Source organism: Oncorhynchus nerka, linkage group LG26 (genome assembly GCF_034236695.1).
Source record: "Oncorhynchus nerka isolate Pitt River linkage group LG26, Oner_Uvic_2.0, whole genome shotgun sequence".
NCBI lineage: Eukaryota > Metazoa > Chordata > Actinopteri > Salmoniformes > Salmonidae > Oncorhynchus > Oncorhynchus nerka.
The window spans coordinates 2,958,202-3,245,300 of record NC_088421.1 but is presented as its reverse complement, the minus strand read 5'-3'; the positions used below and the strand labels follow the sequence as shown (position 1 = coordinate 3,245,300).

The following is a 287,099-nucleotide window of genomic DNA, read 5'->3' as shown; positions in this document are numbered from 1 at the left end:
AATGGAAGGGGTAGTAGTGGAATGGTTAGTAATGGAAGGGTAGTAGTGGAATGGTTAGTAATGGAAGGGTTAGTAATAGTGGGAATGGTTAGTAATGGAAGTGGGGGTAGTAGTGGAATGGTTAGTAATGGAAGGGGTAGTAGTGGAATGGTTAGTAATGGAAGGGGTAGTAGTGGAATGGTTAGTAATGGAAGGGTTAGGTAGTAGTGGAAGGGGAATGGTTAGTAATGGAAGGGGTAGTGGTGGAATGGTTAGTAATGGAAGGGGAAGTGGAATGGGTAATGGAAGTAGTGGAATGGTTAGTAATGGAAGGGGTAGTGGTGGAATGGTTAGTAATGGAAGGGGTAGTAGTGGAATGGTTAGTAATGGAAGGGGTAGTAGTGGAATGGTTAGTAATGGAAGGGTAGTAGTGGAATGGTTAGTGGAATGGTTAGTAATGGAAGGTAGTGGTGGAATGGTTAGTAATGGAAGGGGTAGTAGTGGAATGGTTAGTAATGGAAGGGGTAGTAGTGGAATGGTTAGTAATGGAAGTGGTGGGGGTAATGGAAGGGTAGTAGTGGAATGGTTAGTTAGTGGAATGGTAATGGAAGGGTAGTAGTGGAATGGTTAGTAATGGAAGGGGTAGTAGTGGAATGGTTAGTAATGGAAGGGGTAGTAGTGGAATGGTTAGTAATGGAAGGGTAGTGGTGGAATGGTTAGTAATGGAAGGGTAGTAGTGGAATGGTTAGTAATGGAAGGGGTAGTAGTGGAATGGTTAGTAATGGAAGGGGTAGTAGTGGAATGGTTAGTAATGGAAGGTAGTAGTGGAATGGTTAGTAATGGTAGTAGTGGAATGGTAATGGGGGTAGTGGTGGAATGGTTAGTAATGGAAGGGGTAGTAGTGGAATGGTTAGTAATGGAAATGGGGTAGTAGTGGAATGGTTAGTAATGGAAGGGGTAGTAGTGGAATGGTTAGTAATGGAAGGGGTAGTAGTGGAATGGTTAGTAATGGAAGGGTAGTAGTGGAATGGTTAGTAATGGAAGGGGTAGTAGTGGAATGGTTAGTAATGGAAGGGGTAGTGGTGGAATGGTTAGTAATGGAAGGGGTAGTAGTGGAATGGTTAGTAATGGAAGGAATGGTTAGTAATGGAAGGGTAGTGGTGGAATGGAATGGTTAGTAATGGAAGGGGTAGTAGTGGAATGGTTAGTAATGGAAGGGTAGTGGTGGAATGGGTAATAGTAGTGGAATGGTTAGTAATGGAAGGGTAGTAGTGGAATGGTTAGTAATGGAAGGGGTAGTAGTGGAATGGTTAGTAATGGAAGGGGTAGTAGTAGAATGGTTAGTAATGGAAGGGGTAGTAGTGGAATGGTTAGTAATGGAAGGGTAGTGGTGGAATGGTTAGTAATGGAAGGGTAGTAGATGGAATGGTTAGTAATGGAAGGGTAGTAGTGGAATGGTTAGTAATGGAAGGGTAGTAGTGGAATGGTTAGTAATGGAAGGGTAGTGGTGGAATGGTTAGTAATGGAAGGTTAGTAATGGAAGTAGTGGAATGGTTAGTAATGGAAGGGGTAGTAGTGGAATGGTTAGTAATGGAAGGGGTAGTAGTGGAATGGTTAGTAATGGAAGGGTAGTAGTGGAATGGTTAGTAATGGAAGGGTTAGTGGAATGGAATGGGGGTAGTAGTGGAATGGTTAGTAATGGAAGGGTAGTAGTGGAATGGGTTAGTAATGGAAGTAGGGTGGAGTAGTTGGAATGGAAGGGTTAGTAGTAATGGAATGGAAGGGTAGTGGTGGAATGGTTAGTAATGGAAGGGGTAGTAGTGGAATGGTTAGTAATGGAAGGGTAGTGGTGGAATGGTTAGTAATGGAAGGGTAGTAGTGGAATGGTTAGTAATGGAAGGGGTAGTGGTGGAATGGTTAGTAATGGAAAGGGTAATGGAAGTAGTGTGGAATGGTTAGTAATGGAAGGGGTAGTAGTGGAATGGTTAGTAATGGAAGGGGTAGTGGTGGAATGGTTAGTAATGGAAGGGGTAGTAGTGGAATGGTTAGTAATGGAAGGGGTAGTAGTGGAATGGTTAGTAATGGAAGGGGTAGTTAGTGGAATGGTTAGTAGTGGAATGGTAATGGGGGTAGTAGTGGAATGGTTAGTAATGGAAGGGGTAGTAGTGGAATGGTTAGTAATGGAAGGGGTAGTAGTGGAATGGTTAGTAATGGAAGGGGTAGTGGTGGAATGGTTAGTAATGGAAGGGGTAGTGTTAGTGGAATGGTTAGTAATGGAAGGGTAGTGGTGGTTAGAATGGTAGTAGTGGAATGGTAATGGAAGGGGTAGTAGTGGAATGGTTAGTAATGGAAGGGTAGTAGTGGAATGGTTAGTAATGGAAGGGTAGTAGTGGAATGGTTAGTAATGGAAGTAGGGTAGTAGTGGAAGGGTTAGTAATGGAATGGAAGGGTAGTAGTGGTGGAATGGTTAGTAATGGAAGGGGTAGTAGTGGAATGGTTAGTAATGGAAGGGGTAGTAGTGGAATGGTTAGTAATGGAAGGGGTAGTAGTGGAATGGTTAGTAATGGAAGGGTAGTAGTGGAATGGTTAGTAATGGAAGGGGTAGTAGTGGAATGGTTAGTAATGGAAGGGGTAGTGGTGGAATGGTTAGTAATGGAAGGGTAGTGGTGGAATAGGTAGTAGTGGAATGGTTAGTAATGGAAGGGGTAGTGGTGGAATGGTTAGTAATGGAAGGGGTAGTAGTGGAATGGTTAGTAATGGAAGGGGTAGTAGTGGAATGGGAATGGTTAGTAATGTTAGTAATGGAAGGGTTAGTGGTGGAATGGTTAGTAATGGAATGGAAGGGTAGTAGTGGAATGGTTAGTAATGGAAGGGGTAGTAGTGGAATGGTTAGTAATGGAAGGGGTAGTAGTGGAATGGTTAGTAATGGAAGGGTAGTAGTGGAATGGTTAGTAATGGAAGGTAGTAGTGGAATGGTTAGTAATTAGTAGTAGAATGGTTAGTAATGGAAGGGGTAGTGGTGGAATGGTTAGTAATGGAAGAAGGGTAGTAGTGGAATGGTTAGTAATGGAAGGGTAGTAGTGGAATGGTTAGTAATGGAAGGGGTAATAGTGGTGGAATGGTTAGTAATGGAAGGGGTAGTAGTGGAATGGTTAGTAATGGAAGGGGTAGTAGTGGAATGGTTAGTAATGGAAGGGTTAGTAGTAGTGGAATGGTTAGTAATGGAAGAAGGGTAGTAGTGGAATGGTTAGTAATGGAAGGAAGTGGAATGGTTAGTAATGGAAGGGGTAGTGGTGGAATGGTTAGTAATGGAAGGGGTAGTAGTGGAATGGTTAGTAATGGTGGTGGAAGGTTAGTAATGGAAGGGTAGTGGAAGTAGTGGTGGAATGGTTAGTAATGGAAGGGGTAGTAGTAGAATGGTTAGTAATGGAAGGGTTAGTAGTAGTGGAATGGTTAGTAATGGAAGGGTAGGTGGAATGGTTAGTAATGGAAGGGGTAGTAGTGGAATGGTTAGTAATGGAAGGGGTAGTAGTGGAATGGTTAGTAATGGAAGTGGGGTTAGTAATGGTGGAATGGTTAGTAATGGAAGGGGTAGTAGTGGAATGGTTAGTAATGGAAGGGGTAGTAGTGGAATGGTTAGTAATGGAAGGGGTAGTAGTGGAATGGTTAGTGGAATGGAAGGGGTAGTAGTGGAATGGTTAGTAATGGAGTAGGGGTAGTAGTGGAATGGTTAGTAATGGAAGGGGTAGTAGTGGAATGGTTAGTAATGGAAGGGGTAGTAGTGGAATGGTTAGTAATGGAAGGGGTAGTAGTGGAATGGTTAGTAATGGAAGGGGGTAGTAGTGGAATGGTTAGTAATGGAAGGGGTAGTAGTGGAATGGTTAGTAATGGAAGGGTAGTGGTGGAATGGTTAGTAATGGAAGGGGTAATGGAAGGGGTAGTGGAGAATGGTTAGTAATGGAAGGGGTAGTAGTGGAATGGTTAGTAATGGAAGGGGTAGTAGTGGAATGGTTAGTAATGGAAGGGGTAGTAGTGGAATGGTTAGTAATGGAAGGGTAGTAGTGGAATGGTTAGTAATGGAAGTGGTGGGGGTGGAAGTAGTGGAATGGTTGGAAGTAATGGAAGGGGTAGTAGTGGAATGGTTAGTAATGGAAGGGGTAGTAGTGGAATGGTTAGTAATGGAAGGGGTAGTAGTGGAATGGTTAGTAATGGAAGGGTAGTAGTGGAATGGAATGGTTAGTAATGGAAGGGGTAGTAGTGGAATAGTTAGTAATTAGTGGAATGGAAGGGGTAGTAGTGGTGTTAGTAATGGAAGGGTTAGTAATGGAAGGGTAGTAGTGGGAATGGTTAGTAATGGAAGGGGTAGTAGTGGAATGGTTAGTAATGGAAGGGGTAGTAGTGGAATGGTTAGTAATGGAAGGGGTAGTAGTGGAATGGTTAGTAATGGAAGGGGTAGTAGTGGAATGGTTAGTAATGGAAGGGGTAGTGGTGGAATGGTTAGTAATGGAAGGTAGTAGTGGAATGGTTAGTAATGGAAGGGTAGTAGTGGAATGGTTAGTAATGGAAGGGGTAGTAGTGGAATGGTTAGTAATGGAAGGGGTAGTAGTGGAATGGTTAGTAATGGAAGGGTGGTAGTGGTGGAATGGTTAGTAATGGAATGGGGGTAGTAGTGGAATGGTTAGTAATGGAAGGGGTAGTAGTGGAATGGTTAGTAATGGAAGGAGTAGTAATGGAATGGTTAGTAATGGAAGTAATGGAAGTAGTAGTGGAATGGTTAGTAATGGAAGGGGTGGAAGTTAGTAATGGAATGGATTTAGTAATGGAAGGGGTAGTATTGGAATGGTTAGTAATGGAAGGGTAGTAGTGGAATGGTTAGTAATGGAAGGGTAGTAGTGGAATGGTTAGTAATGGAAGTGGTGGAATGGGTAATGGAAGGGGTTGTAGTGGAATGGTTAGTAATGGAAGGGGTGGAAGTGGTGGAATGGTTAGTAATGGTAAGTGGGGTTAGTGGAAGTAGTGGAATGGTTAGTAATGGAAGGGGTAGTAGTGGAATGGTTAGTAATGGAAGGGGTAGTAGTGGAATGGTTAGTAATGGAAGGGTAGTAGTGGAATGGTTAGTAATGGAAGGGGGTAGTAGTGGAATGGTTAGTAATGGTTAGTGGAATGGTAATGGGGGTAGTGGTGGAATGGTTAGTAATGGATGGGTAGTATGGTTAGTGGAATGGTTAGTAATAGGAAGGGGTAGTAGTGGAATGTTAGTAATAGTAATGGAAGGTTAGTGGAAGGGTTAGTGGAATGGTTAGTAATGGAAGGGGTAGTAGTGGAATGGTTAGTAATGGAAGGGGTAGTAGTGGAATGGTTAGTAATGGAAGGGGTAGTAGTGGAATGGTTAGTAATGGAAGGGTAGTGGTGGAATGGTTAGTAATGGAAGGGGTAGTAGTGGAATGGTTAGTAATGGAAGGGGTAGTAGTGGAATGGTTAGTAATGGAAGGGGTAGTAGTGGAATGGTTAGTAATGGAAGGGGTAGTAGTGGAATGGTTAGTAATGGAAGGGTAGTAGTGGAATGGTTAGTAATGGAAGGGGTAGTAGTGGAATAGTTAGTAATGGAAGGGGTAGTAGTGGAATGGTTAGTAATGGAAGGGGTAGTGGTGGAATGGTTAGTAATGGAAGGGGTAGTAGTGGAATGGTTAGTAATGGAAGGGGTAGTAGTGGAATGGTTAGTAATGGAAGGGGTAAGTGGAATGGTTAGTAATGGAAGGGGTAGTGTGGAATGGTTAGTAATGGAAGGGGTAGTAGTGGAATGGTTAGTAATGGAAGGGGTAGTGGTGGAATGGTTAGTAATGGAAGGGTAGTAGTGGAATGGTTAGTAATGGAAGGGGTAGTAGTGGAATGGTTAGTAATGGAAGGGGTAGTAGTGGAATGGTTAGTAATGGAAGGGGTGGAAAGTAGTAGTGGAATGGTTAGTAATGGAAGGGTAGTAGTGGAATGGTTAGTAATGGAAGGGGTAGTAGTGGAATGGTTAGTAATGGAAGGGGTAGTAGTGGAATGGTTAGTAATGGAAGGGGTAGTAGTGGAATGGTTAGTAATGGAAGGGGTAGTAGTGGAATGGTTAGTAATGGAAGGGGTAGTGGTGGAATGGTTAGTAATGGAAAAGGGTAGTAGTGGAATGGTTAGTAATGGAAGGGTTAGTAATGGAAGTAGTGGAATGGTTAGTAATGGAAGGGTAGTAGTGGAATGGTTAGTAATGGAAGGTAGTAGTGGAATTGTTAGTAATGGAAGGGGTAGTAGAATGGTTAGTAATGGAAGGGGTAGTAGTGGAATGGTTAGTAATGGAAGGGGTAGTAGTGGAATGGTTAGTAATGGAAGGGGTAGTAGTGGAATGGTTAGTAATGGAAGGGTGGAATGGTTAGTAATGGAAGGGAAGTGGTGGAATGGTTAGTAATGGAAGGGTAAGTGGGGTAATAGTAGTGGAATGGTTAGTAATGGAAGAATGGTTAGTAATGGAAGGGTAGTGGTGGAATGGTTAGTAATGGAAGGGTAGTAGTGGAATGGTTAGTAATGGAAGGGTAGTAGTGGAATGGTTAGTAATGGAAGGGTAATGGAAGGGGTAGTAGTGGAATGGTTAGTAATGGAAAAGGGTAGTAGTGGAATGGTTAGTAATGGAAGGGGTAGTAGTGGAATGGTTAGTAATGGAAGGGGTAGTAGTGGAATGGTTAGTAATGGAAGGGGTAGTAGTGGAATGGTTAGTAATGGAAGTGGAATGGGTAATGGAAGGGTAGTGGAATGGTTAGTAATGGAAGGGTAGTAGTGGTGGAATGGTTAGTAATGGAAGGGGTAGTAGTGGAATGGTTAGTAATGGAAGGGGTAGTAGTGGAATGGTTAGTAATGGAATGGAAGGGTAGTAGTGGAATAGTTAGTAATGGAAGGGTTAGTGGAATGTTAGTAATGGAAGGGGTAGTAGTGGAATGGTTAGTAATGGAAGGGTAGTGGTGGAATGGTTAGTAATGGAAGGGGTAGTAGTGGAATGGTTAGTAATGGAAGGGGTAATGGAAGTAGTGGAATGGTTAGTAATGGAAGGGGTAGTAGTGGTGGAATGGTTAGTAATGGAAGGGGTAGTAGTGGAATGGTTAGTAATGGAAGGGGTAGTAGTGGAATGGTTAGTAATGGAAGGGGTAGTAGTGGAATGGTTAGTAATGGAAGTGGTGGGGTTAGTAGTGGAATGGTTAGTAATGGAAATGGAAGGGGTGTAGTGGAATGGTTAGTAATGGAAGGGGTAGTGGAATGGTTAGTAATGGAAGAATGGTTAGTAATGGAAGGGGTAGTGGTGGAATGGTTAGTAATGGAAGGGTAGTAGTGGAATGGTTAGTAATGGAAGGGGTAGTAGTGGAATGGTTAGTAATGGAAGGGGTAGTAGTGGAATGGTTAGTAATGGAAGGGTAGTAGTGGAATGGTTAGTAATGGAAGGGTAGTAGTGGAATGGTTAGTAATGGAAGGGTAGTAGTGGAATGGTTAGTAATGGAAGGGGTAGTAGTGGAATGGTTAGTAATGGAAGGGGTAGTAGTGGAATGGTTAGTAATGGAAAGGGGTAGTGGTGGAATGGTTAGTAATGGAAGGGGTAGTAGTGGAATGGTTAGTAATGGAAGGGGTAGTAGTGGAATGGTTAGTAATGGAAGGGGTAGTAGGTGGAATGGTTAGTAATGGAAGGGTAATAGTAGTAGTGGAATGGTTAGTAATGGAAGGGGTAGTAGTGGAATGGTTAGTAATGGAAGGGGTAGTGGTGGAATGGTTAGTAATGGAAGAAGTAGTGGAATGGTTAGTAATGGAAGTAGTGGAATGGTTAGTAATGGAAGGGGTAGTAGTGGAATGGTTAGTAATGGAAGGGGTAGTAGTGGAATGGTTAGTAATGGAAAGTGGTGGGGTTAGTAATGGAAGGGTAGTGGAATGGTTAGTAATGGAAGGGTGGTAGTGGTGGAATGGTTAGTAATGGAAGGGGTAGTAGTGGAATGGTTAGTAATGGAAGGGGTAGTGGTGGAATGGTTAGTAATGGAAGGGGTAGTAGTGGAATGGTTAGTAATGGAAGGGGTAGTGGTGGAATGGTTAGTAATGGAAGGGGTAGTAGTGGAATGGTTAGTAATGGAAGGGGTAGTAGTGGAATGGTTAGTAATGGAAGGGGTAGTGGTGGAATGGTTAGTAATGGAAGGGGTAGTAGTGGAATGGTTAGTAATGGAAGGGGTAGTAGTGGAATGGTTAGTAATGGAAGGGTAGTAGTGGAATGGTTAGTAATGGAAGGGGTAGTAGTGGAATGGTTAGTAATGGAAGGGGTAGTAGTGGAATGGTTAGTAATGGAAGGGTGGAATGGTTAGTAATGGAAGGGTAGTAGTGGAATGGTTAGTAATGGAAGGGGTAGTAGTGGAATGGTTAGTAATGGAAGGGTAGGTGGAATGGTTAGTAATGGAAGGGTAGTAGTGGAATGGTTAGTAATGGTAAGTGGAATGGTTAGTAATGGAAGGGTGTAGTGGAATGGTTAGTAATGGAAGGGTAGTAGTGGAATGGTTAGTAATGGAATGGGGGTAGTAGTGGAATGGTTAGTAATGGAAGGGGTAGTAGTGGAATGGTTAGTAATGGAAGGGTAGTAGTGGAATGGTTAGTAATGGAATGGGGGTAGTAGTGGAATGGTTAGTAATGGAAGGGGTAGTAGTGGAATGGTTAGTAATGGAAGGGGTAGTGGTGGAATGGTTAGTAATGGAAGGGGTAGTAGTGGAATGGTTAGTAATGGAAGGGTAGTAGTAGTGGAATGGTTAGTAATGGAAAGGGTAGTAGTGGAATGGTTAGTAATGGAAGGGGTAGTAGTGGAATGGTTAGTAATGGAAGGGGTAGTAGTGGAATGGTTAGTAATGGAAGGGGTAGTAGTGGAATGGTTAGTAATGGAAGGGTAGTAGTGGAATGGTTAGTAATGGAAGGGTAGTAGTGGAATGGTTAGTAATGGAAGGGGTAGTGGTGGAATGGTTAGTAATGGAAGGGTAGTAGTGGAATGGTTAGTAATGGAAGGGGTAGTGGTGGAATGGTTAGTAATGGAAGGGGTAGTAGTGGAATGGTTAGTAATGGAAGGGGTAGTAGTGGAATGGTTAGTAATGGAAGGGTGGAATGGTTAGTAATGGAAGGGGTAGTAGTGGAATGGTTAGTAATGGAAGGGGTAGTAGTGGAATGGTTAGTAATGGAAGGGTAGTAGTGGAATGGTTAGTAATGGAAGGGGTAGTAGTGGAATGGTTAGTAATGGAAGGGGTAGTAGTGGAATGGTTAGTAATGGAAGGGGTAGTAGTGGAATGGTTAGTAATGGAAGGGTAGTAGTGGAATGGTTAAGGTGGAATGGAATGGTTAGTAATGGAAGGGTAGTAGTGGAATGGTTAGTAATGGAAGGGGTAGTAGTGGAATGGTTAGTAATGGAAGGGGTAGTAGTGGAATGGTTAGTAATGGAAGGGGTAGTAGTGGAATGGTTAGTAATGGAAGGGGTAGTGGTGGAATGGTTAGTAATGGAAGGGGTAGTAGTGGAATGGTTAGTAATGGAAGGGGTAGTAGTGGAATGGTTAGTAATGGAAGGGGTAGTGGTGGAATGGTTAGTAATAGTAATGGAAGGGGTAGTGTAGTGGAATGGTTAGTAATGGAAGGGTAGTAGTGGAATGGTTAGTAATGGAAGGGGTAGTGGTGGAATGGTTAGTAATGGAAGGGGTAGTAGTGGAATGGTTAGTAATGGAAGGGTAGTAGTGGAATGGTTGGTAATGGAAGGGTAGTAGTGGAATGGTTAGTAATGGAAGGGTAGTAGTGGAATGGTTAGTAATGGAAGGGGTAGTAGTGGAATGGTTAGTAATGGAAGGGGTAGTGGTGGAATGGTTAGTAATGGAAGGGGTAGTGGTGGAATGGTTAGTAATGGAAGGGGGTAGTAGTGGTGGAATGGGAATGGTTAGTAATGGAAGGGGTAGTAGTGGAATGGTTAGTAATGGAAGGGGTAGTAGTGGAATGGTTAGTAATGGAAGGGTAGTAGTGGAATGGTTAGTAATGGAAGGGGTAGTAGTGGAATGGTTAGTAATGGAAGGGGTGGAAGTTAGTAATGGAAGGGGTAGTTAGTAATGGAATGGTTAGTAATGGAAGGGGTAGTAGTGGAATGGTTAGTAATGGAAGGGTAGTAGTGGAATGGTTAGTAATGGAAGGGGTAGTAGTGGAATGGTTAGTAATGGAAGGGGTAGTAGTGGAATGGTTAGTAATGGAAGGGGTAGTAGTGGAATGGTTAGTAATGGAAGGGGTAGTAGTGGAATGGTTAGTAATGGTGGAAGTAGTAATGGAAGGGAATGGTTAGTAATGGAAGGGGTAGTAGTGGAATGGTTAGTAATGGAAGGGGTAGTAGTGGAATGGTTAGTAATGGAAGGGGTAGTAGTGGAATGGTTAGTAATGGAATAGATGGTTGGTAATGGAAGGGGTAGTAGTGGAATGGTTAGTAATGGAAGGGTAGTAGTAGTGGAATGGTTAGTAATGGAAGGGGTAATGGAAGTAGTAGTGGAATGGTTAGTAATGGAAGGGTAGTGGTGGAATGGTTAGTAATGGAAGGGGTAGTAGTGGAATGGTTAGTAATGGAAGGGGTAGTAGTGGAATGGTTAGTAATGGAAGGGTAGTAGTGGAATGGTTAGTAATGGAAGGGGTAGTAGTGGAATGGTTAGTAATGGAAGGGGTAGTAGTGGAATGGTTAGTTAGTAATGGAAGGGTAGTAGTGGAATGGTTAGTAATGGAAGGGGTAGTGGTGGAATGGTTAGTAATGGAAGGGTAGTAGTGGAATGGTTAGTAATGGTTAGTAATGGAAGGGGTAGTAGTGGAATGGTTAGTAATGGAAGGGGTAGTAGTGGAATGGTTAGTAATGGAAGGGGTAGTAGTGGAATGGTTAGTAATGGAAGGGGTAGTAGTGGAATGGTTAGTAATGGAAGGGGTAGTAGTGGAATGGTTAGTAATGGAAGGGGTAGTAGTGGAATGGTTAGTAATGGAAGGGGTAGTAGTGGAATGGTTAGTAATGGAAGGGGTAGTAGTGGAATGGTTAGTAATGGAAGGGTAGTAGTGGAATGGTTAGTAATGGAAGGGGTAGTAGTGGAATGGTTAGTAATGGAAGGGTAGTAGTGGAATGGTTAGTAATGGAAGGGGTGAAGTGGTGGAATGGTTAGTAATGGAAGGGGTAGTGGTGGAATGGTTAGTAATGGAAGGGGTAGTAGTGGAATGGTTAGTAATGGAAGGGGTAGTAGTGGAATGGTTAGTAATGGAAGGGGTAGTAGTGGAATGGTTAGTAATGGAAGGGTAATGGAAGTAGTGTAGTGGTGGAATGGTTAGTTAATGGAAGGGGTAGTAGTGGAATGGTTAGTAATGGAAGGGTAGTAGTGGAATGGTTAGTAATGGAAGTAATGGAATGGTTAGTAATGGAAGGGGTAGTAGTGGAATGGTTAGTAATGGAAGGGGTAGTAGTGGAATGGTTAGTAATGGAAAGGGTAGTGGTGGAATGGTTAGTAATGGAAGGGGTAGTAGTGGAATGGTTAGTAATGGAAGGGGTAGTAGTGGAATGGTTAGTAATGGAAGGGGTAGTAGTGGAATGGTTAGTAATGGAAGGGGTAGTAGTGGAATGGTTAGTAATGGAAGGGGTAGTGGTGGAATGGTTAGTAATGGAAGGGGTAGTAGTGGAATGGTTAGTAATGGAAGGGGTAGTGGTGGAATGGTTAGTAATGGAAGGGGTAGTAGTGGAATGGTTAGTAATGGAAGGGGTAGTAGTGGAATGGTTAGTAATGGAAGGGGTAGTAGTGGAATGGTTAGTAATGGAAGGGGTAGTGGTGGAATGTTAGTAATGGAAGGGGTAGTGGAATGGTTAGTAATGGAAGGGGTAGTAGTGGAATGGTTAGTAATGGAAGGGGTAGTAGTGGAATGGTTAGTAATGGAAGGGGTAGTAGTGGAATGGTTAGTAATGGAAGGGTAGTAGTGGAATGGTTAGTAATGGAAGTAAGTGGAATGGTTAGTAAGTAGTGGAATGGTTAGTAATGGAAGGGGTAGTAGTGGAATGGTTAGTAATGGAAGGGGGTAGTAGTGGAATGGTTAGTAATGGAAGGGGTAGTAGTGGAATGGTTAGTAATGGAAGGGGTAGTAGTGGAATGGTTAGTAATGGTAATGGGGGTAGTAGTGGAATGGTTAGTAATGGAAGGGGTAGTAGTGGAATGGTTAGTAATGGAAGGGGTAGTAGTGGAATGGTTAGTAATGGAAGGGTAGTAGTGGAATGGTTAGTAATGGAAGGGGTAGTAGTGGAATGGTTAGTAATGGAAAGGGGTGGAAGTGGTGGAATGGTTAGTAATGGAAGGGGTAGTAGTGGAATGGTTAGTAATGGAAGGGGTAGTAGTGGAATGGTTAGTAATGGAAGGGTGGAAGTGTAATGGAAGGGTTAGTCGTGGAATGGTTAGTGGAATGGAATGGTTAGTAATGGAATGGTTAGTAGTGGAATGGTTAGTGGAATGGTTGGTAATGGAAGGGGTAGTGGTGGAATGGTTGGAAGTAATGGAAGGTAGTAGTGGAATGGTTAGTAATGGAAGGGGTAGTAGTGGAATGGTTAGTAATGGAAGGGTAGTAGTGGAATGGTTAGTAATGGAATGGTGGTAGTAGTGGAATGGTTAGTAATGGAAGGGGTAATGTGGAATGGAAGGGGTAGTGTAGTGGAATGGTTAGTAATGGAAGGGGTAAGTAGTGGAATGGTTAGTAATGGAAGGGGTGGAAGGGGTAATGTAGTGGAATGGTTAGTAATGGAAGGGGTAGTAGTGGAATGGTTAGTAATGGAAGGGTAGTAGGTGGAATGGTTAGTAATGGAAGGGGTAGTGGAATGGTTAGTAATGGAAGGGGTAGTAGTGGAATGGTTAGTAATGGAAGGGGTAGTAGTGGAATGGAATGGTTAGTAATGGAAGGGTAGTGGTAGTTAGAATGGTTAGTGGAATGGAATGGGGGTAGTAGTGGAATGGTTAGTAATGGAAGGGGTAGTAGTGGAATGGTTAGTAATGGAAGGGGTAGTAGTGGAATGGTTAGTAATGGAAGGGGTAGTAGTGGAATGGTTAGTAATGGAAGGTGGAATGGTTAGTAATGGAAGGGGTAGTAGTGGAATGGTTAGTAATGGAAGGGGTAGTAGTGGAATGGTTAGTAATGGAAGGTTAGTAGTAGTGGAATGGTTAGTAATGGAAGGGGTAGTAGTGGAATGGTTAGTAATGGAAGGGTTAGTAGTGGAATGGTTAGTAATGGAAGGGGTAGTAGTGGAATGGTTAGTAATGGAAGGTAGTAGTGGTGGAATGGTTAGTAATGGAAGGGTAGTAGAATGGAATGGTTAGTAATGGAAGGGGTAGTAGTGGAATGGTTAGTAATGGTGGGGTAATGGAATGGTTAGTAATGGAAGGGGTAGTAGTGGAATGGTTAGTAATGGAAGGGGTAGTGGTGGAATGGTTAGTAATGGAAGGGTAGTAGTGGAATGGTTAGTAATGGAAGGGTAGTAGTGGAATGGTTAGTTAATGGAAGGGGTAGTGGTGGAATGGTTAGTAATGGAAGGGGTAGTGGTTGGAATGGTTAGTAATGGAAGGGGTAGTAGTGGAATGGTTAGTAATGGAAGGGGTAGTAGTGGAATGGTTAGTAATGGAAGGGGTAGTAGTGGAATGGTTAGTAATGGAAGGGGTAGTAGTGGAATGGTTAGTAATGGAAGGGGTAGTGGAATGGTTAGTAATGGAAGGGGTAGTAGTGGAATGTTAGTTAGTAATGGAAGGGGTAGTAGTGGAATGGTTAGTAATGGAAGGGTAGTAGTGGAATGGTTAGTAATGGAAGGGGTAGTGGAATGGTTAGTAATGGAAAGTTGTGCAAGTTAGTAATGGAATAGTTAGTAATGGAAGGGGTAGTAGTGGAATGGTTAGTAATGGAAGGGGTAGTGGTGGAATGGTTAGTAATGGTAGTGGTGGAATGGTTAGTAATGGAAGTGGTGGAATGGTTAGTAATGGAAAGGGTAGTGGAAGTTAGTAATGGAAGGGGTAGTAGTGGAATGGTTAGTAATGGAAGGGTAGTGGTGGAATGGTTAGTAATGGAAGGGTTAGTAATGGTTAGTAAAGGGTAGTAGTGGAATGGTTAGTAATGGAAGGGGTAGTAGTGGAATGGTTAGTAATGGAAGGGGTAGTAGTGGAATGGTTAGTAATGGAAGGGGTAGTAGTGGAATGGTTAGTAATGGAAGGGGTAGTAGTGGAATGGTTAGTAATAGTAGTGGAATGGTTAGTAATGGAAGGGGTAGTAGTGGAATGGTTAGTAATGGAAGGGTAGTAGTGGAATGGTTAGTAATGGAAGGGGTAGTAGTGGTGGAATGGTTAGTAATGGAAGGGGTAGTAGTGGAATGGTTAGTAATGGAAGGGGTAGTAGTGGAATGGTTAGTAATGGAAGGGGTAGTGGAATGGTTAGTAATGGAAGGGGTAGTAGTGGAATGGTTAGTAATGGAAGGGGTAGTAGTGGAATGGTTAGTAATGGAAGGGGTAGTAGTGGAATGGTTAGTAATGGAAAGGTAGTAGTGGAATGGTTAGTAATGGAAGGGGTAGTGGTGGAATGGTTAGTAATGGAAGGTTAGTAATAGTGGTGGAATGGTTAGTAATGGAGTGGTGGGGTAGTAGTGGAATGGTTAGTAATGGAAGGGGGTAGTAGTGGAATGGTAATAGTAATGGAATGGGGGTAGTAGTGGAATGGTTAGTAATGGAAGTGGGTTAGTAATGGAAGTAGTGGAATGGTTAGTAATGGAAGAAGGGTAGTAGTGGAATGGTTAGTAATGGAAGGGAGTAGTAGTGGAATGGTTAGTAATGGAAGGGGTAGTAGTGGAATGGTTAGTAATGGAAGGGGTAGTAGTGGAATGGTAATGGAAGTAGTGTAGTAGTGGAATGGTTAGTAATGGAAGGGTAGTGGTTAGTAATGGAATAGTAGTGGTTAGTAATGGAAGGGGTAGTAGTGGAATGGTTAGTAATGGAAGGGGTAGTAGTGGAATGGTTAGTAATGGAAGGGGTAGTAGTGGAATGGTTAGTAATGGAAGGGTAGTAGTGGAATGGTTAGTAATGGAAGGGGTAGTAGTGGAATGGTTAGTAATGGAAGGGTAGTAGTGGAATGGTTAGTAATGGAAGGGGTAGTAGTGGAATGGTTAGTAATGGAAGGGGTAGTAGTGGAATGGTTAGTAATGGAAGGGGTAGTAGTGGAATGGTTAGTAATGGAAGGGGTAGTAGTGGAATGGTTAGTAATGGAAGGGGTAGTAGTGGAATGGTTAGTAATGGAAGGGGTAGTAGTGGAATGGTTAGTAATGGAAGGGGTAGTAGTGGAATGGTTAGTAATGGAAGGGGTAGTAGTGGAATGGTTAGTAATGGAAGGGTAGTAGTGGAAGTTAGTAATGGGTAGTAGTGGAATGGTTAGTAATGGAAGGGGTAGTAGTGGAATGGTTAGTAATGGAAGGGGTAGTAGTGGAATGGTTAGTAATGGAAGGGGTAGTAGTGGAATGGTTAGTAATGGAAGGGGTAGTGGTGGAATGGTTAGTAATGGAAGGGGTAGTAGTGGAATGGTTAGTAATGGAAGGGGTAGTAGTGGAATGGTTAGTAATGGAAGGGGGAATGGTTAGTGGAATGGTTAGTAATGGAAGGGGTAGTGGTGGAATGGTTAGTAATGGAAAGTAGTGGAATGGTTAGTAATGGAAGGGGTAGTAGTGGAATGGTTAGTAATGGAAGGTAGTAGTGGAATGGTTAGTAATGGAAGGGGTAGTAGTGGAATGGTTAGTAATGGAAGGGGTAGTGGTAATGGAAGTGGAATGGTTAGTAATGGAAGGGGTAGTAGTGGAATGGTTAGTAATGGAAGGGTAGTAGTGGAATGGTTAGTAATAGTAATGGAAGGGGTAGTAGTGGAATGGTTAGTAATGGAAGAAGGGTAGTGGTGGAATAGTTAGTAATGGAAGGGTAGTAGTGGAATGGTTAGTAATGGAAGGGGTAGTAGTGGAATGGTTAGTAATGGAAGGGGTAGTAGTGGAATGGTTAGTAATGGAAGGGGTAGTAGTGGAATGAATAGTTAGTAATGGAATGGTGGAATGGTTAGTAATGGAAGGGGTAGTAGTGGAATGGTTAGTAATGGAAGGGTAGTGGTGGAATGGTTAGTAATGGAAGGGTAGTAGTGGAATGGTTAGTAATGGAAGGGTAGTAGTGGAATAGTTAGTAATGGAAGGGGTAGTAGTGGAATGGTTAGTAATGGAAGGGTAGTAGTGGAATGGTTAGTAATGGAAGGGGTAGTAGTGGAATGGTTAGTAATGGAAGGGGTAGTAGTGGAATGGTTAGTAATGGAAGGGTGGAAGTAGTGTGGAATGGTTAGTAAAGTAGTAGTGGAATGGTTAGTAATGGGAAGGTTAGTAGTAGTGGAATGGTTAGTAAATGGAAGGGTAGTAGTGGAATGGTTAGTAATGGAAGTAGTAGTGGAATAGTTAGTAATGGAATGGTTAGTAATGGAAGGGGTAGTAGTGGTGGAGTATGTAGTTAGTGGAATGGTAATGGAAGGGGTAGTAGTGGAATGGTTAGTAATGGAAGGGGTAGTAGTGGAATGGTTAGTAATGGAAGGGGTAGTAGTGGAATGGTTAGTAATGGAAGAAGGGTAGTAGTGGAATGGTTAGTAATGGAAGGGTAGTAGTGGAATGGTTAGTAATGGAAGGGGTAGTAGTGGAATGGTTAGTAATGGAAGGGGTAGTAGTGGAATGGTTAGTAATGGAAGGGGTAGTAGTGGAATGGTTAGTAATGGAAGGGGTAGTAGTGGAATGGTTAGTAATGGAAGGGGTAGTAGTGGAATGGTTAGTAATGGAAGGGGTAGTAGTGGAATGGTTAGTAATGGAAGGGTAGTAGTGGAATGGTTAGTAATGGAAGGGTAGTGGAATGGTTAGTAATGGAAGGGTAGTAGTGGAATGGTTAGTAATGGAAGGGGTAGTGGTGTTAGAATGGTTAGTAATGGAAGGGGTAGTAGTGGAATGGTTAGTAATGGAAGGGGTAGTGGTGGAATGGTTAGTAATGGAAGGGTAGTAGTGGAATGGTTAGTAATGGAAGGGGTAGTGGTGGAATGGTTAGTAATGGAAGGGTAGTAGTGGAATGGTTAGTAATGGAGGGGTAGTGGAATGGTTAGTAATGGTAGTAGTGGAATGGTTAGTAAGTAATGGGTTAGTAATGGGGGTAGTAGTGGAATGGTTAGTAATGGAAGGGGTAGTGGTGGAATGGTTAGTAATGGAAGGGGTAGTAGTGGAATGGTTAGTAATGGAAGGGGTAGTAGTGGAATGGTTAGTAATGGAAGGGGTAGTAGTGGAATGGTTAGTAATGGAAGGTAAGTGGAAGTTAGGTAGTAGTGGAATGGTTAGTAATGGAAGGGGTAGTAGTGGAATGGTTAGTAATGGAAGGGGTAGTAGTGGAATGGTTAGTAATAGTAGTGGAATGTAATGGAAAGTAGTAGTGGAATGGTTAGTAATGGAAGGGTAGTAGTGGAATGGTTAGTAATGGAAGGGTAGTAGTGGAATGGTTAGTAATGGAAGGGTAGTAGTGGAATGGTTAGTAATGGAAGGGGTAGTAGTGGAATGGTTAGTAATGGAAGGGTAGTAGTGGTGGAATGGAAGGGTATTGTTAGTAATGGTTAGTAATGGAAGGGGTAGTAGTGGAATGGTTAGTAATGGAAGGGGTAGTAGTGGAATGGTTAGTAATGGAAGGGGTAGTAGTGGAATGGTTAGTAATGGAAGGGTAGTGGAATGGTTAGTAATGGAATGTAGTTAGTAATGGAAGGGTAGTAGTGGAATGGTTAGTAATGGAAGGGGTAGTGGTGGAATGGTTAGTAATGGAAGGGTAGTAGTGGAATGGTAATGGAAGGGTAGTAGTGGAATGGTTAGTAATGGAAGGGGTAGTAGTGGAATGGTTAGTAATGGAAGGGTAGTAGTGGAATGGTTAGTAATGGAAGGGTAGTAGTGGAATGGTTAGTAATGGAAGGGTAGTAGTGGAATGGTTAGTAATGGAAGGGTAGTGGTGGAATGGTTAGTAATGGAAGGGGTAGTAGTGGAATGGTTAGTAATGGAAGGGGTAGTAGTGGAATGGTTAGTAATGGAAGGGTAGTAGTGGAATGGTTAGTAATGGAAGGTAGTGGTGGAATAGTAGTGGAATGGTTAGTAATGGAAGGGGTAGTAGTAGTGGAATGGTTAGTAATGGAAGGGGTAGTGGTGGAATGGTTAGTAATGGAAAGTAGTGGAATGGTTAGTAATGGAAGGGTAGTAGTGGAATGGTTAGTAATGGAAGGGTAGTAGTGGAATGGTTAGTAATGGAAGGGGTAGTAGTGGAATGGTTAGTAATGGAAGGGTAGTAGTGGAATGGTTAGTAATGGAAGGGTAGTAGTGGAATGGTTAGTAATGGAAGGGTAGTAGTGGAATGGTTAGTAATGGAAGGGTAGTGGTGGAATGGTTAGTAATGGAAGGGGTAGTAGTGGAATGGTTAGTAATGGAAGGGGTAGTAGTGGTAAATGGTTAGTAATGGAAGGGGTAGTAGTGGAATGGTTAGTAATGGAAGGGGTAGTAGTGGAATGGTTAGTAATGGAAGGGGTAGTAGTGGAATGGTTAGTAATGGAAGGGGTAGTAGTGTTAGAATGGTTAGTAATGGAAGGGGTAGTAGTGGAATGGTTAGTAATGGAAGGGTAGTGGTGGAATGGTTAGTAATGGAAGGGGTAGTAGTGGAATGGTTAGTAATGGAAGGGGTAGTAGTGGAATGGTTAGTAATGGAAGGGTAGTAGTGATGGAATGGTTAGTGGAATAGTAATGGAAGGGGTAGTAGTGGAATGGTTAGTAATGGAAGGGGTAGTGGTGGAATGGTTAGTAATGGAAGGGGTAGTAGTGGAATGGTTAGTAAGTAGTGGAAGTAATGGAAGGGTAGTGGTGGAATGGTTAGTAATGGAAGGGGTAGTAGTGGAATGGTTAGTAATGGAATGGTTAGTAATGGAAGGGTAGTGGAATGGTTAGTAATGGAAGTGGAATGGTTAGTAATGGAAGGGGTAGTAGTGGAATGGTTAGTAATGGAAGGGGTAGTGGTGGAATGGTTAGTAATGGAAAGGTAGTAGTGGAATGGTTAGTAATGGAAGAAGGTAGTAGTGGGTTAGTAATGGAAGGGGTAGTAGTGGAATGGTTAGTAATGGAAGGGGTAGTAGTGGAATGGTTAGTAATGGAAGGGGTTAGTGGAATGGTAATGGAAGGGGTAGTAGTGGAATGGTTAGTAATGGAAGGGTAGTAGTGGTGGAATGGTTAGTAATGGAAGGGTAGTAGTGGAATGGTTAGTAATGGAAGGGTAGTAGTGGAATGGTGGAATGGTTAGTAATGGAAGGGTAGTAGTGGAATGGTTAGTAATGGAAGGGGTAGTAGTGGAATGGAAGGGGTAGTTAGTGGAATGGAATGGGTAGTAGTGGAATGGTTAGTAATGGAAGGGGTAGTAGTGGAATGGTTAGTAATGGAAGGGTAGTAGTGGAATGGTTAGTAATGGAAGGGTAGTAGTGGAATGGTTAGTAATGGAAGGGGTAGTGGTGGAATGGTTAGTAATGGAAGGGGTAGTAGTGGAATGGTTAGTAATGGAAGGGGTAGTAGTGGAATGGTTAGTAATGGAATAGTGGAAGGTTAGTAATGGAAGGGGTAGTAGTGGAATGGTTAGTAATGGAAGGGGTAGTAGTGGAATGGTTAGTAATGGAAGGGGTTAGTAATGGAAGGGGTAGTAGTGGAATGGTTAGTAATGGAAGGGGTAGTAGTGGAATGGTTAGTAATGGTTAGTAATGGAATGGTTAGTAATGGAAGGGTAGTAGTGGAATGGTTAGTAATTAGTAATGGAATGGGGGTAGTGGAATGGAATGGTTAGTAATGGTTAGGGGTAGTGGTGGAATGGTTAGTAAGTAGTAGTGGAATGGTTAGTAATGGAAGGGGTAGGTAGTAATGGAAGGGTAGTAGTGGAATGGTTAGTAATGGAAGGGGTAGTAGTGGAATGGTTAGTAATGGAAGGGGTAGTAGTGGAATGGTTAGTAATGGAAGGGGTAGTAGTGGAATGGTTAGTAATGGAAGGGTAGTTAGTGGAATGGTTAGTAATGGAAGGGTAGTAGTGGAATGGTTAGTAATGGAAGGGTAGTAGTGGTGGAATGGTTAGTAATGGAATGGGGGTAGTAGTGGAATGGTTAGTAATGAGGGGTAGTAGTGGAATGGTTAGTAATGGAAGGGGTAGAATAGTGGAATGGTTAGTAATGGAAGGGGTAGTAGTGGAATGGTTAGTAATGGAAGGGTAGTAGTGGAATGGTTAGTAATGGAAGGGGTAGTAGTGGAATGGTTAGTAATGGAAGGGTAGTAGTGGAATGGTTAGTAATAGTAATGGAATGGTTAGTAATGGAAGGGGTAGTAGTGGAATGGTTAGTAATGGAAGGGGTAGTAGTGGAATGGTTAGTAATGGAAGGGGTAGTGGTGGAATGGTTAGTAATGGAAGGGGTAGTGGTGGAATGGTTAGTAATGGAAGGGGTAGTAGTGGAATGGTTAGTAATGGAAGGGGTAGTAGTGGAATGGTTAGTAATGGAAGGGGTAGGTGGAATGGTTAGTAATGGAAGGGGTAGTGGTGGAATGGTTAGTAATGGAAGGGGTAGTAGTGGAATGGTTAGTAATGGAAGGGGTAGTAGTGGAATGGTTAGTAATGGAAGGGGTTAGTGTAGTGGAATGGTTAGTAATGGAAGGGGTAGTAGTGGAATGGTTAGTAATGGAAGGGGTAGTAGTGGAATGGTTAGTAATGGAAGGGGTAGTAGTGGAATGGTTAGTAATGGAAGGGTTAGTAGTGGAATGGTTAGTAATGGAAGGGGTAGTAGTGGAATGGTTAGTAATGGAAGGGTAGTAGTGGAATGGTTAGTAATGGAAGGGGTAGTAGTGGAATGGTTAGTAATGGAAGGGTAGTAGTGGAATGGTTAGTAATGGAAGGGTAGTGGTGGAATGGTTAGTAATGGAAGGGGTAGTGGTGGAATGGTTAGTAATGGAAGGGGTAGTGGTGGAATGGTTAGTAATGGAAGGGGTGGTAGTGGTGGAATGGTTAGTAATGGAAGGGGTAGTAGTGGAATGGTTAGTAATGGAAGGGGTAGTGGTGGAATGGTTAGTAATGGAAGGGGTAGTAGTGGAATGGTTAGTAATGGAAGGGGTAGTGGTGGAATGGTTAGTAATGGAAGGGGTAGTAGTGGAATGGTTAGTAATGGAAGGGGTAGTAGTGGAATGGTTAGTAATGGAAGGGTAGTAGTGGAATGGTTAGTAATGGAAGGGGTAGTAGTGGAATGGTTAGTAATGGAAGGGGTAGTAGTGGAATGGTTAGTAATGGAAGGGGGTAGTGGAATAGTTAGTAATGGAATGGTTAGTTAGTAATGGAAGGGGTAGTAGTGGAATGGTTAGTAATGGAAGGGTAGTAGTGGAATGGTTAGTAATGGAAGGGGTAGTAGTGGAATGGTTAGTAATGGAAGTGGAATGGTTAGTAATGGAAGGGTAGTAGTGGAATGGTTAGTAATGGAAGGGTAGTAGTGGAATGGTTAGTAATGGAAGGGGTAGTAGTGGAATGGTTAGTAATGGAAGGGGTAGTAGTGGAATGGTTAGTAATGGAAGGGGTAGTAGTGGAATGGTTAGTAATGGAAGGGTAGTAGTGGAATGGTTAGTAATGGAAGGGGTAGTAGTGGAATGGTTAGTAATGGAAGGGGTAGTAGTGGAATGGTTAGTAATGGAAGGGGTAGTAGTGGAATGGTTAGTAATGGAAGGGGTAGTGGTGGAATGGTTAGTAATGGAAGGGGTAGTAGTGGAATGGTTAGTAATGGAAGGGTAGTAGTGGAATGGTTAGTAATGGAAGTGGTGGGGTAGTGGTGGAATGGTTAGTAATGGAAGGGTAGTAGTGGAATGGTTAGTAATGGAATGGTTAGTAATGGAAGGTAGTAGTAGTTAGTAATGGAAATGGTTGGTTAGTAATGGAAGGGGTAGTAGTGGAATGGTTAGTAATGGAAGGGTAGTAGTGGAATGGTTAGTAATGGAAGGGGTAGTAGTGGAATGGTTAGTAATGGAAGGGGAGTGGTGGAATGGTTAGTAAGTAGTGGTGGAATGGTTAGTAATGGAAGGGGTAGTAGTGGAATGGTTAGTAATGGAAGGGGTAGTGGTGGAATGGTTAGTAATGGAAGGGTAGTAGTGGAATGGTTAGTAATGGAAGGGTAGTAGTGGAATGGAATGGTTAGTAATGGTAATGGAAGGGTAGTAGTGGAATGGTTAGTAATGGAGGGGTAGTAGTGGAATGGTTAGTAATGGAAGGGGTAGTAGTGGAATGGTTAGTAATGGTAAGTGGAATGGGTAATGGAAGTAAGTGGAAGGTTAGGTAGTGGAATGGTTAGTAATGGAAGGGTAGTAGTGGAATGGTTAGTAATGGAAGGGTAGTAGTGGAATGGTTAGTAATGGAAGGGGTAGTAGTGGAATGGTTAGTAATGGAAGGGGTAGTAGTGGAATGGTTAGTGGAATGGATGGGGTAGTAGTGGAATGGTTAGTAATGGAAGGGATAGTAGTGGAATTGTTAGTAATGGAAGGGGTAGTGGTGGAATGGTTAGTAATGGAAGGGGTAGTGGTGGAATGGTTAGTAATGGAAGGGGTAGTGGTGGAATGGTTAGTAATGGAAGGGGTAGTGGTGGAATGGTTAGTAATGGAAGGGGTAGTGGTGGAATGGTTAGTAATGGAAGGGGTAGTAGTGGAATGGTTAGTAATGGAAGGGTAGTAGTGGAATGGTTAGTAATGGAAGGGGTAGTAGTGGAATGGTTAGTAATGGAAGGGGTAGTAGTGGAATGGTTAGTAATGGAAGGGGTAGTAGTGGAATGGTTAGTAATGGAAGGGGTAGTAGTGGAATGGTTAGTAATGGAAGGGGTAGTGGTGGAATGGTTAGTAATGGAAGGTGGAATGGTTAGTAATGGTTAGTAATGGAATGGGTAATGGAAGTTAGTTAATGGGGTAGTAGTTAATGGAATGGTTAGTAATGGAAGGGGGTAGTGGTGGAATGGTTAGTAATGGAAGGGGTAGTAGTGGAATGGTTAGTAATGGAAGGGGTAGTAGTGGAATGGTTAGTAATGGAAGGGGAATAGTAGTGGAAGTAGTGTTAGTAATGGAAGGGTAGTAGTGGTTAGTAATGGAAGGGGTAGTAGTGGAATGGTTAGTTGGTGGAATGGAATGGAAGGGGTAGTAGTGGAATGGTTAGTAATGGAAGGGTAGTAGTGGAATGGTTAGTAATGGAAGTAGTGGAATGGTTAGTAATGGAAGGGTAGTAGTGGAATGGTTAGTAATGGTAGTGGAATGGTTAGTAATGGAAGGGGTAGTAGTGGAATGGTTAGTAATGGAAGGGGTAGTGGTGGAATGGTTAGTAATGGAAGGGTAGTAGTGGTGTTAGAATGGTTAGTGGAATGGAATGGGGTAGTAGTGGAATGGTTAGTAATGGAATGGTTAGTAATGGAAGGGGTAGTAGTGGAATGGTTAGTAATGGAAGGGGTAGTAGTGGAATGGTTAGTAATGGAAGGGTAGTAGTGGAATGGTTAGTAATGGAAGGGGTAGTAGTGGAATGGTTAGTAATGGAAGGGGTAGTAGTGGAATGGTTAGTAATGGAAGGGGTAGTGGTGGAATGGTTAGTAATGGAAAGTAGTAGTGGTGGAAGTTAGTAATGGAAATGGTTAGTAATGGAAGGGGTAGTAGTGGAATGGTTAGTAATGGAAGGGGTAGTAGTGGAATGGTTAGTAATGGAAGGGGGTAGTGGAAGTAATGGAATGGTTAGTAGTGGAATGGTTAGTAATGGAAGGGGTAGTAGTGGAATGGTTAGTAATGGAAGGGGTAGTAGTGGAATGGTTAGTAATGGAAGGGGTAGTAGTGGAATGGTTAGTAATGGAAGGGGTAGTGGTGGAATGGTTAGTAATGGAAGGGTAGTAGTGGAATGGTTAGTAATGGAAGGGGTAGTAGTGGAATGGTTAGTAATGGAAGGGGTAGTAGTGGAATGGTTAGTAATGGAAGGGGTAAGTAGTGGAATGGTTAGTAATGGTGGAATGGAATGGTTAGTAATGGAAGGGGGTAGTGGAATGGTTGGAATGGTTAGTGGAATGGAATGGGGGGTAGTAGTGGAATGGTTAGTAATGGAAGGGGTAGTGGTGGAATGGTTAGTAATGGAAGGGGTAGTAGTGGAATGGTTAGTAATGGAAGGGGTAGTAGTGGAATGGTTAGTAATGGAAGGGGTAGTAGTGGAATGGTTAGTAATGGAAGGGGTAGTAGTGGAATGGTTAGTAATGGAAGGGGTAGTGGAATGGTTAGTAATGGAAGGGTAGTGGTGGAATGGTTAGTAATGGAAGGGTAGTAGTGGAATGGTTAGTAATGGAAGGGGTAGTAGTGGAATGGTTAGTAATGGAAGGGTAGTAGTGGAATGGTTAGTAATGGAAGGGGTAGTAGTGGAATGGTTAGTAATGGAAGGGGTAGTGGTGGAATGGGTAATGGAAGGGGTAGTAGTGGAATGGTTAGTAATGGAAGGGGTAGTAGTGGAATGGTTAGTAATGGAAGGGGTAGTAGTGGAATGGTTAGTAATGGAAGGGGTAGTAGTGGAATGGTTAGTAATGGAAGGGGTAGTAGTGGAATGGTTAGTAATGGAAGGGGTAGTAGTGGAATGGTTGGAAGTAATGGAATGGGGTAGTAGTGGAATGGTTAGTAATGGAAGGGGTAGTAGTGGAATGGTTAGTAATGGAAGGGGTAGTAGTGGAATGGTTAGTAATGGAAGGGGTAGTAGTGGAATGGTTAGTAATGGAAGGGGTAGTAGTGGAATGGTTAGTAATGGAAGGGGTAGTGGTGGAATGGTTAGTAATGGAAGGGTAGTAGTGGAATGGTTAGTAATGGAAGGGTAGTAGTGGAATGGTTAGTAATGGAAGTGGGTTAGTAATGGAAGGGTAGTAGTGGAATGGTTAGTAATGGAAGGGGTAGTGGTGGAATGGTTAGTAATGGAAGGGGTAGTAGTGGAATGGTTAGTAATGGAAGGGGTAGTAGTGGAATGGTTAGTAATGGAAGGGGTAGTGGTGGAATGGTTAGTAATGGAAGGGGTAGTAGTGGAATGGTTAGTAATGGAAGGGGTAGTAGTGGAATGGTTAGTAATGGAAGGGGTAGTAGTAGAATGGTTAGTAATGGAAGGGGTAGTGGTGGAATGGTTAGTAGTGGAATGGTTAGTAATGGAAGGGGTAGTAGTGGAATAGTTAGTAATGGAAGGGGTAGTAGTGGAATGGTTAGTAGTAGTGGAATGGTTAGTAATGGAAGGGAATGGTGTGGAATGGAATGGTTAGTAATGGAAGGGGTAGTAGTGGAATGGTTAGTAATGGAAGGGGTAGTAGTGGAATGGTTAGTAATGGAAGGGGTAGTAGTGGAATGGTTAGTAATGGAGTGGTGGAATGGTTAGTAATGGAATGAATGGTTAGTAATGGAAGGGGTAGTGGTGGAATGGTTAGTAATGGAAGGGGTAGTAGTGGAATGGTTAGTAATGGAATGGGGTAGTAGTGGAATGGTTAGTAATGGAAGGGGTAGTAGTGGAATGTTAGTAATGGAAGGGTTAGTAAGTGGAATGGTTAGTAATGGAAGGGGTAGTAGTGGAATGGTTAGTAATGGAAGGGGTAGTAGTGGAATGGTTAGTAATGGAATGGTAGTAGTGGAATGGTTAGTAATGGAAGGGGTAGTAGTGGAATGGTTAGTAATGGAAGGGTAGTAGTGGAATGGTTAGTAATGGAAGGGGTAGTAGTGGAATGGTTAGTAATGGAAGGGGTAGTGGTGGAATGGTTAGTAATGGAAGGGGTAGTAGTGGAATGGTTAGTAATGGAAGGGGTAGTAGTGGAATGGTTAGTAATGGAAGGGTAGTAGTGGAATGGTTAGTAATGGAATGGAATGGTTAGTAATGGAAGGGGTAGTATGGTGGAATGGTTAGTAATGGAATGGGGGTAGTAGTGGAATGGTTAGTAATGGAAGGGGTAGTAGTGGAATGGTTAGTAATGGAAGGGGTAGTAGTGGAATGGTTAGTAATGGAAGGGTAGTAGTAGTAGTGGTGGAATGGTTAGTAATGGAAGGGGTAGTAGTGGAATGGTTAGTAATGGAAGGGTAGTAGTGGAATGGTTAGTAATGGAAGGGTAGTAGTGGAATGGTTAGTAATGGAAGGGTAGTAGTGGAATGGTTAGTAATGGAAGGGGTAGTAGTGGAATGGTTAGTAATGGAAGGGGTAGTAGTGGAATGGTTAGTAATGGAAGGGTAAGGGGTAGTAGTGGAATGGTTAGTAATGGAAGGGGTAGTAGTGGAATGGTTAGTAATGGAAGGGTAGTAGTGGAATGGTTAGTAATGGTTAGTAATGGTTAATGGGGGTAGTAGTGGAATGGTTAGTAATGGAAGGGGGTAGTAGTGGAATGGTTAGTAATGGAAGGGGTAGTGGAATGGTTAGTAATGGAAGGGTAGTGGTGGAATGGTTAGTAATGGAAGGGGTAGTAGTGGAATGGTTAGTAATGGAAGGGGTAGTAGTGGAATGGTTAGTAATGGAGTGGAATGGTAATAGTAGTAGTGGAATGGTTAGTAATGGAAGGGGTAGTAGTGGAATGGTTAGTAATGGAAGGGGTAGTGGTGGAATGGTTAGTAATGGAAGGGTAGTAGTGGAATGGTTAGTAATGGAAGGGTAGTAGTGGAATGGTTAGTAATGGAAGGGGTAGTAGTGGATGGTTAGTAAATGGTTAGTAATGGAAGGGGTAGTAGTGGAATGGTTAGTAATGGAAGGGTAGTAGTGGTGGAATGGTTAGTGGAATGGGAATGGAAGGGTAGTGGTGGAATGGTTAGTAATGGAAGGGGTAGTAGTGGAATGGTTAGTAATGGAAGGGGTAGTAGTGGAATGGTTAGTAATGGAAGGGTAGTAGTGGAATGGTTAGTAATGGTTAGTAATGGAATGGTTAGTAATGGAAGGGTAGTAGTGGAATGGTTAGTAATGGAAGGGTAGTAGTGGAATGGTTAGTAATGGAATGGTTAGTAATGGAAGGGGTAGTGGTGGAATGGTTAGTAATGGAAGGGTAGTAGTGGAATGGTTAGTAATGGAAGGGTAGTAGTGGAATGGTTAGTAATGGAAGGGGTAGTAGTGGAATGGTTAGTAATGGAAGGGGTAGTAGTGGAATGGTTAGTAATGGAAGGGGTAGTGGTGGAATGGTTAGTAATGGAAGGGGTAGTAGTGGAATGGTTAGTAATGGAAGGGGTAGTGGTGGAATGGTTAGTAATGGAAGGGTAGTAGTGGAATGGTTAGTAATGGAAGGGGTAGTGGTGGAATGGTTAGTAATGGAAGGGGTAGTAGTGGAATGGTTAGTAATGGAAGGGGTAGTAGTGGAATGGTTAGTAATGGAAGGGTAGTAGTGGTGGAATGGTTAGTAATGGAAGGTGGAATAGTAGTGGAATGGAAGGGGTAGTAATGGAATGGGGGTAGTAGTGGAATGGTTAGTAATGGAAGGGTAGTAGTGGAATGGTTAGTAATGGAAGGGTAGTAGTGGAATGGTTAGTAATGGAAGGGGTAGTAGTGGAATGGTTAGTAATGGAAGGGGTAGTAGTGGAATGGTTAGTAATGGAAGGGTAGTGGTGGAATGGTTAGTAATGGAAGGGGTAGTAGTGGAATGGTTAGTAATGGAAGGGTAGTGGTGGAATGGTTAGTAATGGAAGGGGTAAGTGGAATGGTTAGTAATGGAGGGGGTAGTGGTGGAATGGTTAGTAATGGAAGGGGTAGTGGTGGAATGGTTAGTAATGGAAGGGGTAGTGGTGGAATGGTTAGTAATGGAAGGGGTGGTAGTGGTGGAATGGTTAGTAATGGAAGGGGTAGTAGTGGAATGGTTAGTAATGGAAGGGGTAGTAGTGGAATGGTTAGTAATGGAAGGGGTAGTAGTGGTGGAATGGTTAGTAATGGAGTGGTGGGTTAGTGGTAGGAATGGTTAGTAATGGAAGGGGTAGTGGTGGAATGGTTAGTAATGGAAGGGGTAGTAGTGGAATGGTTAGTAATGGAAGGGGTAGTGGTGGAATGGTTAGTAATGGAAGTAGTGGTGGAATGGTTAGTGGAAATGGTTAGTAATGAAGGAATGGTTAGTAGTAGTGGTAATGGAAGAATGGAAGGGTAGTAGTGGAATGGTTGGTAATGTAGTAGTGGAATGGTTAGTAATGGAAGGGGTAGTAGTGGAATGGTTAGTAATGGAAGGGGTAGTAGTAGAATGGTTAGTAATGGATGGGGTAGTAGTAGAATGGTTAGTAATGGAAGGGGTAGTGGTGGAATGGTTAGTAATGGAAGGGGTAGTAGTGGAATGGTTAGTAATGGAAGGGGTAGTAGTGGAATGGTTAGTAATGGAAGGGGTAGTAGTGGAATGGTTAGTAATGGAAGGGGTAGTAGTGGAATGGTTAGTAATGGAAGGGGTAGTAGTGGAATGGTTAGTAATGGAAGGGTAGTGGTGGAATGGTTAGTAATGGAAGGGTAGTAGTGGAATGGTTAGTAATGGAAGGGGTAGTAGTGGAATGAATGGTTAGTAATGGAAGGGGTAGTAGTGGAATGGTTAGTAATGGAAGGGGTAGTAGTGGAATGGTTAGTAATGGAAGGGGTAGTGGTGGAATGGTTAGTAATGGAAGGGGTAGTGGTGGAATGGTTAGTAATGGAAGGGGGTAGTGGTGGAATGGTTAGTAATGGAAATGGAATGGTTAGTAATGGAAGGGGTAGTGGTGGAATGGTTAGTAATGGAAGGGGGTAGTGGTGGAATGGTTAGTAATGGAAGGGTAGTAGTGGAATGGTTAGTAATGGAAGGGGTAGTAGTGGAATGGTTAGTAATGGAAGGGGTAGTAGTGGAATGGTTAGTAATGGAAGGGGTAGTAGTGGAATGGTTAGTAATGGAAGGGTAGTAGTGGAATGGTTAGTAATGGAAGGGGTAGTGGTGGAATGGTTAGTAATGGAAGGAGTAGTAGTGGAATGGTTGGTAATGGAAGGGGTAGTAGTGGAATGGTTAGTAATGGAAGGGGTAGTAGTGGAATGGTTAGTAATGGAAGGGGTAGTAGTAGAATGGTTAGTAATGGAAGGGGTAGTGGTGGAATGGTTAGTAATGGAAGGAGTAGTAGGGGTTAGTAATGGAAGTAGTGGAATGGTTAGTAATGGAAGGGTAGTAGTGGAATGGTTAGTAATGGAAGGGGTAGTAGTAGAATGGTTAGTAATGGAAGGGTAGTAGTAGAATGGTTAGTAATGGAAGGGGTAGTAGTAGAATGGGTAAGGGTAGTAGTGGAATGGTTAGTAATGGAAGGGGTAGTGGTGGAATGGTTAGTAATGGAAGGGGTAGTAGTGGAATGGTTAGTAATGGAAGGGGTAGTAGTGGAATGGTTAGTAATGGAAGGGGTAGTAGTGGAATGGTTAGTAATGGAAGGGTAGTAGTGGAATGGTTAGTAATGGAAGGGTAGTGGTGGAATGGTTAGTAATGGAAGGGTAGAAGTGGAATGGTTAGTAATGGAAGGGTAGTAGTGGAATGGTTAGTATTGGAAGGGTAGTAGTGGAATGGTTAGTAATGGAAGGGGTAGTAGTGGAATGGTTAGTATTGGAAGGGGTAGTAGTGGAATGGTTAGTAATGGAAGGGGTAGTAGTGGAATGGTTAGTAATGGATGGGGTAGTAGTGGAATGGTTAGTAATGGAAGGGGTAGTAGTGGAATTGTTAGTAATGGAAGGGGTAGTAGTGGAATGGTTAGTAATGGAAGGGTTAGTCGTGGAATGGTTAGTAATGGAAGGGTTAGTAGTGGAATGGTTAGTAATGGAAGGGGTAGTGGTGGACTGGTTAGTAATGGAAGGGGTAGTAGTGGAATGGTTAGTAATGGAAGGGGTAGTAGTGGAATGGTTAGTAATGGAAGGGGTAGTGGTGGAATGGTTAGTAATGGAAGGGGTAGTAGTGGAATGGTTAGTAATGGAAGGGGTAGTAGTGGAATGGTTAGTATTGGAAGGGGTAGTAGTGGAATGGTTAGTAATGGAAGGGGTAGTAGTGGAATGGTTAGTATTGGAAGGGGTAGTAGTGGAATGGTTAGTAATGGAAGGGGTAGTAGTGGAATGGTTAGTAATGGATGGGGTAGTAGTGGAATGGTTAGTAATGGAAGGGGTAGTAGTGGAATGGTTAGTAATGGAAGGGGTAGTAGTGGAATGGTTAGTAATGGAGGGGTAGTAGTGGAATGGTTAGTAATGGAAGGGGTAGTAGTGGAAGGGGTAGTAGTGGAATGGTTAGTAATGGAAGGGGTAGTAGTGGAATGGTTAGTAATGGAAGGGGTAGTAGTGGAAGGGGTAGTGGTGGAATTGGTAGTAGTTGACAGAGTTTTGTATGAGGGTTTTGGCATCAATGGCGGTCGGGAGGCCAGCCCCCGGTCATAGATCAGGGTTGGTAACTGGCTTCCCGGTCATGCCCGATGTTGAGCTGGCCCACCATTGCACAGGAAGCCTGATGGGTCAGCCAATGGAGAGGCCAGCTACTGGTTGTGGACCGAGGTTGGAAGCTGGCCTCCCGACAAGATCAGTCCTTTGTCGTGAACTAGGGTTGAGCTGAAGGCCAACCCCCGGCCGTAAGCCTAGGTTGTGCTGGCCCCCCTGCTGGCTGGCCCTTCATTGCGCAGGAAGCCTGGAGGGTGAGTCGATGGGGAGGCCGACCCTTGGTCGTGGACAGAGGTTGGTAGCTGGCCTCCCGACAGGATCAGCCTCCAGTTGTGAACCTGCTGGTAGGGCCAACCCTCCAGCAGTAAGCCAAGGTTGTGCTGGCCCCTCTGCTGGCAGGGCCAGCCCCCGGTCGTGGGGTTGAGCTGGCCCGCCATTGTGCAGGAAGTCTGGAGGGTGACTCAATGGGGAGGAGGCCGGGATGGTGGTGGGTCAATGGATTAGCACAAACTTGCAGTATGGACTCTTTGTGAGGCAAATGTACAAAAGAGTGAAGAAGGATACCGTTTAAAAACTATGAGGGTGGTTGACCAAGCAAGGGGATTCATGTGAGTGAGGTGGGCTTGTGGCTAATTCAGTAGGCTCCCGAGTGGCGCAGCAGTCTAAGGCACTACATCTCCGTGCTAGAGGCGTCAATAGAGAGCCTGATTCAATTTCAGGCTGTATCACAACTGGCAGTGATTGGGAATCCCATAGGGCATTTTACAATTGGACCAACGTCCGGGATTGGCAGTCATTGTAAATAAGAATTTGTTCTTAATTGACTTGCTTAGTTAAATAAAGGTAAAATAAAATTTTAAAAAAGAGTTCAATTGGACTCGACCAAAACGATGGAATTGCCATGGAAACGTGTGGGGAAAGAGCCGTGTGTGTGAAAGATGCCGGCCAGCTACATTAGCCTACATTTAGGCTATTGTTTATATGTGTATTTCACAATATGTTGACGGATAATCAGAGTATAATGTTTGTATGGATGTCAACCCCAACACATGTCCATGTCATCGTTAGCTAAATGCGTTACAGTTAAACCAATTTGAGTACCACCACTGATTTCTGTATGCTAGCTATGCTAACCAGCTGATTTAGCAGACACTTCTTCTAAATCTGAAAAGGGACAACTTCTGCATGTTATACAGTAAAAACAGCCAAATATATCCAAATCGGACTCAAGTAACCAGATTATGGGCCTGTTACAATACACCATTCATGACGGATTTGACAAATATCCACTTCGTTACATCAGATTTGTTGAATGTGCACCAATCTGACTCCTTTACCGCATCCATGTATGGAGGTTCTGCTCTGGTGGCATCCCAATATGAAAGTCTGTGCCCATATATGGAGTTCCTGCTCAAAAGCTGCATTCCAATATATATATATATATATATATATATATATATATATATATATATATATATATTTATTTAACCTTTATTTAACTAGGCAAGTCTGTTAAGAACAAATTCTTATTTACAATGACGGCCTACACCGGCCAAACCCGGATGCCACTGGGCCTATTGTGTGCCATCCTATGGGACTCCCAATCACAGCCGGTTGTGATAGAACCTGGATAGGGAAGAACAATGCCCGTATATGGACGTTCCTGCTGTGGATTATGCTGCATTCATAGCCAAGTGGGAAGGTGCCATTCACCACATACGACTGGGAAAATCAAGCCTCTCCAACTCGTATTTACTAGCGGTAAACTTGTCTATCATCCCTAAGCTCCGACTTCTCCCACATGCTGACCTCTGACGTCACCTACGAAGAAAAGGACCTTAGAAATAGGCATGAATGATCAGTTCCCAAAGGAAATTGCAGAACGGCGTAAAGTTCTGTATTCAATCTTCCAGGAAAATAGATTGAAAGAGAAACGCGTAGCTCTCATAGTCGATAAACTGTATAGTGATAACAAAATATTCAGAGACACAAAGACTACTCTATGGCTATTCTAAAAATGACAAAGTTCTCATAGAGGTGGCGAATAATGGAACACACAATACTAGCCATGGTAGTTGTTGTTTAAACACAACAACAACAAAATAGAAAAAGAAATATAACTAATTGGAACACAAAAGTACTAATTCAACACGGTGGATATAATAACACAGCAGACAGAAGGCACAGTATGTGGGTATGTGTGGATGTATTGTGATGGAAGGTGTGATGTATTTTTTGGTGTTTGGGAAAGTGTGGCATTAAGTGAGTGAGAAAGGAAATGGTTGCATATCCTTTCTCACTCACTTAATGCCACATTTTCCCAAACACCAGAAAACACACACACCACACTCTGAGCAGGGGTTGTGAGAGAGCTTTCAATTTTGTGCAGATGAGGGATATACGTTTTATAATGAATTATACATCTTATTTATTTATTCTCCTATCATGGTGGAACTGCATTTTAAAATAAATGATACATCTAATGTATTTATTTATTGTCCTATCTTGATGGAATGGTCCACAACCCTGTACCCTAGACACCCACCTGAACAACTCAGATACTAAAGAGAAGTCCCGGTCTGTTTTATGGGCCTGCTGTAAGCTGCCTGTACGCAGCCAAAATACTGTCAGAGACCTTCTAGAGCAGCACCGCCCTCTCAAGATACTTTCTGGCAGGGTTGGTCCTGCAAAGCCAGAGCCCCCTGATGGGAGAGCATAATATACAAGGATATTCTCAAAGCTGCTAAAGAGAACGTTGACAACCTTGTCCCTAGCCGGTATGGATTCAGGTGGGGAGCCCCCACCCAGACAGTGTCAGTGCTGGCAACACTAGCTGCAGTAATCAAATCAAATCAAATTGAATCAAAGTTTATTTGTCACGCGCGCCGAATACAACAGGTGTAGACCTTACAGTGAAATGCTTACTTACAGGCTCTAAGCAATAGTGCGGAGAAGGTATGTGTGTGTGTGTGTGTGTGTGTGTGTGTGTGTGTGTGTGTGTGTGTGTGTGTGTGTGTGTGTGTGTGTGTGTGTGTGTGTGTGTGTGTGTGTGTGTGTGTGTGTGTGTGCGTGTGTAGGTAAGTAAAGAAATAAAAGAACAGTAGAAAGACATTTGAAAATAAGAGTAGCAAGGCTTTGTACAGACACCGGTTAGTCAGGCTTATTGAGGTAGTATGTCCATGTGGGTATGGTTAAAGTGACTATGCATATATGATGAACAGAGAGTAGCAGTAGAGTAAAAAGAGGGGTTGGCGGGACACAATGCAGATAGCCCGGTTAGCCAATGTGCGGGAGCACTGGTTGGTCGGGCCAATTGAGGTAGTATGTACATGGATGTATAGTTAAAGTGACTATGCATATAAGATAAACAGAGAGTAGCAGCAGTGTAAAAGAGGGGTTGGGGGCGGCACACAATGCAAATAGTCCAGGTAACCATTTGGTTACCTGTTCAGGAGTCTTATGGTTTGGGAATAAAAACTGTTGAGAAGCCTTTTTGTCCTAGACTTGGCACTCTGGTACCGCTTGCCATTAGGTAGTAGAGAGAACAGTCTATGACTGGGGTGGCTGGGGTCTTTAACAATTTTCAGGGCCTTCCTCTGACACCGCCTGGTGTAGAGGTCCTGGATGGCAGGCAGCTTTGCGCCAGTGATGTACTGGGCCGTATGCACTACCCTCTGAAGTGCCTTGCGGTCAGAGGCCGAGCAATTGCCATACCAGGCAGTGATGCAACCGGTCAGGATGCTCTCGATGTTGCAGCGGTAGAACCTTTTGAGGATCTCAGGACCCATGCCAAATCATTTTAGTTTACTGAGGGGGAATAGGCTTTGTCGTGCCCTCTTTACGACTGTCTTGTTGTGCTTGGACCATTCTAGTTTGTTGTTGATGTGGAAACCAAGGAATTTGAAGCTCTCAACCTGCTCCATTACAGCCCCGTCGATGAGAATGGGGACGTGCTCGGTGCTCCTTTTCTTGAAATCCACAATCATTTCCTTGGTCTTGGTTACGTTGAGGGATAGATTGTTATTCTGGCCAGGTCTCTGACCTCCTCCCTATAGGCTGCCTCGTCATTGTCGGTCATCAGGCCTACCACTGTTGTGTCGTCAGCAAACTTAATGATGGTGTTGGAGTTGTGCCTGGCCATGCAGTCGTGGGTGAACAGGGAATACAGGAGGGGACTGAGTACGCACCCCTGGGGAGCTCCAGTGGTGAGGATCAGCGTGGCAGATGTGTTGCTACCTACCCTCACCACCTGGGGGCGGCCCATCAGGAGGTCCAGGATCCAGTTGCAGAGGGAGGTGTTTAGTCCCAGGTTCCTTAGCTGAGTGATGAGCTTTGTGGGTACTATGCTGTTGAATGCTGAGCTGTAGTCAATGTATAGCATTCTCACTTAGGTGTTCTTTTTTTCCAGGTGGGAAAGGGCAGTGTGGAGTGCAATAGAGATTGCATCATCTGTGGATCTGTTTGGGCGGTATGCAAATTGGAGTGGGTCTAGGGTTTCTGGGATGATGGTGTTGATGTGAACCATGACCAGCTTTTCAAAGCACTTCATGGCTACGGACGTGAGTGCCGTGGTTCTGTAGTCATTTAGGCAGGTTGCCTTTGTGTTTTTGGGTACAGGGACAATGGTGGTCTGCTTGAGGCATGTTGGTATTACAGACTCAATCAGGGACATGTTGAAACTGTCAGTGAAGACACCTGCCAGTTGGTCAGCACATGCCCGGAGCACACGTCCTGGTAATCCATCTGGCCCCGCAGCCTTGTGAATGTTGACCTGTTTATAGGTCTTACTCACGTCGGCTATGGAGAGCGGGATCACACAGTTGTCCGGAACAGCTGATGCTCTCATGCATGCCTCAGTGTTGCTTGCCTCGAAGAGAGCATAGAAGGGATTTAGCTCGTCTTGTAGGCTCGTGTCACTGGGCAGCTCGCGGCTGTGCTTCCCTTTGTAGTCTGTAAACGTTTGCAAGCCCTGCCACATCCGACGAGCATCGGAGCCGGTGTAGTATGATTCAATCTTAGCCCTGTATTAATGCTTTGTCTGTTTGATGGTTCGTCGCAGGGCATAGCGAGATTTCTTGTAAGCTTCCCACACCTTGAAAGCGGCAGCTCTACCCTTTAGCTCAGTGTGAATGTTAACTGTAATCCATGGCTTCTGGTTGGGGTATGTACGTACAGTCAGTGTGGGGACGACATCCTCAATGCACTTATTGATAAAGCCAGTGACTGATGTGGTGTATTCCTCAATGTCATCAGAAGAATGTTAGAACATGTTCCAGTCTGTGATAGCAAAACAGTCCTGTAGTTTAGAATCTGCTTCATCTGACCATTTTTTTTATAGACCGAGTCACTGGTGCTTCCTGCTTTCATTTTTTCTTGTAAGCAGGAATCAGGAGGATAGAGTTGTGGTCGGATTTACCAAATGGAGGGAGAGGGAGAGCTCTGTATGCATCTCTGTGTGTGGAGTACAGGTGATCTAGAAATCTTTTCCCTCTGGTTGCACATTTAACATGTTGATAGAGATTTGGTAGAAATGATTTAAGTTTCCCTTCATTAAAGTCTCCGGCCACTAGGAGTGCTGCTTCTGGGTGAGTGGTTTCCTGTTTGTTTATTTCCTTATATCGCTGGCTGAGTGCGGTCTTAGTGCCAGCATCTGTCTGTGGTGCTAAATAAACAGCCACAAAAAGTATAGCTGAGAACGCTCTAGGCAAGTAGTGTGGCCTGCAATTTATCATAAAATACTCTACTTCAAGCAAGCAAAATCTAGAGACTTCCTTAGGTTTTGTGCACCAGCTGTTGTGTACAATATGCACAGACCACCCCCCCCCCCTGCTCTTACCAGAGTGTGCTGTTCTATCCTGCCGGTGCAGCGTGTATCCCGCTAACTGAATATCCATGTCGTCATTCAGCCACGATTCCGTGAAACATAGGATATTAGTTTTTGATGTCCCGTTGGTAGGATATTAGTGATCGTACCTCGTCTAGTTTATTGTCCAATGATTGCACGTTGGCGAGTAATATTGACGGTAACGGCAGCTTTCCTAGTTGTCTTCTGCGGGTCCGGACGAGGCATCCGGCTCTTCTTCCTCTGCGTAGCTTCCTTTTGCGAATGATTGGGTTGTCTGCCCTGTGGGGGGTTCGGAGAATATCGTGTGAGTCCTGCTTGCTGCTGTTGTTGTTGTCGTTGTTGAAGAAATCTTTGTCTAATCCGAGGTGAGTGATCGCTGTCCTGATATCTAGAAGATCTTTTCTGCCGTAAGATACGGTTGCAGAATCATTATTTCCAAAATAATTTACAAATATTGTCGTGGCTGAATCAGAATTAGTTAGGTAACATTGATAAATAAGATGTTTTATTTACCTAATAATGCTTATGTGAGATATTTGTCATTAGGATGTTTTCTTTTGGATAATACTGTTGGCAGTTGCATTTTCCTCTCTCTTCTCCAGAGCTTAGTCACTAGGGGCCCAGAGAGGGGAGAGGTCAGGCTTGTCTTCTTACGTCAATATATCTGTTAAACCATGTGATGCTATGAAGAATATCAGAAGGGGAGGAGGACAGAATGGAGGCTTGTCTTCTTATGGGAATGTGTCTGTAACTATTGTATGTCCCCTCTGAGGTTGCCCTTATCTTGATTTAGTATATGACCTAAGAGGCTCACTGTTTTTTCTGATCTTGTCGAGGAGGGGTTGTATTTGAGATGGAAGTATCTAGAATTGACCATTGATATATGCCATTGGATGAGGTAATGGTTTGGTACTATGTTGTACCAAGAAAGAGATTAGAACTTCGTTTAGGAGACCAAACTGAACGATAATTTATAGCTAATGCTGTCTGGCTATGGGATACTCCTCTCTCAAGTAAAGTCTTCCTTTGTAATGTTCCTAAGATCTGTTATTTGTCATGTGAGTTGAGAGGGGTGTGTCTTGGTTATAAATGATACCAATAATTGTTTTGTAAGCTCTCTCAGAGAATTAATTTATAGACACTGAATTGATCTGAGAGTCACAGGGCTATGGTGAAGCTCATATATAATTAAAGATGGACTTTATAATATACTCTGACGTGTGTGTGGTTTGCTCTCTCAATGTTTAGTAATACAGGAAATGACCACGACATTTGGCGTCACGAACAGGATGTGAATCTTCACTCGGTGACCATTCCTGACGATCTAGGTAAATAAATCGTGCACGAGGGATCCCTCAAACTTGGGATCTCAAGGAAATCACAATTCGGGAACGAAGCAGTTGGACCAACCTTTGATCTGAAAGGCAGCAGGCCGAGTGGATACCACATCTCGAACTGAGTTTTTTTTAAAGAAAGAGGTGAGCGAACCACACACACTTGAAGTCGAGTTTTTTAAAATATGCCTCTGTTACGTATACTCTGAGTGTGAATTCCTTTGTAAGGAGGGCACCTTGGAGGCGTAAAAAGGGCAGAGTCAGAGGAGAGTAATCTGAGAGTTTGTGGACTCAAAGATACTCTGCCACTGTCCAGTTGCGGGCGACCAAGAGCTGTCCGGACACTGAATTGATCACAGTAGGGATTGGTGCGGTCTGTGGGGGTGAGGAGCCAGGGTGACTGTGTGTTCTGTGTGAAACATGGTACTTGGTGAAGCCGTATTGGAAGAAGGACCTCATCCTGAAAGTGTCTGTATGATTGTCTAAGTGACTCTCAGAGGTGGTGAATTTCAATTATTTTAAATGTGCTAGTCAGGTATGCCCTGGGTTACTCTGTGTGAGTATTTTGTTATGGGATCACTAGGTAATATTTGTGCGTTCTGTGTAAGCGGGGTAGGTTGACTCTGTGTGTGTAACCTCTTTTTGATTGCTAATCTATTCATTTGGCATGTGAGAATCATAGCCGAAGTAACGCTTGGGCCTTTAAATTAGGTCTATTCTTCTTGGAATTGCCGATAGTGACGTGTCTTGATTTTACGAATACAGACAATTGTAAAGTGGGTTTATTTGCGGAGAGTCTTAGTCATTCCAATAGCATTGGTGGTTCAGTGGTAGAATTCTTGCCTGCCACGCGGGAGCCTCGGGTTTGGTTCCCAGCCAATGCGCTTACTAAAATCTATGTTTTTGATTGTAATTAAACTATTTGTATGTTTTGCCTCGAAAGATACAGTCGCTACTGTTTGGTGAAGATATAAACGGAACGTTTTAAATAGCTTGTTTGGTTCAAATTGAAAGACGAATTCATTCAACTTAAAATAATAGTGAAGCGAATTTTGATGCAAGACGGTGTCTGTTGCCTAAATGATCTGCTGGAATAATGTATTGAGAATTGAGTCGTATTTAAATTACTGTATCAATAGAGGAGACAGTTACCTAAATTAAAGAAATTCTAAATAGTAGCGGAGAGATAATGGCGATAGAGTGGTGCCCACCGAAATGTTTTTCATTCTTATAGATTGACTGACACGTGATAATTTTGCCGCTGTGTGTTATTTTTAAAGTCTTGGACATTCCATAAGTGTGAAGAGGAAAGAGAAGAGAAAGTTGTAAAGTTTGGTTTTAATCTTACGATAGAGGTAAGAAAAAACCTTGAAATGAGAGGGGTTATATTTTTGCCCACTGGGAAAAAAAGAAATAGGATATGTTAAGCTGAAAGTGATTCAGGTGTGAGTAAGGAAACATTGTGATAATGTATTCTGATGGTTATTGATTCTTAGTTTGATTGTTTAGGTAACACCAGTGAATTTGAGCAAGAAAGTTCATGTAGTCTAATATTGTAATCTGTTTCCATTACGTGGAATAATGTCAGGTCATTAAAGTTGATTGCAGTTTGAGTAGTTTTTATTTTTTACAGGGACAGTGCATCATTAATCACAGTTGTGTGTGTCTAATGGCAGGGTATTCCAGACATGGGAAGCTCTCACACTGAAAGCAGATTGACTTAAGGTACTTTTCTATAAAGGAACTATACAGTCATTTCTTATGCTGTTTGCATTAAGGTTTGGGTTTATTATAGTTTGATTACCTCTATAGTCAAAACAATTAGCTAGGTTGAATTTGGTTATTTGAGCTTTTCCCCTGATACATAGACATCTGTCTCAGGGGCATCAGTTGTTTTCTTTGTGTTGTTGTTGTTGTTTTTTTGGAGATGCAACATGAGTCTCTGAGCAAGTTTGTCATCTGAACCATTATAGTAGTGAGTTCTTGTGTAGTTTGTTGTTTGTTATTTGCATGAATTTATCACTGTATCATCTGCATACATTGGAACTTCAGACCCTGTACAGAAAGAAGGAAGATCATTAATGTACGAGCTGAACAGTATTGACCTTTGGGGAATGAAAACATTGTGGATATGAGTGGAAAAAAGTTCGTTTTGATTTGTACGCTGATGAGACAGCGCAGACTTTTGAAAGAATTTAGATTTGTAAAATATCAGGATAGTTTTGACTAAATTTATATCAACAGGTTGAAATTATTTATATAGCTGATTAAATGGGTTTGTTTATTTGTTTACTGTTTATTGTTTATTTTAGGTGTTGATATAACTTAATTAAACATTGTATTATCTGATGTGTTTGAGGAGGATTCCTGCTTCCGGGACAGATGGAAGTAACCTAAAGTATGTATGTTAAAGGAGCCATGGGAGAACACGTTTACATTTTTATTAAATGCCTGGGATTAAATGACTGATTCCTTACGCTGAGAAATGTACTACATTTGCGACAGAGGAAAAAAACAACATTTAGATAGTAATGATATCAGGATAATTGTATCTAAGGGTAGCATGTTCACTTAAGCATACATATACATTGATGTTGATTAAAACCTATGATTAATGATTTGCTGTACAGTGTGTATTATCATTAGGTTTGGTTTATAGTTCACTTTTGAGTTTCTGAATCGATGTAGTATAATGAATACTAACAAAATGTTTTGTGTTTTTTTCTGGGAAAATGGGTGTTTCATTGTCTCTCTTTGAAATGTTTCCTGGGACTATAATCTTGGGGAGAGTGAGTGAGATTGAGGCCATAAACTACCAAATTGAAAAGGGCCTGGAAGTTTTTGTTTTTTCATAAAGTTTTGCAAATACACACACATAAAACAATTGTTACGACTATTTGTTGGTGTTTTTAAAATACTATGTTTGATTTGTTTTTTTTAATTTCCTTTGGGTTTGGTGAGTTTTTCATTTGTTTTAGATCAAAGGTATCTTAAAGGAGCAGGCACGCACATGGAATTTTAATGAGTTTTTATTTTCTGAGTTTTAATTAAACACATTCATTATTTTGATAAAGGAATGTTCTGAGAAACTGGGATAAACAAGTAGGAAATATTTGACTATTTTTGTAATTTGTCTAATATAGTAAAATAGGCTTCTTTGAAGGGTTTTGTATGACCTACGACCTTTATCATGACCTTCCGTTGTGGCTTGATCGCCCTCATTGGAAAGCAATTTGGATAATGAATTTATGGTCATTTGTAATACTGATTTCAAGATAATTTGTGTAATTGATAAATATGTTTCAGTTTATAGTTATTAGCTATATTTGTAATTTGGACCAATGTGAAGAAGGAGAGGGCATTGCTTTTAACTAAGGGTATGCTGCTTTAATTATATTTTCCTATGACCATATGGGTTAAATAATTTTTCTTTGTGGAGTTTTTTCAGTTTAGTGATTTTAATTTGATTAGGTTATTTGAAATTTTGTTTTATCTTTTGTACAAGTAGTGGTTTTGTTTTTTACATTACTCTCATGGAGAGATATGTGTAAAAAAAATGGGGGAGGATGCTGTTTTTTGTAGGTTTTGAATTGAAGTTTATACACCTTGAGTGATATGTGAAGGAGTGTATTGTATTGTTGTGTTTGTTTTGTTCTATTCCCGAGGGGATATAGGTCTAACTTCCTGATCCTTGGCTCTACGATGGAGTTGACAGTGTGATGGGGAGTATAAGCCAATTTGAAAGAATAGTTTCAATAGAATGTGTGGATATTCTCTTTGAAATATGTTTAGATATGTGTATTAAGAATAATTGGTAAAAGTAGTCATTTATCATGTAGTTAATGAACTGAACTAAACTGTTGTTCTGATCTGTTCTTTCGAGGTTATCATGAAAAGTGACATCAGACGGTATCTTAATGCATGGAAGAGCTAATTGGACCGAATAGTGTGTGTACCTCAAAACCCCCTCTAACTGGCTGAAGAAGAGTGACAAAGGCGTTGAATAAGGCCCTTCCGAACCACTTCTACCGAGAGAAAGGAACCAAGCCAGAAATCGGTGTACAGTATCCGATCTAAGCTATCACCTGCTTTTCATTTATGTTTCTCTCAGGAGTGTGAGAGGAGTCCACGTAGAGTGAGCATGGAGATAGATCTGTTCTAAACTTTTCTTATGTTGCGGGAATACTGGTTGACGAATGGACAAGACATAATGAGTGGTAAAGATGAGACATTGAAATTGGGACATTATCATGGGCCATCCACTTTGAACTGTAAAGTTATCTGAAGAAGAAGGAAAAGGACGCCAGAAGAATCAGTGCCTGAGGGAAGGGGTTGGTCAACTGTGCCAATAAAATTGTTTTAGACTTTTGTGGTATCAGGTTGATTGTAGAGGTCTACGCCATGTACAATTATAGTAATTTAGATTAAGAATGCCCTGAGATACTGATCTGTATTATCATTGTGATTTAAAAAGTTAATAGTAGAATTATGGGATAATTATTGAATGTTAATATGAATGTAATTCTGCTCAAATTGATGTGTGTTAAATTGAGTTTTTTACTTTGAGTGATAAGACCAATTTGAATCACTGAGGAATGTCATTCTAAATGTTGGTTGGATAAATAGTTGGGTTGTTAATTATGATTTGGAATATGAATGATTTCCCTGACCTATTCTCTATTCCTGACCACATCTCTGAGCATGAGGACTTAGAGGGATGACTGTCCTATATGTTGTGATGAGGCCTGTGTTTAGACACTGGTTCTCATGTAACTTAGGGAGCATTTCTATGTTATGTTTTTTTCTTTTTCTCAACAATGGAATAATATGTGTGATTAAACCTGTGCAAGTTTGTCTTGTAGAATAAAGGTTGTAAACTTAGTTTCAGAAGGGAGAAAGCTTACATATAAGCTAGGATTTTGACAATGAAGGGATTTTATTTTTTATTTTATTTTAAATATTGAGTATGTAGTTAATAATGTTCTGATTCTCCAAAAGGGACAATGTCAGAATTAGTTAGGTAACATTGATAAATAAGATGTTTTATTTATCTAATAATGCTTATGTGAGATATTTGTCATTAGGATGTTTTCTTTTGGATAATACTGTTGGCAGTTGCATTTTCCTCTCTCTTCTCCAGAGCTTAGTCACTAGGGGCCCAGAGAGGGGAGAGGTCAGGCTTGTCTTCATTTGTCAATGTATCTGTTAAACCATGTGATGCTATGAAGAATATCAGAAGGGGAGGAGGACAGAATGGAGGCTTGTCTTCTTATGGGAATGTGTCTGTAACTATTGTATGTCCCCTCTGAGGTTGCCCTTATCTTGATTTAGTATATGACCTAAGAGGCTCACTGTTTTTTCTGATCTTGTCCAGGAGGGGTTGTATTTGAGATGGAAGTATCTAGAATTGACCATTGATATATGCCATTGGGTGAGGTAATGGTTTGGTACTATGTTGTACCAAGAAAAAGATTAGAACTTAATTTAGGAGACCAAACTGAACGATAATTTATAGTTAATGCTGTCTGGCTATGGGATACTCCTCTCTCAAGTAAAGTCTTCCTTTGTAATGTTCCTAAGATCTGTTATTTGTCATGTGAGTTGAGAGGGGTGTGTCTTGGCTATAAATGATTCTAAGAATTGTTTTGTAAGCACTCTCAGAGAATTCATTTATAGACACTGAATTGATCTGAGAGTCACAGGGCTATGGTGAAGCTCATATATAATTAAAGATGGACTTTATAATATACTCTAACTTGTGTGTGGTTTGCTCTATCAATGTTTAGTAATACAGGAAATTACCACGACAATATCGCAAAAACCCCCACATAATAGCACAATTGGTTAGAAGACCGTAAAACGGTGGCCATCTCCTCCGGTGCCATTAACCCATGGGGAGGGGGGTCACACTCGGACATTCAGAGAGGAGGCATATTATTGTGGCCCTTGTGGCACAAAATCATCAAAGGTCTGACAGCACGGAGATGCTTGGGAATATGGTCACAATGGGGGTCCAGCGTGTGTGTGTTTCAGGGGAAGGGGGTATATCTGATCTCCATCACCCTGGACATGACAAATCTCCCCATTTTTGCCCATTTTCGCAGGCCTTCTCATACAGCTGCAACTGGATATGCATTCGTAAATAAAGACCTTTCTTGAGTTGGGCTCTGGGATGGTGTAACTGTTGAGAATCTGTATTACAACTGGCCGTAATTGGGAGTCCCATAGGGCGTTGCACAATTGGGAGTTGCACAAAAGTTTTTAAAAAGTGTTGATTAGAGGATAGAATGCGGTCGGATCATCACATAATTGGTATATATATTACTCTTACAGAATTTCCACATGGGTGAGGATATTGTAAATTTAATCGAAGCCTACTGGATGATAACTTGTTTTTAACTAGGGCAGACTCATTTATAACTGATCCCCTTATTGTATGGGACACTTTTAAATGTGCCTTTAGAGGCCATGCATTTCAGAACTCATCTATAAAACAAAAGCAATTTTGGTCAAAAGAGTCCATACTAACAAAGGAAATTGAAGGACTAACAGTACAGATGGACAGCAACAAAGACTGTACCATAGAGGCTCAGAGTAAGTTAGAGGAAAAACACACAACAAATGTAGTGACTTATTCAAGAAAGACCCAGTGTAATATATTATAAAAAATAAAGTGTACTGGATAGAATATGTGGTAAAATGCACCAAATTATTTTTCAATCTTCAACATAGAAATGCTACCAACATTTTTTTACTGAAACTTGTTACAAATGATGGAGTCACTCATGATTCAGCAAACTATATTTTGAAAGAGGAAGTCAAGTACTTTAAGAATTTGTTTGCATTTCAGTCTCCTCCATCTCCACTAACTGAAGATAATTGTATGCATTTTTTTACTATTAATCATGTAAAATGAACCTCTGTACAAAAATACTAATGTGGAAGGCCAAATTACAGAGGAACTTCTTGATGCAATTAAACCTTTAAGTCTGGGAAAACTCCAGGGCTGGATAGCATACCAGTGGAAGTATACCAAACTTTTTTATATATACTCAGAGGATCATTATTAGAATGTTTTAACCACTCCTATATAAATGGTAGATTATCGGACACTCATTAAGAAATTGAATTATTACTGAAACAGGATCCAAGTGGTATATACATATAAAGATCCAGTCCATTTAAAAAACTGGAGGCCTCTTACACTTCAGTGTTGTGATGCAAAAATTATTGCTAAATGCTTAGTGCATAGTTTTTAAAAGGTTTTGTCAGATATTATTCACCCTAATAAGACAGTTTTTTACATGCACAATACATTGGAGATAATACAAGACAAGTACTCGAAACAATAGAACACTATGAAATATCGGAGAACCCATGCTTGGTTTTCATAGCTGACTTTGAAAAGGCTGTTGATAAAGTACAACTGGAGATTATATATAAATACCTGGAATATTTCAATTTTGGAGAATCACTTATAAAATCGGTTAAAGTTATGTATAGAAACTCTCGGTGTAAAATAGTAAATAGTAAAATAATAAATAAACTCAGAAAATGTTTAACTGTCAAGAGGAGTAAAACAAGGTTGTCCACTATTGGCATATCTATTTATTTTTGCCTTTGAAATATTAGCTAATAAAATTAGATGCAACAATAATATTAAGGGATTAGAAATCCATGACTTAAGAACAAAAGTGTCATTGTATCCTGATGATTCATGTTTTCTTTTAAATCCACAATTAGAATCCCTCCACAGCCTCATATATGATCTACATACTTTTTTTATAACCTCTCTGGATTAAAACCAAGTGTACTATATTACATATTGGATAACAAAATATTGCTACTTTTACATTACCGTGTAGTTTACCAATAAAATGGTCTGACGGGGATGTGGACATACTTGGTATACATATCCCGAAAGAAAGAAATGAATAGAAAGTTAGAAAAAATAGATAAGATCTTGCTACCATGGAAAGGAAAATACTTGTCTATTTGTGGAAAAATCACCCTGATTAACTCTTTAGTCATATCACAGTTTACCTAAGTGCTTATGGTTTTGCCTACACCTAGCAACCTGCTTTTTAAATAACATGAGAAAAACATTTTCAATTTAATTTGGAATGGAAAGCCAGACAAAATTAAAAAGTCTTATTTATATAAGGCATATGAATTCAGATGGCAGAAATGATTAAAAGCATTTCACCTCTCACTAAAGAAAGCAGTCGTACAAAAGTTGTACTTAAATCCAAAATGAATCTCTAGTAAATTAGTAAGTCGGAAGTTTACATACACTTAGGTTGGAGTCATTAAAACTCATTTTTCAACCACTCTACCCTGTGCATGACACAAGTCCTTTTTCCAACAATTGTTTACAGACAGATTATTTCACTTATAATTCATCTTCAAACTCAGTGCCATTTTGCTTGACATCATGGGAAAATCAAGAGAAATCAGCCAAGAACTCCTAAAAAATATTGTAGACCTCCACAAGTCTGGATCATCCTTAGGAGCAATTTTCAAACGTAACACATTCATCTGTACAAACAATATTACGCAATTATAAACACCATGAGACCACACAGCCGTCATACCGCTCAGGAAGGAGACGCGTTCGGTCTCCTAGAGATGAAGGTACTTTGGTGCAAAAAGTGCAAATCAATCCCAGAACAACAGCAAAGGACCTTGTAAAGATGCTGGAGGAAACAGAAAGTATCTATATCTATACAAAAGTATCTATATCCACAGTAAAACGAGTCCTATATCGACATAACGTGAAAGGCCACTGCTCCAAAACCGCCATAAAAAAGCCAGACTACGGTTGGCAACTGCATCATGTTGTGGGGGTGCTTTGCTGCAGGAGGAATGGACAAAAAGATGGCATCATCAGAAGGGGAAATTATGTGGATATATTTTGGAGCAATGTCGAATGGGTCTTCTGGACAATGACCCAGCATCATGTTGCAAAATGTATAAGGACAACAAAGGGTGCTTTGCTGCAGGAGGAACTGGTGCACTTCACAAAATAGATGGCATCATCAGAAGGGGAAATTATGTGGATATATTGAAGCATCTCAAGACGTCAGTCAACATTTTTACTAGGATTAAATGTCAGGAACTGTGAAAAACAGCTAAGGTGGTTTCCCTATTTAAACTGTGTGTGTGTGTGTGTGTGTGTGTGTGTGTGTGTGTGTGTGTGTGTGTGTGTGTGTGTGTGTGTGTGTGTGTGTGTGTGTGTGTGTGTGTGTGTGTGTGTGTGTGTGTGTGTTTGCAAAAAAATTATGAGAAGTGATGCAGACAATTACATTGATGGATGCTACAATCTATTTGCAATATGAAAGCTGACTTCCCCCCTAAAATATGTTATTTATTGAAATAAATTTGAAAATATACATAGCAATGCAGAATAGGAATGATATGCAGAGATCAAATTAAATCTCATTGCCAAAACATAAGTCAGTGTAATACATTGATATTTTGTGTGCACATGACATGTTATTCTTGCTGATATGCTGTGTCATGTTGCACCTATGCAACAACCACATTGTAATATTAATCCCTTTCCTTCTCTTTTTCAGGAGGACATTTCTGACATTTCACATTCTTAAAATAAATTGGTGATCCTAACTGACAGGGAATTTTTACTAGGATTAAATGTCAGGAATTGTGAAAAACGGAGTTTAAATGTATTGGGCTAAGGTGTATGTAAGCTTCCAACTTCAACTGTACGTGTATGTATGTATGTATGTGTGTGTGTGTGTGTGTGTGTGTGTGTGTGTGTGTGTGTGTGTGTGTGTGTGTGTGTGTGTGTGTGTGTGTGTGTGTGTGTGTGTGTGTGTGTGTGTGTGTGTGTGTGTGTGTGTGTGTGTGTGTGTGTATATACTACCGTTCAAACGTTTGATGTCACTTTGATGTCAAGTTTGATGTCACACAATATCCTTGTTTTTGAAAGAAAAGCTCATTTTTGTCCATTAAAATAACATCAAATAAATCAGAAATACAGTGTAGACCTTGTTAATGTTGTTAATTACTATTGTAGCTGGAAACAGCTGATTTTTTATGGAATATCTACATAGGCGTACAGAGCCCCATTATCAGCAAACATAATTCCTGTGTTCCAATAGCACGTTGTTTTAGCTAATCCAAGTTTATAATTTTAAAAGGCTAATTGATCATTAGAAAACCATTTTTCAATTATGTTAGCAAAGCTGAAAACTGTCGTTCTGGCTAAAGAAGCAATAAAACTGGCCTTCTTTAGACTAGTTGAGTATCTGGAGCATCAGCATTTGTGGGTTAAATTTCAGGCTCAAAATGGCCAGAAATAAATAATTTTCTTCTTAAACTCGTCAGTCTATTCTTGTTTTGAGAAATGAAGGCTATTCCATGCAAGAAATTGCCAAGAAACTGAATATCTCGTACAATGCTGTGTACTACTCCCATCACAGAACAGCACAAACTAACCAGAATAGAACGAGAAGTAGGAGGCCCTGGTGCACAACTGAGCAAGAGAACAAGTACATTAGAGTGTCTAGTTTGAGAAACAGACATCTCACAAGTCCTCAACTGGCAGCTTCACTAAATAGTACCCGCAAAACACCAGTCTCAATGTCAACAGTGATGAGGCGACTCCGGGTTTCTGGCCTTCTAGGCCGAGTTGCAAAGAAAAAGCCATATCTCAGACTGGCCAATAAAAATAAAATATTACAGTTTTTCTCAGTCGCTTTGGTGCATTTCTTAGATCAAAAGTGCAATTCTTGAAACTACTTGTACAAATTCCAAATCATCTAGTCACTTGTGCACATCATTAAAGCAATTTCTTATTCCTTTGAGCAAATTGCAATCGATAATGTACAAGTGTCAGCTTTTTTCCACATTATCAATTGCTCATGTCATGTTGATCAAAATATAGTAGTTGGTTCTCTGTTGGATAGTCTTACCCCTCAAAACATCTAGGCATTAGTTCCTTGCATAAGCCATTACATGCAAAATTGTTGAACTACTTGTCATAAACTGTCAAGCATAGTTTTACACATTTCTATTAGACCTTTTGTACAAAAACGTGAATTGATGAATCGTGCAGGTGAAATTGACCCTCACTCATGAAGGAATGTAAAGTGTTAGTTCAACCAACAATCAACCAGTTGTCTAAATTGCTCAAAGGTGCAGCTCATGAAGAATCAATTGGCAAGCATATATAGACAGACCACAACACAGAGTTGCAATTTTCCAATAATGGATGGACCAGGAAATGAACAGGGTCAACAGCCAAGATGAGGAAGAAGAGGAGCAAGGATGCGTGGTGGAAGGCAAAACAGAGGAAGAGACAGAAGAGGACATAGGCGCATATCTGATGACATAAGGGCCACTATTGTAGACCATGTTGTCAATCATGGCCTTACAATGGCTGAGGCGGGTCGAAGGGTGCAGCCGAATATTGGGAGATCAACCGTGTCCTCAATAGTTCAAACATTTCGAAGAGAGAACAGGTATGTCCACCAATGTACAGTGCACTGTTACTGTATAGAAGCAGTATACTGTATACTTCCTACAATGCTTCATTTTACAGTAGTCCACTTGTATTTCACAGCATACAGAAATATACTCTATACAGATACATACTGCACCTTACATGCACCCACCTGTATGTTTTACAGTAAAATGTGTGTTCGCATAGTTTTTGTCTATGTGAAAGCGTGCGATGCATCACTGCATTTTTCCCAACATAGGTCTGCAAGATTACCTCAAACCAGTGGCAGAGGACGCCTTTTCACACCTCAACAGGAGGAGGCTATTTGCACCATGGTCCGAGCAAACAATGCCATGAGACTCAGAGAAATACAAAGGACCATTATAGAAGACAACGATGTCTTTGAAAACATCCATACGGTTAGCATCTCAACCATCGACAGGATGCTGCATAGAAACCAGATGAGTATGAAACAGCTGTACCGTGTACCATTCCAAAGGAATGAGGACAGAGTTAAGGAGCTACGGTACCAGTATGTACAGGTAAAACATATATCTATGTAACTACTTTACAGCAACATTTTATAGTGATAAATAGTACAGTAAGCATAAACTGCACACATTTCCATTGCTGTGGAAGGAACATGCAATATATGTACATTTTATGTCACTCTTCCTTACCAAAACAAATTCAACTGTGTGTTCTGGGATATAGCGTATAATGGAGTTGGAATCAAGTGAACCCTCCCAAATGCAGAAGACGGGGTCGGAATATCATCGGTCACAGAGCTACTGTGAATTTGCCAGGCCAACGGGGAGGAAATATCACTATGTGTGCTGCTATTTCGGAGCATGGTGTCCTAACCCATATCCCCCTTACAGGGCCATACAACACCCAGCATCTACTAACTTTTTAGAGACTCTCATCCCTGATGATGAGAGGGGTCTGTTTAGAGAGGATTTGCCAAAGTATGTGGTCATTTGTGATAATGTGAGTTTCCATCGATCAAACATAAGGCAATGGTTTGTGACCCACGCGAGGATGCTCATAAAATTCCTCCCACCTTATTCACCATTCTTTAACCCAATTGAGGAGTTTTTTTCAGCATGGAGGTGGAAGGTGTACGATCGTCAGCCACACACACAGATGACCCTGCTGGCTGCAATGGATACAGCATGTGAGGACATCACAGTAGACGCCTGCAGAGGATGGATAAGGCATTCCAAAAGATTCTTTCCACGTTGCATTGGAAGGGAAAATATCCGGTGTGATGTGGATGAGAATATGTGGGTCGACAGACAGGAACATCTGGATGTGTAGAGACAGCACAGCAGTGCTGCGGGCAAAGTTGTGCCTTAGGGGTGGTTTCCTGTGTTTCTTTTAAAAAAAAGTTGTTTCCTTTGTGCCCCTTGGGTTGTCCAGTCTCTTTCAATCAATAACCCACATACAGTAATATGTAAATAGCACTGTTGAAATTGATATATGCCATAGAAGTGCAGCCTTGTGCATTTTCAATACAGTAACTGTCATCCAAACTGTAGCCTAAGTTTACATCAGGTAATACTGTCAAAGTACACAGTTACATTGACAACATGCCTAAACATTTTGACGATCTTGTTTGTGAACAATGACTTAATGACTTATCATTCTGATGACACTGACATGATCATTGGCATGAATATTTACTTTTGAGAGATGTACTAAGGATTTTTAGTGACTGACTAGCTTTAGAAACATATCTATTGTATATTGCAGTTTGTACAAATTGTTCTGAGAAATGCACTTATTATTTTGCACATGTTAGTGATGATATGAAAAATGCACCAAAGTGACTGAGAAAAACTGTAAGATGGGCAAAAGAAGACAGACACTGGACAGAGGAAGATTGGAAAAAGGTTTTGTGGACAGACGGATCTAAGCTTGAAGTGTTCGGATCACAAAGAAGAACATTTGTGAGACGCAGAAAAAATGTAAAGATGCTGGAGGAGTGCATGACGCCATCTGTCAAGCATGCTTTGGTGGTGGTAAAGTAGGTGTTTTGAAAAGGGATCTTGAAGAAGGAAGGCTATCACTCCATTTTGAAACACCATGCCATATCCTGTTGACGGCACTTATGTGGAGCCAATTTCCTCCGACAACAGGACAATGAACCAAAGCACAGCTCCAAACTATGCAAGAACTATTTAGGGAAGAAGCAGTCAGCTGGTATTCTGTTTATAATGGAGTGGCCAGCATAGTCACCAGATCTCAACCCTATTGAGCTGTTGTGGGAGTAGCTTGACAATATGGTGCGTAAGAACTGTCCATCAAGCCAATCCAACTTGTGAGAGGTGCTTCAGGAAGCATGGGGTGAAATCTCTTCAGGTTTCCTCAACAAATTGACAACTAGAATGCCAAAGGTCTGCAAGGCTGTAATTAATGCAAATGGGGGATTCTTTGACAAAGCAAAGTTTGAAGGACACAATTATTATTTCAATTAAAAATCATTATTTATAACCTTGTCTTGATTATATTTCCTATTCATTTTGCAACTCATTTCATGTATGTTTTCATGGAAAACAAGGACATTTCAAAGTGACCCCAAACTTTTGAACGGTAGTTTATGTACGTTGGTAGTGTACATATACACATACACAGTGCATTTGGAAAATATTCAGACTCCTTCTCTTTTTCCACATTTTGTTACGTTACAGTCTTATTCTAAAATGGATTTAATTGGAGATTTTTTTATTTAGTCCATTTTAGAAAAAGGCTGTAATGTAACAAAATTAGGAAAACGTCAAGGGGTCTTAATACATTCCGAAGGCACTGTAAATACAAAGTATGTGGACACCCCTTCAAATGATAAATACAAAATTAAATAAAAACCTGAAAGTTGAAGATGTTACATTGTTTGAAAGATCAAGATATGGAAATATAGAGGGAAAGAAAGGAGATTGAGAGATAGATAGATAGATAGATAGATAGATAGATAGATAGATAGATAGATAGATAGATAGATAGATAGATAGATAGATAGATAGATAGATGTTACATTGTTTGAAAGATCAAGATTTGGAAATAGAGAGGGAAAGAAAGGAGACAGACAGACAGACAGACAGACAGACAGACAGACAGACACACAGACAGACAGACACATAGATAGATAGATCGATTCTGGGAACATCAGAAGGTGGGGGGAAATTAACTATATTCTGTTAATCCGACCAATTGAACATATGCGGTGGTACTTAATGAATATGATGTCAGTTCGGTTGTCATCTGAGACATTCTCATCAATGATAGGATGACATAAACTCTACAGTGGAAAGTCTGCACATTGTAGTTATCGGATTCACATGGAATTGTTGTTCAATATAAATGTTTGAATATAAAATTATTGGTGAAGAGATTAAATGTAATTTTAGCTTCCAAATGAGAGATTTGGGTTTTCATAAGGTTAGGGCTCTGCTCAATCAGTGGCCCACCCCTGTGAAGAGACATCGGTTATAAAACATTTCAAACACACCCTTCTCGCTCCACTATATAAAGCCTTGATGAAAATGTAACCTCCTGTTCCAAGAACGTGAGGTCTGCAGTCTCTGTGTTAAAAGGACTAACATGTTACAGAACTAAGTCAACCTCAGCGTGAGCTTTGGTTGCGAATGGTATAAACTTTGAACTCTATTTCACTACAGAAGTGGTACCTCCTAGCCGTTGAGTTAGCAACAGCAGCTGCAAATGCGGGCTAGGAAAGAACAGACAGAGTATCCCGTCTACCATACAACCACGTTACTACAACGTATCCAATTTACCACCAGATACATTCTTCAAAGGACTCGGTTCAAATCAAAATCAAATCAAATGTATTTATATAGCCCTTCGTACATCAGCTGATATCTCAAAGTGCTGTACAGAAACCCAGCCTAAAACCCCAAACAGCAAGCAATGCAGGTGTAGAAGCACGGTGGCTAGGAAAAATTCCCTAGAAAGGCCAAAACCTAGGAAGAAACCTAGAGACTTTTAAACATACAAAAAGAGACCTATAAGTAGCTGTTACAACAACAAGAACATAGTTTGAAGTGTTTTGTTCGAAATACTCGTGGATTCTACTAATAAAATAATGGACGACCTGACCAGAGAGGTCCAGGACCTGAAGAACAGTTTGCAGTTCTCCCAGGGTCAGCTCGACGAGTTGAAACAGGAGAAGGGCAAAATGACAGCGATCTGTAAATCATTGAGAGAGGACATCAGTTCTGTGTGTGAATCCATGATAACAATGACAGATAAATCAGACTATCTCGAGGGACAATCAAGGCGAAACAACATGGTTGTGGACAAAATTGCAGAATCTCCACATGAGACCTGGATGGAGTCTGAGGACAAAGTGAGCGAAAACATCTCTGAGAAATTGAAGACGGGCCACAGGAAGATTGAGGTGGAGCGCGCCCACAGCACTGGAAAACCCACCACCGGACCAGGTGATAGGCCCAGGGCGATAGTGGTCAAGTTCCTGAGGTTCAAGGACAAGGTAGCTGTTCCGGAAAGAGCCAAGACCTTGAGAGGAATGTACATCTTCCTCAACAAGGACAATCCTGAAGCTGTGCGCCAGAAGAGGAAAGAACTGATCCCAGCCATGAAAGCTGCCAGAGCACGTGGGGACATTGCGTACATCCGCTACGACAAGCTCATTGTCCACCGTCCCTCCCAGAAGCCTGGAAGGGATGAGAGAGCCAAGCCTATGGATTCGTAGCCTCAACACCGCATCACACACACACCAATTGATTAATGGACTGCTGAATGTATATTTTTGTATCTTGCTTTGTCTGCTCTTTTCAATATTATGTCTATCTCTGATAAGCTACCCAGGAAAGGGCTGACAATAGCCCATATTAACATATGTAGCCTTAGAAATGAAGTTCATGAAATCAATAAATTGCTAACATCAGATAATGTTCATATATTAGCCATTTCTGAGACTCTCTTAAATAATTAATTTGATGATACATCAGTAGCAATACAAGGATATAACATCTATAGAAGAGACAGAAATGCTTATGGGGGAGGAGTTGTTGTATATATTCAGAGCCATATCCCTGTAATGCTTAGAGAAGATCTTATGTCAAGTGTTATTGAAGTGTTGTGGTTGCAGGTTCACTTGGCACATCTAAAACATTTTCTTTGCTGGTGTTACTATAGGCCACAAAGTGCTAACAGTCAGTATCTAAATAATAAATCTCATCTTCCGGCGCCGACAGAGATGGCCGCCTCGCTTCGCGTTCCTAGGAAACTATGCAGTTTTTTGTTTTTTTACGTGTTATTTCTTACATTAGTACCCCAGGTCATCTTAGGGTTCATTACATACAGTCGAGAAGAACTACTGAATATAAGATCAGCGTCAACTCACCATCAGTACGACCAAGAATATGTTTTCCGCGACGCGGATCCTGTGTTCTGCCTTTACAAACAGGACAACAGAATGGATCGCATGCAGCGACCCAAGAAAACGACTCCGAAAAAGAGGGAAACGAGGCGGTCTTCTGGTCAGACTCCGAAAAAGGGCACATCGCGCACCACTCCCCAGCATTCTTCTTTCCAATGTCCAGTCTCTTGACAACAAGGTTGACGAAATCCGAGCAAGGGTAGCATTCCAGAGGGACATCAGAGACTGCAACGTTCTCTGCTTCACGGAAACATGGCTCACTGGAGAGACGCTATCCGATGCGGTGCAGCCAACGGGTTTCTCCACGCATCGCGCCGACAGAAACAAACATCTTTCTGGTAAGAAGAGTGGCGGGGGCGTATGCCTCATGACTAACGAGACATGGTGTGATGAAGGAAACATACAGGAACTCAAATCCTTCTGTTCACCTGATTTAGAATTCCTCACAATCAAATGTAGACCGCATTATCTTCCACAAGAAGTCTCTTCGATTATAATCACAGCCGTATATATCCCCCCCCAAGCAGACACATCGATGGCTCTGAACGAACTTTATTTAACTCTTTGCAAACTGGAAACCATTTATCCGGAGGCTGCATTCATTGTAACTGGGGATTTTAACAAAGCTAATCTGAAAACAAGACTCCCTAAATTTTATCAGCATATCGATTGCGCAACCAGGGGTGGTAAAACCTTGGATCATTGTTACTCTAACTTCCGCGACGCATATAAGGCCCTGCCCCGCCCCCCTTTCGGGAAAAGCTGACCACGACTCCATTTTGCTGATCCCTGCCTACAGGCAGAAACTAAAACAAGAGGCTCCCAGGCTGAGGTCTGTCCAACGCTGGTCAGACCAAGCTGACTCCACACTCCAAGACTGCTTCCATCACGTGGACTGGGACATGTTTCGTATTGCGTCAGATAAAAATATTGACGAATACGCTGATTCGGTGTGCGAGTTCATTAGAACGTGCGTCGAAGATGTCGTTCCCATAGCAACGATAAAAACATTCCCTAACCAGAAACCGTGGATTGATGGCAGCATTCGCGTGAAACTGAAAGCGCGAACCACTGCTTTTAATCAGGGCAAGGTGACCGGAAACATGACAGAATATAAACAATGCAGCTATTCCCTCCGCAAGGCTATTAAACAAGCTAAGCGTCAGTACAGAGACAAAGTGGAATCTCAATTCAATGGCTCAGACACAAGAGGCATGTGGCAGGGTCTACAGTCAATCACGGACTACAAGAAGAAACCCAGCCCAGTCACGGACCAGGATGTCTTGCTCCCAGGCAGACTAAATAACTTTTTGCCCGCTTTGAGGACAATACAGTGCCACTGACACGGCCTGCAACGAAAACATGCGGTCTCTCCTTCACTGCAGCCGAGGTGAGTAAGACATTTAAACGTGTTAACCCTCGCAAGGCTGCAGGCCCAGACGGCATCCCCAGCCGCGCCCTCAGAGCATGCGCAGACCAGCTGGCCGGTGTGTTTACGGACATATTCAATCAATCCCTATACCAGTCTGCTGTTCCCACATGCTTCAAGAGGGCCACCATTGTTCCTGTTCCCAAGAAAGCTAAGGTAACTGAGCTAAACGACTACCGCCCCGTAGCACTCACTTCCATCATCATGAAGTGCTTTGAGAGACTAGTCAAGGACCATATCACCTCCACCCTACCTGACACCCTAGACCCACTCCAATTTGCTTACCGCCCAAATAGGTCCACAGACGATGCAATCTCAACCACACTGCACACTGCCCTAACCCACCTGGACAAGAGGAATACCTATGTGAGAATGCTGTTCATCGACTATAGCTCGGCATTCAACACCATAGTACTCCAAGCTCGTCATCAAGCTCGAGACCCTGGGTCTCGACCCCGCCCTGTGCAACTGGGTACTGGACTTCCTGACGGGCCGCCCCCAGGTGGTGAGGGTAGGCAACAACATCTCCTCCCCGCTGATCCTCAACACGGGGGCCCCACAAGGGTGCGTTCTGAGCCCTCTCCTGTACTCCCTGTTCACCCACGACTGCGTGGCCACGCACGCCTCCAACTCAATCATCAAGTTTGCGGACGACACAACAGTGGTAGGCTTGATTACCAACAACGACGAGACGGCCTACAGGGAGGAGGTGAGGGCCCTCGGAGTGTGGTGTCAGGAAAATAACCTCACACTCAACGTCAACAAAACTAAGGAGATGATTGTGGACTTCAGGAAACAGCAGAGGGAACACCCCCCTATCCACATCGATGGAACAGTAGTGGAGAGGGTAGCAAGTTTTAAGTTCCTCGGCATACACATCACAGACAAACTGAATTGGTCCACTCACACTGACAGCATCGTGAAGAAGGCGCAGCAGCGCCTCTTCAACCTCAGGAGGCTGAAGAAATTTGGCTTGTCACCAAAAGCACTCACAAACTTCTACAGATGCACAATCGAGAGCATCCTGGTACGGCAAATGCTCCGCCCTCAACCGTAAGGCTCTCCAGAGGGTAGTGAGGTCTGCACAACGCATCACCGGGGGCAAACTACCTGCCCTCCAGGACACCTACACCACCCGATGTTACAGGAAGGCCATAAAGATCATCAAGGACATCAACCACCCGAACCACTGCCTGTTCACCCCGCTATCATCCAGAAGGCGAGGTCAGTACAGATGCATCAAAGCAGGGACCGAGAGACTGAAAAACAGCTTCTATCTCAAGGCCATCAGACTGTTAAACAGCCACCACTAACATTGAGTGGCTGCTGCCAACACACTGTCATTGACACTGACCCAACTCCAGCCACTTTAATAATGGGAATTGATGGGAAATGATGTAAATATATCACTAGCCACTTTAAACAATGCTACCTTATATAATGTTACTTACCCTACATTATTCATCTCATATGCATACGTATATACTGTACTCTACATCATCGACTGCATCCTTATGTAATACATGTATCACTAGCCACTTTAACTATGCCACTTTGTTTACTTTGTCTACATACTCATCTCATATGTATATACTGTACTCGATACCATCTACTGTATGCTGCTCTGTACCATCACTCATTCATATATCCTTATGTACATATTCTTTATCCCCTTACACTGTGTATAAGACAGTAGTTTTGGAATTGTTAGTTAGATTACTTGTTGGTTATCACTGCATTGTCGGAACTAGAAGCACAAGCATTTCGCTACACTCGCATTAACATCTGCTAACCATGTGTATGTGACAAATAAAATTTGATTTGATTTGATTTGATTTAATATGTGTGAAATGCTTGATAGTGTGTGGTGTAAACAGAGAGGTCTAATTTCTTGGCGACCTGAATATTGACTGGTTTTCATCAAGCTGTCAAACTAATGCTGTAGAACTTTGTTCTAAAGCTATATCTGTACCCATTGGATTCAGTGATAACAATATAGTGGCTATATCCAGGAAAGCCAAAGTTCCAACAGCTGGGCCTAAAATAGTATATAAGAGATCATACAAAATATTTTGCTGTGACTCTTATGTGGGTGATGTTAGAAATATTTGTTGGTCTCATGCTGCACTTGATGAATTTCTGAAATTGCTTCTTCCCATTATTCATAAACATGCACCTGTTTAAGAAACAGACTGTTAGAACTGTTAAGGCTCCATTGGTTGATGAGGAATTGAAAAACTGTATGGTTGAAAGAGATGGGGAAAAAGGAGTGGCTAATAAGTCTGACTTGCTTACTTACTGAAAATTGAGAAATGATGTGACTAAACTCAACAAAAAGAAGAAGAAACTTTAGTATGATCAATGATATAAAGAATTATGGAAAAAAACTTTGGAGTCCTTTAAATGAAATTATTGGCAGAAAGACAAATTCAACTCCATCTTTCATCGAATCAAATGTCTTATTCAATCACAAGGTAATTTGATGTAGCCAATTATTTTAATGATTATTTCATTGGCAAAGTGGGCAAACTTAGGCAGGAAATACCCCCGACAAACAGAGAGCAATTATAATCATGCATAAAAAAACTAATAATGAAAGAAAAGCCGTGCGAGTTTGAATTTTGTAAAGTTAGTGTGGAAGAGGTGGAAAAATGACTGTTAACGACCAATAATTACAAACCTCCTGGCATTGACAACTTAGATGTAAAGCTACTGAGGATGATAGCTGCCTCTATAGCCACTCCTATCAGTCATATTTTTAATGTGAACCTAGAGGAAAGTCTTTGTCCTCAGGCCTGGAGGGAGGCCAAAGTATTTCCGCTACCCAAGAGTGGTAAATCGTCTTTTACTGGTTCTAACAGCAGACTGCTGCCAGCATGCTGCCAGCTCTTAGCAAACTGTTGGAAAAAATTGTGTTTGACCAAATACAATACTTAGCTAAATACTTTCAGCATGGTTATAGAGAAGGGCACTCAACATGTACTGCACTGACACAAATGACTGATGATTGGTTGAAAGAAATTGATAAGAAGAAGATTGTGGGAGTTGTACTGTTAGAATTCAGTGCAGCCTTTATTATTGACCATAACCTGTTGTTGAAAAAAACTTATGTTATGGCTTTTCGACCTCTACCATATCGTGGATTCAGAGCTATCTATCTAATAGAACTCAAAGGGTTTTCTTTAATGGAAGCGTCTCTAATGTCAAACATGTAAAGTGTGGTGTACTGCAGGGCAGCTCTCAAGGCCCTCTACTCTTTTCTATTTTTACCAATGACCTGCCACTGGCATTAAACAAAACATGTGTGTCCATGTATGCTGATGATTCAACCATATACGCATCAGCAACCACAGCTAATGAAGTCACTGAAACCCTTAACAAAGAGTTGCAGTCTGTTTTGGAATGGGTGGCCAGTAATACACTGGTCCGAAACATCTCTAAAACAAAGAGCATTGAATTTGGTAGAAATCATTCCTTAAGTGCGAGACCTCAGCTGAATCTGGTAATGAATGGTGTGGCTGTTGAACAAGTTGAGGAGACTAAATTACTTGGCGTTACCTTAGATTGTAAACTGTCATGGTCAAAACATATAGATTCAATGGCTGCAAAGATGAGTAGAGGTCTAGCCATAATAAAGAGATGTTCTGCTTTTTTGACACCACACTCCAAAATGCAAGTTCTGCAGGCACTAGTTTTGTCTAATCTTGATTATTGTCCAGTCATGTGGTCCAATGCTGCAAGAAAAGATCTAGTTAAGCAGCAGATGGCCAAGAACAGAGTGGTTTTGTTCTTAATTGTAATCAGACTCTATAGCCACTCCTATAAATACTATGCATGACAGTCTCTCTTGGCTAAGAGTCTATTAGAGACTGACTGCATCACTTCTTCTTTTTATAAGAAACATTAATGTGTTGAAAATCCCAAATAGTTTGCATAGTCAATTTACACACAGCTCTGACACACACACACTTATCCCACCAGACATGCCACCAGGGGTCTTTACATTGTCCCCAAATCCAGAACAAATTCAAGAAAACGTACAGTACAGAGCCCTTATTGCATGGAACTTCCTTCCATCTCATATTGCTCAAATAAACAGCAAACCTGGTTTCAAAAAACAGATAAAGCAAAATCTCGCGGCACAACGCCTCTCCCCTATTTGACCTAGATAGTTTGTGTGTATGCCTTGGCATGTAGGCTGCGTGTGCCTTTTTAAAAATGTATGTAGTTCTGTCCTTGAGCTGTTCTTGTCTAATGCCGTTCTGTATTCTGTCATTCTGTATTATGTTTCATGTTCTGTGTGGACCCCAGGAAGAGTAGCTGCTGCTTTTGCAACAGTTAATGGGGATCCTAATAAAATACCAAATAGCACACAGAAGAAGGCCACGCAAGGAATGGATCAAACTAGAAATATCGGGAATGATCACGGAAAGAAGGGAACTGAAAAATAAAACAACAGACAAATCACAAACAAACAGTCAAATCACAAAGACTAAAACAGAAATCGGAGGAGCAGTACAGAAAAATCAACACACACGTCTGAGAAGAGTAAGAAGAGTAAGAAGAAGAGACAAAAGGGCCTACCCGGAGCTGGCAAGTGCAGCTGAAAAAGCAGCAGCATGAAACCAGCAAGGAACAGTATACAAAATCACTAACCTAATCTGTGGCAGAAAATTCAAGTCAAATACTCAAATCAAAGACAAGCAAGGCAATCTCCTGACTACAGAAAATTAACAGGAAGCATGATGGACACAACATTTCAGAGATAAACATACCTGAAGCTGCTCCAGAAGATCTAGACATAAACCCACACACCAAATAATAAATCATCACAACCGTGAAGTCATTGGGAAAGCTCTAGGTCCTAACAACCTCAATACAGAGCTGTTCAAAATGGAGTCTTGGCTGCAAACATCCTTCTTCCACTCTTCACTGGTATCTGGATGAAGGGAAAGATACCTTCAGACTGGACCAAGAGGGTCATCATACAGGTCAAGGGCACACTATCCGATTGCAACACCTGGAGAGGCTTTTATCTGTTCCCAGCAAGATCCTTTGCAAGATTATCGTACAAAGGATGTCTTCAACTGTAGACAAAGTGCATAGGAATGAACAAGCAGGTTTTAAGGGAGGAAAGAGCTGTACAGACCAGATCTTCACCCTCAGGAACATCATTGATTATACTGTATTATTGACTGTATGTTTGTTTTACTCCATGTGTAACTCTGTGTCGTTGTATCTGTCGAACTGCTTTGCTTTATCTTGGCCAGGTCGCAATTGTAAATGAGAACTTGTTCTCAACTTGCCTACCTGGTTAAATAAAGGTGAAATAAATAAAATAAATAAAAATTGAGCAACGGAGTGAGTGGCAACGGTAACTACATCAACTTTATTGACTTCCAGAAGGCTTTTGACAGCATTCCCCGTGAAAGCCTATGGAAGATCTTACGGATTTATGGAATCCCCACCCATGTTGTTAATAACATCATAAAACAGTTCTAAAGCGCTGTTTCATGCACTGTGGAAACGAGCGACATGAGCTTTGCTGTGAAGTCTGGAGTTTGTCAAGGTTGTGTGATGAACGGCCTTACTCTTCAACCTGGCGGTAGACTAGGTCATGCGGCGAACAACAGAAAGAAGATCAAGCAAGAGAAATACGATGGACCTTGTATTCTACTCTAGAAGACCTTGACTTTGCCGATGACCAATGTTTCCTCAGCAAATGTTAGGTCTTGTGAGCGCAAACTTGAATGTTGAGAAAGTGTTTTGCAACTTCCGGTGCGCGTTTACAGTGAACATTGAGGCTGTGCCCTTAAAGTTTTAGACAGTAGCCAATAGGCTATTGTGGCTATTTGATGATAATGTAGGCCTACCAACAAAACCAACGGAGCAGATCCCATTACATGTTCACATGGGAACAGCTTTTGATTGCTATGATATAGCCAACAGTAACTTATATGTGGTGTTCAATGCAGGTCTACTTTGCTTGAGCCTTTTAAAAAGTTTTTACATTTTGAAGGGCTCGACATTAATTACAGATTTTGTACTTGGTCTGTAACACCATGTGCCAAATAGGCGACTGTAAATAGGTGATTATTACCATACAGAGAATTAGAAAATGTATGCTATTGGCTTATTTGCATATTCAAGCCTGTCTCAAAATAAAACATTGCCCAATTAATTAAGACATTAAGACAGCGTTTTTACGTGACTGGCTTTTCAAAGACAGCAATGACATGTTTTGGGCTCTTGTAGGAAGCAGTAACACCTCATTTCTGACCTATACTTATCTATAACTGCTAACTATAAAATAATATCAACAAATGTGCGCTCTGATCTGAACTGATCTGAAAAGCGCATTCACTTGCGTGTCTGGTGGGCTACCCCAGCCAACAAAATCACTGACTAAATCTTGCAAAGTTAGCTTTGTTTTGGTTTGTTGCATTGAAAAGTGGCTGATATAATGTTGATTTGAACACAGAAAAAAACATTGATCTATATAGTGAAAACTAATGGGCCAACTCAGTGTAGTTCAATCTCTTGCATCTCTGCACAGAATAGCATTTATTCTGCGCGGCATTGCTGATAACCTTGCTCTTTTATCACACACACCAACATCTACAAGATAAAACTGACCTGCTAGTCGGCCTGTTTATCAACTGCGGCAAGGAAAAGGTCATGCCCATCAGCATCAACACAGCAAAAGCAGTACAAATCAACAAACATGACCTGGAGTTAACCCAGCAATTCTACTTACCTTGGGAGAACCATATGCCATGATGGAGGCACCAGACATCTGTACCAGAATCAATAAAGCAAGAGCAATCTTTATGAATAAAGTCTTGAAATCCGGACAATATAGCCCAATACAAAACTTGAAATCTACCAGAGCTGTGTACTGGCAACTCTCCTTTATGGTTCAGAATGCTGAAAAATGACAGAAGCAGACCTGAAAAAATGATCTACCTTCCACACAACTCGTCTCCGGAGAATCATGCACATCTTCTGGCCAAACACAATATCAAACACCAACCTCCTTAGACAAAAGAAGCAGGAAGCCATGGATGCCATCCTTAAGAAACAACGCTGGAGCTGGATTGGACACGTCCTGAGAAAGAGTACAGACTCTATCCCAAGAATAGCTGTCCATTGGACTCCAGAGGGCAGACGTAAGAGGCGGAGGCCCAAGACAACGTGGCAGAGAACAATCGAGTCCGAGCTTCAACAGCATCAGCAGAGTTGGGGCACGGTGGAGATGGCGAGAGACAGAGAGAAATTGAGTGCCTCTGTTGCTGCCCTATGCGCCAGCCGGTGCGATGGAGATGAGTGAGTGAGTGACCCAGACTGACCAGACGGTCAAAGTGCTGATGTGACGTCCACTTACTCCAGACAAGCCATCGCCATGGAAACAAGTTGGTCATAAAACATTCTGGAGTATTCCTGAGTCATCCAGAACACAAGTGGAACATTTTCAATTTCCTGAGACAACCTGCCTATTTAATCTAATGCTAATAGCTAAATGATTTGTTCATTATTACCCAGTGAATTAGGAACAAACTGAGGAGACACCCCCTGGCCAGAGGAGATAGAGGAGAGAGGAAGAGAAAGAGAAGAAAATATGAAGAGAAGATAATGAAAGGAGAAAGGAGGAGAGGATCGAGAGTGGAGAGAAAGGGGGAGAGGTAGAGAGAAAGAAAGAAAGAAAGAAAGAAAGAAAGAAAGAAAGAAAGAAAGAAAGAAGAGAAGAGAGAGACAGAGGAGTGAGAGCAGTGAGTGTCTGATCACTGACATGTGTTAAAGGTCAACTGCCCCTTAGGCCGTTTAAAACCAAAGAAGTTGGTTGTGGCATCGGTATGAGTTCATTCTAGTGTCAAAATTGATTACAAAGGGTAAATAGTATGACTTTGATCATAAAGTCAGTCTCATCCAAAACTGAGTTTTGTAAGGGACTGAAAGTTATTTCTAATGAAATCAAAATGAAATCAAATGTTATTGATTGTAGAAGGGGCTGGAATGTCACTGGAAGAATTCGGAAGCCTATGGATTCTTTAGCCAGCATGTGTATTCAATAAAAGGCCTTTAGTACTTTATATTAAACAGTTTAAGCGTACAGAAGTAGTCTGTGTCTTCGTAAAGTAACCTACACTACGTGGTGTCAGAAGTGGCCACTGACATACTTTGAAAAGAGTTCAGAGGACTGAACACGGCGGAGGGAGGAGAGTGGCTAGCAGCGAGGCAGCATTATGGATTGCCAGCAGCAGACTGGCGTACACCAGCGTGAAAGAAAGCTTTGAAACATTTTTTGTGACAAAAATGTATTTCTTTACGAACGAGCTAGTTTTAGTCAGAGGATACAACAGGCAAATGAAACTGTAGACTCGTTTATCACATCACTGTATACACTGGCTGAAAACTGCAACTACGGGCCATTACATGAAAACGTTCACGAAGGACAGACTAGTTGTAGGTCTGAAAACAACATTGTCAGAGGGAATGCAGTTACACAAAGACTTGACTCTCTGAGGTAATAAAAGGACAACAAACTGACTTGAGGGTAGAGATAGTAGTGCTAGAAAAGCAATTGCCGTGGATGCAGTGCATGCTGAGAAACGCTTCAAACAAAGTAAGTTCAAGAACAAGGGAAAAGCACACACACACAGGGAAAAAGTAACCAGGATGCACTTAGCGAGCAAGGACAGAAAATATGCTCCAATTGTGGGAAAACGCCTCATTCAGTGCCACAACTGTGGTAAGAGAGGACATTACGGAAAGGTGTGTATGTCAGGTAAATGCCGTCTCAGAAGACAATAGTAAACTTTTCCTTGGCAACAGTGAATGCAGGAGAAGACCCATGGTCCGTACGGATACAAATCAGAAATACCAATGTCAGGTTTAAGATCGATACAGGAGCTGACATGACTGTTATACCAGAGGAGGTGTACAAAGAGATCACTAAAGAGGACAATGTAGACAATCTAACCTCTGTCAACAAACCACTGTCTGGGCCAGGGGGAGCTTGACTTAGTGTAGTTGGGGTAGCAAACAAATACATTGATGTAGTGACAAAACTACACACAGCTTTAACTAAGCTGAAGTTAGTGGATAGGCTAGATAGCATAGGCATGGACACAGTTAAAGGAACGTACCCCAAGCTCTGTGGTGGTTTAGGTTTAGTGCAGCAGCCTTATACAATTAAACTCAAGCCAGATGCCAAATAGTTCTCACTCAAGGTGCCATGGAGAGTTCCCCTGTTGTTGTTCCCCTACCGTTGATGGAAAAGGTGTAGGAATTGAAGCGAATGAAACAGTGGGACGTAACCACCAAGATAGAGGAGCCTACTGACTGGTGCTCAGGGATGGTTGTTGTTCCTGAGAAACATGGCACGGTTCGCATCTGCGTGGATCTAACCTCGCTGAATGAGTTTGTGTGCAGATAGAAATTCATCCTGCCAACACTGGAGCAAACACTGGGAATGTTGGCAGGAGTACAGATATTTACCAAGCTTGATGTTAACATGGGATTTTGGCAAATACCACTAACAAAGGAGTCGGCACACTACACTACATTTACCATTCCATTCGGGAAGGTCATTTTTCAACCGTCTTTCATTTGGGATAGCCTCCGCTCCAGAACACTTCCAGAACTAGATGGGGACGGAGGTGATGGAGGGTCTCGATGGAGTGGTGTGCCACATGGATGATGTGCTCGTCTGGGGGAGAGATCAAGCTGAGTACGACGCGAGAGTACACACAGTCCTGGAAAAAAAGCCAAAAAAGTAGGCGTCGCAAAAGTGCAAGTTTGGGAAAAGAGAGGTAAAGTTCCTCGGTCATATCATCTCCACAGATGTTGTCAAAGATAAACCAGTGGTACTGGGGATGTGAGCAGCTGAAAGTGTTCCAGTGACTTTATCATAGGAGGAGAGATTCTGAATGAGGCTCATTAAGTATTCTTACTTCATCACTCATGTTCCAGGGAAGAGCCAAAAACAGCCGATACGCTCTCAAGCGCAACTGTGTTGAACAGTGGGAGTAGAGCCGATGGTGAACTGCTGGAGGATACAAACATCGATATCGACACAATAATAGAGAACTTACCCATGAGTGATCACTGTCTGCCGGGTTCAGAAGTGATGAGACACTGCATAGAAGGATGGCCGGACCCCGGCACACTGGACGGGGCACTAAAGCACTACTGGACTGAGAGAGCTCTGTTGATTGTGCATGAGGGTCTTCTGTTACAGGGCACTAGGTTAGTGATGCCATCTACAATGAGAAACAGTGTGCTCGAGAAAACACATGAGGGACACCAGGCAGTAGTCTAATGCAGAGAACGTGCTAGACAATCAAGTATGGTTGCCAGGCCTTTGCAGTCAGTTAAGCGAGTTAGTCTTGCACTGCAGGGTGTGAGTCAAGGAGTGGACAAATGTCAGAGAGCCACTCATGCCAACCAAACTTCCAGACCGACCATGGCAGAAACTAGGTGCAGACCTATTCACATTGAGCGGCACTAACTACTTACTGGTGGTCAAGTATTTCTCAAGATACTGTACGTAGACATAGCTGAGCTCAGTCTTTCGAGGTCCAAAGATGTCTTTGTACATTTGAAATCTATGTTTGCCCGCCACGGGATAGCGGAGACGTTAGTCACAGATAATGGGCCACAGTTTTCAGGGAGAGACCTGCAAAGCCTTCGCAACAGACTAGCATGTGACGAGCAGCCTTCGGTTTCCCCAGAGCAGCGGGGAGGCCGAAACAAGCCATTCAGACGGTCGAAAAACCTGCTGAAGAAGGCTGCGGATCCATATCTGGAATTGCTTGCCTAGAGATCTTACAGGTCTGAGCAATGGATTCAGTCTAGCAGAACTAGTCGCATTACCTTACCAGCCACATTAGAGCCAGTACTTCCAGACTTCAGGGAAGTTCAACTCAAGGAAAGAGAGAAGAGGTGGATGGAAGCAAGAGGCTACTTCAAGAGACATTGGGTGAGAGACCTTTCCAGACTGTCACCAGGAGACAACGAAGCAAAAGCACAGGGCACAGTGGCATCTCCACATCACAATCCCTGCTCTTACCTTATCAGCGAGCCACAAAGCACACTGGCACTCCGCCATCATTTGGTGCCTATGCCAGCTACAAAGAACAACTGTGAAGACAGCCAACAGTTGCAGCTACCTGAGGAGGACATACTGACATAAACTGTCAGGTCACACCTGCCTTTGTGAGAACAAGATCAGGCAGAGAGGTGATAAAACCAGAGATTTAATCTTTGACTGAATGAAAGTAACATGTATAAAAGTTTAATGTAGTGAGAACGGTTCAACATAAATATTTGTTCAATAAAATAACAGTGAAATGTTCACGTGATATACTGAGCTTTAGTAAAAAGCCAGACGAGGAACACGTCTGTTTTACAAGGGCAGAATAACCCCTTATGACCTGCTGAGACAAAGGTACTATCACCCTTTGTTCTTCAGAAAGGGGGATGTGGTGTAATGTTAATGTTGAGCAGTGGCGTAGGGGGGGCTGGAATGTCACGGGAAGAAGGCGGAAGCCTAAGGATCCTTTACATGCTGACAAGACCGGGCGCGTGTGTGTCCGCATGCGCCATTGTGCGTAAATTAATTTTGTCCAGTCACACCACACGCCATCAAGACATGAAGGTTTAAATATAAAAACAAACTCTGAACCAACTATATTCATTTGGGGACAGGTCGAAACGCATGAAACATTCATGGCAATTGAGCTAGCTAGCTTACTGTTGCTAGCTAATTTGTCCTGGTATATGAACATTGGGTCGTTATTTTATCTGAAATGCACAAGGTCCTCTCTACTCTGACAATTAATGCAAAGATAAAAGGGTATACCCAGTTAGTTTATAGTAATCTCTCCTCATTCAGTCTTCTTCTTCTTTGGACTTTATATAGCGGTTGGCAACCAACTTTAAGGTGCATTAACACCACCAACTGGACTGGAGTGTGGACCTCAGCTCATATTTAAATCATCCACGTGGGTATATGCTGCTAAAAACCAATGAGGAGATGGGAAAGCCTGGAGGTGTATTTTGGGTCATTGTCCTGTTGAAAAACAAATTATAGTACCACTACGCGCAAACCATATGGGATGACATATCGCTGAACAAATGCTGTTGTAGCCATGCTGGTTAAGTGTACCTTGAATTCTAAATAAATCCCTGACAATGTCACCAGCAAAGCAACCCACACCATCACACCTCCTCCTCCATGCTTCACGGTTGGAACCACACATGCGGAGATAATCCATTCACCTACTCTGCGTCTCACAAAGACACGCCGGTTGGAACCAAAAATCTCAAATTTGGACTCATCAGACCAAAGGACAGAATTCCACCTATCTAATGTCCATTGCTCGTGTTTCTTGGCCCAAGCAAGTCTCGTCTTCTTATTGGTGTCCTTTAGTAGTGGTTTCTTTGCAGCAATTAGACCATGAAGGCCTGATTCACGCAGTCTCCTCTGAACAGGTCCTCATGAGAGCCAGTTTCGTCATAGCGCTTAATGGGTTTTGCGACTGCACCTGAATAAACGTTCAAAGTTCTTGAAATTTTCCTGATTGACTGACCTTAACAACTTCTTAGGGATAGCCCCCTTTTTTTCAAATGTTCGCCTAAAATGAAATACCCAAATCTAACTGCCTGTAGCTCAGGCCCTGAATCAAGGATATGCATATTCTTGGTACCATTTCAAAGGAAACACTTTGAAGTTTGTGGAAATGTGAATTGAATGTAGGAGAATATAACACAATTGATCTAGTAGAAGAAAATACAAAGAAAAAAAACAACTGCTTATTTTCTACCACCATTGTTGAAATGAAACAGAAAGGTCCCACTTCTAGCCATCACTCTGGTTGTAATTTCGATGGTGTCCAAAAGATGGAAGCAGTGTATGTGCAACGACGGATAACTTGAAGTATGAGGGAACTACATGACATTTAGTGTGAAGTCACCAGGTACATTTGGGCAAATCGTGAAGGAGACATTTGCATTCATATAACATTTTTCTGCAAGAATATCGTCAAATCTGTATACTTGGACTTTGATTTATAGCATTTCCAATATTCGTAGCCATATTATAAGTTCAACATTTGCAAAACAACCAGTTTTCATAACTTCATAACTCTGAATATTCTTATCATTTTTGTCCAAAAGGAAAAGGCATGCTGTCGCACAAGGTTAGCAGCTAAATTTTGCGACAGATACGGGGTTTGCGTAAAGCCCAGCTCATTGGCTATCTAGCTAGCTTTGTTTGACTCCGATTGGTGCTTATTTGACAAAGTTAGAGTTGATCAAGTGAAAACTGCCCACGTCATCGGCGTGCCATGAAGGTGTCGCTCTATGACTAAATTTGGTGTCTATGACCAAATTTGTTATGGGATATACTACACCCCTAATGATATAGTGAAGTCTGGTTACATTTTAGGATCTCTGAGGAATACATATGAACGTGATTTAACTGGTTGAAACAACGTTTATGGTTAGATTTTCACAGATTCATTTCTTTGCAAATTGAACGAGGAAATACAAAATCGAAATACAAAATTGATTGTGCATGCTATATGGACCTTTGTAGGATATTAAAAATGATTTTATATAACAAAACGTCACTTCATGTTATCTCTGGGACGCTTTGGATGATGAATCATAGCAAGATTTCAGAATATAAGTACACAGGTGAATTTATCAAACCTATAACGGTGAAAAATCTGTTTTGTTGTTAGGAGCTCTCCTCAAACAATAGCATGGCATTTTTTCACAGTAATAGCTACTGTAAATTGGACAGTTCAGTTATATTAACAAGAATTTAAGCTTTCAGCCGATATAAGACATTTATACGTACCGACATTTGTTGTTTCTCTAAAATCTGAGATCGTGACAAAAAGGCGCTGCAGGATTTACAACTGTCTTCTTTGCTTATTTTAGCTGTTCTTGCCATAATATGGACTTTGTCTTTTACCAAATAGGGCTAACGTCTGTATAACACCCCTACCTTGTCACAACACAACAAATTGGCTCAAACATATAAAGAAGGAAATCGGGTGGGGCCCCTAAGGAATTCTTACCTACTAAGGACTTCTTAGTAGGTAGGTCGCTCAGATGGGCATCTAGGATATAGGGTTGGGCCCCGTTCCATCCTAATAGGACAATAAAAACATGATATATTTGTAATTTATTTTAAAATGTAAAGTTGAGGTCAGAAGGTTACATACACCTAAGCCAAATACATTTAAACTCTGTTTTTCACAGTTCCTGACATCTAAACCTAGTAAAAATTCCCTGTCTTAGGTCAGTTAGGATCACCACTTTATTTGAAGAATGTGAAATGTCAGAATAATAGTAGAGAAAATGATTTATTTCAGCTTTTACTTCTTTCATCACATTCCCAGTGGGTCAGAAGTGTACATACACTCAATTAGTATTTGGTAGCATTGCCTTTAAATTGTTTAACTTGGGTCAAATGTTTCGGGTAGCCTTCCACAAGCTTCCCACAATAAGTTGGGTAAATTTGGGCCCATTCCTCCTGACAGAGCTGGTGTAGGCCTCCTGGCTCGCACACGCTTTTTCAGTTCTGCCCACAAATCTTCTGTTGCATTGAGGTCAGGGCTTTGTGATGGCCACTCCAATACCTTGACTTTGTTGTCATTCAGCCATTTTGCCACAACTTTGGAAGTATGCTTGGGGTCATTGTCCATTTGGAAGACCCTTTTGCGACCAAGCTTTAACTTCCTGACTGATGTCTTGAGAGCTTGAGTGCTTCAATATATCCACATTATTTCCCTCCCTCCTGCAGCAAAGCTGCCACCCCATGCTTCACGATTGGGATGGTGTTCTTCGGCTTGCAAGCCTCCCCCTTTTTCACCCAAACATAACGATAGTCATCATGGCCAAACAGTTATATTTTTGTTTCATCAGAACAGAGGACATTTCTCCAAAAAGTATGATATTTGTCCCCATATGCAGTTGCAAACCATAGTCAGGCTTTTTTTATGGTGGTTTTGGAGCAGTGGCCTCTTTCTTGCTGAGCGGCCTTTCAGGCTATGTCAATATAGGACTCGTTTTACTGTGGATATAGATACTTTTGTACCAGTTTCCTCCTGCACCTTCACAAGATCCTTTGCTGTTGTTCTGGGATTGATTTGCACTTTTCACACAAGTACATTCATCTCTAGGAGACAAAAAGTGTCTCCTTCCTGAGCCGTATGACGGCTGCATGGTCCCATGGTGTTTATACTTGCGTACTATTGTTTGTACAGATGAACGTGGTAGCTTCAGGCGTTTGGAAATTGCTCCCAATGATGAACCAGACTTGTGGAGATCTACCATTTTTTTCTGAGGTCTTGGCTGATTTCTTTAGATTTTCTCATAATGTCAAGCAAAGAGGCACTGAGTTTGAAGGTAGGCCTTGAAATACATCCACAGGTACATCTCCAATTGACTCAAATGTTGTCAATTAGCCTACCAGAAGCTTCTAAAGCCATGACATCATTTTCTGGAATTTTCCAAGCTGTTTAAAGGCACAGTCAACATAGTGTATGGGAACTTCTGACCCACTGGAATTGTGATACAGGGAATTATACAGTAAGTAAAATAATCTGTCTGTAAACAATTGTTGGAAAATTACTTGTGTCATGCACAAAGTAGATATGCTAACCGACTTGCCAAAACTATAGTTTGTTAACAAGAAATTTGTGGTGCGGTTGAAAAATATGTTTTAATGACTCCAACCTACAGTGGGGCAAAAAAGTATTTAGTCAGCCACCAATTTGTGCAAGTTCTCCCACTTAAAAAGATGAGAGAGGCCTGTAATTGTCATCATAGGTACACTTCAACTATGACAGACAAAATGAGATTTTTTTTCTCCCAGGAAATCATATTGTAGGATTTTTGCAAATTACGGTGGAAAATAAGTATTTGGTCAATAACAAAAGTTTATCTCAATACTTTGTTATATACACTTTGTTGGCAATGACAGAGGTCAAACATTTTCTGTAAGTCTTCACAATGTTTTCACACACTGCTGCTGGTATTTTGGCCCATTCCTCCATGCAGATATCCTCTAGAGCATTGATGTGCTTCCGGGTTGGAGCGAGCGGTCGCATTCGCACTTCGCTCCGCAGGTTGTATAACTTTTCATTACATTTCATTACATTTCACTATAGTACAACGGTTTGATTTGTCTAATCTTAGCAATTTCTTCTTAGCTAGCTACATAGCCGTCTTTGTATCAAAGATAATCGCGTAATTATCGTATTTCGTCGTCCTAACGTAGTCTACACTGCCATCTGCCCAGCAGCTAGCCAGCTAGCCAGCTAGCTAACGTCCACCCTCTACCGAATAGCAGCACTGTAAAAACTATTACACTCAACTGAATGACCTGATTAGTGTAGTGTTAGCTAGCTACATAGTTGTCTTTGCTGTCTTCGTATCCAAGATAATTGTGTAGTTTAGAGTGTGTAGTCTTAGAGTGATTATCTTAATTTACCGAGGTTAGCTAGCCAGCTATTTGTCGTCCTTAACGTAGGAGACACTGCTAGCTAGCCAACAGCTAGCCAACGTCCACCGAATAGAACTTCCTCACTCAACAACCCGGTCGCATTCCGCTTCGCTCCACAGGTAGTATCACATTTTCATTTCATTTCATTACAGTACAACGGTTTGATTTGTTTGATCGTAGCTAGCTACATAGCTAGCTACATAGCCGTCTTTGTATCAAAGATAATTGTGTAGTCTAGAGCGATTTTCTAGGTTAGCTAGCCAGCTATTGTCGTTCTTTTAACGCAACGTAACGTAATCAACACTGCTAGCTAGCCAGCTAGCCCCCGAATAGCAGCACTGTGAAAACTATCACACTCAACGGAACGACTTGATTAGTGTAGTGTCAACAACGCAGCCACTGCCAGCTAGCCTACTTCAGCAGTACTGTATCATTTTAATCATTTTAGTCAATAAGATTCTTGCTACGTAAGCTTAACTTTCTGAACATTCGAGACATGTAGTCCACTTGTCATTCCAATCTCCTTTGCATTAGTGTAGCCTCGTCTGTAGCCTGTCAACTATGTGTCTGTCTATCCCTGTTCTCTCCTCTCTGCACAGACCATACAAACGCTCCACACCGCGTGGCCGCGGCCACCCTAATCTGGTGGTCCCAGCGCGCACGACCCACGTGGAGTTCCAGGTCTCCGGTAGCCTCTGGAACTGCCGATCTGCGGCCAACAAGGCAGAGTTCATCTCAGCCTATGCCTCCCTCCAGTCCCTCGACTTCTTGGCACTGACGGAAACATGGATCACCACAGATAACACTGCTACTCCTACTGCTCTCTCTTCGTCCGCCCACGTGTTCTCGCACACCCCGAGAGCTTCTGGTCAGCGGGGTGGTGGCACCGGGATCCTCATCTCTCCCAAGTGGTCATTCTCTCTTTCTCCCCTTACCCATCTGTCTATAGCCTCCTTTGAATTCCATGCTGTCACAGTTACCAGCCCTTTCAAGCTTAACATCCTTATCATTTATCGCCCTCCAGGTTCCCTCGGAGAGTTCATCAATGAGCTTGATGCCTTGATAAGCTCCTTTCCTGAGGACGGCTCACCTCTCACAGTTCTGGGCGACTTTAACCTCCCCACGTCTACCTTTGACTTATTCCTCTCTGCCTCCTTCTTTCCACTCCTCTCCTCTTTTGACCTCACCCTCTCACCTTCCCCCCTACTCACAAGGCAGGCAATACGCTCGACCTCATCTTTACTAGATGCTGTTCTTCCACTAACCTCATTGCAACTCCCCTCCAAGTCTCCGACCACTACCTTGTATCCTTTTCCCTCTCGCTCTCATCCAACACTTCCCACACTGCCCCTACTCGAATGGTATCGCGCCGTCCCAACCTTCGATCTCTCTCCCCCGCTACTCTCTCCTCTTCCATCCTATCATCTCTTCCCTCTGCTCAAACCTTCTCCAACCTATCTCCTGATTCTGCCTCCTCAACCCTCCTCTCCTCCCTTTCTGCATCCTTTGACTCTCTATGTCCCCTATCCTCCAGGCCGGCTCGGTCCTCCCCTCCCGCTCCGTGGCTCGACGACTCATTGTGAGCTCACAGAACAGGGCTCCGGGCAGCCGAGCGGAAATGGAGGAAAACTCGCCTCCCTGCGGACCTTGCATCCTTTCACTCCCTCCTCTCTACATTTTCCTCTTCTGTCTCTGCTGCTAAAGCCACTTTCTACCACTCTAAATTCCAAGCATCTGCCTCTAACCCTAGGAAGCTCTTTGCCACCTTCTCCTCCCTCCTGAATCCTCCTCCCCCTCCCCCCCCTCCTCCCTCTCTGCAGATGACTTCGTCAACCATTTTGAAAAGAAGGTCGACGACATCCGATCCTCGTTTGCTAAGTCAAACGACACCGCTGGTTCTGCTCACACTGCCCTACCCTGTGCTCTGACCTCTTTCTCCCCTCTCTCTCCAGATGAAATCTCGCGTCTTGTGACGGCCGGCCGCCCAACAACCTGCCCGCTTGACCCTATCCCCTCCTCTCTTCTCCAGACCATTTCCGGAGACCTTCTCCCTTACCTCACCTCGCTCATCAACTCATCCCTGACCGCTGGCTACGTCCCTTCTGTCTTCAAGAGAGCGAGAGTTGCACCCCTTCTGAAAAAACCTACACTCGATCCCTCCGATGTCAACAACTACAGACCAGTATCCCTTCTTTCTTTTCTCTCCAAAACTCTTGAACGTGCCGTCCTTGGCCAGCTCTCCCGCTATCTCTCTCAGAATGACCTTCTTGATCCAAATCACAGGTTTCAAGACTAGTCATTCAACTGAGACTGTTCTTCTCTGTATCACGGAGGCGCTCCGCACTGCTAAAGCTAACTCTCTCTCCTCTGCTCTCATCCTTCTAGACCTATCGGCTGCCTTCGATACTGTGAACCATCAGATCCTCCTCTCCACCCTCTCCGAGTTGGGCATCTCCGGCGCGGCCCACGCTTGGATTGCGTCCTACCTGACAGGTCGCTCCTACCAGGTGGCGTGGCGAGAATCTGTCTCCTCACCACGCGCTCTCGCCACTGGCGTCCCCCAGGGCTCTGTTCTAGGCCCTCTCCTATTCTCGCTATACACCAAGTCACTTGGCTCTGTCATAACCTCACATGGTCTCTCCTATCATTGCTATGCAGACGACACACAATTAATCTTCTCCTTTCCCCTTCTGATGACCAGGTGGCGAATCGCATCTCTGCATGTCTGGCAGACATATCAGTGTGGATGACGGATCACCACCTCAAGCTGAACCTCGGCAAGACGGAGCTGCTCTTCCTCCCGGGAAGGACTGCCCGTTCCATGATCTCGCCATCACGGTTGACAACTCCATTGTGTCCTCCTCCCAGAGCGCTAAGAACCTTGGCGTGATCCTGGACAACACCCTGTCGTTCTCAACTAACATCAAGGCGGTGGCCCGTTCCTGTAGGTTCATGCTCTACAACATCTGCAGAGTACGACCCTGCCTCACACAGGAAGCGGCACAGGTCCTAATCCAGGCACTTGTCATCTCCCGTCTGGATTACTGCAACTCGCTGTTGGCTGGGCTCCCTGCCTGTGCCATTAAACCCCTACAACTCATCCAGAACGCCGCAGCCCGTCTGGTGTTCAACCTTCCCAAGTTCTCTCACGTCACCCCGCTCCTCCGCTCTCTCCACTGGCTTCCAGTTGAAGCTCGCATCCGCTACAAGACCATGGTGCTTGCCTACGGAGCCGTGAGGGGAACGGCACCTCAGTACCTCCAGGCTCTGATCAGGCCCTACACCCAAACAAGAGCACTGCGTTCATCCACCTCTGGCCTGCTCGCCTCCCTACCACTGAGGAAGTACAGTTCCCGCTCAGCCCAGTCAAAACTGTTCGCTGCTCTGGCCCCCCAATGGTGGAACAAACTCCCTCACGACGCCAGGACAGCGGAGTCAATCACCACCTTCCGGAGACACCTGAAACCCCACCTCTTTAAGGAATACCTAGGATAGGATAAAGTAATCCTTCTCACCCCCCTTAAAAGATTTAGATGCACTATTGTAAAGTGGCTGTTCCACTGGATGTCATAAGGTGAACGCACCAATTTGTAAGTCGCTCTGGATAAGAGCGTCTGCTAAATGACTTAAATGTAAATGTAAATGTAAATGTTTTGGGGCTGTTGCTAGGCAACACAGACTTTCAACTCCCTCCAAAGATTTTCTCTGGGTTTGAGATCTGGAGACTGGCTAGGCCACTCCAGGACCTTGAAATGCTTCTTACGAAGCCACTCCTTCGTTGCCCAGGCGGTGTGTTTGTGATCATTGTCATGCTGAAAGACCCAGCCACGGAAAACACGCTGGTAAGACTTGACAATATGAACTGGCAACAGACAAACAGAAAAGACTGGTATAAATACAAGGGGATAATGGGAGATAATGGTGGGGTTGGAGACAAGCACAAGAAAGGTGAAAGATCAGTGTGTGACAGAACCCCCCCAGGGACGCCACCTGGTGTCCTACCCGGGCACATACCTGGTTGAACGGGTGCCATCGGCGGAACTCAGCGATAAGGGCTGGGTCCAGGATGTTCCAAGTGGGGACCCACCACCTCTTCTCTGGGCAATAACCCTACCAGTCAACCAGGTACTCTTCCTGGGGTCCAGCAAAATTAAAGCAGCTGTCACGCCCTGGTCGATGTATTTTGTGTTTATCTTCATTTATTTGGTCAGGCCAGGGTGTGGCATGGGTTTTTGTATGTGGTGTGTTGGTATTGGGATTGTAGCTTAGTGGGGTGTTCTAGTTAAGTCTATGGCTGTCTGAAGTGGTTCTCAATCAGAGGCAGGTGTTTATCGTTGTCTCTGATTGGGAACCATATTTAGGCAGCCATATTCTTTGAGTGTTTCGTGGGTGATTGTCCTTATTGTCCTTATGGTCCTGTCTCTGTGTTTGTTTGCACCAGATAAGCTGTTTAGGTTCTCACGTTTATTGTTTTTGTATACTGTTCGTATTTTCATCTTTATTAAAGATGTATACAAGTAACCACGCTGCATTTTGGTCCGCCTCTCCTTCACACCTAGAAAACCGTAACAGAATCACCCACCACAACAGGACCAAGCGGCGTGCCAACAGGCAGGAGCAGCAGGAGCAGCAGGAGAAGCAACAGCGGCAGCAGGAGATACGAAATAAGGAATTCTGGACTTGGGAGGAAATCCTAAACGGAGAAGGACCCTGGGCAAAGCCTGGAGAATATCACCGCTCCAAGGAAGAACTGGAGGCGGCGAAAGCGGAGAAGCGCTGGAATCAGGAGAATCAACAGAGGCAGCAGCAGCAGCAGCAGCAGCAACACCAGGAGAAGCAACAGAAGCAGCAGCAGCAGCAGCAGTGGGAGAGGCTGAATTACTTGGAGAAATGGACTTGGGAGGAGATCCTTGACGGAGAAGGACCCTGGGAACAGCCTGGAGAATATCGCCGCCCCAAGGAAGAACTGGAGGCGGCGAAAGCGGAGAGGCGCCGGTATGAAGAGGCAGCACGGCGACGCGGATGGAAGCCCAAGAGTCAGCCCCAAAAATGTATTGGGGGGAAGCTCAGGGAGAGTGTGGCAGAGTCAGGAGTCAGACCTGTATCGTGAGGCGCCAAGGAGGAGACCAGAACCAGAGCCGGTGTTGGAGGTGAGCGAAGCAGAGACTGTGAAGGAGTTAATGGGGAAATTGGAGGAGAGAGAAATGAGGGAGTTGCTGTGTTGGTGCTTTAAGCATGGAATTCGCCCGACGGAGCGTGTCGGGGATTTGATGGCACCTGGGTCAGGGCTTCATACTCGTCCTGAGGTGCGTGTTAGTCGGCTGGTGAAGATGGTGCTAGCCTCACACACCAGGCCTCCTGTGCACCTCCCTAACCTTGCACGTCCTGTGCCAGCCCTGCTCTCAAGATCTCCAGTACGCCTTCACGGTCTAGCCCATCCTGTGCCACCTCCACACACCAGCCCTCCGGTGGCAGCTCCCCGCACCAGGCTTCCTGTGCGTGTCCTCGGCCCAGTACCACCAGTGCCAGCACCACGCATCAGGCCTACAGTGCGCCTCACCTGTTTAGCGCTGTCAGAGCCTTCCTCCTCTACAGCGCTGCCGGAGTCTCCTGCCTGTTCAACGCAGCCAGAGCTGCCAGCCTGCATGGAGCAGCCAGAGCTGCCAGTCTGCATAGAGCAGCCAGAGCTGTCAGTCTGCAAGGAGCTGCCAGTCTGCAAGGAGCTGCCAGTCTGCAAGGAGCAGCCAGAGCCGTCAGTCAGTATGGAGCAGCCAGAGCCGTCAGTCAGTATGGAGCAGCCAGAGCCGCCAGTCAGCATGGAGCAGCCAGAGCTGCCAGTCAGCATGGAGCAGCCAGATCCGTCAGTCTGCCAGGAGCTGTCAGTCTGCAAGGAGCTGCCAGTCTGCAAGGAGCTGCCAGTCTGCAAGGAGCAGCCAGAGCCGTCAGTCAGTATGGAGCAGCCAGAGCCGTCAGTCAGTATGGAGCAGCCAGAGCCGCCAGTCAGCATGGAGCAGCCAGAGCTGCCAGTCAGCATGGAGCAGCCAGATCCGTCAGTCTGCCAGGATCCGCCAGTCAGCCAGACTCTTCCAGATCCGCCAGTCAGCCAGACTCTTCCAGATATGTCAGTCTGCCAGGATCCGCCAGTCAGCCAGACTCTTCCAGATCTGCCAGTCAGCCAGACTCTTCCAGATCCGCCAGTCAGCCAGACTCTTCCAGATCCGCCAGTCAGCCAGGATCCGCCAGTCAGCCAGACTCTTCCAGATCTGCCAGTCAGCCAGACTCTTCCAGATCTGCCAGTCAGCCAGACTCTTCCAGATCCGCCAGTCAGTCAGGATCCGCCAGTCAGCCAGACTCTTCCAGATCTGCCAGTCAGCCAGACTCTTCCATATCCGCCAGTTAGCCAGGATCTGCCAGAACCGCCAGCCAGCCAGGATCTGCCAGATCCAACTACCTGCCTGAGCTTCTTCTCAGTGCTGAGCTTCTTTTCAGTGCTGAGCTTCCTCTCAGTGCTGAGCTTTCTCTCAGTGCCGAGCTACCCCTCAGTCCCGAGCTACCCCTCAGTCCCGAGCTGCCTCAGTCCCGAGCTGCCCCTCAGTCCAGTGGGGTTCTGGGTGAGGACTACTAGGCCATGGTCGGCGGCGAGGGTGGACTATCCAAGGACGCGAGGAGGAGGGACTAAGACTTTGATAGAGTGGGGTCCACGTCCCGCGCCGGAGCCGCCACCATGGACAGACGCCCACCCGGACCCTCCCCTATCGTTTTTGGTGTGCGTCCGGGAGTCCGCACCTTGGGGGAGGAGGTTCTGTCACGCCCTGGTCGAAGTATTTTGTGTTTATCTTCATTTATTTGGTCAGGCCAGGGTGTGGCATGGGTTTTTGTATGTGGTGTGTTGGTATTGGGATTGTAGCTTAGTGGGGTGTTCTAGTTAAGTCTACGGACGGCTGTCTGAAATGGTTCTCAATCAGAGGCAGGTGTTTATCGTTGTCTCTGATTGGGAACCATATTTAGGCAGCCATATTCTTGGAGTGTTTCGTGGGTGATTGTCCTTATTGTCCTTATGTTCCTGTCTCTGTGTTTGTTTGCACCAGATAGGCTGTTTAGGTTTTCTCACGTTTATTGTTTTTGTATACTGTTCGTGGTTTCATCTTTATTAAAGATGTATACAAGTAACCACGCTGCATTTTGGTCCGCCTCTCCTTAAACTCAAGAAAACCGTTACAGCAGCTTATACAATTTTAAAAGTGGAAAGTGGAAACCCCTGCCAAGAGGTCGAACACTCAGGAGGCGCCTCACCGTGTACGCCGGATGGCCATCGATAAGACGGGGGGGATGGGAGGCTTCAGAAAACCTATCTACCACTGTAAGGATGGTGGTGTTGCCATTAGATGGAGGGAGACCAGTGTCAAAGTCCATGGATATATGGGACCAGGGGCGATGAGGAACAAGGAGGTCAGCCAGAGTTTGCCGTGGAGTCTTATTCTGAGCACACGCCATGCATGCACAACGAATGTGTAGACGTCAGAAGCATCAGGGTTCACATTCTTGGACCCTGGGTCGTAGGAGATGGCTTGCCTGCCTTGAGTTGAGGCACTTTGTGGTGCGGAGATATTCTAAATTCTTATGGTCGGGCCACACCAACAATGGATGTTGCGCTCCTTCAAGCCAATGTCTCGACTCCTCCAAAGCCATATCGACTGCCAGAAGTTTCCGATTTCCTACATCATAGTTCCTCACAGCGGGATTTAGACAATGGGACAGGACGGCCCCCAAATAAATCAAATCAAATCAAATTTTATTTGTCACATACACATGGTTAGCAGATGTTAATGCGAGTGTAGAGAAATGCTTGTGCTTCTAGTTCCGACAATGCAGTGATAACCAACAAGTAATCTAACTAACAATTCCAAAACTACTGTCTTATACACAGTGTAAGGGGATAAGGAATATGTACATAAGGATATATGAATGAGTGATGGTACAGAGCAGCATACAGTAGATGGTATCGAGTACAGTATATACATATGAGATGAGTATGTAGACAAAGTAAACAAAGTGGCATAGTTAAAGTGGCTAGTGACATAAGAATGCAGTCGATGATCTAGAGTACAGTATATACATATGCATATGAGATGAATAATGTAGGGTAAGTAACATTATATAAGGTAGCATTGTTTAAAGTGGCTAGTGATATATTTACATCATTTCCCATCAATTCCCATTATTAAAGTGGCTGGAGTTGGGTCAGTGTCAATGACAGTGTGTTGGCAGCAGCCACTCAATGTTAGTGGTGGCTGTTTAACAGTCTGATGGCCTTGAGATAGAAGCTGTTTTTCAGTCTCTCGGTCCCAGCTTTGATGCACCTGTACTGACCTCGCCTTCTGGATGATAGCGGGGTGAACAGGCAGTGGTTCGGTGGTTGATGTCCTTGATGATCTTTATGGCCTTCCTGTAACATCGGGTGGTGTAGGTGTCCTGGAGGGCAGGTAGTTTGCCCCCGGTGATGCGTTGTGCAGACCTCACTACCCTCTGGAGAGCCTTACGGTTGAGGGCGGAGCAGTTGCCGTACCAGGCGGTGATACAGCCCGCCAGGATGCTCTCGATTGTGCATCTGTAGAAGTTTGTGAGTGCTTTTGGTGACAAGCCGAATTTCTTCAGCCTCCTGAGGTTGAAGAGGCGCTGCTGCGCCTTCTTCACGACGCTGTCAGTGTGAGTGGACCAATTCAGTTTGTCTGTGATGTGTATGCCGAGGAACTTAAAACTTGCTACCCTCTCCACTACTGATCCATCGATGTGGATAGGGGGGTGTTTCTGGGATTTTCACATTTCTACCGACGCTTCCAACGTCAGAAGTGTTGACCTCTACCACAAACTAACGGAACGGGTCCGGATGGACGAGGGTGGGGGCTGTGGTGAACCGATGCTTCAGATTCAAGAAACGACCGGTCATCAGCTGGGGACCACGTGAACGGAACCTTGGGAGAGGTGGGAGCAGAGAGGGGGAAAGCCAGAGTGCTGTTGTCCTGAATGAAGCGTCGGTAGAAATGTGAAAATCCCAGAAAACATTGCAGCTGAACTCTGGATGTGGGTTGAGGCCAATCAACCACTGCTCTCACCTTGTCAGGATCAATTTGAATGTTCCCCCTGCGATGACGTATCCCAGAAAGGACATGTCACATAGCACATCATTGACCAGAGCCTGGAACACTGTGGGAGTGTTGGTCAATCTGAATGGCATCACCAGATACTCGTAGTGCCCACTAGCTGTGTTAAAGGCTGTTTTCCATTTGTCTCTTTCCCATTTCCGAACCAGATGGTAGGCATTCCGAATGTCCAAATTCAAAAATACAGTCGCCCCCTGAAGAGGCTCGAACGCAGAGGAGAAGAGTGGTAGCGGATAACGGTTCTTTGCCATGATGTCATTGAGCCCCGGTAGTCGATACACGGGCACAGGGTTTTGTCTTTCTCCACAAAGAAAAATCCTGCGCTGGGAGGGGAGGACAAAGGACAAATGTTCACAAATGTAGTACCAGGGAGGATGTCAATTGTGCAATCATAGGGTCGATGCGGAGGAAGAGATGCCACGCGGCCTTGTTGAAAACCTTCCGGGGGTCCTGATACTCTGCGGGGATGGTGGAGCGATCCAAGGCTTTACCCAAGCCCACGGGAGGACGTCCAGGGGCAGGCTGCCTTGACGCAATGTGCATGGCAGAACTGGCTCTACCCCAGGATAGAACCCGTAGCCCAGTCAAACGGGGGGTTGTGCCTCTGGAGCCAAGACAATCCCAAAACAATGGGTGCATGAAGAGATTCAATGAGTACGGACTGCATGGACTGTAATTCCTTGACACTCTCAGGTTGATAGGCAATTGATCCTCGTGCGATTGATCCAGCCAATGGTGCGCCGGTTCAATGCTTTGGCATCCATGGGAACGGAGAGGGGTTGTGTGGAGATCCCCAGCTCCGACACCAGGGCAGTGTCCATAAAACTCTCATTGGCCCCAGAGTCCAGAAGCACCTGGAGAGATTTAGACCGGTCACCTCACAGAGGAGTGCGAGTAAAGAGAGATGGGAGACTCCCTTTATGGCTCACCAGCGTACTTGTAACCACTGATGGGCCTGGGCTTTTTATTGGACAGGTGGATATGTAATGTCCCGAAGTTCCACAATATAGACAGCTTTAAGAGCTCAGTCTGCATGAACATTCTTCAGGGGATAATCTAGCCTTGCCCAGTTGCATGGGCGCCGGAGGAGACAAGGCGACAGTCCTCGATGATTCCGAGGGAACTCATCGACTTCCGCGATTCTTCGGAGGCGAGGGAAAAACCGAGGCCAAACGAGGGTGTTCGGGAACAGACTTCCTCTCCCTCCTGCGCTCCCAAGCTCTTTAAACCTCTCCAATAATCCATGAAGGAAGGTGTTGAATAGGGACTCCGGATTCCAGGCATTCTCGGCGGCCAACGTGCGAAAGTAAACCGCGTAGTCAGCCACACTACGGGAATCATGACGCAGTTGCTTTAGCTTCTGAGCCGCCTCTCTCCCAAACACCGGAGAATAAAACACCTTCCTTACCTCCGCCACGAACGCCTCCAGATTATGGCACACGGCAATTTGTTACTCCCACACCACCGTAGGCCAGCTACCCCACCCAGACATTAGCATTATAAGAGCGTTATAAGAACATTATAAGATACGCTATCTTCAAGCAATCTGAAGGAAACAAAGGGCGCTGCAGCTCGAAGATGAGGGAGCACTGGGAGAGAAATGACCAGCATGTTTCAGGATCCCCAGCGTAGCACTCTGGAGGTGGTAAGTAGGGTTCTCGGAGACCCGGGGTAGGAAGGGGAGAAGCCCCGCTAGTAGCGGGGTTACTGACAGTCTGGGCGGGTACCGTTGTGGCTTGCTGCCTATTAGATAGCCCGCAGAATGGCTCCAGTAAGGTGTGGAAGGTTTGGTCATGGTGTTCTGCCACAGTGTGGAATCCTTCCATAAGGTTCTGCAGCAACTCATTGTGTCTTCTAATGGTGGCTCCTTAAGAGGAGACAGTGTTGCAGAGCTAGTCTGAGTCTGCTGGGTCAGTCATGGCCAGTTCGTACTATCACGACTCAGGATATGACCCAGATGCAGACACAGGAGGCGGTAGTACAGTTCTCATAATATTTATTATATAAGGAGACAGGCCAGGGCAGGTTGAGGGCAGGCAGAGATCAGTAAACCAGGGCAGAGTCAATGAGGTACAGAACGGCAGGCAGGGTTAGGACAGGCAGAATGCTCAGAACTGGGAAGACTAGAAAACAGTAACTAGACAGCCTCGAAAACGGGAAAGCACGCTGGTAAGACTTGACAGGACAAGACGAACTGGCAACAGACAAACAGAAAAGACTAGTATAAATACACAGGGGATAATGGGGACAAATGGGAGACACCTGGTGGGGGGTGGAGACAAGCACAAGACATGTAAAACAGATCAGGGTGTGACATCAGGTGCCAGACTTATTATGGACAGCTCAGTGGACTGATAAACAGTGCCCGTCTTGTTCTAATACATGTTGATCTCAGAAAGTTGATCTCTTCCCTTCTGAAATGGCCAATGTATTTTATAAATTCAGGACATTACATGTTCATTTTAAAATAGTATACATTTAACAAGTGTGAAGCAGAAAGTGAATATTCAACAGAAATGGGAAAATAAATATATAGAGTAACAATGCTACGGTAGACTAAAATGCCTTCTAATATGAAGAAAGTTATCGTGTTTGTTTTGTTTTTAAAGCTTAGAGTAGGGGTAAAAGCAGAACATTGTTTGAGAGTGATCCGTGTGTATTAGCAGTAGTGATTGTGAGGGTCTTGCTATTGGGACGTCCTAGTTGAAAGAAACAGATATGGAGACTAGTCAAAGTAACAAAGTTAATGGTAATATTAGTGTCTTTCAGACTGAACTCAAACAGTAAAGGACATAGTGGGACATTTGGGACAGAGGTATCAATAATTGAATAAGATACTTTTTTGACAATTTCCATTACTCAATAGTTTGGGTAACACTAGTGATTTAAGTAAGAAGGTAATGTCATCTAAAACAATAATAGTTTCCATCATGTGGAACTGTGTCCAAAATTTAAGTAGATCTCCAAGTAAATGTTTTTAGTAACGAATATTGGGCTGATAAGCCAGGACCTAGCAGACTTGTTAAACAACAGGTTTCAAATCAAATCTAATTTTATTGGTCACATACAAATGGTTAGCAAATGTTAATGCGAGGGTAGCAAAATGCTTGTGGTTCTAGTTCCAAAAGTGCAGTAATATCTAACAAGTAATCTAACAATTCCCCAACAACTACCTAATACACACAAATCTAAATGGGTGGAATAAGAATATGTACATATTGATATATGGATGACCGATGGCCGAGCGTCATAGGCAAGATGCAATAGATGGTATAAGATGCAGTATATACATATGAGATGAGTGATGTAAGATATGTAAACATTATTAAAGTTGCATTGTAGTGACTATTGAGTCTCTATGTAGGCAGAAACCTCTCTGAATTAGTGATTGCTGTTAAGCAGTCTGATTGCCTTGAGACAAATACAAAATAAAATAAATATACCTCTGTATTTAAATATACCTCTAAATACACCTCTGCTGTTTTCAACCAAGATCTCAGCAATCACTGCCTCATTGCCTGCATCCGTAATGGGTCAGCGGTCAAACGACCTCCACTCATCACTATCAAACTCCCTGAAACACTTCAGCGAGCAGGCCTTTCTAATCGACCTGGCCTGGGTATCCTGGAAGGATATCGACCTCATCCTGTCAGTAGAGGATACCTGGTTTTTTTTTTTAAATGCCTTCCTCACCATCTTAAATAAGCATGCCCCATTCAAGAAATTTAGAACCAGGAACAGATATAGCCCTTGGTTCTCTCCAGACCTGACTGCCCTTAACCAACACAAAAACCTTCTGTGGCGTTCTGCATTAGCATCGAACAGCCCCCGTGAAATGCAACTTGTTCGGCAAGTTAGAAACCAATATGCACAGGCAGTTAGAAATGCCAAGGCTAGCTTTTTCAAGCAGAAATTTGCTTCCTGCAACATAAACTCAAAAAAGTTCTGGGACATTGTAAATTCCATGGAGAATAAGAGCACCTCCTCCCAGTTGCCCTCTGCACTGAAGATAGGAAACTCTGTCACCACTGATAAATCTACTATAATTGAGAATTTTAATAAGCATTTTTCTACGGCTGGCCATGCTTTCCACCTGGCCACCCCTAACCCGGTCAACAGCACTGCACCCCCCACAGCAACTCGCCCAAGCCTTCCCCATTTCTCCTTCTCCCAAATCCAGTCAGCTGATGTTCTGAAAGAGCTGCAAAATCTGGACCCCCACAAATCAGCCGGGCTAGACAATCTGGACCCTTTCTTTCTAAAATTATATGCCGAAATTGTTGCAACCCCTATTACTAGCCTGTTCAACCTCTCTTTCGTGTCGTCTGAGATTCCCAAAGATTGGAAAGCAACTGCGGTCATCCCCCTCTTCAAAGGGGGGGACACTCTTGACCCAAACTGCTACAGACCTATATCTATCCTACCCTGCCTTTCAAGGTCTTCAAACGCCAAGTTAACAAACAGATCACCGACCATTTCGAATCCCACCGTACCTTCTCCACTATGCAATCTGGTTTCGGAGCAGGGCATGGGTGCACCTCAGCCACGCTCAAGGTTCTAAATTATATCTTAACCGCCATCGATAAGAAACAATACTGTGTAGCCGTATTCATTGACCTGGCCAAGGCTTTCGACTCTGTCAATCACCACATCCTCATCAGCAGACTCAACAGCCTTGGTTTCTCAAATGATTGCCTCGACTGGTTCACCAACTACTTTTCCGACAGAGTTCAGTGTGTCAAATCTGAGGACCTGTTGTCCGGGCCTCTGGCAGTCTCTATGGGGGTGCCACAGGGTTCAATTCTTGGGCCGACTCTCTTCTCTGTATATATCAATGATGTTGCTCTTGCTGCTGGTGAGTCTCTGATCCACCTCTACGCAGACGACACCATTCTGTATACTTCTGGCCCTTCTTTGGACAATGTGTTAACAACCCTCCAGATGAGCTTCAATGCCTTACAATTCTCCTTCTGTGGCCTCCAACTGCTCTTAAATACAAGTAAAACTAAATGCATGCTCTTCAACCGATCGCTACCTTGACCTGCCCGCCCGATCAGCATCACTACTCTGGACGGTTCTGACTTAGAATATGTGGACAACTACAAATACCTAGGTGTCTGGTTAGACTGTAAACTCTCCTTCCAGACTCACATAAAACATCTCCAATCCAAAGTTAAATCTAGAATTGGCTTCCTATTTCACAACAAAGCATCCTTCACTCATGCTGCCAAACATACCCTCGTAAAACTGACCATCTTACCGATCCTCGACTTTGGCGATGTCATTTACAAAATAGCCTCCAACACCCTACTCAACAAATTGGATGCAGTCTATCACAGTGCCATCCGTTTTGTCACCAAAGCCCCATATACTACCCACCATTGCGACCTGTACACTCTCGTTGGCTGGCCCTCGCTTCATACTCATCGCCAAACCCACTGGCTCCATGTCATCTGCAAGACCCTGCTAGGTAAAGTCCCCCCTTATCTCAGCTCACTGGTCACCATAGCATCTCCCACCTGTAGCACACGCTCCAGCAGGTATATCTCTCTAGTCACCCCCAAAACCAATTCTTTCTTTGGTCGCCTCTCCTTCCAGTTCTCTGCTGCCAATGACTGGAACGAACTACAAAAATCTCTGAAACTGGAAACACTTATCTCCCTCACTAGCTTTAAGCACCAACTGTCAGAGTAGCTCACAGATTACTGCACCTGTACATAGCCCACCTATAATTTAGCCCAAACAACTACCTCTTTCCGTTCTGTATTTAATTGATTTATTTTACTCCTTTGCACCCCATTATTTTTTATTTCTACTTTGCACATTCTTCCACTGCAAATCTACCATTCCAGTGTTTTACTTGCTATATTGTATTTACTTTGCCACCATGGCCTTTTTTTGCCTTTACCTCCCTTATCTCACCTCATTTGCTCACATCGTATATAGACTTGTTTATACTGTATTATTGACTGTATGTTTTGTTTTACTCCATGTGTAACTCTGTGTCGTTGTTTGTGTCGAACTGCTTTGCTTTATCTTGGCCAGGTCGCAATTGTAAATGAGAACTTGTTCTCAACTTGCCTACCTGGTTAAATAAAGGTGAAATAAAAAATAAATAAATAAATGATTGCCTTTACCTCCCTTATCTCACCTCATTTGCTCACATTGTATATAAACGTATTTTTCTACTGTATTATTGACTGTATGTTTGTTTTACTCCATGTGCAACTCTGGTCTGCGCATGTTCTGAGAACGCGGCTAGGGATGCCGTCTGGGCCAGCAGCATTGCGAGGGTTAACACGTTTAAATGTCTTACTCACGTCGGCCAAGGAGAAGAAGAATGGGGTCCAGCAGTCCTAGTTAGCGGGCAGAGTCGGTGGCACTGTATTTATTTACTATCCTCATAGAGGGCAAAGAAGGTGTTTAATTTGTCTGGAAGCAATACGTCGGTGTCCGTGACATGGCTGGTTTTGTTTTTGTAGTCCGTTAATTGCCTGTAGACCCTGCCACATATGTCTCGTGGCTGAGCCGTTTCATTGTGACTCCACTTTGTCCCTAAACCAACATTTCGGTTGTTTGATTGCCTTGCGGAGGGAATAACTCCACTGTTTATATTCTGCCATATTCCCAGTCCTCTTTCCATGGTTAAATTGCGGTGGTTTGCGCTTTCAGTTTTGCGCGAATGCCGCCATCCATCCATGGTTTCTGGTTAGGGTAGGTTTTGATAGTCACAGTGGGCACAACATCTCCAATGCACTTCCTTATAAACTCACTCACTGAGTCAGCGTATAGATTTATGTCATTCTCTGAGGCTGACCAGAACATTTCCCAGTCCGCGTGATCAAAACAATCTTGAAGCGTGGATTCCGATTGGTCAGACCAGCGTTGAATGGTTCTAGTCACGGGTACATCCTGTTTGAGTTTCTGCCTATAGAAGCAAGATGGAGTCGTGGTCGGATTTCCCGAAGGGAGGGCGGGGGAGGGTCTTGTATGCATCGTGGAAGTTAGAGTAGCAATGGTCCAGTATATTGCCCGTGCGGGTGCTGCAATCAATATGCTGACAGATTTTAGGTAGCCTTGTTCTCAAATTTGCTTTGTTAAAATCCCCAGCTACAATAAATGCAGTCTCAGGATGTATGGTTTCCAGTTTACATAGAGTCCAGTGAAGTTCCTTGAGGGCCGTTGTGGTATGTGCTTGAGGGGTTATATATACAGCTGTGACGATAACAGACGAGAATTTTCTTTTGCGTGTAGATTGGTAAGGACATTTTTTTATTTAATCCATTTTAGAATAAATCTGTAAAGTAACAAAATGTGGAAGAGGGAAAGAGGTCTGAATACTTTCCGAATGCACTGTATAGTGTATAATACAACAGCAACATGTGCACAGACATACACACATGATCTCTCTAACACACTACAACATGCACTCACCATGGTCTCAGTGGTCTCTTTCAGGAATTTCCGAGGGCTAGTTGCTAGGCAACCAGGGCAACTTCTAAAATTCACCGGTAACTCCACTGCAGATGGGGGGGGGCACACCGTTTGGGTGAGTGTTCTCTTCTTTCCCATTCCTCTAAACCAGTTGATGTGATGATGCAACAATCTGACAAATTGTTTATATGTCTGCCTTTCTATGCATATTGTTAACCCCTGATTTTATATAAGCCTAAATCCTATTGGCACCTATGTCATGAGTGAGTGGAGGGGAGGAGTGAATTTGTGATTTCTCCTGTCGTTATACATCGAGCCTGAATAACTGACAAGTCAATGCATAGGCTATGCATTGAACAACTCTAATGGGATCTGGATCTGGCATGACAATGACAAGTTGGCTGAAGCAGAAACAGACCATAGCATCCAGACCATTGGATGCTTATCACTTGTCCCAGACTATGGTTGTGTTTACACAGGCAGTCAAATTCTGATATTTTGCCCAATGGCAAAACAGCTGATCTGACCAATTAGTGGAAAAAGAACAGAATTGGGCTGCCTGTGTAAATGCAGCCTTGTCTTCTGTTTTTATCCGCTGTTAAGTACGAACATGAAATGAGCTAACATATGTCTGTTTGTTGACAATTTCTCTGTTTGTTTGATCATGCAAGTGTGTGTGTGTGTGTGTGTCTATTTTCAAGAGGCCATGATGGGGTGATTTATGTAATCGGATTCGTTATTATTACGCTCAGGTACACTCCCCGAAGACAGCAGGGGGAATTTGACAACTGTGTGTGTGCATGTACATGCAGTAAAAGGCTACAGTGTGTGTATATGAATGTATATTCCCCTGTGTTTCATGTATATGTTTTCATTACATGATCCTGTTTTCATTTCTGCTAATGGTTATTTTTATAAATATAAATGGGGCCAATGTGTGACACTGGGACCAACATTTAATATGATTTGAAACAAAAATAAAATGTATTGCCATGCAGTTAGACATGTGTATATACAGGAATTAAAATGAATATATGCAAATTGGCCCTTAACTCTACCAACACAGCAACATAGACCTAAGCAGGGTTCATACAGACATTGTCAAGTCAAATTCAAGGACATTAAGGGACTTTTTCAAGCACTTAATTGTACATTTCAAGGACCTCAATGTTATACAATTGTATAATTTATATAATTGTACATATAGGACCTAATATAGAACCTCACCTCCCCCAAAAAGCATGCAAAAAGTATAAAAAATGAATTAAACAGGTTCCTATTTTAATGGAAGAATTTGTATGGAAAGCCAAGTTGAAGCCAGCATTAGATGTTGTCATCCACATAACAGAATGTGGTTTTACCGCAACAGAGGAGCACAACATCCTTCAATTCAAGCCGCGGGAAATAAACGAAAGTGGCCATATCACTCACAAAAACAAAATCACGGATAACTATAAGGAGAACTTTTAAATTGCCAACTATAATTACAATGACTTTTCCAAGTACCGAATTGAGGAAATGTCTGATTTTAAAAGGTAGGCCTATTCCAGTGCTTGCATTTCTGAGCTCCAAATTCAAGTAGGCTACTTCAAGCCCTTTGTATTGTTTAAAATTGCACGTGTAACATGGAAAACACAATGTATTTGACATGTTCTTTCATTACCAGATCATATTATGAATAAACCCACTAGGCTATGTAATTTGTCATTATATCCAGAATAATTCATAGGAAAAGCGTTGGGTGTTGCACAATAGTTTATCCGATATTCACCCCCAGTAGACTCGTGTCCAATCCAAGGCACAAAAACATATGGGAAAAAAAATGACCTTGATGCTTTTTCTGTTAAACCTAATGAGACCCTGCTGTAAATCAACAGCTGGACACCAAATGCACATCCAACAAGTATTATGCATATTTTTTTAAGAACCACAATGACAGTATCGATTTAGGTATCAAAACTAATATTCACGTCACCAAATAATTGATTAAAACACTTGTGTATTGAAGGTCTACAGTAACCTCAACAGCACTGTATCAAATCAAAAAGCTCATTTTATTTGTTTGACAGCAAGTTTCTCTTCAATTTAGAAATAGGGAATTACTTTCAAAACAAGACAAACTGCCATGTAGGCTATGCTGCCTTGAAAGGCACATGATACTAACCGAATATAAAAAATTTAAAAAAAACTGTCCAATATCAACTCATTTCAGTGCAAGGGTAGCCTTCATTTTCAGATGAGATGCAAAGCACCACTTCAGTTACTCTCATTATCCATTTAGTTTAAACAGTTGAATGAGCAGTCATACAAATTGCTTTTATTTTGCATTTTTTTGTTATTTGTCAAGGGCTCTTCAAATTGTCAATTCCTTGACAGTAATCCTTTGGCACAAATGTTCTAAAATAGAGCATTCCCAGAGGACTATAACTTGACACAAATATGTTACTGCCACCTAGTGGCTTGTTTGAAGATTGCAGCCCATGACACCGTCCATGAAGACAAATTCATAATTAAAGACGTCCTCCAGTGATGTTGGAAAAGTAATATCCCAAGTATAAAGACAGTAAACTACACACACCAGAAGGTTTTAAAAAAAGGTTAAGAAAAATAGTGTTTAGACTGCAAACTTCAAGGAATAGGGCATTCAAAGAGTTGGTTGGATGGAAAGTTGTGATGTCAGCCTCCCCCCTGCCATGTCGTGACTTACCTGGACCACCTATTGAGATGTGCCTTTTGTTAAGTAAATGTAGTTAAATGGACATGAAAATGAGACTGGAGTACCACTTTACACCAAGACTTTTAATATATTTTATGAAAGAATTTATTTTTTTACATACACTTTTTAAAAATCAATACATTTTCAGAACCTCTTTGGTTTATAAAAACATTAAGTGACAAGCATCGTCAATTAAGACTTAAAAACAATACCACATTGATACTGAAAAGCGATGCAGCCTGCCAACACCCCCATTACTCTCCACTTGCGTGGGAAGGTTGTTCAGAAGCTGCTTGCACAAGTAGTCTACATCACCTTCAGCAGAGATCTACCCATGAATGAGGTGAACAACCAATATGGGGGCCACTCCCACCCACCGTACCATCAGTTCTATGAAGGAGAGAACTGAAATCTCCCTTCACTGAAGCTACAGTCAAACTCATTGGCAGCATGTGACCCGTCCTCATAGTCGCCTCCCTCTACAGCAGAGTTCACAGTCTGCCTGCCCATTTGGTTTTGTCGCCAAAGCGGCCATGGTCGGTTGCCAGGATTAGCCGTCCGATTTGTCCTGAACGGAAAGACAAATGCACTTTGGTTACGTTCTGTCTACTTGACCGTTTGCTACATGAGGGTGGTAGGAACAGACTACTGATGTAGGTTCAAAACAGTGCCTTAAAAATAGTATTTAGTAGGCCAATAAGCATACAAAAAAACAAGAATTCACTGTAGATCAAATGTTGAATATTCACTTTCTCAAACTTTGTATTTAGTCCCACACCTGAGCCCCAGATGAAAGAGTTAATGTTTAAAAATGTGAAGTGTATCCAAAGATTGTGTGGGGGGGGGGCTTACCTCCATTTACTCACGCCTTGGCTTTCTTTTCAGTGTTCTGAAGTTTCTCTACGAGCTTGCGCTCGTGGCCTCCGGGGTTGGGGCGGTTGGTATTGTCGCTGGCTTCCTTCTTTGACCGCCCCTTGCGGCTAGCGCCACCTGAAAACAGTGCGAGTTCACAGTTCAGATTGAGAGACTTTGAAAACAATAACAACACACCCACTTGCCCCCAATGCAACGTCATAGCGGTCAACATGTGCCACTTACGACACGTTGAGGAGTTTGAAATGTATTTTTCAATTCTTTGCGGTGACCATTACTTGGTGATCGTAACTTGATAATCCATTGCACAAACACGTATAAGAATGACATACTTACATGTGTATTTTTCTGAAAGGTTATAGTATTCATATTCGTCATAGTGTTGTTCTTCAAAGTAACAACACGTATAAGAATGACATACTTACATGTGTATTTTTCTGAAAGGTTATAGTATTCATATTCGTCATAGTGTTGTTCTTCAAAGTAAGTTGGCTCAACATTCTTCACGTCTACGAAGCTTGACATGGCGACTCTTCTATTGAACAGATAAACAGTAAACTGAACACTAACTTTTCGCCGGACAACTACAAAAACAACTTTATTTTCCGCGGGTGTTCCTTTTTTTTCAACTCTCGAAATGAGTGGTTTATGCGCTTGCCCGTGTGCTTTATAAAGCAATGGTCGCTCCTCCCTTTCTCCATGTCTCCCAGTTTTGTTATGAGTCATTGGCCCTTGCCTGAGTCAGTGAACGTTGCATGAGTTTTCGGTAAATGTTTGACGCCAACTTTCAATAAAATATGTCACTGTAGTTTAAGGTCACCCATGTTTGTTTATTTTCATCAGGTGCCCTTTATTGATTTAATGTGCTCTACATCTCGTGGTACATGTTGTCTTTCTCTTTATTAGTAGCCTGTTTGTATTTGTGTAATCTATTCCATTGCACAATTATGCTTTATCCTTTCTTTCTAATGGTAATCTTCCAATGGTAATTTATTTTACATGGGCAATTAACTCTTTTCTTAATTCTAAATGCACCTAGTTTCCTTCACCGGTTTCTCTGCCCCTATCAACTCCTCCCTCCTCGGAGACAAAGATTAGATTAACAATGTTTTTCCTTCAGTCTTATCAACACCTGTGGTTCAAAGCTCACACTTCTCACGTTTTCTAACAGCCCCCCTCCCTTTCTTTGCATGACCTCCATTTGTCTGTCAAGGCCAATCCAAAGGGTGCTTGAAGGTGAGGTGTGTGAATGTGAGGGGGGGGGCAACTTTTGGTGACAATGCTAAGTTGTTCGACAGATTTTGATTGTTCAGTAGGCATTGAACCCATTTTGATCGCAGTTCTATAGCACCCATGAAATCCCATTGTGTGTGTGTTCTCACCTGTGCATGTTTAATAGAGGGGAAAGTAAATGTCTGTTGTACTGTAGGCCTACATAAAGGAATATATATATATATATATATGTGTGTGTGTGTCCTAGATAGAGTGATTCAGACTGTAGTCATGACAAATAAACACATAACTGTCTGTATCTGTGAAAACGATGAGGAAAGGCCCTTCCCTCACATGAATATACTCATGTTCCGACGCTGTCGAATAAATTACAGGCCTTGAACCAGGAGCTATGAGTAAAACTTCTCAAAGTAGCCTCTTCTCCTAAAGCCTGGCTTGAATATTCCACAAGCCAGTCCTTTTGGATATGACCTAATTGTTTTTGAGCAAGGACGGTTTGACGCAGGCGTACTGAAGCAGGGAGAGAGTTCTTGGCATGTTTTGACTTCCCTCGTTGCCTCCATAAACAGTCATAAACAGTTCTGTACTGGCCATAAACTGGAGTCAAGAGCTGAGAGGGGCGGGGTGACATGTTTAGGCTTCACTCTCTCTTTCTCCCAGTCTCTCTTTCACTCCCACTATTCATATTCCTTACATTTGTGCTTGTTTCCTTTCAAACGGCTGTCTCTCAGTTGTCTTAACAACATTCCTGTTTTTTACTTCACTGTTTTCTCCTTCTCCCCTTACTCTTTCTGTGACTCCTCCTTCCACACTTTCTTGGCATTTCTCAGTCATGTAGGCGCTCTGTTCAATAAATATTTGCTGAAATATGAGCTTACCCATATGAGCTGTGACTAAGCCTACACTCGACAAACACACTGAGCACACAAATACTCACACACACGCACACACATTATTATAAACAGCACAGAGTGTCCCAGACAGTTTTGACACATGGCAGATAAGCCAACACTTATCTGCGTCGGTCTATGGTCCATTTTACGACCTCATTTTCTCTATGACAGCGTTGAATATGAACTTTTCAGTATCTCCACCTCACCACCCTTTGCCCCCCTTCCACACACACCCAACTAGTAATATCAAATAGATACAATATATTGCTTTACATTAGGGCACTGTCTACCTAGTTTACATTCATATTAGTTGTCTATTGAGTTTGAGTTTTTAGTGATTGTTTTGCTGTTTGCGTAGCTGTTTTCTTCACCCTAGTGTTTATAGCTGGTGTTTGTTTCCAGAGGCCATACCTCCCTCCACTCCCTCGCAGAATTCTGCTGACGGGAACATTTTACACAAGCTTCAGAAAAAGAACAGGGCATTACAGTCCGATGTAATGTGTTTACAAGAGAACGCCTCAAAAGAACTGTCTGTATGTTTCAATATGTAAACGTTGAGGAGAGATGTTTGGAAGATGGAATGAAAGTGGTGAAGTAAATTACATGGGTTGTAAACATTTACTAAACAAATTCAAACAATTATATTTACGTGTGATTATTATATATATATATATATATATATCATATTATATATATATATATATATATATATATATTTATTTTTTTTACATTAGAACACCCATATGGTAGAGAGAGGCCTTATTTGTATACAGTCTATGGCCGAGATGCAATATTGAAAGACACGTAGGACAAACGTTTGGGGTAGTACGGTTTGTCCTCGCTGCCAGTCCGTAGTAGGCCTTGAAACGAATGAAAGCTAACAAGCTACCTAACTACCAAAGGTAAAGGTAGGAAATGTATAGTTCTAAACATGTTGTATAACAATTTACCAAAATGTAACGTTACTCCACAAAATAAACTGCGTTTGGTGGTTGATAAAAAGGAAAGATCACGTTTAAGTCATCATAGAAGCTAGCTAGCTAGCTATTTAGCCAGCGAAGCTAGCTTGCTAGATTTGTACAATTTAGCTGGCTAGCTTCCTGCAATATGTTTGTTCTGACCACGTTAGCTAACTTTTGCAGACAACTTGCAAGTACAAAGTAAATGTGACGTACGTTGCGAACAATAAAACTACCTAGTAATGTAACCTTACTGTTAGCTAGCTAGCTATGTTAGCCAGAAGATTCCAACCCTACCGTTACACTTGTTTACATTGAGCTGCACTGGGGTCAGAACGCAATCACAGTTAGATTAAAGGCCCATTGCAGTCAAAAATGTGATTTCCTGAGTTGTGTATATATATAGATATTCCCACACGATGTAGTTGGAATAATATTGTGAACATTATGATAATGGCTTTAGTGTAAGAGCTCTTTCAAAAGACCTCCTGAAATTTCAGCTTGTTTTGGTAGGATGGAGTTTTTGCCTGCCTGGTGACATTACTAGGTGGTAAATTAGTTAATAGACCAATGGGCGGTATTAGGTTATGCTGAGCTGCCGGGCCTATGGCCCGTGACATGAATGGGGAAAGCGGTTAGTGGTGGGGAGCACCCTTCTAAAATTGAGTAGTGATCTATGCCGTTCATGTTGTCAAAAAGGCAGCATGGTACATCATCCAGTAACATACATCTCTTTTCCATAAAATGTATGTTTGAATTTTCAAACTAGTTTTTATTGGAAAGGCAGATCATGTGTTTTTATCAAAAGCAATCACTTTTGAATGTGAAAACACAGAATCCTACTCATTACTCCACGTGCTTAAAATACGTCACTTTTGTTTTGAGCCAACTTCGCCGTGGGCTTTGAACGGGGCACATGGCTCAAGCAGCTCGGTTCAAAAACAAATGCAATCAACATTCAGCCGTTGAATAACACACCTATCCGGGCGCCCAGGCCAGATTAATCGAATTCCCTCAGTAAGCGAGTGCGTTCCAAACCTCCTTGCCAATAACAGCTAGTTTTCCGTTTTCCCCGCCCCACATAGACCACTCTCAGACAGTCCTAACAAAAGTCTGGTTCCAAAACAAATCCAATAAACTTTCGCCCGTTGCAAAACACGCCTATCCTGGTGCCCAGGCCAGATAAATCGAATCCCCTCAGTAAGCGAGTGAGTTTCAAACCTCTCTGCCTATAACAGATAGTTTTCCATTTTCCCTGCCCAACAAATCTGGCTAAAGAAATTGCTATTTGCTAATAAGCTATTTTTGTTTCTTGTTGACCATTTTAATTGAAAACAGTCACAATAAGGTACTTAATTGTTACCCAGAAGTTATTTGATATTTAGAGAAAAACGGCAGCTTTAGACCAAAGTGATTCATCGAGAAGATTGAAATACTGCTAGCTTTCCGGAAAAACTGCCCTTTTTGTCCTCATGCTAGCTAGCAGTAGCCACCGCCACCATTTTGGAATGGCAGTGTCAGCCAATCAGCTCCTTTGTTGTCTAACGCAACATGTCATTCCATAATGGCTACTGCTGGATAGCATGAGGACGAAAAGGGCAGCTTTCCGGGGGAAAAAAGCAGTCGTTCAATCTTCCCGGTGTAACAGTTGGGGTAATGGGGTAATTTGGAGTACAACACAATTTCTCATCCCCAGAGTCTTAATCTAACCATGATGATGTTCTGACCCCAGTGCAACTCAGTGTAAACAAGCGTAACAGTAGGGTTGGAATCTGCTGGCTAGCTATCATGTCTGCAAGGCATGTCTATCATGTTGCTGCTTAAACTCAAGTGAAACTAATTTGATGAATGCATTTTGGACATTTCGTTACCACAGGCAAAATCATGTCGGCAGACACCAAAATCGCAGAGCTTTTAACAGAGCTCCATCAACTCATCAAGCAGACGCAGGTAAGTCTCAAACAATGATTGCTACGCCCAAGTGATGTTGTCATCAGGAGCACTGACCAGTGACTCAGGGACCACAGTGGAGGACGATTATATGATAAATAGCAACCTAGCTAGTAATATTCACACGTGACTCCTATGGCTCATATTTTTACATCATACCATCATAGGGATTAAAGTCACATTTGGGAGTAATGTAATAGCTAAAAAAAAATGCCCTGAAAACACTTTAGTCATATCCCAGTTTACCTATTTGCTTATAGTCTTGCCTACACCTAGCGAACAGTTTTTAAATTATATGAGAAAAAAATATTCAATTTTATTTGGAATGGCAAGCCAGACAAAATTAAACGGGCCTATTTATATAATGAATATGAATTTGGAGGGCAGAAATTATTAAATATTAAAGCATTAGACCTCTCAATAAAGGCTGCAGTCATACACAAAAGTTACACTTAAATCCAAACTGGTTCTCTAGCAAATTAGTAAGAATGTCTCACCTTATATTCAAGAAAGGCCGTTTTGCCATTATTCAGATTACAACCTCTCACTTTCAGTTATTCGAAAAGGAAATCATCTCCCAAATATTGCTATTTTTAAAACAAGCCATAGAAAGTTGGTTGCAATTTCAATTTAATCCACCAGAAAAGAGAACAAATAATACGACAAATATTGTTGTTAAACTCAAATATACTAATTGATTTAAAAACTACTTTTTAGAATTAAAAAAAAATAAAAGGTATAATCTTCGTAAATTATATCATAAATACGACTGGTGGAGTTATGTCATACATGCAGCTAACCAAAACACAGCAAAAATGGAATAGGAAAGTGGAAGGGGTAAAAATAAGGAACTTGTCTGTTGGACCTGCATTAAAGACCATAATTGGTTAAAGAAATTTGTGATAAATAAAAAAGTATATCAGTTTCATTTAAGGACCAAAGAATGTACAGCTGTGCCATATAGATTGAAAAAGGGATTTTTTTGATGTACCGATTCCATGGCACATGGTTTATGAACTGATATGCAAAACAACGCCGGATTCAAAACTTAGAATTTTTCCATTTAAATTATTTTACTATATCTTGCAATGAACAGAATGTTATTTGTATGGGGGATACAACCTTCCCAGCTCTGCAGATTTTGCTGCGAAGAGGCAGAATCATTAGATCATTTGTTTTGGTACTGTCCATATGTAACTTGTTTTGGGACTAATAACCACAAGATAACTAATATAAAACATACTGTGCCCGTAAAACGTATAAGAACTTTTAAGAACTTTTTTGAAAGAGCACAGTTTGAAAGATATGACAAATAGAAATCAAACCGGATGGACATCAGAAATATATGGGAGAGGTTGAGGGTAGAGGAATGACAAGTTAAAACCAAATAAAATGTATAAAATAGACTGTGTCCATGAAATATATATAGTATGTATAAACTGGAAAGACAGGCCTAAGGCACCAACATTGCACCAACATGGTTTAAATTCATCTAGGATTAACCCACCCATATGTGTTGTTGTTCACTCGTTTGCTCCAATTGGGGGAGGGGTGGTAATAAAGGAAATATATTTTTTTTAAAGATGTGTATATATATATATATATATATATATGTGTGTACAGTTGAAGTCGGAGGTTTACATACAGTTAGGTTGGAGTCATTAAAACTTGTTTTTTAACCACTCCACAAATTTCTTGTTAACAAACTATAGTTTTGGCAAGTCGGTTAGGACATCGACTTCGTGCATGACACAAGTCATTTTTCCAACAATTGTTTAAAGACAGATTATTTTACTTATAATTCACTGTATCACAATTCAAGTGGGTCAGAAGTTTACATACACTAAGTTGACTGTGCCTTTAAACAGCTTGGAAAATTCCAGAAAATGATGTCATGGCTTTAGAAGCTTCTGATAGGCTAATTGGCATCATTTGAGTCAATTGGAGGTGTACCTGTGGATGTATTTCAAGGCCTACCTTCAAACTCAGTGCCTCTTTGCTTGACATTATGGGACAAGCAAAAGAAATCAGCCAAGACGTCAGAAAAAAAATTGTAGACCTCCACAAGTCTGGTTCATCCTTGGAAGCAATTTCCAAACGCCTGAAGGTACCACGTTCATCTGTACAAACACTAGTACGCAAGTAGAAACACCATGGGACCACGTAGCCGTCATATCGCTCAGGAAGGAGACGCGTTCTGTCTCCTAGAGATGAACGTACTTTGGTGCGAAAAGTGCAAATCAATCCCAGAACATCAGCAAAGGACCTTGTGAAGATGCTGGAGGAAACAGGTACAAAAGTATCTATATCCACAGTAAAACGAGTCCTATATCGACATGACCATCGTTATGTTTGGAGGAAAAAGGGGGAGGCTTGCAAGCCGACGAAACCATCCCAACCGTGAAGCACGTGGGTGGCAGCATCATGTTGTGTGGGTTCTTTGCTGCAGGAGGGACTGGTGCACATCACAAAATAGATGGCATCATGAGGCAGTAAAAGTATATGGATATATTGAAGAAACTTCTCAAGACATCAGTCAGGAAGTTAAAGCTTGGTCGCAAATGGGTCTTCCAAATGGACAATGACCCCAAGCATACTTCCAAAGTTGTGGCAAATGGCTTAAGGTCAACAAAGTCAAGGTATTGGAGTGGCCATCACAAAGCCCTGACCTCAACCCTATAGAAAATGTGTGGGCAGAACTGAAAAAGCGCGTGTGAGCAAGGAGGCCTACAAACGTGACTCAGTTACACCAGCTCTGTCAGGAGGAATGGGCCAAAATTCACCCAACGTATTGTGGGAAGCTTGTAGAAGGTTACCCAAAATGTTTGACCCAAGTTAAACAATTTAAATGCAATGCTACCAAATACTAATTGAGTGTATGTACACTTCTGACCCACTGGGAATGTGATGAAAGAAATAAGAGCTGAAATAAATCATTATCTCAACTATTATTCTGACATTTCACATTCTTCAAATAAAGTGGTGATCCTAACTGACCTAAGATGGATTTTTTACTAGGATTAAATGTCAGGAATTGTGAAAAACTGAGTTTAGATGTATTTGGCAAAGGTGTATGTACATTTCCGACTTCAAGTGTGTGTTTGTATATTTATATATTTATTTGCAAAGAAATATATGGGCGATTGGAAGTGATGCAGACAATTACATTGATGGAAGCTACAATCTATCTGCAATATTAAAGCTGATCTACCCCATAAAATATTTTATTTCTTTAAAAAAAAAAGAGATACCTAAGCAATGCAGAATAGGAATGATATGCAGAGACCAAATTAAATCTCATTGCCAAAACATACGTCAGTGTAATACATTGATATTTTGTGTGCACATGACATGTTATTCTTGCTGATATGCTGCGTCATGTTGCACCTATGCAACAACCACATTGTAATATGAGTCCCTTCTCTTTTTCAGGAGGAGCGGTCGCGCAGTGAACACAACCTGCTCAACATCCAGAAAACACATGAGAGGATGCAGACTGAGAACAAGAGTGAGCCTCTACCTCGCCTCCCCACATTCCCCTTTGTCTATCAACACTGCAACACTATTTTAGAACTCTTCACATTACAGTTACACACCGTTTCTATTCATGTGTCGTCTGGCGAACTCTTTACCCCACACACACACGGTATGTTCTTCCAACCTCGTGGGGACTTAAAATTAATTTCCATTCAAAATCCTGTTTTCCCTGACCCCTAAACCTTACTTGTAACCCTAAACCTTACCACTAACCTCTTATCCTAACCCTAATTGTAACCCTAAACCCTAAGATTAAAATAGCCTTTGTTCTCGTGGGGAGAATGTTCTTTATTTTACTATCCTTGTGGGGACTTTTGGGGATTTTAGATCCCCACAAGGATAGACAACCCCCCCCCCCCCCCACACACACACACACAATATATACACACACAATATATATATACACACACACACACACACAGAGTGTAATAAGGTGTTATTCTTGTCCCTATCTCCCCCAGCCTCCCCTTATTACCGGACTAAGCTGAGGGGACTCTACACCACAGCCAGAGCAGACGCTGAGGCAGAGTGCAGGTCGGTAGCCTACACTTGAAAAGGAAAAGGCGACCCGCCCACTCTAGGAGCTCAGATGCAATAATTTAATAACCAACGTTTTGACAGACAAGCTGTCTTCATCAGGGAAGCCTACACTGACATCCCTATGCCCCTTCCACTATGCCCCTTGGGGTGTCTGCTGATCTGACATGATAGGTTTGGTGTAAGCCATTTCATGTAATGTTTCCTTTCACCTATGCAACTGTGGTAGTTCAGTGATTAGATGTGTTTTTGTCTTGCGTTCAGAAATCATTGCCACCATGTGGAGTAAATAAGTCCAGCTCCATTCCAAAGTAATGACTCGGGCACCACTCTCTCTCCCACAGTATTCTTCGTCATGCCCTCGACAAAATTGCAGAGATCAAATCCTTATTGGAGGAGAGGCGAATAGGTAAGGCGAGTATGGCTGTGACTGAATTCTCATAATAGCCTACATCCTATTTAGGAAGGAGAGGAGACGAGGAGAAGAAGCCACTGTGTACTATTGAGATGCAGCCCATGCTTCACTATCTCCTCCTCTCTCCTCTCCCCCAGCGGCTAAGATGGCAGGGGTGAACAGCGACAATGACCCCCCCAGGAAGACCATGCGGAGGGGGGTGCTGATGACACTGCTCCAGCAGTCAGCCATGACGCTCCCGCTGTGGATCGGCAAGCCAGGAGACAGGTAGGGTCTGATGATTCAGTCTCTCCTGAGCCCTGTTAAGTACTGCACAACATAGCAAAATGTTTTACCACGGTAAATGAGAATCTGTGTTCTTATCGTGCACAGTTCAAGTTCAGTACCTCCCCCTCTTTTCTTCCACCTGCCCCTTTTTTTCTGTCCTCCATTACTATATTACTCCCCCCACCCCTAAACCCCTCCACCCTTTCCTGTATCCCCCTCTCCTCCTCCTCTGCAGTCCTCCTCCCCTGTGTGGGGCGATGCCAGCCAGCAGTGACTACGTGGCCAAGCAGGGGGACAAGGTGGCAGCGCGGGTCAAGGCCGTGGACGGAGACGAACAGTGGATCCTGGCCGAGGTGGTCAGCTACAGCCACTCCGCCAACAAGTAACTATCAGCAAATCAGCTCCAGCCACTGCTAGCCAATCAAGTACAGCCATATCCCACTGTTACCAATCAGCTACAGCCTTTAACACTTTTAGCCAAATCAGCTTCAACACAGACTGTTTTGAGTTGTATTCTTCTGCTCTGTCCTTCAGGTACGAAGTGGATGACATTGATGAGGAAGGAAAAGAGTAAGTCATTGTCTTCATTTTCTATATTTCTCTTCCTACTATTTTGTCTTGTAGTACATGATATTTTATGCCCTGAAAATCTTACCTCGGATATGACAATTATCTACTCTACCCCCCCCCCCCCAATCGCCCGTCCTCCTCCTCCAGGAGACACACCCTGAGCAGGCGGCGTATCATCCCCCTGCCCCAGTGGAAGGCCAACCCAGAGACGGACCCGGAGGCCCTGTTCAGTAAAGACCAGCTGGTGCTGGCCCTCTACCCCCAGACCACCTGCTTCTACAGAGCCCTCATCCACACACACCCACACCGGGTGAGACAAGGAAAGGGAAGGGAGGGAGGGGGGGGGGGTTGATTGATGTCATTTGAATACATTTTATTTGACGGCGAAACTACATGAAGCTCGTTCAGTTGGAGATAATGTTACTGCATCCAGGCAGGCCCCTCGCTTGGCAGCTTCCCCTCCATCAATTCTAACCTTAATCATTAGTGGTGCAAATGCTAAACTGACCCCAAATCAGTGAACCCTGTTCTCTCCACTAACCACCATGCTCTCTCTGCCCTCTCAGCCCCAGGACGACTACTCAGTGCTGTTTGAGGACACGTCGTACGCAGACGGCTACTCCCCGCCCCTCAACGTAGCTCAGAGATACGTGGTGGCCTGCAAAGAGAACAAAAAGAAGTAAAGAAGAGAAGAGGGAGTCAGTCGAAATCAAGGGGATTGAAGATGCTGTGTAGACAAGTGTTTCCAACCACCCCTCTCCTCAGAATAACAATGGGTTCCATACCCAAGCCACAACGTATGGACACACTGAGGGCAGGTTTGGGCAGCTATCTGTGAGGCTCAGTCAATCTAGGGAGTTGTATTGATATCCAACGGTGTGTTATCATGGCTCATCTGTTTGATCATCGTGAGACGTGCAGGATGTTCTGTCTGTATTGGCCTGGTGGTGACATGACTATGCTTCTTGTGGAACAGGCAATGCTGCATGTGTGATGTAAAGAAAAATGTACACAAATGTTTTTTTGTTCAAATTTGTATGTTGACTATGGACACTGAGTAAGAATAAATGTTTTTTTTATATACAGTACCAGTCAAAGGTTTGGACACCTACTCATTCAAGGGTTTTTTCTTTATTTGTACTATTTTCTACATTGTAGATTAATGAAATAACACACAGAGAGATTCTTCTGTATGTAACCAAAAAATTGTTAAACAAATGAAAATATATTACACATTTGAGATTCTTCAAAGTAGCCACCCTTTGCCTTGATGACAGCTTTGCACACTCTTGGCATTCTCTCAACCAGGTTCCTGTAATGCATTTCAATTAACAGGTGTGCCTTGGTAAAAGTTAATTTGTGAAATGTCTCCTTAATGCATTTCAGCCAATCAAGGTATGGGTGGTATACAGAAGATAGCTCTATTTGGTAAAAGTCCAAGTCCCTATTATGGCAAGAACAGCTCAAATAAGCAAAGAGAAACGACAGTCCATCATTACTTTAAGAAATGAAGGTCAGTCAATCTGGAAAATCTCAAGAACTTTGAATGTTTCTTGAAGTGCAGTCGCAAAAACCATCAGGCACTATGATGAAACTAGCTCTCATGAGGACCACCACAGGAATGGAAGACCCAGAGTTACCTCTGCTGCAGAGGATAAGTTCATTAAGTTACCAGCCTCAGGAATTGCAGCCCAAATAAATGCTTCATGTAGTTCAAGTAACGGACGCATCTCAACATCAACTGTTCAGAGGAGAATGTGTGAATCAGGCCTTCATGGTCTAATTTATGAAAAGAAACCACTACTAAAAGGATACCAATAAGAAGACGAGACTTCCTTGGGCCAAGAAACATGAGCAATGGACATTAGACCGGTGGAAATCTATCATTTGGTCTGAGTCCAAATTTTAGATTTTCGGTTCCAACCTCTATGTCTTTGTGAGACGCAGAGTAGGTGAACGGATGATCTCCGCATATGTGGTTCCCACCGTGAAGCATGGAGGAGGTGGTGTGCATGGCTACCACAGCATTCTGCAGCGATACACCATCCCATCTGATTTGCGCTTAGTGGGATTATCATTTGTTTTTCAACAGGACAATGACCCAACACACCTCCAGGCTGTGTAAGGGCTATTTGACCAAGAAGGAGAGTGATGGAGTGCTGCATCAGATGATCTGGCCTCCACAATCACCCGACCTCAACCCAATTGAAATGGTTTGGGATGAGTTGGACCGCAGAGTGAAGGAAAAGCAGCCAACAAGTGCTCAGCATATGTGGGAACTCCTAGACTGCTGGAAAAGTATTCCAGGTGAAGCTGGTTGAGAGAATGCCAAGAGTGTGCAAAGCTGTCATCAAGGCAAAGGTGTCCAAACTTTTGACTGGTACTGTACACATACATAAACTCAGCAAAAAAAAAAATTGTCCTCTCACTGTCAACTGCATAAATTTTTAGCAAACTTAACATGTGTAAATATTTGTAAGAACATAATGTGTACCTGAACAAAGGGGGGTCAAAATCAAAACTAACAGTCAGTATCTGGTGTGGCCACCAGCTGCATTAAGTACTGCAGTCCTTTATGGACTGCACCAGATTTGCCAGTTCTTGCTGTGAGATGTTACACCACTCTTCCACCAAGGCACCTGCAAGTTCCCGCACATTTCTAGGGAGAATGGCCCTAGCCCTCACCCTACGAGCCAACAGGTCCCAGACTTGCTCAGTGGGATTGAGATCCGGGCTCTTCGCTGGCCATGGCAGAACACTGACATTCCTGTCTTGCAGGAAATCACACACAGAACAAGCAGTATGGCTGGTGGCATTGTCATGCTGGAGGGTCATGTCAGGATGAGCCTGCAGGAAGGGTACTACATGAGGGAGGAGGATGTCTTCCCTGTAACACACAGCGTTGAGATTGCCTGCAATGACAACAAGCTCAGTCCGATGATGCTGTGACACACCGCCCCAGACCATGACGGACCCCCCACCTTCAAATCGATCTCGCTCCAGAGTACTGGCCTCGGTGTAACGCTTATTCCTTCGACGATAAACCGAGTCCGGCCATCACCCCTGGTGAGACAAAACAGCGATTCGTTTTGTCAGTCCTGTCTGGTCCAGCGACGGTGGGTTTGTGCCCATAGGTGTTGTTGTTGCCGGTGATGTCTGGTGAGGACCTTACAACAGCTCAGTCCAGCTCTCAGTCCAGCGGCTCTCAGCCTATTGTGGACAGTCTGAGGACTGATGGAGGGATTGTGCGTTCCTGGTGTAACTTGGGCAGTTGTTGCCACCCTGTACCTGTCCTGCAAGTGTGCTGTTCAGATGTAATGATCCTGTGAAGGTGTTGTTACACGTGGTGTGCCATTACGAGGACAATCAGCTGCCCGTCTGGTCTCCCTGTAGTGCTGTCTTAGGCGTCTCACAGTACAGACATTGCAATTTATTGCCCTGGCCACATCTACAGTCCTCATGCCTTCTTGCAGCATGCCTAAGGCATGTTCACACGGATGAGCAGGGACCCTGGGCATTTTTCCAGAGTCAGTAGAAATGCCTCTTTAGTGTCCTAAGTTTTCATAACTGTGACCTTAATTTCCTACCGTCTGTAAGCTGTTAGTGTCTTAACGACGATTCCACAGGTGTATGTTCATTAATTGTTTATGGTTCTGTAATGCTCCGGGTGTCGTGGGTGTGGAGTCAGACGCAGGAGACAGAGAGTGCAAGGCTGTGCTCTTTTAATGCACCAACAGGGTGCTCACAATAATAACGGCCCCAAACACGGGGAATGAGAAAGGTACAACTGAAATTTCACGACCAGGAACAAACACGTTCCTCTACATTAGAGCCGAAGGTTACAATCATTAATCCCGCACAACAACCAGGCAGGCCGGCTGTCTAATAAAGACAAACTAATCATTCACCAACAGGTGCTACCAATAAACATACAAGGAGGGGGAGGAAAGACAATCAGTGGCAGCTAATAGGCCGGTGACGACGACCGCCGAGCGCCACCCGACCAGGAAGGGAAACCACCCTCGGTCGGACTCGTGACAGGTTCATTGAACAAGCATTGTTTAAACCCTTTACAACAAAGATCTGTGAAGTTATTTTTACGAATTATCTTTGAAAGACAGGGTCCTGAAAAAGGGATGTTTATTTTACATACACCTTAGCCAAATCCATTTAAACTCAGTATTTCACAATTCCTGACATTTAATCCTAATAAAAATTCCCTGTCTTAGGTCAGTTAGGATAACCACTTTATTTTAAGAATGTGAAATGTCAGAATAATAGTAGAGATAATGATTTATTTCAGCTTTTACTTTCATCACATTCCCAGTGGGCCAGAAGTTTGCATACACTCAATTAGTATTTGGTAGCATTGCCTTTAAATTGTTTAACTTGGGTCAAACGTTTTGGGTAGCCTTTAACAAGCTTCCCATAATAAATTGGGTGAATTTTGGCCCATTCCTCCTGACAGAGCTGTTGTAACTGAGTCAGGTTTGTAGGCCTCCTTGCTCGCACACGCTTTTTCCCTTCTGCCCACACATTTTCTATAGGATTGAGGTCAGGGCTTTGTGATGGCCACTCCAATACCTTGACTTTGTTGTCCTTAAGCCATTTTGCCACAACTTTGGAAGTATGGTCATTGACCATTTGGAAGACCCATTTGTGACCAAGCTTTAACTTCCTGACTGATGTCTTGAGATTGCTTCAATATATCCACATCATTTTCCTTCCTCATGACGCCATCTATTTTGTGAAGAGCACCAGTCCCTCCTGCAGCAAAGCACCCACACAACATGATGCTGCCATCCCCGTGCTTCACGGTTGGGATAATGTTCTGTTTTGCAAGCCCCCCCCCTTTCCTCCAAACATAACGATGGTCATTATGGCCAAATAGTTTCTGTTTGGCCACATTTCTCCAAAAAGTACGATCTTTGTCCCCATGTGCAGTTGCAAACCGTAGTCTGGCTTTTTTATGGGGGTTTTGGAGCAGTGGCTTCTTCTTTGCTGAGCGGCCTTTCAGGTTATGTCAATATAAGACTTGTTTTACTGTGGATATAGATACTTTCGTAACTGTTTCCTCCAGCATCTTCACACGGTCCTTTGCTGTTGTTCTGGGACTGTTTTGTACTTTTCGGACCAAAGTACACTCATCTCTAGTTAGACAGAACGCGTCTCCTTCCTGAGCAGTATGACACCTGCGTTTGTTTTGTTTGTACAGATGAACGTGGTACCTTCAGGCATTTGGAAATTGCTCCCAAGGATGAACCAGACTTGTGGAGGTCTACCGTTTTTTTCTGAGGTCTTGCCTGATTTCTTTTGATTTTCCCATGATGTCAAGCAAAAGGGCACTGAGTTTGAAGGTCGGCCTTGAAATACATCCACAGGTACACCTCCAATTGACTCAAATTATGTCAATTAGACTATCAGAAGCTTCTAAAGCAATGACATTTTCTGGAATTTTCCAAGCTGTTTAAAGGCACAGTCAACTTAGTGTATGTAAACTTCTGACCAACTGGAATTGTGATACAGTGAATTATAAATTAAATAATCTGTCTGTAAACAATTGTTGGAAAATGACTTGTGTCATGCACAAAGTAGATGTCCTAACTGACTTGTCAAAACTATAGTTTGTGAACAAGAAATTTGTGTAGTGGTTGAAAAACAAGTTTTAATGACTCCAACCTAAGTGTATGTAAACTTCAGACTTCAACTGTATACAAATACACACACACTACCGTTCAAAGGTTTGGGGTCACTTAGACATTTTCCGGAGTTGCCTCTTCACTGTTGGCGTTGAGACTGGTGTTTTGCAGGTACTATTTAATGAAGCTGCCAGTTGAGGACTTGTGAGGCGTCTGTTTCTCAAACTAGACACTAATATACTTGTCCTCTTGCTCAGTTGTGCACCGGGGCCTCCCACTCCTCTTTCTATTCTGGTTAGGGCCAGTTTGCGCTGTTCTGTGAAGGGAGTAGTACACAGCGTTGTACGAGATATTCAGTTTCTTGGCAATTTCTTACATGAAATAGCCTTCATTTCTCAGAACAAGAATAGACTGACGAGTTTCAGAAGAAAGTTATTTGTTTCTGGCCATTTTGAGCATGTAATTGAACCTACAAATGCTGATGCTCCAGATACTCAACTAGTCTGAAGAAGGCCGGGACAAGGTAGCACGTCCAGTGAACAGGTCAGGGTTCCATAGCTGCAGGCAGAACAGTTGAAACTGGAGCAGCATGACCAGGTGGACTGGGGACAGCAAGGAGTCATCAGACCAGGTAGTCCTGAGGCATGGTCCTAAGGCTCAGGTCCTCCAAGAGAAGTGAGAGAAGGAGAAAGAGAGAAAAGGAGAGAGAGAGAATTAGAGGGAGCGTACTTAAATTCACACAGGACACCAGATAAGACAGGGGAAATACTCCAGATATAACAGACTGACCCTAGCCCCCCGACACGTAAACTATTGCAGCATAAATACTGAGCTCTTTTTGGGTACACATGAAAAGTGTTTTTAACATTTTGTTGGATTTACTAACGAGTGGTGCGTGGCTAGGAATCTTACACAAATCTTGTACAACCATATTGTTAGAATATAGAGTAGACTGTTCAATCTCTTTAATGAAATCAATATTTTTTCATGAAGATGAAATATAGTAGTGTTTTTCCTTTGCCCCTGAAAGCAAGCACATCATTTGGTTCTAAGATGAAGCATCTTAATTAGGCTAATTAGAACCATAGGATAGTTCTAACGATTAACTTAGCCTTAAAATGTTTTTCTGAAACCAGGCCCAGAACAGAACAAAAGACAGTACAGCATAAAGAAGCACATTTGTAGGCAATGTCATAGCGACGTTGGCTAGCAAAGCTCATGCATAGAAACAAGTCACCGGGTCTAGCGATCGTCTCGTGCCAAACTGAGCATGTGCAGGCCTTCAAATCAATGGCACTCCTTCTATATAAAGTTGTTTTTGACAAAAATGTCAGTTTGCACATTTCACGAGGTTTGGAGTAATAACATGCGGTGGTGTAAAGTACTTTATGTAAAAAATACTTTAAAGCAGGGGCGCAACTTTGGTTTTAAAAGTAGGGGGGACATAGTTATTACATAATTATTACTCCAAACAGCCTACCCGACCACTCGGAGGCGTCCGCATGGTCCTAAACCACAAAATTGCCTCGTTTTGTATCCCATTCCAATGACAAAACTAGGAGGGACAAAAATGCAATTTCGGAATGTGGGGGGGACATGTCCCCAGTGAAAGTTATGACCCTGCTTTAAAGTACTACTTAAGTAGTTTTTGGGGTATCTGTACTTTACTATTTATATTTTTTGACAACTTTTACTTCACTGACATTCCTAAAGAAAACAATGTACTTCTTACTCCATACATTTTCCCTGACACCCAAAAGTACTCGTTATATTTTGAATGCTTAGCAGAAATGGACCAATTCACACACTTATCAAGAGAAAATCCCTGGTCATCTATACTGCCTCTGATTTGGCGACTCACTAAACACAAATGCTTTGTTTCTGAATAATGTCTGAGTGTTGGAGTGTGCCCCTGGCTATCCGTAAATTTTAAAAACACGAACAATTGTGCCATCTGGTTTGCTTAATATAAGGAATTTGAAATGTATTTATTTTATTTTTATTTAACCTTTATTTAACTAGGCAAGTCAATTAAGAACCAATTCTTATTTACAATGACGGCTTTCCCCAGCCAAATGGTAACCCGGACGACTCTGGGCCAAATGTGCGCCGCCCTTTGGGACTCCCAATCATGGCCGGTTGTGATACAGCCTGGATTCGAACCAGGGTCTGTAGTGACGCCTCTAGCACGGAGATGCAGTGCCTTAGACCTGCAATCTGGTTTCCGCTCAGGTAATGGATGTGTCACTGCAACCTTAAAGGTCCTCAATGATGTCACCATTGCACTTGATTCTAAGCAATGTTGTGCTGCTAATTTTATTGACTTGGCCAAAGCTTTTTGAATCGGTAGACCATTCCATTCTTGTGGGCCGGCTAAGGAGTATTGGTGTCTCTGAGGGGTCTTTGGCCTGGTTTGCTAACTACCTCTCTCAAAGAATGCAGTGTATAAAGTCAGAAAATCTACTGTCTCAGCCACTACCTATCACCAAGGGAGTACCCCAAGGCTTGATCCTAGGCTCCACGCTCTTCTTAGTTTACATCAACAACATAGCTCAGGCAGTAGGAAGCTCTCTCATCAATTTATATGCAGATGATACAGTCTTATACTCAGCTGGCCCCTCCCCGGATTTTGTGTTAAATGCTCTACAACAAAGCTTTCTTAGTGTCCAACAAGCTTTCTCTACCCTTCACCTTGTTCTGAACACCTCCAAACAAAAGTCCTGGGGTTTGGTAAGAAGAATGCCCCTCTCCCCACCGGTGTGATTACTACCTCTGAGGGTCTAGAGCTTGAGGTAGTCACCTCATACAAATACTTGGAAGAATAGCTAGATGGTACACTGTCCTTCTCTCAGCACATATAAAGCTGCAGGCTAAAGTTACATCTAGACTTGGATTCCTCTATCGTAATGGCTCCTTTTTCACCCCAGCTGCCAAACTAACCCTGATTCAGATGACCATTCTTCCCATGCTAGATTACAGAGACATAATTTATAGATCGGCAGGTAAAGGTGCTCTTGAGCGGCTAGATGTTCTTTACCATTCGGCCATCAGATTTGCCACCTCCTTATAGGACACATCACTGCACTCTATACTCCTCTGTAAACTGGTCACCTCTGTATACCCGTCGCAAAACCCACTCCACTGGTTGATGCTTATTTATAAAACCCTCTTAGGCCTCACTCCTCCCTGTCTGAGAGATCTACTGCAGCCCTCATCCTCCACATACAACACCCGTTCTGCCAGTCACGTTCTGTTAAAGGTCCCCAAAGCACACACATCCCTAGGTCGCTTCAGCTAGCGACTGGAAGGAGCTGCAACAAACACTCAAACTGAGCAGTTTTATCTCAATCTCTTCATTCAAAGACTCAATCATGGACACTCTTACTGACATTTGTGGCTGCTTTGTGTGATGTATTATTGTCTCTACCTTCTTGCCCTTTGTGCTGTTGTCTGTCCCCAATAATATTTGTACCATGTTTTGTGCTACTACCATGTTGTGTTGCTACCATGCTGTGTTGTCATATGTTGCTGCCTTGCTATGTTTTTGTCTTAGGTCTCTCTTTATGTAGTGTTGTGTTGTCTCTCTCGTCGTGTGTGTGTGTTTTGTCCTATATTTATATTTGATTCATTTTTAATGTTTTATCCGCATGAGGCCTTTTGCCGGGTTTTGCCAGGGTAGGCCGTCATTGTAAATAAGAATTTGTTCTTAAACTGACTTGCCTTGTTAAATAAAGGTTAAATAATAAAAAATAAAAAAGACAGCTGCAGCACTCGGGAAATTATGTATACTTATTACTTTTGATACTTAAGTTTTAAAAAATCAATTACATTTACTTCTGATACTTAAGTTTACTTAAAACCAAATACTTTTAGACTTGTTCTCAAGTAGTATGTTACTGGGTGACTTTCACTTTTGAGTCATTTCCTATCAAGTATGACAATTGGGTCATTTTTCCACCGCTGATAACATGTTCAACTACCTAGGACATTGGCTCGAATCTAGCTTTTCACCTATCTTATGGACTTCTCATACCCCAAACCCCGGCCTAGTCTGTTTGGTCTGTTTCGTAAGCGTTCCCAGAAGTCTTGCAATATTGCGCCTATGGATTTAGAAACTCTGAGACATGCGATGACGCGTCCCTGGGTTTAGAAAAGCTACGACCACGTCTTCTTCCCAGAGATGATTGGTCCAGAACGAGGTCACAACCTCCCACCCGAAAACACTGCGATTGGTTGGTGAAATCATCACATTGGAGGGAAACAATGGCTGAAGTGGTAAATATTTTCCAGGGCGTCCAAAAGAAAAGTTATCACCGATAAGCTCGTTTAGTGTAGAAAGCAATCTAGCACAAAAGTATGCAAACGAGTCTTTACTCGAGTAGACAGCTAGCTAAAACAATTAGCGCGATATGTGCTAGCATAAGATAGCTAGGTTTACTTGTGCTGCTAGCGTCAATGTTTATTTTCATCATTTGCGTGCATAATATGCTATGTTTATGCTCAATTCTAACCAAGCCAGCCGCCCCCAACCGGCTGTTTTTGGGCCGATCAAACTAGACATGCTGAATGAGATGGTTGGTGTATGGCAGGGGTATTCAAATCTTACCTCACGAGGTCCGGACTACAGCTTTGTTTTCTGTTCTACCTGATAATGAATTGCACCCATATCAGTCGCTGATTAGATGGGAAGAATGGAGAGAGAAAAAAGCAAGAGAACTGGCTTCGAGGTCCATATTTTAATTTGAAGGGTGTATGGTGTCATCGATGAAGTTTGCTAGTTTGTCAAATGTTTACAAGTTTATCCAACTTACAGTAACGTTAATTCAGCATGTAAGGCATTGATCAAAGCTTACTGCGTGTGTGTGTGTGTGTGTGTGTGTGTGATCTCCCCCCTTCGTTCAGAATTCTGACAGTGACAGCGACCTTGAGTCGACCGCCCCCGTGAAGCCTCAACCCAAACGGCGTCGTATCATCGACCCCTCGTCTATTACCACCGTGCCTATCTACTCGAACAAGGTGTGGCCCATAGAGATCCTATTAAATGAGTCATATTCCTGTTCCTATTTAATTATTCAAATTCTATGGTGTGAAGTTATTTACTCCTCTGCTACTGGCATAGTCAATTCTATTTAAATTTGCTTTAATGATTTTATTGACTGGCAAGGTCTATGTGTCTGTGATTCTCTGTATCAGTGTGTTGCCTGAGTGTATCAAAGTAGATTGATCCCATCCACACACATATTTGGATATGTACATCAACTGCTGCAGATGAACAATTGCAAAACTCCCACACAGATGTTTTGCCTTGCCAATGCAACGGGGCTGGGCTATTTGTCAAATCTATTTCATTACCAAATACGGCTCATTTTGTATTTATGTTTGTAGGTGAACAGCAGCTTACAGCTGAATCCAACTCTCTTCGCCTGTGACGTTAACACAGGTATGAACTACAGACGGACTGACAGAGGTCTGTTCTGCTACTAGTTAATTCCTGATCAATTCCTGTCTGTTGAACTGAACATGGAGTTTACATTTACATTTAAGTCATTTAGCAGACGCTCTTATCCAGAGCGACTTACAAATTGGTGCGTTCACCTTAAGACATCCAGTGGAACAGCCACTTTACAATAGTGCATCTAAATCTTTTAAGGGGGGGGGGGGGGGGGGAGAAGGATTACTTTATCCTATCCTAGGTATTCCTGAAAGAGGTGGGGTTTCAGGTGTCTCCGGAAGGTGGTGATTGACTCCGCTGTCCTGGCGTCGTGAGGGAGTTTGTTCCACCATTGGAGGGCCAGAGCAGCGAACAGTTTTGACTGGGCTGCGCGGGAACTGTACTTCCTCAGTGGTAGGGAGGCGAGCAGGCCAGAGGTGGATGAACGCAGTGCCCTTGTTTGGGTGTAGGGCCTTTGATGGGAGTTTGATGGGTGGGTGTAATTTCTGGAACGTTCCAACAAGATTCTGTTACAAAAGTCGCAAGGTTGCCAACCAAGTAGCATGATCAATTCACCTCGCTAACGAGCTGCCGAATAGGCATCAACTCACCACGTAGCTTATTCTTAATGTTTGTCCATAGACATTTTTCAGAATAAATGTGGTGAGTAAAAACTTTATGAAATAGCCCACTCCCTACCCGGTATCTTATTCGGCCGCTATACAACTTTCTATGCGTTATTGTTTGACAACCTTGTTATTTACGAAGTTTTTGGAACAGATTCCTGTTGGAACGTTCCACAAATTATGCCCATCCAAATTTGATTTCTCTACCTAGGTGACAATGCAGAGGAGGTCAGTTTGTGGGCCAAGTCTCCACCCTCAAAGAAAAAGAAGCCAAACATCATTACCTTGAATGACTCAGAGGATGAGTCTGAGCCAGAGGACAAAGATCCGTGAGTTACTTGCTGCTAAAGGTGTACTCTGCCCTGCTTTCATTTACTGTGTTTACTGTATATGTAGCATGTTTTTGTACTACCCCAGGCAACCAGAAGGTGGCAGTAGTGTATTTAATTTGTATTTATGTACAATATTTCAAGTATGGTTTTAAAGCTGCAATATTTAACTTTTTGGGGGACTTGACCAAATTCACATGTAAATGTGTGTTATAGAGCTGTCATTTTCATGGAAAGCAAGTCTAAGAAGCACTAAATCTGTTCTATGTGTGCTATTTCTATGCTTCCTGTTCTTAAGTTTTGTTTTTGCGTTTTTTTAACTTTCAGTTTTGCACACCAACTTCAAACCGCTGAAAATACAATATTTTTGGTTATGGAAAAGATATTTCACAGCGGTTTAGATGGTATAATGATTCTCTACACTATACTTGCTTATTTTGTCACACAAACTGAAATTAGGCAAACTAATTAGAATTTTAGCAACCAGGAAATAGTGGCCGATTTCTGCGTAGTGCATCTTTAACAAATTCTTAGTTTAAGTAAGTAGCCTTGCATGAGCTTTGGCTTGTGCGAGCCAGAGCGGCTCACAATTCTTTGTGTAGTAACCTCTTCCCCCCCCCTAAAATGCTCTCTCTCTCTCAGGGTAGACATCCGTTCCCCCTCTCCACCCCCACCTCCAGGCAGCCCTTTTGTCAAAGTATCCAATCGGGCCAATCGAAAGATTCTGTGAGTTGATGTTTTGTCTATGTCCGAGACAGAAATACAATGCCCTTTCAGTAATGCAATTACAATATCATCACCAGTCACTTTATCGGTCTCTCTACGCCTGTCCCCGGTGGCTCTCTCTTTCTTTCTCTCTCTCTCCCTCTCACTCTCAGAGAGATCAACAGAAAGCTAAAGGCTGTGGGCTCTCTCCTCTCTCCCGAGGCCAAGGAGCGGTCTGGACGCCGCGGCTGCCACTCCCCTCCTCTCACGGAGTACGACGATGATGATATCATCCTCGTGTCCCCAAACTCCCGGCCCAGGAGCCAGCCCTCGCCCCCTCCCAAGACCACAGCCCCCTGACATCCAGAGAGATCGCCCTCAAGTTCCGCAGCCGGACAGACCTCTACAAGATCCCTGTGTTAACTGTAAGAATCAGGAAGAGCACCACTTCCTGTTGTGTCATAGTGATGCTCAAGTGAGTGTGTCGTGATTCAGGTTAAAGATGTAGGTTGTCATTAACTGGTGGTCCAGGGTTGGTTTTGGACATTAACTTCTAGGGGCTTCTAGGGGTTTCCCAGATTCAGAGTAAATCTATTCCTGGACTAAAAATCTCCTTTAACAGAGACTTCATCTAGAGGATCAAAGAGGGCTTTTGTGTTCAATTCAGGCTGAATGTATGCTGAACAAAAATATAAATGCAACATGTAGAGTGTTCGTCCCAAAAGATCCCAGAATTGTTTCATACGCACAAAAGCTTATTTCTCTCAAATGTTGTACACAAATTTGTTTACATTTACATTACATTTACATTTAAGTCATTTAGCACTTATCCAGAGCGACTTACAAATTGGTGCGTTCACCTTAAGACATCCAGTGGAACAGCCACTTTACAATAGTGCATCTAAATATTTTAAGGGGGGGGGGGGGTGAGAAGGATTACTTTATCCTATCCTAGGTATTCCTGAAAGAGGTGGGGTTTCAGGTGTCTCCGGAAGGTGGTGATTGACTCCGCTGTCCTGGCGTCGTGAGGGAGTTTGTTCCACCATTGGGGGGCCAGAGCAGCGAACAGTTTTGACTGGGCTGCGCGGGAACTGTACTTCCTCAGTGGTAGGGAGGCGAGCAGGCCAGAGGTGGATGAACACAGTGCCCTTGTTTGGGTGTAGGGCCTGATCAGAGCCTGGAGGTACTGAGGTGCCGTTCCCCTCACAGCTCCGTAGGCAAGCACCATGGTCTTGTAGCGGATGCGAGCTTCAACTGGAAGCCAGTGGAGAGAGCGGAGGAGCGGGGTGACGTGAGAGAACTTGGGAAGGTTGAACACCAGACGGGCTGCGGCGTTCTGGATGAGTTGTAGGGGTTTAATGGCACAGGCAGGGAGCCCAGCCAACAGCGAGTTGCAGTAATCCAGACGGGAGATGACAAGTGCCTGGATTAGGACCTGCGCTGCTTCCTGTGTGAGGCAGGGTCGTACTCTGCGGATGTTGTAGAGCATGAACCTACAAGAACGGGCCACCGCCTTGATGTTAGTTGAGAACGACAGGGTGTTGTCCAGGATCACGCCAAGGTTCTTAGCGCTCTGGGAGGAGGACACAATGGAGTTGTCAACCGTGATGGCGAGATCATGGAACGGGCAGTCCTTCCCGGGAGGAAGAGCAGCTCCGTCTTGCCGAGGTTCAGCTTGAGGTGGTGATCCGTCATCCACACTGATATGTCTGCCAGACATGCAGAGATGCGATTCGCCACCTGGTCATCAGAGGGGGAAAGGAGAAGATTAATTGTGTGTCGTCTGCATAGCAATGATAGGAGAGACCATGTGAGGTTATGACAGAGCCAAGTGACTTGGTGTATAGCGAGAATAGGAGAGGGCCTAGAACAGAGCCCTGGGGACGCCAGTGGTGAGGAGACAGATTCTCGCCACGCCACCTGGTAGGAGCGACCTGTCAGGTAGGACGCAATCCAAGCGTGGGCCGCGCCGGAGATGCCCAACTCGGAGAGGGTGGAGAGGAGGATCTGATGGTTCACAGTATCGAAGGCAGCCGATAGGTCTAGAAGGATGAGAGCAGAGGAGAGAGAGTTAGCTTTAGCAGTGCGGAGGGCCTCCGTGATACAGAGAAGAGCAGTCTCAGTTGAATGACTAGTCTTGAAACCTGACTGATTTGGATCAAGAAGGTCATTCTGAGAGAGATAGCGGGAGAGCTGGCCAAGGACGGCACGTTCAAGAGTTTTGGAGAGAAAAGAAAGAAGGGATACTGGTCTGTAGTTGTTGACATCGGAGGGATCGAGTGTAGGTTTTTTCAGAAGGGGTGCAACTCTCGCTCTCTTGAAGACAGAAGGGACGTAGCCAGCGGTCAGGGATGAGTTGATGAGCGAGGTGAGGTAAGGGAGAAGGTCTCCGGAAATGTTTACATCCCTGTTAGTGAACTTTTCTCCTTTGCCAAGAGAATCCATCCACCTGACAGGTGTGGCATATCAAGAAGCTGATTAAACAGCATGATCATTACACAGGTGCACTTTGTGCTGGGGGCAATAAAAAGCCAATGTGCAATTTTGTCATACAACACAATGCCACAGATGTCTCAAGCTTTGAGGGAGTGTGCAATTGGCATGCTGACTGCAGGAATGTCCACCAGAGCTTTTGCCAGATAATGTAATGTTAATTTCTCTACCATAAGCTGCCTCCAACTTTGTTTTAGCGAATTTGGCAGTATGTCAAACAAACCTCCCAACCACAGACCATGTGTTAACATGCCAGCCCAGGACCTTCACATCTGGCTTCTTCACCTGTGGGATTGTCTGAGATCAGCCACCCGGACAGCTGATGAAACTGAGGAGAATTTCTGTCTGTAATAAAGGCCTTTTGTGGGGAAACACTCATTCTGATTGACTGGACATGGTTCGACAGTGGGTGGGCCTGGCTCTAAAGTGGGTGTGCCTATGCCCTTCCAGGCCAACCCATGGCTGCACCCCTACCCAGTCGGGAAATCCATAGTTTAGGGCTTAGTTAATTTATTTAAATTGACTAATGTCCTTAAGTGAACTGTAACTCAGTAAAATTGTTGAATGTTGTGTTTATATTTTTGTTCAGTATAGTTATGAAATTCAATTAGGAAAACTGTTACCTTGGCAACAGTGTAATTTTTATTGCAAGAATCAGGAGGAGTGTGCCAGAACTGAGATCAGTCACAGCCGGATGTGATGCATTGTGATGAGTGTGACTGCTTTTGAATCCTGTGCTCCACAAGGACTCTCAAAGCCTACTAAGCTAAAGCCTTTAGTGTTATTAACTCAGGGGGCGCTAACACAAGTTTTCTGGTGTCGGGCAAGGTTACTCATCATCACGTTAGCTTAGCTAAGTGAGCCACCGCTACTACACAAGTACACTGGAAGTATCTTCTAGTTCCTAACTTGAGGCTCTTCATTCCCAGACGGTGCCTCTGAGCAAAGCGGTGGAGCAGCTGTCAGTCAAGCTTAAAGTACCGCCCTCCCGCATCCTGTTACTGAGGAGAGACATAGAGCTTCCTGTCCACTCCACAGCCAATGAGCTGGGCCTGGGCATCGCTGACATCATAGGTGAGATGACTCATAGTGGCGTACATTAGTGGGATGCACACTTGGATGTCTCACACAGTCGTTACAATGGGGAAAGTGTCGCACCTCACCTTCTAATGCAGTGGTTCACAACTGGTGTTGCCTCGGGAAACAAATTGAACCAGGTTGTCTGAGTCACAACCCAATATTAGCATTGCGTAAAAAGAGTGCTTTTGTGCTAGATTGCTTTCTACACTAAACAATGAAATGCTAGTCACCAAATCTGGAAAACTATTTTTATGCTATATTGTATGTAAATGTAGCAATTATATGACAAGGGAACAACATTCCCACCTGTTTCATTGTCAATGATAAAATGTTGACCATATTCTTGATGAAGAATGATAATAAACTGGTTTGAGACTCAAAAATCTACCAAAATAGTGCTGCTAATAGCTCTATATTGAAAAAAATAATATTCTGAGATTGAATTATATATATTTAAATTCATTATCATTTCTACATACTTTCTAGCTGATTTAAGTCGTTTTAAGTTCAGACTGGAGTATAATTTTATTTCATTTTTACAGCCACAAGTTGAAAAACAGTGTTCTAATGTAATGCTTCATAATTTAAGGCAGCAACTCCACTCTCAATGTTTGATCACAAACCCTCTTTTCTGTGCTGTTGTTTTAACCTTGCCCTCCCTTCTGTCAGACTGTGTTGTCATAGCAGCAGATGATAAACACGAGTCTGAGCAAAGTGGTGACATGCTCACTGTGCGACTGCAGGCCAAGGAGAAAGGCTCAGCACAGGAATATTCCCTACACAAAGTGAGCATTATCCAACGTTTCTCACAATTAAGAATTTGGGGTTGAGCACAAAGGTGTAAGGTTCAAGGGCAGAGGGAACAAAGCTGTTTGGAGTACAACCTTGGTCTTAAACTCACCTTTTCTTCTCAACTGTTCATAAAGAATAGATCCTAATTCCCTTACTCTCATTTTCCCCTTCTCTCGCATCTCTCATTCTTCTCTCGCTCCCTCCCTCACTCTCTTCCTCAGGATGCCCCCCTGGGCTCCATTCTCTCCCAGTATGTGTCCAGTATGTCCGTGGATGCCAGACGCAAGGTGCGCTTCCAGTTTGACGGGTCAAAGGTCGTCCACAGCCAGACGCCTTCCCAGTTGGACATGGAGGACGGGGATGTCATTGAGGTGTGGGTGTAAACACCTGTGGTATTTTCATAGAGCTGTGGTTTTCAAACCTCTCCTCTGGGATCCCCAGGCGTTTCAAAATTGTGTTGTAGCCCTATACTAACTCACCTGATTCACCTAGCCAAGGACTTGATTAGTTAACCATTTTAATCAGGTGTGTTAGCTGATATAGTTAAAATACATGAAACGGCTGGAGGTCCCCAAGGAAATGTTTGAGAACCCCTGTCATAGATGATTTAGTTGTATATGCGATGGACACAACAAACAAAAAAAGGATAGAAAGATGTCCCAGTGCAATGATCTTTTAAGATGCACTTACTGCACTTGGTCCAAATAAGACTCTTCAATATTGCCACTGTCAATTTATGATTGTTTATTTTTTGTTTATTTTTTGAACCGATTTTGAAATAAAAATGTCTGTTCAAATGAATGCACTGTAATGTTGTCTGAATTGATTTGAAATGGACCTGTACACTGGTGTGGTGAGCACTCAATCCGTTGGTATATGACGATACGAGCGCTGATTTCGTAATCATGCCCCAGTGAGCTGAGCTAGGCATGTTTCACTGTGACATGTTTTAGTATGGAGAAATGCCTCTTGTGGTTATGCCTAGTATGTAGCCTAGTTATGCTAAAATATTTCAGACCAGTGTATTGCAGTTCATTTCATCTTTGACTTAACCACTCAAAAATATTTTACCTATTAACAGTGAAACAACAACCAGTCTCAGACATTTCACAATAGAACATACCAGAGGGGGGCATCGTAGTAGTTAGGCTACCTACATTATTGGGATTAAATGGTTACCACCAGTGTTTGGAATAGATTGAGTTTGTTGATTTAAAAAAAAAACACCATGGGACGCCTTTTCACAGATGTATTTGTCAAAGGTCTGCGCTGGGTCTGTGTAAACTATGCGATTATATTGGAGACCGGTTTATAGCAGTGAATGTCATCTATTAATTTACTGTTATAGTATTTATAAGTAGCAGCCATATAACAGCAAGGGAAACGAATTGTTCTCACTTTGATCGAACATTCAGATTTGTCTGCCTGACTGCCGCTCTTTACCTGAATTGTTGAGATTTTCTTGTGATCACAACAAAACTTATTTTGCTCAAATAAAGATGGAAATAAATTGTGTTTCTTTAAAAAGATGGGCTTGGCTGACATGGACTTTTTCCTAGCCTTATTCTCCTTGTGGTTACCCAGCATTGTTGCTTATTTACCAGGTAATAATAAGTGAAAACGAATCAAGGACTGAAGCAATAGACTCAACGAGAGCTTTAAATAAATGCTGTATCTTTGAAAAGCTGGGCCTGGCTGACATGAATCGTACATTAATGGGAAAGGATCCACAGACACAAGAGGCTGATTATCTTTCTGCACATCTCTTTATTTACAATGCTGATTGCCATGGTTAACAAGACATTGAATGCTACCTGAATTGACTCATTGAAGTAACATAAGTAGGCCTACAGTATCACAGCGAGGTTGAACAGGTTGTGTGTGTTAGTCAGATGATCCAGTGTCCACATCAACACTATTGATTATTATCTAACCCCAGTGCATGTGGTGTACTATGGTCTTAGCCATGCTCTCACTAAACAGCATGTTTTCTCTTTCTCCCTTTCCGGAGGCCCTGAGACTGTCGGTGTGATCGAAGCGTTGGACCGTAACTGATGACACTGGCCTGACACCTGGACATACCTGGCCCAATCTCCCCTGGCCCCCCTCTACCTTCCTGTTGCTGCCTCCACTGGTTCTTTATTTGTGGATGTATTATTAAACTATTTACTTTTACTATTTGCCAATTAAATATATTTTGGTTTTGCTATCTATTTAGTGTTCAGTCTCTGGTATCAGTTTCATTGTTGGTCGATTTCCAAGGGAGGTGGTGTTGTAATAAGTCATGTGAGTAAGGGGCGGAAGTTGGATACAATTTCAACATGGCTGCGCCGCGATGATTAAGAGTGCCTAGTTGCGCCTCACAAAAACAGCGGTTTACCTTCGTCCGACCAGTTTTTCAGAAATGTTGACGCTGGTGTGTTTTTAGCTAATGCCACATATCCCCAGAGCAGATCTGACATCAACACAGGACCCGAGACAGATATAAATTCGCGAAGACGCATCAATCCCGACTCATCACTGCGTTGACCAGGTAAACAATGACAACAAGTAGCTTTGACTCATACAGCCACAAAGCTATTATGGACATATGTTACAAAGTATACGAGAATCGGTATGAGTACACTACTGGGCTGCTAATTAGGGAATACAGTTGTTACATATTATTAACTAGCTAGCGTACTGACGTTGATGACTGACCAAATATGTTAGGTAGCTTTAGTTTTGTAGCTAGCTGGCCAGCTAACAAGGCGATTGGTAATTGTTTACGGTGCCACTGGTTGCTAGCAACAAGCTAACCAATCCACGTCCCATGACTATAGGGTCGGAATAGCTAGCTACATAATTTGCTGTCCAGCAATCACGTAACGATAGCCAGCTAACTTAACTAACGTTAACTACATGTCTACTTCTGCAACCTTACAAAGACAATGGAACCCTGCTCAAACTAGATCAAATTAATATAGTCAACCATAATTGAAAGAACATCCATTATGTCTCGCAATCACTGTGTGCGTGCGTGTAAACAGTCTGTGATATTATCTAGCCATCTGTAAACAGACGATGCATTTTAACCCTCTACTCTAGACATCGTTTTGTGGTTAATTATGCACATTTTAGCTTGTTGTTTTGAAGAGGATGTTCGTGTATTAGCCTGCCGGTCAGCACAACTTGACCCGACAGTCTGGTGACCAGCTGGAGTTCGTCTTTGTCTGACGTTAAAAAACACTTGAGGAAATGGGGAAAACCATACAGAAACCAGACTCAAGTCGTAACTCATGGTTCTATCTATGGTATCTTTCATTACATGGGTTTCCTCATGTACTCTTTCTAAAAAAAGAGTCCATTCTTGCTGAAACAAATGCTGATACAAATGCACACACACGCACATTCAGACACGTGCTGTCCATGTTCACATGACAGTAAGCTAGTTTCGTTGACGTACATCACAAGACTACATTGCTAAACTCCCCCCTTCTCCCACATTCTCTGACTGTCTTGTTCCCCTGGCTCTAAATGACATTACTTTCCCTTTAGCCAAATAACACAGTCACACCACTCACATTAGCGTTGGTTTTACAATGACACACTTTTTAAATGCAATTTGTGTGTCTGCCATTCATTTAGGTTTTTTTCCTCTCCTTTGTTTTTGCCAGAACTCTTTGCACATGACTTCAATTTAACTCAAGGTGCCTACTTTGTTGACCCAAAATGACCTCGTCATTCTGTTTCCTTCCTTGATCTCTCCAGCAGCTGTGATGTCTCTAGCCGACCCCACCTCGGACACCACGCCCTTCTTCTCCGATGACAGCGAGGCAGAGGGTTCAGAAGAGCCTGGTGCGGGGCCTAACCAGCGCCGGGAAGAAGAGCCAGCCAGCGGAGTGTCCAGCTTGAGAGCGGTGTTCACTGTTATTGTCCTGTGTTTCATCAACCTGCTCAACTACATGGACAGGTTCACTGTGGCTGGTATTGACAATCTAACGTTACACCAACATTTACCTAACCCAACGCTCGCCTAACATTTCTTTAAAGGGGAGCTACATATCATACGTGTTTAGAAATAGATCCTCATCTTAAAGCCCCCAAACAGTCAATCTGATTCCCATGTAAAATAGCCTTATGTGTGACTTAAACATCAGTCATAATATTTTTCCCAGATTTGATTAGATTAAAAAAAAAAAAAAAATGTAAGTAGTTTTTCTCTCATGTCAAACTACAAGGAAGTCTGATAGAGACTGAGTGGGCGGGGAGCTAGTAGGCTGTAGGCGGGGAGCTCACCTTGACTGGCGGTTCTTTTGAAAACGCCTATGTCAAGCAGTGTTGCACTGAGATTATCTCAAACAAATTTTGCTGACACACAAAGCAACTCAAACAACATTGAAATTGCATACAACATCCAATCCTGTCATACGTCATGATTTCACTTTGGTTATTGTAAACAGCATCAATATAAATGTTGGCTATATAATTCATCTAGCTAGCCCGAATGGAATTGTCTGCACTGTTTATAAAGCTAGCTAATTCATTTTGGACAATTTCAGTTGAAACTTTACAGGGTGAGGTTTAGGCAGACTTGCAAAGAAAAATACATATATCAGACTGGCCAATAAAAATAAAAGATTAGGATGGGCAAAAGAACACAGACACTGGACAGAGGAACTCTGCCTATAGAAGGCCAGCATCCCGGAGTCGCCTCTTCACTGTTGACGTTGAGACTAATGTTTTGAAGGGTACTATTTAATGAAGCTAACAGTAAAGGACTTGTGAGGCATCTGTTTCTCAAACTAGACACTTTAATATACTTGTCCTCTTGCTCGGTTTTGCACCAGGGCCTCCCACTCCTCTTTCTATTCTGGTTAGAGCCAGTTTGCGCTGTTCTGTGAAGGGACTAGTACACAGAGTTGTATCAGATCTTCAGTTTCTTGACAATGTCTCGCATGGAATAGCCTTAAATTCTCAGAACAAGAATAGACTGACGAGTTTCAGAAGAAAGTTTTGTTTCTAGCCATTTTAAGCTTGTAATTGAACCCACAAATGCTGATGCTCCAGATACTCAACTAGTATAAAGAAGGCCAGTTTTATGCTTCTTTAATTAGAACAACAATTTTCAGCTGTGCTAACATAATTGCAAAATGGTTTTCTAATGATCAATTAGCCTTCTAAAATTATAAACTTGGATTAGCTAACACAACGTGCCACTGGAACACAGGAGTGATGGTTTCTAATAATGGGCCTCTGTACGCCTATGTAGATATTCCATTAAAAACCAGCCGTTTCCAGCTACAATAGTCATTTACAACATTAACAATGTCTACACTATATTTCTGATCAATTTGATGTTATTTTAATGGACAAAAAAATGTGCTAAGTGACCCCAAACATTTGAACGGTCGTGTGTATATTATGATAATTTCACACAAAGAACAATCATGAATCTGTTTGCTACGGAAGCATATGCCACTCCTAAAAAGCATGTTGTATTAGACTATCATAACCACAAGATATTATTTGGATAAGTCATTTCTCATATGTCGTAAAACACAGCTTTGTCTCTGTCTTGTTTAGGTGTTCTGCCTGACATTGAGCAGTACTTTGGGATCAATGATGGGAAGTCAGGGCTGCTCCAAACAGTCTTCATCTGCAGCTACATGTTCCTGGCTCCTGTCTTTGGTTACCTGGGCGACAGGTACAACAGGAAGATGATCATGAGTGTGGGCATAGGCTTCTGGTCCATCGTGACACTCGCCAGCTCCTACACGCCCAAAGAAGTGAGGGACACTTCCTAACTATCATTTTCAGCAGGGGTTGGAGCCAAAATAGTTCTGAACATAATCATTATATTTTGGGTTCCGATCCACTCTTCCGACCAGCAAAATAAAACCGGGTTGAACCCTAAAAAAGTTACGGTTTATATCATTCCTTTCCGTAGCTTTTCTTTTTTTTTTTTTTTTGCAGAGCAGCACCAGAAATTAGAAATAAAAACACGTCTTACCTTTTTGTAGTTAATAAATCCAATGTGAAACGTGACCTATAGTATCCTTAACTAGCATTGAAAAGGTTAACGTTAATCCATTATTCTCTTATTAAAAATGTCTTATTTAAAAAAAAAATTTTTTTTTTAAAAATCCTTAAATTAAAAAAAAAAATCTCTCCCTAATTTCCTGATTACCCTTGTAACGTCAGGCTATGCTTCCGAGGGGCAGGTTGGCTATACACACCAGGGTTTCCGATTTTAATTGTTTATTTTGTATTTTTTGTTGTTGAAATAGCAATAAATAACATCGTAGCTGGCCGGGATGTCTTTCATAGCCTACAGATGAATTTGCGCCTACTCCTTGCGCACACGTGCGCCTGCTGCTGAGAGAAAGGGAGAGCCAGAGAGGTAGACCTACTGTAGGCGATCGCCTTTTGTTGGTAATTCATTGAATGCCACAAAATAATAACATGTTCCCTATAAACAGTGACTTAACTTACTTTTGATATTACCCTAATAAAGTTACGCACCTTTTGTGAAGGTGTGGTATGGCTATTATTAGGCTTAGCTACAGCAGGCCTATGAAGGCAGTGAGCACAGACACTCTGACTGACAGTTGACCTTGAGATGAGGAATGTTTTAGGCCTTCCAGAGTTACTCCTATAATCGAATAATGTAATAATTCTATAAAATAGATTCGGATCAAAAATGAACGAATTAGCCTCCTGTATATCTGTATAGGGAGTTGTAGCCATTGGACAAGTACCGGCAAATCTCTCTTTCTCCCGGTCTCTAGGGCTAAGCCTATGCTTGGGTCCTTTAAATAATATATATTCATATTTTTAAAATATATAGTACTGTGAACACCTAGATCTATATGCATGCAATGGCCAGATGCATCTATTGCTCAAATCTCCGACCCGTGAGGTAGACAACTATTGTTTTAGGAAAGTAAAAAATAATGGACTATAAAATTTGGAACTCCAGAAATATATGAATTGGCATCAAACTATCTGTGTGTGTGTGGCAACTCCTCTCTGTCTGTCTGTCTCCTTGTGTGAAGAGATGTGAGCTAGAGTAAAGCTTGAGTACATTTTAAAGCTCCTGTCTCCACCGAATTATGTAAATTCGTCTTCAGTTTTAATGCTGCCCATTTGTTGAATAACCTGAATCTTGATTCCCTGGTGGCAGTTTTAGTTTAATGTTGAATATGTTAAATAAGAATGCCATTTTTAAATGTAAAAAATGGAGCAGTGGTCTAAGGCACTGCAACACAATGTTTAAGGCATCACTACAGAGGGTTCGATCCCAGGCTGTGTCAGAACCAGCCATGACCGTGAGTCCCATAGTTCGCCCACAATTGGCCCAGCGTCGTCTGGGCTAGGGGAGAGTTTGGCCTGGGGGTCTTTACTTTGCTCATCGCGCTCTAGCGACTCCTTGTGGTGGGCTGGGCGCCTGCAGGCTGACTTCGACTTTTAGTCCAGTTGAATGGTGTTTCCTCCGACACATTGGTACTGCTCGACCTTCGCCTCTCCCGAGCCCTTTGGAGAGTTGCAGTGATAAGACAAGATCGCAATTGGATATCAAGAAATTGGGGAGAGAAAGGGGGTTAAAAAAATATGTATTGTGTTGTTGAAAAATGTACCTGCATTTATTTTTTAAATATTTTTAATGTTTGTGTTGAATGTGTTGTCCTCGGGGCACCATTGAAAATGAGACCCTGGTCTCAATAGGCTCCCCTAATTTTAAATCTTAACCTGAAGACATGTTATTTTCTTCCCCCTCTCCCCTCCCCTCTTTCTTCCCCTCTCTCCTTCCTCCTGTCAGTATTTCTGGCTCCTGTTGTTGACGCGTGGCCTGGTGGGGGTTGGGGAGGCCAGTTACTCCACTATCGCCCCAACCATCATCGCTGACCTGTACATCAAGGAGAGGAGGACGCAGATGCTCTCTGTCTTCTATTTCGCCATTCCAGTGGGCAGGTGAGGTCATAGAACATAATAGAACATAGTAATGAATACATCTGTGTCCGTCTTTGTTATCTGTCTTGGCTTATGTGATCGGAGGAGCGAAATGTGTGGTGAATGTTTGTTCCATTGTCCTTCCTTCCTCAGTGGTCTGGGCTACATCGTGGGGTCAAAGGTTGATGACTTGGCAGGGGACTGGCATTGGGCCCTGAGGGTGAATTAACTAAAATTAAATTATTGAATTAACCTGAGCTTTTGGATATTATACCTCTCAACACAAAAGTTACTCTAAATACATGCACTCTCAACCATAAAGGGAATAATACACTGTAATACAAACATGCATAAAAGCATAAAACCTTTCATCTGACTCTTAAATTCAATGTGTCCATGTTTTAGTTACATCAATTATGCCATTTAAAATGGTGTGTGTCCCCCCCCCCCCCCCCAGGTGACTCCTGCATTAGGACTGGTAGCGGTGCTGTTGCTGCTGTTCGTGGTGAAAGAGCCAAAGAGGGGTGCTATCGAGGCCCGACCGGAGCACACACTCCAAAGGACCAGCTGGCTGGGTGACATGAAGGCTCTTTGCAGGAAGTATGTCTGCCATCGCAAGCCCAGTGTCAAATGATATCCCTCTGTAGAGCACTACTTTTGACCAGAGCTGAGTATCATATCACATCCTATTTTCTATATTGTGCACTACTTTTGACTGGAGTTGAGTCTGAAATGTTCCCTATAATAGTCCACTATGTTTTGACCATATCTCTATAGCTCTGTATTCATTGCACAATTCTAATGCATCTTTGGTCCTATAGAATAGTTATCAAAACAATATCTTTGTGTGTGTCTGTGTGCAGCCCCAGCTTTGTGCTGTCTACGTTTGGCTTCACGGCAGTGGCCTTTGTGACTGGCTCCTTGGCACTCTGGGCCCCGGCCTTCCTCTTCAGAGCTGCGGTCTTCACCGAAGGGAGGCCCCCCTGCGTTAAGGGGCCATGCGACACCTCCGACAGGTAACACACAGACATCTGATAGGTAACACACACACCGACATCCAACAGGTGACACACAGGAAGTAGGCGCTGAACAATGACACTTTATAATCAGTCAGGATGTTAAAGGTATCATCAGACTCCTCTGCAATCACAGGATAAGATTGAATCATCACAACGTTGTTGCCACTACTACACTCGACTCCTGATAACTGCAACGGCTTGAGGTGACCGTAGGAGTCAGTGAATAGAGAGCAGCAGTAGAGAATGGACATCAAACGTTTGCCTTAAAAGGAATCCAGTTTATCAGGAAATTGTCAAAACCTCACACACAAAAAAAACCCACACAGATGAGTCAGCAAGGGTAAACAAATGTCTCCCGTGGAATGAATTGTTATGAACCTTCTCTCACTCTCTCCCTTCCCAGCCTGTACTTTGGCATCATCACAGTTGTGTCGGGGATCCTGGGCGTGGCCAGTGGTGCAGAGGTCAGTAGGAGACTGAGGTTGAGGACGCCGAGGGCTGACCCCCTGGTGTGTGCTCTAGGACTCCTCCTCTCGGCTCCCTTCCTCTACCTCGCCATCGTCTTCGCTCAGGCCAGCCCCATCGCCACATACGTAAGTCGACACCCATCTCTCTCTCTCTGTGTGGCCGTGGCCGAATACCTGCGTTCTCAATAGGAGGCATTTTGGGTATGGACAATTCCACTTAGATTTGAGTTGCCTTTTATTGTCCCCAGTACAAGGTGTAATGAACCATGCTGTTTATTCAGCTTATTCATATGCCACCCCAGTCAGGTGGGTGGATTATCTAGGCATAGGAGAAATGCTCATTAACAGCTATGTAAACAAATTTGTGCACCAAATTTGAGAGACGCTTTTTGCACGTCGGGAACATTTCTGGGATCTTTTATTTCAGCTGATGAAACATGGGACAAGCACTTTAAATGTTGCGTTTTATAGTTCTGTTCAGTATACATGCTTTACTTTCTCAGACAATTAGCTTTCATTTTGGACACCTAATCTGATATGCTCCTAGGAACTTCTCGTTGGTCCTTTTACCTGGAAATGACCATGTGCTTAGACTATTTTATAAGTAGGTGAAATTTAGAAAATCTAGTTTGGTTTAAACGTCAGGGGTGTTATACTCATTTCGGCTTTTCATCTAGTAGAATTTGCGACACAATATTGAGGGAGAGAATCGCTAGTGTTTGACAACAGCTGATTCTCAGATATAGTGCCAAAATAAAGGAATGGCGGTAATCAATTCTTATTTACAATGACGGCCTACCCCCCCGCCAAACCCTCCCCGGACCCGGACGATGCTGGTCCAATTGTGCACCGCCCTATGGGACTCCCGATCACGTCCGGTTGTGATACAGCCCGGGATCGAACCAGGGTCTGTAGTGATGCCTCTAGCACCGAGATGCAGTGCCTCAGACCACAGCACCACTTGGGAGCATGTGCATCGGCATTCGATTTTACTGAACAGGACGTAAATAGAATGTAGTATGATTAGTACACAGTATGCAGTTTTAGTAAGACAGATTTTGGACACAGCCTCTGCCTTTCTCACGCACGCACACACACACACACACATACGTGCACATGCTTTCCTCTCTGTTGCCGTTGTATCCCCAGTGTATGGTATTAGTAATGGTGGTCTAACCAGTTTTTTTTTTTTTTTTTTTGTGTGTGATCAGGTGTTTATCTTCCTGGGAGAGACCTTCCTGTCTATGAACTGGGCCATCGTAGCGGACATCCTGCTGGTGAGTTCCGATGCATAACAATCCCCTATCTAAACGCAAGGCGGTTGTGCCCTATTCAATCAATGTCCATATACAGATGTTTCTCGTCAAATTAGTGTGATCTGTATAGAGCCGTGTTTCCCAACTCCAGTCCTCGAGTACCCCCAACAGTACACATTTTTGTTGAAGCCCCGGACAAAACTCGCCTGGTGTGCTTGTCCGGGGCTACAACAAAAATGTGTCCTAGCTGGATAATATGGAATCGGTTTCTGTTGAGGAATTTAGATCATGCCAAGACAGTGTAACTCTTTAGTGCACGTGTTTAACCTTCCGACCTCAAGGTTACTTTTGTATTGTGCCCTATTTTATAAGATATGAAAAAACTCTTCCTCCATCTGTCTCAGTACGTGGTGGTCCCCACGCGTCGCTCCACGGCTGAGGCCTTCCAGATCGTTCTCTCTCACCTGCTTGGAGACGCTGGGAGTCCTTATCTCATAGGCGTGGTATGTCTCGTGATTGTTATCACACACACACACACACACATACACTACCGTTCAAAAGCTGGGGAGTACACAGCGTTGTACCAGATCAGATCAGTACCAGTTTCTTGTCAATTTCTCGCATTGAATAGCCTTCATTTCTCAGAACAAGAATAGACTGACGAGTTTCAGGAGAAAGTTCTTTGTTTCTGGCAGTTTTGAGCCCGTAATCGAACCCACAAATGCTGATGCTCCAGATACTCAACTACTCTAAAGAAGGCCAGTTTTATTGCTTCAGCTATGCTAACATAATTGCAAATGGGTTTTCTAATGATCGATTAGCCTTTTAAAATAATAAACTTGGATTAGCTAACACAACGTGCCATTGGAACACAGGAGTGATGGTTGCTGATAATGGGCCTATATATTCCATAAAAAATTGTCATTTACAACATTAACAATGTCTACACTGTATTTCTGATCAATTTGATGTTATTTTAATTGACAAAAAAATGAGCTTTTCTTTCAAAAACAAGGACATTTCTAAGTGACCCCAAACTTTTGAAAGGCTATATATATACACACACGTGCATACCTACACATTTGATACACACACGCTTGTCTAAAGAAACAGAGTATGATCCTCATTTACTGTGTAACATCTCTTCCTCCCTCCATCCATCCATCCATCAGGTGTCAGACTCTCTGAAGCAGACTGACTCGTACCTGTGGCAGTTCCGCTCCCTGCAGCTCTCCCTCCTCACCTGCTCTTTTGTGGCAGTTGGGGGCGGGGCTTTCTTCCTGGCTACCGCCCTCTTCATCGAGAAGGACCGCCAACGTGCCACAAACTACGCACCCTCAGGTGAGAGGCTAAACTTGGAGCTACGTTTTTGCACATGAGCCTCGGGTGAAGCCATGAATGCATGCAAAGTAGTAAAATTCAATGAGGGGCCTTTAAAAAAAAAAAAATAATCTCTTATTTTACCAGGTAAGTTGACTGAGAACACCTTTTCATTTACAGCAATGACCTGGGGAATAGTTCTAGGGGATGAATAAGCCAATTGAAAGCTGGGAATGATTTGGTGGCCATGATTGTATGAGGTCCAGATTGGGAATTTAGCCAGGACACCAGGGTTTACAACCCTACAGTAAGTACCATGGGATCTTTACTGACCATAGGGAGTCAGGACACCCATTTAGTGTCCCATCTGAAAGACGGCACCCTACGTAGGGCAATGTCCCCAATCACTGCTCTAGGGCATTATATCTTTTTTTTAGACCAGAGGAAAGTGTGCCTCCTACTGGCCCGCCAACACCACTCCCAGCAGCATCTGGTCTCCCATAACAGGGCCGACCAGGGCTAACCCCGCTTAGCTTCAGAGGCAAGCCTGCAGTGGGATGCAGGGTACTATGCTGCTGGCCCAACACTGTTGATCCTGCTAACTACAGATATGTGAGAGTGAGCATTGAGAGACTAACAATAGTTGAGAGCAACCACAGATGAGACCGGTCATGATGAGTCTACAGACCACATGTGATGTTAGCAGAGAGAGGCTAGCAACAGTTACAAGAAACTGCCAGGGCACATTCTGCTCATATTGATAATCAATATACAATGCTTTAATTGTACTGCATGTTCTTTCCTTGACAGATGATGAACCAATTGTTGTACCCAAGAGCGGCAGGTCCACGAGGGTACCAGTGTCCAGTGTTTTGATTTGAGGAGATAAAAGGGGCTTTGGAGGCTCCTGTGGAAGATGCTGCACCCTGATTGGTCCCTATTTGTGACCAATCGTGCAGCAGTGTTTTTACGACTAGGGTCTTTGATTGGACAATGCCCTATGCAGAGACTTTTATTTATTATGTGTAACATTTGATGTGATATGGTTTTTAATACCTTTATCTGCTGAGGAACATGGCAGAGTCAGAGCTGCCAAACCTTCCGCTCATAATTTCCTGGTGTTTTTTGTAGTCACCAACAAGATATTCCACTTCTGATTGGCGTCACATATTGGCATGACAATATGAGACATAGGGACTTATGAGAGATGTATGCAGACGAGTAAACAGGAAGCCAAAGAGCCACATCAGTGGAAGGCTAACCTCTGTGGCTGGAAGAGGTGACCGGATAGAAGAAAGAGGGAGCTTTAGAGGTGAAGCAACTTCTTTACCTGAGGGAAAGAAGGAAGCAGAAAAGCCTTTTTGCGTTCTGATGCGTGCACCCCCGTTATATCTCCTGTTGAAGCCAATGTGTCACAGGGTCACAGATAGGGGTGTCACTCTTAGACAGACACTCATCCTTTACTCCACAGGGACTATATCTCGACGGTAGAGACCTCTGGAAAACCGCCAGGATATTTTTCACCCAGCGCTCTTGAGTGGTAACCACTACATCCCTACTACTGCTGCTGTGCTTATTGCTTGGGTCTGAAACACAGAGCTCTGATTGGCCACGGAATAACTACGGTCGGCCCATATCAAAGCCATTCCAACCAGTGCTGTCATCCTCCCGTCAACAAACTAAGACTGTAAATATGATGCTTGTCCGTTCAGTGTAACCACATACTACATACAGTATCAGACTGAGAAAAGGGAGTTTGCAGGCACAGGCCAGTGGTACCCGCATTGGACTTCAAACCCACCGATCAGTTGTTGCATTTTTAACAGATTAAGCCAAATCATGCTTGTTCGGTTTTTAAACGCGTTTGGTATATTATTATAATAATTATTATAATAATAATAATAATAATAATAACACTAGATTTGTCCCTCAGCGACATAGAACGTGGTGGAGGGACAAATGTATGTTTCAGACAGGTCCAGAAGGTAATCTATGGTTTTAGACCTTTTTTTATTTTATTATTATTTTTATTTTTTTAGTAATTACTGGTGTTTTTATGGAATGATCTTGGGAGGTCAGGTGCACTTTGGGTTTTTGTGACCTCCTATAGAGGCACTGATGTCACAACGACCAGGAGATCAAATCAGGTCTATTACAGAGTGTAAATTTCTTAGTTGTCTGAGGAAAATGAATATCCCTTTTTTAATGAAGGCGATTGTTACATTCTTTGAAAAAATAAGAAGGGTTATTTTGGAAAGTGAATCCTTAAAATAATTAGTTAAAGTTGCTAGTTTTTAACCTGAATTTAATTTGATGTAACCTTTCGTTGAAACATTAAACGATGAGAATGAACCGTTGATGAGATGACTCCTGGAATGATTTTGCTATGTATCTGCGCAGATGTCACTTAGTGCTTTGCAGAGGTGATAAATGTGTGTCTTTGAAGCTTGGATCCTGTAAGCCCATAGCCACGCTTTAATGAAGGGTTGTAAATACTCTGCTGCACAAATACACCAAGTGCAGCTGTAACCTCTCATTCAGCCTTTCTACACCTTTCCCTCTCTTGTCTCCTCTGACCTCCCTCTCACTTATTCAGGAATTCCTCCTCCCTTGTTTTTTTTTCCAGTTGTCTACAGTCTCTCTCTTTTCTGGAGAGTGAGAGAGGAGCTCACGGCTTCCTTCCGTTGGTGTGGTTTCCTGGGGGGAGGGGGAGCGAGGTAAAGCAAGTCGCTTGTGCAACGTTCACACTATTCAATCGTAACGCTGCTGTGAAACTGTGTGTCCAGAGCAGTTTGACATTTCTGAGTTCTTCTGAGAACTAGCGTCTTCTCAGAGGCTCTGGCAGTTAAACCAGGATGGTAACACTGAACGCTACCACAGAGGCACCCGGCAGCCATTTTATATGTGTGGGTGCCATGCCAACCAACTTTTCTGATGGAGGTCTGCTAGAGGAGCGTCTATAGTGGTGGAAACATTTCCCCTAAAATGATTCTGGAGAGAATAATATTGACTACACTGATGAAGATTGAAACACACACAGTGCTATAGGAGGCACCTGTCATGATTTGCCATTCCATGTCTGTCATACACTTTATCTAACTGGCATTTGAATTGACTTTCAGATTCTACATCCCTGACTCAAAAATAATGCATTACTGACAGCTCAAGTATTAGTTGACTGTAACTGATTATTGACTCGCATGGACCAAATAATAGCCAAGCGTCTGAATATTGGCCACTTCTTATGCTGTTCTCACTGTTCCCTCTACAGCATAAACTTTGGTCCAAATACAGACCCTTGGGGTACCCGGTCGTAGGATTCTGATTTAGATCTATAGGATGGTACATCTTTTGAACCATGAACTGAACATTTGTCAGTCCCTGTATTTTAATGTGCCTTTCAGGTCTCTCTAAGAAAGGTAGCGAGAAAGAGGCGATAAGATCAGAGGTACGGTGGTGGGGAGAGGTGATCTGAAACAACATTGTGAGAATGCTAGAAAAAAGACACATTGGGGGAGGCTGAGATGACAGCGGGGTAGGAGAGTTGATGAGAAGAGTGAGGGAGGAAGGGAAGGAGGAGGCGACTAAACAGGTCATGCAGACCAAAAGGTGCATCGAGGAAGGCACCGATGTCAAGCTGCTGTAGTCTAGGTTCCTTACAGTTAACTGAAAGGGAGGGAAAACTCTAGAGTGAACAAAATGAACAGCTAGGAAGAGTTGCATGTGGTAGGATAGGGATTTGAGCAACAGACAGAAGATCAGATGCATCAAATGGCGCATCTCAGTGTAGCTGACGACTGAGCTGGTCTGGGGATTGGATTGGGGTCAACTCGGCCCGGAACTCGACCTCCAGTTTAGAACCAGTTTCATTGACCACCTGGCAGATCATCAGCAACCTACGACCTAACGCTCTGTTGGAAATCTACACAACACGTGCTGGTAAGCACTCCCTTCACTGATTGACTCCTACTTTATGCCTAGTTTCTTAACCTCTAGGTTAGTAGAGAAGAAGCTAGAAGTGAAGAAGTAACTTGTTGATTTATTCACCTGGGTTGGGGTCAACCAGAAAGTAAACCCAATTCCAAATTTTCCCCAGTGAAAAGCATTGAAAAGTATTGGAGTTTCAGTGTACTTCTGGAATTGACCCCATCCCTGGTACTCAACAATGTTGATTAACCCACTATGAATTCAGAATGGAGACATATTCACAATGTTATAGATATAAATTACTTAATGACTGAATCTGAATGTTCTTCAACGTCATGGCCACCTGCACAGGGCCCAGGTTTTCTGAACTCCTCAGGTTCAGCAGCTCTGTACTTTACCACCTAACTGGGTCTGAGCTAGCCCTTCAGATCAGCCGTCCCTCGCTCCCCTTCTCCCTCTCAAATCTAGATCAGTCTGAATTTTGCAGAACAGTCACCCTCCTCATGGCTCTCTCCGGGAGGAGTGTCGTGACACAAAATAGACACCATTTGTCACAATGATGGGCCCTTTTGAGTTCATCTCACTACCTATTAAAAGGTTTGGAGGGAGCAAGGTTCTGCAGATTAGTAAATGCCAGCACTATGGTACCACACCGTAGTGTCATTGTAGTCGTGTCTGCTCTTGAGGTAGTCTTATTTAATGTGTCAGTTTTGCATGGAGTTTTATGTGCCACGGTACTGTAGATATTATGTGACATACAGAAAGGTGTGTGATTTACACATACAGTGTGTTAAGAGTGTGCTGGTATTGTCTAACTTTTTAAAAATGCAGGAAATCCATTTCCTGGCATTAGGAAGCTGAACTGAACCGCTGATAGTTAGCAAGAAAGTTAGAGACGGCTTGTGTGAAATGGAGAATCAAAAACCACAAGGAAGGAAAATGACATGATGATTTAACAACGACCCACATTCTTATTCAGAGGTGATATTTTTCAAAAATGTTTTAATGTTAAGGGGCCATTATTTTTGTCTTGCACAACAACAAAAAACACTAAATTGAGAATCTCCATTTAACTTGCTTCTTAGTCCAAGACTAGTCTTAAACTGGGTCAGAGAAGACGGCATAATAATGCTTTAATAGTGTCGTGTCAAAAGTGTCATCTAACTGGATGAGTTTGTGTGTTATTCCTGCAGACAGTGATGGAGGTGTCTGTGCAGCTGTATGCGTTGCTGCTGAGTGGAGCGGTTGCCCTGTCACTCATCCTGTTGACTGGCCTGTGTCTCAGCTGCAGAAGACACAACCTGCCTAGTAATACCAAGACTTCGTTACTGTACCTTTTTTGAGGGAATCAATAAAGTTTTATTGAATTAAATTGGGCTCTATGTAGTAAATGTTGTCGCTGTAAATGAAAGTGTTCTTCTCAGTCAGCTTAACTGGTAAAAAAAATGTTAAATGTCAATAATTAGACATTTTTTTAAAACTAATTTAATGAACTTCATTTTCTTTCTCCTCAGCGTCCATTCAGCAGCATTACAGTGAGGATTACACTCAGCAGTAAGCACTTTTTCATTAAACAACGATTCAGTGCCTATTAATAAAAATGAAACCAAATATTCAAAAGTTTGTGTGGCACTTGTAATATATGTCCGGTGCACTGTGTAAGTGTACCAGACGAGAGAACCAGAAGTGCGCCTGAATGTTTGCACAAATCTCCAATTGATATCCGTGCATGTACAAACCTCTACCAACGCTCTGATTTCTTCCCCACTCAGCACCCTAGGATTTAGCTTGGCCCGCCCACCATGTGAGTATGTGTGTGATGACTAAAGTTCTACCTAAATCTTTTCATGAAACGTCTTCAGAAAAATGGATGATGATGATGAACCTTCGTCCTCAGACAACCCCTCTGCTGCCACAGGCTGGGGTGCTCCCCCTTCCAGCCTTCTTTCACCCATGTGAGCTACTACACACACACACACACACACACACACAATGACTCATATTACCCGTCAAGTGAAATGTACCTGACTTTCTATCCCACAGTTCACCACAGATCGTTCTGAGACCGAACTCTGTCACACCGACTGAAAATGGTGAGATGTCTCGCTCTTCCTCTACATCAGATGTCTATTTTCTCCACTTGTTTTCTTCCTCCTTCCACCGCCATCTCTAACGTCACAGTTCAGTTCCTTCTTAATAGTTTGCTTTTTTTCTTGCAGAGAGTAATGACGACTATGAGAGTCCAAGAGATGGTAATGTGAACGTTAAATATCCTGCCATGTTCAATAACACTGATCGCCTCAAACTTGTGTGTACAGTAACTGCTGAAGAAGTTTTGAAAAATGGCACATTGCTCCTTAGGTGAAAATGTGTGTTTTATTGTCACATACCGGTACACCAAATAGGTGCAGTGAAATGTATTGTTTTACATGGTCAGCCATATGGAGCCAGGGTTAAGTGTCTTGCTCAAGGGCGTATCGACAAGTTTTTCACCTTGTTGGCTTGGGTGTTTGAACCAGCAACCTTTTGGTTACGGTCCCAATGCTCTAACTGCTAGGCTACTGTACCTGCCTACATGTGCACCTACTCGCATTCATTCAGATATTTGGACATTAAACCATTGCCTTCGGAAAGTATTCAGACCCCTTGACTTTATCCACATTTTAAGTTTTCAGTCTTATTCTAAAATTGATTAAATAGTTTTTTCCCCCATCAATCTACATACAATACCCCATAATTAAAAAGCATTTAAATAAGTATTCCGACCCTTTACTCAGTACTTTGTTGAAACACCTTTTTCAGCGATTACAGCCTCGAGGCTTCTTGTGTATGACACTACAAGCTTGGCACACCTGTATTTTGGGAGTTTCTGCCATTCTTCTCTGCAGATCCTCTAAAGCTGTGACCGGTTGGATGGGGAGTGTTGCTGCACAGCTATTTTCAGGTCTCTTCAGAGATGTTAGATTGGGTTGAAATCCGGGCTCTGGCTGGGCCACTCAAGGACATTGATACTTGTCCCGAAGCCACTCCTGCGTTGTCTTGGCTGTGTGCTTAGGGTCGTTGTCCTGTTGGAAGGTGAACCTTCGCCCCCCAGTCTGAGGTCCTGAGCGCTCTGGAGCAGGTTTTCATCAAAGATCTCTGTACTTTGCTCCATTCATCTTTGCCTAGATCCTGCTAGTCTCCCAGTCCCTGCTGCTGAAAAACATCCCCACAGAATGGTGCTGCCACCACCATGCTTCACCGTAGGGAATGGTGCCAGGTTTTCTCCAGACGTGACGTTTACCATTCAGGCCAAAGAGTTCAATCTTGGTTTCATCAGACCAGGGAATTTTGTTTTTCATGGTTTGAGAGTCCTTTTGGCAAACTCCAAGTGGCCTGTCATGTGCCTTTTACTGAGGAGTGGCCTGATTGGTGGAATGCTGCAGAGATGGTTGAAATTCTGGAAGGTTCTCCCATCTCCACAGAGGAACTCTAGAGCTCTGTCATTGACCATCGGGTTCTTGGTCACCTCCCTGACCAAGACCTTTTCCCCCTGATTGCTCTGTTTGGCCGGGCGACCAGCTCTAGGAAGCCTTTTGGTGGTTCCAAACTTCTTCCATTTAAGAATGATTGAAGCCACTGTGTTCTTGGGGACCTTCAATGCTACAGAAATGTTTTGGTACCCTTCCCCAGATCTGTGCCTCGACACAATCCTGTCTCGGAGCTCTACGGACAATTCCTTTGACCTCATGGCTTGGTTTTAGCTCTGACATGCACTGTGAACTGTGGGACCTTATATAGACAAGTGTGAGCCTTTCCAAATCATGTCCAATCAATTTAATGTATCACAGGTGGACTCCAAGATGTAGAAACATCAATGGAAACAGGATGCACCTGAGCTCAATTTTGAGTCTTATAGCAAAGGGACTGAATACTTATGCAAATAAGGTATTTCTGTTTTTTTAATACATTTGCAAAAATGTCTACAAACCTGTTTTTTCCCTTTGTCTTTATGGGGTACTGTGTGTAGATTGCTGAGCATATTTTTCTATTTAATCCATTTTCGAATAAGGCTGTAATGTCACAAAATGTGGAAAAAGTCCAGGGGTCTGAATACTTTCCAAAGGCACTTTATTCTCTGACATGATTGATTGACAGCCATGTGTGTGTGTCTCTCCTATCTCTGTTCTATAGAGTATGTCAACGAGGACAGCTATGAACAAGGATCAGGCTACCTGTGAGTATTCATTTCATTTAAACAAATTACACTGAGTATACCAAACATTACCTTCCATATGTTGAGTTGCAACCCCCCCTTTTCCTTCAGAAGAGCAAACATTACCTTCCATATGTTGAGTTGCAACCCCCCCTTTTCCTTCAGAAGAGCAAACATTACCTTCCATATATTGAGTTGCAACCCCCCCTTTTCCTTCAGAAGAGCCTCAATTCATTGGGGCATGGACTCTACAAGGTGTTGAAAGTGTTCCACAAGGATACTGGCCCATGTTGACTCCAATGCTTCTCACATATTGTGTCAAGTTGTCTGGATGTTCTTTGGGTGGGTGATCATTCTTGAATCACACAACTTTTGAGCGTGAAAAACCCAGCAGCATTGCAGTTCTTGACAGAAACAGGTGTGCCTGGCACCTACTACCATACCCCATTCGAAATGGCACTTAAATCTTTTGTCTTGCCCATTCACCCTCTGAATAGCACTCATACACAATCCATGTCTCAGTTCGCTCAAGGCTTAAAAATCCTTCTTTAAGCTATCTCTCCTTCATCTACACTAGTTTGAATTGGATTTAACAAGTGACATCAATAAGGAATCATGGAATTCTCCTGGATTCACCTGGTCAGTCTGTGTCATGAAAAGAGCAGGTGCTCTTAATGTTTTTTATACTCAGTGTATACTGTATGTCAGTGCCTCACTGTGAATGTTACACTTTGCATTTCCAGAACTTCCTGGGATAAAAGTGGCAATTGTTACTGTGTAGACTGTCTTCTGTGGCTATAGAGTACTGGAGTCTCTTGGGTTTTGTGTAACCTCTCTCTGGCTCCTTTATAGAATGGTGTTACCATCAGTTCTTCCTGGGACTGGGTCTCTGCGTCATTCCAACCAATGTCTAAGCTCCCAAAGCACAGGTAGGTTAACGTAGGATGGAGAGATGACTGAAAATGACTCATTACTATAGCCCTATTCGGACGGGATACATTTTAATGGGGGAGCTCAGGTAATGTGCACATAATTACGAGCACAAATCACCACATCCGTAATTTGGTAAAACTAATCCCGTCCAAATAGTCCACTGGAAAAACAGACATTCTGTGGTAATAATTACATAGCTGACGTTCTATAGTAATACGAGTCCTGTGCGAATAATCTGTCATTTTAGTCCCATCCGAATCTGCCATGTCAGTCATTTTTACAGGGGCAGTTTGGTAACGTCCGAAACGTCCACTGGACAAAACGGACATGCTGGGGTAATGGTTACATAACCAGTGGTCTAAAGTACTTAAGTAAAATTACTTTAAAGTACCACTTAAGTTGTTTTTTGGGGTATCTGTACTTTACTATTTTATATTTTTGACAACCTTTTACTTCATTCCAAAATAAAATGATGCACTTTTTACTCCATACATTTTCCATGACACCCAAAAGTACTCGTTACATTTTGAATGCCTAACATGACAGGAAAATTGTCCAATTCACACACTTATCAAGAGAACATCCCAACTGCCGCTGATCTGGCGGACTCACTGAACACACGTGCTTCATTTGTAAATGATGTTGGAGTGTGGCCCATGCTATGCAAAAGTAAAAAATAAATTGCTGCCTGGTTTGCTTATTATAAAGAATTTTGAAGAATTTCTACTTTTACACGTAAGTATATTTTAGCAATTACATTTACTTTTGATACTTAAGTATAGTTCAAATCATTTTAGACTTTTACTCAAGTACTATTTTACTGGGTGACACTTACTTGAGCAATTTTCTATTTACTTTTACTGAAGTATGACAATGTATACTTTTCCCACATAAATGACATTCTATAGTAATACTAGTCCTGTGCGAATAGGACTTTAAAGAACACATGGATATTACAAAATACATACACAATAAAACATTTCAGTTGAAATCACAAATCCAATTCATGACAGTATGTAGATTAGGAGACTTGAGTTTGTTGATTTAGGGCTGTATTCAAACCTTATGGCAGAAGTTCAGTTTTACAGCGTGATTTGAAATGTAAAGGCTATATTCCCGCTTTGGCGAAAGCTGCATTCAAGGTGAACGCTTCAAATGACCTTAACATTTCTAGTGCCTAATCTGGAACGCTTCAGCGACGCAGCTTGAATAGAGCACCCATTAGAATGGATATGTTGCGAGCAGCAGCATATTTATTTCCTCATTCCAGTTTTTGTGAAGCACATGTGCAGACCATTTTATACAGAGGTTTAGAAATCAGGAAAAGGCATCTTGATGGGCCACGAAATATTACTAATAAAATGCAGTCTGGAGTATTCACATCGCGTTCATATGATATGTCAATGTGGAAGCAGACGAGGACAAAGAGCAGGGTGAGTGATGCAATAGAAATCCGTCTTCTAGGTTTATCAGTATAAACATCACTGGTTTTAGACTGGAGTGTACATATACAGTATATACCTCAATCCTGTGTGTTTTTGTGTGTTCACAGAAAACAGTGGCGCGGTTATGAAAATCAATATGAATGTCGACCTGGGAAAGAGTGACGACAGTGATGAAGGCAGCAACGACTATGTCAATACTAAAGGTATGGCCCACATTGGCACATTGAATAGGATCTAACTTTTCAGGGATGTTCCTGATTTAAATCTGGAATCCCTGCTTTTTTGACAGTTGTAATAACCCATGGTACTCTTTATGCCTTGGAAGGAGTGAGCTCTTTAAAACGGATTATTAACCCGGATTGTCATCCCTGTGATTTCGAGCGATATTGGAGAGTTTAACAGGTGCTGCACCCAGTTTGGGTATGAACATGGGAACAAATTGATACTTAAAGCGAACCCAGGTTTTTAAAAATTTTAGCAAAATAATTACAAATAAATTAACATACCTTATTTACATAAGTATTTATACCCTTGCTATGAGGCTCGAAATTAAGCTCAGGTGCATCATGTTTGCATTGATCATCCTTGAGATGTTTCTTCAACTTCATTGGAGTCCACCTGTGGTAAATTCCATTGATTGTTTGGAAAGGCACACACACCTGTCTATATAAGGTCCCACAGTTGATAGTGCGTGTCAGAGTAAAAACCAAGCCATGAGGTCGAAGGAATTGTACGTAGAGCTCCGAGACAGGATTGTGTCGAGGCACAGATCTGGGGAAGGGTACCAAAGAAATTCTGTAGCATTTAAGGTCCCCAAGAACACAGTGGCTTCCATCATTCTTAAATGGAAGAAATTTACAACCCCCAAGACTCTTCCTAGAGCTGGCCATCCAGCCAAACTGAGCAATCGGGAGAAAAGGGGCTTGGTCAAGGAGGTGACCAAGAACCTGATGGTCACACTGACAGAACTCTAGAGTTCCTCTGTGGAGATGGGAGAACCTTCCAGAAGGACAACCATCTCTGCAGCACTCCACCAATCAGGCTTTTATGGTGGAGTGTCCAGACGGAAGCCTCTCCTCAGTAAAAGGCACTTGACAGGCAGCTTGGAGTTTGCCAAAAGCACGTAAAGGACTCTCAGACCATGAGAAACAAGTTACTCTGGTCTGATAAAACCAAGATTGAACTAATTAGCCTGAATGCCAAGGGTCACGTCTGGAGGAAACCAGGCAGCGCTCATCACTTGGGCAATACCATCCCAACGGTGAAGCATGGTGGTGGCAGCATCATGCTGTGGGTTGTTTTTCAGTGGCAGGGACTGGGAGACTCGTCAGGATTGAGGCAAAGATGAACGGAGCAAATTACAGAGAGATCCTTGATGAAAACCTGCTCCAGAGCACTCAGGACCTCAGACTGGGGCGACGGTTCACCTTCCAATAGGACAATGACCCAAAGCACACAGCCAAGACAACGCAGGAGTGGCTTCGGGACAAGTCTCAATGTCCTTGAGTGGCCTAGCCAGAGCCTGGACCTGAACCCGATCAAACATCTCTGGAGAGAGACCTGAAAATAGCTGTGCAGCGACGCTCCCCATCCAACCTGACAGAGCTTGAGGAGTAATTGCTGCCAAAGGTGCTTCAACAAAGTATTGGGTCTGAATACTTACGTCAATGGGATATTTAAATGTTTTGTTTTTAATACATTTGCAAAATGTTCTAATAACCAGTTTCTGCTCTGTCATTATGGGATATTGTGTGTAGCTTGATGAGGGGGGGGTGGAACTATTTCATCCATGTTGGAATAAGGCTGTAACGTAACAAAATGTGGAAAAGGGGAAGGTCTGAATACAATTTTGAATGCACTCTATACCTCAATCCTGTTTGTGTTCTCACAGAAAACATTGACGAGGAGGGCAATATGAATGTCGACCTGGGAAAGAGTGACGACAGTGATGAAGGCAGCAACGACTATGTCAATACTAAAGGTATGGCCCACATTGGCACATTGAATTAGAATCCAACTTTTTAGGGATGTTCCTGATTTAATCAAGAATCCCTGCTTTTTTGACAGTTGTAATAACCCATGGAACTCTTTATGCCTTGGAAGGAGTGAGCTCTTTATAAACGGATGACTTTATTACTAACATGGATTGTCATCCCTGTGTTTTGACCGTTGTAATAATCCATGGAGCTCTTTATGCCTTGGAAGGAGTGAGCTCTTTATAAACGGATGACTTTATTACTAACATGGATCGTCATCCCTGTGTTTTGACCGTTGTAATAATCCATGGAGCTCTTTATGCCTTGGAAGGAGTGAGCTCTTTATAAACGGATGACTTTATTACTAACATGGATCGTCATCCCTGTGTTTTGACCGTTGTAATAACCCATGGAACTCTTTATGCCTTGGAAGGAGTGAGCTCTTTATAAACGGATGACTTTATTACTAACATGGATCGTCATCCCTGTGTTTTGACCGTTGTAATAATCCATGGAGCTCTTTATGCCTTGGAAGGAGTGAGCTCTTTATAAACGGATGACTTTATTACTAACATGGATCGTCATCCCTGTGTTTTGACCGTTGTAATAACCCATGGAACTCTTTATGCCTTGGAAGGAGTGAGCTCTTTATAAACGGATGACTTTATTACTGACATGGATCGTCATCCCTGTGTTTTGACCTTTGTAAATAACCCATGGAACTCTTTATGCCTTGGAAGGAGTGAGCTCTTAATAAACGGATGACTTTATTACTAACATGGATCGTCATCCCTGTGTTTTGACCGTTGTAATAACCCATGGAACTCTTTATGCCTTGGAAGGAGTGAGCTCTTTATAAACGGATGACTTTATTACTAACATGGATCGTCATCCCTGTGTTTTGACCGTTGTAAATAACCCATGGAACTCTTTATGCCTTGGAAGGAGTGAGCTCTTTATAAACGGATGACTTTATTACTAACATGGATCGTCATCCCTGTGTTTTGACCGTTGTAATAATCCATGGAGCTCTTTATGCCTTGGAAGGAGTGAGCTCTTTATAAACGGATGACTTTATTACTAACATGGCTCGTCATCCCTGTGTTTTGAGCGACATTAGCGTTTTTAACAGGTGCTGCACCTAGTTTGGGTAAGAACATGGGAACAAGTTCATGCTTACAACAAAGTACTATGCACGTAGCCCACAGGTGAAGGATCTGTTTTGTCACATATCAACCTTCCTAGTGCCATACTTCTCTTTTTAAAAGATATAACGTGGACAGTATTGTGGCAATGAATTGATAAATTGGCAACTATGTCAGGTAATTAAATGTCTGCATAGATTACAGTTCATGGTTCTTATTGCTATGCATTAATATTTAGACTTTCTCCAAACTGAAGGCCATTAGGTCCGTATTAAACTATCCCTAGATGTGAAATATCTTCATGTCTAGCAGAGCCTTCAGACTACTGTCATAATGGTCAGTTTTGAATGAGGGGGGAAATAGAATTACAGGGGCAGTTTGGTAAAACTAATCCAGTCCGAATTGTCCAATGGAAACACTGTAATTCTGGGGAAATAATTACATAACCAATAATAACCAGTAATACTAGTCCCTTGCGAATAGGGCTTTTGTGACATCTTGTGGTTGAATGCTTTTTAAATTTTTTATTGATATCCAAATAACACTTAAACACATGGATATTACAATATATAAAAAATAAAAAAATGATTCAGTTGAAGTGATAAGTGAAATGCATGACAATACAGTGCCTTCGGAAAGTATTTAGACCCCTTGACTTTTTCCACATTTTGTTACGTTACAGCATTCTAAAATTGATTAAATTGTGTTTTTTCCTCATCAATCTACACACAATACTCCATAATTTTTATTTTATTTTACCTTTATTTAACTAGGCAAGTCAGTTAAGAACAAATTCTTATTTTCAATGACGGCCTAGGAACAGTGGGTTAACTGCCTGTTCAGGGGCAGAACGACAGATTTGTACCTTGTCAGCTCAGGGGTTTGAACTTGCAACCTTCCGGTTACTAGTCCAACGCTCTAACCACTAGGCTACCCTGCCGACAAAGCAAAAACAGGTTTTAGAATTTTTTGCTAAATTATAAAAACAAATCTAATACTTTTGTAAAAAGTAAAGTACTTTGTTGAAGCGTCTTTGGCAGCGATTACAGCCTCGAGTCTTCTTGGATATAATGCTACAAGCTCGGCACCTGTATTTGGGGAGTTTCTCCCATTCTTCTCTGCAGATCCTCTCAAGCTCTGTCAGAGTGGATGGGGAGTGTCGCTGCACAGCTGTTTTCAGGTCTCCAGAGATGTTAGATCTAGTTGAAGTTCGGGCTCTGGTTCTCTAATCTCCACAGAGGAACTCTGGAGCTCTATCATTGACCATCGGGTTCTTGGTCACCTCCCTGACCAAGATCCTTCTCCCCAATTGCTCAGTTTGGCCTGGCAGCCATTTCTAGGAAGAGTCTTGGTGGTTCTAAACTTCTTCCATTTAAGAATGGTGGAGGTCACTGTGTTCTTGGGTACCTTCAATGCTGCAGAATTGTTTTGGTACCCTTCCTTAGATCTGTGCCTCGACACAATCCTGTCTCGGAGCTCTACTAACAATTCCTTCAACCTCATAGCTTCGTTTTTGCTCTGACATGCACTGTCAACTGTGGGACCTTTATATAGACAGATGTGTGCCTTTCCAAATCATGGCCAATCAATTGAATGTACCACCAGTGGACTCCAATCAAGTTGTAGAAACATCTCAAGGATGGTCAATGGAAACAGGATGCACCTGAGCTCAATTTCAAGTCTCATAGCAAAGGGTCTGTACTTATGTAAATAAGGTATTTCTGTTTATTGTTTTATACATTTGCAAACATTTCTACAAACCTGTTTTCGCTTTGTCATTATGGGGTATTGTGTTTAGATTGAGGAATTTATTTATTTAATCCATTTTTGGAATAAGGCTGTAAGGTAACAAAATGTGGAACAAGGGAAGGGCCCTGAATACTTTCCGAATGCACTGTGCATATACCTCAATCCTGTGTTTGTGTTCACAGAAAACGGTGACGAGGAGGGCAACATGAATATCGACGTGGAAAAAGAGAGTGACAGTGATGAAGAAGGCAACGACTATGTCAATACTAAAGGTATGGCCCACATTGGTACATTGAATAGAAAATAACTTTTCAGGGATGTGATCTTTCCTGGTTAATCGGGAATCCCTGCTTTTTTTGGGGACAACCCCTCTCCCAACTCTTTATGCCTTGGGAGAGGAGTAAGCTAGTAGCCCTTAATGAAGGGATAGTATTACCAACCCGGAGAATGGTTTAACAGGCAGGCAGTCGCAGCTGCACTCTGTGTGTATTGTGGCGCATTCCAATACTCTAATAATGAGACCAATAGGTACCCCAAGTGCTACACCGTCTGGTTATGTGTAATGATGTTCATACCACATTCCTTCCGTCTTAAAATTTTAAACCTAATCTGAAATGGTTATTTTAACTGAAACAATTATTTTAATCTTATGTACTCTACTGATCTAAACAAGTCAGTCATTTTAAACATGACATTTCACAAGTTCACTTTTATTTTCACATGCTTGGGTATTTAACTCTTCGAGTCTCTTTTACTGTGAGTCTTTTAAAAACAATTTATCGCAGTTATTTTTTTAATTTTCTTGTTCAGAGTTCAGTCTTTTAAGCAGCTTGGAAGCTTTGCGTGCCTCTGTGGATGACGTATACTAGGAGTAGTGTTCAGTATTTGACTCTGAAACGAGATTCTCCTCTTGGTGAACTGTTTCCTGTTACGGTCTCTGTCTGTGGAATGTGCACCACAGAAGCACTTGGATAGCTAGAGAACAGCCTGTCCTCTGCCGTCACAACTGATACCTCGTTGTTCCATCCCGTCTGGCAAGAATCTGATCGACATGTCTGCAAACCACCTTACCTTGTCGGAAACAGGACAAGTAGCTGAGTCTATGTATCTAGGAATCCAATTTCCCACAACTGAAATTTCTGATAGACAGGGTCCCCCTCAAATTGAAGCCCTTGGTATGTTTGTCATGGTTCTTTTTCTGTCGTAGGCCATCTATAGTAGTGGTGGATGAAGCAGAACTAACCTGATACACATCCATCCCTTTTGAATATGCATCAATGATTATCAGGAACATTTCCCCCATGAATGGCCCTGTGTAATTTATGTGCAATCTTCTCCAAGGTTTCTCTGGAAACTTCCATGGGTGGAGTGGAGCTGCTGGTGCCTTTCTGTGTTCCTGACACGTGTTACATGTCTTGACTAGATTGTCTATCTCCTGGTCTAGTTTTGGCCACCATAAATGACTCCTAGCCAAGGCTTTATACTCGAGACCCCCTGCTGTAGGTTAGCCTGGCGTGCTGGCTGTGGAATAATCACTAGTGCTCCCCACAACACAACCATCCTGTACACTCAACACTGTTTTCCTGACACTGTTTGGTGTGAATTCAGTCCCTTCTGTTTGTTGTGGCCATTCTCTATCTCTAGACAGTACTGTGTCTTTACTTGTCCAGGATCTCCCTTGCTCTGCGGTCACGAGTGCCGTGTCCACGCACATCAGCACTCTGTCCTCTTGAGCTGTTATGGTGGGTGTGTATCGCAGCGGAAGACTGCTCAAGGCATCTGCATTCCCATGGCACTTTCCTGATAAAGCGCAAAAGCAATCGCTTTTGCATGTGAAAACACAGAATCCTACTCATTACAATAATTTGCACGTGACATTTGATCTTATACAGTATGTATAATACTTATGCTCCTATATGTGATACATGTAGTATTCACATGTTTACTACATGTCATACACATATGTTACCTTATGCTCATGTGTGACACACAGTATTCACATTTGTTTATTACATATTGTCCTTTTGTCACAATACATGTTACGGGAGCATAATTGCAGTGATACTTGTAGTCATGGTAATAAAATTGAACAAACAAAAAACTACATTTAATCCTATTCATTTTCTTTAATCGCTTCTCAATTCAGCCATTTGACTGTTTTTACGCCGTTCCCACTTGTTATTTTGTTGCAGCCGGGAATTGCTTCATGACATCGTCTGTGGAGGTAAAGCAACAGATAGGGGTTGGGTTCATAAAATTACATTTAAAAAAAAAATCTCCATAAAACCCTTTCAGATTTAGTTTAATAAGAAATCGACCAAATAATGCCCTATTTGCAATGATACAAGAATTTCGCCACACCCGCTACATATGTGTATGCGACCGCTGTGCGAAAACGAGGAAGTGGACAATATTGTTTGATTATCAGTCAAATTAACAAAATCGAGTATACTCAACGACAAAACATTGAGTGCACCATGCAGCATCCAACCGGGGATCCATGCAGTGGCAAACAAAACCATATTTGGAGTTAAAAACCTTTTCATTAGGGTCGCAGCGTATTATGCTTAGCAGCAAAGGCTGGACACATGTTTATCATATTTTAATGCTATATGCATCCTATGTACATAAGTGGACATTTTTTATAAAAGTCCCATTCAGTTGTCAAAACGTGGGTTGGGACAAGCAGGCTACTTACTATTCCCCATTTATCAGTACGATTCTGATGCCCAACTAGCTGAAAAAGTTTGAGGGTTTATATAAATGTTCTCTCGTTAGATTTAGCTCTGGCTATCATTAGTTGCCTATGCACAACAACTGAGCGAGCGAGCCTACCTTTTCATGGTTTCATCAATAGGGCTATGAAGTTCGCAAATGTAGGAGGACTCCCGTGGTATTTACACATTTGCAGAAATCCAGTCAGGTGCCGTTTGGGAAATGGGTTCTAATGATCTAAAGGCACACTTGCTACGGCCTGTAATCACAGTCCAGTTTAAAGTGAATGATGGCAGGCCAGTGTGGAAAACTGATTTGCATATAGGCTGTGGTGCACGGTCCTGGACAGGACAGATGTTTTATTTACTGCAGTGACTTAATTGTTAAACGCAAGGCCGCTTTCCCACTCTATATTGCTATACAATTTTCAAATGCCTTACTATGAAAGACCATATCTAAGTGCTCCATTGTCAGAAAATTTACAACAGTCTCATTTCTGGTGGTGTATATGAACCGATTTGAATAAGATTTCATGTTGCAAAAACACTACCATTTTTAACTGCTAGACCATCTAAATAACCAAGCAGGTTGGTGAGACCAGTCAAACTCAGCTTTACATAAATAAAGTTGGTACTAACTTGTTTTTTCCCCCCTCTTAGATATGTGAAGCCTCCCCATCATGTAGCTGATTCTGACGGGGAGGGAATTGATGAGTCTCTTGACTGCTGGATTTGAGTGCAACCAAGTATCAGTCAAAGGAAAGAGTACACAGCGTAACTAACATCTACATAGGGCTTCTGCAATATGGACAAGAGCACTGTGCAACTCACTGCTGTGGCTGCTGAAACTTTTGAAAAGACCTTAATCTCATCCACCAGGCGTCTCTCTCCGAACTACGTGGTAATAATCAAGGCCTAGGGAGGACATGTTGTACAATTTATTGTATGACTTGTGTGGTGTAGGACAAATGCCTTGGTGCCCCAGCTGCTTGTGTGAGCTACCAGCTATAACCATAATGATTTTTTCCTTTAAGCTCTTTCCTGACTATTAAAGAGAGGATGACAGTGGGGAAAGATATGTGGTGTTGAAGGGCAGTAGGCCGGATTTGAACCCATGTTGACGGCTGCGGCATTACCTTTTTCAATGTATGGATTTGCTGACGACTCCTGAGAATGTTCGTTCTAGTTTACCCATTTTCTCTTAAATGTATTTCTATATATATATTTTTTTTACTGTGGAGTCATGTTAACTACATTCAAATCTGATTTTATAGTTGAAGTTTTTTTTGTCACTATATAAGAAATGCTCTGCCATAATCTATAGCCCTATTCGGACAGGATAAGTTTCACTGGGGGGAGCTCAGTAATGTGCATGAGCACAAATCACATCTAATTTTAGTCATAATCCCATCCCTGTGAGGGATATTAGTTTAACAGGTGCTGCACCTGGTTTGGGAACAAATTGATGCTTAAAAAACAGTGCTATGCATGTAGCCTAATGTTAAATTCTGTTTTGTCACAACTTTCCTAGTGCCATACACGTCCGGTAATTACGTCTGCATCGGTTAGTTCATGATTCTTATTGCTATGCATTATTGACTTCCTCCGAACTGAAGGCCATTAGGTCAATATTAGGCTGTTCCAAGATGTGAAATATATTCATACCTAGAAAAGCCTCAATTTTAAATGCTGTAAGTTATAGCAGACTTTCTTACTAATAGGGCTTATAAAACATGTGTGTGTTATTGGGTGATGCGCCATAGTTTACGGTGAAATTCACATGCTTGTCATATACCTTTTAAATAAATCTAAATGAACAAGATTCTTTTTCACCTTCGCTCTTGCACAGAAAATAAGCGTTCTGGCGGCATGAGGTTGAGTTTAAAACTTTATTTTTGTATGATTTTTCTATTTTTTTGTATTTTAATAGTTTCATTTATTAATGGTTACCTGTAAAAGGAGATGGGGAGGAAGTAGGTCAGGTTAAAAGGGAGAAAGTCTCATTGTGATAACTCCTATAATTCTCTGCAGAGTCTCTTCAGTCTACTGTGAGACGATGCTTTCGCCATATGGATCCAGCTAGCGAGGACGACTGTCTTTCATAAAAACAAAATAAGTCCATTTTTTTTCTCCGTCCCAAACAGAGTAGCAGAAAGGGAGCCTTTGATGGGCTCTAACTAAAAGGACTCTGGGTAAAAAACAAGTTGCTTATTTTGTGGGCAAGAGGAGAGTGGCGGCGGTGGTTCCAGAAGGGGGCTTCAGTTCTCAGACCAGTTTAGCCGATCAGAGAACAACTTGATTGGGTCAGTCAAAGACTGGGGGCCTCAGCTTCCCCTCCCCCTCTTCCATCCTGTGTCCTGCTTCTTCTGTGGTCCTCGAGGTGTAGGTAGGGGTGTCAGTTTCCAGGGGGGTGGAAGGAGAGCTGCTGGGTGGGGTGAGCCTGCACCTGTACAGCTAGAACACAGAATAACAGTCACTGGCGATCTGTAAATGTAAAGCTAATTTCTATTGGAGATGTAGCTCCATGACTTGAAGTTACTTACCCTGTGGGTGTTGGATGTAGTAGTGTTGGTGCGCCCCCTGCTGGGGAGGAGGGCCGTGCTGCTGGGCGGAGCCTGGGCCTTGCTGTGGGGGTGGGGCGTAGTGCAGCATCATCTGGGGCGGGCCGTGGCCTCCTTGGTGGTGGGGGCCAGACATACCTTGGGCAACATGGGCCTGGAGAAAGAGGGAGCGAGATGGTGTCATCCCTTTCTTAAAAAAACATTTACATTCAAGACTAGTGATCTACAGACTACGGCGCTAGAAAGATTCAGAGCGCAACGCAGTACGTGAATGTTTTCCGCCAAAATGGGTGGTTCCTTGTAGAACGCCGTCCTACCTTCGTTGCTGGCAACTTTTTGGAGCTCCAAATCTGACCATGTGGGGGCAGTGTTAAAAGCTCTGCTAACCGAACCCGACAGGCTTGACTAATCATGACGTGGTGTCAGAAGTGCTTCAACATCGAATATAAATGTTCCTCACTGTCAGTTTAGAGTGACCAAAAGTAGCTAACAGTGCTCTCCTGTCTCGTCATTGAGCAGAGCAGCCCCAGCTGAGCCGTAGTTATTGATACCCAGACTTAGAGCCGCTGTGCGCAGGGAGCGAGTGACAGGAGCAGCTAATGGATGCGTTTATTTCGGGCAGGGCCTTAAATTTGGCAGAAGCAATCGGGCCTAGGTAGGGTCTGAACGTCGCAGGCATGGGTTGGGCTCTGGCTTAAAGTTATGCAGGCAATGAAGCCGTTGCTTGGTCCGATCTATGGGAACAAGTCTCACATCAAATTGAGATGTAGGTTACACTGGCAAGTATAACAACTATAATATACTAACGTAACTCTTCACAGCGAATGTGAGTCTAGGAAACACCTACTGGTGAGGAAATCCCATTACTAACTGTTGTCCACTGCTCCCAAAGAAATCTGACTCCACCCACACACGTAGATCAACGGCGTGAAGCTTGTATCAGCCTTACGTAATTGAAACAAAAATACTTTGACTTGTGCTACATCTGTTACTCTCTCCTCTGGCGAGTTGAATGTATGTGGGCTGTGGGTCCAGAGTAGTCTGGTGTTTTACCTGTGTGAGCTGTCCCAGGCCGGGGTAGTGTTGGGCCATGGGCTGGTGGGTGGGCAGGCTGTAGCCCTGCATGGGGTAAGAGGCCTGGGGAGAGCTGTGGCCAGGGGGCATGTTAGGGGGTGTGGGTGCTGGCAGGGGCCCAGAGTGGTACATGGACTGGGGCTGGGGGCCTCCCTGGCCCGACTGAAGAGGAGAAGACAAATGTGTTAGGAAATCACTTGTGATACACAACAATGAGACAAACACTATATTCTCACACACACACACACGAACAGACTAAAAACAGTAGACTAAACAGGCTGGTCAGGATAATAGGCAGTGTTTTAGCCAGCCAGGTGCCTCTAAGGAGCTCCAGTTTGGTAGCCTCTGGAAACACAGATTCTAATGCCTTAGTTTAATTTGGAATCATCAAGTTTACCTCCCAGATTGGAAACATGTGTTTGTGTAGAAAGACTTTAAAATGACAGAAAATGTATGAATTCAGTTTATCTAAATGATCAGGACTATTTTCTAGGAGAACATTCAGTATCTTGAGATTAAAGTTATTAACAGTTTTACTGCAAGATATGAATTGCCACACCAACCTTAATTTAAATGATATTTTATTAAAAAACAGAAATTAAGTAAATACCCCACATTAACATAAACTCAGTGTTTTATAATCCTGGTCCTGGGGACCCAAAGGGGTGAACATTTTGTTTTTGCCATAGCAGTAGACAATCATCTTTGAGTCAATACATTTCTGAATATTGTTGGGATTCCATGAGGGTCTTAATTATCATATTTGGACCAGAATGAGGCTCCTCCCCACTACCTATACTGCTCAGTGATGATTCACCATCTTCATCTGATGTTTTCATCATTTACAGTTTCTGCAGTTAATCAACAAAAAGCATTGGCCTACCAGTAGCCTTTGCAAATTAGGGAGCCAAATGAACTGATGCAATTTGATAGTATACACCTACTGACAACAGTCCCTCAGTCTGGCAAGCCCCAACATCCTACGAAAGGAAACCTAGGAAATATTTTGTTTTACTTGTCCCGATGCAATACCATGTACATATAACCACTTTGCATGATTTATGAATGGCAACGGGATATAGATCGACTTTATTCAGTCAGTCAGTTCGACACCTTTTATAAACTAGTCAACACTTGTTCAGTTGTCAACCAAAGCACATTAGGCTAAATAGCCTATGCGCCATGACGCTGCGTGGCTGGCTACGTGAACAAAAATAAATTAATATGCAAGAAAACAATTACACAGTGGATTCAACTCATCATTACCACTTACATTACATGGGACGTGTAAAGACATTTGAATGCAACCAACCACAGCGCACACAAATTGTAATGGCAGGCGGGACAGACAGCATACTGCGTTTACCCGTCATTGCTCGCTTTCACTCACAGGCGCCTATCCTATCAATAGATCGCTAGAAGATCCATATTGTTCATTCTAGCGGGACAGGGCTTGACGGACTAGTAAATTGAAAGTTTTAAATGACAAGTAGCCTTGTTAATGAAGAGAAAAAAGTAGACTTGAAAATTAGTCTAACCGGCTGATTAGCCAACGGCCGGTGCTAATGGAAAACACTGAACAGGGGCCTTAAAGGCTGGTAAAATGTCTTCCAGTGATTTTTTAAACTTTTCCTGTTAAATAAATATTCCAAGTATAAATACAGTAAAGTACCCACTACTAAAGGGTAGATATATATATATGTTGAGTAGGGCAGTAGGGCATTGAAGGAGTCGGTCTGATAGGAATTTGTAATGTCATCGGCCTCACCCCTTGCTTGTGGAGCAATAGAGAACAAAAAGAGGAAAGCCCACCCTGCCACTTGTGTCATGTCATGAGGAAAGCTGGACCACCTATTGAGATGTGCCTTTTGTTAAGGAAATCAGATGTTTTTTTATTTAACTAGGCAAGTTAAAATTCCTAAATAATTGCTAAGAATAATGAAAATGACTGCAGTTTCTACTGGTCATTGTTGTCAGGCTAGTTGTATTGGTGCTAGTTTAGGTAACGTTACCAAGCTAAAGCTAGCTACCCCAGAAGTTGCGTTTGAACAAATTATGCTTTATTACCAACGCTGTGTTGTAAACATTGTTCGTGGCCGGTGTTTGCAGACTTTTGTACAGCTTTGACAGTGCTACTGTATCTTTTTGGACACGCAAAGACCCAAACGGCGTTCCATAGCATGTATGTCGTGGAGCTAATAACAGTGACGCCATTACTCTATTCTCGCAGAAATGTTGGTACTCTTTCAAATGACTGCTCGACTGATCGATCCACACAGCAGACATGGTGGGCTAGTTTAGGAATGCTGTGTTGCAAGTATAGTGCATAATGTTACGTGGCGTCACATGCACTTCCGTTATATCGGTTTTGCACATCGCGTTAAACTCGACACCGGCATATACCGATGTTGGCATTTTTAGCTAATATTGTCAGATTCCGGAATGTTCACCGATACTACTTTACGTTCATGAAAACAACTATACATCTCAGCATTTGTTTGACTGTTGGAGGGAACAAGGCGAGCCATGCGCGCTCTACCAAAAAGATGCTACTTACTAAATAAATCACGTGGTTAATCTAAAAGTTACAATTGAGATAATGTAAGGGCATTAGCCCCTGTCATATGGACACAGATATATACCGTGATCCATTGACAGCTAAAGAAATTAGCGCATGGAATTCAGATAGGTCTACTGCTGCATTGGCCTGTAGACTATAACTTTCATCGTCAACTAAGTCAAATACATAGTCCTAAAGCCGACAAAAACAGTAAGACATATGAAAATGCAGGTTCTTTCAATCGCATTAATCTCTCTACTCCGACTTTCTATCGGTCTTGATTTGAGCCATCACTAGTGAAGTTTAACAATGTATCAACTAGCCTATTCCGGGCCCTCAGTTTCCAGAGCTCGTGACAGACAAACTTTCCACTGGATATATCAGATCATGATAAGCAGATTTACAGAAGCGCAGCTTATTGGTGGTGTAAGTGGTGAGTTAAGACAATCAGACATCCCCAACTGAGCAATTTGCTACATTTGTGGGTAGCAGGCCGGGTAGGCCTACTTCTGTGTGTGCTCAGGCGCATACTCCCTCAACATCATCAGGACAGAAAAACCAGACATGCTCATTGCCCACATGGAGCACTCCAAACAAAAGACAAAAATGTTTACTAAACTTTCTCACAAGTGTAGCAGGTTGTGAAAAGTAAATGACATACATGCGTTAACAAAAATGTATGTAACCAAATGACCAAATGGTTACATATGTAACGGGGAATTGATCAAAATAAACAAATGGCCAACAATTCACACAATGTGCAAGAATTGGCGGGAGACAGCTGAGCGCATGCATTCTGAAGAGACGCCCACATCGTCACCACACAGCCCTCTCCTTGTCTCAACATTTTACATTATACTCTAGACACATTATCTTTACACATATTTTAGCTATTCACCGACAGCCGCAACTTAATAATCATCTAGTTCTACCATGCTTGCAGCCCAAATAGCCATAGCACTACACAGCTATTTTTTTAAAGAAGCTAACCGATACTCTGTGGCTAAGTCATGCTCTCTGGTGAAGTATTTTGAATTATTTTATTTAGAATGGAGTAACTATATAATTTTGGCAACATCAATTTAGGGGTACAGTGCACCCACAAACTTTCCTTTCTAATTGGCTGGAACCAGAAATGTGTATATAATGATGCACATGTCTCCGCCCTAATAGAGAAGCACTATTTTTATTGAACCTTAAAATGTCAGTTAAGAACAATGACGGCCTAACCCAGACGACGCTGGGCCAATTGTCCGCCGCCCTATGGGACTCCCAATCACGGCCGGTAGTGACGCCTCTAGCACTGAGATGCAGTGCCTTAGAACGCTGCGCCACTCGGGAGCCCCTGCATGAGTCAAAATGGTTCCAATTGTTTTTCCACCATTCATTTTTCCCATAATGCCATTTAGAAATACTTAACATTGACATTTTGATAACTGAAAATCTCTAGGACAAGGTGACTTACCACCAATATATTCACCTGTATTTACCCCCGCCAAAATGAAATGCTAATGTTGCTATCATAAAGAACTACATGATCTGGACGAGACTGCTGAATCTAGAAAGAGACAATCTCTGGATTAACTATCTAATGTTAGCTAAATGTACTAACAAATAAATTGGCTACATTTCTTTAAGTTGACAATTCTGTGAACCGTCTTGTGCAAGTTTCACATTGACACAATACCTGTGTGTCAGGTGTCAGCTAGAGGTGACATGCAGGAGATTGCGGGGATTTGTAGTCTTACATGATGTCTACTTTAATGCTAATTAGCATTTTCCAATCAGAGTAAAGAGAACCGAATATATTGATAAGTCACCTTGTATGAGAGAAAAGTCATGGCAGGTTAAGCAAAACAAAAGCGATTGGAACCATTTCCCTGTTTGACCGCTAGGTTTTATGGGTATGACGACACTGTGGGGCTTTATGCAGTTGACAACACATACTGAGAGAGGGGTGCCGTTTCGCTCGCTTGGATGCTATATCTGAGATTGATGTCTCTCTGTCAGCGTGCGTCTCTGTGAAATAAAATATCACTATATAATTTGGATGGGCGAGGTGGTACAGGGTAAGGTGGGCCAGGCCCACAACACCAGCCCTGACTAAGCCGAACATCTGAACAGATTCTCTCTTCAATCAAAATCTCTCTCAAGCCACCAGTTCTGGTTATAGACCGCAGACGGAAAAAACCCTCTATGGGCTTTGCTATCACAGAAACGATCAATAGCAAAGATTAGAGGTGCGCCCTCTATACATTTCTGTGGACAGCAGCAGTCATGATATTTCTCTAAAAACAGCCTTTCTCCACTTGCTTGAGAACTAAATGAGGGAACAGGTCAAGATCGGATCATGGAAACACGTTTCCGATTCTGGAAGTAACGTGTAAAAAGACTAATCATTAAAGTAATCTGATTATGCAAAAAGTAAATTTACATAAAGCCCAACACTTCTGGAGCGCCACTTTAATTACAGGTTCCTCACAGGAAACATGCAGCAAAGATACTGACAAGACAGAATCTGTCCTACACCATTACGTGAATCGCTCTCCCCCCGCACACACACAGCCTAGCGGTTAAAGCGTTGGACCAGTAAGCGAAAGATAGCTGGTTTGAATACGCGAGCCGACAAAGTGAAATCTGTCGATGTGCCCCTGCTTCAGGGGCGCCGTACTACCATGGCTGACTCAGTAAAATAACACATTTTACTGCACCTCTCCGGTGTATGTGACAAAACAAACACACAGCTGGCCTGTTGGTTTACCTGTCCGTGCCCAGGGCTGGGGGCAGTGTGCTGGGGAGGGGGCTGGCTACCAGTAGGTGTGCTGGAGGGCTGCGGAGGGTGCATGGAGCTAGAATGGTGGGAGAACTGCTGGGGAGCTAAGACAGATGAAAGACTAACTTGAACCTGAAGTTTTTGGAATCAAACAATTTACAAACCAAAGAGCCTTGAACAATGACAGTCTTAGAATAAATTCATTGTATTGATGCGACTGCATGTAAGCAGGACGTTGTCCTGTACACGACTAAAATGATGAAGTCTTGCTGATTGGACTTTTAAACAGTGCGTTATCTTACCATACATGGTCTGTTGTGGTCCCGGGGGCCCCTCGGTCTGTCCGGGGTACTGAGGGCCTGGGGGGCCCAGAGCCTGGGGGTGGCCTGCCTGAGTCAACATCCTGGCCCCACCCTGCAGCATGGAGTACACCGGCTAGAGAGCAAGCGAGAGGCAGAGGATAAAGAACGAAAGAAGGACAAAAAGAGTGAGATAATGATATGAACAAAACATTATTTAAAAAAAAATCCTATGCAGGTCAGGCTTCTATTGAAACAAAACCTCCATCCACAACACATTCTGAGTCTCCGGAGCTATGCTGTTATAAGCGTGGATAAGTATTAGCGCCAGCACCACAATAGTTACCTGTCCGGGGTAGTGGGGCATGCCCTGGATGACCTGACTGTACTGCAGGTAGGCCTGGGGGTAGGGGGAGGCCACCAGGGGAGGGCCTGCTGCAGATGCTGCAGCCTGGAGCATCTGGGGCTGAGAAGAGCCGTGGTGGTCCGGACGAGGGCCTACCACCTGGCCTGGGGGGGTTAACATACGGATCATAACTTTAATTATCTACTTGTTGATTTAAAAAATGTTCCCCAGTTGCTAAATTAAAAAAGTGAAAGGTTAGGACAGTGTTGCGACCAACCTATTGTTTAGGCAACACAATGGTGTGAGTGTGTACCTTTAGCTCTGGGATACTTCCCCTGCTGGACTGTGGACATGGTGTACTGATACATCTGGGGAGGCTGGGAAACAAAGGGACGGTTAGACCCCAGCACCGTGTGTACACACACACCATTTGTTTTTGTCTACTCCCCAGACACACTAATGCTTATTTTTCACAGAGACCAAAGTCAAACACAGGCTCAGTCCTACCTGTACAGAGTGTCCCTGTATCTGTACGGGGGAGAGGTAGGACAGGTAGGGGGTGCTGTAGATGGCCTGTTGTCCTGGGGGGGGCTGGAGCACCACGGAGGGGCTGAGAGGAGTAGGCCGCGGGGGGGTGGGGGCTGGGGACGGCTTCACCTGGGGAGAAGGTGCACGGTTTAGGTTGGTTTGTGAGATAAAGTGTGTGTGTTTAGTTGAACAAATCACACACACAGTTACATTTGGTGTGTGAGTTGTTATGAACATAGTTGAACTCCTGGCCAAACAGGTTGTTGTGAGAGAGAATTTGTTCTCAACTACTTCCCTCTCTGTGTGTGTGTGTGTGTGTGTGTGTGTGTGTGTGAGAGCGAGACAGACCAGGGTCATGGGTGCCTTGAAGACGAACTCTTTGGCGTTGGGGTTCAGCGTAGACTTCTTCACCTGGCTAAAAAACACACAAGGAGAGCGAGATGACTTCTCCAAATCATCTTTCAAATCCCTTTTCCATACATCCATCCTCAACACGGTGACTACCTTGCCCACCTGAGCATGGGGCTCACTTTTGACTTAACTTAGCACTGTATCAACATATTGTTATATACGGTATTGTAAAAATCCATACCGGTATTCATGATATATCACCCAGATCCTGCATAATACCTACAGATGGGTGTGTTAACACATCTTATCAACACTAGGGGTGTACGGGGACCTCTGTTCGGTCCGCATTGTGAACCTGTACCCTTCTTTGTGCGTTCGTAACCAAGAGGGAAAGGGGAATTTACCACATACGACTGGGAAAAACCCACTTGAACAGTCCTCAAGCTGGTAATTACTAGTGGGGAAACTAGTCTATCATCCTGAGCACCCACTTCTCCCACATGTTGACCTCTGACATCACTTATTAAGGAAATGGTCTCGAACAGCATTTTCGGCAGATAAATGCAACAAAACATTGTTTGTAAAAAGCAATCTATTAATGTGTTTAAACCATTTGTTTACAAGCATTATGGCTGGTAACTTCCCACCTCCCACATGGTTACAAACGAAGCATCGGAGTAAAAACTTGAGGCCCAACATAACAATCCAGTCAAAACAGACAATACCAGGAACATTGTGAATGACATTACATTTTTTCTGTGACCCCACAACCGTAATACGTACCGAACCATGGATTTGGTGAACCGTTAAACCCCCTAATCAACACTACTACATATAACAGATTAACTGGAGGTATAAGGTTGACTTAAAAGTAGACTATTGTACTACACTGTGTAATAATGTACTGTATTGCACTGTTCTCCGGTCACACTTACTCAGCTACGCCCTCCACTCGCTCGCCGCCCTCCTCGCTGCCAGGGGTCCTGGCTGGCTGGGGTGTCCCTGCAGCCTGTCTGTCTGGACCTGATGACTGAGAGGTGGTGTTGGGGGCTGGAGAAAGGGTAGGGGTGGTGGGGTTCGGGGTGAAGGAGGACCCCTCTCCAGGCTGGGGGTCCTGGGAGGGGGTGTGGCCAGGGGCGGGTATAGACTCGGCTGTGGTGGCGGAGTCTGATGGGGAGGGCTGGGCGGGCTCTGAGGAAGTGGGGCCAGCAGAAGGGGAGGAGCTGGGCTGGAGCTGTGGAAGAGAGCGAGAGTGTCAGAATCAGATAAGACACATGGGGTCACACACAGGCACACATGGACACGAGACACACACTTACCCTGAACTCTTTGCCAAATTTCCGGAGCTCCTCCAGCTGTGTTCTCTGCAGGACTGAGGGAACTGAGAGGGAGAGAGAAAATCATGGAGAAAAATCTACTTTTCAAAAGACCTGAGATGAGGGGAAGGACAGGGACCAGTCAAATGGAGAGGAAGTGAGAGAGCTAACCTTTGCCGCTCTTGCCGTCCTGAGGGCTGGCTGGGCCTTCTGTCCTCTCCTTAGCCGCTGAGCTCAGGATCTCATTCACTGAGAGCGAGAGAAAAAGATAGCAAGAGACAGATGGAGAAATAGAGGTAGAAAAGGGAATGGAAATCATAAAAAATTATTCACAAAAGTAACTTCAATAGAACAATATATAAGAATAATACTGTAGTAAATCCTCCTCCTCACCATCCACAGTGAACAGAGGGGTGGGGCCAGAGGACTTGGGTGTTGCCGAGGAGATCGAGGAGGAGGAAGTGTCCAGGTAGGCAGGGCCAGCCAGAACGGGGTCGTCTAGTTTTGGAGAGCGAGAGACTGCGGGGAGAGAGAAAGAAGGGAAAAGTGAGGGATGTGAATAATCTAGAATATGAATGGTGGAAATGTGTTTGTGTGCACTTTCAGAGGAGGTGTGTGTGTACCTGCAGGTGAGGACTGGGAACTTGGGTTACGCAGAGTTCTATTGGTCTGTACGGATCTCTGGGCTTTGGGAGAAGTTCTGGATGACACTGATACACAGGAAGAACACACTTAAAACTCAATATACCCAAAAACTCACACTCCCTCAAAATACCCAAACAGACAGAGGCCTTACCTCCGTTGACAGAAGAGCGTGAGGCATCGGCTAGAGCTTGTGGGTGAGAGATGGAGTGAGGGATCGGGTGACAGGAGGAAGAGGGGGTAGGGCTACTGGGCTGGGCCGGGGGGCTGGCTTGGGACTGGTGGGGAGAGTAGGCGCTCCTGACGGACAGCGGGCTGCTCCTATCAGAACCCTGGGAGGGCCTAGAAGAGCCGGGGACTCCTGTTCGACTGGGTATTGGACCAGAGGCTCCGCCCCTCAGGCTGCTGGGGGACACACCCATCTCCCTGGCCCTCTGGGGAAGAGGAATGTATTTACCCTCCCTAGAGAGAGAGAAGTATAAAACGCAACAATTTCAAAGATTTTACTGAGTAACAGTCATTTGAAATAAATTAGGCCCTAATCTATGGATTTCACATGACTGGGAATAGAGATATGCATCTGTTGGTCACAAAAAAAAAAATAGAAAAGGTAGAGGCGTGGATCAAAAAACAGTATCTGGTGTGAACACCATTTGCCTCATCTCCTTCGCATAGAGTTGATCAGGCTGTTGAATGTGGCCTGTGGAATGGTGTCCTACTCCTCTTCAATGACTGTGCGAAGTTGCTGGATATTGGCAGCAACTGGAACACACCGTCATACACATTGATCCAGAGCATCCCAAACATGCTCAAAGGGTGACATGTCTGGTGAGTGTGCAGGCCGAGAAAGAACGCGGGACATTTTTTAACCCCCTTTTCTCCCCAATTGCATGGTATTCAAATTGGTAGTTACAGTCTTGTCTCACCGCTGCAACTCCAGTACGGACCCGGGAGGGGCGAAGGTCGAGTGCCATGCGTCCTCCAAAACAAGACCCAGCCAAGCCGCACTGCTTCTTGACATAATGCCCGCTTAACCCGGAAGCTAGACGCACCAATGTGCCGGAGGGAACACTGTACACCTGGCAGCGTGCATGCGCCCGGTCCGCCACAGGAGTCGCTAGAGCGCGATGGGACAAGGACATCCCGGCCGGCCAAAAATCCTCCCCTAACAAAGCTGGGTCAATTGTGTGCCCCCGACATGGGTCTCCCAGTCGCGGTCGGCTGCGATGGAGCCTGGACTCGAACCAGGATCTCTAGTGGCATAGCTAGCACTGTGATGCAGTGCCTTGCGTCACTCGGGAGGTCTCCTGAACTGGGACTTTTCAACTTCCAAGAATTGTGTACAGATCCTTGCGACATGGAGCCTTGCATTATCATACTGAAATATGAGGTGATGGTAGAGTAAGAATGGGCCCCAGGATCTCATCACAGTAATCTTTGTGCATTCAAATTGCAATCAATAAAATGCATTTGTGTTCATTGTCCGTAGCTTATACCTGCCATACCATATCCCCACCACCACAGGGTGTTCACAATGTTGACATCAGCAGACCGCTCGTCCACACAAAGCCATACATGCTTTCTGCCCAGTTTAGTTGAAACCTGGATTCATCCGTGAAGAGCACACTTCTCCAGCGTGTTACAGGCCAACAACTCTGGTGGACATCCCTGCAGTCAGCATGCCAATTGCACGCACCCAAAAGTTTGGGGTCACTTAGAAATGTCCTTGATTTTGAAGGAAAAAGCACATTTTTTGTCCATTAAAATAAATTGATCAGAAATACAGTGTAGACATTAGTAATGTTTTAAATGACTATTGTTGCTGGAAACAGCTGATTTTGAATGGAATATCTACATGGGTGTAGAGGCCCATTATCAGCAACCATCGTGTTCCAATGGCACGTTGTGTTAGCTAATCCAAGTTTATCATTTTAAAAGACTACTTGATCATTAGAAAACCCCTTTGCAATTATGTTAGCACAGCTGAAAACTGTTGTGCTTATTAAAGAAGCAATAAAACTGGCCTTCTTTAGACTAGTTGAGTATCTGGAGCCTCAGCATTTGTGGGATCGATTACAGGCTCAAAATGGCCAGAAACAAATAACTTTCTTCTGAAACTCGTCATCCTATTCTTGTTCTGAGAAATGAAGGCCATTCCATGTGAGAAATTGCCAAGAAACTCAAGATCTCATACAATGCTGTATACTACTCCCTTCACAGAACAGGGCAATCTGGCTCTAACCAGAATAGAAAGAGGAATGGGAGGCCCCGGTGCACAACTGAGCAAGAGGACAAGTATATTAGAGTGTCTAGTTTGAGAAATAGTTCTCAACTGGCAGCTTCATTAAATAGTACCCTTCAAAACACTAGTCTCAACGTCAACAGTGAAGAGGCGACTCCGGGATGCTGGCCTTCTAGGCAGAGATCCTCTGTCCAGTGTCTGTGTTCTTTTGCCCATCTTAATCTTTTATTTTTATTGGCCAGTCTGAGAGAAGGCCTCTTCTTAGCAACTCGGCCTAGAAGGCCAGCATCCAGGAGTCGCCTCGTCACTGTTGACGTTGAGACTGGTGTTTTGCAGGTACTATTTAATGAAGCTGCCAGTTGAGGACTGGAGGTGTCTGACACATGCCATTGGAACACAGGAATAATGGTTGCTGAAAAATTTAGATATTCCATTAAAAACCAGCCGTTTCCAGCTACAATAGTCCTTTATAACATTAATGTCTATAATGTATTTCTGATCAATCTGATATTTTAAAATGGACAAAAAAAGTGCTTTTCTTTCAAAAACTAGGACATTTCTAAGTGACCCCAAACTTTTGAACGGTAGTGTATGTCTGCGATTCCCTTACGGTCTCACCTGCTCCCGGCACTACTCTGGAATCCAGGGCTGCCCCTCTCCCTCCCCTCATCTCTCTCTCGGACCACGGCGCTGTACTTGTCCTCCTCGCTCTTATCGTCGTTCTCCAGGTTGGTGCGGTGACGGTACTGGGGGCTTCCCTCGATCTCATTCGCTAGGCGGGCCGCACGTGCCTCCCGCTGCCGAAAGCCATCCGAGCTGCCCCTTTCCAGGGGAACACTGAATGGGGAGAAAGACAGAGATAAGACTTCCAAGGTCATTCAAAAAATATGAGAGAGAAAAAGGGAGATGAGTGAATGAGGCTGTGTTCACACAGGAAGCCCAATTCTGATATTTTTTCCACTAATTGGTCTTTTGACCAATCAGCTCTGAAAAAGATGTGATAAAGACCAATCACGGGGGGAAAAAACAACACAGAATGATACTGAGCTATATAGACAGTGACCTGATCATATTCCACAATCAGAACAAGGAGCTGAGGGGAGAACACTCACGTGTACATGGAGAGGCTGGAATCGTAGGTGGACGTGACGCCATATGTCTCCTCGTTAAACTTGAACATTTCGCTGGCATCCCAGCCATTAGACTGACAGAGACAGAAGAACCGTACGGTAAGTGTGTGCCTATGTTTAACCAAGTGCGTGTGTGTGAGCGCAGCAGTAACCAAGTTTCCATCCAACCATTTCCAGATTAATTACCTGACAAAAAAAATGTAAATAAAACAAATTCAAAAGGCCTGATAGCTAACTTGTCCTATTGTCGACAACACCATTGTTTGGTCGGTGAAATAGATTATGCCATAATTGCGATGGAAACGCTGCGATGTGCAACTATTGAAATAATAACCATCATGTCGAAATAAACTTGGGAGTCACGCAATGATATGTTAGGTTCTTGTAACCTACTACCATCACGGCGTGTGAAACCATGAAGACTATACAGGCAGATGAAATAAGTTATGAACTTCCCGTTGTGGGTAAGTGCACGGTGAGACTCAAGAAAATGTCCAATAAATATTGAGGGTGTTATTTGAATGCTGGTGACATGATGATTGGCTGCCATTATCAAATAAAAATGATCTTGCTCTTTCCCATATCAGCAAACTGGTCTCGAGAGCATGCACTAAAACCAGATTGGGAAAGTTGGCTGGTTATCACAACAGATCGTGTGACAAAACCATCGGTGGAGTAAAACATGTGATGGAAACCCATTGAACTTCTGTTTATCACTTGTTACATGGTAAATGAAGCACAGGTGTTTATGTGCACTAGGTCATCACGCAGTCGTTTTATTTTTATTTTATGTTTATCAGCAACAAGTCTGTTTGATAGAAACCCAAATGAGGTTGGATTTTTTTGTTATACGCAGATTTTAGAAACTGTTAACAAATCGGATGGAAACCTAGCTACTGTGTCTATGCATTTCAACGCGCCTCACCGTGTCAGTCTCCAGGTCGAAGCCTTCTCCATTGCTGTCGCCTCCGTCCCACCGCTGCAGCACCTTCTCCCGGTGTTCCCCGTTCACCCGCGATGAGCTGATGGCTGTATCTGTGAAAGCATCTACAAAGCCCCAACTTGAAGGTATAATGGGTCATCTACTAGTGGTACATAATGATACACACACACACTTGGTTCACCCTTCAATCTGTCTCATTCAGTTCCACTGCTTACTTAAAACACACATCCTTATCTTGTTTCAGTCACACTGACAACACACTCTCTCTCACACACTTACCTCTGATGGCGTAGTTGAGGTCCACATCTCGGCAAGTCATTGTGACCAGGTCGCCGGGGCTGAAGATCATGGTGTCTGTGATCTCCTCGATCCTGGGCAGAGAGGGTGGCAAGCCTCCCCCTCCGTCTCCATCCGCCTCTCCTCCCTCACTCCTCTTGTGGACCGCGTCGACCACCAGCTCACACTGGAGAAAAACACATTAGGACCACAGATGAACCACAGAGGTTAAGTGAAGAGCCGGCTGCAGGCAGTGGTCAATGTGACCTGTGGGTGTATTCCTTACGCTGCAAAATGCGGTCGGTTGAACGAAAACAAGTTTCTGTCGGACAATTTCAAGTAGGTCCCTCCTGGTGTTGCATGGTATACCGAACCTTCAGTAGTTTTTCAATACTAGAACACGAAAAACTGTACTAGATTTTTTGTTACCTTCGGGTACTTCTGTCAAATGTGTCTCACGGATCAAGCGTGTCTATCAGCACAGCCGACCTCTTATTATAGTGTGCACTGTGCCTGCTCCACTTACTCATTGCTAGCCTGCACTGGGAGTCTGGTCTGTATCATGTTAGCTCCTCACTAATGCTGCACACAAGTTAACACACTTTAGTAATGCGACACGGCGGCATGTAGAAATGTTGAAACTGTTGCTTACTGTTCTTAAAACAATGTCAATATAGGCTAGAACACTTTACAATGCAAGATGATACCAGTAGCTTCCAGCTATTATAGGCCAACTTTCCTTGCTAGCTGACAGGTAAAGCTAACATCACTTCACTAACCCAGTACTTTGAACTATAGCGCAAACCATAACGTAAAATATGCTGATTTGAAAGTTGATTGCCACAAAAAACTTAATCCATTCTCTTATTTCAGTCTCTCTCACAAAGATGATCTATTGCCTCGGCGAACTGACTGTGCGCCTACGGGCCGTCCCCCTCTTGCCTCGTGAATGGCGTCATTCCTGCACCGCTCTGATTCAGAGGAGTTGGGTTAAATGCGGAAGACATTTCAGTTGAATGCATTCAGATGTGTAACTGACTAGGTTTTGTAACGAATCCGACTAACGAATACACCAGAGATCAAGGTGAACATCTGACCACAACCATGTTTCTAGGAGCGGTCTATAACGTGTCGGTATGCATTACACTCCTGTATGGTCTAATACAAGGTAGTAGACAATTACCCTTGCGCTGAGGGTCTTGAAGATGCCTTCATACACATTTCCACTCTTCACTCGGACGTCACAGGTGGAGCCCTTGATGGATAATAATAATAATAATAAAAAATGGTTATTGGTCATTTCATTACGATATACATTAGTAGACAGTTGTCGACAACTTAAATAGTGCATAGTGTATGTGCTGCATCAAAGTAAGGCACCATGGTGGACCAGGCCTAATTGACCAAATGAACACTCACCACTACAGCTGTGAGATAGTGAAGCATCCTGGTGTTGTTGTAGACACCTTCAAAAACCTGTTGTAAACGAGCATGTCTGACTTCAGTATGGCATGGACCTCCATTTCAAAGCTCCCCCAAAAAATGTGACTTTACTCTAAACCCAATTTCCTTTAAACATTTTAGAGTTTACAATAGTGCACTAGTATGGAAGCAAACAAAGAGAAAGACAACCTACATTATGTCATCAAAAAGGTACTAGGCTATGCACTTCTGTAGTACATGCTGGATAGCCTACATTTCATGATATATGACTTACGGGAGAGGACTGAGATGGCGGCTTCATTGTATTTCTTGTCCTGAATGTAAAGAGAGAACATTAGCAACAGACAAGACAAATGGGTGTATCTGGCTCCGGGGCAAAATGCTGCAACGCAAGAAACGGGCCGGCAGCTGCACCACTTTCAATGTAGCTAACTAACATGCAAACTTGCGAGGCATTATGGACACGGAATAATTTTGCGTTGATCAAATGTCGACTTTTTAGACTGGTGGTCATCGATCTGTCATAGGACTGCATGAAGCTAACTAGATGATCTAGAAGACCCGTATATGTAGCCGTAGGGCAAGACTTATCACGGTCACGAATCCGTGCCGACGCCGGTGATCTACGTTAGCTAGCCCTGACATTTGGTGGGGGGAGGGGGAAACAAGCTAGCCCCGAAGCGGATCGTGTTCCGTTCTCCTTTACAGTGCCGTACGACATTGTTTGCGAGGCTTAACCAAAACAATTGTGTTGACACAAGCTGGCTAACTAGGGTTAGCTAAAAACTGAAGGCAACGTTAAAGCGATGTGGCTAACAGTGTAGCTCACGTGACCTAGCGGTAGCCAGCTAACGTGCAACTATTTTAGCTAAAGTAATCTGGTAACTGGCTAACAATTGAGTAACTGGCAAGATGGTCAAAAGATCCAAAATCTAAACATTAGCTTGTTTAGGTGCAATACAATAGCTAGCTGATGATTGTCTAGTTAACGTTAGCTAGCAAGCTATACAAGACAGCTAGTAAGGAGGAAACCAACTGCAAACTGGTAAATAATGTAAGAATTTATAGATATCGAGAGAGACGTTGAATACAATAAATAATGAAAACGTATTAATACTTTTTAGTCATGTGCATCCCTGTTACTCCGCAGTCTTGTTGATTCTGTGAAAAATCACACGACTTGACAGGCCAAACAAAATCTAAAGCAAATGCTTAAAAACACAACAAAAACACGGATAATCCCCTCCCCACAGAAAGTGAATGGGCATATTGGCGTCAATCAAAACGTATCGTCTATTTCATTGGTTCGGACAACGGTCAATCATAGCAATGTCGATTTAGCAGAACCTCTGTGCCCATTGGCCCGCAACCCACATCAATTATATTTACTTGGTTCCAATTGGCATAAAACGACGATTTAAAGACTCCATTGGACGTGGGCACGCCCACTGTAATCCTCGTATTGACCGGTAAACCTTTACGGATATGTGGCAGATCCCCGGACTTGCTTGACGACAGTGGCTGAACATGTGCTTACCTTCCAGGCACAGCTCTGTTGGTATTACTCCCGCTGATATGAGGGGGTAAACCGGCTGGCCCTGCCGTTCCATTGGAGGTTTTTCGTCCGCATGAACCGGGTTGTTGCTGGTGTGACACGTGCCAATAATTACACCTCAAGTAACAGTTGTACGGATTAAATGTGTCTTTAGTCTACTAAATAGTATTTGACATTACCAGACTGGCTACCTCGCTAGTGTACAATTAAGTCAATGAGGACACCATCGATAATGATCACGTTTACTAGCCAACTTTTAGCTAGCTGCTAACAAATATCGAACCAGCTAGCTAGAATGCATACACACAGAAACCAATACAAGTAGCAGCAAGTGACCATTAGCAACTTGACACAACTACAACTCACGTTCTGTCGACGAAAAGACATTGCCTCTTCGGAACTCAATCGATAGTTTATCTGACTACTGTAGTACAGCCCTGCACGCTATAGCTAGCTAGAAGAGCAAGCAGTAATGTCCCTTCTGTAGCTAAAACTGAGCACGTCGTTTTAGTTTCCTCTCCGTAGATATACTCTTGCGTGTGGCTTACTCCGATTGCATGTCATTTGTAACTTGAACAAATTCTAAAAGTCGGGGAAAACAAATTCGCCGGTTTGGCACCACAAAGATGCTGTAGACTGCGCGTGGCTGACTGGGTTGATGGGGGCGTGTACGTGCGCATTCACAAATTAAGAACGTGCACGCGCTAAACAGTTTAGACCCCAAAACTGCGGTCATCACTAGTTTCCAACCAAACCCCGCCTAGATCTAAAATGTATCTTCTTAAAATCTGATTTGAAACATAACCACATTGCTAACCGTATGCCTAACCATAAATTATGACCCAAAAAATAATTTTTGTTTTCATGATTTTTTATGACAGCCATTTGACTTTGTGGCAACCCAAAACTACAAGAATTACTGTAACATTCCTTTACATCCTTCCCCTTTATTCAGTAAGAAACAATTACAGTGAACCAAAGCAACAACACACGAGGCCAAAATGTTTCAGTATAATTATATTATATCATATCATTTAATTCAATGTTGTACCTGAAACTAACCACACAGGTTGGACAAAACCCTGCCCACCGTCAACACAAGGTCCCAGCAAAAGAGAGAGCGACAGAGACAGAAAGGCACAAATAGAGATCAACATTTGAAAAGGATGAACAGGGGGATGGGGGTAAGACGTGTAAAAGAAGATGACAAAGCTTGGAGTAGAGGACAAACAGAAGAAGTGAAGGTATAAACAAAGAGGAAGGAGGGGGATACAAAGAAAAAGAAAGAGGCACTGAACTGAATGGCTGGCAGACAGACGGACATGGCCACACAACCCAGGCACAGGTTGAAGGAGTACGACAGAGGTGATAACAAAGAAAGGCACAAGTAGAAAAATGTCCCCCCCCCTCTTATATTTTTCTTATTTTCTATTTCTGCACATTAAAATTAAATTTGGATGAGGTCCAGGAGGAGAGGACTGTATGAGCGTGAGGGAAAGACTGAGTATGAGGCTTAGGAATATTTTAAAAAGGCAAACAAATTTCAACTGAAATAACCGAATGGGGGCAGGAACAAGTGTTACGCATTACATAGAGTAAACAACATACAATAAAAGGCATTTTAAAAATAAAATTAATACTATTATTTCCGACCATCATCATTATTTCCTTTATCATTATTGTTAATCATATCATTATTATTATTATCAATAACAAAGCATTTTTTTTAATGTGAAGGATAGATATAATCGCTCTCTCTACCTCTGGCCACTTCTCTACCATTAAAGAAAACCAGAAAATGAGTGGAGAGAAAAAGAGAGACGGAGAGAAAGAGTGAGGTTGAAAGAGTGACTGAGGTATATGTATCCTGCCTGCCGGTTCTAGCCTAGTCTCTTTGCCACCTAGTAAGTATATGGTTGTCCTCCATCTCTACCTCTGAAAGTGTACTGCTGGCCAGTAGAATGTCTGCAGGATATTGAGGTATGGTACTGCTGGGTTCAGAGGATATCTCTCACTACCTACATCCATAAATGGATTCAAAAGTCTACAAAAAGCGTACCAAGAGGTGTACCGGAAAAAAGCTTATCTCGCTAAACATTAGTGTACCTTTACTTAGTGTTGTAAGGTGCTCCCATCCCTCTCCTCTTTCACCCGTTTTCTCTTTCTCTCCATCTGGCTGAATCTCCCAGAATGCTTGTGTTTTAATAGTGTTAGTACATCCTTCTAACCCCTTCCCCTCACAGTCTCGTAACAAAATACAAATACTGGTTATGAATGGCTATGACTCCCGCCTCCTCCACTCTCCCTTTCGCACAAACACCCCCCCTCCCTCCTCAGAAGAAGGAGTACTGGTTGTCAATGGCTCTTGCCCTCCCTCCTTCCCGCTCTTCGCCCTCCACCCCCTCCAGTTGGCGAAGAGGAGCTTCCCTCTCCTCCCAGTCCTCCGCTCCTTCACCTCCTCCTGCAGTTGCTGCAGTTCCTCCCCCACCTCCTCCCAGCTCGGTCTCGTTCCCTCGTTCCTGGGGTGGGGTTGGGGGTGGCGGCCGGCCGGGGGCAGTGGTGGAGGAGGAGGCTGGGGGGGGCTACGGGGTCTGCTGGTCAAGTCTGGTGGGAGAAAAGAACAGCCGAGAGAGAAAAGCAGAGAAAGAAAGAGTGGTATAAAAGGTGTAAATAAAGGAGGGGCGGGCGGGGGACAAGATAAAAAGGTGACATTTCCAGAGAGCGAGCGGTGAGAAGGGAGAAGAGGAGAAGGAAGAGGGGGAGAGACAGAGTGAGTGTCATGGCCGCGGCGTCTGTGTGACAGGTCCATGTCATGGAATCAGTCGAGACACACACAAACACACTGTGCGCTCACATACACACCTTGTTCCCGTCTATTGAATACATTTAATGTAAAAAACACAAAACAACGCATCGTCTGAAAATGTTCTATGAAGATTCTACATGACCCTAAACTTTTTAGCAGATACAACATTCTATAGCAGAGGTGGACTCTCAAGTCATTGCTCTAGGAGTGATCTGTGTTCTCAAAAATACTCTATGGTAGGTCCAGTTCTAGATAAGGTTAGTACAGACTAACTTCACTGGAAGACTGAGCAGTACACTGAGGTGAATGGCCACTAGCTAGCTCTACACTCGCGCTATAGTGCGTTCCATCGGTTTCTCTCTATCTAGATCCCGCTCGCTGGCTAGCTCTAGCTCTCGCTCGCTGGCTAGCTCTCGCTCGCTGGCTAGCTCTCGCTCACTGGCTAGCTCTCTCTCGCTCTAGGTCTTTCTCTCGGTTTCTCTCCCTCTCTGTCTCGGTCTGTCTCTTTCTCATGCTGCCTCTTTCTCGCTGTCTTTCTCTCTAGGTCTCTCACTAGATCGCTGTCTCTCTCACTCTATATATCTCTGTCTTTTTCGCCGTCTTTCCCTCACTAGGTCTCTCCCAGTCTAGGTTTCTCACGCTGCCTCTCTCTCCTTCTTGCCGTCCCTCACTCTGGGTCCCTCTCTCACCTCTCGCTCTGGGTCTCTCTCTCTCTCGCTCTGAGTCTCGCTCTGGCTCTGGGTCTCTCTCTCTCGCTCTGGGTCTCTCTCTCTCGCTCTGGGTCTCTCTCTCTCGCTCTGGGTCTCTCTCTCTCGCTCTCTCGCTCTGGGTCTCTCTCTCTCGCTCTGGGTCTCTCTCTCTCGCTCTCTCGCTCTGGGTCTCTCTCTCTCGCTCTGGGTCTCTCTCTCTCTCTCTGGGTCTCTCTCTCTCTCTCTGGGTCTCTCTCTCTCGCTCTCGCTCTGGGTCTCTCGCTCTGGGTCTCTCTCTCTCTCTCTGGGTCTCTCTCTCTCGCTCTCGCTCTGGGTCTCTCGCTCTGGGTCTCTCTCTCGCTCTCGCTCTGGGTCTCTCTCTCTCGCTCTGGGTCTCTCGCTCTGGGTCTCTCGCTCTGGGTCTCTCGCTCTGGGTCTCGCTCTCGCTCTCGCTCTGGGTCTCGCTCTCGCTCTGGGTCTCTCGCTCTGGGTCTCTCGCTCTGGGTCTCTCGCTCTGGGTCTCTCGCTCTGGGTCTCTCGCTCTGGGTCTCTCGCTCTGGGTCTCTCGCTCTGGGTCTCTCGCTCTGGGTCTCTCGCTCTGGGTCTCTCGCTCTGGGTCTCTCGCTCTGGGTCTCTCGCTCTGGGTCCCTCTCTCTCTCTCGCTCTGGGTCCCTCTCTCTCTCTCGCTCTGGGTCCCTCTCTCTCTCTCGCTCTGGGTCCCTCTCTCTCTGGGTCCCTCTCTCTCTCTCGCTCTGGGTCCCTCTCTCTCTCTCGCTCTGGGTCTCTCTCTCTCGCTCTCTCGCTCTGGGTCTCCTCTCTCTCTCTCTCGCTCTGGGTCTCTCTCTCTCGCTCTGGGTCTCTCTCTCTCGCTCTGGGTCTCTCTCTCTCTCTCTGGGTCTCTCTCTCTCTCTCTGGGTCTCTCTCTCGCTCTCGCTCTGGGTCTCTCTCTCTCGCTCTGGGTCTCTCTCTCTCGCTCTCGCTCTGGGTCTCTCGCTCTGGGTCTCGCTCTCGCTCTGGGTCTCTCTCTCGCTCTCGCTCTGGGTCTCTCGCTCTGGGTCTCTCGCTCTGGGTCTCTCGCTCTGGGTCTCTCGCTCTGGCTCTCTCGCTCTCTCTCTCGCTCTGGGTCCCTCTCTCTCTGGGTCCCTCTCTCTCTCCCGCTCTGGGTCCCTCTCTCTCCCGCTCTGGGTCCCTCTCTCTCTCCCGCTCTGGGTCCCTCTCTCTCTCCCGCTCTGGGTCCCTCTCTCTCTCCCGCTCTGGGTCCCTCTCTCTCTCTCGCTCTGGGTCCCTCTCTCTCTCTCGCTCTGGGTCCTCTCTCTCTCTCGCTCTGGGTCCCTCTCTCTCTCTCGCTCTGGGTCCCCTCTCTCTCTCGCTCTGGGTCCCTCTCTCTGGGTCCCTCTCTCTGGGTCCCTCTCTGGGTCCCTCTCTCGCTCTGGGTCCCTCCTCTGGGTCTCTCTGGGTCTCTCGCTCTGGGTCTCTCTCTGGGTCCCTCTCTCTCTCTCGCTCTGGGTCCCCTCTCTCTGGGTCCCTCTCTCCCGCTCTGGGTCCCTCTCTCTCTCGCTCTGGGTCCCTCTCTCTCTCTCGCTCTGGGTCTCTCTCTCTCGCTCTCTCGCTCTGGGTCTCTCTCTCTCGCTCTGGGTCTCTCTCTCTCGCTCTGGGTCTCTCTCTCTCGCTCTGGGTCTCTCTCTCTCTCTCTGGGTCTCTCTCTCTCTCTCTGGGTCTCTCTCTCGCTCTCGCTCTGGGTCTCTCTCTCTCGCTCTGGGTCTCTCTCTCTCGCTCTCGCTCTGGGTCTCTCGCTCTGGGTCTCGCTCTCGCTCTGGGTCTCTCTCTCGCTCTCGCTCTGGGTCTCTCGCTCTGGGTCTCTCGCTCTGGGTCTCTCGCTCTGGGTCTCTCGCTCTGGGTCTCTCGCTCTGGGTCCCTCGCTCTCTCTCTGGGTCTCTCGCTCTGGGTCTCTCTCTCTGGGTCCCTCTCTCTCTCCCGCTCTGGGTCCCTCTCTCTCTCCCGCTCTGGGTCCCTCTCTCTCTCCCGCTCTGGGTCCCTCTCTCTCTCCCGCTCTGGGTCCCTCTCTCTCTCCCGCTCTGGGTCCCTCTCTCTCTCTCGCTCTGGGTCCCTCTCTCTCTCTCGCTCTGGGTCCCTCTCTCTCTCTCGCTCTGGGTCCCTCTCTCTCTCTCGCTCTGGGTCCCTCTCTCTCTCTCGCTCTGGGTCCCTCTCTCTGGGTCCCTCTCTCTGGGTCCCTCTCTCTGGGTCCCTCTCTCTGGGTCCCTCTCTCTGGGTCCCTCTCTCTGGGTCCCTCTCTCTGGGTCTCTCGCTCTGGGTCTCTCGCTCTGGGTCCCTCTCTCTCTCTCGCTCTGGGTCCCTCTCTCTCTGGGTCCCTCTCTCTCTCCCGCTCTGGGTCCCTCTCTCTCTCTCTCTCGCTCTGGGTCCCTCTCTCTCTCTCGCTCTCTCTGGGTCCCTCTCTCTGGGTCCCTCTCTCTGGGTCTCTCTCTCTGGGTCTCTCTCTCTGGGTCCCTCTCTCTCTGGGTCCCTCTCTCTCTGGGTCCCTCTCGCTCTGGGTCCCTCTCGCTCTGGGTCCCTCTCGCTCTGGGTCCCTCTCGCTCTGGGTCCCTCTCGCTCTGGGTCCCTCTCGCTCTGGGTCCCTCTCGCTCTGGGTCCCTCTCGCTCTGGGTCCCTCTCGCTCTGGGTCCCTCTCGCTCTGGGTCCCTCTCGCTCTGGGTCCCTCTCGCTCTGGGTCCCTCTCTCTCTGGGTCCCTCTCGCTCTGGGTCCCTCTCGCTCTGGGTCCCTCTCTCTCTCTCTCTCTCGCTCTGGGTCCCTCTCTCTCGCTCGCTCTGGGTCCCTCTCTCTCGCTCGCTCTGGGTCCCTCTCTCTCGCTCGCTCTGGGTCCCTCTCTCTCGCTCGCTCTGGGTCCCTCTCTCTCGCTCGCTCTGGGTCCCTCTCTCTCGCTCTGGGTCCCTCTCTCTCTCTCGCTCTGGGTCCCTCTCTCCCTCTCTGGGTCCCTCTCTCTCTCTCGCCGCTCTGGGTCCCTCTCTCTCTCTCGCTCGCTCTGGGTCCCTCCCTCTCTCTCTCTCGCTCGCTCTGGGTCCCTCCCTCTCTCTCTCTCGCTCGCTCTGGGTCCCTCCCTCTCTCTCTCTCGCTCGCTCTGGGTCCCTCCCTCTCTCTCTCTCGCTCGCTCTGGGTCCCTCTCTCTCTCTCGCTCGCTCTGGGTCCCCTCTCTCTCTCTCGCTCGCTCTGGGTCCCTCTCTCTCTCTCGCTCTCTGGGTCTCTCCTCGCTCTCTCGCTCTGGGTCTCTCTCTCTCGCTCTGGGTCTCTCTCCTCGCTCTGGGTCTCTCTCTCGCTCTGGGTCTCTCTCTCGCTCTGGGTCTCTCTCTCTCTCTGGGTCTCTCTCTCTCGCTCTGGGTCTCTCTCTCTCTCTCTCTCTCTCTCTGGGTCTCTCTCTCGCTCTCGCTCTGGGTCTCTCTCTCTCGCTCTGGGTCTCTCTCTCTCGCTCTCGCTCTGGGTCTCTCGCTCTGGGTCTCGCTCTCGCTCTGGGTCTCTCTCTCGCTCTCGCTCTGGGTCTCTCGCTCTGGGTCTCTCGCTCTGGGTCTCTCGCTCTGGGTCTCTCGCTCTGGGTCTCTCGCTCTGGGTCCCTCGCTCTCTCTCGCTCTGGGTCGCTCTCTCTCTCTCGCTCTGGGTCCCTCTCTCTCTGGGTCCCTCTCTCTCTCCCGCTCTGGGTCCCTCTCTCTCTCCCGCTCTGGGTCCCTCTCTCTCTCCCGCTCTGGGGGTCCTCTGGGTCCTCTCTCTCTCTCGCTCTGGGTCCCTCTCTCTGGGTCTCCCTGGGTCTCTCTCTCTCGCTCTGGGCTCGCTCTGGGTCCCTCTCTCTCTCTCGCTCTGGGTCCCTCTCTCTGGGTCCCTCTCTCTGGGTCCCCTCTCTCTGGGTCCCTCTCTCTGGGTCCCTCTCTCGCTCTCTGGGTCCCTCTCTCTGGGTCTCTCGCTCTGGCTCGCTCTGGGTCCCTCTCTCTCCCTCTGGGTCCCTCTCTCTGGGTCCCTCTCTCTCCCGCTCTGGGTCCCTCTCTCTCTCTCGCTCTGGGTCCCTCTCTCTCTCTCGCTCTGGGTCCCTCTCTCTCTCTCGCTCGCTCTGGGTCCCTCTCTCTCTCTCGCTCTCTCTGGGTCCCTCTCTCTCTCTCTCTCGCTCTGGGTCTCTCTCTCTGGGGGTCTGGGTCCCTCTCGCTCTGGGTCCCTCTCGCTCTGGGTCCCTCTCGCTCTCGCTCTGGGTCCCTCTCTCTCTGGGTCCCTCTCGCTCTGGGTCCCTCTCTCTGGGTCCCTCTCGCTCTGGGTCCCTCTCTCTCTGGGTCCCTCTCGCTCTGGGTCCCTCTCTCTCTGGGTCCCTCTCTCTCTGGGTCCCGCCGCTCTGGGTCCCTCTCTCTCGCTCTGGGTCCCTCTCTCTCTCTCGCTCGCTCTGGGTCCCTCTCTCTCTCTCGCTCGCTCTGGGTCCCTCTCTCTCTCTCTCTCGCTCTGGGTCCTCTCTCTCTCTCGCTCTGGGTCCCTCTCTCTGGGTCCCCTCTCTCTCTCGCTCTGGGTCCCTCTCTCTCTCTCTCTCGCTCTGGGCTCTGGGTCCCTCTCTCTCTCTCGCTCGCTCTGGGTCCCTCTCTCTCTCTCTCGCTCTGGGTCCCTCTCTCTCTCGCTCGCTCTGGGTCCCTCTCTCTCTCTCGCTCGCTCTGGGTCCCTCTCTCTCTCTCGCTCGCTCTGGGTCCCTCTCTCTCTCTCGCTCGCTCTGGGTCCCTCTCTCTCTCGCTCGCTCTGGGTCCCTCTCTCTCTCTCGCTCGCTCTGGGTCCCTCTCTCTCTCTCGCTCGCTCTGGGTCCTCTCTCTCTCGCTCGCTCTGGGTCCCTCTCTCTCTCGCTCGCTCTGGGTCCCTCTCTCTCTCGCTCGCTCTGGGTCCCTCTCTCTCGCTCGCTCTGGGTCCCTCTCTCTCGCTCGCTCTGGGTCCCTCTCTCTCGCTCGCTCTGGGTCCCTCTCTCTCGCTCGCTCTGGGTCCCTCTCTCTCGCTCGCTCTGGGTCCCTCTCTCTCGCTCGCTCTGGGTCTCTCTCTCTCGCTCGCTCTGGGTCTCCTCTGGGTCTCTCTCGCTCGCTCTGGGTCCCTCTCTCTCTCGCTCGCTCTGGGTCCCTCTCTCTCTCTCGCTCGCTCTGGGTCCCTCTCTCTCTCTCGCTCGCTCTGGGTCCCTCTCTCTCTCTCGCTCGCTCTGGGTCCCTCTCTCTCTCTCTCTCGCTCTGGGTCCCTCTCTCTCGCTCGCTCTGGGTCCCTCTCTCTCGCTCGCTCTGGGTCCCTCTCTCTCGCTCGCTCTGGGTCCCTCTCTCTCGCTCGCTCTGGGTCCCTCTCTCTCGCTCGCTCTGGGTCCCTCTCTCTCGCTCGCTCTGGGTCCCTCTCTCTCTGGGCTCGCTCTGGGTCCCTCTCGCTCGCTCTCGCTCGCTCTGGGTCCCTCTCTCGCTCGCTCTGGGTCCCTCTCTCGCTCTCTCTCGCTCGCTCTGGGTCCTCTCTGGCTCTGGGTCCCCTCCTCTCGCTCGCTCTGGGTCCCTCTCTCTCGCTCGCTCTGGGTCCCTCTCTCTCGCTCGCTCTGGGTCCCTCTCTCTCGCTCTGGGTCCCTCTCGCTCGCTCTGGGTCCCTCTCGCTCGCTCTGGGTCCCTCTCGCTCGCTCCCTCTGGGTCCCTCTCGCTCGCTCTGGGTCCCTCTCGCTCGCTCTGGGTCCCTCTCTCTCGCTCTGGGTCCCTCTCTCTCGCTCTGGGTCCCTCTCTCTCGCTCTGGGTCCCTCTCTCTCGCTCTGGGTCCCTCTCTCTCGCTCTGGGTCTCTCTCGCTCTGGGTCTCTCTCGCTCTGGGTCTCTCTCGCTCTGGGTCTCTCTCGCTCTGGGTCTCTCTCGCTCTGGGTCTCTCTCGCTCTGGGTCTCTCTCGCTCTGGGTCTCTCTCGCTCTGGGTCTCTCTCGCTCTGGGTCTCTCTCGCTCTGGGTCCCTCTCTCTCGCTCTGGTCCTCTCTCTCGCTCTGGGTCTCTCTCGCTCTGGGTCTCTCTCGCTCTGGGTCTCTCTCGCTCTGGGTCTCTCTCGCTCTGGGTCTCTCTCGCTCTGGGTCTCTCTCTCTCTCGCTCTGGGTCTCTCTCTCTCTCGCTCTGGGTCTCTCTCTCTCTCGCTCTGGGTCTCTCTCTCTCTCGCTCTGGGTCTCTCTCTCTCGCTCTGGGTCTCTCTCTCTCTCGCTCTGGGTCTCTCTCTCTCTCGCTCTGGGTCTCTCTCTCTCTCGCCGTTGCCCTCGCTTGAGGTCGCTAGAGGTCTCGGTCTGTCTCTCTCTCGCGCCCTCGGTCTGTCTCCCTCTCGCCGTCTTTCTCTGTAGGTCTCTCCCCCTCTCGCCACCTCTCTCTCCCGCTACGTCTCCCTCCCTCTCTAACTCGGTGTCTCTCTCTCTGTGGAGTCTGGTCTCACTTACACACAGTCAGAGATGGGGGTTGATGGAGAGTCAGGGTGGCGCGTGGTGATGACATCACAGACTGTGGGCCGGCTGCCTGCCCTGTCCCGGCCTGCGAAGAATGACCCAACGAAAACACAATAAGAGACAGCCAATCAGAGCTCTGGAAGGCACGGGGGTGGGGGGTTGGAAAGAAGGGTGTAGAAGGAAAGAAGGTAGAGTGCTAGGGCCTAGGGACAGAGGGTAGTAGGGTCTAGGGGTTGATTTGGAATTGTGTGTGTGTGTGTGGGGGGGGGGGGTGTAAGAGGCAGGGGTGTATGGGTGGGAGCATCAGTACAAATTGATGGGACCAAGCCATGCGGAGCCACTCCAGTGTGTGTAAGTAGGCATGCATGCTGTAGTGGACACAGGATGAGGATGCAAAGCGGTCAGTCTTATGTTATAACGACATTATGTAGTGGCCATGTTTTAGCACACACAACATTACTTATGGCCTGTACACATATCTTCAATGGGATGATACACACGCACACACTATATTGATTCACTGACGTAACAGCATAGTGTAACCCAATCATAATGCATAAAACACATACACCGGACATACAACACCCAAGACGTGCCTTTAGAGGCCAGTGTAAAACCAGTGTCGTTTCATCCTAGTGGAATATCCTGTGACCTTTCACCCCTGACCGGTTACCTGGCTGCCGGACGGCGGTGGCGCCCACGAAGCTGATGAGAGTGACGTCCGAGGCACCCCCAGACTCCAGGGGGATTGGGTGCACGCGGAAGTGCTCCAGCATGTCGAATATGGACTGGAACCACAGGTGCTGCACCCGGCACTGGCCGTCCTCGTTCAGAGACAAACGCAGGTGCTGCAGCGGAGAGGGAGAGAGGGGGGAGAGAGAGGGGAGAGAGAGCAGAAACAAAAGAAGGGAGAAGAGAGGGGGATATGGGTTAGCTTTGGCTGCTACTTAGCAGGTATATCTCCTAACATGGTACAGATGTTTCCCCTACCATTTCACATACAAACACACTGGTACTTTCCAACACACACGTAAACATCAATACTGTCTTACTCTCTCTTTCACACAAGGACAATATAGAAGGAAAGTGGAATAATATTCCACCATCTCCGACGCTCCTTGTAAGTGGCAAAGCTTGCAGACGATAGCGGATTACAAAGGGAAACCCAGCCATGAGTTGCCCAGCGATGCAGAACTCCAAAAACGAGCTAAATGCCTTTTATGCTCGCTTTGAGGAATATAACACTGTGCCTTGCGTGAAAGACACCTGCAGGACAACAACGCTCCCTCGACGTCAGTAAGACCATGGAGCTGATTGTGGACTATAGGAGAAAGAGGAGTGAGCATGCCCCCCCCATTCAAAGGGCTGTTGTGGAGTGGGTCGAGAGTTTCAAGTTCCTTTGTAACATCGAGAGCATTTTGACTGGATGCATCACTACTTGGTATGGCAAATGCGCAATGCGCTGCAGAGGGTGGTGCAGGGGCTACATATTGATCTGGTACTCCCTCTATTTCGCTCCACATTGATCTGGTACTGGTACTCCCTGTATGTAGCCCCACATTGATCTGGTACTGTTACTCCCTGTATGTAGCCCCACATTGATCTGGTACTGGTACTCCCTGTATTTCGCTCCACATTGATCTGGTACTGGTACTCCCTGTATTTAGCTCCACATTGATCTGGTACTGGTACTCCCTGTATTTCGCTCCACATTGATCTGGTACTGGTACTCCTTGTTTGTAGCCCCACATTGATCTGGTACTGTTACTCCCTGTATGTAGCCCCACATTGATCTGGTACTGGTACTCCCTGTATTTAGCTCCACATTGATCTGGTACTGGTACTCCCTGCATGTAGCCCCACATTGATCTGGTACTGTTACTCCCTGTATGTAGCCCCACATTGATCTGGTACTGTTACTCCCTGTATGTAGCCCCACATTGATCTGGTACTGTTACTCCCTGTATGTAGCCCCACATTGATCTGGTACTGTAGCCCCACATTGATCTCCTTGTATGTAGCCCCACATTGATCTGGTACTGTTACTCCCTGTATGTAGCCCCACATTGATCTGGTACTGTTACTCCCTGTATGCAGCCCCACATTGATCTGGTACTGTTACTCCCTGTATGTAGCCCCACATTGATCTGGTACTGTTACTCCCTGTATGCAGCCCCACATTGATCTGGTACTGGTACTCCCTGTATGTAGCCCCACATTGATCTGGTACTGTTACTCCCTGTATGTAGCCCCACATTGATCTGGTACTGGTACTCCTTGTATGTAGACCCACATTGATCTGGTACTGTTACTCCCTGTATGTAGCCCCACATTGATCTGGTACTGTTACTCCCTGTATGTAGCCCCACATTGATCTGGTACTGTTACTCCCTTTATGTAGCCCCACATTGATCTGGTACTGTTACTCCCTGTATGCAGCCCCACATTGATCTGGTACTGTTACTCCCTGTATGTAGCCCCACATTGATCTGGTACTGTTACTCCCTGTATGTAGCCCCACATTGATCTGGTACTGTTACTCCCTGTATGTAGCCCCACATTGATCTGGTACTGTTACTCCCTGTATGTAGCTCCACATTGATCTGGTACTGTTACTCCCTGTATGCAGCCCCACCCACATTGATCTGGTACTGTTACTCCCTGTATGCAGCCCCACATTGATCTGGTACTGTTACTCCCTGTATGCAGCCCCACATTGATCTGGTACTGTTACTCCCTGTATGCAGCCCCACATTGATCTGGTACTGGTACTCCTTGTATTTAAGCGCCGTTCTTGTGTATTATATTGTATTCCTCTTGTTACTATTTCAATTTTAAAACTCTGCATTGTTGGGAAGGGCTCGTCAGCAAGCATTTTACATTAAAGTCTACACCAGGTGACAAATAAAATGTGATTTGACACACACTCTCCCGTCTCTTGTACCTTGGCCTTGCCCTGGAAGTTGAAGGTGAGGACGTACTCCCCGCGGCGTGTCTCGCTCTGGCGCACAAGGAAGACGCCGTGGCTGGCCGTACCCCCTGCCAGCACAAGCTGGGCCGCCTTCAGGCGCGACAACGTCCCGTGGAACCACTGGCACTCGCTCAGAGGGTGCTCCACCGCCTCCGCCACATCTGAGAACAGGAAGGAACCTGGGGAGGTGAGGAGGGATGAGGGGATGGATGAAAATATGACAAAAACAAAACAAAAAAAAGTGTCACCAGACCTGCCCTTTACATTCTGGTGTGTATGCGTGTTTGTATGTGAGTGCTTTTGCGTGTGTGCTAAGGCTTCACCTGTGGCATCTGGCGTCTCCGCAAATGGTGTGCCCAGGCCGGCTCCACCCACGCGTCCGTCTGATTCGTCCAGAGGGGCGCGGGGCGGTAACTCTGGGGGGAGGGGGTCCATCAGCGGGGAGGAGCCGCCCACACCTCCATAACACACTGCAACAGGACAGGAGCAAAAACATCAGTCCTATTATTTATTTAACCAGACTTTTTTTTAACTTTCAAACAGAAACGAAACATTGGACTCAAGAGTTAAAACAACTTTTTTCGTCTCGCTTTCTGTATCAGGTGTTAAGTGATCCAACTGTATATTTGTAAAGCTGCAAAAAAATAGTGAAACAGGGAAATCGTCACACAACCTTCCCAAATGGGCTCTTCGATCCTATCCTGTACAGACATATTTGAAAAGATGGGATAGGTAAGGAATATGGTAGTAGCTCCCCCTTACCTTATGCTACATGTCTGCTGTTTGTAGATTTTTACAGATTAAGTGTCTAAGGCAGTGGTCACCAAACTTTTCTGAGCCAAGTTCACTTTCAAAATGCAAGCCGAGATCTACAGCTCAGAACTGTTTCTAAACATATATTTTGTTTTAAATGTAAGCCTATGCAACATTTACCAAATAAGAACAGTTCTGTAGGAATAAGGTTTATTGCAGTAGGCCTGTAATGGAGGCCACCCTAGCAGTGGAGGTTTCAGTGAGGAGGCAGACATTTCGATACGGGGCAAACTCAGAATGGAGGGTGTTTATTTACAGCGCTGAGGTGGAGCAGCTGGAAAACTGTACACTATGTAAATCAAAAATCACAAACATAACAATAACTGGACAAGAACATACACTGGAAAATGTATCAAATAAAAGGTTGAGCTCAATCAATAACTGAAATTATAGCATTAAAAAAATATATATATAAAACGCAACATGTAAAGTGTTGGTCCCATTTCTTGAGCTGAAATAAAAGATCCCAGAAATGTTCCATATGCACAAAAAGCTTATTTCTTGAAATGTTGTGCACAATTAGTACCCTGTTAGTGAGCATTTCTCCTTTGTCAAGATAATCCATCCACTTGACAGGTGTGGCATATCAAAAAGCTGATTAAACAGCATGATCATTACACAGGTGAACCTTGTGCTGGGGGCAATAAAAGGCCACCCTAAAATGTGCAGTTTTGTCACACAACACAATGCCACAGATGTCTCAAGTTGAGGGAGCGTGCAATTGGCTTGCTGACCGCAGGAATGTCCACCAGAGCGGTTGCCAGATCATTTAATGTTCATTTCTCTACCATAAGCCGCCTCCAACACCTCTACATCCAGCTTCTTCACCTGTGGGATCATCTGAAACCAGCCACCCGAACTGAGGGTCAGTACAACCAAAGAATTTCTGCACTAACTGTCAGAACCCGTCTAAGGGAAGCTCATCTGCGTGCTCATTGTCCTCACCAGGGTCTTGACCAGACTGCAGTTCAGTGTCGTAACCGACTTCAGTGGGCAAATGCTCACCTTCGATGGCCACTGGAGAAGTGTGCTCTTCACGGATGAATCCCAGTTTCAACTGTACTGGGCAGATGGCAAACAACGTGTATGGCGTCGTGTGGCCGAGCAGTTTTCTGAACGTTGTGTGCCTCATGGTGAGTGCCCCATGGTGAGTGCCCCATGGCGAGTGCCCCATGGCAATTGAAGGTGATTAGAGTGAGGATGAATTAACTGTGGTGGCAGGTGCATTGCTGACTGCTGAGAAGAAGTTGAATATAGAGAGAAGTGGTGTAGTGAGGAAGGTCGGCGTGAAGTCCATCCATGATGGAACCTTGGCGAGAGTGAGGACCGCCGAATTCGGGCCTTGTCCTGAGGATGATTCTGGCCCAGTGGGAGTGAGATTTGTAGAGCGAATGGATCCTTGTATTTTGGCTGATCCATGTGATATCAGGTTGGGGACTGTTGAGTTGGTGAAGTTAACTCGTGATGATTTATTGTGTTACATTCACCCAGAGGGAGTGGGTGCTCCGCATTACGCGATCAGTGACAACAATTATGACTTGCTTTGCACAGCAGGGTGCCATTGAAAGGAGTGACAACGGGGATGGCATTAAGTGTTGAGGAGGAGCAGTTGAAATGGAAGATTCCCGCCGTTTGGCGAGTCGTAGATTTGGTGGAGAGTGTGGGGAAACTGTTTTAATGCAGTCTTTGCCAGATAAGGTCATGGTAGGAAGTGTCAATTACCCCGTGAGAGCTTTTGTTCCAAAAATAAAATAGTGTTTTAGGTGTCAGGTTTATGGGCATGTTGCAGCAGTGTGTCGGAGGGAGCTGCCTTGATGTGAGAAAGGAGGGCATGAGACGAAGGAATGTGTGCTATCGGAGGAGAAAGTAATACATGTTAGTTGTGGGGGTTCCCATGGAACTGGAGTTTGGAGGGGTCCGGTGAGAGAAAGGGACATTTGAGGTAGCCAGGGTTAGAGTAGTGCAGAAAGTGTCATATCACGAAGCAGTGAAAAGAGTGGTAGAGGAAGATGGGGACCCGGGTGAGGGATCCTGAGAAATGGGAAGAATATGTGCTTCAGTACAGTGGACTTTTTAGCATTTATTGCCTTGGTTGTTAATTGTACTGCAGAAAATCACAGAAAATAGAGGTGGAAGAGAAGTACTTTTATTGCAGAACAGTTGCGGGGGGTGTTGAGTGGTAGTATTCTGTCCTCTCAGACCGTTGGTCTGAAGTAGGACTTGATAGGGTTAAATAGTGGAATGGGGTGGTGGGTTTTGTAGAGAGGGCTAATAGTTGGCTGGGCAATTTCCCGTTGTCTCAATTGTATATATTACCGTATCAAATAATTGAATGTAGGTAGGCCGTGGATGGCCTTACACCGGTACAGTAGGTGGCGGTGTATGCACCTAAAAGTTGGATGCGATCTGACAACCAAATCCCAAAGAAGAAGCAGCTCCGTTTGACCCACCTCCCGTCTCAGCAGGAACATGACAGAGGAACAAACATTTCACAGGTAGGCTACGTTTTTAAAAATAATTATTTTACACCACATAATGATTACCGAACTCTGTGCACTTCAATTGTAACACTGATAAGAAAAGGCATGATAAGAAACATTACATGCAGTGCAACAAACAAATGGCTGCTGCCAAAACCAAATGAATCGCCGTGGGAACTCGCAACCTGCGTTTCGCTCTACAGGCTACATCGACAGCGCCAAAGGACAAGGCATCATACACATATTATATTCAATAAAGGAATGTGCATTTCATAAACCGTTTCCATGTCTGGTTGTATCTGCATCTGATGGTCAGTCTCAGCAGATGGAGGGGAGAGCGAGAACAGCAGAGGGTCCGCCTCTCACGGTTCCCCGATCTCTCCTTTTCCTCCGGTGAGACTGACCAGAGAGAGGGGGAGACAGTCTGATGACCAAACTCGAGTCACACCGCATTATTTCTGCTTCATGCACAAATTCATGTTGCTCCTATGACCAGGGAAAGTTAATTATTAGTCGACATTAAAAGACACGACGAGCCGTTAATAATAATAAAAACCCCGGTCCTATCGAGGCATGTTTTCTATGTTTTGAAAAGTGTTGAATCGTAAAAGCAGCAGCTATTTGCTGTATTCTTTGACAGTCTCTCTGGTCAGGGTTTTAAAGTCATTAAAATCGCATTTAGGTCAGTATCAAACTTTGCTGCGGGGTAGTGGAAGCTACTGGCACGGTGATTTGAGCTATCCGATTGGCCAGCGCAGTAGGCACACTTGATTTAGCACTACAGGTCTGCCAGGTAGGCAGAGTTTGGTCATTCTGACAAATGAAATGGTTCAAAATAGGAAGACTTTGCCTACCCGGCGCACAGGGCTGCCGAATCAAGTGCATCTACCACCAACGACTCAAGGCAACAAAAATAAATTTTAAAAAAGAGGAGCGCAAAGAAATGTTCGGCGATCGACTAGGAATGCCTAGTTGACTAGGACCGTGATTGACTGGTTGGTATATACTGGTCTAAGAGTAGTAGCTTGGTGAGGTGTCTAAGGGTCGATTTGGGATGCCCCACTCACCTTGAGAGAGGCGGTCACTGAATTCTGGCATTCCACTGATGTCCATGGGTCCCCCACACACAGCTTCTATGTCCTCCTGTTCACTGTAGAGTCAAGATACACAAAGCTTGCTCTACAGTAGCTGGGGTGTCGCTTCTACTTCTGCTGACCTCATCAATATTTGACAAGCATATATATATATGGTCCCTCTTAACTCTCACTGACTGCCCCCCCCCTCCCCACCCTAATCACTGACTTAAGAGTTCTTTCAACTTAACACACAATTTGCTTACCTGATACATATACCGTTCCTGATGTCACTCAACCAAGCTCTCATCTGCACAGCGTCTCGCGTCTCAATCACATACTGCACCTGTCCCTCCAACTGACAGAGAGAAAGATAGGGTTAGCGAGAGAGTGACAAAGGGGTGAGAGGGAGGGGGCGAGAGAGAGAGGGGCAAGAGAAAGGGGGGGTGAAAGGGGTGAGAGGAAGGAGAGAGAGAGAGAGAGAGAGAGAGAGAGAGAGAGAGGGCGAGAGAGGGAGTGTGAGAGAGAGAGCAAAATACAAGTCAGTCTACAGATGCAAGATGAACAGGAACTGACTACCTGAACAGAATTTACTGAGAGAACAAGAAAGGGGAAATGAAAGGATGGACAGAGCAGAGCATCACCTGCAGGAGGAAGGTGTTCTCCTTGTCAGGCACCTCCAGGGCTGTGGTGCTCCTCACATCCACAATAGAGCAGCATGGGATAGTCAGCCTGGGCTTGGAGGACTGAGACAGGGGGACAGAGAAGAACATTGAATAAGACACATCTGTGCACTCAGAGAAATTGTGCAATTTTCACAATGCCTGCCAATGACATCATTCATCTCCAAGCATTCCAAAGGAGCATGTTGATAGGTTGTCATGCCTCAGTGTTACATCAAAGATACACAATCTACTCCGATGGCCCCCACCCTCTGGAGAGCCAAGCCCAGCCAATCAGAATTAGTTTTCCCTACAAAAGAGTTTTATTATAGACAGATATAAGTTAACGTGGCCAGGATAACAAATGACTATGAGGAAATTAAATCGAAAATGGGAGGAACAACATAGTTTAACCCAATAAAGATTTGAATTAAAATGTTGTACCTTGTAAAGAATAAGCATTGCTAAATTGCACATTAAGTTTTAATCTTTTTGTCACAAATAATGCTATCAGTATAATGTAGTACAATTACAAATGTGAACTTTATCTTCCAATAATTTTATTTCTCAATATGGAAGTGTTATCTGGTGGGAAATTAAACAAAAACTGTGAAACTTGAAAATGCAAACTGGAGTATTGCGTTTAAATTTCATCATTGATTATGTTCACATGAAAATAAAATTGCAAACTTATTAATGTATCATTATCAAATATGATTTTTTTGGGGCAGCTATATACTCCAAACATTAAGAATATCTTCCTAATATCGAGTTGCACTGAACAGGTGTCTCACTCACTTTAGGCGGGATGAAGAACTCCAGATAGTACTCCTCGCCGCGCTCCCCCTCCTTGTCCCTCTCCCTCAGGACCAGTCGGCACTTGTGCCACCGACCACCCCTCCAGCCCACAGTGCCCCCAGGGACGAGAGGCTGCACTGCAGCTGTCTGAGCAGCGTTAGCGGTGGACGAGGTGTTGTTTAAGCCAGTACCAGCGTTGTTGTGTTCTTGTGTGCCGTGGTGCAGCAGGCCAAAGGAAAAGCCAGGGAAACCACCGTGGCTCCCGGCAAACTCATCTGGCATGGAGGAGCTGACGCTGACTCCTCCCTCCCTCACCAGCCGGCCCATCTTCCTCGGGGTGGCGCTGCTGCTGCTGCTGGGGGGCAGGCCGGAAGAAGGTGACACCACGGCCGAAGTGGGTGCCGAAGAGAGAACGGGGGGCGGGGAGCGAGACAGACGCAGCTTCTCCAGCCGGTGGCTCCACTTCTCCTTCTCTCCCCCCTCGCCATTGCTCCGCCGGCGGTCCCGTGCCTCCGATAGCGAGAGGGAGGTGGCACTGCTGGAGGAAGATGGGGGCAGGGAGGAGGAGGAGGAGTGGGGGAGGGAAAGGGGCAGGGAGAGGGAGACAGGCATGGAGGAGGTGGGTGTAGGGGGCTGAGTGCCAGAGTTCCTCTTGGAGGAAGAGCCGGTGCAAGCGTCCTGGACCCCCATTGTGTAGCTGTAGCTGGAGGGGAGCTGGGAGGAGCTCTGGGGGGAGTCGCTGGACGAGCTGCGCCAGTGCAGGATGCCCCGGACACTGCCCCGCACGCTGCGCCCAACACTCCGCAGAGAGAAGCGCTTCTTCAGTTTGGTTTTGGACTGGCTTCCTGCCGAGGCCGGGGTGCCATTACCCTTGGAGTGGGGAGGAGTTGTGTCGGAGCAAGGGGAGGTAGGCGTTTGGGGCATATGGGAGGGGTCTTCATTGTCCAAGCAAACTTCCAGCTCCTCCTCCCCCTCATCTGGCTCCACCTCCTCCTCCATGACCGTTACACCCGCCCAGCTGTCCTCTTCCTCGGCTGTTGTTTCTCCATTTCCTGGGCCGACGCCAGTGAAGTGTTTAACAGTAACTGGGGCACCCCTCTCTTCCCGCCTGCCGTTGTTTCCTCCTCCCACTGAGGAGGAGCAGGAGGAGGAGGAGGATGGGGGGAGGACCGTTGTGACAGCATAGGAGTCTTGAAATTGGTCCCCACTTCTGGTTTCCAACACCAGTCGTGTGGAGGCAGGCTTGGGCAGGGCTCTCACCGGGTTGGCTGGGGCACAGGGGTGGTAGGAGGCTCCCTCTGTGACAGGAGGGGAGAGACCGCCTCCTCTTCCAGGGAGGTGGCGTCTGATTGTGGGGCCCAGCTCCCCGCCTCCATCCCAGGGGCTGTACCCAGCGCCCCGGCCACTCCCTCCAGTTCGCTCTGGAAATGTCGGACAAAGCGGTCAGTGAAGCGGCGACAGAAGGCGGCAGCAGAGTCGGGGGAGTAGTGAGGGTTCTCCAGGAGGAACGCCCGGAAGTGGCGGGCAAAGTCCCCGGCCGCCATGCGGGCATGCAGCTCACAGAACTCCGTCCAGCTCAGGCAGGGGGAGGGTGTGGGGGTGTCCGACAGCGAGGAGGGGTGAGGCTGGGCCAAGGGAGGGGGCAGGGGGGGTGGCCGAGGGAACATGGGCAACAGGGAGGGGGATGGAGGGGACGGAGAAGGGGAGGGTGAAAGGGGCAGCGGGGAGGAGTTGGCTGCCCGCGGGCTAGGTGGGGTTAAAAGAGAGCCGTTCATTCTACTAGGAGGGCGTGGGGGGAGGGGGCTGATTGGCCAACTAGCTGGCTGCTATTTGGTTTATCACTTAAGGTTAATTAATGAAACCTGCACAGCTCCTCAGGGCTAATTTACAAACGGGTGGGAATTCAAGTACCGTACTATGCCAGGCATAGAGTAGATTCACCCCCATTTAAAACCTTCAGCTAAAAGACGACTGTAACACACTGATGAGCACAGACTGAGACGAGGTAGAAATATAGGGGGTCTGTCTCTGTGCAACATGCTTTCATACATTTAAAAATATCTATGATAAAAGACAGGGTAAAATCGGTCAGGGAGGAGGTATAAGACAGAGGTGAGGTAAATAGGTGAGGTTCACAAGTGGCCACCCTGCTTACGGTCCACCACACATCCACAAGAACACAACTGCAGCCTGTGAAAACAATACAAGCACAATCAATGGTGATACATCACATTACCTGTTACATATATTCTCCAGAGACATAACCAACTCTAATATGATCTACAATATCTAATCAACTGTTACTAATACAAATACCCCTAGCACCGGTTGCCACCTGTAGTTGTTGTCTGTTGGACTAGTGGTCACAACAGTTGTGTCAAGTTTTTTTTTTTTTTTTTTGAGTCAATGCTTTACATCCATAAAAACAAATTGTTAAGCAACCCGTTTTACTGACAACCCATTCAATTAGCTAGCTAGATATCTTCACATAACGGTACTAGATGTGGTAGCTAGATATGATGAAGAACCAAATGGTTGCTTGTGAGACACCAACTGATTTGTCAGTGTTCAGATAACTAGTGGCTTAATCACTTTCACACACTGTAGCAAAGCCAAATATAGTGTGGCATAGCTAACTAACTACCTTTACTGGCAACAAAATAAATAAAATACCTTGTTGGCTAGATTATTGTAGCTAAACAACTGACTGCGTATGAAACCCGTTAGCTAGCTAACAACATTACCCAGCTAGTTTGCAAACTGGCGCTGGATGTAAACAATCCAGAGAGCTTGGTTAGTACTGACGTTACTGGCTAAAGAAGTTAGCTGGAATTCACAAACCATTGTCGGCCTAGTCAGATACTCGAGGCCAATGCTTGATGGCTAAAATAACCTAAAGGAGAGGAGGAGAGACAGTTAACTAGATAGCTGATATTACGGAGTAATGATAGTACATGGACATGGTAAAATGACACACAGTGAGGTCATGTTAGCTTAACTAACGTTAACTAGCAAAAAGAGCCAGCACATCGCGTGATAAACAATCTAGTTAGCGTAAGCGATACTGAGCTAACTAGCGACCCATCAGTTAGCTAGCAACGCCATCCATCTTAACAGAACCATGTTAGCTAGCTAAATAAAAAGCACCAGCTTGAAGCAGTTAGCTAAGTAGCTAACTAGCCAATATTCAACAATGTAGCTAAAATGTAAGCCTAACTAGCTGTTTTAATTAAATAACAGCGGTTTAGTCAGCTAATAGTAGCGAGATATTGTTTGTTATAGTAGCTACCTAGACTATGGCTATTATCGTTGAATAAGGGGTGCTAGCTAATTGAAGTAATGTTATGTTTACCCACTTGTACACGCTTGTCTTCAAAATAGTGTCCACTTACAGTTAGCTAGCCTCCCATACTTGCTACAGACAACAGGCGAATCGCTAGCTAGCTACCTAGATATTATTATTAGCTAGCCAGCTATTAATAAAACAACTAATTTAGTAATCTTTCGTTGGCTTACATTAGAATTGTAATTTATACGCGCCAGCGTTTAATACAATTCGTTCATATATCCGCGATATAAATATAAATGTATAACAGTTGTTGCTAACGTGAATATTTCTGTGCTCCCTATCTCTCGCGATATAGTGGGAGAGAGCGGATGGGAAGGGAAAGTCGACTAGCGAGGAGGGTGGCAGCAGGAGGAGTTGCAGGGACTACGTTTGCATTCAGGGTACTTGGGTGGTGGGAAAATGGAGGGGCACTAAAAACATTTTGAATCTGTGAATTGTATGAGGCGTAAATGAACATTTGTCTCATACTGAACTACTAGACTTTCTGTTTAAAAATGCATGAATGTTTTACAACAAGCCTATATAATTGCATAGAATTTTTGTAAAATTGTAATTAAAATATATCCTTATGGAGATTAGTAAATAATTTATTTCAAACTAGCTGAATAGATCCGGGATTACTGTAGTATGCCGACATGCAGCCGTTCTGTATCAGTGGCCACATGAGCATATAGACCTACTGCTGTGTTGGTGTTGTCTCTATAGCTTGATTTCAATATTTTGTTGTTTATACACAGCGTGTACTTACTGTCAATTTAGGTTCCACCCTTTTCTTCGTCTTCTATGGTATTTCTCTTTCATTTCACGAGCATGTGTTTAAAGGTCCAATGCGGATGTTTTTTTGTGTGTCTCAATATTGATCCTTTCCAGGTAACAATTAAGTTCCTTCCTGTGATTGTTTCCTAATAAAGTTTTCTAAAATAGACGAATGGACTACAATAGAGTAGAATATCATTGAATAGACTAAAATAGAATAGAGGAGGATTAGCCGGTGTGATCATAATTTGTCTTTCATTAACAAAATGTACTTTGGAAAAAAAAAGCAAAAAAAGTATATTCCTTGTAATCTGTCGAGAAGTAAGGAGGGACCTAACTAGTGGTTGTTTATAGAAAAAAATTAACTTCAATGCCATTTGTACTGTAGGTTCTATTTCTTTCTATCGCCCTCTCTCTGTGTCACACTCACTCACTCAATTATCTTCCAATAAATATACAGTTGAAGTCGAAAGTTTACATACACTTAGGTCGGAGTAATTAAGGCTACTTTTTCAACCACTCCACAAATGTCTTGTTCACAAACTATAGTTTTGGCAAGTCAGTTAGGACATCTAGTTTGTGCATGACACAAGTCATTTTTCCAACAATTGTTTACAGACAATATATTTCACTTATAAATCAATGTATCACAATTCCAGTGGTCAGAAGTTTACATACACTAAATTGACTGTGCCTTTAAACAGCTTGGAAAATTCCAGAAAATTATGTCATGGCTATAGACGCTTCTGATGGGCTAATTGACATCATTTGAGTCAATTGGAGGTGTATCTGTGGATGTCTTTCAAGGCCTACCTTCAAACTCAGTGCCTCTTTGCTTGACATCATGGTAACATCTAAAGAAATCAGGCAAGACCTCAGAAAAAAATTGTAGACCTCCACAAGTCTGGTTCATCCTTGGAAGAAATGTCCAAACGCCTGAAGGTACCACGTTCATCTGTACAAACAATAGTACGCAAGTAGAAACACCATGGGACCATGCAGCCGTCATACCGCTCAGGAAGGAGATGCCTTCTGTCTCCTAGAGATGAACGTATTTTGGTGTGAAAAGTACAAATCAGTCCCAGAACAACAGCAAAGGACCTTGTGAAGATGCTGGAGGAAACAGGTACAAAAGTATCTATATCCACAATAAAACGAGTCCTATATTGACATAACCTGAAAGGCAGCTCAGCAAGGAAGAAGCTACTGCTCAAAAAACGCCATAAAAAAGCTAGACTATGGTTTGCAACTGCACATGAGGATGAATATCGTACACTTTGGAGAAATGTCCTCTGGTCTGATGAAACAAAAATAGAACTGTTTGACCATAATGACCATCCTTATGTTTGGAGGAAAAAGGGTGAGGCTTGCAAGCCGAAGAACACCATCCCAACCGTGAAGCACTGGAGTGGCAGCATCATGTTGTGGGGGTGCTTTGCTGCAGGAGGGACTGGTGCTCTTCCCAAAATAGATGGCAACATGAGGTAGGAAAATTATGTGGATATATTGAAGCAACATCTCAAGACATCAGTTAGGAATTTAAAGCTTGGTCGCAAATGGGTCTTCCAAATGGACAATGACCCCCTGTTACGGATACAGGTATCCTGTGTGTGTGTATCCTGTGTGTGTATTTCTTTTCTCTCCCCCTCACAGGTGGCAATCAACATTCCCCAATCAGTCGCTAATCAGAAGACACACCTCCTGTTTCCATTACCCTATCACATTCCCTTTCCCTTGGTTTAAAAACCTTGTGTGTCTGTTTGCTCTAGAGCTCAATCTCTCTGTCAATGCCATCGGTCTGTAGATCTCCTGTTTGGTTTTTGCAACTACATGTCACTTTGTCCCCACCTGTGAGTATTGGTTTTGTTATGGTGTTTGTTTGACGGTGGGAAAAGGGGGTACCAAGATAAGTTGCCCATGGGCATACATTACCCGTAGGAATACTTTGTATAAAAACACTAATTAGAACTGGGCGGACCACCCACTGTATTTTTGGTTAGTTAGTTAGCTGTTGGTGAAGTAGGCTAGTCTGGCTTAGGGGTGTTTTTGGATACTTATTATTTCTTTCCTTGGGTCCAGCTCAGCCCCTTTTCCTGCTCCCCCCATTACCGTGTGTTTTCAAATAAACCATGAGTGTTTGACGGTAATTTAGTTGTCTGTGGTTATATTTCGTCCTATTATAATTTGCATGAGTTATGTTACGGGTCTCGTTACCATCCCCCCCTAGACTGTCGGGACAAAAGGGATTCGTAACACCCCCAGGCATACTTCCAAAGTTGTGGCAAAATGGCTTAAGGACAACAAAGTCAAGGTATAGGAGTGGCCATCACAAAGCCCTGACCTCAATCCTATAGAAAATTTGTGGGCAGAACTGAAAAATCGTGTGTGTGCAAGGAAGCCTACAAACCTGACTTAGTTACACCAGCTCTTGTCAGGAGGAATGGGCCAAAATTCACCCAACTTATTGTGGGAAGCTTGTAGAAGGCTACCCAAAACGTTTGACCCAAGTTAAACAATTTAAAGGCAATGCTACCAAATACTAATTGAGTGTTTGTAAACTTCTGACCCACTGGGAAAGTGATGAAAGAAATAAAAGCTGAAATAAATCATTCTCTCTACTATTATTCTGACATTTCACATTCCTAAAATAAAGTGGTGATACTAACTGACCTAAGACAGGGCATTTTTACTAGGATTAAATGTCAGGAATTTAAAATGGAGTTTAAATCTATTTGGCTAAGGTGTATGTAAACTTCCGACTTCAACTGTATAAAATTAATTAGTGAGAAGAAATGCATAAACTGACATCTTGTGCACTGTTGAGGAACTACAGGGTGTTGACTGAACTTTCGACTAAGGTTGAACCGCATGCTGTTTCATTTGTGGTGAAATTTGAATTATTAACTTTTTTATCCTTTCAATCAACACAAGAGAATACAGGAAACAGGCTAGCTACACTACTGAACTTCTGGTTTCATTATTTGTGTGGGTGAAGAAAGCAAGAAAAGACCAGAGCGACTTTATAGGCTACTGCCCTATTCCTTTCAACGAGACCTCTACAATCACAAGTAAGTAAGTAACTTCCAGTAGCCTATTTTTATATGCATGACTGTTGTAAACTTTAGCTATATAGCACAATTAAATACATTGACAACAGTGTTTTTCTGAGACGCATTCAAATACTATTTATTGTATTTCAATTACAGGTGCATTTTTTTCTTTGAAAATACAATTAGTTGTATATTGGAATGCATTTGGAAATACATTTGGGAAGTATCAGCATGGATATGAAATTTCTGAAATACACGAGTATTTTCAAATAAAAAATATTTAAAGACTCCATGCATTTGAACCCAGGGCTGTTTGGTCCAATGGGTATTTGAAATGTATTTATAAACTAGTTTCAAATATTATTTGTAGGAAATTATTAGAAAATACTTTAAAATATTTCAAATAGAATTGGTTGTTTCGGCCCTATTATTTGAAAATACTAAAATAAACAGAAAATAAGCCTTTAAAATACAAATACTTAAATACGCATGTATTACTGTTATTCAAGTATATTTAGGCTAACACCTCTGTTGGTGGAGATTGACACTACTTGCTCCCAACAACACCGTTATCGATGCCAAGCGCCTCCATGGTGCTGGTAAAGATGGAGATTGCTGGGGCCTACCTGGGAGAGAAGGTGTCCAACACAGTCATCACAGTCCTCGCCTACTTCAACGACTCACAAAGACAGGCCACTAAGGACGCTGGAGTGACCGCTGGGCTGAACGTGCTGAGGATAATCAATGAGCCCACAGTGGGGGCAATCGTCTACGGAATTCAAGGAGTTCAAGCGGGCTCTGAGGAGGCTGAGGACGGCCTGCGAGAGGGCCAAGAGAACCCTGTCCTCCAGCTCCCAGGCCAGCATTGAGATCGACTCCCTCTTTGAGGGAATCGACTTCTACACCTCCATCATCAGGGCTCGTTTTGAGGAGATGTTTCATTGGAACCCTGGCACCTGTGGTAAAAGCTCCCATGGACGCCAAGATGGACAAGGCCCAGATCCACGACGTTGTCCTGGTCGGAGGCTTCACCTGGATCCCCAAGGTCCAGAAGCTACTGCAGAACTTCTTCAATGGCAGAGAACTGAACAAGAGCATAAACCCAGACGAGGCGGTGGCCTACAACGCTGCCGTCCAGGCGGTCTTTTTGTCTGGCGATAAGTGTGAAAACGTCCAGGACCTGCTGCTGTCCTTAGGCATCGAAACCACCGGAGGGGTCATGACCGCTCTGATCAAACGCAACATCACCATCCCATCCATCCAAATAGACCCAAACCTTCACCACTTACTCTGACAACCAGCCCGGGGTCCTGATCCAGGTCTACGAAGAAGAGAGAGCCATGACCAAGGTCAACAACCTCCTGGGGAAGTTTGAGCTCTCTGGAATCCCCCCTGCCTCCCGAGGAGTCCCTCAGATCGAGGTGATTTTTGATATCGATGCCAATGGCATTCTGAATGTATCAGCGGTGGACAAGAGCACGGGAAAAGTGAACAAGATCACCAACGATAAGGTGCGGCTCAGCATAGAGGATATTGAGAGGATGGTGCAGGATGCAGACAAATACAAAGCTGAAGACGACGCGCAGAGGGAGAAGATGGCAGCCAAGAACTCCCTGGAGTTGTACACCTTCAATATGAAGCGCAGCATGGAGGATGGCAACATGAAAGGCAAGATCAGCGAGGAGGACAAGAAGAAAGTGGTGGACACGTGCGACCAGGCCAATTCCTGGTTGGAAAACAACCAGCTTGCAGACAAAGAGGAGTATGAGCATCAGCTGAAGGAGCTGGAGAAAGTGTGCCAACCTATCATTACCAAGCTATACCAGCAAGGAGGCATGCCCAAAGGTAGCTGTGGAGATCAGGCATGGTCCAGCTCTGGTGCCAGCTCCCAAGGCCCAACCATCAAAGTAGTTGACTAAAGTGAGGGACTTGTATAATGGACTATTCAAAATGCATACTTGTACTTATATTGATTTCAACTGGTTGAAATTGTAATGACTTTTTATGACTCAGTGCTATTTAGGAAGTGCTTAATATATTTGTATTTATTATGGATCACCATTAGCTGCTGCCAAGGCAGTAGCTACCCCTCCGAAACTAACTGCAGCTTTTTGTTAAGCATTGCAGTCATTTCAGTGGCTGTAGTAGCTGACATGTATAGTGTTGAGTCATCTGCATACATAAACACACTGGCTTTACTCAAACCAGTGGCATGCCATTAGTAAAGTTTGAAAAAAGCAAGGGGCCTAAACAGCTACCCTGGGGAATTCCTGCTTCTACCTGGATTAAGTTTGAGAGGCTTCCATTAAAGAACACCCTCTGTGTTCTGTTTAGACAAGTAACTCTTTATCCACACATTATATACAGGGGGTGTAAAGCCATAAGACAAGGTTTTCCAGCAGCAGACTATGATTGATAATGTCAAAAGCTGCACTGAAGTCTAACAAGACAGCCCACACAATCATTTTATCATCAATTTCTCTCAGCCAATCATTAGTCATTTGTGTAAGTGTCGTCCTTGTTGAGTGTCCTTCCCATTTTTTCCAGAATTTACTAAGGTTTAGTAACAGGCTGATTGGTTGGCTATTTGAGTCCGTAAAGGGGGCTTTACTTTTCTTGGGTAGCGGAACGACTTTAGCTTCCTTCCAGGCCTGAGAGCACACACTTTCTAGAAGACTTAAATTGAAGATGTGGCAATATCGTCCACTATTATCCTCAGTAATTTTGCATCCAGATTGTCAGACCCCGGTGGCTTGTCATTGTTGATAGACAGCAATACTTTTTTCACCTCTTCCTCACTGACTTTACGGAATTCAAAAGTACAATTCTTGTCATTCATAATTTTGTCAGATACACTTGGATGTGTAGTGCCAGTGTTTGTTGATGGCATGTCCTCCCTAAGTTTATTTATCTTTCCAATAAAAAAGTCATTCAAGTAGTTATCAGTGGGTAATATCAGTGGGTTTTGTGATAAATGAGCCATCTGATTCAATGAATGATGGAGCCGAGTTGGCTTTTTTCCCAAAAATGTCATTTAAGGTGCTCCAAAGCTTTTTACTATCATTCTTTATATATATATTTGTTTATATTTGTTTCATAGTATAGTTTATTTTTATTTAGGTTAGTCACATGATTTCTTAATTTGCAGTACGTTTGCCAATCAATTGGCTGCCAGACTTATTTGCCATACCTTTTGCCTCATTCCTCTCAACCATACATTTTTTCAATTCCTCATCAATCCAATGGGATTTAACAGTTTTTACAGTCATTTTCTTAATGGGTGCGTGCTTATTAGTAACTGGAATAAATATGTCAAGTCCAGCATCTGGTTGCTCCTCATTACACACTACAGACCAGCAAATATTCTTTACATCATCAACATATGAATCACTACAAAACTTATTGTATAACCTCTTATACACTATATTAGGCCCAGCCTTTGTAACTTGGTTTGCCTAGATATGGCTATTATTTTGTGATCACTACGTCTTATAGATTTGGATGCGGCTTTAAAGCAAATTTCAGCAGCATTAGTAAAGACGTGATCAATACATGCTGATGATTTCATTCCTGTGCTGTTTGTAGATACCCTGGTAGGCTGACTGACAACCTGAACCAGGTTGCAGGCACTGATTACAGTTTGAAGCTTTTTATTGAGTGATTTTATTGATGAAAGCCAGTCAATATTTAAATCCCACAGAAAATATACTTCTCTGTTGATATCACATACATTATCAAGCATTTCACACATTATCCAGATACTGACTGTTAGCACTTGGTGGTCTATAGCAGCTTCCCACAAGAATGGGTTTTAGATGAGGCAGATGAACCTGTAGCCATATTACTTCAACAGTATTTAACATTAGGTCTTCTCTAAGCTTTACAGGAATGTGGTTCTTTATATAGACCGCAACACCGCCCCTGTTGGCATTTATGTCTTTTCGGTAAATGTTATAACCATGTATTGCTACCACTGTATCATTAAATGTATTATCTAAGTGAGTTTCAGGTATTGTCAGAATATGAATGTCATCTGTTACAAGCAAGTTATTGACTTCATGGACCTTGTTTCTCAGGCTGCATATGGGCTATTTTTAGCACTTTTCTGGGTTGCTTGATTGTTTTTAATGCTTTACTGGGAATCTTATCAGAAGTAGACTTGATAGTGCAGGGTGAGCTGCACAAAGTGGTCTTCCTACTAGGGCACACTGCCTCAGTGCTAACAGTGTAACTCTGGTTCATAGGCTTATGATTACTGCATCCAATAGCTGAAGGATTAACAAGAGTATTCAGGGCAATTAGGGGGACATACATTAAGTTACATTGTGTCTGCCAACGCCCCGAGGATAATGTACATTTAATGTGGCATTATGACGACTCATTGTCACAATGGTAGGGATTAGCTGAGCTGTTCTTGGGTCATTGATAAGTCCTTGTTTCAATGCAGCCTTGAAATGCATGGACAGGAGCCAAGGTGATTTGGATGGACTCCGTCATTCCTGGTGAGTATCTTCTGTTTCCAGAAGGTGTCAAAGTTATATATAAAAGTGACTCCAGCAGAGCTACAGTAATCTTTTAGCCAGATGTGTAATGCCAGTAGCCTGCTGAATCTTTCACACTCGTGGTCCAGCAATGGTACTGGACCTGAAATGATAGGCTGTTTTTCTTTAGTCTTTTAATGCTAAAATCAGTTCTTTAAAATACATTTTAAGATGTTCCGAGCTAGCCCTCCTTATGTCGTTTGACCCCACATGGACTACGACAATGTCAACTCACGGCATCTGTCGTAGAACAGTCGGAAGCAGCCTTGTGATGTCCTGTACTCGTGCACCTGGGTAGCACAGGATTTTTGACTTGGGAACCGAGATGTTTCTCACCATAGAGCTGCCTTGTCACCAAAAGCACTCACAAACTTCTACAGATGCACAATCGAGAGCATCCTGGCGGGCTGTATCACCGCCTGGTACGGCAACTGCTCCGCCCACAACCATAAGGCTCTCCAGAGGGTAGTGAGGTCTGCTCAACGCATCACCGGGGGCAAACTACCTGCCCTCCAGGACACCTACACCACCCGATGTTACAGGAAGGCCATAAAGATCATCAAGGACAACAACCACCCGAGCCACTGCCTGTTCACCCCGCTATCATCCAGAAGGCGAGGTCAGTACAGGTGCATCAAAGCTGGGACCGAGAGACTGAAAAACAGCTTCTATCTCAAGGCCATCAGACTGTTAAACAGCCATCACTAACATAGAGAGGGTACTGCCAACACACTGACACTGACTCAACTCCAGCCACTTTAATAATGGGAATTGATGGGAAATGATGTAAATATATCACTAGCCACTTTAAACAATGCTACCTAATATAATGTTACATACCCTACATTATTCATCTCATATGCATACGTATATACTGTACTCTATATCATCTACTGCATCCTTATGTAATACATGTATCACTAGCCACTTTAACTCTGCCACTTTGTTTACATACTCATCTCATATGTATATACTGTACTCGATACATCTACTGTATCTTGCCTATGCTGCTCTGTACCATCACTCATTCATAGATCTTTATGTACATATTCTTTATTCCCTTACACTGTGTATAAGACAGTAGTTTTGGAATTGTTAGTTAGATTACTTGTTGGTTATTACTGCATTGTCGGAACTAGAAGCACAAGCATTTCGCTACACTCGCATTAACATCTGCTAACCATGTGTATGTGACAAATACAATTTGATTTGATTTGATTTAGGATGACAGGTGGCGATGTTAAATGGGCCGGTCTCTCAGGCAGCCTCACAGTCTGATGAGAGTGGGAGCACATGACAACACAGCATGGTAGAAACACAACATGACAACAATATGGTAGCAACACAACATGGTAGCAGCACAAAACATGGTACAAAAATTATTGGGCACATACCAAGGGTATAAAAGTGTTGAGTTAAGAATTAACATATCAGACTAGAAGGGCCACCATCTGCAGCTGAGGTCTACGATTAGTCACGACCCCGAAACGCAACACAAGGTTGAAGAAGACAAAGGAACCTCTTAAAAATCAATGCTATGGTTGAGTAGCTGTTCTGTATCTAAGAAGGTTCATTTAAGTTGGACCATCTGGTTATTCTCTTTAAATCTTTGTGTCCTACACTGCTTTCATCACCACTCTGGGATCATCAACACGGCTGACTAGCCGTCCTCAGGAGACCCCTCTTCCAGAACGAGTGCAAGTAAACAGACAACTAAGAAGGACAGTGTGACATCTTGTGGACAAGAGACTTACACCAGAGAACAAAGGAGAAGGCCATCCGAAATAAGAAGTCTCAATCAAACCCTCCTCACCAAGCGGAACCCGGCACACGAAGGCCTAGGCCCAACAAAGATACCCGACGAAGACCTTCAACACGTAAATACATGCATCACCTCTTACCCATAAGAGAGGCAGTTCGGGGCAAGGTATTAGGGTTATTGCGAGTGTAGTTCCCAAATGTATCCAAGTGTTGCTTCTCTCTCCCTCTCGTTTTCTCACTCTCTCTTTAACTCTCCATCTTGTGTAACCAGTGTCATATTGTGTTAGTCCGCTAGGGACCTGCTGTCATCAAAGTTTCTAATCAATAACCTATACCGTGTGTATCTTATGTTATCATTTAGCTTGTTAGTAAATAAATAATCAAATCAATTTGTGTGGTACGGAATGACCAGTGAGACCCGGGTTTGTGCAGAGTCTACGACGTTCAGAATGAGACTCATAGGAGGAAATTATTAATTAGTGACTGGTATGATCTCTATATATTCTTGAGTTAATTTGGGAGATGGTAACTCATTAAACAAACTTTTCCTATGGTGCCCCAAATTTCTAATGAGTTAATTGTTACACGATGAATTTAATTGAGTAATAATTAGACAGTAGGTAATTATTCGATAAATAGCAGTCATCACAATAATGATAGTCACGTCACAACAAAAGATAAAAGAAACAGTGATGTAAATGTGTTGTTTCATACCCTATTGCATTGCTGAACATTGCACATAATATGTATTGAGAAGTTTCTCGGTCTGTTGCTTGTTTCTTTGTATTCCTTCTCATCAAAACAGATTCAGTATTCACATTTTTATATATATATTTTTTACACAAAACCATGAAATATTGTAAACAAAACTTTGATCGACAGCTAAACCACCAGAGAGAGGAGAGCAGGTGAAGCCACCGTAATAGCAACAGTTTATCAACTCTTTATTCTCTGATAACATCTGATACAATCACTACGGTCCTTCTTGGAAAAAGAGGCACAGTGTGAAGGGTAAACTGATTGTAAAAGAATCTCTGTGAAATAATAGTTTTAAAGCAAATTTCCTGCGACTCTACACATTTTGCCGTGAGGCTCAGAGAACATTTGAAGCTTTAAAGTAACTGTCCAGTGAATGTTACTTTTCTCATACCCACATTTTGATAGTGTATGTTTGATAGTGTATGTGATGTAGACAGAGAGGTCTACTTTCTTGGGGATATTGACTGGTTTTCATCAAGCTGTCCGCTCAAGAGGAAGCTTCTTATTGTAACCAGTGCCTGTAATCTGGTCCAGGTTATTAATCAACCTACCATGATGTTTAGAAACACTACAGGAACAAGAACATCCACATGTATCGATCACATTTTTACTAATACTGCAAAACTGAAATTCTAAAGCTATATCCGTTCACATTAGATGCAGTGATCACAATAGAGTGGCTATATCCAGGACGGCCAAAGTTCCAACAGCTGGGCCTAAAATAATGTCCGTCCGGGTTTGGCCTACCCCGGCCAACGCTGGGCCAATTGTGCGCCACCCTATGGTACTCCCAATCACAGCCAGATGAGATATAGCCTGAATTCAAACCAGGGATTATAGTGATACCTCTTGCACTGAGATGCAGTGCCTTAGACCACTGCGCCACTCGGGAGCAACAAAATATTTTGATGTGACTCCTTTGTGGATGATGTTAAAAATATTTGATGGTCTGATGTGATTAATGAGGAGCATCCAGACGGTGCACTTGATGAATTTATGAAATTGCTTCTTCCAATTATTGATAAATATGCATTTGTTAAGAAACTGACTGTTAGAACTGTTAAGGCTCCATGGATTGATGAGGAATTGAAAAACTGTATGGTTGAAAGAGATGGGGCAAAAGGAGTGGCTAATAAGTCTGGCTGCACATCTGACTGACTTACTTATTGCAAATTGAGAAATTATGTGACTAAACTCAACAAAAAGAAGAAGAAACTGTATTGTGAAGCCAATATCAATGATATAAAGAATGATGGAAAAAGAGTACTTGAAATTAAATTATGGGCAGAAAGACAAATTCAACTCCACATTTCATCGAATCAGATGGCTTATTCATCACGGAACCATTTGATGTTGCTAATTATTTTAATGGCGATTTCTCTGTAAACAAATTAACAAGACTTTCAGCATGCTTATAAACAATGCTTATGGAGAAGGGCACTCAACATGTACTGCACTGACACAAATGACTGATGATTGGTTAAATAAATTGATAAGAAGAAGATTGTGGGAGTTGTACTGTTCAATTTCAGTGCAGCCTTTATTATTGACCATAACCTGTTGTTGAAAAAAGTTTTGTTATGGCTTTTCAACCTCTACCATATTGTGGATTCAGAGCTATCTATCTAATGGAACTCAAAGGGTTTTCTTTAATGGAAGCTTCTCTAATGTCAAACATGTAAAGTGTGGTGTACCGCAGGGCAGCTCTCATGGCCCTCTTCATTTCTATTTTTACCAATGACCTGCCACTGGCATTAAACAAAGCATGTGAGTCCATGTATGTTGATGATTCAACAATAAATGCATCAGCAACCACAGCTAATGAAGTCATTGAAACCCTTAACAAAGAGTTGCAGTCTGTTTTGGAAGGGGTGGCCAGTAATACACTGGTCCTGAACATCTCTAAAACTAAGAGCATTGTATTTGGAACAAATCATTCCTTAAGTTCTAGACCTCAAGCTGAATCTTGTAATGAATTGTGTGGCTGTTGAACAAGTTGAGGAGACTAAATTACTTGGCGTTACCTTAGATTATAAACTGTCATGGTCAAAACATATAGATTAAATTGAGAGGTCTGGCCATAATAAAGAGATGCTCTGCTTTTTTGATACCACACTCCAAAAAGCAAGTTCTGCAAGCTCTAGTTTTGTCTAATCTTGATTATTGTCCAGTTGTGTGGTCCAGTGCTGCAAGGAAATACCTAGTTAAGCTGCAGCTGGCCCAGAACAGAGCAACACGTTTTGCTCTTAACTGTAACCAGAGGGCTGAAATCAATATTATGCATGCCAGTCTCTCTTGGCTAAGAGGAGGAAAGACTGACTGCATAATTTCTTATTTTTATAAGAAACAGGGTTGAAAATCCCAAATTGTTTGCATAGTCAACTTTTACATAGCTCTTGACACACACACTTATCCCACCAGACATGCCACCAGGGGTCTTTTCACAGTCCCCAAATCCAGAACAAATTTTTAAAAACGTACAGTATTATATAGAGCCCTAATTGCATGGAACTTCCTTCCATCTTATATTGCGCAAATAAACAGCAAACAAGGTTTCAAAAACAGATAAAGCAACACCTCGCTATTTGACCTAGATAGCTTGTGTGTATGCACTGATATGTAGGCTACAGTGGCAAGACAAAGTATGTGAATCCTTTGGAAATACCTGCATTTCTGCATAAATTTGTCAGAAAATTTGATCAGACCTTCATCTAGGTCACAACAATAGACCAACACAGTCTGCTTAAACTAATAACACAAACAATTATACGTTTTCATCTCTTTATTGAACACAACATATAAACATTCACAGTGCAGGGTGGGAAAAGTATGTGAACCCTTGGATTTAATTACTGGTTGACCCTCCTTTGGCAGCAATAACCTCAACCAAACATGTTCTGTAGTTGCGGAACAGACCTACACAACGGTCAGGAGGAATTTTGGACCATTCCTCTTTACAAAACTGTTTCAGTTCAGCAAAATTCTTGGGATGTCTGGTGTGAACTGCTCACTTGAGGTCATGCCACAGCATCTCAACCGGATTGAGGTCAGGACTCTGACTTGGCCACTCCAGAAGGCGTATTTTCTTCTGTTGATTTACTTCTGTGTTTTGGATCGTGGTCCTGTTGCATCACCCAACTTCTTTTGAGCTTCAATTGGCAGACAGATGGCCTAACATTCAACTTCAAAATGTCTTAATAAACTTGGGAATTAATTTTTCCGTTGATGATAGCAAGTTGTCCAGGCCCTGAGGCAACAAAGCAGCCCCAAATGATGCTACCAGCCCCATGATGCTACCTCCACCATACTTTATAGTTAGGATGTGGTTTTGATTCCAGAGATTTCTGTAAGTCTTTAGCTGACATTCTTCTTAACCTCATTGAGCATTCTGCACTGTGCTCTTGCAGTCATCTTTGCAGGACGGCTACTCCTAGGGAGAATAGCAACAGTGCTGAACTTTCTCCATTAACAGACAATGTCTTACCGTGGATTGATGGACATCAAGGCTTTTAGAGATACTTGTGTAACCCTTTCCAGCTTTATGCAAGTCAACAATTCTTAATCTTAGGTCTTCTGAGATCTTGTTCGAGGCAAGATTCACATCAGGCAATGCTTCTTGTGAATAGCAAACTCAAATTTGTTTTTTATATGGCAAGGCAGCTCTAACCAACATCTATAATCTCATCTCATTGATTGGAATCCAGGTTTTTAATTTTTTAATATATTTTTTTCACCTTTATTTAACCAGGTAGGCAAGTTGAGAACATGTTCTCATTTACAATTGCGACCTGGCCAAGATAAAGCAAAGCAGCTCGACACATACAACAACACAGAGTTACACATGGAGTAAAACAAACATACAGTCAATAATACAGTAGAAACAAGTCTATATACAATGTGAGCAAATGAGGTGAGATAAGGGTGGCAAAGTAAATACAATATAGCAAGTAAAACACTGGAATGGTAGATTTGCAGTGGAAGAATGTGCAAAGTAGAAATAAAAATAATGGGGTGCAAAGGAGCAAAATAAATACATAAATAAAATAAATACAGCAGGGAAAGAGGTAGTTGTTTGGGCTAAATTATAGATGGGCTATGTACAGGTGCAGTAATCTGTGAGCTGCTCTGACAGCTGGTGCTTAAAGCTAGTGAAGGAGATATGTTTCCAGTTTCAGAGATTTTTGTAGTTCGTTCCAGTCATAGGCAGCAGAGAACTGGAAGGAGAGGCGGCCAAAGAAAGAATTGGTTTTGGGGGTGACCAGAGAGATATACCTGCTGGAGCGCGGGCTACAGGTGGGTGATGCTATGGTGACCAGAGAGCTGAGATAAGGGGGGACTTTACCTAGCAGGGTCTTGTAGATGACATGGAGCCAGTGGGTTTGGCGACGAGTATGAAGCGAAGGCCAGCCAACGAGAGCATACAGGTCACAATGGTGGGTAGTATATGGGGCTTTGGTGACAAAACGGATGGCACTGTGATAGACTGCATCCAATTTGTTCAGTAGAGTATTGGAGGCTATTTTGTAAATGACATCGCCGAAGTCGAGGATTGGTAGGATGGTCAGTTTTACAAGGGTATGTTTGGCAGCATGAGTGTCATTCTGTATTATGTTTCATGTTTTGTGTGGACCCCAGGAATAGTAGCTGCTGCTTTTGCAACAGCTAATGGGGATCCTAATAAAATACCAAAATACCAAACCAGTTAAATGTAACTAAATGTAATCGGAAATGTAATCTACATAATTCCCAAAAGTAATTATCATGAGAGGGCAAAAAACAATAAGTAGTAATATTGCATACTCCAAAAGGTTAAAACCTCATCTTTCTGGTAAAAATAGTTATACATTTCTGAGATGTAGTGTAGGCACTTTTGAGCACACAAGTTCAAGTACACAGTATAAATAAATATTTATGTATATTTCTATTCAACAAAACTGTATGAATAAAGCTTGAAATGACTTATATGCTTTCTAAATATAGTTTAATACCATTCTAATACGACTAACTATAAGGTTTCACCTTCCTTATAACTGTAAAATACATATTTGTATGTTTAATGTTAGAGAAAATTTGACTATTTTCTAAAGGTCTCTGTTGATCAAAACATCTGTCCCCATCGCTGTGAATATCTCACAGAGCTCTAGCTTGGATTCCGGAAATCATTTGGAAGTCACTCGCCTTTCAACCACATGCAGGCATGTGGTTTGTCAGCGGCTGTGACATAGGCTTCTGCCAGGAGTTGGACAGTCGGACGAGCAAATTAAATGATAGGAAGGGCATCCCAGTGGTTTCAGATTTCACATCCTATGTCACACAGGCTCAGAATATACTACACTGTCTGTGGAAACCAGGGCTATTGCTCAATGCAAGCCATTTGAACTTTGAAAGTCCTTGAAAGAAAAACAAAGAAAAAACCCTTGAATGAGTAGGTTCTAAAACTTTTGACCGGTAGTGTATTTGGGCTACAGAAGTGCTATTTCTTACCGAATTCTACAGCTTCCATCCGAAAAAAGATCCTGTGAAATTATGTCAACACATACTGGAGGAGTTACTGGCTAGCTACAAGTGGCTATCTTAGTTTAATGAACTAGATATTTTGGTTGCGGTGAGCATTACCAGAATGACACATAGATTAAATTGCATACCACATTTCTGTTTGAAAATTGAGAAAGACTGTTTTTTGTGTCGACCGTTAAAGAAAATTTCCTGCAATTCAACATATTTTGCCATTTCTTATGACATGTTCATATATTATCTGGGGGGGCCACCGAACTCCAGGGGAGGGTCAAATCGACCTGTTCTGAATATAGGGGGGAGACATGAACTAATAGTACAGGTACACTACCGTTCAAAAGTTTTGGGTCACAGAAATGTCCTTGTTTTTGAAAGAAAATCACATTTGTTGTCCAATAAAATAACATCAAATTGATCCGAAATACAGTATAGACATTGTTAATGTTGTAAATTACTATTGTAGCTGGAAACAGCAAATGTTTTATGGAATATCTACATAGGCGTACAGAGGCCCATTATTAGCAACCATCACTCCTGTGATCCAATGGCACGTTGTGTTAGCTAATCCAAGTTTATCATTTAATGGACAAAAAAGTTGGATTTCTTTCAAAAACAAGGACATTTCTAAGTGACCCCAAACTTTTGAACTGTTGTATGGATAGCAATAAAAACGATACTACAAACAAAACTAACAAAATAAGTTAGAGGATAATCAAAAAGAATTGGAGGAACTTATTCAAGAATGATCTAATGTAATCTATTACAAAAATAAAGCAAACTGGATGGAATATGGAGAAAAATGCACTAGGAACGCTAACAAAAATATTTTGCAGGAACTCGTTACTGAGAGTCATCTATTATTCTCCAAATTATATTTTAAGAGGAAGCTAAATATTTTAAGCAGATGTTCTATTTTCTGTCTAATCCTTACTGTAAGGAATTATTTACAAATAATAAAAAATAAAAAAGGAAATCCATCTACATAGAGATCAGTGAGAAGGCCAAATTACAGAGGACTAACTTTTTGAGGCTATTAAATCCTTTCAGTCTGCTGAAAAACTCCAGGGCTTGATGGCATGTTGGTAGAGGAAAAATCAAGCCTTTTTTTATATCCTCAAAGCTCCATTGTTAGCTTGTTTTAACTACTCCTATAGAAATGGTAGTCTGTCAGGTACTTAGCGGGAAAGTCTGACCCAAAACATTTGACCTCTGTCATTGCAAACAAAGTATTGAGATAAACTTTTGTTATTGACCAAATACTCATTTTCCACCATAATTTGCAAATAAATTCATTAAAAATCCTACAATGTGATTTTCTGGATTTTTTTTCTTCTCATTTTGTCTGTCATAGTTGAAGTGTACCTATGATGAAAATTACAGGCCTCTCTCAACTTTTTAAGTGGGAGAACTTGCACAATTAGTGGCTGACTAAATACTTTTATGCCACACTGTATATAATGAATATCAATTGGGTGTGTTGAGATTATTAAATATAAAAGCACTAAACCTTTCTCTAAAAGCTTCACTTATTCAAAAGTTTTACTTGAACCCTAAATGGTTCTCAAGTAGATTGCTAAGAAAAGCTCATCCATTATTAAAAAATGTCCCATTTGCCTTTGTGCAGATTGCCACGTCTCATTTTCGATTAATTGAAAAGTATATATTTTTCAAGGTATCTCTATTTTTTAAACAAGCATTGCAGAGCTGATTACAACTTTAATTTCCTCCCCCTGAAAAGATAGAACAAATATGATCTATTCTCAAGTATGTCTGCATAAAGCAGTGACATCTAAAAAGCTTTGAATTAATCAGCACCTTGGAGAGTGCTGTCCGTTTCACCATCATAAGACTTGGCTGTGTATGTACTATGTCTGTTGCACTGCTATGTGGTGTTAGACACTTTTCTTCTCAATGTGTTCCGGTATCTCGGAGCCCCTGGGATCTCCCAATTTACAAATTAAGCACTGCTCTCGCATGCAGAGATCGGAAAACGATAAAATGCATGTGTGCTTATAGTAGTGACTGTAAATCATGACTGATTTACAGTTCATGAGGGTTTCCTAATCACACATATGAAGTTTTGTTAAGATCTGACTCTTTTAACCCTTCGAAACAGCGCCTCCGGTTGGCACAGGAAGCTGAAAGTAAACACATATCCTCATTGGGGAAGGCTTTAAAGAATCCTGAGTTTAAAGTATTTAATGTTAAGAATTGATTTATTTACAGAGGGTTGAATGCAGTGATTTTCACAAACTGCAGGTTTGGTACATCAAAATGTAACCACTTCCGGTTGCTCCAGGAAGTTTAGAATCAACACAGGTAGACCTCATAGTGGCCTGATGAATTGTCATCGAAGACAGGTTCATAAGGCATTCATAACCCACATAGGCTTCAGGTTGAATTTAGGGGAGCAGGCAATGTATTCCTATGGGGAGAGATGTCATTGTAAACTGTGAGATGAAAAAACCCTGTTTTCACTGTTAAGGGATAATGCCACATCAAGGCAGGTCAAGGTTAGGCTTGCACAGATCGGGAGGACCTTGGGAACATTCCTGTGGTTGAATTGTCCTTCTAACCCTAACGGTTCCGCCACTGTCCCCCAAAAGCACCTACAATTTAGGCACAGGCTTCACTATGGGCCTACTTTTTTTCATGGTTGCTGCACTCAGAGCAAGCTACAGTCAAGCAGGGTGTCTCGTTGAACTCACTGCCTAGAGATTATGGTAATGCCATTGCAGGCTCTGCGTGCCTTTAAGCCCGCACTGTGTCACTCCATCCTTGCTCTGTGTGTGTGTGTGTGTGTGTGTGTGAGAGAGAGAGAGAGAGAGAGAGAGAGAGAGAGAGAGAGAGAGAGAGAGAGAGAGAGAGAGAGAGAGAGAGAGAGAGAGAGAGAGAGAGAGAGAGAGAGAGAGAGAGAGAGAGAGAGAGAGAGAGAGAGAGAGAGAGAGAGAGAGAGTTTTTTCTTTTACATCTGTTGGGAGAAATGACTGATTTACAGTTTATGAGGGTTGCCCAATCACACATTAAGTTTTGGAAAGATGTGACATTTTTAACCCTTCGAAAACAGCCACTAGGACCCCAATTTAAGGCACTTCCGGTTGACACAGGAAGCTGAAAGTGAAAACATATCCTCCTTGGGGTAGGCTCTTACAGATTTTTGAGTTTTAAGTCTTTACGTTAAGAGGGTTGAATGATTGAGTGTTATCTCAGAAAATCACTGAAAATTACAGAAATCACGTAGAGTTCCAAAGCCCACCTTAACGGATTTGTCTGAACATGCCGCAACTGGATCTGTAACTTTTTTGATTAAAAAAAATAAAAAATCTTTGAACATCACCAATTGTACATTGTACGATTTCTCTTAAATTACGATAGATAAATGGCTGGTTCTTTTTTTCCTCACACCGTAGGTTCATACTTTGATGTGAAGTGGTCAAATTATAGCTCTATTTTCGTTTTTGACCTTTAATCCCAGAAAAATGGCCTTAACTCAAAAAGCGTTGAGGCCTCGACGCCATCTTGTTTTGAGCTCTACACAATTAGTCCAAACCTATGCTCACCAAGTTTTGTCTTCGAAGTCTTTTCCGTTTAGGAGAAATGGCCATGTCGTGATTGGTGATGTTTTGTACATTTGCAATAAGATTCCATTCGCCATCTGGTGGAATGACCAAAATTTGAAATTTTTACAAAGCAGAAACCGAATGTCCAAGAGACTTCGTTCGATGACTTCCCGGAAGATCTGGCCCCGGTGCACGGCCCGAATTTTACAAACATTTGCGGACGTCTAGTAAGGGACCTTACATTTGCAATATGGAGTTTCTCATCGATCATACAGCAAATGCCAAAAGGTGCCCTTCATGTATGTAATGGTGTTCTGTAATGACTGTATTTATGCTCTGCAACCACATTCTCTGTGTCTACATTCATAGGTCATGTACAGGACACACCAGACAGGACCCACAGAACCTAAAGCCATCATCTTGTGTGGTGTGCACCCCAGGCTGGCAAACTTGGATAAGCTGTTCTTTGTCCTTGATGTGACGTTCCTCAAGGTGACATTCTGGTGAAATCAACCCTAATTTATTATGTATGTATATAATCAGTCTACCATAATTCTATCTTCAGTTTAACTGCATAATATCCTACAAAAGCTAATTTGATGGGTAGCCAGGCTGGGACTCCCTATGACAATCAGTCCTACACCTTTGTCCAGGGGTGTCAAACTCAATTCCTGGAGAGCCACGTGTCTATTGGGTTATTTCCTTTGAATTCATTTTCAATGAAGACCTAGAAAACTAGGTGAGAGGAGTTCCAAAATAATAAACCCACAGACACTTGCCTCTCCAGGAAATTTGTTTGACACCCCTGCCTTAGTCCTTACGTCAAGAGGTCTAATAATACATCATAATAATGCGTAACAATACATTTTAAATGCCCAAAACAATTTTTAATTTGATCAAGCTGGCCCAGGCACCCGGGTGGGAGATTTCACCGGGTGAAAAGTGATTACATTCATTTTGAAACCGGGATTCCTCCTGGGCGTGAACCGGGTGAAATAGCGAAGTCGGCTTAAAACAAAATGGACATATGTCAAACATTTACATTTACATTTAAGTCATTTAGCAGACGCTCTTATCCAGAGCGACTTACAAATTGGTGCATTCACCTTATGACCTCCAGTGGAACAGTAGTGCATCTAAATCTTTTCAGGGGAGGGGGTGAGAGGGATTACTTTATCCTATCCTAGGTATTCCTTAAAGAGGTGGGGTTTCAGGTGTCTCCGGAAGGTGGTGATTGACTCCGCTGTCCTGGCGTCGTGAGGGAGTTTGTTCCACCATTGGGGGCCAGAGCAGCGAACAGTTTTGACTGGGCTGAGCGGGAACTGTACTTCTCAGTGGTAGGGAGGCGAGCAGGCCAGAGGTGGATGAACGCAGTGCCCTTGTTTGGGTGTAGGGCCTGATCAGAGCCTGGAGGTACTGAGGTGCCGTTCCCCTCACAGCTCCGTAGGCAAGCACCATGGTCTTGTAGCGGATGCGAGCTTCAACTGGAAGCCAGTGGAGGGAGCGGAGGAGCGGGGTGACGTGAGAGAACTTGGGAAGGTTGAACACCAGACGGGCTGCGGCGTTCTGGATGAGTTGTAGGGGTTTAATGGCACAGGCAGGGAGCCCAGCCAACAGCGAGTTGCAGTAATCCAGACGGGAGATGACAAGTGCCTGGATTAGGACCTGCGCCGCTTCCTGTGTGAGGCAGGGTCGTACTCTGCGGATGTTGTAGAGCATGAACCTACAGGAACGGGCCACCGCCTTGATGTTAGTTGAGAACGACAGGGTGTTGTCCAGGATCACGCCAAGGTTCTTAGCGCTCTGGGAGGAGGACACAATGGAGTTGTCAACCGTGATGGCGAGATCATGGAACGGGCAGTCCTTCCCCGGGAGGAAGAGCAGCTCCGTCTTGCCGAGGTTCAGCTTGAGGTGGTGATCCGTCATCCACACGGATATGTCTGCCAGACATGCAGAGATGCGATTCGCCACCTGGTCATCAGAAGGGGGAAAGGAGAAGATTAATTGTGTGTCGTCTGCATAGCAATGATAGGAGAGACCATGGAGTAATGACCATGGAGTCAAACACGTGGAGTAATTATTACAACACATGCAAAGTGTTTGCTCTTGATAAAAACGCATATTTACTTTATCTGCCTTAAACTAGTTTAATAATACATGTTGTATGTCTCAATACTTATGTAAATAAGGTATTTAAAAAAAAGTTTGATCAATTTGCTAAAATTTCTAATAACCTGTTTTCACTTTGTCATTATGGGGTAATGTGTGTAGATCGATGAGTATTTTTTTTCTCCGATTAAACCATTTTAGAATAAGGCTGTAAAGTAACAAAACGTGGAAAAAGTCAAGGGGTCTGAATACTTTCCGAAGGCACCGTATCTCGTTGCACTATACACTACGTCGTTGCACTATACACTACATTGGATGTATCTTCATGTTGTCTTTTTTCATTCCTGCTGCTAGGACCAACCACCTGCCTGGCTCAGAACCAGTCCTGCCTGGCCCTTCTTGCCCCTCACTGTGCTGGGTAACACAGGGTCACAAACTATAACAGGCTGGAAAAGTAAATGAAAGAAGTTGTCAGTGAGTTTCAAGATAGTAGGTAACCGGCTATGCAGCCACAAAGACAAGAAAAGGCACACAAAAAGGGCAAGGACATCATTTCTAACCAGTATGCCTTCCTACCATTGGGGCCCAGGATAGTGGAAGTGGCTTCTAGCGTTATACCTGCCTCCATAAGGATACTGAGTGAGTGCTGCACTGTCCCCCTAGGCACCCTGGCTCCCTATTTAGCCATAATATGGATACATTTATTAATAGGCTACACCCGCATGCACTGTATTTTATATGCTAATGTACACATGCCCTGTTTTTTAATGTAATAATGCACTGTTGTGTGTTTTAAATTATTGTGTGCTTGATGTATCTGACAGCACAAATTCAATTCCTTCTGGGAAAATAAAGTTAGTCACACATGTTATGTTTTGCTATGAAGTGTTTCCAATAGCCTTAACTTGAATATCGAATCCATTTGTCAAATGAGTGACACAACATGACTGTGCAGTTTTTGTCTCCGCCACAGGCTATTTACTTGTGTACAAGACACATTCTTATTGCTTTTCCATGCTGGCAACACTTGTCTTCTGTTGTAGAGGGTCCAAGTGGGAGTGAGGTCAGTGAAGATGAGGGAGGTAAAGCAGGGGCAGGAGGAGTTGGCAGTGTAAGCCTATATGTAAGCTGAGCAGGATGTGTTTAAGAGAATGAAATGGAGAGTTAGATGTATGATATGGGATATTCTATGCTGATAAATGGTGAATTCCTGATCTACCTTGACCTATTTACAAATTGGTTTAAATAAGGTTAGGTTAAGGGGGATTAGGGCTATATGGTTATGTGCTTAATAACCAAATCCCATACTTTACTCTTGAAATATAACTTTCTAAAAATGTCTACGTTATTCTCAAAATTGACTTTGCCTAAATTAAATGTTTTGTTTATTCTCAAAATATTGGCACTAAAATGTTTTTTTTTTTAAAGTACTCCTAATGCAAGAAGAATAAATATCCATGTACCACCACCCATAGATTTCTTTATCTTCACATGGCTCTAATACTCTCCCGTAAAACACAGCCCTTATTTGAAGTGTTTCTAAAATCCCCAATTGGGAAAAACAAATGGTGGAAAAACGATTTTGAACCATTTCAGTGTTTGACAACTATGTTATTACTCATACTGTGCTACTCTATTGAGAGTTTTGGCTAGCTATTGTCCAATTGAATGGCTCATCAAGGCATGAACTGTGACCAGCCTCCATCACTACTGTAAGCCCAGTATTCTAATAAAAATATAGAATCTAGAGTACTTTTTCATCAACATCTTTGCGTTTTTATTAATAAAATATTCAAATTCATTTATTTTTTGTATTTCAAAATGCAGATTCGCATTAAGGTACTGTACAGTGTGACAAACAGGACAATGAGAGTTTCTGTACATACTGTAGGCAGCTGTTTGTAATCACCTCAGCTAGGAAAGGAAGTGATTATGAGAACGGTCTGAAATATGCCTAATTCCTTAGATAAGCGAGAGCAGTCCATGTCCAGACTTCCTCGGTGACCTCAAGTACTCATTTACTCTGTCTTTTATGTTTTTTCGGGTTACATCACTCATGGAAGGAAACTTTTGAGACACAGTGGTCCTGATGAACATTCGGAGGTTCACTGGCAAGCCAAATTTTCCTCGTGATCCATCCCAGTTGGTATTCTGTTCCCACTCGCGGTATCTCTCTTCGCTTACGCATGCACGGAATAGCAAAACAGCATAGCGGTCCGGACGGCCCCCGCTGCGGTTGGTGAGCAGTTCGTCATATTCTGGTGTCAGATGAGGAATGGAAATGTCAGGATGTACCTTCGAGCGGTATACATTTGAGCGTTTTGGGTAAAGAGCGCCCTGCTGCTGGGCGTGTGCATATTCCTCCCCCTTCCTCTTTTGGCGCCATGCAATGGAACGAGGCACAGCTGGGCCGTGGAAAGGTGGTGAGGAAAGAGTAGGGTCCAGGGACTGGCTTGCTGTGGCAGCAGCGGGGCCTCGATCCTGCAGGACAGACGCAGAATCAGAATACCTAGAAGTAATTCTACTTTAATCTATTCATATACCTTCTCACTGATGGCACTAAATACTCAAGTTACTTTCATGGGATTCCCTTTCATTTAACAGACCTGCTGCCATTTCATTGCTCCATTTTCCCTTATGTGAGTCTTCTGATGTTTTAGGAGAGTACCCTTTACCTTACAGCAATCATCACAGACCTGGCACTGGAAAGATTTCTCATCATGAGTCTCCATGTGCAGGTTCAGATTATATTTGCAAGAGACATATGTGCAAAAAAATAAATAAAAATAAGACATTTCCATTTAATCAAATGTGTGTCAACGTTAGTTTCAAGATGATCTATTAAACTTTGTTTTGACTTAAAGCATTCTACACACACACACACACACACAGGTTCTCTCTCACTAGCATGCACTCTGGTCACAACAGAAAACGTGGTGTGAAAGGAATCCCCACATAACGTGCCCCAATGAAGACCAGCAGTACCAATTTGACTGACCCGTGCTCTCTTTGATTCCGATGGCTTTGACCCTGATGGAAGCTCTCCACTTGCCACACTGAGGAGTATTCTGTTTTCACACTGAACTGCAGAATAGTGATGAAATGCAGAGAGGGGCTGAGGTTCACTGGTTGGTTCTAATGACATGTAGCCCTCGCCATCAGGTTCTGTTTTGATCTGTTCCGTTGAAGTGCTTGGTAGAGAGGGTCCCTGTTCATATTCCACACTTTGGGTTTGGTAAATATGTGAAGGCTCAGTTGAGACCGGATTCTGGCACAAGCTTTTGACACAAGCAATTGTGAATATAACATTAGGGTCTTTTGACTCCAGAGCATGAAGCTGCTCTCTCCCGTGACTGGTCCTGAGCTCCTGCTCATTAATCTGTGTGGCCTCTGGGTCCTCCTGCCTCAGACTGGGGCTCAACTCCTGCTGCTCAGGGGGAACCTTTTCAGAGACAGGGAGCTGCTGTAGGTCTGGAGGAAGGATGAAACGGATGACTAAGTGAATTCAGCTGACAACAATAATAAACCAAGACAACATAATTGTGACCCCCCCCACACACACACACCTGAGAAGCTATACATGTACTTGGTTATTTACTTAAAGGGTGTATATGAAACAAGTGGTCATGGATAAGGAAATCCTACACCAGGCACCACAGTATTGTTTTTCTGTTTACTGATGAAAATTATATCCCTAAAAATGAATCAATAAGGAATTTTAAATCAGCAGTTTGCAAAGTAGTTTTGAATGTTATGGGACGTTTGGCGTTCTGAAACAATGGACTTTGACATTACTCGAGGGACCAGTCAATCAACTGCAGCATACTAACCAGAAAATGTAGAAATATTTTTCATGAAATCTATAGCCCACCGCCTAATACCAGAATTAAGATGGACCTGCCTATTCATTCATATAGGCATCTGATTCTAGAAATACAAGTATATCTATTGTGAGCATCCATATGCAACATGCCTATATGCTCAATGGCTTGCGGTTCACATTTGCAGTGCTGATCATGCAATGCATGCTAGCAGCCCAGGAGCTACCTTACCCACTTCGGTGCATAATAATCACAGTAGAAAAATGCATCATGAACTCCTTTAGGCCGACTGGAACATGACAGGCAGCCAAAAGGGAGGCTACCTATTTTTATTACTAGTTATTGATTCATTAAAATGACCGTAGCATTTCTGTCGTCAATACTGCGACCACAATACAGTAGCCTAGTAACTACAGTAGCGTAGTTGAAAGGTGGCTGTAGCAGTGGAGACGAGGGAGCTCAAGTCTATTAGGTTCGTCCAGGTTTGGCCGGGGTACGCCGTCATTGAAAATAAGAATTTGTTCTTAACTGACTTGCCTAGTTAAATAAAGGTCAAGTAAAAATATATATACATATATTACAAGCGGCACCCGGCCAATCAATCAGGTGGTTCATTTGAAATGCTCCGTTATTAAAATAAATACATTGTTTTGCTCCGTGAAGTAACCCAACAATGTGTACACTGGCATCTTGTCTATTTCAAATCTTCTCTCATTGACAGATGGGTGGGTCCACCCGAAAGTGCTGCATGTCATGATGACACTCACCTGTCTCGATCAACGAGAAAAAATTTGAAATAAGACAAAATGGCGGTGTACACATTGTTGGATTACTTCATGGAGTAAAACATTTATTTGAATAAAAGAGCATTTTGTACATTCCAATGATCCAACTGCAACTGAACACAGACATTTACAAAGATACATGTAATCCATCCATCTGACGGGTGTGGCACATCTAGAAACTGATTAAACAGCATGATCATTACACAGCTGCAACTTGTGCTGGGGACCAAAAACGTGCAGTTTTGTCACACAACACAAATGCCACAGATGTCTCAAGTTGATGGAGCGTGCATAGACATGCTGACTGCAGGAATGTCCACCAGAACGGAACCAGAACTGTTCCACCAGGGAATGTAATGTTCATTTCTCTACCAATGTCTTTTTAAAGAATTTGGCAGCACGTCCAACCTGGCTCACAACCGCAGAACGTGTATTGGCGTTGTGTGGACAAGCCGTTTGCTGATGTCAAACGCTGTGAATAGAGTGCCCCCATAATGGTGGTGGGGTTATGGTATGGGCAAACAAAAGTGACGGACAACAAACGCAATTGCATTTTATCAATGGCAATTTGAATGCACAAAAATACTGTCTACCATAAGCCGCATCAAACGCTGTTTTAGAGAATTTGGCAGTACGTCCAACTGGCCTCACAACCGCAGCCCACGTGTAACCATGCCAACCCAGGACCTCCACATCCGGCTGAGGTGTATTTCTGTCTGTAATAAGCCCTTTTGTGGGGAAAAATCATTCTGATTGGCTGGGCCTGGCTCCCCAGTGGGTGGGCCTGGCTCCTAAGTGAGTGGGTCTATGCCCTCCCATAGCTGCGCCCCTACCCAGTCGTGTGAAATCCATAGAGGGCCTGATTCAACTAAGTAAAACCGTTGAAATTGTTGCATGTCGAGTTTATTTTGTTATTCATATGCCACCAGTTTAGCGACTGTTTTTCTGCAAATGCACGTAAAAAGTCGTTTAAAACAAAGTTTGTCTTTTAAAATGAGGTGAAATTAGATTGGTATTGGTTGTGAATAGGCTCCTGGATGGGTGGTAGTTGTTGTTGAGTTGTTTTCTAACAGTTGTTTTCCCTTTTAAAATGTTTCATATACACACATTTTAATCAATTAACGTTACTAACCCGATCTATGCAACTTTATATCTGGTTTAAGAACGATATCAAGCAGCCTCCGTAGCTTCTCGTTCTCCTCCTTAGAACGATAGATTTCTTCCTGGTACTCTGCCACCGTTTTTTCAACAGCCCCAAATATCTCATCAGCAACTGCTGTTAATCGTTCATTAAGAAGCACTCTCAGCAACGATATTTTAGCCATTTTCGCAGAATGAAAGTCCTTGTTCTGTCCTGTCCGAACAGAATTCCACATGTACTCTCTTGCTACCGAACAGCACAAAACAACGAAGTGTGCGCATGCTCTGTTCCTCGTTCATCCACTGAGCGGCTTGACAGAAGTTTCATTACCGCCACCTGCTGTGGAGTTTGTGTAATGGGTGATCTGATTCAACCGTGGTGTCCATAAAGCGACTAGTAGCAAAGACTTGATCCAAATGAATTGATCCATGAGTAATAATAATAATTGCCTTTAGATGTTATTCCACGTTGGACACTTAAGCAATACGGCCCATGGGGGTGTAGTATATGGCCAATATACGATGTATTATGGCTGTTCTTAAGTACAACGCAACGCAGAGTGCCTGGACACAGCTCTAACTGTGGAATATTGGCAATCTCCCACAAACCCCCAAGGTGCGTTATTGCTATTATTGCTATTATAAACTGTTTACCAATGTAATTAGGTATACGGTCTGATAGAACATGGCCTTCAGCCAATAAACATTCAAGGCTCAAACCCCCCAGTTTATAATAGTAAATTATTCATTTGTCAAAGTTCATGGCACAAATATTCTTCCACCACTAATTCTGGACAGGTCTCCGTGCTTCTGTAACCGAAAGACCACTGCACAGGAAGCTGCGCTCTCATTGGTCAGTATAGCAGAGCCCTGCAGTTGCATGAATTTTAAACTGAGCCCTACCCATGTCCGCATCGTTCAGGCCTTACAATACCTAGGCCCGATTGCTTCTGCCAAATTTAAGGCCCAGCCTTGCCCGAAAGCCGATATCAGAAATAACTTACTCCATTAGTGAATCAATTAGCTGCTCCTCTCTGTCTCTCCCGCTCCCTGCACGCTGCTTACTCTGCATACGCTCTGCTTATGGCAGCTCTGGGTGTGTGAGTATCCATGGCAACGTCAGCTCCGCTTGGGCTGCTCTGTTCAATAATAAGACGAGAGAGTAGTTAGCTGAGCAACTTTTCGTCACTCTAAACTCCCCGACAAAACTCAAGGAACATGATTCTTTTCTGTGAAATATTCTCTCCCGTTTTTTATTTGATGATTTTAAAGCACTTCTGACACCCGTGTTATGGTTTTAGTCAGATATGACTGTACTGCGCTGTACAGGCTCGGGCCGGGTAGCAGAGCTCTACAGTGTAGTCAGAGAGTTGAGAAATGTTGAGATATCAAAAGGGATGGTATAAATTAATTCAGTTACAAACATCGACTCAAAGAGAACACTAAAGAGAGAAGAAAGTAAGTAAAGAGAAGAGCGACCTTAAGCTACTGCCCTATACCTTTCAACGAGACTTCTACATTCACAAACTGTAAGTAACTTTCATTATTTTCATAAATGGCTGTAACAATTGGGCTACAGGCTTCATAGAAATCAAAAAGTACGCCATTTTGATTGTGTAGACAAAGCGTTAGCTATAACATTATAGTTTGTTCGAATATTTGGTTTGAGCTCTCTGGAATCCCCCCTGCCCCACGAGGAATCCCTCAGCTTGAGGCGCATGACCTTTGACATCGGCGCCAATGGCATTCTGAACGTATCAGCGGTAGACAAGAGCAATGGCAAAGAGAACAAGATCACCATCACCAACGACAAGGGGCCGGCTCAGCAAAGAGGACATTGAGAGGATGTTGCATGATGCCGACAAATACAAAGCTGAGGACGATGCACAGAGGGAGAAAATAGCAGCCAAGAACCTCCCTGGAGTCGGACACCTTCAATAGGAAGAGCAGCGTTGAGGACAACAACGTGAAAGGCAATATCAGGGAGGAGGACAAGAAGAAAGTGGTGGACAGGATGCAACCAGGCCATTTTCTGGTTGGAGGACGACAAAGAGGAGTACGAGCTTCAGCTGAAGGAGCTGAAGAAAGTGTGCCAGCCTATCATTACCAAGCTATACCAGCAATGAGGGATGCCTATAGGTAGCTGTGGAAATCAGGCACGGTCCAGCTCTGGTGCCAGCTCCCAAGGCCCAACCATTGAAGAGATTGACTGAAGTGAGGGACTTGTATAATGGACTTTTCAAAATGCATTAGTACAGTATCACTGAATATGTTTTGCTATTCTGAAAATACTCATTTCTACTGTTTGACATTGTAATGCCCTTTTATGGCTCAGAGATATTCAGGAAGTGTTTATATGTATTGGTTGTACTGTAAAGAGACAGTGGAAAGCACACTGTTGATGTTAATATGTCATTTCTAACCGTATTGCATTGCTGGACATTGAACATAAAATGTATTGAAATAAGTTTATTGGTATGTTGGCTGTTGGCTTCTCATCATAGCAGATTCAGTATTCACATGCATTTTTTTGAGGGACACAATACCATGAAATATTGTAAACAAAAGTGAAGACATCAAAACTATGAAATAACACATATGAAATCATGTAGTAACAAAGTGTTAAATAAATCAAAATATATTTTATATTTGAGATTCTTCAAAGTAGCCACCCTTTGCCTGATGACAGCTTTCCACACTCTTGGCGTTCTCTCAACCAGCTTCCTGAGGTAGTCACCTGGAATGCATTTCAATTAACAGGTGTGCCTTGTTAAAAGTTCATTTGTGGAATTTAGGGGTGGTATACAGAAGATAGCCCTATTTGGTAAAATACCAAGTCCATATTATGGCAAGAACAGCTCAAATAATCAAAGAGAAATTACAGTCCATCATTACTTTAAGACATGAAGGTCAGTCAATCCGGAAAATGTCAAGAACTTTGAAAGTTTCTTCAAGTGCAGTTGCAAGATCCATCAAGCACTATGATGAAACTGGCTCTCATGAGGACCGCCACATGAAAGGAAGACCCAGAGTTACCTCTGCTGCAGAGGATAAGTTCATTAGAGTTACCAGCCTCAGAAATTGCAGCACAAATAAATGCTTCATAGAGTTCAAGTAACAGACACATCTCAACGTCAACTGTTCAGAGGAGACTGCGTGAATCAGGACTTCATGGTCGAATTGCTGCAAAGAAATCACTACTAAAGGACACCAATAATAGGAAGAGACTTGCTTGTGCCAAGAAACATGAGCAATGGACATTAGACCGGTGGAAATCTGTCCTTTGGTCTGATGAGTCCAAATGTGAGATTTTTGGTTCCAACTGTTGTGTCTTTGTGAGATGCAGAGTAGGTGAACAGATGATCTCTGCAGTGTGGTTTCCACCGTGAACTATGGAGGAGGTGATTTATTTTGAATTCTAGGCACACTTAACCAACATGGCTAACACAACATTCTGCAGCAATGCGCCATCCCATCTGGTTTGCTCTTAGTGGGACTATAATTTTATTTTCAACAGCACAATGACCCAACACACCTCCAGGCTGTGTAAGGGATATTTAACCAAGAAGGAGAGTGATGGAGCGCTGCATCAGATGAGCTGCATCAGACTCAATTGAGATGGTTTGGGATGAGTTGGACTGCAGAGTGAAGGAAAAGCAACCAACAAGTGCTCAGCATACGTGGAAACTTCTTCAGTACTGTTGGAAAAGCATTCCAGGTTAACCTGATTGAGAGAATGCCAAGAGGTTGCAAAGCTGTCATCAAGGCAAAGGGTGGCTACTTTGAATAATTGTTTTTTTTTTTTTTTATTGAACCTTTATTTGTTTAACATTTTTTTGGTTACTACATGATTCTATATGTGTTATTTCATAGTGTTGATGTCTTCCCTATTATTCAACAATGTAGCAAATAGTAAAAATAAAGAAAACCCCTTGAATGAGTAGGTGTGTCCAAACTTTTGACTGGTGTAGTACTGTATGTCTTTTCACATATTATCATTCGCTCATCCCATGACAATACGGTAGTTGGAACTGGGAAGAATAAGGGAAAATTCTATGCAGTCGTCCGCATTAGGAAGGATGTTTACGTAATATCCGTAGGCTTAAACCGGGGAAAGTTATTTCCTGAAGTTGACCAGTAGTGAACAAGTCCTGTTTTGAGCTCTCACACCAACCCGACCCTAAACACACATACAGTAGATTATTTTCACGACTAAGACATTTGGTGCCATTACAGAACAGATCCGACACAAAGGGTTGATAATGGAACCGTCGGAGAAATCTCAGAATGACGACACTGGTAAGAATGTCACTTAGCTAACTTAGCCATCAACAAGTGTTTTAGCTAGGCTAGCTTGATTGCTAGCTAACTAACCCTTCGTGATAACCACATCTCACAAATGCGTGTGCATTTCAGGAATGTAGCTACAGATCACTGAAAATGTACAAAATGTTGCTATTACTAGAGCTGTCACTCTAAGTGAACTCGTTTGACCTTTCTGTTACTGCCACAAAGTCAAAACGAAAATATATTTTTTGGTCTTAATTTAAGGTTAGTTAGGCATAAGTTTAGCAGTGTAGTTAGGTTGAAAATCTTATTTTTAAGAACAGAAATTGTAGAAATGGGCGGGGGTTTAGCCATAATAATTATGATTTTGTGGAGACGTCAGTCAACCTAATTAGAAGCTATGGCAGGTGTGTGCCAAGGATTGCCGTGTCTCCACTGATACACAGACAAAACAATGTTATCTGTCAGTTCGATTGTCAACAGGTGTTTTATTACATTCATGAATTGCTTTGCATGTGATGTGTTGTAATGTTATTGACATCGGAAGGAATAGCCTGTGTAGTAGGACTAAGTGCAATTGTTTGCATGATCATGCTTTATCCCGCTCATAAGATACATTGAAGTCAGTGTTGAACTCTATTCACAACCTTGTATTGTCCGATATTCACCATAAACAGATATCTTATGTTATCTCTCAATTCTTCTGCTTGTCAGATGCAATGGAAAGCTTGCAGGCCCAACTAGCAGGTTGCCGAGCGCAGCTGGAGCACTGGCAGGGCGTGGCGACGATCTGCGAACTGAGCAAACAGGAGGAGCTGGGAGAGCTGCAGAAACAGTGTGACCAGGAGATGCAGTCTCTTCAGGAGGCCCTCAGAGGTCAGAGAGAGATATTAAGTGTGACCAGGAGATGCAGTCTGAGGTGGAAGATACCTTTTCTACATACCATTGTATAGATGGGGCGGGCCCCCTCTCTCTTGTGAGAAAGGTCGCTCCATACCTTCTATTCATCATGCATTCCCAATGGCGGCTGTGGTCAAAAGTATTGCACTAGATAGGGAATAGGGTTTCATTTGGGACGCAGATAATGTGTAGGACCCACCTAGATGGCCTGTTATTGTCTGTCATCATCTCATTTCTCTCTCTTCTATCCTCAGAGACGGCTTCTCAGTATGAGGCTAGAATATCTACTCTGCAGTCTGAGCGTGCCCAGTGGAGGAGAGCCAGTGTGCAGTCTCAGGTGTGTGTGTGTTCACCTCAATGTTACTAAACCTATTTCCTTGTCTCTGACTCTCTCTCTCTCTCTTTCTCTCTGACTCTCTCTCTCTCTCTCTCTCTCTCTCAGGGCAGTGTAAAGAAGGACAGGTTGGAGGCAGGAGCTATGCAGTCCGAGAGCCAGTCGACAGACTCTCCCACCAATACCCTCAGAGAACCAGGAACGGACGGATGGGATAGCCAACCAGCGGAGGCTGAGGGACCAGGGGAGGGTGAAGGGGCGGGATTAGAGGGCTATTTCTCCCAGAACTGTGACTTCGCTTCTTTCTCCTCCTTCTCCTTGGACACGCCCTCACTGCCACGCCGCCCACCCCCCCAGGAAGACACTGCCTCCCTGGTCTCCACGGGAACCCTGGTGCCTGAGGCCATCTACCTGCCCCCGCCCGGCCACCGCCTGGTCACACACACCGAATGGGATTCGCTTAACACACAGGTGAACACACACACTCTGACATCAATTCACTAAGCAAACAAGTGAGCACTAGCCATAGAAACACACTCCAACTAGGACTTCTACTGAACAAAAATATAAACGCAACATTTTAAGTGTTAGTCCCATGTTTCATGAACGGAAATAAAAGATCCCAGAAATGTTCCATACACACAAAAAGCTTATTTCTCTCGAATGTTGTGCACACATTTGTTTACATCCCTGTTAGTGAGCATTTATCCTTTGCCAAGATAATCCATACACCTGACAGGTGTGGCATATTAAGAAGCTGATTAAACAGCATGATCATTACACAGGTGCTGGGGACAATATAAGGCCACTCTAAAATGTGCAGTTGTCACACAACACAATGTCACAGATGTCTCAAGTTTTGAGGGAGCGTGCAATTGGCATACTGACGGCAAAAATTTCCAGCAGAGGTGTTGCCAGATAATTTAATGTTAATTTCTCTACCATAAGCCGCCTCCAACGTCGTTTTAGAGAATTTGGCAGTACGTCCAACCGGCCCCACAACCGCAGACCACGTGTAACCACACCAGGCCCTCCACATCTGACTTCACCTGCGGGGTTGTCTGAGACAAGCCACCCAGACAGCTGATGAAACTGTAGGTTTGCACAAACTAAGAAATTCAGCACAAACTGTCTGAAACCGTCTTCGGGAAGCTCCTCACCAAGGTCTTTGCCTGAATGCAGTTTGGCAAGGGTTAGGTTATCTCTGTGACCGACAGATGCATATCTGTATTCCCAGTCATGTAAAATCCATAGGTTAGGGCCTAATGCATTTATTTAAATTGATTGATTTTGTAATGTTATTTTGCTATAACTCAGTAAAGTGTTTGAAATGGTTGCATGTTCCATTTATTTTTGTTAAGTGTAAAAACAGTCAAATACCAACGTTGTCTATCAAACAGGTGAGCCAAACTTTACAGGTTAGGAGTGGACTCATGACGTCTGATGTGGTGTGGTCTGATGTGCAGGTTGAGGAGCTGAAGGGAGAGCTGAGTCGACTGAGGGACGAGAGGACAGAGCTGGAGAGCGAGCTGGACACACAGACTACCGAGACACACAAACACGTACTCCCACATTTGCACACATGGCATATATTGTATATTGAGAAGCGTCAGTTATCCACGGAATTGAATGTGAATGTTACTATATGTGTGTGTGTGTGTGTGTTAGGTCTCAGTTCTCCAGACTCAGGTTCAGACCTCAGAGGCCCTCCTACAGGAGCTACAGAAATCGTTCAACCAATCACAGAATGCTGTCCATAGCAGGCTGGTGAGTGACAGGCACCTAGTCCAACCAGGGAGGAGGGGGATGAGGTCCATGTAGTGTGTGTTTGAGGTGTTTTGTGTGTGTGTGTTGTGTTCTCAGGCGGAGCTGTCTCTCTCTCAGAGGAGGGTGTGTAGCGAGCTGTCCAGGCTAAAAGGGGAGGAGATCGAGGAGACTGATGGGGCAGGGGACGCCAACACACCCCTTGGTCCTACACTACAGGTGCAGTTTGTGTGTGTGTGTGTATTCATACAGTCAAGAATCATTGAAATACATAGAAAACATACTATTACTGTATGCACTACTGTACTCCCACCTGTAGGGGGCACACAGTGAAGAGAGGCTGCTTATTGAGATCGTCAACCTAAAGGAACAACTGGAGACCCGCGTGGAGGAGAGCGGTCTGTTCATCTGCCTTTCCTTCGCAATTTCTTTGTCTTTGTTTCTTTCTTTGTGTTGATAAGTGTAATAGAAACTGCCAGTTATATGTTGGTTTTTAACCATTCTCTCTTTCTCTCTTCCCTGGTACTGCCGCAACAGAAGTTTTACAAGGTGAGTGGACATTGGTGTGTGTGTGTGTGTGTGTGTGTGTGTGTGCGCGAGAGCGAGCGAGAGAATTAGAAAATTGTGTGGTAAAGAAGGCCATAGAAATGAATCCGTAATGCATTACACACAGGCAGTTGATAACAGGTGTTGACCGTAGTAAACTCATGGGGTGTGTTCGAGTAGTTAGGCTAATGAAGCCAACTTTAGACGAAAGTCTAAAGTGCCTTCAGAAAGTATTCACACCCCTTTACTTTTTCCACATATTGTTGTGTTACAGCCTAAATTTAAAATGTATAAAATTTAGATTTATTTTCACTGGCCTACGCACAATACCCTGTAATGTCAAAGTGGAATTAGGTATTTTGAAATTTGTACAAATTAATAAATAAATGTAAAGATTAAATGTACCACCTGGATTCGGTCCTATGTAGTAACATTATAAATTGTGTTTTAAAATATATATTTTTTTACGTTGGATAAAAGTAGAGACTCAGAGCAAGAACATGGTATATCTCACACTGCAGTTCAGGAACAATGGGAAAGTAACCCCACGTTTTGAGAAAATGGCCGGTGAATGTTTCGGTACACCTGGAGAGCTCTTCTTTGTCCACACCCATTCAGCATCGTTCACACCCCCTTAAGCCTTAGCCCCACCCATCTCTTTAAGGATTCACATGTGAGGCCATGTGCTAAAGCAAGTGAATATGGCAGTGTAGTAAACGACCCAAGATTTCTAGATTAAAAGGGGTGAAAGTAGTAGCAAAAATAGTAGTAAAAATACACTTTATCTAGTCTTTGGTCTATATCCTAATCTGACTTTGGTGCAGGTCATGTTGTTCTTCACATTACCGTCTCTGGTAAACGCACACTATATCAAATAAAATCTGTTTATTTGTCACATGCACAGGATACAGAAGTTGTAAACGGTACAGTGAAATTGTTACTTGCATAGGATAGTCTTTTGTTTAGACATGTAGCTAGCTAGGTAAACAATACACGATGATCCCAACTCCTACTACCATGCATGATTCTGCAAGTAGCTAAAGATAACCAACTAGGTTCAATGACATTGGGCTATAACTAACAATGCAAATGGCTTTCTGAGATACAAATATTGTTACTACACAGATCATACATGTAACATTAGCTAGCCAGCCAGCCATCTATCTAGCGAACAGTACACTTTAACTTGCAATGAAAACCATTTTCTGACGAAATTAGAGACTTGTAATATCTGAACATGTAGCTAGACTCTTACCCATGTACATGGGATGAACGCTTCTCCCTCTGTCATGAATGCCATGGTTGCCCTTAGTTTGAAGATGTAATCCAGAGACAGGTGTTTTATACAATAGCCTTTTTGACTCTCCGCATTTGGCAATCATCTCTCTGCTTCAACCGGGCATTCCACTGATTTCAAAGCTCGGTCAACGTGAGAAAAACACTGTTGATTGCCGTTTCTTCCTCATCGTGAAGACGACAATGTCTGGTTCAATGAAAATGTTTTGAGCTAAATCAGGGATTTTCTCAACCTCAGATCATATTCCGAGTCGGCATCGCACGATCGTCCTCCAGAAAGTAGTCCATCACAACTTTTCCCCACTGATCTTAGTCGATAGCGCTATTAACTTCAGGACCGCAATGCAACACTTTTTCAGTTCTTTCTGATATCTTTCAAAAAAAATCTGCTCTAGAAAGGATTATCCAAACATTACTGAGCAGCTTATGTTATATACAGAAGCATGCTACAATGGCAGACCAATCTGAACTCATCTCTTGGCATGGCCAAAAAATCCATGGAATGGAGCTAAGCACAGGCAAAATCCTAGAGAAAAACCTGGTTCAGTTTGGTTTCCTCCAGACACGTGCAGTGAATTCATCTTTCAGCAGGACAATAACCTAAAACACGAGGCCAAATCTACACTGGAGTTGCTTACCAAGAAGACAGTGAATGTTCCTGAATGGCTGAGTTAGTTATGACTTAAATCTGCTTGAAAATCTCTGGCAAGACTTGAAAATGGTTGCCTAGCGATGATCAACAAACAATTTGACATAATGGGCAAATATTGTACAAACCAGCTGTGCAAAGCGCTTTGAGCAGTAGTGTCAAAACTCATTCCATGGAGGGCTTAATGTATGCTTGTTTGTTTTTATCCTTTCAATTAAGACCTAGACAACCAGATGAGGGGAGTTCCTTACTAATTAGTGACCTTAATTCATCAATCAAGTACAAGGGAGGAGCGAAAACACTAGCCCCCCCCTCCCGGAATGAGTTTGACACGTGGCTTAGAGACTTACCCAGAAAGACTCACTGCTGTTATCGCTGCCAACGTTGTTTCTAACATGCATTGACTCGGGTGTGAATACTTATGTACATTAGATATTTCTGTATTTAATTATCTATACATTTCCTAAATTAAAAAGTTCACTTTTTCATTATGGGTTATTGTATGTAAATGGGTGAGAAAATCCATTTTGAATTCAGGCTGTAACACAACAAAATGTGGAATAAATCAAGAGATATTAAATACTTTCTGAAGCTATTGTATAATGCATTTGTTAGAGTTCTCAAATCACTTTCATTTGTATCCCCTGTAGCTTTAGAGTCGCGGCAAAGCTGGTTCCTGTTTCAGTCACGTCTTTGGTCGAGTCCGCGTGGGTCAAACAAAAACACTGATTGGTTGAAATCAGTGACAAATAGTGTCAACCAGTTGCCAGGCAAAGGCTGTATGGTGCCATCGGTGAAAAGCAACTGCAGAAATTGAAGGAGACTATATCAAAAACCGCATGACCTTAGATCACATGGTTATCCACATAATGCATTTTTGAAAGGCGGTGACTTGACAAAACGTATCCGCTCCAACAAGCCCATTGACTTCCTTGATAAATAAACGTTCAGTAAAAATAGTCCTGTTGACCTTTGCCCTCTGCAGTGCAGCTGTCCAGTCTGAAGACCGAGATGGAGCGGGTCCAGTGTCAGAAAGAGAAGCTGCAGTTGGAGCTACAGACCTGTCGCACCGAGCTACAAGGCCTCAGGGTGGCGCTCTCACACCTACAGGGAGACAGCAAGACTCTAACCCATGACAAGGTACTGTACAGGGGGACCAGGGATAGAGGTGTGTGCGTGCGTCTCTGTCCGTGTTATACCTTTTGTGTACTTATCTTTCCTACTTTGGGAACACTTAACATGTTACTGTAGCTTTATCTCTCTCTCTCCTTACCCTGACCATTCTCACTCCCTTTCTATCTATCTCCCTCCCAGGCGTCCCTCCAGCAACAGTGTTTGGAGCTGCGTAGCCAGATCATCAGTATGCGTTCTCAGGTGGACACCAGCCAGACGGTGCAGAGGGACTTTGTCCAGCTTTCGCAGTCACTGCAGGTACAGTAGATTGGTCCTGATTCAGGACCAGCCCACTCATGGTGTATTCACATTGAGTTGGTTTATGTTAGTTTACAGCATTGATCTAGGACCAGTCCAGCTGGATTCCATTTTCCGTCCATAGTCAAATGACCATGAGCCTTCCTCATGGTCTCTCTCTCTCGCTTTCTCTTCTCTTACTCCACCCCCTCTCGCTCTCTCTCCCCCTCTATCCCCCCCTTCTCTCTCTCCCTTCATCCCTTTCTTCTAGGTGAAGCTGGAGTTGATCCGTCAGGCTGAAACTCTGGACCAGGTCAGGGACATCTTGGAGGAGGGGCTTCCTGAAGAGGGTGCCCCGCCCACTGGTGCCACGTGAGTCTATCAGAGCAACACAACAGAGCCAAAGCGACGGGAGAAACAAGAAATATTCCAAGGGTGACCAATAAGAACGCGGCTGGACATGAAGTGCAACAGTAACCACAGAGAAAGATTTGACCACTATCATGACTATGCCCACGTTGAAGAGGAGTGGGCTGAGCAAGGAGCTGTGCATAATCACTGATATACAAATCAGCTTGCATTTCAGACAACTCCTAATGAGAATCAGATCTGTGCTGGCCTTGCTCAGGCCAGTTCTCTCCAACATTGGGAATCGCCACCTCCGCTTGTAATGTGACTTGGAATATTTGTACTTTGGAGCTGTTCAATGATGTTCTGATTATTTTTTTTGGTTGCACCTCGACTCATGTTGCTTAAGCGCCCTCCATCTTTCCATATTTGAGAGTTTTTCAAATGTATTTTCTCATGTTCAATGACCAAACACTCATTCTATGACCAAACTTAACCCCCTTTTTTAAAACTGGACTCATTGAGATAACTTGAATATTTGTATTGAAGTTCCTGACTCGACATTCCCGCTAGTCAGATGTGACGAGAAACGGTCCATTACTGCTTTAGTGGACGTCACTAAAAGGCAATATGTTGAGAAAAGGCCAGTATCTACTACTGTAAGTTATACTGTATTATGATACTTAAATACACATGCATGCGCGCACACACACACACACACACACCTCTCAGGACTTCCGACCATTGATCTAATGGCACTGCTCTTGTTGATACCAGCGAGTAACACTAACAACCCTGTTCCAAACCACTCTGACACACTTACCATCTTTACCTTTTTTAGACTTGACCATGTTTTTAAATGAAGAGTAAGAGATAAGAAACCTGTAAAAAATAATGATATGAATGAATTTGGCATTCTCTCTTGTTGATACTAATTGCCGTAATATATAAATATACATTGAAAGACTACTCTTTGCAGGATCATGTTCTTGTGTAATTGTTTGCGGAGAGAGCGGTGTGTGTGTGTTCACCCTGTTAAACAGCCGGGAAGCATGGATCCCTTAGCACATGAAAACCCTGGAGTCCTTCCACATAAAGTGCCTCCAGAAGATTCTCGTTGTTACCTGGCAGGACAGAATACCCCACACCGAGGTACTGAAACGGGCTGGCAGTGGTAGCATGCAGTCCACCTTAAACAATCACCAACTAAGATGGCTTGTTCATGTCATCCGCGTCCTAGAGGGCCGACTGCCAAACGAAAGTGCTCAACGGTCACACGAAGGCCAACGCTGTGCTGTTGGCCAGAAGAAGCGGATGTAGGACCGAATTAAAACCACTCTGAAGAGGTGCAAGATCAATCCATCCAGTATAGAGGACCTAGCCACCTGCCAAACGTTCTGGCGCTCATTGGGCATCAGGAGTATGAATGCACACTGTCTGGAGGCAAAGCGTGCAGAGGCATGCTAACAGGGCTATTCCACCCCCCTCCAACCAAGCTTTCAACATGCCCAGTCTGCAGCTGTAAAACCATGATTGATCTCCACAGCCACCAAAGGACTCCAAAGTAAAGGAGAAGATGCTTCTCATCGACCGTAAGTAAGTGAGATACTGGGAATAAAACCAAAACCAATAACAATTAACCAGCCAGACTCGCATTCTCTTTTAATACAGTTTTATTTTTTAAGAATAGTCAGAATAATTTGAATATATTGTTCATGTTCATAACGCTTACCTATATATTAACTTTATTTCAATACATACACAAAGGAAAAAAGTGTTTATTTGCACGTTTTTTTTTCTTTTTTTTTCGTTTTTATATATATTTTTCTGGTGGCTTTTTATGTTTCATTCTTTGAGCTTGTCAAAAAAAAAATCTCACTTCTAGTGACGGTCTGCGCTCTCGTTTCTGGGAAGCACTTCCACCGTTTTCTCTTCTCATTATTTTCTCTCCTTTATACTCCTCGTGTTCTTTTAGTCCCACTTCTTGCTTACTAGATTGTCATCAGCAACTGCATGGGAAAGAAAATGGCTGTCATTTTCAGGGTATTGGCAACCGGATGAGGTAGGACTAGACTCAAGTCCCAAATTTTGCACTAGTCCCCAGGGATGAATTTGGAGGATGGGTATAAGCAATATGGGGAACATTCCAACCAAGCCTAAAAATGACCATATTTTGAATAATTACAACCCTTTTAGATCTACATGAAGTACTATTGATTGATGTGGAGTTGGGCATGCATCTATTATTCTGGCCATTTTAGTTACATATTAGTACGGCTCAATTTACGTTATCCAACACTTATATACTCAACACCAAATATTGGTGGTTCTGTAGAGCATGGCGCTTCCAACGGCAGGATTGTGAATTCCCAGAGGCCACCTACATAAAAGTTGTTTTGGATAAGTGTCCGCTAAATGATACCAATATTAAACATTTAAAAAACTGACTTTTCCATACAATCATAGGCTACTGTATGTTGACCGTAGTTAAATGTTAATATTGGAGATGTTTTATATTAACAAGTTAAAACTGCAATGGCTAACCTTATCCCCAAGCATGATCTTGCTGGTGGAAGAGTACTCAAAGGCAATTACTACCTAAATGTGACATTATAGCCATAAAATGAGACAAACTTTAAGCAGTATGGGGAAACATAGAAACCTGTAGGAAGACACTCACACAATAGACTTTAGTGAAAACATGTAAGAGTGGGTATTATATATTATCAGTGTAAATTCAGTGTTGACACCATCTGGACACAAAATACAAAACCATTGATTCATAAACAAAAGTGAAAACTTTGTAAGGGTACAGCCTCAGTGTTCACTGTAAACAATGCCCCGGAAGTTGCACAGAAATCTCACAACATTCAAGTTTCCACTCGCAAAACCTGAAATTTGCCCAGGGCCCAAAATAGAGGGAACATTTCTGTGGATATTACAGGATATTATTACAAGGAATAATATAGATTTAATCGAAAACAGATGTGTGTGTCCTTACCCTCCAGGTAATTGCGAGCCACAAACTTGAGGACCTCGTCAATGAGGATGACAGGGAAGGAGAGCTTGAGCACCACCATCCATTTCTCCACGTTCAAGTGGGTCAACTTAAAGATCATCTGCAGCGGAGAGGACCGGCACATTTCAGACACGTATCACATACTACTACTTAGTTATCACGTACTTTTTAGTGATCACATACTCTTGCGGCTAGATTCAATCCGATCGGCCCTTTTATGCTATGCACCTTTTGAAAAGCAATGTTTCTGTGTTTGCGTAGGCCACTCATTGTAAACACTGCATATGTCGGCTCAATCGGGGAAATTACCTTTAAAATGTAAATCGCACTATAACGTCCCAGATTGAATCTAGGCCTGACTCAGTTGTCAAATACTCTCACTCAGTTGTCACTCTTAGGGCTCTATTCAATCTGTATCACTGATTCATTACAGATTTATGTGATAGAAATGTTCAGGTTGGGCAGACATATGTAGCGTTTACCGTGAATCCGCCGATAACGCGGGGACATTGCCTTTCAATTTCAATCACGCTCTAACGCTGAATATCACAGTAAAGGGGAGTGGATAACAATAATGTCTGTATAACAATAATGTTTGACTGGGAGAGAAAGAGCGAGAAGCAGACAGAAGGCAAGAAAGAGCGAGGCAGAAGGAGATCGAGAGAGTAAGACAAAGAGAGGTGGATGTAGGGTCAAAACTAGTGGTCCTTGGAGCCGGAGGGTTGTGGTGCGAGGTCAGGCAGACTCACGGGCATGGGGTCGACGTAAATGATCACGAAGTGGAGTGACATGGAGAGGGACATGGCTCCAACCAGCCACAGGTTGCTCCAGGGGGGCATGCGCAGCAGGGACTGGTTCTCAGACAAGCTGGGAAGGGGGGGCGGAGGGGTTACGTAATCATCGCTGGCTAAACACTGTGTGCGCGAGCGCACTGAGATGTTTAGACCCTTCTTGAAATGTACATTTGATTTGTGGATCCAAATAAAGTCTTTAAAATGTGTGTGTTTATACGCTGTTATCCACAGAGGTGTGTGTGCCAAGAGGTGTGCACAGAAGCATGTGGGGATCTGAGATGACATGGTGAGGGATGGAGGATAATGTTTGTTCTGTACGTTTAATCTAAAGTTACTCTTCCAATGTCTTTGGGGTTACACTACACTTTCAACGTTATAGCTACTTTTGGGATTGGGCTTTCATATCGTACTCTTGATACTCTGTGTTTTAGAAACGCACTGTTATAGAAGTGCTATAATTTATAAACGTAAACAAAGTGTTTTATATAACTTTACTGTTCATGTTCCACCTCTAAATTGATCTACTGTGTGTGTGTATCAAGAGTTACAGTGCTAACAAACTACCAATGTTGCTAATTCTGAGGACCCAGATTAAACATACTCCTGTTCTGCACTACAAAGCATGTCAAATGGATAATCTCCATTGAAAGTGCTGTTTTAGTCAAGGAGTAGGCTTAATCTGGGACTGGGAAACGGGCCTTTAATGTTATGCCTAATTGAATCTAGCATTTCTACCATGAATCTTCAAACATTGCTTTATATTGAACCAGGCAGGAACCAAAGTTGCTTCTAGCTCTATTTGCAGTCTGACCTATTGAGGGCATTGCACATCTCGATGGTGACCAACACAGACAGGGCCATTGTCATGGGCGGAGCGGCCTCAAACACCTCACAGTGGACGCCGACAAAGTCTTCGTTTTCCTCGTGGCACTGCATGAAGTGGGACTGAGGAGAAAAATCCGAAATTAGGATGGAACCATTTACTGGATTATCACAATCATTCACTGTACATTTTTGCTAAGTAAGAAGTTTAAAATGTAGATCCTAGGTAGACCCTACACCTAAGATGAAAAATCTCCAAGATTGATGATGATCATGATGAAGGTCTATGACCTTTTAATGTATTTTAAATGAGGATCTCTTGATGATAATTATGGTTTTAGACCAATGACCAATTAATTTGGAACTGCAGTGGCACTTTTGTACTTTGTACGGTTTCTTAAATTATTTGGTGAAGCCAAAAACAAATCTTTACATTGTTAAAAATTCTATTAAAAAAAACAATAGTTGATATCTGATACAGTTAGTATCTGATATTAGTATCTGATACAGGTGTGTTGGTGCTGGGCTGGGACAAATGCCTGCACACCCAGTAAAGGTGGAGACCACTCCCTGTTCTACAGAGTGGGACATCCCAAATGGCACCCAATTTCCCATAGTGCACTACTTTTGACCCGAGCCCTATGGGCCCTATATAGGGAATAGGGTGCCTTTTGGGACGCAGATTCTGCTCTACTCACCGGACTACGTTTTTGCTGAATGACTCATTTAAATGTAAGTCCTAGGTAGCCCGTACCCCCACGATTGTATAGGATTTTTTTTTTTAAAGATATATATATTCAGATCTACGTGGAGAGCAATGAGCTAGGCATAGGGTTCCAATTTTGGATTGGTGATGCTACCAAAGATGTTGGATTTTAAGATGAACGACTCAAGCCGTTTACCATTGTCTGCTTACGGGGGTGCCTCTCCCATAGACACCAATGAGATAGCAGTCTGCTAAGTTCATTGACTTCCATTGAAAGAAAAATGTGGGAGGGTCTTGCCATCCTCTTCCGTATCTGATGCTGCTACTCACCAGCTGATAGAAAGACACGCCAGGGCCGTCCTCGCTGTAGAGGAACCACCAGGCCGCAGCAGCAACGGTGGCAGCACCGACGTAGCCTGGAACACACACCACAGGAAGTCAGGTAACATTGATCTCAATTATAATTGGTCCTATTTGATTTCCTCTTTCTGTTGGAAGTATCGAGATGAGATGATGACAATCTTTGTTGGTTTACTTGTGTGAAAATTTGCTTTGCATCACTTTTTAATTCTATTTTTTGATCTACTATGTTCCTTTATCACGAGGATGTTCAGAAACAGTATAACATTAATTTGATTATTGCTTTGGCTTCAGTTTGTGTCCCACTACCATGCCAATAAAGCACTGCTCAATTTGAATGTGGTGTTGTAGAGAGGGGGGTGTCTACGCTGTGCGCCAGTGGAGGCTCCTCAGAGGAGGAAGGGGTGTTTTTTTGTTGTTGTTGTGAAACAGTTATCCTTTTTAGATAAACTATACTAAATATACACGACACCAAATAATGGATTAAAGGTCTACAGTAGCCTCAACAGCACTCTGTAGGGTAGCACCATGGTGTAGCTGTAGGACAACTAGTTTCCGCCGTCCTCTGACATGTTTTCCACCCAATCGAAGGATCAGAGAATGAATCTAGTACTGAAAGCATAAGCTACAGCTAGCTAGCCCTGCAGTGCATAGAATGTGGTGAGTAGTTAACTCCGAGAGAGAACAACAATAGCTGAACATTTTTGAAGCGAGCTAGCTATATTTCATTGTGTTTGTTTTCACTTAGCTAGTGAATGCAGCTAGCTAGTTTAGCCTACTGAAATACCCGGCTCAAACAGAAAGTAATGCTATGTTGAATTTCATAAAAACTAAAAATAGTGAAATGTTAAAAAAAACAACTAGTTATCCTCTTTAGATATAAACTACTAAATATATTCACGTCACCAAATAATTGATTCAAATACACTGTTTTCAATGAAGGTCTACAATAGACTCAACAATAAGCTACAGCTAACTAGCACTGCAATGCATAAAGTAAGTAGCTGACTCAAAGAGAGAGAATGACAATAGTTGAACAGTTTTGAACAAATTCATTTCTTCAAAAATGAAGGTGAAGCGAGAGAGAGAGAGAAAGCTAGCTATATTTCGTTGCATATTTTTTTTCACTTCCACTTACTTAGCTAGTGAATGAAGCTAATTACTTTAGCCTACTCAAACACCCGGCTCAAACAGAAAAGGTTTGCTATGTTAGCTAGCTAGCTTTGGGTATCCAACACTTAAACTATTCTAAGTTAAGGAAAGCTTTTGGTTTTATAAATGTATTGCCACTGGAGCCCCCACCAGTGCAATGGCTAAACTGCTTGCTGACTGTACTGTGTGATTGTAGCGGGTTTACTAATGCGTTAGTTCTAGTAGCTATGTTGACTATGACATTAGATGATATGGTGACAACGATGTAGGCTGTGTGTAGCGGCTATGATATGAAGGCTTGGCTTGGAAAGTTTTTTTTCGCCTGGTCACAGACAACTGATGTGTTGTGCACTGAAGTCCACAAGCGAGGAGAACTGTGAAAGGAGGTCGATCACGTAGATGCGAGAAGGATATATACTACAAGAAAGGTAATCATGCTGTTTGTATGTGGCTGCTATGAAAGTGAACTGTGTTTGTGTGTGATCAGGGGTATATTCATTCTGCCGATTCTGTTAAAACGTTTCTTAAACAGAAGCAAACGTACATAAAATGGGGACAAACGTACCTGAAGAGAAACTCTCGTTTGTAACTGTTGGATTAATGATTACACCCTAGATCAGCTAGATGCAGGCAAGAGTGTGCAAGGCGGTATTGAATGTGTCACTGTCTGTCACCTTGATTACTCAAATTTCTCTCGACCTCTGCAACTACATTGTAAACTTTCATTCATAGGCTAGGATGTAGAAATCTAATGATGGGTATAGGGAAAATGTGAGTATCACGCAGTAGCCTAAACCTATCAATGTTACATTGAGCTGGGGGAATGGAATATAAATGACAGTTATCCAATATGCTGTAATAGAAATAAAGCCATGCTCATTAAAAAAAAACATTGTCCTCCCTCATCTTAAATGGCACCGACCACAACTGCTGTACGCCCAGTCGGTGAGGGTTGAAAGCTCTAAGCGTTTGACGTTGGGTCAGGGTTGTATTTAGATTTACGACTGAGCCAGGGATAGTTCAGGGTTGGAGAGTCAGACATTACATTTACATTTAAGTCATTTAGCAGACGCTCTTATCCAGAGTGACTTACAAATTGGACATAGCTTCATGAGATAGAATTAGGTCAGAGATGGATAGTGAGCATAGCGTCTATGTTGAACCTGGAACATGACTCTGTTCCAATATCCACACTAGCGTACTACATAAGCCCCATGTATAACTACTGCTAACAGGTCCCATGTGGCTCAGTTGGGAGAGCATGGCGCCTTGCAACGCCAAGGTTGTGGGTTTGATTCCCACGGGGGACAGGTATGAAAAATAAGTTTCTCTGGTTAAGAGCATATGCTAAATTACTCAATTTTGTTCGTTCATGTCAAAAATGTGTTATTTGACCTGATCTTGTTTGTTACACTTGGAAGATCTGATTACAATCAGATCACAAGGAGTCTTTTAATCGTCTACACCTGTCTAAAAACGTGGGCACAATTTAAAATGTGGACAAAGGCTGCATGTTAGCACCAGGTATAGACGGGGCTTTAGACACAATATCCACCATAGCATACTATTTAGAGACAACATCCACACTATCAAACTACTTAGAATGAGGCAATGTATTGGTCATGCATTCACAGTGGTATTCTAGTGACCCCAACGGTTGTTGAAGGAACATGAGAGGAGGAAAGCATAATGGCCATTTTGTAATGGTTTTGTTTTGTATTTAGTGTTTTTGATGTGTTCCTGACTTCCCAGAATACATTTCCATGCAAATGGACAATAAAAATGCTGTCATATTATATGGTATGGTATCTTATCCTATCGTACCTCCGATGGCGAGGTATCTGAAGAACAGCCATCCAGAGATGAGGGGCTCCTTGGGGGAGCGGGGCAGCTTGCCCATGATGTCCAGGTCAGGGGGGTTGAAGCCCAGGGCAGTGGCAGGAAGACCATCAGTCACCAGGTTGACCCACAGCAGCTGGACAGGGATCAGAGCCTCGGGCAGACCCAGGGCAGCGGTCAGGAAGATACTGAGAGGGATGGATGAGGAGAGCGAGGGAAAGAAAGAGAAAACAAAGAAAGGAGAAGAGTATGTTTTTGGCTAGAACTGTGTGTGGCAGTCATATTGATGTTCTTGCTCACGGTGGTGTCTTGACAGCCAATACAGGAGCGTGACCAAGTAGTTAGGCTGCTACTACAGTGAATCTCTGTCTTCCGTCTGGATTGGCGTTCAACCACGGTTATGTCTCTCGCGATGGGGTCACGATGCGGTCACTTCAACCCATCCCCCCCGAACACTCACCAGACGACCTCACCAACGTTGGAGGAGATGAGGTAACGGATGAACTGCTTCATGTTGTTGTAAATGGCTCTGCCCTCCTCGACAGCTGCCACGATGGAAGAGAAGTTGTCATCAGCCAGGACCATCTCAGAGGCAGACTTGGCAACGGCAGTGCCAGAGCCCATGGCGATGCCGATCTCGGCCTTCTTCAGGGCGGGGGCATCGTTCACTCCATCTCCGGTCTGGTGGAGGAAGCGAGAAAGAAGGAAGAAAAGAGAAGGTAGAGAAGGAGGACGACTGTTAGTGTGATGTGTTCTGTTACGGTGTGAATCGTATTTCCGCACATATTCCTTTTTTTTGTTGTAAATTGGATGGTTGTACAATAAGCTTTTGAGTTTTGAATAGGAGTGTCTCCTCTGTTCCTGTTCCCTCCTCTCACCATGGCGGTGATCTCGTCGAAGCCTTGCAGGAACTCGACGATCTTGGACTTGTGAGAGGGCTCAACGCGGGCATAGCAGCAGGCCCTGCGGACGGCTTTTTTTTGCTCGTGGAGGGACAGATCGTCAAACTCACGGCCAGTGAAGGCTCGGCCAGTAGTGTCCTCATCCTCGGTGAAGATGCCAATACGACGGCAGATAGCCACGGCGGTTCCCTTGTTGTCACCTGGGAGGGAGGGAGAGAGAGAGTGAAGTAATTGTATTGTTTTTTTTTCTCTCAATTGATTTCAGTCCTCTCTGAGACCACCAGAGTGAAATATAATGGAGGAAAGACAACCAACGGAGAAGAGGTAGATGGATGGAAACAGTGGGAGTGATAAAGGTTTTCCAGAAATCCTGGTTAGAGGATTCTTGGAAAAGCACCAGATTTTTGCAGTCCAGCATACTGACCAGTAATCATGATGACGCGGATGCCAGCAGCCCTGCACAGCTCGATAGCTCCAATGACCTCCTTACGAGGGGGGTCAAGCATGCCCACGCAGCCCACGAAGGTAAGGTCAGTCTGAGGACCACAGACAGAGAGAGAGGAGACTTCGGATGAATTTAGATATTCCAGTAGTACTGTTTGTATTTACCTAGTAACTCAGGAACCCCTTTCTTTACCTAGAAATTAATACAGTAGGTACTTAACCCCCCCCCCCTTCTCTCCTTTCTCACCTCGTAATCGCCGAACTTGGTGGCGTCTTCGAGGTTCATCTCTTCCATGCGGAGGGGTGTGTCGCGGGTGGCCAGTGCCAGGCAACGCAGGGTGTCACGGCCGGTACCCCACTCCTTGATCACAGCCATGATCTTGTTCTTGACAGGCTCGGACAGGGGCACGCGGGTAGTGCCAACGCGCACATAGGCACACCTCTCAATAACACCCTCGGGAGCGCCCTAGGGAGAGGGTGACGGAGGGAGGGAGAGAGAGAGCGGTCAGGACTCAAGGAGCATTTTGGAACTTCATGAACAATCACTGCAAGATTGCTATAGCGATTATTGATATGACAACGTCACCGGGACCTTTACTCTGAGCATTTCCATGGAGACTGTTGACGGTGTTCTCTCACCTTGACGAACATCTTGTTGCCGACAGCGGCCTTAGAGGACTTGGCTGGGGAGCAGAACACTGACATGGACTTCCTGTCTCTGGAGAACTCCAGGGTGAACTCCTTCTTCATCAGCTGCTTGATCACCTGGGAGAGAGACGGAGAGGACATGGGTTAGAGAGGGAGAAATGGGAGGTAGGCTGGAGAGGGGAGGGAGGGAGGAACGAGAGGGATGAGATGGGGAGTAGGGGAAGGGGAACAGGGGAGCCAGATGGAAAAAAGGGAGGTGAGAGAGGGTGGACTGGAGAGAGGGCAGAAAGGGGGAGGAAAGGAGGGGTAGAGGAAAGGTGGAGGGAGGGAGGAAGGAAGACTTACAGAACAACAGGCATTGGCTCTGTCGGGCTTGGACAGGCCGCGCACTTCAGTGTTGAACACGTTCATCTTCTCAACCAGGCAGCACAGAGCGGTCTCAGTGGCCTCGCCCACCTTCTCATAGATACCCTTAGACTGCAGGAGAGAGGGAGAGGAGAAAGACAGTATCAAATCTGAGCTAGACTAATACACTTATCAGATCTGGGCTAGACTAATACACATATCAGATCTGGGCTAGACTAACACACATATCAGATCTGGGCTAGACTAATACACTTATCAGATCTGGGCTAGACTAATACACATATCAGATCTGGGCTAGACTAATACACATATCAGATCTGGGATAGACTAATACACATATCAGATCTGGGCTAGACTAATACACATATCAGATCTGGGCTAGACTAATACACATATCAGATCTGGGCTAGACTAATACACATATCAGATCTGGGCTAGACTAATACACATATCAGATCCATAAAATAACAGCTACACATATACAGATACTGAGTGCTGACAAAGTACCACGCACACACACGCACGCACCCAAACTCACAGATACACACACACATAGAAAGCTTCTCCTTACATCGTTGTAGTCCAGAGAGGAGTCATTGCACAGAGCACAGATGGTGGACAGCTCCACCAAGCCATCATACTGGCCACACTTCACTAACGCACCGTTCTTAGTACTGAGAGAGAGATGGAGAAGACAGTAAGCAGGTGTGAGTGTGTGTGTGTGCCCATGTCCAGCTATACTCACACTTCTCCCTCGGGGGTGTACTTGGAACCGGAGATGTCGAAAGAACCCAGAGAAACGCTGTCTCCCTCCACTTTGTCAATGATGAACATCTGGAACCACACCACAAAGACACAACACACACTACTTAACTATGCACTTTAAAAAAGCCAACTGATCAAATTTCTTAATCAGCGTTATTTTGTGAGTTGGGTGGACTTTAGAAGGACAATAAATGGATCTAACGTGTGTGTGAGTAATTTTTGGAGTAAAATGACAAATTAATGTTTACCTTACTTAGGGAGGCAACAATGTATGTTGGGTCTGCTGCAGTATGTGCCAAATGTTGAGCATACTCACAACCCTATTGCAGTTGGCTGCCTTACAAGTGTATGTTGAATCAAAAGACTATAATTGAGGTGAGCTGAATTTAAACAAGCTTGATGAGTAAAATGACAAAATGTATGTTTGCTCAAAACCACTGAAAACGAGAGCCATCATTATCCTATTTTCCAGCATGCTTTATTGCAGTTTGACTTTTTCAATACCCGTGTTTTTGCTTTCATCAAGTATTCATACCCCTTGACTTATTCCACCTTTTGTTGTTACAGCCTGAATTCAAAATGGATTTAATTGATTTATTTTCTACACAGAAGACCCCATAATGACAAAGTGAAAACATGTTTGTAGACATTTTTGTTTTCGTCAATTTCGCACTATAGCATTTTCCAGCCCTAACGCCAGCTTCTAACATCAGCTCACTTTACGTTCTAGTGGGAGGGGTGGCCATATTTGAGGTGTGTCCTTAAAAACACGCGCAAAAGTGACAATTTCAGGCAGTGCTAATTGGAAGTTTTAAGACTCACAAAAAGCAGGTCTTTGCAGTTGATAATTGCATGGATTTTGAGAGCAGAAGTGCAGCCTATCCAGCCGTGACGCACAGTGAGTGCCCGTGGAAGAGAGATGTGATTTTATGCCGCTGAATCTAGAATTTAGAAACATAAACTATTGGTTGCTCTCCATTTCGTTTAAATAAGAACCAAGCATAGCCTACCCTTCCCTTAATCAAGGCTGGTTTAAGCACCATCACATATGTGCATCTTTTTAGCCTGGCCATTAGCCAACTAGCTTATGAATAAGTTTAGAGGTTTTTGCCCTCGTGCTTTTTTCATTAGCTAGTCAAAATTCACATACCTACATACTTCATTTCGCTTGTTTGAGTAGGCTATCCATCCCCATTTTCAAAGAGCGCTCCTCACCCAAATAACGTTACCAAAGACACTCGCGCTCCTTCAAACTATCCAATCCTCCTATAATGCCATATCAATGCTGTGTTTTTTTCAGAATCTGACCTAGGACATAGGCAACGATACAATTGTCAGGAGTCTAGTTTGTATATAGACGTGCGAATGTTACGCGTAAAATCATTTAGACGTACCTGTGCAAACATGCCAAGGCATGAGAAACGCAATTTATGATATCAAGCTTCTGACCCGATCCTTTAAAAAAAATATTGTTGTTGGTTTAAAAAAGCAGGTTGATTGTGTTTCGTTTAATTTGATTGAAAAACAAACTTATTAGAAATATTCACATCCATGGGTTTATGGTGATGAAGTAAACGGCTACATGGCTCAAATGCAATGCAAATTTCATCTGCTATTTCCGGGATGCAAATATGATCTGTAGATTGTTCCATAATGTTTATAAACATTACATTTGCCAGTAGTATATTGGTGTGGACATTTCCCCTTTCTCTTTATATTTGATATTTATCCAGCACCTGTGAAAAGTTTGGATGTGCATAAAACCCTCCATAGTCTAAGATGTATGTATTATTGCCCTCAGGGAGCAATTATGGTGCCTGTAACTGTATTTAGACAGAGCCTGTTTAAAAGAAGTTGCCGTTTCGTTTTTATTAGAATTTGATTAAAATTATACAGTCTTTTTATGCCTTATCAATAGCCTAGTGAATTTAATCTAGTTTATGACTACGAAAGGCATGTCCATGTCCAGACTGAATTCATGGTAGGCCTAGAGCCCCTATAGCAGTGCAAACAATACATTTAACAATGTATTTCCATACAAAAGCAATGCAATGCTTATATAAACAGTTCGACTGCAAACATGTTCAACATATATTGCAAATATGGGGCAGGCTATTTAACAACATAGGTGATAATGGAGTAGCATTCGAATTGGAGTTGATAACAACGCAATACACAAAAGACTGTAAATACACAACTTGAAGCAACCACATATTTAGCCATGGATCACGTTCTGATTGGCCAGCAAGCCTCGACACACCAACAACTGGTTTATTTGTCAAAACGCGCCACCGCCAGCAACTGTGCCTATAATTATGGTGGTGAAAATAGCGCAAATATTTTTGACACACCCCTGAAACTATAGTGCTACTGTCAGTGCCTAGATTTACCCCTGCGTTAGATTTGTTGAAATAGAGCCCATCAACTCCATTTAATGTATTTTTAAATTCAGGCTGTAACACAACAAAAAGGTGGAAACAATCAAGGGGTATGAACACTTTCTTAAGGCACTTATTGGTTGATTACATTGGTTGATTGGCTGATTACACAAATAACGTACACTGAGTGTACAAAACATGAGAAACACCTTCATAATGTTTAGTTGCACCCTCTTTTGCCCTCAGAACAGCCTCAATGTATTGGGCCATGGACTACAAGGTGTGGAAAGCGTTCAACGGGGATGCAGGCCCATGTTGACTCCATTGCGTCCCACTGTGTCAAGTTGGCTGTACAGTGTGTCCTTTGGTTGGTGGATCATGCTTGATGCACAGGGAAACTGTTGAGCGTGAAAAAAACAGCAGCGTTGCAGTTCTTGACACACTCAAACCAATGCGCCTGGCACCTACTACCATACCCCGTTCAAAGGCACCACAATCTTTAGTCTTGCCCATTCACCCTCTGAATGGCTACACATACACAATCCATGTCTCGATTGACTCAAGGCTTAAAAATCCTTCTAAAACCCTTTTTTACTCCCCTTCATCTACACGGATTGACGTGGATTTAACAGGTGACATCAATAAGTTCCCGCTCAGCCCAGTCAAAACTGTTCGCTGCTCTGGCCCCCCAATGGTGGAACAAACTCCCTCACGACGCCAGGACAGCGGAGTCAATCACCACCTTCCGGAGACACCTGAAACCCCACCTCTTTAAGGAATACCTAGGATAGGATAAAGTAATCCTTCTCCCCTCCCCCCCTTAAAAGACCTAGATGCACTATTGTAAAGTGGCTGTTCCACTGGATGTCATAAGGTGAAAGCACCAATTTGTAAGTCGCTCTGGATAAGAGCGTCTGCTAAATGACTTAAATGTAAAATGTAAATGTAATAAGGGATCATAGCTTTCATACTGGATTCACCTGGTCGGTGTTCCTAATGTTTTTCAGAAACGAATCCAATCTGTTAGTAGTTGGACGTTTTGCACCCGTTACTGTCTGTTCCAGTATTTATGATTTAGGTCGTCTCACTAATCAATCTTCCTTACAGTCATTCTCAATGCAGGCTGCAGGTGAATAAAAGTTCCAATTGCTGGATATCCTCACTTTGGATTCCAATAGGAATTACACATCACTTTGCAAGTCAGCGTTGAGGTTTGAATCAATGTAAAATTGTAAGGCAACCAGCTGCAATAGGATTGTGTGTTAAGAACGCACAGCGCACATGTGCATTTGTGTTTGTACGACGTGTGTGTGTGTTTGTACGGCGTGTGTTTGTACGGCGTGTGTGTGTGTGTTTGTGCGGTGTGTTTGTGCGGCGTGTGTGTGTGTTTGTGCGGCGTGTGTGTGTGTTTGTGCGGGGTGTGTGTGTGTTTGTACGGCGTGTGTGTGTGTTTGTGCGGGGTGTGTGTGTGTTTGTGTTTGTACGGCGTGTGTGTTTGTGCGGCGTGTGTGTGTGTTTGTGCGGGGTGTGTGTGTGTTTGTACGGCGTGTGTTTGTACGACGTGTGTGTGTGTTTGTGCGGCGTGTGTTTGTACGACGTGTGTGTGTGTTTGTGCGGCGTGTGTGTGTGTTTGTGCGGGGTGTGTGTGTGTTTGTACGGCGTGTGTTTGTATGACGTGTGTGTGTGTTTGTGCGGTGTGTGTTTGTACTTCGTGTGTGTGTTTGTGCGGCGTGTGTGTGTGTTTGTGCGGCGTGTGTGTGTGTTTGTACGACGTGTGTGTGTGTTTGTGCGGTGTGTGTTTGTACGACGTGTGTGTGTGTTTGTGTGTGTGTGTGTTTGTGCGGGGTGTGTGTTTGTACGGCGTGTGTTTGTACGACGTGTGTGTGTGTTTGTGTGGCGTGTGTTTGTACGACGTGTGTGTGTGTGTTTGTGCGGCGTGTGTGTGTGTTTGTGCGGCGTGTGTGTGTGTTTTGTTTGTGGGTGTGTGTGTGTTTGTGCGGCGTGTGTGTGTGTTTGTGCGACGTGTGTGTGTTTGTACGGCGTGTGTGTGTGTTTGTGTGGCGTGTGTTTGTACGACGTGTGTGTGTGTGTTTGTGCGGCGTGTGTGTGTGTTTGTGCGGCGTGTGTGTGTGTTTGTGCGGGGTGTGTGTGTGTTTGTGCGGCGTGTGTGTGTGTTTGTGCGACGTGTGTGTGTTTGTACGGCGTGTGTGTGTGTGTTTGTGCGGCGTGTGTGTGTTTGTACGGCGTGTGTGTGTGTGTTTGTGCGGCGTGTGTGTGTGTTTGTACGGCGTGTGTGTGTGTTTGTGTGTGTGTGTGTGTTTGTGCGGGGTGTGTGTGTACCCACCTTGGTGACACACATCTGGTTAGTGGTGAGGGTGCCAGTCTTGTCGGAGCAGATGACGGAGGTGCAGCCCAGGGTCTCCACAGAGGGCAGGGAGCGGACGATGGCGTTCTTCTTGGCCATACGGCGGGTACCCAGAGCCAGGCAGGTGGTGATCACAGCGGGCAGACCTGGGAGGGAGAGACAGGGGGGAGAAGGGGGACAGATGGTAGAGAGTGAGGGGAAAAGAGTGTTATTAGTTATACAGTAAACCATGTTCTTGTGAATTGAAACCTCTCTTGAGACCTGAAGACATGCATTCGTTTTGCTACATAGGCTTTAGCCCAGGTTAACAGTCTTGAGGGTGATTGGTTGATTGACTTTTGTCCACTTTACTTTGACCCATCTAGACTTTTTAGATTAGTGCTCGTCCAGTATCAGTTGCTCACCCTCAGGAATGGCAGCCACAGCCAGGGCCACAGCGATCTTGAAGTAGTAGACGGCCCCGCGGATCCAGGAGCCTCCATGGACAGGGTCATTGAAGTGGCCAATGTTGATCATCCACACGGCAACACAGATCAGGGAGATGACCTGTTATGGAATAGACAACCACAGGTTGTCAGATAAACCCTGGTTTAAAAATATATATAATACAATTGTCATCATTGCACTATTGGTTTCCTTACATTCTAAGTCTATGGACAAGGAATGACTTTTGTAATGTCATTTTGTAATTTGGGTGAAATATCCCTTTAAGATGTATCAAATCAAAACGGGTAAAAATTGGCTACTTGACCATTTTAAGGCCATGGGGAAACTCATCTTGTCAAGTTGCAACAACTAAAGTGTAGTGTAGTAGAATTGTAGTAGTAGTAGTAGTAGTAGTATAATTGTAGTAGTAGTAGTAGTGTAGCAGCAGTAGTAGTAGTGTATTAATAGTAGTGAAGTAGTAGTAGTAGCAGCTGTAGTAGTAGTAGTGTAGTAGTAGTAGTGTATTTACATTTACATTTAAGTCATTTAGCAGACGCTCTTATCCAGAGCGACTTACAAATTGGTGCGTTCACCTTAAGACATCCAGTGGAACAGCCACTTTACAATAGTGCATCTAAATATTTTAAGGGGGTGAGAAGGATTACTTTATCCTATCCTAGGTATTCCTGAAAGAGGTGGGGTTTCAGGTGTCTCCGGAAGGTGGTGATTGACTCCGCTGTCCTGGCGTCGTGAGGGAGTTTGTTCCACCATTGGGGGGCCAGAGCAGCGAACAGTTTTGACTGGGCTGCGCGGGAACTGTACTTCCTCAGTGGTAGGGAGGCGAGCAGGCCAGAGGTGGATGAACGCAGTGCCCTTGTTTGGGTGTAGGGCCTGATCAGAGCCTGGAGGTACTGAGGTGCCGTTCCCCTCACAGCTCCGTAGGCAAGCACCATGGTCTTGTAGCGGATGCGAGCTTCAACTGGAAGCCAGTGGAGAGAGCGGAGGAGCGGGGTGACGTGAGAGAACTTGGGAAGGTTGAACACCAGACGGGCTGCGGCGTTCTGGATGAGTTGTATGTTATGCAGCGATGCTGACTAGTGAGTCCATGATCTCGTTATGCAGCGATGCTGACTAGTGAGTCCATGATCATGTTATGCAGCGATGCTGACTAGTGAGTCCATGATCATGTTATGCAGCGATGCTGACTAGTGAGTCCATGATCATGTTATGCAGCGATGCTGACTAGTGAGTCCATGATCATGTTATGCAGCGATGCTGACTAGTGAGTCCATGATCATGTTATGCAGCGATGCTGACTAGTGAGTCCATGATCATGTTATGCAGCGATGCTGACTAGTGAGTCCATGATCATGTTATGCAGCGATGCTGACTAGTGAGTCCATGATCATGTTATGCAGCGATGCTGACAGTGAGTCCATGATCACGTTATGCAGCGATGCTGACTAGTGAGTCCATGATCACGTTATGCAGCGATGCTGACTAGTGAGTCCATGATCACGTTATGCAGCGATGCTGACTAGTGAGTCCATGATCACGTTATGCAGCGATGCTGACTAGTGAGTCCATGATCACGTTATGCAGCGATGCTGACTAGTGAGTCCATGATCACGTTATGCAGCGATGCTGACTAGTGAGTCCATGATCACGTTATGCAGCGATGCTGACTAGTGAGTCCATGATCACGTTATGCAGCGATGCTGACTAGTGAGTCCATGATCACGTTATGCAGCGATGCTGACTAGTGAGTCCATGATCACGTTATGCAGCGATGCTGACTAGTGAGTCCATGATCATGTTATGCAGCGATGCTGACTAGTGAGTCCATGATCACGTTATGCAGCGATGCTGACTAGTGAGTCCATGATCATGTTATGCAACGATGCTGACTAGTGAGTCCATGATCATGTTATGCAGCGATGCTGACTAGTGAGTCCATGATCATGTTATGCAGCGATGCTGACTAGTGAGTCCATGATCATGTTATGCAGCGATGCTGACTAGTGAGTCCATGATCATGTTATGCAGCGATGCTGACTAGTGAGTCCATGATCATGTTATGCAGCGATGCTGACTAGTGAGTCCATGATCACGTTATGCAGCGATGCTGACTAGTGAGTCCATGATCATGTTATGAAGCGTCCGTAACGGTCACATCCGTTACGCTTAGAACGAGTACTGACAAAGAGAGACGGGAAAACAGTGACACATCACCTAAGCCAGCGTTTTCAAAACTCGGTCCTCGGTCCTCGGGATCCCAAGGACCCCAACATTTTGGTTTTTGCCCGAGCACTACATGGCTGATTCAAATAATCACCTAAGCCATTGATGAAAGTTAGCTTTGCACACAAACATACTCAAAATGCATCAACAATAACAACTTTTCCTCAAAAACATTAGACGTGACTCTGCCTGTCCAAGTCAACGTTCTATCTTTACTAGACTGTAGAATTCTATACTAGCCCTCAATGGACTAAAATGAATTTGATATTATTTCATTGACCTTACGACTTGGTCAGAAACACAGGGGGACAGATGTCAGTGCCGAAACAAGTTCTGTGAGCCATTTCCATAAGCAATCTGGTGACTGAAAATACTTCTTTTGAGACTTTGTATCCTACTTTTTAGTAACATTAACATACAATTTGGCAAATATAAAGGACAAATGTAGTCTGTACTTCAAAATACACACATTCAAGAGAAAGTACAGTAATCTACTGCATTTTGCCTTTTGCCTATGCTGTTATGTACCATCACTGATTCATACATCTATTATTAATAGTATTAATAGTAGTGGAGTAGTAGTAGTAGTGTAGCAGCTGTAGTAGCAGTGTAGTAGTAGTAGTAGCAGTGTAGTAGTAGTGTAGTAGTAGTAGTAGTAGTATAGCATCTGTAATAGTAGTGTAGTAGTAGTAGTAGTACGAGTAGTAGTATAGCAGCAGTAGTAGTAGTGTAGCAGTAGTAGTAGTAGTAGTGTAGCAGCAGTAGTAGTAGTAGTGTAGCAGTAGTAGTAGTAGTGTAGCAGTAGTAGTACGAGTAGTAGTATAGCAGCAGTAGTAGTAATGTAGTAGTAGTAGTAGTAGTGTAGCAGTAGTAGTAGTAGTAGTGTAGCAGCAGTAGTAGTGTAGCAGTAGTAGTGTAGCAGCAGTAGTAGTAGTGTAGTAGTATAGCAGCTGTAATAGTAGTGTAGTAGTAGTAGTAGTACGAGTAGTAGTATAGCAGCAGTAGTAGTAATGTAGTAGTAGTAGTAGTGTAGCAGCAGTAGTAGTAGTGTAGTAGTAGTAGTAGTAGTATAGCAGCTGTAATAGTAGTGTAGTAGTAGTAGTAGTACGAGTAGTAGTATAGCAGCAGTAGTAGTAATGTAGTAGTAGTAGTAGTAGTGTAGTAGTAGTAGTAGTGTAGCAGCAGTAGTAGTAGTAGTGTAGCAGTAGTAGTAGTAGTGTAGTAGTAGTAGTATAGCAGCTGTAATAGTAGTGTAGTAGTAGTAGTAGTACGAGTAGTAGTATAGCAGCAGTAGTAGTAATGTAGTAGTAGTAGTAGTGTAGTAGTAGTAGTAGTGTAGCAGCAGTAGTAGTAGTGTAGCAGTAGTAGTAGTAGTGTAGTAGTAGCAGCAGTACAGCAGCAGTAGCAATGTAGTAGTAGTAGTAGTAGTAGCAGCAGTAGTAGTAGTAGCAGTGTAGCAGCAGTAGTAGTAGTAGTGTAGCAGTAGCAGCAGTAGTGTGTAGTAGTAGTAGCAGCAGCAGCAGTAGTAGTGTAGTAGTAGTAGTAGCAGCTGTAATAGTGTAGTAGTAGTAGTAGTAGTACGCAGTAGCAGCAGTAGTAGTAATGTAGTAAGTGCAGCAGCAGCAGTAGTAGCAGTAGTAGTAGCAGTAGTAGTAGTAGTAGTAGTAGTGTAGTAGTAGTAGTAGTACGAGTAGTAGTATAGCAGCAGTAGTAGTAATGTAGTAGTGTAGCAGTAGTAGTAGTAGTAGTAGTGTAGCAGCAGTAGTAGTAGTAGTGTAGCAGTAGTAGTAGTAGTAGTAGTAGTGTAGCAGCAGTAGTAGTAGTGTAGTAGTAGTAGTAGTATAGCAGCAGTAGTAGTAATGTAGTAGTAGTAGTAGTAGTAGTAGTGTAGCAGCAGTAGTAGTAGTGTAGCAGCAGTAGTAGTAGTGTAGTAGTAGTGTAGCAGCAGTAGTAGTAGTAGTGTAGTAGTAGTAGTAGTAGTAGTATAGCAGCTGTAATAGTAGTGTAGTAGTAGTAGTACGAGTAGTAGTATAGCAGCAGTAGTAGTAATGTAGTAGTAGTAGTAGTAGTGTAGCAGTAGTAGTAGTAGTAGTGTAGCAGCAGTAGTAGTAGTAGTGTAGTAGTAGTAGTGTAGTAGTAGTAGTAGTGTAGCAGCAGTAGTAGTAGTGTATTAATAGTAGTGAAGTAGTAGTAGTAGCAGCTGTAGTAGTAGTAGTGTAGCAGCAGTAGTGTATTAATAGTAGTGGAGTAGTAGTAGTAGTGTAGCAGCTGTAGTAGTAGTAGTGTAGCAGCAGTAGTAGTAGTAGTAGCAGTGTAGTAGTAGTGTAGTAGTAGTAGTAGTAGTTAGTGCTGTAATGCAGTGTAGCAGTAGTAGCAGCAGCAGTAGTATAGCAGCAGTAGTAGTATGTAGTAGTAGTAGTGTAGTAGTGTAGTAGTAGTAGTAGTAGTAGTGTAGCAGTAGTAGTGTAGCAGTAGTAGTAGTAGTCGTGTAGCAGTAGTAGTAGTAGTAGTAGTGTAGCAGTAGTAGTAGTAGTAATGTCGTAGTAGTGTAGCAGTAGTAGTAGTAGTAGTGTAGCAGTAGTAGTAGTGTAGCAGTAGTAGTAGTAGTAGCAGCAGTAGTAGTAGTGTAGTAGTAGTAGTATAGTAGTAGCTGTCTGTCTCACCTTGGAGAGCTGCTCTCCGAACTCGTCCAGTTTGGCCTGCAGGGGTGTCTTCTCCTGCTCTGTCGCAGCCATCTGGTCCCGGATCTTCCCAATCTCTGTAGAGACACCAGTTGCTACGGCTACGCCGATAGCCTTGCCTGATGCAATGTTGGTGCCCTTGAGGGATAGACAGAGGGAGCGAGATAAAAGGAGGGAGAGAGGGGGAGAAGGGGAGAAGGAGATAGTGGAAAGAGTGAGAGGGGGAAAGAGGGAGCGGTCAATGAATGGCTGTAAGGGTGGAGGAGATGGAGAGTAGAAGAGGGCAGGAGTGTGGAAAATGACAATTAGATTGATGGAAAGATTCCGAGATGGAGGAATAGAAAGATAGATAGATGGATAAATATATAGGAGAGTCCCTCACAGAGAAAAGCATGTTCTTCTTGTCCTGGTTGACAGCTCTCATGTCTGGGACGGCATCAGTGTGCTTGATCACACTGACAGACTCACCTGAGCGAGGTGAGAGACAGAGAGGCAGATAGAGTGAGAGAGTTTTACAACAAAAATGTTTTACATGTATTTATAATAGGGCTGTCAAAAGATGAAACACATTTAATCAAGTTAACTCTCAGGATTTGATTGCAAATTCCAAGTGTAATTTTAAAAAATTCATACAAAAAACATTGCAAGAATATTGACGTCTTGATTTTGTCTAAAATAATGGTTCAAATTGAGAAAGCGCACTTTACTGAACCTCAATGTCAACTTGTTTTTACATGGCATTGTAGATTTGAGCTGTATATATCATGTATTTTGGATGTTTTCAGTGTATTTTCAATGCTTTCAGACAATGCGGGGAAAAAAGAGTGCACTAAAAATGACAAAAAGGGAACTCGAGTTAACTGATTAACTCTCTCAGCCCTCATTTCTTTTTTATTGTGGTCTTGTAAAGAAGGTTACGACTGACAGTCAGAGTTGATAATATCACTCACCAGTGAGGATGGACTGGTCAACCCGCAGAGTAGTAGAGTTTATTTTGACGAGTCTGATGTCAGCGGGGACTTTGTCACCAACTGGGAAAGAAAGAACAAACAATACACAATGTTAGCTCATAGTAGCTGTCTCAACTTCACACACACACACACACACACACACTCCACTCCACTTCAGAGTTCATTTCACGTATGTTCAAACATAATTGCTACACTGGAATCCACAGTCTTTATCACAATCAAGGTTTTCCCTGGTTAATATGACTTAGTCTGACTTTTTTTTACAGTGTATTCTGTCCAACGCACTGCTTTTCAAAACTGTCAAAATATCACCATTTGACATCTTGACTCTTCAGTATGGCAAAAATAGAGCCAGAGAGGGTGTGAAAGAGAGCAGGAGAGCGAGATAATTGATCATGGAGAAAAGTCCCCTCATCCAACTAGTCTTGACTCTCGAGGCTAAGTTTATTAACCCCTACCAACCCAACAAAGCCTCAGGACAGCACTCACGACAGTCTGATCCAAACACATTATAACCAAACAAAAAAATGCAATTATATTACCTATTCGGAAAACACTTGTACTATTTACTCGTTGTAACAACACTGTACATAGTTAATAATATAACTCGTTGTAACAACACTGTACATAGTTAATAATATAACTCGTTGTAACAACACTGTACATAGTTAATAATATAACTCGTTGTAACAACACTGTACATAGTTAATAATATAACTCGTTGTAACAACACTGTACATAGTTAATAATATAACTCGTTGTAACAACACTGTACATAGTTAATAATATAACTCGTTGTAACAACACTGTACATAGTTAATAATATAACTCGTTGTAACAACACTGTACATAGTTAATAATATAACTCGTTGTAACAACACTGTACATAGTTAATAATATAACTCGTTGTAACAACACTGTACATAGTTAATAATATAACTCGTTGTAACAACACTGTACATAGTTAATAATATAACTCGTTGTAACAACACTGTACATAGTTAATAATATAACTCGTTGTAACAACACTGTACATAGTTAATAATATAACTCGTTGTAACAACACTGTACATAGTTAATAATATAACTCGTTGTAACAACACTGTACATAGTTAATAATATAACTCGTTGTAACAACACTGTACATAGTTAATAATATAACTCGTTGTAACAACACTGTACATAGTTAATAATATAACTCGTTGTAACAACACTGTACATAGTTAATAATATAACTCGTTGTAACAACACTGTACATAGTTAATAATATAACTCGTTGTAACAACACTGTACATAGTTAATAATATAACTCGTTGTAACAACACTGTACATAGTTAATAATATAACTCGTTGTAACAACACTGTACATAGTTAATAATATAACTCGTTGTAACAACACTGTACATAGTTAATAATATAACTCGTTGTAACAACACTGTACATAGTTAATAATATAACTCGTTGTAACAACACTGTACATAGTTAATAATATAACTCGTTGTAACAACACTGTACATAGTTAATAATATAACTCGTTGTAACAACACTGTACATAGTTAATAATATAACACTGTACATAGTTGTAACAACACTGTACATAGTTAATAATATAACTCGTTGTAACAACACTGTACATAGTTAATAATATAACTCGTTGTAACAACACTGTACATAGTTAATAATATAACTCGTTGTAACAACACTGTACATAGTTAATAATATAACTCGTTGTAACAACACTGTACATAGTTAATAATATAACTCGTTGTAACAACACTGTACATAGTTAATAATATAACTCGTTGTAACAACACTGTACATAGTTAATAATATAACTCGTTGTAACAACACTGTACATAGTTAATAATATAACTCGTTGTAACAACACTGTACATAGTTAATAATATAACTCGTTGTAACAACACTGTACATAGTTAATAATATAACTCGTTGTAACAACACTGTACATAGTTAATAATATAACTCGTTGTAACAACACTGTACATAGTTAATAATATAACTCGTTGTAACAACACTGTACATAGTTAATAATATAACTCGTTGTAACAACACTGTACATAGTTAATAATATAACTCGTTGTAACAACAACACTGTACATAGTTAATAATATAACGTTGTAACAACACTGTACATAGTTAATAATATAACTCGTTGTAACAACACTGTACATAGTTAATAATATAACTCGTTGTAACAACACTGTACATAGTTAATAATATAACTCGTTGTAACAACACTGTACATAGTTAATAATATACTTAACAACACTGTACATAGTTAATAATATAACGTTGTAACAACATAATATAACTCGTTGTAACAACACTGTACATAGTTAATAATATAACTAACAACACGTTGTAATAACACTGTACATAGTTAATAATATAACTCGTTGTAACAACACTGTACATAGTTAATAATATAACTCGTTGTAACAACACTGTACATAGTTAATAATATAACTCGTTGTAACAACACTGTACATAGTTAATAATATAACTCGTTGTAACAACACTGTACATAGTTAATAATATAACTCGTTGTAACAACACTGTACATAGTTAATAATATAACTCGTTGTAACAACACTGTACATAGTTAATAATATAACTCGTTGTAACAACACTGTACATAGTTAATAATATAACTCGTTGTAACAACACTGTACATAGTTAATAATATAACTCGTTGTAACAACACTGTACATAGTTAATAATATAACTCGTTGTAACAACACTGTACATAGTTAATAATATAACTCGTTGTAACAACACTGTACATAGTTAATAATATAACTCGTTGTAACAACACTGTACATAGTTAATAATATAACTCGTTGTAACAACAACAATATAACTGTACATAGTTAATAATATAACTCGTTGTAACAACACTGTACATAGTTAATAATATAACTCGTTGTAACAACACTGTACATAGTTAATAATATAACTCGTTGTAACAACACTGTACATAGTTAATAATATAACTCGTTGTAACAACACTGTACATAGTTAATAATATAACTCGTTGTAACAACACTGTACATAGTTAATAATATAACTCGTTGTAACAACACTGTACATAGTTAATAATATAACTCGTTGTAACAACACTGTACATAGTTAATAATATAACTCGTTGTAACAACACTGTACATAGTTAATAATATAACTCGTTGTAACAACACTGTACATAGTTAATAATATAACTCGTTGTAACAACACTGTACATAGTTAATAATATAACTCGTTGTAACAACACTGTACATAGTTAATAATATAACTCGTTGTAACAACACTGTACATAGTTAATAATATAACTCGTTGTAACAACACTGTACATAGTTAATAATATAACTCGTTGTAACAACACTGTACATAGTTAATAATATAACTCGTTGTAACAACACTGTACATAGTTAATAATATAACTCGTTGTAACAACACTGTACATAGTTAATAATATAACTCGTTGTAACAACACTGTACATAGTTAATAATATAACTCGTTGTAACAACACTGTACATAGTTAATAATATAACTCGTTGTAACAACACTGTACATAGTTAATAATATAACTCGTTGTAACAACACTGTACATAGTTAATAATATAACTCGTTGTAACAACACTGTACATAGTTAATAATATAACTCGTTGTAACAACACTGTACATAGTTAATAATATAACTCGTTGTAACAACACTGTACATAGTTAATAATATAACTCGTTGTAACAACACTGTACATAGTTAATAATATAACTCGTTGTAACAACACTGTACATAGTTAATAATATAACATTGAAACTTTTGTGTGTTTTTATTTGAACTGTTTATTTGTGATTTGCCAAAGCAAGTGACATACACAATGTAAAACATTGCTTCCCATGCCAATGAAGACCCAATGAATTGAAAGTACATGCCAATTAAGAGAGTGAGAGAGAGAGCCAATAACGAGAGTGAGAGAGAGAGCCAATAAAGAGAGTGAGAGAGAGAGCCAATAAAGAGAGTGAGAGAGAGAGCCAATAAAGACCCAATGAATTGAAAGTACATGCCAATTAAGAGAGAGAGAGAGAGCCAATGAAGACCCAATGAATTGAAAGTACATGCCAATTAAGAGAGAGAGAGAGAGAGAGCCAATAAAGAGAGTGAGAGAGAGAGCCAATAAAAGAGAGAGAGAGCCAATAAAGAGCCAATGAAAAAGAGAGAGAGAGAGAGCCAATAAAGAGAGTGAGAGAGAGAGCCAATAAAGAGAGTGAGAGAGAGAGCCAATTAAGAGAGTGAGAGAGAGAGCCAATAAAGAGAGTGAGAGAGAGAGCCAATAAAGAGAGTGAGAGAGAGAGCCTGACATGACTGACTCGTCTTAGAACTCTGGATGAGTAGCAACACTGAAAGCCGACCCCACGGACAGACAGAACGAGAGGGAGAGAAAGACAGAGGGCGAGACACAGCGATATGATAGCGAACAGGTGTATGGGGGAGAGAGAGAGAGAGGGTGTAAGAGAGTGAGATAGATAGACAGGTGTGAGTACTAAGCACACACGTTATCGCTCTCTCAAATTCAACATCAAATTCAGATTGCTTTATTGGCCTGAAATACAATTTGTAGATATTTGCCAAAGCAGTATAGTGGTACAGCATTTCAGTACAATGGAATGAGGATAATGAAATACAGTTAATTTCAGTAGTAATAATAACAGTACATCTAATCATGTATACAGGTACAACACTACTGCTGTTGTATTGTGGAATCTTCGGTCATTTTTTATTTTATTAAATAAAAATAGGATTATAAAAAGAAAAAGAAAGAATGGCTAATAAATAAACAACTAAATGTATGGATGATGGTTACACTGTTTTACTGTCACTTACAGTATACACAGTGTATATAACTTTCTCTCGTTCTCTCTACACCTCCCTCTCTCTTACCCTCTGATTGCCTTAAAAGGACCCACTGTCTCAAGGACACAAGGACAGCCACCCTCCCTCTCTTCTTCACACAATGACACTTAGTCATTGTCATACGCTCTCTATCCCTCTCTCTCTCTCTCTTTCTTACCCTCTCAAATACGCACGGGCACACACACACACACACACTCGTTCACAATGCCAAGCCACACATCTAGTACATTGGCGCAGGTCCCGTGTGGCTCAGTTGGTAGAGCATGGCACTTGCAATGCCAGGGTTGTGGGTTCAAAAGAAAACATGTATGCACTCAATACTGTAAGACTCATTGGATAAGAGCCTCTGTAAAATGTCAAATATAAATGTAATGCATTAATTATAGTGTTTGTTCTTAGGTCACCTGCTAAATTTGGAAATTGTGCCTGCAAAAATGAATAACACGCATTCAACATTAAAATGCGCCCTTATTGGTCAAATCGGTCCCTTTATCTATACTTGGATCAGATTAGCCAACCCTAAACCTAACCTTAACCATTAGAGCGATAAAGCAATCTGACCCAGGACCAGCCGCTGGTATGCATCACAGATATCAGCCTATATCCTGCATCAGTGGTTCCCAACCTTTTTCAGTTACTGTACCACCAAGTGAATTTTGCTCTGCCCTGAGTACCCCCCCATGTGCATTTTACCAGTAGCCCTATGGTGTCATGAGTCTTCTCAAGTACACTCTGTGGATATGCCAAGTACCCTCAGGGGTCCTGGGGCCTACAGTACATAGTGCACTACTTTTGACCAGAGCCCTATGACTATAAAGTGAATAGAGTGCCCTTTGTGATGTGTCTGTCAACCAGTAGACTGACAATATTCACTATGGGTATTAGGCCTTGTTTGTTTAATTATTAAGACGTGATGTTCATCTGAGAGGATTTGACAGATTCAAGCACTTTGACATATTTTGTGACAAATTGTACACCCTTCGTCTCTGATAGGCCAGGTAGATTCTCTATCGATTACATCAGATCTACATTCATTTTTAGTGGCTTGTGGGTATTGGGGCTATGGGTCGACTTGGAACTGGGCCTACAACTCTTGGGCGGTTGGGGTAGAAGTTGCCCTTGGGCACAGATCTGAATCTTACCGGACACCTCCACCACATCTCCAGGGACGATCTCCCTGGCCTTGATCATCTGGACGTTCTTCCTGTCCGACCGGTAAACCTTCCCCATCTCAGGTTCATACTCCTTCAGAGCCTCGATGGCGCTCTCTGCATTGCGCTCCTACAGGGCAACAATAACCCCACAGAAAATCAGTTCCTCCTGACCTCCCGTCCAGAAGTGTAAAGCCAGACTTATGCCAATATGGCCACCCCCTACACCCGTCACATCCACCCCCTCCCCGCTCCCTCGTCCCATAACCCCCCTATGTGTGAATCCTTGTACATAGTTTCCAAATGACCACCACAAGGCCAATATGGACCCGCTGCTTGTGGCTTGCGGTAACCCGATCGTCCCTCTGTATTTTTACTGTGGGACTGGGGGCTGCTGCATTTCCCCTTTTAACACCCCCCCCCCACCCCACACTCCCCACCCCGCGGTTAACACATTCTGACCCTGAGCGGGTAAACTAATGCATGTGATGTATTATGTGTGTGTGTGTGTGTGGTGTTTGTGTGCGCGTGTGTGTGTATGTTTCCACTAACTGACCTGCCAGACTCCAACGATGGCATTAGCGATGAGAATGAGGAGGATGACTAAGGGTTCCACGAAGGCTGTGACTGTTTCCTCACCTTCCTCAAACAAGGCCAACACCTGAAAGCGAGAGAGAGACAGAGGGAGAGAAAGAGAGGGAGAGAGAGAATTTATGTTTATTGACAATGGAATGGAATGCATTTGTATGACACTTGACAGTATGCACCTATATCAGAATCACTTTTTTCCACTCTATGCCAGCCTTTTTTTTGTATTCGTGTCCATGCATGTGTGATAGAGGGAGTTTTTGAGTGTGTGTTTCCTCACGTGTGTGTGTATGCGCTTTCGTGTATGTGAGTGTAACGAGTTGTTGTCACTGGTCTGTTTAGGAAAGAGGCTGTGTTGACATGGACACAGATCAGTTCTGATCCACTGAAGCAGAGTGAGAAGCAATCTAACCCACAGGGAGAGACAGAAATCCCTCCATCCCTCCATTATTTTATATGTCCATCCATTATTCTTTATTGCCTATTCCTTTGTCCAAACCGTCCTCTTTTTACCTTCTTCCATCGCCTCTCCCACCTCTACTCCGTTGTTCCTTAGTGCAACGATTTAATTCTTCCATCCTCTTTCCTTCTTTCTTTCTCTTTCTTTCTCTTTCTCTTTCGTTCTTTCTTTTGCTTGTTTCTTTCTTTCTTTTCTTGTTTCTATCCATTTATTCTCTTATTCCCTCTCTTTTAAGATCTCCACATCGTTCATCCTCTCTGTCTCTCTATTCTAAAAGGTACCTCATTGAAATCCATTGTAGCCTCCTCACACGTACCATGCTATCGTAGAACCCTTCCATTCCACGCAAAACTTCACTTGAAAGTACATGAGAAACATTGCAACAATATTGCCTATGCATTCACGCAGTATATCAACTGAATAATATGTCATTCATAAATGCATAATATAATCACTACAGTGTCTTCCTCAACCATATGCTGTATGTACCTATCATCACCGGTTTGTTTTGTCTTCGCAACAATCAATGCCATTGTGCAACACTGTCTCTCTCTTGCGTTCTCGCCGGCAATCCTTCGTTCCTTTCATCCCTGACCTTTGTGGAAGGATACAGTTTCTCGGCCTGGCTTGAGACTTTCTTAAAATAACGCGGGCCCTCGCGCCCTCTTGTAACACACATGCACGTACACACCATGCACACACACACCATTCTTTCTAAGGCCATAAGGACAGCTGGCCAGGGACAGAGCGTTGGGGGGGGGTGACAACATTGTGTCACCCCCACCCCCATCTACCCCCAAAACAGATTTGAAAAGAGAGAGCGAGACAGGAGGGTGGAGGGGAGACAACAGTGAAATGAAATAGTGAGAGAGAGGGATGGGGGAGGGATTCCTAGAGTGAGCGAGTGAGTGAGTAAGCGAGGGAGGGAGAGAGGGAGGACATCAATCCATGTGAAATATAACTTGACAGGTCACAGCATGTGTTCTGTGTGTGTGTGTGTACGCAAAGCATAATTGACTTGTGTGTGTGTACAGTATGTGTCTTTCATTGTGCAGGTATGTAACCTTGTGTGTGTGTGTTAGCCTTCAGTGTCCTCTCATGGCCTCTGCCACCATGCACAGCTGCTACGCTGAAACATTTACCCATCCTGCGTTGGGGTAAGGAGAGGACGTGGAGGGAGGAAATTGACAGGAAGTGACCTCACAGTGACCTTACAGGTGCTAACACCAACAAACGCATACATACACCCAAACCTATCGACCTGTATAGACCCTAACCCACTTGTGGAGATCTGAGAAGACTCAATAGGTATTATCAATACATGAATATCTTCCCCTCCCTCTAATTACACCAATCATTGAGGAACAGACCAGATGGCATCACTTTGTCTTATACCAATGAAGTTAGGAACAGAACACCTAAAGTCATTCACCATTCTAACGCAGCAATGAATCTAGCGACTAGGAGGTCATGTCTTTACCTCGTCTTGTGTCATTACTCTGCAATCTTTCCCCTGTAGCAATATCTTTTTGCCATAGTCGGTCAAAATCAGTGACAACATTTTGTCTACTTACAAAAGAGATGCAGGCAGCCAGCAGCAGGATTCTGACCAACAGATCCTCAAACTGCTCTACGACCAACTCCCAGATGGTCTTACCTGAGAGAGAGAGAGAGAGAGAGAGAGGCAGATAGATAGAGAGAGAGGCAGATAGATAGATAGAGAGAGAGGCAGATAGATAGATAGAGAGAGAGGCAGATAGATAGAGAGAGAGAGAGGCAGATAGATAGAGAGAGACAGATAGAAAGAGAGGGGGGAATGAGAATAATGTCAGTGTGTGTGGATCTGTGTGTGTTGGCAGGAGTGTATTAGCACAATACAACAATAAAAATACTGCCAAATGAAATCGCAATACTACTATCTCACGATTGTTTTGTGTGGTTACACACGCAGACCAATCCGACCTAAAGAGGAGTGCACTCTTCAAGACACTTGCCAACATCATGCAATGTGGAAACCAACAGAAATGTTCCCTAGCAACGTGCATGCCCGGCCGACCACCTGAGGGGCTATCTTATTCAGCCCCTCTGTTTGTGGGGCGCAAAACCTTGTCACTTAAATCTCACTCGATTGATTGTTTTCACTTTACTCCTGCGATTCTTTCATTCTCTTGCTTGTGCCTGTCGTCGTCGTCCCCCCGTTATGACCGCAGATACATTGGCTTCCCGTTGAATCTATAAGAACGCTAAAGCTTCGTCTTGACACTTACAGTACCAGTCAGAAGATTGGACACACCTACTCATTCCAGGGTTTTTCTTTATTTGGACTATTTTCTGCATTGTAGAGTAATTAGTGAAGACATCCAAACTATGAAATAACACATATGGAATGATGTAGTAAGCAAAAAAGTGTTTAACAAATCTAAATATATTTTACATTTGAGATTCTTCAAAGTAGCCACCCTTTGCCTTGATGACAGCATTGCACACTCTTGACAAAGCTAGCATCAAGCCTAAGATCACCATGCCAAAGCCAAGCATCGACTGGAGTGGTGTAAAGCTCGCCGACATTGGACTCTGGAGCAGTGGAAACGCATTCTCTGGAGTGATGAGTCACGCTTCACCATCTGACAGTCCAACTGACGAATCTGGCTTTGGCGGATACCAGGAGAACGCTACTTACCCAAATGCATAGTGCCAACTATAAAGTTTGGTGGAGGAAGAATAATAGTCTGGGGCTGTTTTTCATGGAATCGGGCTAGGCCCCTTAGTTCCAATGAAGCAAATTCTTAACTCTACAGCATACAATGACATTTTAGACGATTCTGTGCTTCCAACTTTGTGGCAACAGTTTGGGGAAGGCCTTTTCCTGTTTTAGCATGATAATGCCCCTTTGCACATTTCTGTCCATACAGAAATGGTTTGTCGAGATTGATGTGGAAGAACTTGACTGACCTGCACAGAGCCCTGACCTCAACCCCATCAAACACCTTTGGGATGAATTGGAACACCCACTGCGAGCCAGGCCTAATCGCCCAACATCAGTGCCCAACCTCACTAACATTCTTGTGGCTGAATGGAAGCAAGTCCCCGCAGCAATGTTCCTACATCTAGTGGATAGTCTTCCCAGAAGAGTGAAGGCTGTTATGGCAGCAAAGAAGGAACCAACTCCATATTAATGCCCATGATTTTGGCATGAGATGTTCAACGAGCAGGTGTCTACATACTTTTGATCATGTAGTGCATGTCTGGTCTCACAAACAATGTAAAGTAGGTGTAATCCAGAGCCAAGCGTGTTGATTTATAACCCAAGGGTATCCTGCTATTGATACACTTGTTGATTTATAATCCAAGGGTATTCTGCTATTGATACACTTGTTGATTTATGCTAAATAAAGTGACAACAACAGTAATTAATGAAGGGGCCTCCTGAGTGGTGCAGTGGTCTAAGGCACTGCATCGCAGTGCTAGCTGTGCCACTAGAGATTCTGGGTTCGAGTCCAGGCTCTGTCGCAGCCGGCCACGACCGGGAGGCCCATGGGGCGGTGCATAATTGGCCCAGCGTCATCCGGGTTAGGGAGGGTTTGGCCGGCAGGGATATCCTTGACTCATCGCACACTAGCGACTCCTGTGGCGGGTTGGACGCAGTGCACGCTGACAAGGTCGCCAGGTGTACGGTGTTTCCTCCGACACATTGGTGCGGCTGGCTTCCGGGTTGGATGGGCATTGTGTCAAGAAGCAGTGCTGCTTGGTTGGGTTGTGTTTTGGAGGACGCATGGCTCGATGAGCGATGAGACAAGACTGTAACTACTACCAATTGGATACCACGAAAAATAGGAGTGAATTTTTTATATTTTTAAATAAAATAAAATAACTGTAATTAATGAGGCAGTCGAGACAGCGCAGGTAAATGCAAATATGGTAGACAGTGCAAGTGTTTGGTTGTTACAGCCCTGTCTCTCCCCTTTATGTTAATGTGTAATATATGCAAATACATGCATACATGCAAATATATGCAAAGTAGGCACATATACGTTCCCTTATTTTAACACACAAACAAATAGCTGATATAATAAGAAAATGTATATATGAGTGCACCCCCCCCCCCCCCGCCGCCCCCCCAAATATTGGGACATTCTACAATAAATTGAATATCTAAATTCGCACCTAAATCCCTGGCCTCCGTTCATTCTTTGTCCGTGCCAGTAAAATGTTTTATGTGCTACAATTCAGTCAATATCTGGTTTGCAGTGTCTTCATCCATTGTCCAACTGTTGCATTTATTTGAATTGTTTTTAAAACTTTTTAACAATTTCGATGACCATGTCTCTATTGCATCACGATGATATAGTACTGTCAGACGTGAGAATCATAACCGTTACAGGGAGGAATAGTCAGTGTGATAATAATCTCTCATGGGTAGACACACGGGGCGGCAGGGTAGCCTAGTGGTTAGAGCGTTGGACTAGTAACCGAAAGGTTGCAAGTTCGAATCCCCGAGCTGACAAGGTACAAATCTGTCGTTCTGCCCCTGAACAGGCAGTTAACCCACTGTTCCTAGCCCGTCATTGAAAATAAGAATTTGTTCTTAACTGACTTGCCTAGTAAAATAAAGGTAAAATAAAAAAAATTATAAAAACACGTAACACAACTGGAAGGATAACACAGCCACAGAGTCAAAACTGGGTATATCATAAAAATTTATCAAAGCAAAAATGACATTTTTGGCCTTAATTTAAGGTTAGGATTAGGCATAAAGTTAGAAGTGTGGTTAAGATTAACGTTAAGTTTAGGGTTAGGTTTAAAACACAGGAGGCTGCTGAGGGGAGGAAGGCTCATAATAATGGCTGGAATGGAGTGAATGAAATGGTCTCAAAAACATGGAAATTGTGTGCTTGATGTGTTCAATACCATTCCATTGATTCTGTTCCAGCCATCACTATGAGGCGGTTTTCCCCAATTGAGGTGCTACCGGCCACCTCTGGTTTAAAATCCAATTTTTAGAAGAGAAATTGTAGAAATAGGTGGGGTTTATGACTTTGTGACTGTGATAACTAGTGATAACCCCATTTAAGTTTTTACTTCTGTGTTTTTGAGGTTTTGTGTGACAGATGGGATGGGTATGTAAGGACACAGATCTGTGCATAGGAAGATCCTTTTCTTTCAGGGTTATGAGAAGTTATGTTATGACAAGAAGAGTAATCCCATTCACATCCTCCCCTTCCTTCTCTCTGAAGTGTGTAGCCACTCCCTGTCAAGCATCGGATTGGATAAGAAATATGGCTACTCTAAACCAACCAATCCAGTGATTTTAAACCCTAGAGGGGGCATATACAGAGACAAATGGGTGAATCGGAATGTCTGGAGGGTTGACAGGAAGTCCATCATCTCAGGCAGGAAGCAGAGCAACAGGTGTGTATGTGTGACTGCAAATGTGTGTGACATGGTGGCAAGAAATAAAGAGGTAGTGTGACTGATGGGATGTGTAACCTCCCGGACATTGGGACAGAAATAGGAGTGTGTGTGCAGACCGACCACAGACAGGTGTGTGAGGGGCAAAGATAACGTTGGGAACTCACCAATCTCAGCTGGCAGCTCTGTAAAAGGGGAAAGCGAGAGACGGGAGATTATTACCATAGCATTGCTATTTGCTACTAACATTGCTAATTGAGATCAGCATTAGGCCTGCTACCTCTAACTTTGATAGCAGAAATGCTATCGGTCAGGTCAGGTCACTGAAAATACAGGTGCAAACTTGTGCACTTGATGCCTATAGTTAATTAGCTAAAAACCTTTACTTAGCTCATGTCATCCACCTTTTGATTGATAACTTACGTCAGGACTGAAATCTCTCTGAACTCATTTCAAACCTTCAAATTATACAAAAACATGAACAAACTGGTATTGCACAACTGTGATTCTACTTTATTTCTAAAGGATCGAACTAAGTGTTGTTGTTTTTTTAGCAAACGTTTGCAAACGAGTGTTAGGGCCTTGGTTTGTCCCAGGTCGGCCCGACAGTAGCCATAGCAAACCTCTGTCCTTCTCACTGACCTCTGATTGGTTAGCCAATCAGAGCCTTGAGTCTGTCGTTGCTTTTCATTGGCTGGATGAGACAATGACTATACCAATGCTTCATATCATGATTTAAGCACGGATGACCAAGAAGAAACATTTTTGTAAAAAAATATTATCATAAGCTTCAAAACTTGACTTTTGCCTCTGTATATCAAGTCTGATGCTTAGCCCCTCAATGTTATTATAGGGTGTTAACTGCAAATACACTCAAATAAAAGGACTGATACAACAGTTATGCAAGTAGAAGTTGTCATGAACTTCTGGAATCCAACCAACCACGATAGAGAGCCTGTACTGGACTGATCACAAACTACACTACCCAAGCATCCTTTGGTGCCGCTGACCTTCAAATGGCATCTGCCGCACCATCACAAGGTCACGTGAACCATTTTGCTTGCCGTATGCCAATGTGTCAGTCAGCCAGCCAGCCAGCCAACGGCCAATCACAAAGAGTCAACATCCGACCTTCCCCTCTTCATAACCAAAACAAAGACTAACTATTGTCCAAGCCAGTGGAACACCTGTTGCTGTCTGTATGTATGTATGTATGTCTGTCTATCCCTCCATTGCATTCATCATTTCCACAGCATTTAGGACCAATGAACCCCATTTTGGGTCTGAACCTCTACACCCAACCAGATCCTCCTCCTTTTTCTCCTCCTCTTCCTCCTCCTCACCATCATCTTTCCAACATGCTCTATCCATCCTCTTATCTATCTCCATGTACCTCTGTCCATCCCTTGGTTTCTCTATTCTTTTCCATCCATCCATCCATCCATCCATCCATCCATCTCAGTCTCTCTTTCTCACCATTGTGACCATATCTGGCCAGGTTCTTCTTGAACTGTTCTGGTGTGAGGCCGGTGGTCTGGTCGACACCAAAGTATGACACGACCTCTTCCGGCTCTTTTGCGTGTGCATTCTCCATCCTCACCAAACAGGAGACGCTTCAGAAGAAGAGAACAAAACAAAGACATGTTTAGGACACGTCTGTCCAGTAATGCGTGGCTTGGCTCAGTCAGTAGTTCTCCAGTTATGAGGTTTTACAACCAGAGAAATGATTTGTTACCCATCACTCTATAAAAGTGTGGGATTGGGATAAAAACTGTCAACCCCCTTCGTACTCTCTCTCCCCTCTCACAACTCTCTCTCTCACCTCTCCGGCAAACTGGAGCCCTGGACTGACAGAAAGTGCAACCTGGCACAGGCTCATGAAAAGTTTTATACAGACACAAAAGTGGTGCGATTGGTGCTCTCTCACCATGCGCCTGCACTTCATTGGCTGAGGGGAGCAAAAGTGGGTGGGCCGGGAGGGTCCTGGGGGAGTCACGCGTGGAAGAATTGGTCACCAACTGCAGAGGGGGTCCGTTGTCTGCCGTCAAACTGAAAATAAGATATGTTTTTGGATCGAGCATGGTCAGTAGAACAGGGAGGGGGAGATAGGGGCAGGGGTGCTTTGAATGAGAGGTAGGGGGCATTTAATGATGGGTCCAGTGTGGCAGATAGAACAAAGGGGGGGTACAGAGAGCGAGAGGTAGATAGAGAGAGAGAGGAGGGGGGACAGAGGAGGCAGATAGAGAGAGAGGCAGGTAGAGAGAGGGGGACAGAGAGAGGCAGATGGAGAGAGAGAGGGGACAAAGTAAGAAGCAGATAGAGATGAAGAGAGAGAGAGGGGGACAGAGAGAGATAAAGAGAGGGGAGGGCGGCAGAGAGAGAGAGAGAGGGGGTAGAGAGCGAGGCAGATAGAGAGAGGGGGACAGAGAGGCAGATAGAGATGAAGAGAGAGAAAGGCTGATAGAGAGGGTGGACAGAGAGAAAGGCTGATAGAGAGAAATGGAGGGTACAGAAAGAGAGGGGAGGACAGAGAGAGGCAGAGAGAGTGAGGGGGACAGAGAGGCAGATGGAGCGAGAGAGGGAACAAAGTGAGAAGCAGATAGAGATGAAGAGAGAGAGGGAACAAAGTGAGAAGCAGATAGAGATGAAGAGAGAGAGGGGGACAGAGAGAGAGAGGCAGATAGAGAGGAGGGACAGATAGTGAGGCAGATAAAGAAAGAGAGGGGGGACAGAGAGAGGGGGAGCAGAAAGAGAGGCAGATAGAGATAAAGAGAGAGAGGGGGGACAGAGAGAGAGGCAAATAGAGAGTACAGTGACAGAGACATAGAGAGTTCTAAGCTTCCTTAATAAGCACAACGTCTTGAGTAAAAACCAAATTGGATTTATACCAAACCATCGCACAACCGATCATATTTCCACCCTAAACATCCTGATAGAATAACATGTCCACCACAATAACACCAGTGTATGCTCGCTTTATTGTCTTCCAAAAAGTATTTTATTATATTTGGCGTACAGGACTGTTCTACAAAGTTATTGAAAGTGGTGCAGGGGCAAAACGTATGACATAATTCAATCAAATGGCATAATAATATGACAATTTAGGGGGGAAACAGGTGCAGCATCAAAATTGTCAAGAGAAGAACATAATTCTTTAACCAGAGGCAGGGCCTTTGCAAGGGTTGCAATCTCAGCCCCACGCTCTTCAATATTTACATCAATGAATTGGGCACTATTCTAGAAAAATCCTCAGTCCTTGGTCTTAGTCTCCACAATTAAGAGGTTAAATGCCTGCTCTTCGCAGATGACTTGTGCTTGCTGTCACCCACAGCACATGGCCTCTAGCAGAGCCTAGCAGACCCATTTTCCAGAGAATATCCAGATCTCAGGGAATTAGACCAAAGTTTATAGAGTATTGCACACTACAATTACTCAGGCTTAATAATAAGCTCAGTTGGACACCTAAATGGGGCGGAGAATGAACTGAGAGAGAAAGCACGCAGGGCATTCTACACCATAAAAAAAACGATTTCAAATTTAAATATCTATAAATATTTGGCTAAAACTAATTGAATGTGGTATTAAACAAATTTTTATAATTATAGTGGTCTGGAAATATTCCAAGATCATGTTGTGGGTTGTCTATAATCATTCATAATTCCTTAATTTTTTAAAAATATCTGGTGGGGAAAAACCCCAGAATACATTAAATCAAACACCGCAGAATGGAAGGGAACATCTTGTGACAAAGAATAATACTGTTTGACTGACTCTTTAAATTATAATCAAAGTTCAAATGAATATTAGAAATCTGTATTTTTGCATTAATAGGTGGCATATCCTTTTGATAAATGATTTGTCAAATGAATGATCCTTTCATGTTACGTGTCTCAGTTGAATTGGTTTGAATGGTTTTGAATGAAATGATTCTTCCTTCAATTCAAATCCTGCTTCCTGTAGGTGTGATCAATTCAAATTGAGTTCAAATTCATTGTTTGAATTGAATAAAATTCTGAATTGGCCCCAACCCTGCTGTTTACACAGCAGGAATATGGTGCGGTTAACACAACAGTTGGATTCAGACGTTTATTTGATAGTGAGGGACACATTTCACTTTACATCTGGTAAATACAGTTCCTAGAGATTCTACATATGCCTTTGATGATGGGGAAACGTGATTTTTTGGGGGTGAAGCCGGCTTTACCGGGATAGGTTTATTTAAATGAATTAATTTGTTAATTCCATTAACAAAATATTCATCAAACACCTATTTTTTCAGGGGCAGTTGACGAGACTATAACTAACTAAATAGACCCAGAAAAAAAACTAAACAAAAATGTTTTTTTTTCTCCATTTCATTTGACTAAAACGAGACGAATTTACTGTATCTCTGTGACTAAAATCTGACTGCTAGGTGGACTGGACAAGAGTTTCCAGAGAGATTGAGAGCTTTTTAGTGAAAAGCACAATTAATATTAGCAGCACAGATTTGCAGCGCAGTTCTGTTCAGCAAGCGGGAAGGACCCGGCACGCACAGCCTACATCAACTGGTGAGCTGCGGAGGAGCACGCAATGAGCGTGACAGATTATACACATCGTGCAGGTGACTCTCTTGCTTCCCCGGAGCTAACCAGTCACCACCAGCCTTCTAGTTAGCTGCCCTTTGCCTGGTTAAGAAAACACAAGCTGCTTTACGAAATCAAAAACAATAGCAGCATTGAGTTTAATAGTAAAACATCAGTCTACTTGTGTTTTTCTCTCCCTTGAGTATAGAAAAGAGAAAAGTAGTAGCTGTCTTTGAATTTGTAGTCTTGCTCAGCTCTTCCACTTTCACCACTGCACTTCATAGCCAGGCTCTGGTAGCCAACGTAACCGAGTCTCCCTCTTTTCCGCAGAGAAAACGTCTTGATTCTAGCCCAGGCTGTTCTAAAACTAGGCTACTTGCGTACGGGACCGTTACCATTTGTTTGGGCAACACCTTGTTCAGTCATGTTATCTCATTAGCTACTGTAGCTATATCTAACAACCTGGGGTACGTTCAGCAGGATGCAATGTTTTGGAACGTTCAGATAGAAATATGCTATTTAGAACAAACATGCCTCTGACATGTTCAGTGGCGATTTTAGCATGTAAATCTTGGTGGGGCAACAAACTAAAAAAATAGGTGGGATGCATGCCAGCAAAGTCACTACACTACACTACACAACACTAAACAATACATGAATTGCAGTACAATGGTGACAAACGGTGCCCACAAACTGTTAGAGCCAACATAATGCTGTCCCAACAGCAGTTCCAACACCTTACCGCTGCACTTGGCTATCAGCGGAACCTTGTCTGGCAGCGAAACAGTTCATTCAGCCTCATTTACTGCCTTTAAACATAGCTGATATGGCTGACTTGTTTCAACAAATGTGGTTTCTACTGACAATTGAGATGTACAAACTATGGCATAAGGGGATGACGAGCAGATAAGAGACCATCCGTAATTTCGATGAAGACATTAATGAGCGAGCTAGGACGGAAGTTGTCAATATAACTATTTGTTCAGCACTTTTGAAATGTACAGCGACAGAATTCAGAACACGGGCCGTTCTTACGGTGTTCTCCCTGTACACCAAGTCAGAACCGTAGGATAAATAAAGGGGGTATATACATTTAGTATTACTTTCTTAGCTAGAGTATGCCTCCCTGGCTTATTACATCATTTATGCAGCAGCATACAATACATGTTTGGACTCACCTTGTTTTGTCATCAAAGTCTGGCATTCTCTGGATGTATGGTGCTTTCAAGACAACTGGGAACAACAACAAAAAAGGTTGAATCATGATGACGTCAGTGATCTTCAGGTCATAGCTCTAGAAAGAGGCCCGAGTTCCCGATTTACAATTCCGAGTTGGATGAAAAAGTCGTAGCTCGTTTTTCCCGAGTTCCCAGTTGTCTTGAACTCACAGTTAGCCACTGATTCCTTCCAAACCACTCATTGTTGAATTTGCGATTTCCAACTTGTTGTGTAATGTTTATGTCCAATGGCCGATGAGCACCGATACGTTTTATCTATAATTTCTCTTCATTATTTCGCCTCATATGACAAGGATTAAAAAGGATTTGCCAGTAGATTGTCAACTTGATTCATGATGATGACTGCGAGCTAAGATTTTGAATGTATGATGTTGACATGATCTGTCCAATCAAAGCTACTCTAGATATAACGTGATTTGAAGTCATCTGTGGCCAATGACCTTGAGCCTTCTTGAATGGGCACTTCTAATGTAACTCTATGGCAACACCCAATGGGCTAGAATTTTCGAGCTCTACCCTTAGACTTGGCGGTGACGTAGTGTCCCCATGAGTGACAGAACACTGAGCCAATCACGGCGCAACGCTCCATATTTTCTGCTGGCTTGCCCCACCACCACAGAAAGCACTGAGCTAGGCTGAAACACCTGCATTTTGGAGCTGCCTTTCTCAAGAAAACAGAACATGTTTGTATGCGGCTTTATTAACTCAAATATATATATATATATTTTTTTACATTGTTTGCCAACTGATATGTGACAAACTGATCAATTATTTTTTGCTAAAAATGTGAGGTTCAAAACAGGTGGTGCTCTGCCCCACATGCCCTGAATGATGGGTCGCCACTGGACATGTTGAATAAGGAATAACATTGACTCTATTCATGCAATTGACTCTATTCATGAAATTATAATAGCTCAATCACCAGATGGTGCCACAAAGAATTGGCAAAGTAATATGGGTTTCACCTCCGTCACATCATTGCCATTGTTATCAATGTCCACAGATGCCGCAGCCACATTGATGTCCAAAAGAAGAACGGTGGCTAATGACTTTGAAGAGAGCTAATGACTGTTTCGCCCAATGATGTAGTACATCTACATCTCTTTCTCTCTCTACATCTCTCTCTCTCTATATATATATATATATATATATCTCTACATCTCTCTCTCACTCTACATCCCTCTCTCTCTCTATCTCTCTCTACATCTACATCTCTCTCTCTATCTCTATCTACATCTACATCTCTCTCTCTCTACATCTACATCTCTCTCTCTACATCTACATCTCTCTCTCTACATCTACATCTCTGTCTACATCTCTCTGTCTACATCTACATCTCTCTCTCTACATCTACATCTCTCTGTCTACATCTACATCTCTCTCTCTACATCTACATCTCTCTCTCTCTCTACATCTACATCTCTCTCTCTACATCTACATCTCTCTCTCTCTACATCTACATCTCTCTCTCTCTCTACATCTACAGCTCTCTCTCTATATCCCTCTCTCTATATATCTCCCTACATCTACATCTCTCTCTCTCTCTACATCTCTCTCTCTCTACATCTACATCTCTCTCTCTCTACATCTCTCTCTACATCTACATCTCTCTCTCTCTCTCTTTCTCAATGTAGGCTGAATAAAGAATTAGGCTGAATTACATGGCTAGATAATTCTTATACTGTACGTTAATGAGGCAATACAAACATGATGTGATTAAAATGTGACTAAAATGAAAGGTATTTTAGGTGACTAAAATTGTCAACTTGTTTTCATCATTTTGACAATAACTAGACTAAATCATTATTCAAATGACAAAAAATACAACTTAATGATATTTTTGTAAAAATGACTGACTAAATGAAATCTAAATAAGAGTGCCAAAATTATCGCTGCTTGACAGTAAAACACAACAACAAAATATTAGGAAATAAAATACGTTAAAAACAATCATTTAAATAAGAGAGAGAAATAAATAATGACAAGGAATACGATGAGCATGTATTAGCAATGAATGTGGCTATTCACTGCAGATCTCCTTATTGTTTGGATGCTCCATCTATTTGGACTTGAGTGTCTTTATGAATCAATCTTTAGTTCATAGTTATTGTAATGCAGTGGTTCTCCGACCAAATTGAAAAACAAAGTCACACACTATTTGACCAATGTTGCAGCTAAAGAACTTTCATCCTCAGGGTGAATCACTTCATCAGTGGTTCTCAGAACCATATATCTACTGAGCAGCTGTGAAACGCTAGAGGGGCTATGGCTATGGGAATTGATCCAATGTGCAGGATGTGGGGGCAGTACTTTGAGGAATGACTATGAGCGAGGGTAGTAGTAGTGATAGAAGAAGTACCATATGTGTTGCAGACCTGGGTTCAAATACCATTTGAAATAAATTCACATACTTCATCTGGGCTTGATTGAGCTTGCCTGACCCAATGCAATAAAATCAATAGAACAGGGTTCCCCAGCTGGTGGTCCGCAGGCCAAATTTGGCCAGCAGGTGGTTTTATTTGGCCCCCCCAACTTTTCTGAGCAAATGTTTGTGTTATTATTTTTTGTTTTTACTCATTGTTGGACATAAAAGACTGTAAAAACACCAGGAAATCAGCTCCAAGTGATTATCCTACGAATAATAGACACGTGATGGTTTACAAATGTAAGCAACGTTTGAAATGATTATGTTTTAGTCAAATATATCTGTTTGGGCTTCTTGCGGTCAATTTGTAGTCTACAAATGATTGTTTTTCCCGACACCTCGACCATCCGCTTCAGAAAAAAATTGTCCTGCGGCTGAATCTAGTTGATGATCCCTTCAATAGAAAGTCGCAAAACTGCAAACCCCGCCCATCTGGCACTCCATGCAGGCTAAAGCAAATGCTTCAAGTATTTGAAAACATTAAAATAGTGTGTTGTATTATTAGGAGAGTGCAACGTTTGAGGTAACCGTAGCTACAGTAGCAGTTGTGCTGCCTCAGTATAAATAACCCTTCGTGATGCAGTCAGACAGCGGTACAGCGCGATTCACAAATTTCGGTGTTATTTCGGTGTGGTGGGGGAATGTGTTAACCCCGTTAACGCAACATATGTAGGGGTTGAGCGTTGAAGGTTAGGTTAAGGTTGTTCTTGTTTGTAGTTGTGGTGGGAGGAGGGGTAGAGTGAAGTGAACAGACAGTTCCTTTAAGCAGGCTGACCTGACATCTTGTCATTTTGATAGATTTACATGCTACATGCTTAAATGCTCTGTGGCTCACACTATTCTAATGTATATCCTCCTCTCTTAGCCTACCTCATTCCTAACCTCCTCTCATTGTGATATCATGTTTGCTACAGTTTTATCCAGCCAGTGTCGTATGGGGTTGAAACTCTGCTTAAAACGGACTAGTTTGATATTATTTCTAAGAAAGAACAATGGAATTGTCACATAATCTTCTGTCCCGTGTTAAGGTTGTGGGACTTGCCCAACAAGTCGTTCCATGTCGTTTCAGCAAGCCATGGCACCCACCATCTCAGATTGTTCTGAAATAGTTAATGTAGTTAGAATCAGGTAGAAACACCCCAACAACCAGTATACAGTATCAGTTCTCTATGTTTGACAGGTATTAGGAAGCTTCATACCATGTAATGTATTCCATGTGAATCTGCTGTTGGTCCCCATCCTCTGTTCAGAGAAATTAGTAATTTAAGCCACTTGCATTATCTACCATAAAGTTGTGTGAAAGTACCAGGTTTTGACCACTAGATGCCGCTGTTCCTGCTATACTGCCACACTCTTATCAGTTTTGCTGGTCTCGTGTTTATTAAATAGCTCACAACATTTTCTTTGCAACTTTGGGTAGAAAACCAATAGATTTGGCTCATGATGAAAATGAATCATCCGCAATTCAAGTGGCCCCTTTGTGTGTGCTTTATTCCCTTCAAAAAAGGTCTGGATTAGTTACTGTTAGATCATTCCTGGTGAACAAGCAAACCATTAGGCTACAGCAGTTTTAATGTTATTGTCTCTTTATAGTATTCAATGGTAAAAGTTCCAAAAACACACTGTATAGCGTTTCACAATTGTAATGTTAAAGGGTTGTGTTGGGTTTAATGGTACATGTCACTAATCACAATACATATAGACCCGTTTCCTGATCATTCTATTGAAAAACATGTCTGCCTTGCAATTCGTTATTGTATTAGGGCTGTCACAACATTTGAGTCCCTAGCCCATTTCTCCATCAAAGTTTTGGGCTTGTCGAAAACGTCTTCATATGAGAATTTCATAGGGATAGCCCTCTCAGAGATCAGCCACCTGTTGGTCTATTCAAGCAGAGTTGGGTTGAAGCATTAGGTCGCTATTAGGCAAAACTGATTGCTTTCATGGAGGACTGGCTTGAATTGTGAGGATGACCACACAATTTATTTTCATAATGAGACAAATCTATCGACTTGCACACTACTTTATGGTAGATAATGCAAGCAATTTAAATGACAAAACCGTCTGAACAAGAGAACAAAAAAACATCACCAGATTCACATGACATAGTATGGAGAAGCAATACTCCAAGCCACAGCTTCATACTTATTGCCAAAAATAGAGATCTGATACTGTATACTGGTCATTGGGGTGGGATTGGCATGGGGTGTGGGGAGTCCGTGTGTGGCTTTTGAAAAAAAATGGATTACTCATTGGTAGGAAAACGTTTGGTTCAAATCGGATGTCGGGTACTATATTTATGGAATATTATCTGACTCCTATAAATGAAATGTCCAATGTGGGTGAAATCATTTAGCTTAATTCCTCAGAGATCAAATTATATTTCAACAAAATAAGGTTTCAGGAATGCTAATTGTATCTGTTAGTAACTATAGAAACAATTTCAGAACAATCTGAGATGGTGGGTGTCAACCCTCTTTTGACCCCCTACCCTGCTCATCATCGCCTGCATCCACCACCCTCCTCAGGACCCCCTTGTCATTCCTCTTCATTTTACCAGCGATGACCTTTGACTCTTGACCTGGTACTCAATAACCACCTCAGTTCTCGACACCGTTAACACTCTGCCTTGTCACTCCCTTTACAGCCCTTACCCTTAGCTGGCCCCTACAGACTCATTGTGACTGTGCAAATGACCTACGCATAGTATAGCCGTAACAGAACCGCGTCTCAACTTCTCCGTGGAGGGGTCAGTACTTATGGCAGCAGCTTCAGTCTGCATATCTACTCTCATTGCTGTGTGTGACATGCGTCAGGAGGAATCGTTGGACTCGGTTGGCCACTGAGGGTTTCAGGTTTACTCTCATATCCAGAGAGTGACAGTTTTTCTTGGAGACGGACGACCCGTCTCATCTTGCAAGACTGTTTACTTAGAGAAGCAACTGCAGCCACCCTTCAACACCTCCTAACCCCCATTACTAACCATCTCATCTTCACCTCAGTCTAAAGTCTACATCCAAAGTACACCTCCAAGAGACTGTAAACAAGCGATCACTCACTTATAAACAACCATTAAGTCTATGTCTAAGATGTAAATATGCCCTATTGACCAGCAGCTCTATATGTCACATTAGCTGGTACATAACCAGCAATCTAAATGACAACCAAATGTAATTCAAAAGCTATTTAGCTAGTAATGATCCATGCTAACTGGTTTTGCATTAGCAACATGTTATGTTAACTGGCTAGCTCTTAGACCAAGGTTACAGTAACATGCTATATTATGTCATGCTAACTAACTACACCTAACACGCTATGCTAACTAGCTGGACTTGTCATGATATACTATGCAAACTAGCTAAACCTAACATGCAACCATAAAATAGCTAGACTTCACGTGCTATGCTATGTTAGCTAGCTAGTTCTAACATGCTATGCTACATATCTGGTACTAACACTGAATGCTGTAGCAGGAAGAAGGGTTTCTCCACAAGGAACAGCTAGCATGGGGTGCCACTCACTGTTGACCCAGGGTGCATCTCTCATTGACAGGTTAGCGCTGAAAGATTTAAGAAAATTATATTTGTGCCTTTTAACCCCCTGTCTCTCTCTCCGACTGCCTCTGCCATATAAGGCTGGTGCAAGCTGGGTCGCACACCATGGTGATGACAGAATGACAGATTAATGAAAAAAGAGATGGAGGGAGTGGGACACCAATACGGAGAGAGAGAGAGACAGACAGAGAGAGAGAGAGAGAGACAGAGAGAGAGAGAGGTTACATTTAGAGAGGAAGGAGCAAAGAGAGAGAGAGAGAGGTTACATTTAGAGAGGAAGGAGCAAAGAGAGAGAGAGAGAGAGAGAGGTTACATTTAGAGAGGAAGGAGCAAAGAGAGAGAGAGAGAGAGAGAGAGGTTACATTTAGAGAGGAAGGAGCAAAGAGAGAGAGAGAGAGAGAGAGAGGTTACATTTAGAGAGGAAGGAGCAAAGAGAGAGAGAGAGAGAGAGAGAGGGGGGTTACATTTAGAGAGGAAGAAGCAGAGAGAGAGGTTACATTTAGAGAGGAAGGAGCAGAGAGAGAGAGAGAGAGAGGTTACATTTAGAGAGGAAGGAGCAAAGAGAGAGAGAGAGAGAGTGCTTTAGGAATAACTTGAATTGAGTTTGCTGGTAACAAAATAGTCAATGGTACATTGGATATAAGGTCATTGTGCTATGCGAAGGAAACTTGAAGCCTCCATAAAAAAACACATAAATACACAAAACATGGAAACACACAGAAAATTGCAGATAGGAAGACAGTGATACTCTCACTGAGACATGGGGATGCAGAGATATGGCAACACATGGACAGACCTAACCCACAAGTAGAGAACAACATGGAAATGGGAGAAACATAGACCTGTGTGTGAAAAGTGAGAGAACATATACATGATGGCCTTGCAGACATAAGTATCAACATTCCGGGCTATTCCGGGGTAAGTTAAAATGTCTCTGTGTGTACAGTATGTGCTAGTTAGGTCTGTGTGTGACAGGTGTTGGGGTGGAATGGTGCTAAGCTCCAAACGCTGTTCCTATCCTTATTCCTGGGGCTTTGAGCTGGTGGTCCCACAACTCAGGACAACTGATCTACTCTTAAAGAGCCAAGACACACTCTGTGCCTTACACACACACTGCTGCACTGCATACACACACACACACACACAATGCATCTATACACACACCACATGACAGAATACCCCCTTGAAACAAATTCACACCCACCCTGTATGAACACAAGCACAGATCATTTTACACTCCGCACACGCATATGATCACACACCTCACTCTTTGCACACACAGACGTACAATCACAAACTCTCTCACACACACACACACCCACATACATCTCTTTTATAACCAAAGCAGTGGTATTATTGCGCGTGGAATGATACTACAGGCTGTGTGTATGCAGATGAGTAATGAAATTGTGTTGTCATAGGAGGTGATGGAGAGGAGAGGACTGCCTTATCGTGCCCCCAGGTCTATAAATCACCTTTAGCTCTGTGGCTAAAGCCAAAATAAGCAGCCACTGAAATAGGACACCAGGGAATGATAACATACCGTGCCTTCAGAAAGTATACATACCCCTTGACCTAGTCCACATTTTGTTGTGTTACAGCCTGACTCTTCCCACCCATCTCTACACAATAGCCCATAATGGCAAGGTGAAAACATGTTTTTAGAAATGTTTGTAAATGTATTGAAAATTAAATACAGAAACATCTCATTTACATAAGTTTTCACACCCCTGAGTCAATGCATGTTAGAATCACCTTTGGCAGAGATTACAGCTGTGGAGTCTTTATGTCTTTAAAAAAAAAATCAAGCTCTGTCAAGTTGGTTGTTGATCATTGCTAGACAGCCTTTTTCAAGTCTTGCCATAGATTCAAGACGATTTAAGTCAAAACTGTAACTAGGCCACTCAGTAACATTCAATGCCATATTGGTAAGCAGCTCCAGTGTATATTTGGCCTTGTGTTTTAGGTTGTTGTCCTGCTGAAAGGTGAATTTGTCTCCCAGTGTCTGGTGGAAAGCAGACTAAAGCAGGTTTTACTCTAGAATTTTGCCTGTGCTTCGCTCTATTCCCTTTCTTTTTATCCTACAAAATGTCCTAGTCCTTGCCGATGACATGCATACCCATAACATGATGCAGCCACCACCATGCTTGAAAATATGAAGAGGGGTACTCAGTGTTGGACTTGCCCAAAACATAACGCTTTGTATTCAGGATATCAAGTTCATTTGTTAGACGTCCCTCTGCTCTCCCTTTCCTCCATTGAGAAATGAGTTCCAGTTGATTGCAAAACTCAAGTCGCACCCCATTATTTCTGCCTCATGCACCAATTCATGTTGTTACTATGACCAGAGAAAGTTAAATATTCCTTGATATTAAAAAAGGCACAAGCTGCTAATAATAACAACGCAAGCTTATCGGACCACTTTGCTATAGTCATTCATTGTATCTGCAGTACTGGTTGTAACGTGAGTGGAAGTAGGGAGAACACACATTTTATGGCTTATAAAGGTGTCGAACGAAGTGTTGATAGTGCTGAATAACAACTTAAACATCAACTTTTGAAATAATTTAAAATCTCACAGTATCAACTTTGCTGTGAGTTCGAGGCGTCTTTTTACAGTCTATAGCTCGAGGAAACTGTGCAGACAGTGAGCTATCTGATTGGCCAGCGGTAAGCCCGTAGGTGCACTTGATTTGTTCTCTAGGCCTGCCGGGTAGGCAGAGTTCTACCTTCAGACACATGAAATGGTTCAAAATGGGAACACTTTGCCTTCCCTGTGCTGCTGAATCAATTGCAGCTACTGCTAACAGTGCCTTTGTGCCAACAGTGCCATTGTGGTCGTAACTGCCGGTGCCCTCATACATGGCTCAGTGTTGCTTGCCTTGAAACAAGCATAGAGTGCATTTGGCTCATCTGTTAGGCTCGCGTCACTGGGCAACTCGTGGCTGGGTTTCCCTTTGTAATCTGTGAGAGTTTATAAGCCCTGCCACATCCGACGAGCGTCAGAGCCAGTGTAGTAGGATTTGATCTTAGTCCTGTATTGATGCTTTGTCTGTTTGATGGTTCATTGGAGGGCATAGCAGGATTTATTTTAAGTGTCCAGATGTGTCCCGCTCCTTGAAACTAGCCTTTAGCTCAATGGGGATGTTGCCCATAATCCATCGCTTCTGATTTTGATACGTAAGGTCACTGTGGGGATGACGTTGTCAATGCACTCATTAATGAAGCCGGTGACTGATGTGATAAACTCCTCAATGCCATCGGATAAATTCTGGTACATATTCCAGTCTGTGCTAGCAAAAAAGTCCTGTATTTTAGCATCCGCTTCATCGGACCACTTCTGTATTGGATATGTCACTGGTACTTCCTGTTTGTGTTTTTGCTTGTAAGCAGGAATCAGGACTATAGAGTTATGGTCAGATTTGCCAAATGGAGGTTTGTAATTACGCAAAAGAGACCTTGGTCTCAGCACGACTCCCTGTCAAAGTAAAGGTTAAATAAATAACCCAAACAATGCAAGAGCTCAAATAGCTACGCGAAATGGCGATGATTTGATACATGTTTGCCTCGATGGAATAGTGAGGAGACCCCATGAATCAAAACCCCGTGAATCAATACAAATAAATCTTGAGGATTCGATTCAAACTAAATACTGCAAAAAAAAACACATAAATAAATTCTGTTTCAGAACATCCCCAGGTGTCCTTGGCCAAAAGTGATAGAGAAGAACATGCTGGGTGGAGAGTGAGTGACTCGTGACAGATGGTAGGAAATGGGAATGTTTTGGCTATGAATGGATTGATAACAATTGGGAATATCTGATGTTGACTGGGGATAATTCATGATGGGAGCGGTCGCTGGGCTACAAAGAGGACAGAGGGGAAAATAGTTAACTGTACAGAAGGTCTCATTTCTCCGGTGACAGATGACAACACTTGCTATTAATAGGTAGGGTTATCCTTGTGTATTTTAGGTAAAATGAGACAGGTGGGGGTTGCAGTTGAGGATTTCCCAGAGAAGACAGAGGGGATAAGCAAGTGTTACTGTACCCTTCCGCCCCCTTTAACACTGCATTTATTCTCCCCATCTCTCTCTCTCATACTTCTTTCTTCTTTACTTTTTCTCTCACTTGCTTTCTCAACTGTCACTCCTCAATACTGTCTTCCCCTATTACTCACTTATTTTCTCTGTTCTTTGGCTTTCTCTCAATCTCCATCTTCCCCTCTCTCTCCCTCTCTGTTCCCCTCTCTCCTCGGAGTTATATTTAGCCGCAGGGGGTTCGGTGGTAGAGCTGTCAACCCCTCAGCCTCACTGCCACTCCGAGCCTTACAAGGCCTAGGCAGGGACACGGTTGCCTGGTAACCGCCCGTGTTTTCACCTAAGCTGTGAAGGTCCAGCGCTCGACCCCCACCTAGCCTTCGCCGCACTAATTATCACCATCACTACCACCACCATCCTCCTCATCATCCTTCACGGTGTTAATGCGGCCGCTTGATAAACAGATGTCCAGTGGAACGACGGTCTGTCCGCTCGCTCCTCTACGGTGCTTCATTGAGTTTTAGAGAGGAGAACGGTATGTGCTCAAACTATTGGGGAAAAGGTGCTTGAAGACTCTCGTCTGAAAGTATGGTGGCCTGGGGTGGACTGACCTAGCAGTTACTGATGCCGCCATGTTGGCATGGATTAGAACACACTTCTCCTTACTTATTATCTCTTTCTAATAATCTTTCAAAACCTTTTTTCAAAGTTGAAAGTATGAGTTGATTTATTATACTCAGTGTTGATTTCTCCTCCTTCACCTTCATCATCACCACCGGCAGCATTACCTTTTATACTCCACCTCCTCCTCTTCCTTCACCTCCTTTTTTAAATATACATTGTAGAGAGTGAAACAACAGAAGAGACGAAAATATTCAGCTTCTCTTGGAGGACAATAGAAGTAGATTTCAAACATGCTTCTTTATTAATAAAACCAATGTGCTTCAGTGTTGCCTGAAACAATTGCGTACAAGAGGTCTTCTTCAAAACATTTGAACTGTTTGCAGTGCAACACGCGTCACCATCACACACCTCCATTACAAAGACATAAGGAGTGAGAAGAGAGAAAAGGAGTCACAGAGAGAAGAGGAAGAAAGAGAGAGAATGAGAGCGAGAGGCGTGTGAGAGCAAAAAGGAGGGAAAGACAGAGGCCACAAGGATAACGAAGGACAGAGGCATTATCAGCAGCTGCTGGAGAGACTGGGGTCATATGAGGAGAAAGCAAGGCAGGGGAAGAGATTACAATATATCTGTCTCCTTCTATATGGCCTAGTCCCAAATGACACCTTATTCCCCATAGGACACTGGCCAAATGCACTATATAGGGAATAACGAAGGACAGAGGCATTATCAGCAGCTGCTGGAGAGACTGAGGTCATATGAGGAGAAAGCAAGGCAGGGGAAGAGATTACAATATACCTGTCTCCTTCTATATGGCCTAGTCCCAAATGGCACCTTATTCCCCATAGGACACTGGCCAAATGCACTATATAGGGAATTTGGCCAGTGTCCTATGGGGAATAAGGTGTCCACATCACTAAGGATCTATCATGGTCCAAACACAACAACACAATTGTGAAGAGGGCACGACAACACCTCTTGCCCCTCAGGAGACTGAAAAGATTTGGCACGGAGCCTCATTTCCTCAAAAAGTACGACAGCTGCACCAATAAGAGCATCTTGACTGCTGCATCACCGCTTGGTATGGCAACTGCTTGGCATCCGACTGCAAGGCGCTACAGAGGGTAGTGCGTACAGCCTACTATGTCACTGTGGCCAAGCTCCCTGCCACCCAGGACCTCTATACCAGGCGGTGTCAGAGGAAAGCCCTAAAAACTGTCAAAGACTCCAGCCACGTCATAGTCTATTCTCTCTGTTTACCACACGGCAAGCCGTGCCCGAGTCTGGACCCAACAGGACCCTGAACAGCTTCTACCCGCAAGCCACAAGAGCGCTAAATAGTTAATCAAACAGCTACCTGGACTACTGTTTATTATCCGTCACATGTATTCCTAGTTATATGCACATATCTACCTCAGTTACCTCGTACCCCTGCACATCCACTCAGTACTGGTAACCCTTGTATATGAGTCAAGCTATCATCGCTCATTGTGTATCTATTATTGCTTTATAATTACCTATTTTTACTTTTCTACTATTTATCTATTTTCTTTCTCTCTGCGTTATTGGGGAAGGGCCCGCGAGTAAGCATTTCACTGTTAGTCCACACCTGTTGTTTACAAAGCATGTGACTAATTAGGTGCCATTCATTATTTTGAATTAGGTGCCATTTGGGATACAGCCAGTATGATTTCATCAGAAGTCAATTGGATGAGGAGTTTCTTCATCGGAGTACAATCCAACTCCCGGGCAGACTGACATTTTTATGGAATTGACCCCAATCATGATTTACATACAAAAAGTGCAAAGCCAGATTGTTGTTGTGGCAGCCAGGTTCAGATAACATAACTAGAGAACATAGGGAGAGAGAGAGAGTGACAGAAAAGACAGAGAGAGAGAGAGAGAGAGAGAGAGAGAGAGAGAGAGAGAGAGAGAGAGAGAGAGACAGAGGGGGAGAGAGAGAGTGACAGAAAAGACAGAGGGGTAGAGAGAGAGAGAGAGAGAGAGAGAGGAGAGGAGAGGAGAGGAAAGACATAGTGTTCTATTACATTTATAACAGTAACACAAGCTGAGGGTGTTGTAACAGGTGTCTGTGAGAGAGAGTGAGAGAGAGAGAGAGAGGGGGGGGGAGTGAGACAGAGAGAGAGACAGAGAGAGATAGTTGGGGGCAGTCGGTCCAAGGCATAGACAGAGGACACAGATAAAGGCAGATTGTTGTCGACTGACAAGGAGAAAGTAAGACTGATGGCCAATGACAGTCCACTCCTTATAAGTGCACTTGGGATATGTGCAGCCTCTGTTTAGGTGCACTACAGTTTGCCAGTCCCATTTAAATGACTGTACACCGTTCCTAATTGCTCCTGATAACTATAAACTGTGATGTATGTATGCTGGGCTGTACCCAAATGGCACCCTATTCCCTATATAAGGCACTACTTTGATAGGGCCATACGGCTCTAGTCAAACCAGGCATGCGCATGCCCTTACACAACCTCTCTAGCAGACTGCCCTCTGCAGGCCAGTAGACTGAAGGGGAATGAAATATATTCACTGTCTAAATCTAAGCTAACCTGTCTGTGTGAGCGATTTGTTAGTGTCCATTTTGAAACCTGAGGCCGGGTGGATTTTATTTTATTGTGTTTCCATCCCTGAGGTTACATTTACATTGCACGCACATGCCTGGTTTAATGGCTCTGGAACAGACACTCCCCTCTCCTCACCACACCACCCTAGTCAGAGATGTAAGGAGAGGGAGGGGGGTAGAGCGAGAGAGAGGGCGGGAGGGCGGGAGAGATAGAGACAGAGAGATACAATGGCCTAGAGTAAATGAGAGAGAAACAAAGAGAGAGATGTGTAAATAAGATGGCTAGAGAGAAATAAAGAATGACAGAGAGAGAACGAGGGAGTAGAGGTGCTGAAACACCTGAAAAAGACTGACAGAGGGAGATGGGGAAGATTACAAGAATCTACTTATCTTACAGTGCATGTACAAAAGTATGTGGACACCAAATAAAATTAGTGGATTCGGCTATTTCAGCCACACCCATTGCTGGAAGGTGTATAAAATCAAGCACACCAACATGCAATCTCCATAGACAAACATTGGCAGTAAAATGGCCTTACTGAAGAGCTCAGTGACTTTCAACGAAACCCTGTCATAGGAGGACACCTTTCCAACAAGTTAGTTTGTAAAATTTCTGCCCTACTGGAGCTACCCCGGTCAACTGTAAGTGCTATTATTGTGAAGTTGAAACGTCTAGGAGCAACAACGGCTCAGCCGCGAAGTGGTAGGCCACACAAGCTCACAGAAAAAGACTGCTGAGTGCTGAAGCGCATTGCATATAAAAATCATCTGTCCTCAAGTTGCAACACTAACTACTGAGTTCCAAACTGCCTGTGGAAGCAACGTCAGCACAATAACTGTTTATCGGGAGCTTCGTAAAATGGATTTCCATGGCCGAGCAGCCGCACACAAGCCCGAAGATCACCATTCACAATGCCAAGCGTTGGCTGGAATGGTGTAAAGCTCGCCACCATTGGACTTTGGAGCAGTG

General features: G+C 43.4%; 10 protein-coding genes, 1 long non-coding RNA gene and 2 pseudogenes across 17 annotated transcripts; 8 read left to right on the top strand and 5 right to left on the bottom strand.

Annotated features, from left to right (window-relative positions):
* Positions 1–91,883: 91,883 nt before the first annotated feature.
* LOC115110035 (nuclear protein 1-like) lies at positions 91,884–93,350 on the bottom strand. The gene is made up of 3 exons (XM_029635359.2): positions 93,120–93,350; positions 92,674–92,811; positions 91,884–92,389 (listed from the first exon to the last, which is right to left on the bottom strand). Exons 1-2 carry the CDS (start codon positions 93,217–93,219, stop codon positions 92,684–92,686), a joined length of 228 nt encoding a protein of 75 aa, XP_029491219.1. The 5' UTR covers positions 93,220–93,350; the 3' UTR covers positions 91,884–92,389; positions 92,674–92,683.
* A 2,058-nt stretch (positions 93,351–95,408) lies between these two features.
* LOC115110034 (SAGA-associated factor 29) lies at positions 95,409–104,143 on the top strand. 3 transcript variants are annotated; one of them, XM_065011111.1, is made up of 10 exons: positions 95,409–95,427; positions 97,656–97,729; positions 101,162–101,237; positions 101,728–101,800; positions 102,148–102,212; positions 102,356–102,485; positions 102,721–102,867; positions 103,020–103,055; positions 103,203–103,365; positions 103,622–104,143. In XM_065011111.1, the coding sequence occupies exons 1-10, from the start codon at positions 95,424–95,426 to the stop codon at positions 103,736–103,738; spliced, it is 885 nt and encodes a 294-aa protein (XP_064867183.1). In that variant the 5' UTR covers positions 95,409–95,423; the 3' UTR covers positions 103,739–104,143. The 3 variants fall into 3 exon arrangements, with proteins under 3 accessions (XP_064867183.1, XP_029491217.1, XP_029491218.1); XM_029635357.2 differs by lacking the exon at positions 95,409–95,427 and adding an exon at positions 95,620–95,722; XM_029635358.2 differs by lacking the exon at positions 95,409–95,427 and adding an exon at positions 95,628–95,728.
* An 8,668-nt stretch (positions 104,144–112,811) lies between these two features.
* Positions 112,812–120,951, top strand: nfatc2ip (nuclear factor of activated T cells 2 interacting protein). Its single transcript, XM_029635351.2, is given in 10 exon segments — positions 112,812–112,969; positions 113,597–113,710; positions 114,080–114,134; positions 114,963–115,080; positions 115,723–115,806; positions 115,959–116,113; positions 116,116–116,210; positions 119,208–119,352; positions 120,028–120,143; positions 120,372–120,951. Coding segments are annotated over 10 exon segments (1,056 nt in total). The 5' UTR covers positions 112,812–112,957; the 3' UTR covers positions 120,534–120,951.
* Positions 120,952–122,441: 1,490 nt separating this feature from the next.
* On the top strand, positions 122,442–134,501 carry LOC115110030 (protein spinster homolog 1-like). 2 transcript variants are annotated; one of them, XM_029635349.2, is made up of 12 exons: positions 122,442–122,683; positions 123,904–124,116; positions 125,716–125,918; positions 127,952–128,103; positions 128,236–128,302; positions 128,540–128,682; positions 128,946–129,098; positions 129,505–129,694; positions 130,780–130,845; positions 131,229–131,327; positions 131,997–132,165; positions 132,955–134,501. In XM_029635349.2, exons 2-12 carry the CDS (start codon positions 123,909–123,911, stop codon positions 133,023–133,025), a joined length of 1,521 nt encoding a protein of 506 aa, XP_029491209.1. In that variant the 5' UTR covers positions 122,442–122,683; positions 123,904–123,908; the 3' UTR covers positions 133,026–134,501. The 2 variants fall into 2 exon arrangements, with proteins under 2 accessions (XP_029491209.1, XP_029491208.1); XM_029635348.2 differs by having other exon boundaries at positions 122,443–122,683; positions 123,901–124,116.
* Positions 134,502–135,710: 1,209 nt separating this feature from the next.
* Positions 135,711–152,050, top strand: lat (linker for activation of T cells). Its single transcript, XM_029635353.2, has 13 exons — positions 135,711–136,083; positions 137,265–137,379; positions 137,586–137,625; positions 137,844–137,875; positions 137,969–138,026; positions 138,115–138,164; positions 138,291–138,323; positions 140,245–140,287; positions 141,119–141,195; positions 142,752–142,847; positions 144,536–144,625; positions 147,697–147,786; positions 150,889–152,050. The coding sequence occupies exons 2-13, from the start codon at positions 137,271–137,273 to the stop codon at positions 150,894–150,896; spliced, it is 726 nt and encodes a 241-aa protein (XP_029491213.1). The 5' UTR covers positions 135,711–136,083; positions 137,265–137,270; the 3' UTR covers positions 150,897–152,050.
* Positions 149,523–170,935, bottom strand: LOC115110028 (ataxin-2-like protein). Of its 4 annotated transcripts, none has more exons than XR_003860597.2 (24): positions 170,634–170,935; positions 170,250–170,356; positions 168,987–169,026; positions 168,689–168,745; positions 168,453–168,524; positions 167,273–167,456; positions 166,976–167,097; positions 166,033–166,124; positions 165,539–165,757; positions 162,833–163,140; positions 162,660–162,746; positions 162,430–162,555; positions 162,208–162,285; positions 162,040–162,101; positions 161,656–161,954; positions 160,349–160,784; positions 160,155–160,218; positions 159,842–160,005; positions 159,499–159,631; positions 159,185–159,300; positions 153,843–154,025; positions 152,772–152,943; positions 152,179–152,682; positions 149,523–149,730 (listed from the first exon to the last, which is right to left on the bottom strand). XR_003860597.2 is itself a non-coding variant. In XM_029635341.1 (24 exons), the coding sequence occupies exons 1-24, from the start codon at positions 170,652–170,654 to the stop codon at positions 152,624–152,626; spliced, it is 2,982 nt and encodes a 993-aa protein (XP_029491201.1). In that variant the 5' UTR covers positions 170,655–170,935; the 3' UTR covers positions 152,104–152,623. The 4 variants fall into 4 exon arrangements, 3 of the variants coding, with proteins under 3 accessions (XP_029491201.1, XP_029491199.2, XP_029491200.2); XM_029635341.1 differs by lacking the exon at positions 149,523–149,730 and having other exon boundaries at positions 152,104–152,682; positions 160,349–160,498; positions 160,718–160,784; XM_029635339.2 differs by lacking the exon at positions 149,523–149,730 and having other exon boundaries at positions 152,104–152,682.
* A 259-nt stretch (positions 170,936–171,194) lies between these two features.
* On the bottom strand, positions 171,195–192,701 carry sh2b1 (SH2B adaptor protein 1). Its single transcript, XM_029635343.2, is given in 12 exon segments — positions 171,195–172,815; positions 172,818–172,871; positions 180,884–181,058; positions 183,155–183,360; positions 183,505–183,651; positions 187,542–187,624; positions 187,814–187,905; positions 188,192–188,293; positions 189,008–190,317; positions 190,320–191,197; positions 191,849–191,900; positions 192,364–192,701. Coding segments are annotated over 10 exon segments (2,847 nt in total). The 5' UTR covers positions 190,783–191,197; positions 191,849–191,900; positions 192,364–192,701; the 3' UTR covers positions 171,195–172,600.
* A 3,390-nt stretch (positions 192,702–196,091) lies between these two features.
* On the top strand, positions 196,092–199,097 carry LOC115110026 (heat shock 70 kDa protein-like; annotated as a pseudogene).
* Positions 196,105–216,158, top strand: LOC115110027 (uncharacterized). The gene is made up of 3 exons (XR_003860595.2): positions 196,105–196,184; positions 212,667–212,789; positions 214,761–216,158. It is a non-coding gene; the product is annotated as an uncharacterized LOC115110027 (long non-coding RNA).
* On the bottom strand, positions 216,157–220,443 carry LOC115110025 (uncharacterized). The gene is made up of 3 exons (XM_029635338.2): positions 220,145–220,443; positions 217,405–217,877; positions 216,157–216,887 (listed from the first exon to the last, which is right to left on the bottom strand). Exons 1-3 carry the CDS (start codon positions 220,386–220,388, stop codon positions 216,369–216,371), a joined length of 1,236 nt encoding a protein of 411 aa, XP_029491198.1. The 5' UTR covers positions 220,389–220,443; the 3' UTR covers positions 216,157–216,368.
* Positions 220,444–221,707: 1,264 nt separating this feature from the next.
* LOC115110853 (heat shock 70 kDa protein-like) lies at positions 221,708–222,365 on the top strand (annotated as a pseudogene).
* Positions 222,366–224,251: 1,886 nt separating this feature from the next.
* On the top strand, positions 224,252–232,655 carry rabep2 (rabaptin, RAB GTPase binding effector protein 2). Its single transcript, XM_029635301.2, has 12 exons — positions 224,252–224,451; positions 225,154–225,315; positions 225,594–225,676; positions 225,782–226,144; positions 227,140–227,235; positions 227,342–227,440; positions 227,537–227,656; positions 227,757–227,835; positions 227,975–227,986; positions 230,914–231,068; positions 231,243–231,359; positions 231,610–232,655. Exons 1-12 carry the CDS (start codon positions 224,415–224,417, stop codon positions 231,712–231,714), a joined length of 1,428 nt encoding a protein of 475 aa, XP_029491161.1. The 5' UTR covers positions 224,252–224,414; the 3' UTR covers positions 231,715–232,655.
* Positions 232,656–233,341: 686 nt separating this feature from the next.
* atp2a1 (ATPase sarcoplasmic/endoplasmic reticulum Ca2+ transporting 1) lies at positions 233,342–269,025 on the bottom strand. The gene is made up of 25 exons (XM_029635287.2): positions 268,927–269,025; positions 268,581–268,717; positions 267,272–267,289; positions 263,270–263,352; positions 261,204–261,308; positions 260,639–260,777; positions 254,545–254,625; positions 253,977–254,062; positions 253,577–253,732; positions 248,651–248,792; positions 248,226–248,392; positions 243,484–243,572; positions 243,310–243,412; positions 242,718–242,849; positions 242,364–242,489; positions 241,972–242,190; positions 241,705–241,816; positions 241,257–241,480; positions 240,839–241,059; positions 240,364–240,566; positions 237,358–237,443; positions 236,311–236,444; positions 235,455–235,572; positions 234,688–234,805; positions 233,342–233,695 (listed from the first exon to the last, which is right to left on the bottom strand). The coding sequence occupies exons 2-25, from the start codon at positions 268,696–268,698 to the stop codon at positions 233,658–233,660; spliced, it is 3,018 nt and encodes a 1,005-aa protein (XP_029491147.1). The 5' UTR covers positions 268,699–268,717; positions 268,927–269,025; the 3' UTR covers positions 233,342–233,657.
* Between the last annotated feature and the right edge of the window lie 18,074 nt (positions 269,026–287,099).

Bases quoted from the DNA above. Each gene is read 5' to 3' on its own strand.
- rabep2 (XM_029635301.2), top strand. From the start codon at position 224,415: ATGGAACCGTCGGAGAAATCTCAGAATGACGACACTG. The intron at 224,452-225,153 runs GTAAGAATGTCA...TCTGCTTGTCAG, and splicing joins ATCTCAGAATGACGACACTG to ATGCAATGGAAAGCTTGCAG. The intron at 227,441-227,536 runs GTGAGTGACAGG...TTGTGTTCTCAG, and splicing joins ATGCTGTCCATAGCAGGCTG to GCGGAGCTGTCTCTCTCTCA.
- LOC115110035 (XM_029635359.2), bottom strand. From the start codon at position 93,219: ATGTCAAGCTTCGTAGACGTGAAGAATGTTGAGCCAACTTACTTTGAA. The intron at 92,812-93,119 runs GTAAGTATGTCA...CACTGTTTTCAG, and splicing joins CCTTTCAGAAAAATACACAT to GTGGCGCTAGCCGCAAGGGG.
- lat (XM_029635353.2), top strand. From the start codon at position 137,271: ATGGAGGTGTCTGTGCAGCTGTATGCGTTGCTGCTGAGTGGAGCGGTT. The intron at 137,876-137,968 runs GTGAGTATGTGT...CTTCGTCCTCAG, and splicing joins TAGCTTGGCCCGCCCACCAT to ACAACCCCTCTGCTGCCACA. The intron at 138,027-138,114 runs GTGAGCTACTAC...TCTATCCCACAG, and splicing joins TCCAGCCTTCTTTCACCCAT to TTCACCACAGATCGTTCTGA.
- LOC115110034 (XM_065011111.1), top strand. The intron at 102,213-102,355 runs GTAAGGCGAGTA...CCTCTCCCCCAG, and splicing joins ATTGGAGGAGAGGCGAATAG to CGGCTAAGATGGCAGGGGTG. The intron at 103,056-103,202 runs GTAAGTCATTGT...CTCCTCCTCCAG, and splicing joins ATTGATGAGGAAGGAAAAGA to GAGACACACCCTGAGCAGGC.
- LOC115110025 (XM_029635338.2), bottom strand. From the start codon at position 220,388: ATGTGGAATTCTGTTCGGACAGGACAGAACAAGGACTTTCATTCTGCG. The intron at 217,878-220,144 runs GTTAGTAACGTT...TCCTTCCTCCAG, and splicing joins TATAAAGTTGCATAGATCGG to ACCTACAGCAGCTCCCTGTC. The intron at 216,888-217,404 runs GTCAGTCAAATT...TCTGTCCTGCAG, and splicing joins CGGAATCAAAGAGAGCACGG to GATCGAGGCCCCGCTGCTGC.
- atp2a1 (XM_029635287.2), bottom strand. From the start codon at position 268,698: ATGGAGAATGCACACGCAAAAGAGCCGGAAGAGGTCGTGTCATACTTT. The intron at 241,060-241,256 runs GTGAGAGGAGGG...TTCCTCCACCAG, and splicing joins TCGACGAGATCACCGCCATG to ACCGGAGATGGAGTGAACGA. The intron at 237,444-240,363 runs GTACGATAGGAT...TGTGTGTTCCAG, and splicing joins CAGATACCTCGCCATCGGAG to GCTACGTCGGTGCTGCCACC.
- LOC115110030 (XM_029635349.2), top strand. From the start codon at position 123,909: ATGTCTCTAGCCGACCCCACCTCGGACACCACGCCCTTCTTCTCCGAT. The intron at 130,846-131,228 runs GTGAGTTCCGAT...CATCTGTCTCAG, and splicing joins TCGTAGCGGACATCCTGCTG to TACGTGGTGGTCCCCACGCG. The intron at 132,166-132,954 runs GTGAGAGGCTAA...TTTCCTTGACAG, and splicing joins CACAAACTACGCACCCTCAG to ATGATGAACCAATTGTTGTA.
- LOC115110028 (XM_029635339.2), bottom strand. From the start codon at position 170,654: ATGTCTTTTCGTCGACAGAAC. The intron at 160,219-160,348 runs GTAGGACTGAGC...TTTGTTTCCCAG, and splicing joins TACAGGGACACTCTGTACAG to CCTCCCCAGATGTATCAGTA. The intron at 152,944-153,842 runs GTAAAACACCAG...CTCTTTCTCCAG, and splicing joins GCCTGGGACAGCTCACACAG to GCCCATGTTGCCCAAGGTAT.